Source organism: Triturus cristatus, chromosome 5_1 (genome assembly GCF_964204655.1).
Source record: "Triturus cristatus chromosome 5_1, aTriCri1.1, whole genome shotgun sequence".
Lineage (NCBI taxonomy): Eukaryota > Metazoa > Chordata > Amphibia > Caudata > Salamandridae > Triturus > Triturus cristatus.
In genome coordinates, this window is record NC_140587.1 from 693,582,753 (window position 1) to 693,871,110 (window position 288,358).

The 288,358-nt window shown below is 43.5% G+C and overlaps 1 long non-coding RNA gene across 1 annotated transcript; it reads left to right on the forward strand.

Annotated features, from left to right (window-relative positions):
- Positions 1 to 14,712: 14,712 nt before the first annotated feature.
- Positions 14,713 to 238,086, forward strand: LOC146831374 (uncharacterized). The gene is made up of 6 exons (XR_014961275.1): positions 14,713 to 14,757; positions 112,049 to 112,130; positions 112,227 to 112,315; positions 229,277 to 229,366; positions 237,791 to 237,857; positions 237,950 to 238,086. It is a non-coding gene; the product is annotated as an uncharacterized LOC146831374 (long non-coding RNA).
- The last annotated feature ends 50,272 nt before the right edge of the window (positions 238,087 to 288,358 follow it).

Sequence of the window (288,358 nt, forward strand, 5' to 3'; positions counted from 1 at the left end):
AGCCCATGAATGAACATCTAAAAAGATGTAATCGATACGTGATGGGCAGCCTATCCTATTATAGGTCATTGCCCCGTTACGATCAGAAGTGGTCCGGCCCTTTAATGCCCGTAGATTATGTTCCAAAGCCAGTGCGTTCAACTGTATAGCTATGGCAGACCACTTCTTAATAGGGGCCAGTACTAAAGGGGGTATAGTCTGTCTGCAGTCCTCTGAGTTCAAACCCAATACATCCTCGTCATCCAGGGGTTCAAATGTACAGTTAAAATCACCCCCAACAGGATTTTGGACCTAGGTGGAAGCTCAGACAATTTTACATCAAGCAGCTCAATTGTTTGCGAGGTTAAACCACCCTGTACCCCTCTTGCATAGACACAAAACAAATGAACAATACCCCCGTGTGGGCTTTTCAGGGAAATGTGCAAGATATCATTGGATTGGATCTTGTGTGTAATAATAGTACAATTCAAACTCACCTTTACCCAGATGAGCAGACCACCTGAGGGGCGGCCTTTTCCTATGGAAACTGCTGGGACAAAGTATGTAGAGTACCCATTTTTATATTGCGGGGACAAACTCCAAGTTTCCTGAAACATACAAATATGGAAGGAGTCAATGAAGTCATTCCATTCCGGATTTTCAAGATTTTTCCTGAGCCCTGCTACGTTCCAAGAAAGGATGTTAATCGAAGAGAGTACTACAGTTGGTGCAACGGGTGTGGCTGTTGGACTACAATCCAATTCGCCCCTGCTAGGGCAACCATTATCCACAAACACTTGACCCCCGTTCCAATTGGAGTTACAGCCCGTGGTAACCCTACCTCCTCCCTCATAACCTCTTGGCCAGAGTGCTGGATCGAATGTCAATCAACTGCTTCCAGGCCACTGAAGCGATTGAAACAGGGTAATGGAGGGGGGTTATGCTGATGACCATGCCATTCGCCTTGAAACTGAGTAGAACCAAAAGGGGGCCTACCTACTCTCCTGTGTACTGTGCTCCACCCTCCATCTTCACCCGCATCCCACTAGTTAGGAATTATAATCCATAAAAGGCTCCTCTCTCATCCCCCTTCTTGTGTAATTTTGAGCTCTTAACCAGCTCCACCTATTACTGCGGTGATCTGCAAGCATATAGAAATAGGAGAGGGGTTTAACTAAGATTGAAGAGTTGTTATTACATGGGGGCCCAGCACGGATATATTCCACCGTACGTGGGTCCTCAAATGTTACAACAACGCAGTCGTCCTGGAGATTTTTTTTATTCTCACCCACCCATGGTGCTCTCTCCACCATAAGCAAATTACTGCAAATGTTAGGTGGAAGTGGGTAATTTCTATCTACCCAGTGGCAAACTTTGTTTTTAAGAGCCCAAAAGGATTCTGTTGATGAGGGAGCAAGCTCGGGGACACCTGTTAGAACTATTACCAAGGAGTGGGCGTCAGGAGGAAAATTAATATTCCGGCGTATCTTAGGATTCGCTGGAAGGGATAAAAGGGGTTTGGGAGCAGGAATAATGGGACCATTTACTTTCTGTGATTTACTGGGTGCCTTGGAAGGCAACTTAGTAGTACTATTTGTATTACCCTTAGGTGTAGGTATTTTTAGTGGACACTTTGGAGGGGAAGGGTTCTTCCCTGCTGGTTGTTTAATAGACAGAGGCAGTTTGATGCCAGCCAGTGCTGGTCCACCAATTGCCTTTTGGGCAGAAACTTTGGGTCTGGCTTTTAACTCCAGATTTAGAGCCTGTAGTTGATGTTCAATACCCTGTAGTCTAGTCTCCAGGGGAGACAGTAAGGATTTAATGAGCTCAGATATGGAGCTCATAAATATACCGTTCCTGTCTTCGGCCCCCTCAGAAGATTCATCCAGACTACTCTCTTCAAGGAGACTTGCTAAACTATAAATTGAGGCTGTATCGTCGGGAATACCCAATGGTATCGGGTGTGAAGCACGATGCGCCTCAGCTCTTCCTCCACTATTATCTATGGTATCCACATTAGCCCTCCCCACCTCTGGCCCACAAAAAGTGCTAACAGAGTCATTGGGGCCTCCTGCCCCATCAACTATAACTACTAAATCAGCATTGTCCTTACTAGCTATTTGGGAGCATTTGGGAATGGCACCCTCCCTTAAACCCCTTTGTGCAAGTGTTTTATCATGGTCGTCGATAGCTAACGAGGAAGCCATGGGAGAGGTAAGAGGGGCTACTGGTGGGGCATCAAAAAAGCAGAGTCCAGGGGTACAGATTGACTGCTACTGATGGAATGGGTTGCAGGTATAGACTGAATGGGGTTTGGTTGGTGAGTGCATTGGGCTTTACTTGGTGTGCGCGCAGAGGCTATGAGGCCTAGAGATGATCTTCTCGCTTGTGCGAGATCCTGTGACACTCTTCTTTCCATGAGGGCAATCCCCTCATCAATTAGAGTGTTTGTACGCACAATAAAGTTATCTAATGTGCCTGTCAGCTTCGAAGCACCAGCCGCAGCCTTGCTTCGAGTTTCACGTGTGCACATCACTATGACCGGGGGTTACTGACTAGCTAAAACAATATACAACCACAGTTACAACGTCAGAATACCAGCAAATGATATAAGGGTAGGCAGAGTTACTCACAACAAATATACCCAAGACAGCTAAACAAGAATCAAAATACAGTGGGGTGAGCAAAACCAAGAGTTATGGCCCAGACCAGACCCTACAGGCCTCGGAGGGCCACAGAGGGCCCGCGCTTGTCCCGGGCTTCTCCCGGGACGCTCCCGCGCTGCGGCCGTGCGTCCTTCTAAAATAACAAAAAAGGAGTGATGGGCGGGGGGGCGGGGCCAGCAGGGAGTGCAGCCCAGGTGAAGCAGATTGGGCTCGCAGGGACTCCTGGGTGATGGAGTCCCTGCTAACGTGCTCGCAGCCCTGCCAGCAACAACACGCCCCAAGTCTTTAGACAGGAGACAGCCCCTGATGGTATATGCACTGCGGGACCCGCGAAGCGGGTCCGGCGAGTTGCTGGTGGTTTCCAAGGCCAGAGGGCAGAGGGCGAAGAAGGCAGCAACAGCAGTCCGGTGGCAGGTCCAAACAAACAGCCGGTAAGGCAATTCCAATATGCGTGGTTTTAAAGCGCTCACTCGTGCAGCCACAAGCCTGTTAACTTGTATATATTTGTGCTTGAAGGCATAATTACTTGAAAGCCAGACCTATTGGCAATGTCAGTGGTTATTGTTTACCTGTGCCTTGATGTCTAAGGACTTACAAGCTGCAATTAAACCTAATCATACTAATAAAAAATATTGCCTTCAAAACCATAACAACCTGTCAATCCTGAAAGCAGTGCACTGGCGAAGAATTAAAAACACAAATTGCCGTATAGTACATATGAAAAACACATTAAAAAAGTAACTATTCTTCTCCATCGCTGCTTCAATTGTTCAAAGGCGTAACCATCGGTAACATATTTTGCAACAGCCAATGGCTGAAAAGGAATGCCCCAAATCCCTTTTTTGTTTATTGTAAATTGCATTGTATGTTGTTATGTGTGTGATTTGTGTAGTGATGACCTCAAGGCCTTAGCAGACAACTAAAGATATTCGTAGGTAGCCCTAACAATGGACATGAAATGCCTCCATCCCACCTCAATGTTAAAATAACAATGTTTGTTAAAGGTAGGTACTTGTTTAAGATCATATGAATCGAAAATAATGAATGAAGTATGTATAATAATGTTCATGAACAATATGAGTCAATCGTTGTTTGTATACAAGAATAACAGTCTAGAATACAATGTAATTATTCTAATATTGAATAAAGTTATATTCCTTAATGAAAAAGCAATATGTTAAAAATGGGTCAAATGTTCTCAGGATGCTCTAATCTTGTGATCGGATTCCAAAAGCAGCAATGGACTCATCTGCTTCTTACTGCTTCCACATAAATGGGCCTATAAGAATCATTGGTAGATATAGGGAAAGAAAGATGGGATAAAAGAGAAAAGAGAGACACTCTGGCTCATCATTTCTGCTGGTAAAGCATATCTGCAGAATGTAACGGATATCTAAAGGCAAAAGATATCTTCAGTAAATTACCATTAAGGGGTTTGCAGTTAACTGTGATAGTGAACAGATATACCATAGCTAAGAGCTACTCAACAGTCAATACGTGGTCAGTAATACATTATTGGTCTTGTTAGCCAGATTAGTCAATGACTTTTTTCAACCCATATATTACTATAGGGTCTTCCTCAGGACAAGGAAATGGGAGCATGGGCTTAAAAGCTGGTGAAATAAATAACAAATGGGAGTTATTGGAATCTATAGATGGAATTTGTAGGCAAGACTTTAGAATTAACCATGGGCGGAGAGCTCCGCTCTGCCCGCGGAGTGTGCGGAGTTGTGCCTACTCCGCTTTCCGCAGCGTTACAGCAAAGTAGGTAGATAATCATTCAACAGATCTTAAGTATCTGTAAAATAAGGACACATGCAGCCCTAATGATAACTTAAAAACCAAGCTGAATGGCACAACTAAAGTGTCACAGGAGAAGAGTGGTACTAACAGAGAGTTAAAAGACACTGATCAGGAATTTTATGAACTGTGAAAGGGATAAGGCCGGTCAGCAGATCCAGGGTATCTATGGAATAAGGAACAAACAATAGCATTCTTATCCAAATCAAAATATAGTGAAAAACGTGACTAAGCACATGGTGTGGGACTTCTGGAGCAAAAAAGATCAGCCAATTGAATCTATGACAAATTATAATCGTAAAAATCTATGTTATAGGTACACGGCTAGAACGCATATGTGGAACAGGATTTTATAAAGAAATCAGGTGTACTGACAATGCCTCAGGAGTCAGACGCAAAGGGTACGAAGTTTGTGAGAAGTCAATCCCTACTAAAAAGACAAACTCAAAATGAGGTAAAAGAGCTCCTCAAAGCTTTTATATATATCGGAAAAGAGTATTGAGTACAACTTTAAAGAGATGTAACCTATTAGATCACGATGAGTGGATGCTGAACATCAATCTTGCTGAGCTAGGTTGGGGAAGAAACGTACCAGGATATGTGTGCCTTCTGGCCAGGGCGTGCAATGAATCAAGCACGAGTGCTGACCAGCAGCCATTTAAAAGATGGCGGGCTCCCAGGGAGTCGCTGTGGTTCGCACATATATTACGAAAAGATGAGTGAGTGCACTTATATCATTGTGGACAATTGATTTATTGGATTTGAGAATATGAAGAAAATGCCGAGCACCAATACAGTGTTAATAGGTGCTGGGAAATTATATTTATTTTTGATCAGGTTTTCTGAGGTCAAAATCTCCCACGAATACTAATCACCCATTATTGTCTTATAATTTTGAGAATATATTGCTGCATATGAGCACTGTGAGAAGGTGGCCTGGTATATGCTGTCCACTAGTTCTAGTGGGCACCTTGTATCAGTCCAAACAACCACTTATAGTGATAGGTTAAAGGCAACCTTTATTGAAAGCTATCCTAGTGGTAGCTATGGAGAGAAGCCTTCAGGCTAAGTCTTGAAGTAAAGCAGCTTGTTTTACCAGTCTATAATCTCTTGAATGATCAAATGAAAGGACAACCACATCAGGTATATATTTAAAATATATGTATTTAAGATAAAACACACCCCTCTAGTCTCTTTATGAGACTGGAGTTCGAAGTACTTAGTTTACAAGTGAGCAAGCATCAGTAATAGCACAAAAACACGTTTGGGCCCTAGGGGCGTACCAAACCATATACCAAAAAAGTGGTTTAAGAACCATGACTGGAATAGACACTAGGACTATAGCCTGTAGAATCACTGGGACCCCAAGGAACCACCCAAGGTAGTGACACAGGGGACCCACGGGGACTGTATGCAGTGTGTGAACACAACCGCGGGTTCCCGTTATCTTCTATGGGCAATGTGGCGGTTGGAAATTTAAAGATTAGGGACACTTCTAATCGAGTCAGGACAAAACCCTCTTGGACTTAAGAGGTTCTAGGGCTAGCACCCATGTGAGCACCGCAGTACTCGAGTTACCTCACCCAGGGAAGCCGGGTGCATAGGTGTCTTTTGGTGTCGGGTCGCGTCGTCGATTTCAATGGAAGCCTGCTAAGAACTGCTGCTGCCATGAAGAGGAGAAGTGTCCTAAGAGATCCAAGTCCGGATCTAGGAAGGAAGGAACCTGAAAGCAGAGGGGACAGAGTCTGGGTCACTTGCCAGTGACGGAGGGCAGGATGGACCAATGCCCACAGATGTCGGGTGCTTCAGGTGAGTTGATGGGTGTCTTGACTCTTCAGCCACGAGGTCCAGGAGGCATCGACGAAGTCCATGAGCTGGATTCGAGCTGCCCCATGAAGTCTGTTGAGTGTTGCGGTGTCGGTGCCCAGAATGCCAACAAGCCTTGGCAACAGTAAGTCACTGGAATTCAGAGAAAGGACTGCAGTGCAGACCAGTAAGGTCTGAGGGACTCACCCAGCAAGGGTAAGTCAGGGCACATCTGGAGCAACCAGTAAGGCCCAAGCAGAAGAGGAGTTGTCTTCGTGGGGACCTGCTAGCCAACGGGCTAGTGATCATGAAGGAGCCTCAAGGGGTCACACTTGAAGCTAGCCCACGGGTCACTCGTGGAGTGGGAGCCAGTAATATTCAGTGCAGGAGGTGCTCAAGGATAGGGCTACTCGGAGCCCAAAGCACAGCTTCGAGGAGGTCCAGGAAGATAGTGTTGCTGCAAAAGATCACGGTTTCCAGGGGTCACTGTTCCATATCACCCACGATAGCCACGGGCCTCAGCTTTGCTGTGGACTCAGGGTGGCCTTGGGGAAGTCTGGAAATTTCCCTCTGGTGATGCAAAGACTTCGGCGTCTGGCGGGAGCTTCAGCGATGCAGACCGGTCAGTTGCTTCTTTGGTGCCTGCCAAGCAGGGGAGTCACTCCTTGACCCCAAGGGAAATTTCTTCAGTCTTCTAGTCAGGATAGAACGTCGAAGGTCCAGGATGTACATTGCAGAGTTTCGTCCAGGGTAATCTAAAGTCCTAGGGACTGGATTCCTATACTTATAGTAAGTTTAGGGGATGGACTAACTCTAAGGCCCCACCTGTGGCAGGTAGCCCCTGCAACCGGTTTGAACTGGACTATGTACAGGGACACCAAATGTGCCCCCAGTGCAGGACTTCAAAGCACCAGAGAGTGCTCCCGCCCAGCCCCAATACACATCTGCCTGTCTGGGGAGGTGGTTACACCCCCCCTTCGACAGGAAACCTATTATCCAGGCTTCCCCTGCTGGAGTTTCGATCAGCAGCAGGAGGCCAGACCCGTGTCTGTGGCAGAGGAATCCATTTTGTGATGCCAGAGCTCAGGAAAGTCCTACCGGGTTTAGCCAGTGTGAACATGTCTCTCCCTCTAGAAGGGTGGAATGCTACCCCAGCCACCAGAATTAGCGGGGGGGGGGGGTAGCATTCCAAAGCGTTTGACACCAAACACAACATGTTTTGATGCAGCCATCCCAAAGTTAGCATTTACCGCGAGGTTATAATGCACTTGAGAGTATATGGTATGGCTGTATCACAGAACAGCCATACGGAAGTATTTCCGAAAGCTGCAGAGGGGCTCAGCTCATGCTTGGCCACCCTCTCAGATAAAACCAAGCACTCTGCCTTCAGTATTGTCAAGGCCTGCCATAGAAGTGACTTATAGGTTTATATGTGTCTGTATATATATGTGGATATGGGTAGCCTATACCACTGTAAGGGGTGCAAGCACACCCTTACCCAGGTTGCAGTAGCGAACGTGTGGTGCCATTTTGGAGTGCTTCCCAGGGATGGCATAATACATGCTTCAGCCCCTGGTAGGCCTCTGAGGTAGCTATGCCCTAGGTACATAGTATACCATATACTAGGGGCTTATGAGACACGCCAGAATCCAATTAGATATGTACCTAATGTACATGGAAACCATTTTAGAGAGGAAGCAGCTAGGCTGTGGTCCTGATTAGCAGGGCCACAGCCAGACCAAGGTCGAAAAACAGTGAAACACCAGCAAAAAGTGGGGGTACCCGTTTGAAGCAGATCCTACTCTCCTACAAGCACTAATTTAGATGAACAGTTGCAAGAGAAGGGCAGTGATACAAGATCGAAATTTAGTTTCTCTTAAAAAGACAGTCCCAGCTGGCACATGGCAGATGTGAAGTTCTTAATCGAGTTTGATTATCTGAATGGTAATGTTTTCATTTAATCGATACAGCTGATCAATAGATACTTATTTATTTATATTTTTTTAATGATTTTTATATAGCGCTGACTAGACCCGGAGGTATCAGAGCGCTTTACATGAGGATCGGAGAGTTGCAGGTTACAAGTTGCAATTGTTACAAGAGCATAGACAAACATAGGATATAAAAAACTATGTTAGGGAAATTCTTCAAGGGAGGGGGAGGAAGGAGACAGAACAGAGAGACGGGGAGAAACTGTGTCCAATGTCCGGCTGGGTAGGTGACGGCCGGCAGGATTAACCAGGGCCAATCTCCTCAATAGCTGTCAAGACAGCTCCGCCGGGCAGTTGGCCAGAATGCTCGGACTCCGCTGTCTGGATAGTGGTCAGGAGTAATCAGAGAATGTCGTAGTAGAGCAGGGGAGTTGGAGAGGTGAGAAATCACAGTTTGAGCAAAGTCCAGACGACATCTTGAGGTCAGGCACTGTCCTGAGATACGTTCTTACTATACGTGTATGGATGCATAGTCATATTGTGCCATTTTATAGGAATGGCTCGTTGTAACTTCTATAAATTACTAATACAAGCAGCACAAAACCATGTTGTGTTCTATATTAATTCTTTGTTGCCTGACTGCCACAAGTGCTGCAGCAACAAATGAGGGACAGAATGATGAATGAATCAAACATTCACCCCCAGTCAAGAGATCTGGGTTAAATCCCTTCTTCTTTTACCCACTACGCCACCCCAATTGGACCCAATCATCCTAGACCAGCGGCAGCTTCTCTATTATGGCGGAGGAGCGTTGCCCCGCCTGCTGCGAGTGCAGAAGGCACACACATTAATAAAATGCGAATAAATGCTGTTTTATTAATGTTTCCAAGTCTTGCGCCGTTACAGCGCGATGACAGGGGGCGGGACTGATCAGTGCGATTGCACTAGTAATGCAGCCCCCTGCCAGTGCGCGGGTCAGATTGGCCAGCTTCCTACAGCCGACTAATCTGACCTGCGCACCTCAGAGTCTGTAATCCCACAGCTGAGAAACAGCTGAGGGATTGCTGCCGCAGGTCTCCAGCTTCAAAATGAGCGCTGGGTTAGCCTGCTCCAGTCAATCTGCAGCTTCAGGACAGGCTGGCTTTGTGTTGTACAAGGGCAGAAGTCCTTCTCTTTCTGCCCAAGTCAGCTGAAAAGAGAGCCAAGAGGAAGGAGACCGCATTCAGAGCCTGCAGCATCGAGGACACGGAAAAGAACATCAGGTGTCAGGTAAGTTCTTTGTATTTAAAAAAAAAAGTATATGATTGTCTGTTTTCCTCCCTGACGTCCCCCCATACCCTTCGCCACACCACACCACTTCTCCACCACACTTGCCGCTACTGGTCTTGACCCTGCTCCTCATGGGAACAGTCCAGCCAGAACTGCCAGGCCAGGTCCTCACTGGACCGGAAACAAGCACCATGGGACCGGTCTCGGGATAACACCTCTAATCAGCTAGGCTAGCTTGAATCCAGTGACACAGCGAGGAAGGGACCCACATCTGGGCCACTGGCGTAATGAAACCTGATGGGACCCCCCTGCAAGGTACGTGGAGGGGGCCCCTCCGGAATCAATCAGGAGCTGTCCGGCCAGATTACTGTGCTGAGGGGGCCCCCTGGAGGTTGGGGCCCCTCCCCGCACTACTTCGACAGTTTTTTACGCCACTGGTCTGGGCATAACCATCCTGTTTAGGGTGAAAAGTGCTGCGGCAACAAATGATGGACGGACTGCTGAATGAATCAAACATTCACCCCCAGTCACATTGTGCCATTTTATAGGAACGGCCATTGCAACTTCTATAAATTACTAATACAAGCAGCACAAAATCATCCTGAGTTCCGTATTAATTCCCTGTGTGCCAGACAGCCACACGCTTGTGTTAATTCTGCACTTTGTGGAGGAACTCAAATTTGTGCAAGCCTGGTGGGGAGTCATTTGCTTATCTCCAGCTTCCCGCTGAACCAAGAGCTTTAATGGGGGTGAAATGAAAGTAATCCTCGTTAGAGCAAGTCTTTTCTAGCTTAAGGGCTTCAAGCTGTCCGGGGAAGTAATTGTGCAATACCTTTATGGTCTGCAACTCTTTATTGTTTCCTGGCTCTGCCAAGTACAACCATGGAGTGACTGCTGCATTAACAAAACAAATAAAGTCCGGTCAGAATGTTTCAGGATGAATGATTTATGGGACTGTGTCAGCCAAATAGCTGGATTTTTTTTTTTTAACTGCTAGTCAGCAAATGAATGAAAGATACATGTGTTCTGCATGTGTGCAACAGTATAGATGGGATGTGAGGATGTACTAACAGACTTGGAGACATGGGAAAAATGCATGAACGATGAAAACACCAATTGTACAGTTCTTGTTTTAAACACTGCCAGGTACCGTAAACTAGTAATGCATAAACTTCTTTCTCATGAGCATACAAACCCTGTTTGCATTGATGTCGAGTCACGAAAATGCCAGAGGTAGCGGAAGTGACATCATGTACCTTTTGAATAGCGAGCTGGCTGATTATAGATTGACACGTTAGGACATATTTACAAGCCGGTATCGCCACAGGAACTTCACTTTTAAGGACGTTACTGTGGCGATAGGGGCTTCGCCTTATTTACAAGGCAGTGTTAAGCCACTTGACGTGGCTTAGCGCTGCCTTATAAATAAGGCACCCTTTCACGCTATACTTAGCGTGAAAGGGGTGGGCAATGGGTGTTGCAATGGGCGTTCTGTCGCAACACCCATTGATTTTGAGGCGGCCCCCTATTTACACGGATGCTGTAAATAGAAGGCAGCGCCAAAATTAAGAGCAGGGTAAAACTGGTCTTAACATAGTGAAACGAGGAGAAATGCTTTATTTCTCCTCGCTTTTGCTGTTTCTATGTGTGCTGCATTGTGCAGGACACATAGAAACAGCAAAACGCCATGAATGATTGTTTCTGTGCAGAAAGGTGTCCCTTCCTGCACATAAACACTCATTCCCTCAATGCACGCACCCTGGCAGTATGGTGCCAGGGTGCCTGTATTGGCGCTAGCCAGTGCTAGGGGAAATGCAGGGATGTGCTGTATCATTGTAAATACGGCCCATCGCAGCGTTTTCGGAATGGCAGAGCTCCGCCATTCCATTGTGAATATGCCCCCTTGTTTTCCCCATACCCCATTCCCCATACGCCATCCTTACCCAATAACCTCTAGTTTTCTGCTCAGAAGATGGAGATAGGGGAGGGGTATGGAGATGGAACTGCAGAAAGGGGTAGCAAGCGGAGAGCCAGGGGTACGAATGGCCAATACAGGTGTTGCAGCTACTACTTGTGGCCACCCCTAATTGGCATCCATACCCATCTGTCAATATTTCTTTTCTTTGTGCATGAAAAGGGGTCCTGGCTCAAGAACCTCAGACAAAGTTCACTTCACCAATCAACTTCAATACCCCAACTTACAGTCCAAAACAGACTTGCTTTTCAAAACTCCCAATATTCTTAAAACACAATAGGGACACATAAATAAATAAACATATATTTACTAAACCAATGACGTTATGGGATTAGGCCTCCTTAATGTTATTTTTTATGTAATTCTTTTACAGTTTTTACAGAGTGCAAACTCGGCCCGACGGTATTGGAGTGCTTTACGAACACCAGGTACATTACACAAGGACACATGCATATTAACTAGGCACGGTGAGAATAAGTGGTTTGCCCAGGATCACAGAATGTTGGGATGATGCCGAGCATTGGTTCCCCAGTTCCAAAGTCGGCAGCTCGGGCCGTTACGTCACATCCTCTCCCCTAAATTAGGTCATGCAGATCAGGCCTTGCTCCAAGAAGTTATTGAGCACTTTGCAGGGAATTTTTTGTACTTTATCTAAAGTATGTCCAGCACCGATTTGTACAGTCCAGTTAAGAGCAGTGAGGAGGACATCAAATGAGAAGGGGAAGGGTGACAATATGACATTGTTTTCGTTCCAAAAATGTACCTTCACATATTTTCAGTTTAGGTGCAGGGTGGTAAACTAATTGGTCCTCTTGGATCCGAATTCTCCATGCTACAAGTGTGAATCCCTATTGAGCGTGATGCACTAAAGACTCTGGGTCTTGGTCCCAAAAGATTTAGGGCTGCATCATTGCATGTGGTAGCCATGCCTTCTTCACTTATCCGCCTAGACATGGGCTCTCTCAGCAAAAGCAATAAAAGAATGGAAATTATTAATGCTGAGTTACAGAAGATTGACAAACTCTGGAAACGCACTGAGAATGCTTATGTTATCTGGCTCATACTGCCCCATGGCACCAAAATAATCACCAACTCCGCAAGAAGGCATTACATGAAGAAAACGTCTCGCTATCCTCAACGTGAACTAGATCACTGGTGAAGCATCAATGCCATTGCCTAATATAATCACACACATCATCAGGCCTGAGACTCTCAAGGCTGTTATCAGTGGCAGCTCTTCCGTTAAGGCGGAGGAGTGTTGTCCCACTTCTCAAAGGGAAAATAAAATGATAATAACATATTGTTATTATCATTTTATGTTCTCTCTTGCAGTCAGTGGTGGAGCAAGGCAGGGCTGGCCAGGGCAGGGAAGGAGTAGTGTGCACTCCCAGAGTGCGCATGAACTGTTTAGCTGGCCCTCTTGACCAGACCAAACAGTTCATGCGCACTTTGCATGTTCCTACCAGGCTGCATTACACATCCTGTAGGAACATGCACAGGCTCCCTGCTCCTGTCTGAGCGCTGAACCACGATGCTCAGACCAATCACAACACTGCATTGCAGCGTTGTGATTGGCTTTGGGGAGCCTGTCTGTCTGGGTGCTTCCTGCTGCTGCTGGCCAGAACAGGGAGATTACTAGAACAGAGGACGGAGGAGAGGCAGTGGCCGGCTGTACAAGGTAAGCCCTTTTTATTTGTATTGTATTCATTGCCCCACATCACCACCCCCATCTGGTAGTAGTCGCTACTGGCTGTCATATCCCCCTAGGGCTCAAGAAGGGTAATCTTGTACCCTCAATTTACCCACCTCCCCTTCCTGAGAAAGAACTTCAAGAGGATAGTCAATATCCAACTTCCTGAACAAAACAAGTGCCCCCTACAGGAGTGCACATGAGGATTCAGACAGCAGTACAAATACGAGTGACTAATTATCCTAGCGGTTCACAGCGCCTTCAGAACACAGATACATTCCACAAGTGGCATTCTTTTTTAGGCAAGGGGAGATTAAGTGATGTGCCTAGAGTCGCAGGATGTTGAGCCGACACCTTGACTTGAACCTTGTCCCCCAGTTTCGAAGTCACTAGCTCTGGTAACACCACATCCTCTCTTTTGGACAATTGGGACATTTGACAGTGTCGACCATCACACCCTCATCAATATCCCAATATTATGAATGGTCTTTGACAACGTTGTCTTGGAGCACTTTGTTTTGGCACCTGGTTAACAGATAGTAGCTTGTCCAAATAAGCACCTGTATATAGACCAGAGTGCTGCTTTATGGCATTCTCCACAGGGGGGTAGGCAGTGGTGGCAGCTGTTGAACTTTAAATGCGATGGGATTCAAAGGGTACAGTGCTGCCATATTGCAGCTGGTGACGTTTAATAGTGCTTGGCAGTTAAGGTCCATTCCAGAATGTACCCAGCAAGTAAAGTAAGTAAGCTTCTGTGCCACCAAGAAAAGAGCCTCACATAAATAATGTAAAAACTAGAGCAAATTGTGATTTCTAGTGCATCATTTTACAAAAATTGACGAAATGTTAAATGATTTGAATGGGGGACTTGAGAAATACTTTAATATTTTGAAGATGTGCCAAACAAGAATGTCTCTCCACAGGGATGATGGTGGCTCATCCTTTACAAAACTATCTCGAAAATATAGCAGAAATGGTTAATTGTCCAAAGCAGTTTCATTAAGAAATGTCTAAACACCAAAGCTACTAGAAGGAATTGATAAATCTATAGGCATCTGTATTTCTTGTATTCTCTATTCCTCTGCTTTTTAGGTTTCTGTTCTGCCTCTGGCAAGGGATTTTCCTATTCATAAATTATATGTGAAAATCACTTGAAAGAGACAGGGAAGAAAAATGTAAAGTTACACAGAATTTACAATCAGTGGCGTCTCCTATGTCAAGGTGGCGGAGTGTTACCCCACTGCTCCTTGAGCTGTGCTAAATAAAAATAAAATTATAATAACAAGAAGTTATTATCATTTCATTTTTCTTTGCAGGACTCCAGCCAGGTGGGGCGGGGCTGGGCTCGCTGTCAACAGAGGGAGAAGGCGTGGTTTGCGCTCCCTCCATAATTGCGCATAACGGCTTGCCGGCCAAACAGTCATGCATACTTGGCATGTTCTCCACTGGGCTATGTTTCACAGCTCAGTGGAGAACATGCCCAGCCTCCTAGGTACTGCTTGAGCGGCCAAACAGGCCACTCAGACCAATCACCAATCTACTTCTGCAGCGTTGTGATTGGCTGGGGGAGTCTGGGAGTCTGGGTGCTTCCGGTGGCAGAGAGCGAGGACAGAGGAGAGACGTGCGGCAGCGGCGAAGAAGGTAAGTTTATTTTTCTTATTGTTTTTTCATGCGTCCCCCCTCCTGCCTGCCCTTCCTCACCCCCCCATACAGAGGCAGCCGCCACTGTTTACAATCTCATGCCACTGATAGCAGAATTAGACAGATGTAAAGACTCTCAATACAGAGAACTTACATGTTTAGAGAGCACCGATTTCACACGCTCCAATCTCAGAAAGCCATGGACAAAGTGTCATAAAAAGCTACATAAATGTATATGTGATAAAATGCCTCCACATGACTCAAAACATGGCTGCATGTACCATCTGGCACTACGAATACAACACGAATAAATTTCCCGCACTAAGCAAGAATTGTTATACAAATATAAGCATTAAATATTTTTATAAAGACAGTTGTGTTGCCTCCAAACAGCTGCTGCTTTCTAGCTTCAACAAATATGGACATTTTGTTAATAAAATTAAGCTTTTTGTTTTGGGGAAATAAACTCAAACTTCACTAAGGAATAACATGCCACTCTCATTTATAAATACTATTTTTAATTCACAAATAAAAGCTTTTCTTTTTAAGTAATTACACTTCTCATCTACAGACATCAGTGTATCAATTTCATCGCCGACTGATATGTACTGCTACCAAACTTATACAAACTCTGGTGAAACCATCGCATGCCAGGGATGCCCATAATATGCTAAGGGTTTTCACCATCATGCCACACATACCCAGAATATCCCCTGATTTACCACCTCTATGCAGGCCTGGCTCTAGGAATCTTGATCTGGGAGGACTATGAAAATGCCTGGGAGGGCCATAAAAGTGCATAAGTGAAGTGAGCAGAATTCAACAAAGGGGTTTGGGAAATCTGCTATTGAGATACTGACTAAATCTGTCCTATATAGACATGTCTAAGAAGTAAATGGTACATCTCTTGGATCTCACGCACATGACTGTTGACCATACGCAGTGCCCATTTTACTGTATGCGACTCTTACCCATCATCTTATTGGAGCTTGCATGTTTTGTGTTTTGCTAAGGTGGGAGTGTCATAAGATAATCTGATGTTCAGTTGTGGATGGGTAACAGATAGATGAGATAACACCAGCATCCATCCTTGTGAAGCAGACCTCTGTTTACACATTGTAGTAGTGCCACTGGTCAGAAGTTGAAAGGATTAAATACACTTTTATGCAGCGCTAGTAGTTCTCCATTGGGATTTCTGGGAACATAAATGACACATTTGCACATAGTGTTTTTTTTGTCTTCAAAAACGTTTAAATAAATTGCACAAAAAAGCATAAAATGACAAGAACCACGTTTTTGAGAAAGCTTCTCAACATCCCTCCTCAGTATTTTGTCTGGAGGCATACTGCCATTGATAATTACATCAAAATGAAATGAACTGTGAAATTACTAATTTCCAATAGGGGTGGGCAGTAAACTCCGCCCCTAAGGCGGAGTTTGCGGTTTTGCACAACTATGTTTGAAGCTCGGAGTTGGAAAAACTCTGCCAACCGCCGCATGGTGGAGCTTCTTTCTCGCACGCAGCTCGCCAACAGTAAATTGGCGAGCGAGAGCAAACAAATCAAGCGCTAGACTGCCTCTACTGGCGAAACCTCAGCAGGTTGCGACCACTCATGTTGAGGAAGCTGCTGCTCATGTTGAGAAAGCTGCTACTCAAGTTGAAAATCTACTATAACAGCAGAAAGGAGCAGCGCCATCTGTTGCACCGTGTGGTGCCAGTCGTACTGATTTTACAGCACTGGACAAGCTCCTGGCACTAATAATCAGCGTGAGCGGCGCAACATAGCAAAACTCTGCTGCTCGCAGAACTCCATGGAATCTCACGGAGTTTTGGGGTAACTCCGCGGAACCCCAAAGAGAGGAACTCCGCAAGTTATGCCCACCCCTAATCTCCAACCACACCTCAGTCTAAACCTATCTCCCTTCCCAACCAGACAGAGAGGACAAACATGCGGGAGGGCAGAAGACATGTAACAACAGACAGAAGGTGCTATTGAACAACTGTCTCAATGAATTAGCTTCTGAAAAAACAGTTCGACCCGTCATCCACCTGACTTTCCATTCCAGACAAAAACACATAACTGCAAACTCAGGGCGACGGTGTCACTCCACCACGTCCTTGAGCACAGCGGCAGGGCTAATGGGGGAGTGGTAAGGGGGCTGTGACCCCCCTGACTTGCTTTGTAGTTCCAAGTTGCCCCTTGCCTGGTGCATTGTATCATCAGGATAATGTTTACCTGCTTTTTACGTTTGAGATGCAAGCGATTAAGACGCTAAAGTAGTCACAGAAGTAACAAAAGGTGAACATTAGATGACTAATTTGGCAAATAAATTGTTTCTATTTTAAAAGTAGAAGGCATCACAATTTATGCTGTCAGACTGGCATGAAGGAAGCTGTGGAGCGCCTAAAAGTTAGCCTCAGACTGCATCACACTGGACTGGGTCTCTGGCAAATGGACAGCCTGAGACTGTGTCCCACTTGACGCAGCCTCTGGTAAAAGGATAGCCTGAGAGTGCACCACACTGGACTGGGCTTCTGGCAAAGGGGCAGCCTGAAACTGTGCCATGGTGGACTGCACCGAGCTGGATTCAACCTCAGTTGAAGACAGGCTGAGATTGCACCAGACTGCACTGAGCTTCTTGCTAATTTCACAATATTGTGTGCACTATTGAAAGCCACATGAGACATAATGTGTCCAGTAATGAAGGTCTCTTTTGTGGTGCTGAGTTCACTTCTACAGGCCACCAATCACAAGGTGTGTCCAGTTCTGGAGGCCTCATCCAGGGCATTTACTCAAGTTCTGAAGGCCTCATAAGGTGTATTCTGTCTTGTATTGGAAGTCTGATCTTTAGTATTGCGCCCAGTTCTGGGGGCCCACATAGCTAATATGTTCAGTTCTGGATGCCACCTCTGATATACTTTGTCCATTGTTGGAGCCCTCATTGGCTTAGTGCATGAACTTCTGGGTGCCATCTCAAATGTATTGTGGCCAGTTTTGAAAATCTCTGTGGACATTTTGTGATAAAGTGTGTGGCATTTATTGTTGGGTGAACTTATGAGCATGCGTGACTGTGTAGTTTTATGGTTAAGTAAATGACTGAATGAATGGGCTATTTGAAAGTTTAAATAGAACGGATGGGTAAATGAGTTACATAGATAGCGAGAATGTGAGCTGGTAGGTGAATGCATGGGTGAGTAGGTGAGTGGATGGGTGGGTGAGTGAGTGGACACGTGGCTGAATGAGTGAAGGGGTGGGTCAGTGAGTGGAATAGATGGGTGGGTGAGTGGATTGGGGGAAATGAATACGTGAATAGGTGAGTTTTCCTGCATGTGTATGCATGTATGTATGTGTGCCTGTGTAGATAAGTAAAGTGATGGATTGGTAAATATGTCAATATGTGTAGACTTAATGGCTTATGGTGTAGATGAGTGGGCAAGTGACTGAATACGTGCATTGGTGGAGAGTTAGATGGTGCTAGAGAAACGAATAAGTGTATAGAGTGATGGATATAGATGTGAATGATTAAAGGAATGGATAGTGTGAAGGACAAATCACTAACCTCTTATCTGTGTTCTTGCAGGTGCAATGTGAATCCCTCCACACTTACAATAACCAACATAACTGAGATTTACCGTGAGGGAAAAGGCTGGTATTGATGGATGGATGGATAGTTGATTAAAGTGAATAATTGTTTCAAGGCGCAAACAATAATCCCTACACATCCCACTCACGAGCATCAAGTGACCTATCTGAGATTTAAATAGGAAAATGCAATTAAGTTGCGAGGGGGACTATGGGAGATAGAGCTGTACTGGACTGTTGTCTCAGGGCTGTCAACATGCGTGTCTGAAATCAAACGCTAGTGTATAATACACTTGATAAATAGATACCCATGAAACACCCATATTAGAGCACCATACCTTACCACAGCTATGATTGTTACAGAGTATTATTACTAAATTTTCATATGTAAGGTGCAACTAGCATCTGTGACCTTTACTGTCCATAGACACTGTGGTACTGCATCACCGTGGAAATGCTTTTTAGCCCTGCATTGACAAATCAGAGATTAACTTACCAACAACAATACTTCCCGCACTCATCATAGCCTTCATGCTGTTAGCATGAATCATTCAGTCAGTTTCTTATGAATCCAATGTTCTTTTTAATATTTGGGTGTTCATTTTAGAATAATTGGTCACAGTTGCATGTGTTAGCTAGTAGAATATACTAACACAGGCGCAAGTTGGTGACTGTTGATAGTGGGTCCACGACCATGCGTTGGTGTGAAAGCACTAACAAGATTGAGCCTTAAACTTTAGTTCAGATACCAACAAAAATGCAGTTCAAGAGTTAGGCAACTGCACAATAGTGCCTACCTGTTCCCTTTACCTGATGTTTGTTGAATCTTGTTTTTTTACAAATAAGTGCTGAATGTATAGTGTTCCTGCAGAATTTATTGTTATTTAAAACTGTCAATGCCCTGTCTAGTTGCCCGAGAGACGCTGTGTTTGCTCCGGATAAAATCTTTGTGAATGATCTGGCTGTGTTTTTTTTAAGCAAAGTTCAGAATGTATACAATGATTTTGCAAACACAGTTGTAGCAGGTGGCATTATTCATCAGGAGGATAAATCAGAGAAACCATCGCAAGAAAGCTTCACACAATTCTGTGTTGGAGAAAGAAAAGGTCCATAAGCTTTTGCTTCAAACAAAAACCGGGTCTCCTCTTGACCCTTGCCCCCATATATTTTACATCTGACTGCAGAGGAGATTGCTCTCTCCCTGACCCCACTGTTAAATCACATCACTAGTACCGGAATTTTCCCTTCTGACTGGAAAAGGACTTGTATAAGACTTATACTGAAGAAGTCCTCGCTGGATCCTCTAGAGGCCAAAAATTATCGCCCCATCTCGTGTCTTCTTCTGCCGTCCAAGGTTCTGGAAAAAGCCATGAATGTCGAATTAACATCAAATCTAGATCATAACAATTTACTGGATTCCACTCAAAGTGGCTTTAGAGCCCGGCATTCCATTGAGTCTGCCTTGATTCTGGCGACAGAGGAAGTTCGTAAAGCAATGGATGGGGATGGGTGGGCGGCCCTTATCCTGCTTGATCTCACAGCTGCCTTCGATACGGTAAATCATGAAGTGCTGATACATAGGCTCCAGAAGGTGGAAAGGCCCTAACCCTACTATCATCTTTTCTGTCAGATAGGGAACAGCTAATACATTGGAATGGACTTGAGTCACACCGGTTCACTCTACCGGGTGGAGTCCCTCAGGGCTCTGCTTTATCTCCCACCTTGTTTAACATTTATGTGACTCATTTAGCCAGCTTAATAAAGAACCACGGTTTTTCGCTTGTGTCCTACGCTGAAAACACACAGTTGGTGGTGTCCATAACACACAGCGTAGACGCTACGGCGGAACGTTTTCGAAACTGCATCACAGATCTGATGATCTGGATGAACAGCAACTTTTTAAAACTAAACGCGGGTAAAACCGAAGTTGTGGAATTTGGCACAAAAGCATCTGTTTGGAATCAACCATGGTGGCCCCCTGACGCTGGAACGTGCCAGGTGCCAGCACCCAAAGCAAGAAACTTGGGTGTCCTGATAGACAAAGACCTTACTCTTGCTCCACAGATAAACCAGGTGTCCTCAGCCTGATGTTACTCCTTGAAGGTCCTCCAGAAGATTTTACCCTTCATCCCTTTCTCATTGAGGAAAACGGTGGTTGGAGCTTTGGTGCTGTCAAGGTTGGATTATTCCAATGCTCTATATCTGGGAGTGGGGGCAGCCCAGCTTTCCAAACTCCAATCATTACAAAACGCAGCCGTAAGAGTATTACTTAATCTTCCAAAGCATCACTCCACATCTGCCGGGTTAAAGCAACTACACTGGCTTCCAGTCAAACGAAGGGTGAATTTTAAGGCTCTGTGTATAGTCCACAAAACCCTTTACGGAGGAGGGGCGTCTGATCTACAAGCTCTTTTTCCTCGCTACAATCCATCACGCCGTCTTAGATCCTCCAAAGCGGGACTGGTGTCATGTCCTAAGATAAATAGAGTGAGGTGAGGAGGAAAGCGATTTTCATACTTAGCTGCAAAATTGTGAAACTCACTTCCGACACCACTCCGACTGCAACCAAGCACAATAACTTTTAGGAAGCAAATTAAAACATGGCTTTACTCTCAATGCTAACCAATCTAGTCGCACTCGCAGGTACCTTATATCAGCGCCAAGACGCCTCTGCATTAGTGCGCTTTATAAATGTCTCAGTCAGTCAGAATTTCGAAGTAAGTGTGTCTTTAAGGAACTGACATCTGAGGTCTACAGTGTTGGCAAATCGAACAGTGAGATGATTTGCTGATATAACATGAGCACACTAACCTGTTGTTTTGTTTACATTTTTGGTGGAGCCTTGGCAACAGAGCCATGGTAGACACACAGAATATAGCCACTCTGCTGTGATGTAGAGCTTCCAGGTCTGTTGTCCACTCTCCTTGGCTGCACTGATAAACAAGGGTTTGTTTTGGGTAAAAGCTGTTAGCGTAGTTGTTACACATAATTGCTTCCAAGAAGGACACCGCTCTTGCTAGATTTGTGATTGTCCTGCGAGATCTAGTGTCTTGTCAGCAATGCAGTTGATTTCCCTGGGACCCACAAGACCACAAACTCCCATCCTCCCCCCCCACACACACACACAATATAACTAACATCTCCCAGGAAGGGTGAGTACTGGAAGCTAGGGGCTCCATTCAATGGGAATAGAAGCTGTTTATGTCATGGTTGAGCTCTAGGAGACATGGCTGCTGTTTAGGACTCCAATGCAGTTGTGGTCGAGGTAATGGCATATGGGAAACTGATGGTGAATCATAAATTGTGAGCGAGTGGATGATGGGTAGATGGTAAGTGGGTGGTGAGTGGATATAGCGTAGATGGTAGCTGGATGGTGAAAGGTGAAAGGAGAATGATGAATGGATGGTCAATGGTAAATTGAGGCTAAATTGAGAATTGAGGTTAAATGCTAAATAGAGAGTTAATGGAGAAGAGAGGGTGAATTATGATCATAGAATAGAGGGTAAATGGAAAGGACTGAAAGGTCGAATGGGATGAATGATGACAGGAGGCGGGTGAATGGACAATTGGGAGTACAGTGCATATGGTGAAGTGAAGGTGAATGAGGAAAACTGAACCTGGATTGATAAATGGCAAAAAGAGTGGAATGTGAATGAATAGTGTGGGAGATGGAAGATGTCATTAAAACTGGATACTAGTGGAGCACAGTGGAGGCAGCAAAAGATCATTGGGACCAATTAGATGTTACCTTCTAGGCAAGTGAGCAGCCGCGGTCGGTAGTAGGAGTAACTGCAGGGCGGTGACGTGGGGAGGGGGAGGGGCAGGGTGGGGGGTAGTAAACTATGGATTACGGGGGTTTACAGGTAAGTTAACAAATAAATTAATAAAACGAATTTCGAAACGTGCACAGCATCGCATTTGGGGATGCAGTGCACGCAACGAAATTCGTTTTATTAATTTATATGTTAACTTACCTGTAAACCACCGTAATCCATAGTTTACTACCCCCCACCCTGCCCCTCCCCCTCCCCACGTCACCACCCTGCAGTTACTCCTACTACCGACCGCGGCTGCAAGTGAGCAATATATAGGAGGAGGTGGGCAACTCCGGATTGACCGGCTAGTTTACACTCCGACTGCCGACATTGTAATTCGGCGGTCGGAACGCAAACCTACCATGTCGGTCGGTAATCGTCCGACGAGCAGTTGGATGCTTACCGAATGACATTGTAGTTAGGCCCTTTGTGTCTTATTGTCCATTTCCTGTAATATAACCCAATTAGTTCTCCCCTAACTAATTCAGCATCACTATGGCCAAATGTAACAAGCACTGGCAAAATCAATAGATTTTGAATTTAATATATGCATTTTTTATAGAGTTTTATATAGCTCGAACTAGACATGAATATATCAGGTATCAGAGCGCTTTACATGAGCACCAGTTATGTTACAGATGATGCATGCAGCGTAAGCACTGTAAAGCCAGCAAGAGAGAACAGATATTGACTTTGGTTTAAAGTAGTCTGTTGTGCAGTTCAATTCAAGCACTGGAGTGGAGGTAGAGGGATACCATCAGCCAATAGCATAAAATGAGAGGTGCTTGCTCCACAAATTTGACCCAAGAAGTAATTGACTAAACCAATGGCTAAAAAGGCTTGTTGAAGAAAATCAATGATTGAAAGGGACAGACCGAAAGTTCACTCTGTCGTTATTGTAAACAGTAGTTGTCTTTTGACAGCTGCACTGTCAAAACACAAATATAAAAAGCTGGACTGTTAAACACTGGTCACAGTAAAAAATCAGATTGTTAAAATATCTAACGCTAAAATTCATGAGACAAATATGTATACAAAGATTCTAAATCAGGCTTCTCCAACGAGTAGCTCGTGAGCTACTGGTAGATCTCCAGCTACCTGCACGTGGCTTTCCTGTAGACAGCCCACCCTACTAAATTCTAAGATTTTTTATTTGGTTGATTTTTACCATTATTATATCACAAGTAAGAGTGTGTACTTGAGTCAAAATGAGTGTGTTCAATGTTTGGAGAGAAATGGCTACATTTGTTTTACTAATACAATTTTCTCTTAGGATAATCAAATACTTGTTCCAGTATGTCAGGTTTCTCAACCGCGAAGCACAGCATCATGGCCGCTACAGATTTAACACCGCCACGAATGTGTCAGCGGGACTTTTATTATACTGTATAATTTAAAACATTTGAAACCATCCTTCTCTGGGGAAATATCCAGGCACATTTCCACCTCACAAGAACTTCTCCTTCCCAACTGCAACTGTCCAGAAATGCATCACTTATACTTTATACAAGTCTTTATTACTTATCACCTCTAATGCATCCTACCCAACATTCTTTTATCTCTAATTTGGCGGTTATTTCCATTCAGCAACTTATACACACTGCTCTTACTTTTCGATAACAATCGCCCAAACCTTATTATACAAATCCATTCTACTTTCTTACTGAGTCCTGTTACTTTTGATCTGCTAATGTTTTCTTCTTTCTAGTTTATTTGTATTTCCATCTTTACCCTCTCTAAAGTACAATCGTTTCCGAACCTCCCTGTTTCACCATCTGGACTCAATTGTCAAACGTATTAAACGTATTTGTTCTACACAGCATTGCCATATAGATCCCTGCATTTTAAGAAACCGCAATTTCCTTCCAGATTCTACCACTTCCGCTCAATAAACTATCTCTTTCACCCCCATGCTTGCCGCCTCAAGTCTGCCAGAATGTGCATGTAAATACCACTGTTTAGAATGATACTGTCTTTGATGATCAGACGACACTTACCATGACGTTGGCTGATTTGACTGTAATTTTATACACTAAGACTGACACTCTTGCATGGTGCAGATTTCCGACTTTACAGAATTCATAAACATGTCCTGAAGTTCTCCTGGAAAACATTAGTGAATTGGCATTTGCATCTATGCTGAGGCGTCTTTGCATGCTCAGTTGCAATAGTGTACAGTTGCACGTGAGAGCATGCTATGTTTAGCATTTGTGCAATGAGAAATTAAAAAAAAATTCCGGATGGAAATTATTTTCCCCCATTGGCAAATCACTTGCCTTTCAGCTACACAACGGATGTACTGCTGCCTAACAACATTATTATTTATATGGCCAGTCCGAGGTTTCGATGGTTTAAAGTTATGTTATTGAATTTCCGGGTTCCCCAAATTTCCCAGGCATCCCATTCTTGACTGCCCACTATTGGAGTGGGGGTTACTAACGTGCAATATTACGGAATCATAAGGTAATAGTGCACTCGAGTAAATGGTGTCACAAGTGCACAGTTAACTTTGTAGGTCGAACCTATCAAACAGCTCAGCTGTCAGGTTGTGCAAGACATTTTGTGGGGTTCCTAAGTACTCAGAGCTTGTATTTGTATGTCAAGCTTTATGACTGGCTCAACGATCCTGTGTGATTTCCTAACTTATCAACTATAACATGTAGCACGGACATGCCGCGCTTTATAGATTTTCATTAATGATAGCACAGAAGGCAATGAGTGCCATTTCCAATCTGATAGAGATAATTTACTTTTGGAAAGGGAACTATCCATGTATTCTTCAATAATAAAAGATAACCTATTCATAAACACTATAGGATATGGCACACAAAGGAACTAATGCACATAAAGATTGAGGGGCATATGTACAAGCCCCTATCGCCACGGGAACCTCGCTTTTACCGACGTTGTGGTGGCGATAGGGATTGCGCCCTATGTACAAGGCAGCGGTAAGCCACTTAACGTGGCTTAACGCTGCCTTGAACATAAGGCCCCCTTTCACGTATGCTTAGCGTGAAAGGAGTGGGTAGTGGGTGTTGCAGTGAGCGTTCCACCGCAACACCCATTCATTTTGACACTACCCCCTATGTACAAGGGTGGCATACATAGGAGTCAGCGCCAAAATTAGGACCAGGTAAATCCTGGTCTTAAATTGGCGAAACGAGGAGAAATGCATTATTTCTCCTCGTTTTTGCTTTTTCCATGTGTCCTGCCTTGTGCAGAACACATAGAAAAAGCAAAATGCCATGGTTTGTTTATGTACAGGAAGTTGTTCCTGTGCAAACAGGGGCATGGCCTCTGACCACCTCTCAGCATTCCAGCTGTGTGGGGCTTACTGGAGGTAACAGGTAGGTTAGTTGGCTCCTAAGGACCCTCAGCAATGAAGCGAACTTCATCCTCCAACCAACAGCGCACCAGGAGGCATTTCACAGAGTAGTGAAGAAAGGGGTCCGGGCTTCAGCGAGTTGCCGGTTTCTGTTTTTTTTTAAATTCTAGGAAGGGGTCTGTGTGGCCCCCTTCCCTTGATGCCTTTGGGACCTGGGGCCCGGCCTTTTAAAAACATTTATTTTATTTGTTATTTAAGGAAGAGGGGCCACGTGGCCCCCCTTCCCTGGAATAGTTGTGACCCGGGGAACCTATCCTCCGGGGTCTGCCCTCTATTTTTATTTTTTAAATTTTTTGGAGGGTGGCCGCGCAGCCCCCCTCCAGAGGCTGATATAGCCCAATTCCCGGGGCATGGCCACATCCTTTCTTTACATTTTTTAAAAAAAAAAACTGGTGGGGGGCCTGTGCAGCCCCGCTACCTGGGCCATTTTTGGCCCCAGGGACCCCATTCCTCGGGGCATGGCCACATCCTTGGGGACTGTGGGGGGAGCCTCAAGGCCCCCACAAATCCTGCCTGCTCCCTACCTCCTGCAGGAGCCGGCATTGCTTTTGGGCAGAGGGAGCCGCAAACAAGCCTTTTATGACATGCCTATATCTTTGACGCTGTTTCACGAATCTTCACTATATTTTACAAAAAAGTGTCAAGTTAGTTCGTGTTGCATGGAAAGTTTCATAATGATCTGTCAAGCGGAAGCCGAGAAAAAGGAGGGGTGGTCAAAAAATGTGTAATCCCATTGTAATTCTCATGGAGCCTTTAGACACGCTTGCAGACCAAACCGCTAGACGGAATTACACCGACATTTGGCAGAAAGGTAGGTTTTGATTCACAGATCGCACTTTAAGTTATTTGGTGTGAATCCATTCAGTAGTTTATGAGAAATCAAAGGAAATCCAATTTGTATATATGTGACCCTAACTAATTCGCAATTATTTTGCGATGATTCGTGAATACGCGCACCAACAGAAATACCGTGATTGGCTGGCTGCAACCTGAGCAGCAATTTGCAGCCGCCATTTTAGTTTATTGCTACAGACCCCGGGGTACACAGAAATGGCAGAAACTGGGATAAGGGATCAGGTTGCATGGGATATAGGGGCATTTCTACGATACAGTATAGGCATTAAACATAAAAGAAAGCATTTTTCTGCACGACACACGAATATTTGCAAATTCGCCGTGACGATCAGTACAGTCCCCCATAACTTTGCAAGGAATTCATAATCTGTAGAAAAATGAAACATTATATATATAGTCACCCACCCACCCTGAGTCTCAGTTAGACACTCACACACCCACTCAGACACTCATGCACCCACTCACAAATCTACTCAGACATTTACGCACCCACTCGCAGACCCACTTAGACACTCATGCATCCAGTCAACACTCATTCAGAAACTCATGCAGCCACTTACAGACCCACTCAGACTCTCATGAACCCACTCACAGATCCACTCAGATACTCATGCACCCACTCACAGACTCATTCAGAGGCTCACGCGCCTGCTCACAGAACCACTGAGACACTCCTGCACCAAATCTTAGACCCACTCAAACATTCAAACTCCTACTCACACATCCACTCAGACACTCACACACCCACTCACAGATGACCCACTCAGAGACTCATATATATATATATATATATATCAGCAAACACCCTCCAGGCATAGGAGCCCCAGACCCTTCAAGGCGGCCTCACAGCAATGGTCCCGGAGAGACCCATCTTAATGACTTGAGCACGAAAGAAAGTGAGGCCCAATACCGAAGTTTCAGCATTTATTTTCAGGTACAGCAGCGCAGGAATTTTCATCTCCTTTTCCCTTACGCGTTTCGGCGACCTTTCGCCTTGCTCACAGGTAGGAGTCCATCTCTGCAAAGTGCATTATTGCGCGCTTTTTGAATTAAAAGTCACGTGACAGTTTGCTGTAACTTCATGTCCCATGATGCATTTCATTACGCATTCATTGCAGGGGATCGTGTATATTCCATCTGCCTTCGTCTTAGAAGTTTATTAGTCATGCTGGCATCGTCTATAGTGGGTATGATATTCAAAACTGTCCCGTGCTAATTATATCAGACTCAGTGTTCTGTTTTTTGAGTACCTGTAACAATGCTTTTCCTTCGACACGATCGAGGCGGGAGTCACCCAGCTTCGAATCCCTTCCAAGCATCACCATAGATTCGCTGATTAGCTTTGCCTTGGTTAGGTTCCTGGCGATGAGTGGATCGAGCTCCAGAATAAACATCAGCAAACACCCTCCAGGCATAGGAGCCCCAGACCCTTCAGGGCGGCCTCACAGCAATGGTCCCGGAGAGACCCATCTTAATGACTTGAGCACGAAAGAAAGTGAGGCCCAATACCGAAGTTTCAGCATTTATTTTCAGGTACAGCAGCGCAGGAATTTTCATCTCCTTTTCCCTTACGCGTTTCGGCGACCTTTCGCCTTGCTCACAGGTAGGAGTCCATCTCTGCAAAGTGCATTATTGCGCGCTTTTTGAATTAAAAGTCACGTGACAGTTTGCTGTAACTTCATGTCCCATGATGCATTTCATTATGCATTCATTGCAGGGGATCGAGTATATTCCATCTGCCTTCGTATTAGAAGTTTATTAGTCATGCTGGCATCGTCTATAGTGGGTATGATATTCAGAACTGTCCCGTGCTAATTATATCAGACTCAGTGTTCTGTTTTTTGAGTACCTGTAACAATGCTTTTCCTTCGGCACGATCGAGGCGGGAGTCACCCAGCTTCGAATCCCTTCCAAGCATCACCATAGATTCGCTGATTAGCTTTGCCTTGGTTAGGTTCCTGGCGATGAGTGGATCGAGCTCCAGAATAAACATCAGCAAACACCCTCCAGGCATAGGAGCCCCAGACCCTTCAGGGCGGCCTCACAGCAATGGTCCCGGAGAGACCCATCTTAATGACTTGAGCACGAAAGAAAGTGAGGCCCAATACCGAAGTTTCAGCATTTATTTTCAGGTACAGCAGCACAGGAATTTTCATCTCCATTTCCCTTACGCGTTTCGGCGACCTTTCGCCTTGCTCACAGGTAGGAGTCCATCTCTGCAAAGTGCATTATTGCGCGCTTTTTGAATTAAAAGTCACGTGACAGTTTGCTGTAACTTCATGTCCCATGATGCATTTCATTACGCATTCATTGCAGGGGATCGTGTATATTCCATCTGCCTTCGTATTAGAAGTTTATTAGTCATGCTGGCATCGTCTATAGTGGGTATGATATTCAAAACTGTCCCGTGCTAATTATATCAGACTCAGTGTTCTGTTTTTTGAGGACCTGTAACAATGCTTTTCCTTCGGCACGATCGAGGCGGGAGTCACCCAGCTTCGAATCCCTTCCAAGCATCACCATAGATTCGCTGATTAGCTTTGCCTTGGTTAGGTTCCTGGCGATGAGTGGATCGAGCTCCAGAATAAACATCAGCAAACACCCTCCAGGCATAGGAGCCCCAGACCCTTCAGGGCGGCCTCACAGCAATGGTCCCGGAGAGACCCATCTTAATGACTTGAGCACGAAAGAAAGTGAGGCCCAATACCGAAGTTTCAGCATTTATTTTCAGGTACAGCAGCGCAGGAATTTTCATCTCCTTTTCCCTTACGCGTTTCGGCGACCTTTCGCCTTGCTCACAGGTAGGAGTCCATCTCTGCAAAGTGCATTATTGCGCGCTTTTTGAATTAAAAGTCACGTGACAGTTTGCTGTAACTTCATGTCCCATGATGCATTTCATTACGCATTCATTGCAGGGGATCGTGTATATTCCATCTGCCTTCGTATTAGAAGTTTATTAGTCATGCTGGCATCGTCTATAGTGGGTATGATATTCAAAACTGTCCCGTGCTAATTATATCAGACTCAGTGTTCTGTTTTTTGAGTACCTGTAACAATGCTTTTCCTTCGGCACGATCGAGGCGGGAGTCACCCAGCTTCGAATCCCTTCCAAGCATCACCATAGATTCGCTGATTAGCTTTGCCTTGGTTAGGTTCCTGGCGATGAGTGGATCGAGCTCCAGAATAAACATCAGCAAACACCCTCCAGGCATAGGAGCCCCAGACCCTTCAGGGCGGCCTCACAGCAATGGTCCCGGAGAGACCCATCTTAATGACTTGAGCACGAAAGAAAGTGAGGCCCAATACCGAAGTTTCAGCATTTATTTTCAGGTACAGCAGCGCAGGAATTTTCATCTCCTTTTCCCTTACGCGTTTCGGCGAACTTTCGCCTTGCTCACAGGTAGGAGTCCATCTCTGCAAAGTGCATTATTGCGCGCTTTTTGAATTAAAAGTCACGTGACAGTTTGCTGTAACTTCATGTCCCATGATGCATTTCATTACGCATTCATTGCAGGGGATCGTGTATATTCCATCTGCCTTCGTATTAGAAGTTTATTAGTCATGCTGGCATCGTCTATAGTGGGTATGATATTCAAAACTGTCCCGTGCTAATTATATCAGACTCAGTGTTCTGTTTTTTGAGTACCTGTAACAATGCTTTTCCTTCGGCACGATCGAGGCGGGAGTCACCCAGCTTCGAATCCCTTCCAAGCATCACCATAGATTCGCTGATTAGCTTTGCCTTGGTTAGGTTCCTGGCGATGAGTGGATCGAGCTCCAGAATAAACATCAGCAAACACCCTCCAGGCATAGGAGCCCCAGACCCTTCAGGGCGGCCTCACAGCAATGGTCCCGGAGAGACCCATCTTAATGACTTGAGCACGAAAGAAAGTGAGGCCCAATACCGAAGTTTCAGCATTTATTTTCAGGTACAGCAGCGCAGGAATTTTCATCTCCTTTTCCCTTACGCGTTTCGGCGACCTTTCGCCTTGCTCACAGGTAGGAGTTCATCTCTGCAAAGTGCATTATTGCGCGCTTTTTGAATTAAAAGTCACGTGACAGTTTGCTGTAACTTCATGTCCCATGATGCATTTCATTACGCATTCATTGCAGGGGATCGTGTATATTCCATCTGCCTTCGTATTAGAAGTTTATTAGTCATGCTGGCATCGTCTATAGTGGGTATGATATTCAAAACTGTCCCGTGCTAATTATATCAGACTCAGTGTTCTGTTTTTTGAGTACCTGTAACAATGCTTTTCCTTCGGCACGATCGAGGCGGGAGTCACCCAGCTTCGAATCCCTTCCAAGCATCACCATAGATTCGCTATGTGTATATATATATTAGGACCTATTTTCCATAGGAAATCCGCAACATTCTATTTGGAATAACATTGGCGCCGATTGAGGAATCCTCGCAAAATTTTCCAAACTTTTGATCAGCTCCGGTCCACTCCTATCCTGAAAATTTCACGGTGATTCGTGAAGCGGGGGCCGAGAAAAAAGGGGGGTCCCAAAATGCATTTTCCCATAGGACCTGTTGACGCAGCTACAGCCCGAACTGCTGAACGGAATTACACCAAATTTGGGAAAGAGGTAGTCCTCAGTTCAGACTCATGCCTTTTGCTTAAATGGTGTAAATCCGTTCAGTAGTTCCTGAGAAAATTAGAGTTAAAAAGATAGATATATCTATGGCCTCGGAGGATCCGCGCATCCTCCCCGCACCCAGCGTGCACCCTGCCGTGCACAAGCTGTATTCTAATTGGCTGTCAACACTCCAGATCAGGAAGTGTTGGCAGCCATCTTGTGCCTCGGTAGAACCGAGGCACAAAACAAAAAACGCGACAAGGGGGCAGGGTAGAAACATCCTGACCCCCAAGGCCTGCTCAGGGGGTCCCACAAGGACCCCCAGGGCCCAAAAAATAATTTTAAAAAAAACAAATCGGCCACCCCCCGGGGCTCCAAGATTGTATATGTGGGGGGGCTCATGGCCCCCCCACAGCCCCGGGGACCGCCATCTCCGGGGCTTCGTTACCATAGGTGGGGGGCTCGCAGCTCCCCCAGCCCCGGGGACCGCCACCCCCGAACTTAAAACGATTTGATGTGGGGGGGCTCTCAGGCCCATGCCCCGAGGATGGGGTCCCCGGGCCAAATTATGGCCTCGGGAGGGGGGTCACGCGGCCCCCTTCCCGATTTTTTTTTTCAAATCTAAAAATTGGGGTCAGGCCCTGGGGGATGGGGTCCCCAGTGCCAAAAAAATAGAAAAAGAAGGGGGGCTACGACCCCCCTTCTAAGGAAAAGAAGGGAAAAAGAAACGGAATTGGGCCGGAGGCCACGCCCCCTCCTTACACCAATCTGCAAACGCGCCACCTGGCGCATTTGCAGAGGGGGAACTAATTCCCCTTGAATACTGGGGGTCCCTGGGGGCCAACTAGCCCACCAGGAACCTCCAGTATGCGCCAGGGGCCTGCGTTGCAGAGAGGTGTAATGAGGCCATGCCCCTTTTTACACCTCTCTGCAATGCAGCTCTGTGGCACATACTGGAGTACCTGGTGGCCTAGTTGGCCGCTAGGGGACCTCAGGATTCAAGGGGACTTAATCCCCCAACTTAAAACACGCCATGGGGCGCGTTTGCACAGTGGTGAAGATAGGAGCGGGGCCTGAGGTGATACTGTGCAAACACGCCCTGTGGCACGTTTTAAGTTGGGGAATTCATTCCTCTTCAATCGAGAGGTCCCCTAGGGGCCAACTAGCCCACCAGGTACCTCCAGTAAGCGCCATGGAGCTGCGTTGCAGAGTGTTGTAAAAAGGGGCGTGGCCTCTGAACACCTCTCTGCAACGCAGCTCCCTGACGCATACTGGAGGTACCTGGTGGACTAGTTGGCCCCCAGGGGTCCGCAGGATTGAAGAGGAATTAATTCCCCAACTTAAAACGCGCCACAGGGCGTGTTTGCACATGTCACCCCAGGCCCCGCCCCCTTCCTTTACCATTGTACAAATATTCCTCTAAAATCAGCCGAACTATGAATTCCAACTTACTCACCTGTTATCAGGAGAGAACCCAGGGCTGCATCTTTTAGACCAGCACTGACCCTGAAAAGTAATTCTAAGCGTACTTACCAGTAACTTGTATTTCTTTCCATAGGAATCCATTGTTTGGTTTTCAGCAGAAAAGTTTGTAAGTGTCCGTTTTTGAAACGCACAAATATTCCTCTAAAATCAGCCGAACTACGAATACCTATTTACTCACCTGTTATCAGGAGAGAACCCAGTGCTGCATCTTTTAGCCCAGCACTGACCCTGAAAAGTAATTCTAAGCGTACTTACCAGTAACTTGCATTTCTTTCCATAGGAATCCATTGTGTGGTTTTCAGCAGAAAAGTTTCTAAGTGTCCATTTTAGAAACGTACAAATATTCCTCTAAAATCAGCCGAACTACGAATTCCGATTTACTCACCTGTTCTCAGGAGAGAACCCAGGGCTGCATCTTTTAGCCCAGCACTGACCCTGAAAAGTAATTCTAAGTGTACTTGCCAGTAACTTGTATTTCTTTCCATAGGAATCCATTGTGTGGTTTTCAGCAGAAAAGTTTCTAAGTGTCCATTTTTGAAACTTACAAATATTCCTCTAAAATCAGCTGAACTACGAATTCCGATTTAAGCACCTGTTATCAGGAGAGAACCCAGTGCTGCATCTTTTAGACCAGCACTGACCCTGACAAGTAATTTTAAGCGTACTTAACAGTAACTTGTATTTCCTTCCATAGGAATCCATTGTGTGCTTTTATGTAGAAAAGTTTCTAAGTGTCTATTTTCACAAACTAAAAATATTCCTAAAAAATCGTGTGTATGACTTAACCCCTTGCATGCCCGCCCCTTTCCCCCCCAGTGCCGCGCTTTTTATTAGCGGGCGGAGTTCATGACGAGCTGGACTCGTCATGGGCACAGCGCCACCGCAGCCCATGACGAGTCCAGCTCGTCATGGGCACTGAAGGGGTTAAACACATTCTTTCAACTGTTCACAGGAGATTCCCCTGTGCTGGATCCAGGATCCACCACTGAGTAAGAAAAAGTAACAATAACAGTACTTACCTGCTAAGTGAATTTTCTGCCGTAGGATAACATTGGTGATTCTATGTGAAAAATTTTCTGTGTCAACTTTTAAAATGCAATAATAATCTTTAAAAATCATTACTGTAACCAAAACGCTTTTACTGTTTATAGGAGATGTCCAAGGACTGAATCTAGCACCCAGTCCTGTGGTTAGAAAAGTAAAGTAACTAATTGCATTTGACTAGAAATTCACATTGAGCTCAATGTTGCTTTGTGTTTGAAATTGTGATGCCCATTGTAACAACTGTAACTACTGTACTTAAAAGTCTTTTGCCTATTTGCAAAGTATTTAAACTAAAGTAATTAATTCTGAGAAAGTTTATTTTGTATTGTAATGTATAATGTAATTAAAAAAATAAAATATCTAAGAATAGACAATTTAAACAATGTAGTAAATCAGTATAAAAAAAAATCAGTATAACAATTAATACATTAAAAATTGTCATGTACAAAACCTTTGAAATTCACTAAAAAACCATAGGTTTCAGGCCTGATATAGTTGGGAATTAGCATTTAAAAAACCTTTGAAATTCACTGAAAAAACAATAGGTTTTAGGGGTGTTATAGTTAGCTGGACATTTCACTCGAACAAAACCATTGAAATTCTTCCGATATAGTTAGTTGTACTAACTACATCTCACTCGTCCGCAATCCACTGCTGATGATGTCACATATTACATCATTCATGACATGGTCAGTGACATCACTGATGACATCTCAAATGACATCACTGATGACATCACTGATGATATCATCCACGTGACAATCAGATACACCTCATCATAAACTAGTATAACCTTTCATCACTCACTGTAAAATAGAGAGTGCCGGATTTAAAACCATTGACACACCAATACAAGTTTCTAAACACCCACTCAGTGATTCCTAGATCTATACACACATCTAATCACTTACCTATAGATTCACTCATACATGCTGTCAATGATCAATAGAACTCTATCAAATATAATTATACCCCTATATCGACATTACACACCAGCACACATCCTAATCACTTATGAAGTCGTCTTCTCACTTATGCAAACAATGGATCATACTTACTTTTACTTAGCTATACACTTATAAAAACATCACTTCATCTATTCATATAGATAATAGCTCATACTTAGTGTGTTTTAAAATCACTATTACAACTATACAGTTATCCATACAGTCACTCATACATTCACTGTGTCTTATGTATACTTATTTATATACAACAACTGACACATACACTGGCTTTTATTTTTCTAGGTTGTTGGACATGTACCATTGAGACATATATTTGCTCATCGCCACACCCATAAAGATATTCACTCACCCAAACAACTGTTATAGCATGTAGTTTTAACTTCATATACCTACTGAATCAACTATTCACACATCTTTGGGTAGTCACACACCCCCACCGAACCACACACACATTCACTCTCCCATACAAATAGTCAGTTAACTAATCAATAAATAATATAGACTTTCACGTAGCTAGTAACCAACTAGTGCAGCAGTTTACACAACAACTGACAAAGTGATACAGATATTCACAGTTTAGTCACTATCCAATATATTTAGTGAGACACTATAAATTAGTCAAGTAAACAGTCAATCACACTGCTACTAAATCCTCCATCCAGATATTTATATTTATATATCCACTCATTCTTCAATGCAAATTGCTATAGATAATACATATTTAAATAACGAACCAAACCACATTCTCTGGATGATGTCATAAGTGATGTCATCAGTGATGTCATTTGAGATGTCATCAGTGATGTCACTGACCATGTCATGAATGATGTAATATGTGACATCATCAGCAGTGGATTGCGGGCGCGCGAGATGTAGTTAGTACAACTAACTATATCGGAGGAATTTCAACACCCCTAAAACCTATTGGGCCCGATTCACAGAACAAACTTAAGACTAAATCCTAAACTTAGTACCATTCTGGTATTCACAGAATGCACCTAGTACTTCTGGTATTCACAGAATGAACTTACTACTTTTGCTATTCACAGAATGAACTTAGTACTTTTGCTATTCACAGAATCTCCGCCTCTGGGCCGGAAGCTCCGCCTCCGGGCCGGAATTTCCGGCCCGAGTGCAGACGTAAGTTTAGTAGTCGTAAATCCATTCTGTGAATAGCAAAAGTACTAAGTTCATTCTGTGAATAGCAAAAGTAGTAAGTTCATTCTGTGAATACCAGAAGTACTAGGTGCATTCTGTGAATACCAGAATGGTACTAAGTTTAGGATTTAGTCTTAAGTTTGTTCTGTGAATCGGGCCCATTGTATTTTCAGTGAATTTCTAAGGTTTTTTTATATGCTAATTCCTAACTATATCAGGTCTGAAACCTATGGTTTTTTCAGTGAATTCCAAAGGTTTTTTAAATGCTAATTCCTAACTATATCAGGCCTGAAACCTATGGTTTTTTCACTGAATATATATATATGTATGTATGTGTATATATTATCTACTGGCGCTCGCCAGTAGATAGTTATAGTTAGGACCGTGTTTCCATAGGAAATCCGCAACATTCTATTTGGAATAACTTTGGCGCCGGTCGACGAATCCTCGCAAAATTTTCAAAACTAATGGGGCGCTCCGCTCCGCTCCTACCCTGAAAGTCTTGGGGGGATTCGTCAAGCGGGGGCTGAGAAAAAAGGGGGTCCAAAACGCATTTTCCCCATGCATTTTCCCATAGGACCTTTAGTCCGACCTACAGCCCGAACGGCAGAACAGAATTACTTGAAATTTGGAAGAGAGGTAGTCCTCAGGTCAAGGATGTGCCTTTTGTAGGTCTGGTGTAAATCTGTTCAGTAGGTCCTGAGAAAATAGCATTTAAATCAATATATATATCTGTAAGCGCGCTCCGTGCGCTTACCATAAGCTTACCGTACGCGTACGGTGCCGTGCGCGAGCTCAATTCTGATTGGTGGTTACATGACTGTAAACATTCGAATCGGTCGAAATCAGGAAGTGTCGGCCGCCATTTTCTGTCTCTCGCACTGAGAAACAAAGGTGGGGAACGTGAAAAGGGGGCGACGAAGAGAGTTGCAGACCCCCTAGTGTTTTTCCGGGGGTCCAAGAAGGACCCTAAAGTACAAAAAATACATTTAATAATTTTTAAAAAAAATCGCAGAGTGCGCGTACGGTAAGCTTACCGTACGCGCACGGCAAAAAAAAATTTACAAAAAAATAAAGAAGTAACAATCACATTTATTAAATAAATTAAAGGACCCACAAGGGAGAAAAAAACAAATGTTAATGTCTAAAAAAAGGCGAGGCGCGCACGGCATGGACTGCGCAACGTGGGTGCTCGGTGCGCGAAGCGCACCGAGCGCCCACAGCGCGCGCACGGTGCGTGAAGCGCAACGTGCGCGCAGGGTGTGCGCACAGTGAAAAACCAGAAAAAAAAATAAAAAATAAATACATAACTTAGCATTTAAAAAAACGTACAAATTCACTGAAAAAACCTTAGGTTTCACACACGTTATAGTTAGCTGTACATTTCACTCGTAAAAAACCAATGAAATTCCACGTTATAGTTAGATCAGGTAACTATAACTTGCGCGACCGCAATCCACAATGTGTAATTTCAGATGTCATCATTGATGTCATGAGTGATGTCACTGACCATGTCATGAGTGATGTAATATGTGACGTCATCAGCAGTTTATTGTGGGCGCGCAAGTTATAGTTACCTGATCTAACTATAACGTGGAATTTCATTGGTTTTTTACGAGTGAAATGTACAGCTAACTATAACATGTGTGAAACCTATGGTTTTTTAAGTGAATTTGCAAGGTTTTGTAAATGATAATTCCTAACTATAACGTGTGTGAAACCTATGGTTTTTTCAGTGAATATATATATATTCCCATAGAAATTATGAATAGTTCTGCAGAAAGAAAAATTAGGGCACATTTTGACTTCTCAAATTCTCTTCTATTTCATAAAAATATTCTGACATGCAGACTGAAACATACACTTTTAATACCAGCAGCAGACTTCAGTGGTGAGCAGTAGCTTTACTACAGTGATCTAATGAGCAACTGGAGTGCTAACATTCAGAGTTTATGGCAAATGTGGGACATATCTGAATACCTTCTTGATGGAATCAAAGTAAAAAACTGAAAGCATTTCCTACTGAGGAGACTGCAGTAAATGAGGAAATTAGGAAACTTCATAACAAATAAATCTCCCAAGATGGCCACCAGAGACAAAAGAGCCCAAATGCAGCACAAATATCACCCAGATGTAGCCCACTTGTAGCCCAATGACAGAAGTGTGCAAAACACTTATTTTTTGTCTATTTGCAGTTTTATATAGTGCAGACTTGTCAGGTATTGGAGTGCTTTACATGAGCATTGGTTACATCACACAAGATCAATTTCATTCTGGTTGTAGACATGGGGAGATTAAGTGATTTGACCAGAATCACAGAATGTTGAGCTGAAGCAGAAACTCCAACCTGATTCCCCTGTTGCAAAGTCTGCAGCTCTGGAAGTAACACCACATCCTCTCCCCTAGGTGCAACATTTAATCAAGTGGTCAACTGGATAAAAAAACATAAAGATTACAAATAATTTAAAAGTTCTTTGTCGCTATTTGAAAACTCAGAAAATATGTCCTCATTTTAGTTTTTTAGAGCACTAACCATAATTTTGATGCAAATAAGACCCTCTCTTGTATGTAATTTCTAAAGGAAATATTCTAGGTATTACAGTTTTGATTAAATCAAGATGACGTCAGGCGTTCCACACTTTTGTAATAAATATAGAATGTTAGCAATCTAGTTGTTCATTGGGATACTGTTGAGAGGCAGAGGCCAGGGGCACGGACTCTGAAAATTGAAGGCAGGTAGGAGAGTGCAGAGGCAACAATTTGACCACACTGGGCAGGCAGGAAGGGCAGTGGCAGCACAACAGACTATGGAGGGCAGTGGAAAGGGGGGCAGGGGCAACAAACCAACAATACAGGACTGGCAAGAGAGGCTGTGGCAATATAATAGACCATTGTGGGCAGAAGGAAGAGGCAGTGGTAGTACAAACATACATGCCAACAGACCCGTTTCAGCCAGGAAACGTCCAATGTTTTTAAGCTCAAATGGGCTTTACTTGATCTGTCTCCTGTCTACAATCTCCTCTTTTTAGGTCTCGGCTGCGAAGGCTGCGCTTGCGCAGTCTAGCTCCGAGATTTAATGAGTTGGAGAAGAGGGGCTTGAACCCGCCCCTCTTCTTCCCTGTTCTCCATTGGCTGGCCTCTTCAATGCTGGCCAGCCATTGGAGAAGAGGTCCCATCACTCCGATCAGGCCCCGTCCTTTTCGGATCAGGGGGTGTGTTTTTGGCAAGAAGTCTCATTCTCTCCTCCAGCCAATGGCTGGAAGAGAGAAAAGACAAACACGCCCCCGAATCCGAAATGGATGCTGCGTTTCTCCGAGGCATTTCTGCTCTGCCTCGGAGAAAGGCGGTGGTGTGCTTGTTCCCTCTCAGCGTCCCCTCTTGTCATCCTTCCTCTGTTTCCTTCCTTCCGCTTTTCCTCTCTCTCAGCCTTCCCCTCTCTTTGCGCTCTTTCCTCCGCCGGCCCCACATCCCTTCCTCCCGCTTCCCCTTTCCTCTCCCCCTCTCCTCTCCCTCTCTCTCTCCCTCCCTCCCTCCCCGCTCGAGCGGTGACGCGCCCCCTCAGCCTGGCTGGCTCTGCCTGCTCTGTCCCTCCTCCTGCTCCAGCTCAGTGTGCTCGGCTTGGTGTTTGGGCCTCTCCCTGCTCTGTCGGGATCTCCGCTCCGAGCGTGCCTCCTCCCCAGAGCCTGGAGAGATGCGGCGCTGGAAGCCCCGTGCAGCAGGCGGAGGCAGTCCGAGCCTTGCCCCCCCCTCGCCCTAGAGAGCCGGGCCCTGGCTGCAGGGGGTGCCGGCCGAGAGCCGCCCCCCTGCGTTACTAGTACTACAACAGGTAAGTCTATTTCCAGCAAGTCGTAACAATCTCAAGCGAAAAATAACACTGCAGAGAAAGAGATATGCATATCCATGGGAACGGCCTAAACGGTAAAGGAATACATATCTTGTTTTGTCCTGTATCGTCATGCTGTGAGATATCGGCAAATATCAGCACAGATGGCGGCAACCACACATGCCAGACATGATCTGGGAACTTGTCATTTTAAAAATAGCCCTGGACACGTGCCAGTGTCTCATCCATCCATGTGTCTAATAAACAGATGTAAACATCACAAGGGCCTCGGCTGAGTCACTCCTGAACGATACCCGGGGAACGGGGCGAGAAACAATTAACACGTAGCTCGTTAAAGTGTCAATAAAAGTGAAGGCAATTTCATTTGTGTTTTATTTCACTAGTCGGTGAAACCACACAGGTGAGAGTTTGATAAATGCAGACGAGTGTATATGTCTGCCTGAGGAGAGACCGGAAGAACAGTCAGTCAGGCAATGCCCCGCCGAACTGATAAATCCAGGTTATATTCAGTAATATGACTCGATAAGACTGCCTTCAAAAACAATTCCGTCATCTACCTTTGAATTGCTCTCAGTACTCCATCCAGCTTGTTATGTGCGTATGCAAACCATGCTTATTGAGCACGAGCTCATATAAAAGGCCGAGGCCCCACAATGGGTTTTCGGGCGGGTGGGGCCTCCCACGCTTTGCCCCAGGTCGGATCCCGGTGAGAGAAAAATGAGCGAGCAGACGGCGGCTTCTACCAACGAGTGAGTGCCACATTCAGCAGGGTGTTTTGGGGGAAGGGGGTTCAGGTGGGGGCGGCGGTACATGTGAGGTGTGGGTGTAGCACGCTGCCGCCTCCTGCCCGGGAAGCATTTTATAGCCAGAGCGTTATTTTAAGGAAGCATCAATAGTGGTGGGTTTGTTTTCTGACAGCGCCGCATGTGTGGGGTACATCCTGCCCGGAGGGCGCATGCCCTGGGGCATAGAAGGGGTTAACGTTCATTCCAGAAGTCCGCATGCATGTGCTGATAACATGCTGAACTGTAGGAGACGTGCAGCGGCTGCATTCCGGGCTTTGAAGACGGCATGCATGTGCTGGTAACATCCTGCGCCGAGGCTGCCATGCAGCGCCGCATTCCTAGCTTGGAAGAATGCATACGTCCGCGTCTCTTTCCAGCCATAGGGCCGCTTTGATTGCCCGTATGTTTTGAATACCAGCAGTTTCCAGCTGCTGCTCGCTTGGGCCTCTTAGCACTGACACTTGCATGCATTAGGCAGGGGGTTGGTTGCACGCATAGGCGACTATGCTAAGCTTTCTTCTCCCAGGAAGCTCGGCCGGTTTCAACCAGTAACACGGATACCATGACTTGTGCAATGGAATGCAACAATCTACCCTATAAATCCCATCCGAGGAATGCATTCCTCTTATCGCCCGTGAATATGGTCACTGCTTCGGAGCTGTGCTGTTTGCGGTCACTCGCCCTTCAAACTCTTGTGTTGACACGTTTTCTGAATTTGAGCCGGGTTTTACTGGTTAGTGTGCGACAAGCTTTGAGGGGAGAGGCAACAATTTGACCACACTGGGCAGGCAGGAAGGGCAGAAGCAGCACAACAGACTATGGAGGGCAGTGGAAAGGGGGGCAGGGGCAACAAACCAACAATACAGGACTGGCAAGAGAGGCTGTGGCAATATAATAGACCATTGTGGGCAGAAGGAAGAGGCAGTGGTAGTACAAACATACATGCCAACAGACCCGTTTCAGCCAGGAAACGTCCAATGTTTTTAAGCTCAAATGGGCTTTACTTGATCTGTCTCCTGTCTACAATCTCCTCTTTTTAGGTCTCGGCTGCGAAGGCTGCGCTTGCGCAGTCTAGCTCCGAGATTTAATGAGTTGGAGAAGAGGGGCTTGAACCCGCCCCTCTTCTTCCCTGTTCTCCATTGGCTGGCCTCTTCAATGCTGGCCAGCCATTGGAGAAGAGGTCCCATCACTCCGATCAGGCCCCGTCCTTTTCGGATCAGGGGGCGTGTTTTTGGCAAGAAGTCTCATTCTCTCCTCCAGCCAATGGCTGGAAGAGAGAAAAGACAAACACGCCCCCGAATCCGAAATGGATGCTGCGTTTCTCCGAGGCATTTCTGCTCTGCCTCGGAGAAAGGCGGTGGTGTGCTTGTTCCCTCTCAGCGTCCCCTCTTGTCATCCTTCCTCTGTTTCCTTCCTTCCGCTTTTCCTCTCTCTCAGCCTTCCCCTCTCTTTGCGCTCTTTCCTCCGCCGGCCCCACATCCCTTCCTCCCGCTTCCCCTTTCCTCTCCCCCTCTCCTCTCCCTCTCTCTCTCCCTCCCTCCCTCCCCGCTCGAGCGGTGACGCGCCCCCTCAGCCTGGCTGGCTCTGCCTGCTCTGTCCCTCCTCCTGCTCCAGCTCAGTGTGCTCGGCTTGGTGTTTGGGCCTCTCCCTGCTCTGTCGGGATCTCCGCTCCGAGCGTGCCTCCTCCCCAGAGCCTGGAGAGATGCGGCGCTGGAAGCCCCGTGCAGCAGGCGGAGGCAGTCCGAGCCTTGCCCCCCCCTCGCCCTAGAGAGCCGGGCCCTGGCTGCAGGGGGTGCCGGCCGAGAGCCGCCCCCCTGCGTTACTAGTACTACAACAGGTAAGTCTATTTCCAGCAAGTCGTAACAATCTCAAGCGAAAAATAACACTGCAGAGAAAGAGATATGCATATCCATGGGAACGGCCTAAACGGTAAAGGAATACATATCTTGTTTTGTCCTGTATCGTCATGCTGTGAGATATCGGCAAATATCAGCACAGATGGCGGCAACCACACATGCCAGACATGATCTGGGAACTTGTCATTTTAAAAATAGCCCTGGACACGTGCCAGTGTCTCATCCATCCATGTGTCTAATAAACAGATGTAAACATCACAAGGGCCTCGGCTGAGTCACTCCTGAACGAAACCCGGGGAACGGGGCGAGAAACAATTAACACGTAGCTCGTTAAAGTGTCAATAAAAGTGAAGGCAATTTCATTTGTGTTTTATTTCACTAGTCGGTGAAACCACACAGGTGAGAGTTTGATAAATGCAGACGAGTGTATATGTCTGCCTGAGGAGAGACCGGAAGAACAGTCAGTCAGGCAATGCCCCGCCGAACTGATAAATCCAGGTTATATTCAGTAATATGACTCGATAAGACTGCCTTCAAAAACAATTCCGTCATCTACCTTTGAATTGCTCTCAGTACTCCATCCAGCTTGTTATGTGCGTATGCAAACCATGCTTATTGAGCACGAGCTCATATAAAAGGCCGAGGCCCCACAATGGGTTTTCGGGCGGGTGGGGCCTCCCACGCTTTGCCCCAGGTCGGATCCCGGTGAGAGAAAAATGAGCGAGCAGACGGCGGCTTCTACCAACGAGTGAGTGCCACATTCAGCAGGGTGTTTTGGGGGAAGGGGGTTCAGGTGGGGGCGGCGGTACATGTGAGGTGTGGGTGTAGCACGCTGCCGCCTCCTGCCCGGGAAGCATTTTATAGCCAGAGCGTTATTTTAAGGAAGCATCAATAGTGGTGGGTTTGTTTTCTGACAGCGCCGCATGTGTGGGGTACATCCTGCCCGGAGGGCGCATGCCCTGGGGCATAGAAGGGGTTAACGTTCATTCCAGAAGTCCGCATGCATGTGCTGATAACATGCTGAACTGTAGGAGACGTGCAGCGGCTGCATTCCGGGCTTTGAAGACGGCATGCATGTGCTGGTAACATCCTGCGCCGAGGCTGCCATGCAGCGCCGCATTCCTAGCTTGGAAGAATGCATACGTCCGCGTCTCTTTCCAGCCATAGGGCCGCTTTGATTGCCCGTATGTTTTGAATACCAGCAGTTCCAGCTGCTGCTCGCTTGGGCCTCTTAGCACTGACACTTGCATGCATTAGGCAGGGGGTTGGTTGCACGCATAGGCGACTATGCTAAGCTTTCTTCTCCCAGGAAGCTCGGCCGGTTTCAACCAGTAACACGGATACCATGACTTGTGCAATGGAATGCAACAATCTACCCTATAAATCCCATCCGAGGAATGCATTCCTCTTATCGCCCGTGAATATGGTCACTGCTTCGGAGCTGTGCTGTTTGCGGTCACTCGCCCTTCAAACTCTTGTGTTGACACGTTTTCTGAATTTGAGCCGGGTTTTACTGGTTAGTGTGCGACAAGCTTTGAGGGAAGAGTGCCCAACCGAGCATCACTCGCACCAGCCAGTCTGTAACATGCGCCATGCATTGGGCTAGGGCGTCTGGGAAGTACACTGGACCCCAGAGATGTTCTCACGATCCCTAGTATTTAAACTCATATTTCTAAAAGTAACCACACTGGGCTCCGTACTTTTGATCAGATATGTGTCACACCTGCCCATGCATAGGAACAGGCGTGTCGAGCCAGCTGCCTGTGTTATTGGGCTGCTTAGGTGTAATGCAGATGTTGAGCCATGCACTTGTGATGTTAGATTGTTCAGAAGCACCATCTACGCAAGCGTACCCTTCTGATGGCGTGCTGCATGCAATAGGCCGAGATGTCCAGCCATGCACTCATAGCATCAGCCTTTTGTGCTCCATGCAGGATGGAGGAAGGATGACAAGCCAGGCATCAGTTGATGGTCTGCATACCTTGGAGCAAATGTCTGTGGAGCCACACTTGTAAACAAGCAACCTCGACACAGATTGTTAATGTGCTCCCGGTATGGAGTGTTGGTGTCTTGGAAAGCATGTCTGCTGCCATTCAGTGAACACACTTGAAACACTGCAGTGGCGGTGTCTACCCAAGTGTCCCGGATCCCATGCCAGGGGCCTCATGTTAAGGTAGAAGCAGATATTCAATGGCCTCTGCATCGAGTGTGTTGATGTCTCACTTAGCATTCTTGCAGCCAGTCTGTTTACAAATGTAAATACACTGCTGCTGTGCCACCCAGCTGGGATACTGGTCGGATAAAATGGTGCATGCCAGGGGGTAGTGGTATCCGGTCTATAATCTGTGAACACGGTCTGGTCATTTGGAGACTCAAGCAAAGCTCTGGGAATATTCAGTGAACACATGCATCCTTTGTCTGGGTATTCAGAATCCTAATCTAGAAGCATGCAGCTTTAATGGTGAAAGCAACCCCTACACCACTGGCTAGTTGCGGGGGAAACTTCACCTACACATTCCTGTAAGGCCTTGCATGGACCAAGGCAGAAGCAGATTGAAATATGCATCAGTGATCACGCAGGCCTGTGTAGCCATGCATTGGGCACGTAGCTGCACGAGTTTATTAGTTAAGAGCTGCATTAGTTACATGCGGTAGAGGGGGGATCTGACCAGGGTCTAACGAATGAGGGTGTGCCGCAAACCTGGTGGATTTCCTTCATCGGAGTCAGCCGGCCATTTTTCTGGCACTGGCACGTTCTCTGGGACGGAGGTGGTCAACCAATGCCACCAGGCTTGCAGAGGGATTCTCCTTTACCTCTAATGAGAATCAGAGGGTAGCCAAAGTCTTTTTGGTTGGTGCTGCGACTGTGGGTTGGTTGGGCGTTCATGTCCTTGCCTACCGATGCCTACTGCACACCCAGTAACTCCCCAAACACACATGCCCTTGTCTGTCAGCTAAATGCATGCAGGGAGTTCAGATTGGTTGCCCTTGGTGATTTGCATCCATGCCCAGGTTTGCATTCATGGTGTCGTCAAGAATAGGGCTGCGCAGCCATACTGTTCCTTCTGCCAAGCGAAGCATGCCTGACTATCTTTTTGTGTATGTGTATGTGTATGGCAGTTGGTAGATGGGTGGTGGTCAGTTTGTGTCAGGATCCATGCAATGGCTTGCTGCACGGAATGGCATGTGCAGCTCGCAAAAGAATAGGTCTTCTTCAGACGGTGGTTAACATTTTCAAGTAGGCCTGCATTCCAGTGGCTTGTTGAACCGCTGCTGTGGCTGCACCGGACATGTTTCAATGTGACATTGTAAATAACAATGCCGTTTCTTTAAATGTTTTACAAACAAAAACATAAACAAAAATAATGTCATGAGCAATGCCATTAGCTCTAACTTTACCAATGCCGAGACCATTGCATTGTAAATGCTTGTTTAATGTAACTCAAAGGGGAAAATCAATACCTCAGTTTTTATTCAAAATCTCCCTCTTACCAAGTTCAAAATGTTTGCAAGTATGGTACATTGGATCATGGTAGGCAGGAGGAATTGGGGTAGGGACATGGACTCGGATAACAGAGGACAGGAGGGACATGGAGAGGTGCACCAAACTGACCCTACAGCGCAGGCATCAGGGAGTGCAGCACAACAATCCATGGAAAGCAATAGGGAGGGACAGGACCAGGCACATGGACAACAGAGAACAGAGGGAAAAGAGGCAATGGTAGCTAGCTGACCATAATGGACAGACAGGAGAGAAAGCTGCAGCATAACAGACCATAAAGGGCAGGAGGGACGGATCAGGGGCATTACAATGGAACAGGCAAGCCAGGAGGGAGGGAATAGGGGTCTGTACATGGAAAAAGAGAGCTGGGGCAAGGGGGGCAGGGCAGGAGCAGCAAGATGACCATGGAGGTCAGGCAGTATGGGCACTAGAAACAAGACACCATGGAGAGCAACAATGAGACTATGATGTCATACACACAGACCATTGGGGGAAGGTGGGAGGGGGCAGGGGCAGCTAGCTGACCACACAGGGAAGGTGGGAGGGGCCATGGCAGCACAGAAGACCATGCATGGCAAGCAGGAGGGTTAGTGGCAGCACAATTGCTATGATGGGCAAGAAGGAGGGTGCAGGGGCATGCACAAAGGACCATGGAGGATAGAAGGGAGGGTCAGGACCTGGGCACAGACAAGAGAGTTCAGGGGAAGGGGCCTCACAACAGACCGCACGGGGCAGGCAGGAGGAGCAGTTGCAGCACAACAGACCAGGGAGGGAAGAAGGGTGTGGCAGTAAAATGGACCATGGAGGACAGGAGGAAGGGGATAGGGGCATGGCATGTGGACAGGCAGGGTGGAGGTGGCAGGCACAGGTTACAGTCATGTGACAATGCTAGGCAGGTGGGAGGGAAGTGGCAGCTCAACAGAACACGCAGAGTAGATAGGAGTGGCAGGTCCATGGGATGGAGCAGGGGCATGCACAAAGACATCGGATGGCAGGGGGAAGGAGAATAGGGGCAGCAAGCTAAGCACAGAGGCTAAGCAGGAGGTCAATGATGGGCCATAGAATTGGGCAATGGAGGGCAGGAGGAGTGGACTGGTACATCATGCTAAATGGAGGGCAGTGGCAGCACATCAGACCATGCATGGCAGGAGGGAGGAGGCTAGTCCATGGATTCAGACAGCAGAGGATAGAGAGGAGGTGGATGGGGAAGCAAGCTAACTGTTCAGAGAAGGTGGGTAATAGGAACTTTATTGTTTTTAAAATGTGTGTCTGTGCGAACTACTTAATATGTGAACAAGTATGCAGCATAATCTCACTTTAATTCAGGAAGAAGAGAACGTTTGTGACTGTGACTCCGGGCTCACTTGGCAGAAACACCCCCTGACCCTCCACCCCCCATCGCAAAATGTAATGTCCGTGAAAAGGGTAGGTGACGCAGTGTTATATAGAACATAGTCCTGAGAGCATGATTGAAAATGAAAACTAGATATAGTATATGGTATAAACTATGCACCAAAAAGTGTGATATAAGATGAACCGGGGTGTGAAATATAATATGCAATACATTGTGCGCAATGACAGATTCATTGGAGAGCGCGAGATAGCACAGGCACTAGCTCGTGCTATGCGATATGCGCTGCGCCTTGGAGTGTAATATGCACAGGGCAGTGTTGTGTAACTTAACTAGTCTCTAAAGATGTAATATAAAATATGTGCTGGGGAGTGTAACGTTGCATATGCACTGTGACAAAGATATGGATCCCAGATTGTAATATGTATGGCATAGCGCTGTGCGTTATAACATAGGCATCGAGGAAGGCACGTTAGATGGGGCAATATAACCCGTGCGAAGGCAAGTGTGGCATGACATATTCACAGGGTGGTGTTACAGTGCACATGGGCTAGAGAGTGTCATAGCATACGCACTAGCTGGTGGAATACAACACAGAGGTGTGAGGCACTCGGCGTGCACTGGTGGGTGTAACACAGCATTGGGCTCAGCCAGAGAGTAAAATAAAAAGAATTACACATCTGGCGGTGGATGTGTGTTTTATTAACCGTGAGGGGGGTTTCTTGCATAGTTTGGTCGAATTTTTGTGGAATCCCCTTTGAATGGCTTGGTGTGCGTGTATATTAAATGTGCCCGTCAATAGCTACCCATGTTTGTATAAATAAACGACAAGGGTGTCTACTTAGAGAGTACCCACCGGTGGGGGCGCCGGGATTACGCACGGTAGGGCGTCAGACACGTCAGAGCTTCACTAGCGGTGTAAATACATTCCTTGTGGATTCATTCTATGCATGGTTGCCTTTTAATGATTTTCACGCAAATCGTCATGGTGATAGGTACATACGGTTTGTCCAGTATGTCCTAAGTGTTTCTATAAATATATATTTTTTTTAAATAATAAAAAACAAAGGCCGGCCCTGGGGGATGGGGTCCCCGGGGCCATAAGTGGCCTTAGGAGGGGGGCAACGCAGCCCCCTCCTAAAGAATAAAAAAAAAAAGGTCTTGACCCGGGGGTTGGGGTCCCCGGGGCCGATTAAGGCCTTGGGAGGGACAATTTTTTTTTTTAAACAAAGAAATTAGGGTGCAGGCCCTGGGGGATGGGGTCCCCAGGGCCAGTAAATTAGAAAAAGAAGGGGGGCCACACAGCCCTCCTTCTTAAAAAAATAAATAAAAGACCGGCATCGCGCCGGAGGCCACGCCCCCTCCTAGCAGCACTCTGCAAATGCACCCCCTGGCCAGTTGTAAGTTGGGGAATTAATTCCCCTTCAATACTGAGGGTCCCTGAGGGCCAACTAGCCCAACAGGTATCTCCAGTATGCGCCAGGGAGCTGCGTGGCAGACAGGTGTTCTGAGGCCACGCCCCTTTTTACACCTCTATGCAACGCAGCTCTGTGGCGCTTACTGGAGGTACTTAGTGGGCTAGTTTGACCCTAGGGACCCTTAGGATTCAAGGGGACTTAATCTCTCAACTTAGAACAGCCACAGGGCGCGTTTACACAGTGGTGAAGGGAGGGGCCGGGGCCTGAGGTGACATGTGCAAACACGCCCTGTGGCACGTTTTAAGTTGGGGAAATAATTCCCTTTCAATCCTGAGGGACCCTGGGGGCCAACTAGCCCACCAGGGGCTTCCAGTAAGCGCCACTGCTCTGCGTTGCAGAGAGGTGGTGCAGGCCGTGCCCCTTTTTACACCTCTCTGCAATGCAGCTCTGTGGCGCTTACTGGAGGTACCTAGTGGGCTAGTTGGACCCTAGGGACGCTCAGGATTCAAATGAACTTAATCTCCTAACTAAAAACGGCCACAGGGCGTGTTTACACAGTGGTGAAGGGAGGGTACGGGCCTGAGTTAACGTGTGCAAACACGCCCTGTGGCGCGTTTTAAGTTGGGGAAATAATTCCCCTTCAATCCTGAGTGCCCCTGGGGGCCAACTAGCCCACCAGGTGCTTCCAGTAAGCGCCACTGCGCTGCGTTACAGAGAGGTGGTCTAGGCCGTGTCCCTTTTTACATCTCTCTGCAACGCAGCTCTGTGGCGCTTACTGGAGGTACCTAGTGGTCTAGTTGGACCCTAGGGACCCTCAGGCTTCAAGGGGACTTAATCTCCCAACTTAAAACGGCCACAGGGCGTGTTTACACAGTGGGGAAGTGAGGGGACGGGGCCTGAGATGACGTGTGCAAACACGCCCTGTGGCGCGTTTTAAGAGGTAGTTTTAATCACCTGCCCTATTATATACTAGGGGCTTACAGAGGAGGTCATGCTGATCACAGGGGGACCCCAACGCATAGTGTTACCTAGTGTATGTAGGTGTTTTCACTGTATTCTGAGTGTCTTTTAACATAGCACTGGCTCTAGGACTGGTTAGTCAGACTCAGTTAACACCAGTATCCATCTGAAAAAGTTGAGGGTACAGGATGATTTTGCAACAAGGCTTCTTTCTGTTCTTCTGTTTGTTCTTTCTGCACGTTATCCTTCCTCCTGCCCTTTTCTTCGTCTTTGAGGACTTCTGTTGCTTCTTTCTGCATTACTTTTTTTTCTTTCTGTGCGTATTTTCTTCTTTCTTCACATGTCCTATCTCTGTAGCCATAGTTAGAAATTAGCATTTAAAAAACCTTTGAAATTCACTGAAAAAACCATAGGTTTCAGGCACGTTATAGTTAGGAATTAGCATTTAAAAAACCTTAGAAATTCACTGAAAAAACCATAGGTTTCAGGGGCGTTATAGTTAGCTGGACTTTTCACTCATACAAAACCATTGAAATTACCCCGTTATAGTTAGTTCAGCTAACTATAACTCGCGCGCCCGCAATCCACTGCTGATGACGTCACATATTACATCACTCATGACATGGTCAGTATCATCACTCATGACATCACTGATGACATCACTGATGACATCTCAAATGACATCACTGATGACATCACTGATGACATCATCAAGTGAATGTGTGTTTTTCTGAAAATTACATATGTTTTATATCTGTATATCTCAAGGTCGATGGAAGAAAAAATGGGTATATAAGTGTCTAAATGGATGATTTATTTTTGAAAAATAGATTGTATAACTGAATGATTAAGTGTATCTTAGTGAATACATGGCTTAGTGAGTAATGTTTAAATATGTAAATATCTGTATCAGTCTCTCACTTTGTGTATAAGTGGCTGCATGGGTTGGTGAGTAGCTACATGAGTGTCTATATAGGTTATTAGTTGGTTTTTTGAGTATCAGAATGAGTGTCTAAGTGTCTGTATGGTTCGGTGGGGGTATTACGTAGTGCACAAGTGCATGAATGAGTGACTCACTGTTTGTATGTGTTGAAGACAGCATGTGTGCAGGACTGTATTGGTGGATGAGTGTGTGCATGGGTGTGTTAGTGAGTGAATGACTGTCTCAATAGTGTCTTTATGAGTAACTACTTATGTTTTAAACTAGTATATGTGACTATTGGTGTATATAAGTGAGTATATGTGAGAGTGAGAGATTGAAAGAGTTCCTGTATGAATAAGTATGTGTTTATATAAGTGATTGTTTAAAAGACTAAGTATGTGTAAGTTTCTGTAGAAGTAAGTGTGGTGGTGTGTGTATAACTGTATATGCAAGTAAATGGATGTTTGATTCTTTATTAGCATGAGTGACTATGTGTGTGAGTAACTCTATGGATGAGTGGTGTTGTGTAACAGGATGTATAGGTGTATGAGTACATATGATGAGTGAGTACATGTATGAGTGACTGTATAGGACTGTTGGTGAATGAGTGGATGTGTATGTGGATCTTAGAATTACTGAATAGGTTGTTGTAACTGATATTGGTATGTCCATTGTTTTGAAGATTTTAGTTTCTATTTTTGACTGTGTGTATCAAAGGTTATATTAGGGGGAGAGGAGGTCTGCCACTCTATCACAAAGATGATGTCATCAGTGATGTCATTTGAGATGTCATGAGTGATGTCACTGACCATGTCATGAGTGATGTAATATGTGACGTCATCAGCAGTGCATTGCGGTCGCGCGAGTTATAGTTAGCTGAACTAACTATAACGGGGGAATTTCAATGGCTTTGTATGAGTGAAAAGTCCAGCTAACTATAACGCCCCTGAAACCTATGGTTTTTTCAGTGAATATATATATATATATATATATATATATATATATATATATAAACTACTGGCTGTCACCGGTAGGTAGTTATAGGACCTAGTTACTATAGGAAAATGGCAACATTCTATTCTCAATAACTTTGGCGCCGATTGATGAATCTTCGTGAAATTTTCAAAACAAATTCTTTGTTGAGATCAGCTCCTATGTTGAAAGTTCGTCAAGAGGGGCTGAGAAAAAAGGGGGTCCCAAAACGTGTGTTTTCAATGTTAATTTCCATAGGAAACTTTAGACAAGGCTACAGGTCGAACGGGTGAACGGAAGGAATTACCCCAAATTTGGCAGGGAGAAGGGTCTTGGTCTAGAAAGCATGCTTTTGTTTATTTGTTGTAAATCCATTCAGTAGTTTTTCAGAAATATTGTAATTTACAGATATCGATATTTGGGAATTCTGCCATCTGATTGGCTGAGGCATTACGAGCACAAGCTTGCTGCTGATTGGCTGGGAGCGCTGCGAGCGTTTGCAACTAGGAAGTGTTGGCCGCCATTTTGTGATTCTGTTGAAGCGAGTTAGGGGGAAAAAGGGCGAAAAATGTGGGAAAGCGAAGGGTAGGAGCACTGTAACCTCTGTGGGGTGTTTAAGGTGTGCTATAGAGGGGGTGCGAAGCAAACTACTCATACCTACCGGTCTGAAAGTGCTGGGTATGGAAATTAAGTGAGGTATTGCGTAGTCTGATACTGCTAAGGTGAGCTGCTGCGGGAGTTGGGAATGAAAGTGTGAGCCTGAACTGTGTGTCTTATGGTGTGAAGTCATGTGCCTGGCCGCTGCAGCACACCTGTGGAAGTAGTGTCAGCATGTGTTTATACCTACTAGGACGAACTACTGACTCCTACGGTTTGAAAGTCCTGGGGTACGGAAAATATGTGAGGTATTGTCTAGAGTCTCATGGTGCTAAGCTGAGGTGATGCCGGAGTCGGGGATGAAAGCGTGAGTCCAAACTGTGTGTCATATGCTGTGAAATCATGTGCTCTGGCTGCTGTGCCACATCTGTCAAGTAGTGTCAGCATGTAGTTATACCTACTCGGAGGAACTTTTGTTTTGAACATTGTAACTTATGTATGGTGCTTAGGGGTGTTATACAGGGAGTGCGAAAGTAAATTTGCGCGTATCAAATCAATACGGTATTTGTAAAGTGCAAACTACTCACCCCTATGAGTCTGAAGGCCCTCGAGGCCGGCGTGGAAATTATGTGAGCTATTAAGTGAGCTATTGCCCAGGGTCACATGGTGCTGAGCTGAGGTGTCCAAAGGTGTCCTTCATAAGCATTTCCAAACCTACCCCAGTCAATGTGCCTAGGTCATTTCCACCACAATGCACAATCATGAGGTCAGGGTGTGGAATATGCAAAGAGGTTTTAACCAAAGGAAGCAATTGGTGCAACTTCAATCTTCTCTGTGTAAACCATTTAATGTCCACATTTTGTAAACCTAGGTCTAAGTCAATACGTCTGTGTTCTGCATACCTCTTGCACCTGAAAATATAGCTATGTCCTACGATCCACACTATCATTTTGAAGGTATGGTTGGAAGGCATGGAAAGATGTCTGTAGCTCATGCAGTTCCTTGGTAGAATAAGAGATATGTTTAAAGATGGGGAAGTACTTTTTTTTGCCATACAAAACGATACGTGATTGGGAGTTGAAAAGCATTCTTTTTTAAAAGTAAGGTGCACATTCGTTTTGTGGAAAAGCATCTTTGTGATTGGTTAAGAAAAAGCAGTCTCAACGTGGAGTACATATCATAGGATAAAATTTGCTCAACTGAACCACAGCTGCTACTTACATTTGGAAGGCACTGTTCGAACTTAAAACAATTGTGAACGTTTAACCTGCACGTGCCGTTAAATGTTCGAGAACATGTTGCAAAAAAATATCGTTAAGTTTAAAAAAAAAAATTATGAACTTTTAACCTGAACGTGTTGTAGAATGTTCTAGAAAGTGTGTTGATAGAATACGTTGCACTTCTGACTTCTATGTGTTGTTGAATATTAAAAAAACGGTTTACATGGAAAATTAAAAAGAAACCAATAGAGAGAAGATTTGAAACCTAAAAGAATCAAGGAACTATTCTAATTGGTTCTTTACATGTGTTTAAGTGTGGAGCAACAAAATTATAGACACAACAGCACCAGGAAGAGGAAGAATCAGGGAGTGGGGGGACGGGGGAGATGGGCAGAATGGCACACATGCACAATTAAGTACAGTACAAGTATAACAAACAATGGCCAAAATGAAACACACCAACAAGGAGCACAAGTCACACAACCCGCCAACATCACACCACTGAATTAGCATAGAAGTGAAAACCACGCTGCATTCATATAGGATGTGTACAAAGGTCAGTCGTTGGTGCTGTGGGATGTCTGCGACCGTGGTTATCATGGATGAGATGCCCAGCACGTGGCACATGGGCGAGTTCACTGTGTGTTACATTGCCAAACAGCTGCTTCTTCCTCCCACAAGCCCCCACACTTTTCAACGGTGCGCTGTTGTATCTCGTGCACTCGTACAGCACACCATTGTAATGCTTATTCACGCATGTCCTGCTATATTCAAACTACACCATCACAGTGCCGTTTGGAGGTGGTGCATGGCACTTTACAACTTCGAGTGCTGTGGCCTTTGTGGCAGGCCACACCAGAACACAGAGACACATGTACCGCACTTCCTGTACACGGACATGTCCGAGACACCCTGTTCCCCTTGCCGGATAGGCACACCCCTGTGCTGACCTGTGTACTCCGGACCAGAACATGCCAGTTGTGCATGCAGGAGGATACGTGCGTAGCTACATGTTGAGGCTCACTGCCAACACTGAGGTGACAGCACACTGCGATGTTACAGGGCTCGTGCCTATCATGCTAAGACAATGACCACAGGGACACACTTGCTCAGATGCGGGTTTGGGGGGTGTTGGCGGTCCTGGAGTTGTTGCAATGAGTCTTGTGGCCCTCATGGGTATCCCTGCATCATGCTCATTGATTCTATGGCACCTGTGGGTGTTCTGGTGTGGCTCTTGGCTGTGTCCTATTTCATGGTGCAGGTAGTCGTCCTGCTTAACACCAGCAGAAAGCAGGTGTAAAATACCTGGTGCTAACGTGGCTTATCGCCGGAATTTGTTTCGCATTGCAGTTGGTGTGAAAGTTGTGATTTTTTTCGTGTGCAGAACAATATACGAACTGAGCAGTGTATCTCGTCAAGATCCAGCACTTGACGCACTATTCCCAATCAATATAAATACAAGGAGAGTTCTTAATTCATTTAGTGTGTACACTGTAAGTGGAGCTACTACCTCAGTGCAATTCAATACAGGATTTTAGTATTTAGAATAAATCGCAAAGGTGCACCTCGTGTCTTTTTTACGGGAATGGCTAGTCTGCATTTCATTATCAGCACTTTAATGGAAGTAAAGTTGAGATAAATCTAACACACTATTCAGAAGTTGGCGAACACTGCAGACATCACCAGTATTCCCACGATAAGTGCCCCAAAATTTAACACCATGGTGGACTCCATCAAATAACAGTAATAAGAACAAGAAAGAGTCACACGGCAGTGAAGAGAACAACCAAAAACTTTATTAATTTTTGTTTTAGACTTTATGTTTTTATAAATATATATGTAAACGATAAACGAAAAACTATTTGCAAAATTAATTTTTTTATTAACATATATATAAATGATAAACTAATAACAAAATGTAACAAAAATAATAGAAAACAAGAAGGTGGAACACTACTGTGGGGACCATGGATGTCGACGACAGAGCCTGGAAAATAAAGCACAAAATAAGGACGTGTGTAATGGGCATATCACAGTAGAGAGGCACAGAGAAACAGAGAAGGAAAAAAAAGCCAGAGAGGGAAAGAAAGAAAGGGAGTGAGAAAGGGAGAAGGAAGAGAGAGAGTTAGAGAGACAGAAGGAAAAGAAGGAAGAGAGAGAGAGAGAGAGAGCGAGAGAGAGAGAGACAGACACTGCCGCCTCTGTGCATCCATGAGCAAATAATTACCTGGTGCCACCGGAGTGTGCAGCAGGCGGCACTCTACGTGCCCGTCAAAACTCTGCGCATCCCAGATATGTCGCTGAGTCCTGAGTCATGATTGGCAGAGACAACATCAGCTTCTCCGCGGATCTCACAGATGTCGCTGAGTCCTGAGTCATGAATGGCAGAGACCACATCATCTTCTCCACGTCCCAGCAGATCTCACACATGTCACTGAGTCCTGAGTCATCAATGGCGGAGACCACATCAGCTTCTCCACGGCCCGGCAGATCTCACACATGTCGCTGAGTCCTTAGTCGTCGATGGTGGAGACCACATCAGCTTTTGGGGCCGCTAAGCCTGTGGAACTCAAGTGTGTGCATGTGGTGGTAGGCCCCTGATGGCCATATGAGGTTTGGGTGGTACTAACCCTGTGCATCTGAAGTCCGCGCCAAGGGGGCGGTAGGCCTCTGATGGCTTAACAGATCAGGGTGCGACTAACCTTCTGCGCAACTTTTCAAAGACTCTTTATGGTTGAGACACGTGGAGCGTCCGCCATCTAGTCAGCACCGGCAATAAAGGATGTGACGTTGTCGATCTATTATATTTGCATGGTCACATGGCCTGTGACGCATGTGTCGGATGGGTGTGGTGTGTGTGCAAACCTGCCCTGAGGGAGTGGCGGTGAGATGCTGAGAATTAGACCACTGACCTGCACACTAACAGCGAGTACGCCTGATACAGGTAGCTATGTGGGGCCAACGTCGGAACGTAATCGCAGTGGCTTGGCATACGACGGAACAGGGCAGGGATAGCTACAATAATGCGGACGGCTCATAGTACTGCGTCTGTGAGTCGAGCGGACGGGCCACAGCTGGCCCTCTGCGAGCCTGGGTGCAAACCGTTTATAACTCACACTACATAAGCATTGAAAAAACATTTTGTGATTCAGTCCGTCAGCTGGCATTGGTCCGAGGTATTTGTGAAAACATATCGGAGTTTTTTCTGTGATAGATACCCCTTTGACGCTGCCTCTCCCCACATCAGCAAGTAACACACCCTCTTCCCACATTACCATCATACCCCCAACAACCTTCCTGGGCCTGGAAGTGTCCCTGTGCGGTTGGACAAAGAAGAATCTTAGTCATGTATAGATTTACATATAAAAAAAATGTATTTAAAGAAAAGAACAACAAATAAGACTGAAGGGAGTCTGGTGCTGTGGTCGCTGCGACGAAGTTGGGGTCACTGCCATTCAGTACTCAGGACACAGTTACACATGTGGGATCGGCTTGTGTTAAAGAGGGTTAGTGGGACTACGTGTCACCGGCCTTGCATATCGAAATATGCGTCACTGATCGAACGGAGTGTGGTGCTGTGGTCGGTGTCACGGACTTGGGGTCACTGCCATTCAGGACTCAGGACACAGTTACACATCTGGGATCAGCTTGTATTAAAGAGGGTTAGTGGCACCAGAAGTATTGAGACTGTATGAGCCTGTGATGATGCTTGGTGTGGTCAGGCCACACTGGGAGCAATGTGTCTTGGCTACTGGACTGCATCATGTGGATTCAAGAATCTGAATTGTGAGACGTGCTGACCGTAGTGTAGGCCAGAGGTAGTGGTGAGCAAGGGCCCACAGCCACATGTATACGTTGGTGGCCCAACCGGCCTGCGTAGTGGAGGTTCAGTGGGACCACGTGTCACCGGCCTTCCAATACCCCTCACTAATCGAAGGGAGTGTGGTGCTGTGGTTACTGTAACGAAGTTCAGGTCACTGACATTCAGGACTCAGGACACAGTTACACATGTGGGATCGGTTTGTGTTGAACAGGGTTAATGGCACCATGTGCTGTTGTCCTTGCATATGGAAGTATGCCTCACTGATGAGAGGGAGTCTGGTGCTGTGGTCGCTGCCACATACTTGGGGTGACTGCTATTCAGGACTCAGGACACAGTTACACATGTGGATCAGCTTGTGTTAAAGGGATGTATGATGATACATCGCGCAGCATTACATCGCGCGATTTTACCACGCGTTAAATACATCGCAAAGTCCATAACATCATCAATTTTAACATCGCACGTTGTTGCAACGCCAATGCATTGATTGCTATTGGCAAGTGCATAACATCGCAGAGTACTAACTCGCATGTCATCACAACGCGTTCTTTGTGTCCTACCACAGTTTTGCATTATTTTGGCCCAAAGCGTGATCCTGCCTCTAACCCCTGGCCCCCACGCCCCCCTTCCAGACCCCCCCCTCCCCCCGCCATCCCCACGACGCTAATTCTTTAGGAGTGCGTGACATCGAAGGAGAGGCACTCAGCTGCTACTGAGTGATATTTGTATTTCGAAATTCCTAATCCCGATGAGCAGGGTACAGCGTTTCAGCTGTTTCTAATATTCATATCTTGTGTTCCCAGCACTCGGCTCTAGCCCAAAACATGGAAGACTGCGTTTATAGTATCTGCCACTTGGTGGCGGCGGAGTCAGATTTTGAAAGAACTGCTTGTGACATTTTTATGTGAAAAATTGTAAGGATGACGTATTTGTGTGAATCCGAGCAATTAATGGATTGGACTGCCCACCACAAACCCAGAATGGTTTACAGACCCTTCATGAACTAATGTGTCGCTATGGTCTCCATGTAACAGAATGGTAAAATCGAAGGTGTGCAAATTTGCGCAACTCCATTTCGCCAACATTACTAACCTCAAAAAGCGGACAAATTAAAAAAAGTTAGAGGGAACTTTAGTACTTCAAAAAGTTCCATCTTGCTGTATCTTGCAAAATCTTTCCGCAACCTTGGCAACTTTTGAATGTTATAAATCTGCGTACTTCAATCAATTTTGCCCTCAGATTTAAAGTATCCAGAGCCCTAAAATCAAGGTTAGTTTAGAGTCCTGGTGCCTTCCAGTGATCAGGAGCAGGCAAGGATGCCTAGAGCAGGTTCCAACTTTTGCAGGCGTGCTGTGGGCATACTTTGTATCCACGCTCCTGTAAGTGGCCACTGGTTGTAGACTAGGGACGTCGTCGCTGCAGCACAGTGTCCTCCCCAAAGCGCCTTTAGAAACATGTTCATCGTTAGTAATGCTAATAACAAGGAATACAATAACAAGGAATACAATATCATGCCCAGAGGGATCCTGCGCCAAAAGGGGACTGGCTCAGATATGGCCTAACTGCCAGTGTAGTCGACTTTGGTGCTGGAGAACCATGTTCGAGTCTCGGCAGGGACGCTTAAGTGAATTAATTTGTTTTGACAGTTTTAAAATATTTTCACTGGCTTTATTTGTTTTTGGCTATCCAGTATGACTTTGCCCTCCAATGGACCATAGCCTGTTCACCATCACTCCTTACATTGTTCAGGCAGTGCTTGTTTTCTCTAAACAGGCCTTTAAATGTTGTTCTTATCTTGTCACATGTAATGTGCATTCAAAGACAGAAGTTAAATGTCAAGCTCTGCCTCCATCCACCCATCATTCATCCACCCACCCTTTCATCCATCCACCCACCCATCATTCATCCATCCACCCATCATTCATCCACCCACCTTTTCACACATCCATCCACCCATCCACTTCATCCATCCATCATTCATCCATCCACCCTTTCATCCATCCACCCATCATTCATCCATCCTTTCATCCATCCATCCACCCATCATTCATCCATCCACCCTTTCATCCATCCATCCACCCATTCATCCATCCATCCTTCATCCATCCATCCACCATTTCATCCATCCATCCATCATTCATCCATTCACCCTTTCATCCATCCACCCATCATTCATCCATCCACCCTTTCATCCATCCATCATTCATCCACCCACCCTTTCATCCATCCATCCACCCATCATTCATCCATCTGCTCATCATCCATCCACCCATCATTCAACCACCCATCATTCATCCACCCGCACTTTCATCCATCCATCCACCCATCATTCATCCATCCAACCATTATTCATCCTGCCAGCTTTTCACACATCCATCCATCATTCATCCATCCACCCATCATTCATCCATCCTTCCATCCATCCATCCACCCATCATTCATTCATCCAACCATTATTCATTCTGCCAGCTTTTCACACATCCATCCATCATTCATCCATCCACCCTTTCACCCATCCACCCATCATTCATCCATACTTTCATCCATCCATCCACCCACCCATCATTCATCCATCCACCCTTTCATCCATCCACCCATCATTCATCCATCCATCATTCATCCATTCACCCTTTCATCCATCCACCCATCATTCATCCATCCACCCTTTCATCCATCCATCATTCATCCACCCACCCTTTCATCCATCCATCCACCCATCATTCATCCATCCACCCATCATTCATCCATCTGCTCATCATCCATCCACCCATCATTCATCCACCCATCATTCAACCACCCATCATTCATCCACCCACCCTTTCCTCCATCCATCCATCATTCATCCATCCAACCATTATTCATCCTTCCAGCTTTTCACACATCCATCCTTTTGTGCCGGACATTTTTCCCTAGAGGAACAGTGTTTAGTTGATAGGCTTCACGAAAAATGATGTGTGCCGAATACCAAGCAATGATGACATCGCGACAAGATATAATCACATCATAATAACATCGCGTGACTGCAATAACATCGCGTCTACAAATGATAAGCAATGCTATTATAACATCATACATTTTTAATTTACTTATTAATGTATTTTTGTTTCGCATTAACATCGTCTACTTTCCCGTCTGTGCATGCTATTCTAACATCATAATAATGATGCGTGCCAATGCCAAATAATAAACAATACTATTATAATAAACAATGCTATTATCACCAAACACCAATGACTGTATTAATTTTTTTTTTAGTTTGCTGGGTAGTTGTAGAGGAACATCGCATTAACGTTTACATCGTAAAGGTGCGTTGTTCTGGCTTACGTTGGTATGCCTTACGATGTAAACGTTTCAGCGTTACTGTGCCCTACGATGTAAACGTTATTGCGATGTTCTAATTGCGTTGTAACGTCCTTGCGAAGTTATAACTTCGTTGCGATGGGTGTTCGCCGTGTTAAAGAGGGTTAATGGGACTACGTGTCGCCGGCCTTGCATATCGAAATATGCCTCACCGATCGAAGGGAGTCTGGTGCTGTGGTCCCTGCCATGGACTTGGGGTCACTGCCATTCAGGACTCAGGACACAGTTACACATGTGGGATCGGCTTGTGTTGGAAAGTGTTAGTTGACACCACGTGTCCAAAATTCAAATTGTGAGGTCTGCTGCCCGCAGTGTAGACTGCTGAGTGTTCATTTGTACTCGAAAATGAATTTGGTCATTGTACTAAAGCTATAACTGATATAAAAAATGTTCAAGAAGAAAGGATACTAAAAGGATATTATGTAGATTAGAGGCCTGTAATAGTTACTTGCCTAGTGGACTCTGTAGTTAATGAATGAAGAAATAATTTTCATTGTGAGCCCTACTGAGTGCAGTGTAGGCGTATGATGAAAAGATGAAACAAGTATAGAATACATTGACGAAGTGTTGTATTTTCTAAGTACAATCTTGTTAGAAATTAGCATTTAAAATTGGAATTGCGAGCTGTACTGCCTGTAGTGTAGATTGCTATTCCATGTCAGTTTGCATTTGAAGATTAATTTGGTCATTGTAATAAAGCTATAACTGATATAAAAAAAAATCCTTGAAGCGAGGACACTAAAAGGATAATATGTAGGGTGTAGGACTGTGATAGTTAGTTGGCTACTGGAATCTGTAATTGCATATGGAAATACCCCTCACTGATCAAAGGGAGTGTGGTGCTGTGGTCGCTGCCACAGACTTGTGGTGACTGCTATTCAGGACTCATGACACAGTTACACATGTGGGATCGGCTTGTGTTAAAGAGGGTTAGTGAGACTACGTGTTGCCGGCCTTGCATATCGAAATATGCCTCACTGATCGAAGGGAGTGTGGTGCTGTGGTCGCTGCCATGGACTTGGGTGACTGCCATTCAGGACTCAGGACACAGTTACACATGTGGGCTCGGCTTGTGTTGAAGAGAGTTATTGGCACTACATGTCGCCGCCGTTGCATATGGAAATATGCCTAACTAATCAGAGGAAGTATGCTGCTGTGGTCGCTGCCATGGATTTGGGGTCACTGCCTTCAGGACTCAGGACACAGTTCCACATGTGAGATTGTTCGGTTTGTGTTGAACAGAGTTATTGGCACCACGTGTCGCCGCCGTTGCATACGGAAATATGCCTAACTAATCAGAGGGAGTATGCTGCTGTGGTCGCTGCCATGGACTTGGGGTCACTGCCATTCAGGACTCAGGACCCAGTTCCACATGTGGGATTGTTCGGCTTGTGTTGAACAGAGTTATTGGCACCACGTGTCGCAGCCGTTGCATATGGAAATTTGCCTCACTGATCGAAAGGAGTCTGGTGCTGTGGTTGTCTCACGGATTTAGGGTCACTACCATTCTGGACTTAGGACACAGTTCCACATGTGGGATCGGCTTGTGTTGAAGACGGTTAGTGGCACCATGTGTCGCCGGTCTTCCACAGGGTATGCCAGAGGTAGCGGTGAGCAAGGGCCCACAGCCATAGTGCAGGTTCAGTGGCAACACGTGTCGCCGGCCTTCCGTATGGAAATACCCTTCCCTGATCGAAGGGAGTCTGGTGCTGTGGTCGCTGCAATTCAGGACTCAGGACACACTTACACATGTGGGATCGGCTTGTGTTGAACAGGGTTAGTTGGCACCACGTGTCGTCGGTCTTCCACAGTGTAGGCCGGAGGCAGCGGTCATCAAAAGCCCGCAGGCAGGTGACGTTGACTTGAGCTGCACAGATTGGGAGTATGGGGTCTTCTTAACCCATAATAGCGTCTTACACAATGTGCGTCGCTACTAATCTTGAATTGTGAACCGTGTAACCCCAGTGTAGGGCGCAGGCAGCGGTCAGGATGGGCACACAGCTACGTGGCGATGATTTATGGTGCAGTGAGTTAGTAGCACCTGAAGCACACAGCGTGTGCGCACCGTGCGATGATGCATGGTCTGGGCAGGCTGCACTGGAAGCAAAGTGTCTTGCGAACTGGACTGCGAGAGCTGCAATCCCCACTGCATCTGAATTGTGAGCGCTGCTGTCCGCAGTGTAGATCGAAGGCTGTAGTCGGTACAGACATAAGTCTGTGGACTGTGCCGCTGGGTTCACAGGGGGCCTATGTCGAGGGGGCCCGCGGTTATGGCAGCAGCCACGTGCTAGGGTGAGGGCTGCCGCTGTGACAGACTCGTTGGTCTTCCTTCAAGTGAACCACGCCTAGGGCCTGGCCTATTTATTCATACTGCTACGCTGGAGTGGGTTACGTTGGAGCAGCCCACTCCGCTTCCGCTTCCAGGGGGGGACAACACAGCTACATGACTGAGATCTTCCCCACTGCCTGAGGTAGCATGGTTGCGTCCACTGTGCACTTCACTACAAGTATCAACAGCATATCTCCACATGGAGAGGTTTGTGCTTTGCATAGTGAGGTCTGGGCAGCACATCAGCATTACACTTGGCATTGTGTGCTTTATTGTTGCAGGGTGACTTGCCTCCTTCATATATAGTTGGTTGCCACATCTCCCAACATTCAGCTATTGTGTGGCTGAGGGGCATGGTGTTTTGGGAAGGTCCGTTGTCCTGGTTTGCGCTGCCTTGGGGGTAGTAAGGGGGGTGGTGCAGGGGGGGCAGGTTCTGGTGGTGATGGCGCTGGGTGTTGTGGTCTTGTTTCATGTCGAACCTGCATGATCAGTAGCTCTATCACGTGTTGGTCTTTAGATGTGGCTGTGAGTTCTGTCCAATTCATGGAGTAGATAGTCTACCTCCTTACACCAGTTAAAGGTTGATGTTAATTTGTTACTGCTAACTCAGCTCATTGCCTGCTTTTTGGATCGCATTGCAGATTTGGCTGGTCATTGAAAATATGGGGAAGTGGTGTTTTCGTGGTTTTTTTTGCACGCAAACGCCTACTTTGCATTTCATTAGTGTTAGTTGTGGCTCTCGTTTGTGGCGATTTTGTTGGCGTAAAGTATCGATGGAAGAATGGTGAGATTTGCATTTTTCACGAGAATGGGTTGATAATTAAAAAACACAGAAAAAAAGATAGGTTTAATGAACATTATAATTAGAAATTAGTATTTAAAAAACCTTTGAAATTCACTGAAAAAACCATAGGATTCAGGCACATTATAGTTAGAAATTAGCATTTAAAAAACCTTAGAAATTCACTGAAAAAAACATTGGTTTCAGGCATGTTGCAGTTAGAAATTAGCATTTAAAAAACCTTTGAAGTTCACTGAAAAAACCATAGGTTTCAGGGATGTTATAGTTAGTTGGACATTTCACTCATAGAAAACCATAGAAATTCCCGTTATAGTTAGTTGAGAAAACTATAACCCGCGCCCCCGCAATGCACTGCTGATGACATCACATATTACATCATTCATGACATGGTCAGTGACATCACTGATGACATCACTGATGACATCTCAAATGACATCACTGATGACATACTGATGACATCATCCAAGTCAAAATCTGATGCACCTTATCAGACCCTAATATAACACTTGATACAACCACTCTAAAATACAGACTATATTATTCGAAACCATGAACGCACCAATACCAGTTAGTACATATCCACTCACTAATTCCTAGGTCTACACACACATCCATTCTTTCACCCATACAGTCACTCATACATACAGTCAGCCATCAATACAGCATTATCATATCCAGTCACATATCTATACAGAGACTCACACACCACCTCTCATTCATAGAGTTATTCACACACCTAGTTAGTAATGGAAATAATCAATCAAACTTTCATTTACTCACCTGTACAGTTATACACATACCACATCACTTATTTAAACATATACTAACACATACTTACACTTTAATACAATAACTAATACAAGCTCACACTGATCCATACAGGCACTCTCACAATCACTCACTCTCACATATAGTCATTTTACAGTCCAACACTTATGTATACTGCCTTTCACATATGGAGTTACTCACACATGTACCACTGAGGCATCCATTTACTCACCAAGACACTCATACACACACTCACCAAGCCATACAGCCCTTCACAGATACAGACTTGAACACATATACCCAGTGAATTATCCACTCACACATCTATGCACAGAGTCACACCCCCCACCCACCTACACAGACACTCAGGCACCCATACAGGTACTCTGTCAAGCAATCAATAGCTCATATAGATCCTCATTTGTTTGCTAAACAAACCATGGAACTGATTACACACCAACTGACAACCTAAACTGTGTGGATGTCTGTATCAGTCACTAACACATGAATTAAGCAAGACACAATTAATCACTCACTTACACAGTCAGTCACACACCTACTTAATCGTCCATCCTGACTCTTATACACCCATTCATTCTTCAATACACCTTGGCATATATATATAAAACATATTTACATTTTATAGAAACACATATTCACTGGATGATGTCATCAGTGATTCATCAGTGATGTCACTGACCATGTCATGAATGATGTAATATGTGACGTCATCTGCAGTGCATTGCGGGGGTGCGAGTTATAGTTAGCTCAACTAACTATAACAGGGGAATTTCTATGGTTTTCTATGAGTGAAATGTATATATATATATATACATACAAAGAAACTAAGGTTACAGGTATGCTATAGTTAGGTTCAGATCTTACACATACAAAATTATAGAAATTCAGCAGTTATAGTTATCTCAAACAACTATAACTCGTGCCCTAAGGTAACTATAACACACCCTGCCATGTACAGTTTTCTCATCAATAATTTAATTGCAAATGTTGGAGTGATATTATCAATGATGTCATAGAAGATGTCATGAGTTATATAATATGTGGGATAACTAGTAGTGCATGGCAAGGGCATGAGTTATAGTTACCTTAGAGCACGAGTTATTGTTACTCGAGATAACTATAATTGCTGCAATTTCTATGGTTTTTGTGTGTGTAAGATCCAAACCTAACTATAATGGAGCCGGCCAAACTGTCATGCGCACTTAGCCTTTTTCCAACTCGAGCTGTGTTGTACAGCTGGAACACAGGCTCCTAGTCCATGTCGGAGCACTGAACCAGGGCACTCAAACCAATCCCAGCATTGCTCTCATCCTAGGAATACTATTCCCAGCATGAGAGCAGTGTTGGAATTGGTATCTGGGAGCCTGTGCAGTGTGCAACAGTTCCTGGATGTCCGGGAGGAGAGGATCGTGAACAAGGCAGCAGAAATTGGATCAGGTAAGTGCAATTTTATATATTTATATATGTATTTTTTTGTTTGTATTCCCCCTCCCCCGCATCCACCACTTCACATTAGAAGCGACCGCTACTGATAATGAATTTGAAATTTTGTTGAAAGATTGGATGAGAAAAAGTTAAGCTTAATCATGATGGCTATAGGAGAATAAGAATGAAAGGATTAATGAATATTTGGTGTGTTTGGATAAATAAGCAAGGCAGCTCTCTTCATGGAGAGGAACATGCTGCTCACCTACTTCACTTACTTTGTTTATGTAGGGTTATCAAACCTATGGCTCAAAGTGAAGGGTATTTTTTTTAATATATCCAACCCATCATTTATCACCCCCTTCCCACCTATGGCATTTTGCCACCTATGACCAAAGTGCAGTGTGGTTCAATTGGGGACTGCAGTGTTGGTTGTGCAAGGTGGATCTGCTTCAGTTAATGATGCATTCCAAACCAAACACACAAGGTGTGTTTCCCTTTGCCCGCTAAGTCACCTCTTAGTACTTCACTACATTATTTTTTCCCTAAGTTCTTCCATTAAAGCCTACCAAAAAATTCGAAAACCATTTGTGGCATGTATCACATTTGATTTTATAACCATGTGAAGTGAAGTGATTCCAGAATATATTTCATGGTTTCCCACAACAGATTTATTTTACACCTACACAGATTTTTCCCTTTCAACTTCCGTCAACTAGTACAGTGACTGAATAAGCCAAAGATGAGGAATCAATGGTCTGTTTACTGACACCTCTATTCTATCAAAAGATCTACCCTACCAGCCTAATCCCTCTGCCCTACCCTGTAGTAGAGTACGTCACATTTGCTTTCGTTACTTACTGCCCAGCGAATGAATTTGTTGGAAATAATGTGTGGTGGTGGGCAAGGCCAGTGAGTAAAGTGGGAGTAAGTGCATGATTAGATGTTAAGTTTGGCGTATGGGATTCACTGTGACGAATGTGTCAATATATAGCCTGTTCCTTTCCCTTTGGTGCAGTTCATCATTTTCCCCAATGTCTACTTATGGCAGACAGGATAATATCTGCATTTCATACGTGAGGTGTGTGGCGTAGTATCTTATTTATTATTCATCTGCCTCTTTGGAGTCAGGGTAGAAATAGAAATGCTTTTTGAGAAGAGCTGAGCTATTGTAATAAAAAAAAGATAATTGTCAACTGCAGCTGCCTCAGCTGCAGACAGTAGCAACATGCCTGATGTGCTGGCTAGCAATGAGCATGGCTCCATTATTTTAGCACAACACATAGCTTGCACTCCATACTGCAAAATGTTGTACTCATTAATAAAAGTTAATTTATTTTTGCATCCAAGGTATCTGTTTACAGTTACTCAAAAAGCCTTTAGAAGTCACAAACATTAAATCATTGGTGTTATTCTGCCTCAATACTTTCTTATCACACAGTCAGTGCTTTTTATGCAAGGCATGTGTGGGTAAAACACAATTGGCCTTGCGACTCTCCTAATCATAATCACATCAAATTTCAGTGTCCTTAGGGGACCAGCACTGTACTGCTACTGTGCCACCCAGTCATTTAAAACAATTGTTTGCACAGAGCATTACTTACAATTCTTCTTTTTGTTTTTCTCAATATAGCTACCCCTACTGGCCCATCCGTAGGTCCCAATAGGCAGGAGATAGCGGCCTATCTGCGGCAGCAAAGGGTGGTCCGTATACAACAAGAATACCGGTGGGTGGTGGCCCTGGAAGAGGAGAAGGATGAAATGGATGCCTATCAGCTGGGCCCAAATGCAGCCGGTACCCCTCAGCCACCAACCTCCCGGCCATCCCATCGTCAGCGCCGCCGCCTGCTGACATCAACTGCTGCCACCCCCCGACACTGCCAATTGCAGGCCATTGCTGCTGTGCATCCTACAGTGGCTTGACATCATAGAGGGCCATCTCACGGCGATAGAGCAGAGCCTGGACCAGCTTTGAACCCAAATTCAGAATGCTTTCTTTTAGCCCCTTTTTAATTTTTAATTTTGGGGGGAGGGACCTGTTGTGCCTGGGTGAAGAGGGTGGGAAGGGAGTTGGGACTGGGTTTCTTTGGATTTTGCAGACTTTGGGACATTGGAGCTTAGATCAGTTTGTTTGGGGAGAGTAGTGGGCATGCTCTGTGGGTGGAGAGAGTTCTGTCTTCTATGTTGGGCGTGAACCCACCCATCCAATTCTCAGAATATGATTGTTGAAAGACAAGTGAAACTGTATTGCAAAATAAGGTTGTGCATCTGCATTCTCCTTGGGAATGTCCATATCTCTTATATGCGTGTCTGGACTGGTTTGGTTGGTAAGCTGGAGTTTTGAGCTCAGCTTCAACATTTTGTTTGTGCATGAGACTAGAAGGACTGCGGATTGTAAAACAGAAACTATATTTTAGAGTGAAGGAGAAGGGCAAAAGGAAGGCAAGCTTCATGAGGAGTGTATCAAGAAGACTCAGAGGCATAGCCAATAGGTCTCGCCTTTGGGACCTTATAAGTGTTTAGCCATGCAGCAAATTATCCTAGGTAGTTTAATTATATCTTATTTCCCAAATCAATCAATCAATCAGGGATTTGTGAAGCGTGCTACTCACCCGCAAGCGTCTCAAGGTGCTGGTGCGGGTGTGGGGGGGTTACCTGCAGCTTTGTCTCCTCTGAAGAGCCAGGTCTTGAGGCTTTTCCTGAAAGCTTGCAGAGTGGGGGTTTATCTGATGGTGAGTGGGAGTTCGTTTAAGGTCTTGGCTGCGATGTAGGAGAAGGATCGGCCTCCGTTCTGGTTCTGCGGCTGCATGGGATTTCGGTTAGGGCAAGATCGGAGGCTCCTTTTGGGTACGTAGAAGGAGATTCTTTCATTGAGGTATTGGGGTCAGATGTTGTGGAGGGATTTGTAGGCGTGAGTGAGGAGTTTGAAGTTCACTCTCTTTTTGACGGGGAGCCAGTGGAGTTCTTGTAGGTGTTGGGTGATGTGGTGTTGTCGTGGGATGCCGAGGACAAGTCTTGTCTCTGCTTCTCCTAACAGGTCGTGTTCTCACTTTGCCAGAGTTAGGATCAAATGGATTGAAAAGGTTTGCCCTGTGGTTCCTGTGGGAAACTTACTCCACAACAGCTTCAATTGCATCTGTGAAGAGAGCCCTCCTAAAAGTGCCCTGTCTTCTGGTAAAGCACAGGACTTCTTGTCCGGGTAGTGTGCTTTAAGGGTTCATTGAGTTACAGAGCCCAAGGACTCTGTGCCAGATTGATCACAATTCTAATGCACCACATCTGTAATAATTACTGGAGGTACAGCGTTTCAATATGTAGCATTCCCTGCAAGCTGCAATATGTACTGCAATGTACTGATGTGTCTTTCATGCTACAATATAAAAGCAAAACCTGGTATACTGTAATTTCCTACATACTAAATTTCTTGATGGAGAATTATCTTCTCTTCTGCACATTTACAATGTTTTGATTTGTGTTGTGTATTCATAAGAAATTTCTGTTTTTATAAAGAGTTAAATACGGCACGTCTACTGTTTCTAAATTAATTTATAAACAGTTTAAGCCTGCAAGTCTACCATTTGTAATTGCTATATAAATTCATATACTGCTGACTGAATCTCTCAGGGCAGGCTCTCCCATCAGGATACTGCTAGTAGTGGCCCCAAGTCCCACAAGTACTGTGGCCAACATGTTTTGGAGCGCTGCAAGATGCTGCATGTGGGCCAGAGAAACATAATCATCCCCCCATGTCAAACAGGAGTACTTTAGAAGTCTCATTGGATGATCATTCAACAACCCCAGAAGTCATTTTCATGTCATCTGATGTCATCAACCTCCTGAAGTCCTCAGCACACTTTAGAAATGAGGCCTGATGATCTGAGAATTATTTAAAAATAACTACCTGATTACTTCATAAAGTGGAATTGTTCCTGAGGACTTGAGGATGATTTGAAAACGACTTTCTGATTACTTCAGTAAATGAGATTGTTTCTGATGGTTTGTGGATGAGTATTTTATTATAAAAATGTGCTACTAAATGCAAATAAAAATATCAATAGCTACTTTGTGGTGCAGTACATTGTGAGTCATGGTAAGTATATCAGAGTACCTTTATTTCACAGTTTTTTTTTACATCGGGCGCCTTTACTTTGTATCCCTAAATATAAGTAATTTTAAAATGATTTCTATATGTGTGCATTATATATAACTATACATATATTTGTTTAATATTTCATTAATTTACTTAAAATGATTTCACATATTACTTACACCTGCTACCTAGCATGAGTGTGTGTGTGTATTTATAGGCATATCTGTATTATATATATATATTTATATATATATATATATATATATATATATATATATATATATATATATATATATATATATATATATATATATATGGAGAGAGAGACAAATACACACTAGATATCTGCATATATTTTAGAACTGCATTATTAAGATTAATTTCAATTAGTGCCTTTAATACTAATCTAAAATATGTAACATCTAAATAGCAACAAATGACCATACTTTTATAAACATTCATGTTTAAAAAAAAAATCTTTTTATGCATACTTAACAAACCCTTACACCCCAATTATATACCCACCCTTAAAACCTAAAATAAAACCCTTATTCTATTTTCCTATGCAACACCCAGCAGTGATGAGGCAGATGTGGATTCTCCTTGTAACCTAATCCACATCCACATACACATCCTCGTTTCAACCTGCAGGTCTCAGGACCAGTGTGTCTTGTAGTCATTTTCTTATGACTCCTCAGGCCTGGACAAAAGGTAAGTTAGTCATTTCCCCATGTATGCAGTTTGGTTAGGTTTTCTTATAACAAATAATTGGTGCATATGATTTCAATCGATGTAGTGTTCCATTTTAGGAGAGATCATCACCAGTCCCTAAACGCTTTCAGAATGAGCGATCTCTTCTAAATGTATCTGAACAAGGAGCACATTACGCCAATGTGCTCAGGGAGGCCCTAGTACTAGAAAACATGCCTCTGACATTTTCAGTTTACTCACAGTTTATTTACTCATCTACACATATTAACATTTGGGCTCGGCAAGCAGACCTAGATTTTGAAGAGTTGGTATTCTATATCAGCAGCTCACAAGGAAAGTATCTATTCACTGGTAAAAACATTCAAACAGGGTATAAAATCAACTTATTCAGAGATTAGCTTTATCTGGCTGTGCGATGCTTTACTTCGTGCAGACCTGGGTGTTATTTGTGGGACTGTTGTAGGAACCAGTGCTTGCTTTTTAGGTCTCGGGTGGCGATAGCAGCATGCATGCGCTGCTCTCGGCATTCGAGAGCTTCTTAAAATCAATACGGTTGAGGAAAGGGACTTGAAGCCTGTCCCCTCTTACCATTGGCTCGCATCATAGCTTAGGCTAAATGCTGGCATTCTATTGTTAAGGAGGCTTTTTAGTCCCTCCTTGTTGCCGCCCTGTCTACTTTTGGCCCGGCCACCAGGACTGGATCTTTTACTGGCGGCAGTACACGCACTCCTTTAATTATTAGCTAGGCACTTTTTTCCCCATTCGTGTAATGTGTTGCAATAACAATCGGACGCGCTTGTTGCCCTTAGGGTGAAAAGAAAAATCTTACCTCTGCAGCAGTGCCACTCGTCACTGCTTTTGAGGTAACTTCAAGGAGACTCATTATAGTTCTTTCAGTCTCATCATTTCAGAACGGAAGCATTTTCAATGTTATATACATGGAAGCTGTAGTTGTTGCTGATTTGTCTTACACAAACAACAACCATTGGCAAAGCCAATAGCCCTGGCTTGCTGTAGGTGTAATGTTACTTGCTTTATCAGTATTATATATCTGTATGCAATGACAGAAGCAGCAAAATACAAGTTGTCATACACGACCACCAGCAAGGCTCCGTTTAATGGAGCTGTGTGTCTTAATCTCCACATCTGTCCAGTTGCAGGGTTGACTGTAGCGTTACAACCAGAACTGCAGAATTACGAATTTGAGAACCATGATTGAATCTCGGTGTGCTCAAAATCCTGTGATTCTGGGCATATCACTTCTCCCCGTGCCTCAAAACATGAATGTGATCTTGTGTAATTTAACCGGTGCTCATGCACAGTGATCCAATATCTTTGTGTGGAGTTCGTGCTAATATAAAACTGCAATAAACGCTACTCCATCATGGTTTTACATTTGTTTTCATCTTGTTACTTAGTGGAGTCCAGCGAAATGCTGCGCATGGGCGGCCTGCTCTGCCACTTCTTTTCAATCTCCTAGTACTTGGGCCGGCTCCTCAGGCGTCTCTCCCGGCCCCAGCTGCACGAAAAACCTCTTGTGTGCCTGCGCAAGTAGCCACTCTTCCTCACACTTTTCAGGTTACTGCTGCTGCACTTTGACTCCAGGGAGCACTTCAGCTGCATGCTGCAGATCCTCACTGCCCCCCCCCTGCTAGACACCCCTGTGTCTTTAATGGTGCACTCGTGTGTGCTCCCGACCGAGGCTAGCAGAGGGCACCTTGGCCCCAGCACTGCAGCGGTTCATATTCCTCGAAAACGTTTGCCTCGAGGTTAAGTGCAAACGTGAAGCACTCTTCAAAATGTCACCACGCAGCACGCTGTTTATTTGCAGTCTGCACCCATTATTGTGTGCCACTGTGCATGTGCAAATTAACAAAGCAGTGCTTTCTTTTAACTACATAAATAAAAACATTCCGATTTTGAAACGCAACGTTCACTTTATTTTCAGGCACCATTTACGGCTGCTTTTTGTTTAAATGTTTTGTGTTTAACGCACTATTCCTTTATTTATAGCCTGTAAGATTTATTGCTCAATGTTTCTCATTTTTGTGCTGGAATGAGGGGAAAATGACTTAATTGGCGTTAGTTCCATCCTGATGCGCAGTGGCAGGGCTGTTTCAGAGGTCTCCATTTTGTTGCTCTTCTCCCCACATCTGTGCTTTTATGGCTCTCTCACCAGTGTGCCTCTCTGCTTCGTGCACTTCCCCCACATGACGGACCTGGAATGCTGTCATGGTCCTCTGTATTCTTTCTGCTCTGCCACACGTTTCACACACAACAGCTATTTATTTTCTCACTTGAGCGCCTGTCGAGCTGGGCCTCTTTGCTTCGCTAGGTGGCTCTTTTCCATAAATGAGGTCCCTGCTGAGATTTATGGCTGCGTCTGCTACTCCACCCTCCTACAGTGAGCCATTAGACTTCACATGTAATGTCACCAGGGCAGTGTCATAAACCCAGCACACTAGCAGATCAAGACTTTGTATTTAGATTACTGTGCACTTTGTATGTCTGAGTTCTAATCCTATTTCAAGAAACATGTTTAGAGTTTGCATTTTTAAACATTTGAAATGCTGCTGAATCTTTATTCATTAAATCTGCATTCGCCACCTAAATTATGTTTTAAAAGTTATTTCTTTTCCAAGTCATGGGCAAGGGATGGTTTAAAGTGCTGCATCCAAATTGTAATATCACCTGAAACCCTTCATTTAAGTACTCCTTCTGGCAGCATCTCCAGGATCTGTGTTTATTTATTTTTTGGAAATGTTGTGGCGGTTTCTGTCTGGTAACTTTGCATCCAACAACTTACTAAAGCTAAAACAGGCCCTGCAAACACATATAATTTTGACAGTCCTCCTGCAGCTTTTTTTACCATTATTCATAAAGGATAATAAAGTACACTCAATATAGCCTTTGCACATACGTGCGCATTAATCATTGCTACCTAATTACACTCTACTAAATACCATATAAATGCATCCCACATAAAACCACTCTGCCACATAGCAACCATCCATACAAATACACTCCACACCATGCCACATAATTCCCATCAAGGTATTATACAATGGGGTAACCCAGTAATCCTCAGAGCCTGGGTGAGAATACAAAAAGCTACAATGGCTTTGTCGGAGACCAACAATTGCTTTTCGTATCAAGAACAAATCAACAGAAAGTGCAAACACATATTTATGTTCAATCAATTTAAGGGAGAATAACATAGAAGCGCGCAACAAAGCAAAAACAATTTGAAACACCCCTGTAAGAAAAAGAGAACACAAAGATATTTTGCAAACAAGCTTTTGTTATTGGATATTTACAACCAGAACATGGGTAGACATATTTGCAAGGCTGTCCAGGTGAAAACAAAGTAAGGTGGTGATAAGTGTATTTAAAGTGACATGGGGGCAAGTGCTGGTGACAAGGTGTATATACAATTAGTGAAATTATATACAATTATATATGGATCTAAATGGGGGTCAGCTCAATAAATTAGTGATTCTCTCTGGTGCTGGCTAAGATGCTTTCCGTCGAGTCCAGAGAGTATGCGGAGGCTGAACCACAGTATTAAGCTTCGACGTTTTGACCCAAACGACGCATGAGCAGTGTGTCGCGGCGGGTCTTCTTCAGGACTGGTGGACAGCCCTGGGAAATGGATGGAGTCCCACGATGAGTGGGGTTTCCGGAATGGTCTGCAGAGTCAGGATAAGATGCGAATTGGAGAGGGAGGAGAAGGGTATTCTCTCCGGAATCCTGTGATTTGCGTGATTGCAGTCAAATAATGCCAGTGGCAAGGGTAGTTAGTTTGTGTTCCTCAGGACTGAAAGAGCCTCTATCCATATCCACGGATGTTTTCCTGGTATGGAGATTGACCTGTTCGGAATAGTCCCCTCCACACACTAGTGTTGGAACAATTTTCCTTCTGCTATTAAGCTGCAGGGCATTCCCACATGAGAACTAACTACCCTTGCCACTGGCATTATTTGACTGCAATCCCGCAAATCACAGTAATTCCAATAGAATTCCAATAGAAGCCCAGGTTAGATGTCCTGCACATCTAACCTGGGCTTCTATTGGAATTCTATAACACATATTAGCAAGCCCATTATCGCCGTTTTAGCGGCAGTTTCCTGGCGCTAAAACGGCGATAATTTTATCGCCGGTCTTGCTAATATGCCCCTTAGTTCTCTTTGTAGGTTTCTTCTACTGCCTAGATATAAGCCCTCATTTATTCCCCATGCTTGCAGTGCAATACAGCAGGTTAAACATTCACACTACACATATAGCCAGCACACCTTTGTGCATGACGGCGTTTACATGCATGAGCACATTGAAGCTTGGTACAATCAGACTGCAGCATTAGTTCTGTATTGAAGAGATAAAAGTTGGAGAGATTGCGGCTCTTCTCAAGAGTACATATGGAAAGATAAACTGTTTTCAAAGCCTGCGTTCTATACGTTTTATCTTGAGTAACACAGATGCAGGCCATGGAACTGCTAAGCTCGGCGTTTCATTAATGCAAAATATCCAAGATAAGGATTGACTGAAAACTGGTAAATATAAAACTTTGCATCAATTTGCAATTAACACGAAGGTGTGTTATTACCATGAGTGCTTGGCGCTGTACCTGTGTGCGTTCCATCAGTGCTTGGCGCTGCACTGTAATGGCATTCTTGTAAAAAAACATCTCTGGGGTAAAAATCTTTCACAACAGGACACATAATTTGACAGATTATTTTTCCCTTCTTACTACCATACTCCCGTCAGTGCACTGTACTCACCAGCAAGCCACTTTCGTCCTCATGAGAAGGAATGACGGCAGCCTTTTCACCAACTCTCTGAGGAATACGGCTAGGTTTGGCAGGTACCATGCATGCAGTCGGAACAACTTGCAAAAAAAAAAAAGCATTACAAATGCAATAGGTCTCACTTTTCATTAAGTTAAAGCCATTTGGTTTGCTATACATAAAGGCGAGACCTATTGCATTTTCAATGCTTGTTATTTTTTACATTCACCGGAGGTTGCTAGAGACACTTTCAAAAGAGTCTAGAAGAATAGCTGGGTTAAGACTGGGACCCCCTGAATAATTTCCTATAAGCACCGGGCAGAAGAATGTTAGCAACATTTTATGCAATTTATTACAGAAATGGAGTACGCAAAGGGATTTGGAAAATATGCAGTGTGTGAGTTACAGCGAAGGCACAATGTGAAGAATTAATTACTGGACATACTCAAAATTAATTGTGCAAATTTCAGATATGGTGTCAGTCTCTTCCCGATAATTGTAATGCACCCACCCAAGTGGCAGGAAGGGATATGTAAATATGCATGGTGATGCATCAAATTATAAAAAAAATGGGAAAAGCCATGAAATTCAGAGAGAGCTGAACCAGAGCTGAGCCAGTGTCTGTCTTGGCTCTAAGAGCCAAAGCGTCAGCTCAGCTGTCATGAAATATACACGAGACAAGAGTATGTAGTGTTACGGCCAGAGCTGCAACTTTGGAACCGGGAAGCCAGGTTCGAGTCACAGCGTCGGCTCAATAACCTGTGATTCTGGGCGAATCACTTTCCCCGTGCCTATAAAAAAACAAATTAAAGTGCCCTTGTATAATGTAACTGGTGCTTGTGTGAGGGGTTCTAATACCTTTGGGTCGGGTTCGGGTTATATATAACTGCAAAAAGATAAAATACTGCAAACGTCAAGTAAAAATGCAAGGAAGAATCTTTGGGGTTAAAAATTATTTCTTGAATATTTATGTTTCACTTTAGTACATTAAATATCCTTGCATTGACAACTGTTAAAAGTATCATTTAACATGAGCTATTTTCCCCCACGTACAATACCATGACAATGCTGATATCGGTAGATCAAAAGAAAATAATTTGTCATGTGCACTGTAGACACGACCAGTAGTGGTTTTGTATATGTAGTTACACTATTATTTTTTTACTGTAACTTAATTTCTTCATGGGGTTGATCGGATTTGGCGTTCAATTAAAATGAGGCAGGGTAAAATAAAAATGAGAGGAAATGGCATAATGGCCAGAGCTGCCGGTTTTGGAAATAGGGAATCCCATTCCAGTTTTGGCATCACAACAACATCCAGTGATTCTGGGCAAATCACTTAACATCCCCATGCCTAAAAACAAGATGATTGTAACCTGGTGTAAAGTCATTTGTAAATGCATTTATAAACAGTTTTATCCTGCACGTCCACCGTTTCTATATATGAACATACTGCTGACTGACTCTCTCAAGGCAGGCTACTGCTAGTAGCTGTCCCAAGTTCCAGCAAGTACTGAGGCCGCCATGTTTCAGAGCATCTTGCAGTAGATGCTGCATGCAAGCGTGAAAAACATAATCACCCCACCACATCAAAAAACCCTGCCACCACCACCAGGTAGTTGGTCTGGTAGTAAAGCAGGTTGCTGACCACCCGGTTATTCTATTTTGAGATGTCCTTGAAATCGGGCTGGGCGAATTGGTCAGATCCAGAGAAGAAGTCATCCCAAGTGACAGTGTTGGGACAAAAAGCAGAAGCGGGAGGTCGAATTTCAGGCACTGCACGTACTCTCTTTCACATCTGGATGTTAGAACGTGCCGACCCAAACTAAAAACAAGCATTTGCAATGCAATAGGACTCACATTTACGTGAGACCTGTTGCTTTGCAAACGGGAGTGCGGGTGGGCGGGGAACAGGGGGTCGAGAAGGCACAAACAACAGGAGTGTGGGCGGGGGGCGAGAAGGCACAGACTGCAGGGGGATAAGTCATCGGCAGTAAGAGAACCTTATTAAAGAAAATAGTGCTCACAATCTAAATAACACATACCGTGCACAACTGGAAGTAAAGGGTCCAGTAACCATGTAAGGATACAAATGACGACATGGCCATCATAAGGAGGGACTAACAAACCTATAAACCAATCGGAAGGCAGCATTTAGGAATGACAAAGACACTAGCCAATGAAAAGGTTGGGCTGGTGAGTGGTCGGGGCTTCCCTCACGTAGTGAACTACCACAGATCAACCCCAGTGCAGCGCTTGCGCGCTGGCTCAGGGCTCGACCTAAAAAACAAGAGGGGGACTCAGAGTTTCACTTTTGCCACAAGTGCAACACACACAAAGCAGCAGCATATCACAAATAAACGCACCTCTCTGTATTCCACATAGCTGAATACTAGGCCTAAGACTCTTCGTTTACCTTTGAAGTCGATAACTTCTTGCTTCTAGCTGTTGATGGGGTATTCCCACAGCTCCTGCCCTGAGTTCTTCCATTCTCTGAGTAATTCCATCCCAGACCAGTCATGACCCGAGCAAGATAGATGTGTAGTGCACTACTATTGAAGAACAAGTAGAGAAACAGAATTGCAGTATTTTGCATAGGATTTTGTTTGTTAACTAAAGTGACTGTTCTGGTCGCTAAAGACCCAGAAAAAAGGAGAGTACCCTGCAAGTAAATCAGGCTAAGTGTGGAAGGGCCAATCAATATCAGGGAAAAGATGATCGCCCATCACTCAGGGCCCAAACATGGCAAATCAATCATCTCAAGTAAGTTCGCACATTACAGTTCAACACTCTCCCTCACTGTCTGCCACCACAGGAATAATCAATCATCACTCACAATCACTTGATAATCAGATCACTCATTGGTGCAATGGTTACCTGTTCCAATTCAAGCACAGTGGTAGGTACACTATCTCCCCTTTGATGCAAGCAACAGATTGGAATTTGGCACTCTTGTAAATCAAACAATTATCTGGGGCAGCCATCCAAGATGATGAAAAAAACAGAAGAGTCATAGGATTGAACTGTAAAGGTTAATTCATTTTCAATAAGTAAGTATGTAAAAGCTAATCACCTCCAGGTAAAAATTATCGCCCATCACCCGAATATTGCAAATCAATCATCTCGAGAAAGTTCTGACATTACAATTCAGCAACCTCCCTCACTGTCTGCCACCACATGAATCATCAATCATCATCAATCACACAATCACTCACCTTTGCAGTAGTTGTAGTTTCCTCTTCCAATCCAAAGACGGGTATTTTAGGTATTAGTTTTTCATCTTTGATGCAGGCAACACATTAGAATTTGGCAGTGTCACTCTTGTAAATCAATGATCTTCTGGCACAGATCTGCTAGTTCTACGTGATGCAATAGGCATGTGAGGGGACAGGCATTGACGCAATTGGCATAAGGAATTCTGGAGGCTTCTTCAATGTACACTGGTCCAACTGCAATCCGACAATAAATGTGACTAAAAAATGATGGGGCAGCATAAATATGGCCCAAGAATAATTATGTTCCACTAGCTACTTTTTTTGTTGAACAGATAGACGTTCAACGAGAAATAATAAACAAGCAATTGCAATGCAATAGGTCATGCATTAGTAAAAGTTTGAGCTATTGGTGTTGCAAATTATAACGTTTGTTAGATTTTATTTTTTGTCAGACAATATCCCAGCAGTACCATAAGGAATAAAAGAAAATGGAAACATATGTTCAGTTGCAATATTTCTAAGGATGCAGTACCTTATGTGACTAGTGAGGTCCCTTTACAACTCCACAGGGATACCTAGTAACAGCCTGTGGTACATCACCCTTTATTTGTTTTGTGTATTATTTTTCTTATTCCTTTTGTTACTGATGGGATATTTTTTGACAAACTAAAATACCAAACATTTTTGCAACGCCAATAGGTCAAATTTTCAGTAATTCAAGACATATTGCATTGCAAATGCTTGCTTTTCTCATGGTGGGTGGGGGTGAGCTACACAGGCAACTAAGGAACAAGGTACCACTGATAACAAGCAGGAGGGTGGAAGATAAAGGTCAATGGGGCAAAAAACTGACCATGGCACTTTTTTGTACTTATGGCGAACATGGACAACAGGAGGCTAGAGGGGAAAGAAGCAACACAGACAAGCGGGTAAAGGGGTGGAAGGAGTAAGAACTAACAGAGAACAAGGAAAGAAGCTACATGGTCAACATTGGAGGGAGTGAAAACGCAGCATGAACAAGGATCAACAGGCAAAGAATAAAAAACAAAAATACTTCTATCACAGTGCGATCAGCAGAAGGACAGCAATCACGCTGAAGCACTCAGGAGCAGATTTACTAGCCCCTTGCAACACTTTTCCACCGCCATTATGTCACTGTTTATGACGCAGCAGTGGCGTTAACAATGTGCCACGTTATGGCCAATTTTCAACGTGACGCATCTACGGAGATGCGTCACCTTGTAAAGCCCTGCGCCACATTATACCTGCATCAGGTATAATGTATGCAGGTTGGATGTTCCCACGCAAAAAAACATGTAGAACTGACACAGTGAAATTTACAACATTTCACTGTGTCACTCTATGCCTTCGCTGCATTACAATCCCCATACCTGCTGAGACCAGGCGTAAGAAATGAAGCAAGGCTTTTTAAATGGGACTCACCAATCTGTTTTGGCGCATTGCAGGTGTTGCGTCACTTTCATGAGCAATTCCAGCAATGCGTCACTTTTGCGCCAACAGATGCATCAGGAATTCCTGACGCATCTGTCAATCCATGCGCCATGGCGCACCGTGTTGTATATATACGGTTCATCCATGGTGACGCAAGGGTTTCGTATGGAGGCACAGGGAAACTGACACATCTGCACAGATGCATCAGTTACTTGTAAATCTGCCCCTCAGTATTTTGGACATGATGCAGCCAAAAGAAGTGAAAGTGTAACCGGCAAACAGTGGCCAATTGGAAGTTAGCAAATAAGAATGATGATGAAACCAATGAATGGTAAGTAAATGTTGGGCTGCAAGCCCTTTGCATACAATATTCCTTGCAAGTAAAAACTCATGCACCGTTGTGAGACCTAAAGACTGGTACACATTCTTCAAATAGAGGCAGTTTTAAACTTGTAATGAAACGCTGTATAGATGGTATGGATGACTGAATGCACCAAACCAACAGACCAGAAAACAGCAAAATAATCTGCCCACACACTGGCCCATGAGACTAGCCCTCCTGAGAGTGGCAGACTGACTCTGTAGGTCACAGGTTCAACTCTTCTCAAGGCTAATTCAGCCATTCATCATTCCAGTGATGGTAAAATTACATATTCAATAGTAATATTTGTTATTTATGGCATTAAAAACACACACAATGTGGTAGGAAACACTGTATACAAAACCTGTTAATATTAGAGCATTCAAACCGACTCTTCCCCAGTCTTAAGCACCCTTCCATTAGTGTGTACTTTTCCTGTGTACGTTTCCCTATGAGGCGCTATCAGTGTGTATGTACCTGTGCGTGTGACTGTGTGTGTTTGCCAGTATCTATATGTGCCTGTTTGGCCCTACCAGTGTGTAGTATCTGAGCATCTGTGTGTGTATTAGTCTGTATGCATCTCTTGGTGTTTGTGTGTGCCTGAAGGCGGCAATCAGTATTGATGTATGTATCTGTGCCTGTGTATGTTTAGCATTGTGTATCTGTGTGTCTGGCAGTGTTTACATGCCTTGGCATGTGTGGTTAGCAGTGTGTTTGAATGTGTGCCTTTGTGCATGTGGCAGTGTGTATGTTTGTGTATAGCAGTTTGTATGTGTGTCTCTTTAAATATCTATAGTTGTGTTTAGCAGTGTGTGTTTAGGAGTGTGCATGTATCTGTGCCGAGTGTGATTAGCAGTGTGTAAGTTTCTGTGCCTGTGTATGTTTAGCAGTGTATATGTGTGTGCTTAGCAGTGTGCACATGCCTATGCATGATTGTAACAGTGTGTATATGCATGTATATGTAGTTGTGTGTGTGTGTGTGTGTGTGTGTGTGATGTTAACACATTTGAAAGTTTTTTACTGAGAATTAACATAGTAAATATTAAATCAGCCAGGAAACACAGACATATTATTAGTAACACGTTCAACACGATAAGAGGATTTCTTCACTGACTTTTTAATCATTGTTTCCACTTTGTGTGATATTGGTTACTAAACATAGTTTCACATAGAAATCTATATCATACACTCATTCCCCTCCCTGAGCATTCGGGTAGCATGAACTGTCTTTAGAAATGCGATTTCTGTACCTTGCTTCTGCTTCTAAATACCATAAAAAGCATGAAGGCAGAAGGACTACACCAGGGAAGTAATGCTTAACAACTCATGTTTAAAGGGACCCCGGCCGTGAAATCAACACTTTGTACTGCTGAAAGTGATGTCATCATACTTGGGGGAGGGGGAAGCAAAAACATGAGAGAGACAAGGTGGGGCTACACACAATGGGAGGGGGGGAAAAGAGGGGGAAGAGAAAGAAACCAGCATCAGGACCAGAACCAATAAAGAAGTTCAATACAGCTGCTGGGCAGACCAAAATAAATGCAGGTCTGCCATTTTTAAAGAGAATTAAAGTGAAAGTGGGGCATGGCATTGATTAAGTGAAAGCACAGCATAGCGTGCTGCAAAAGATAAGCACATGGTATTTTAGCAGTGGAATATGACAAGCCACGCAGAACAAAAAAACCCTGTGAAACTGTGCATGACGCGCTGATGTTGCAGGAAAATATGTTGTCCCTGCAGTAGGAGTAGCTCATTAAAGAAAATAGTGCTTACAGAGTAATTAAGACGTAGCCTATAACAACCGAAGTAAAAGGGCCAGTCCTCATGGGAGGTTACAAATAACAACAAGGCGGTACTAGGGAGGGACTAACAAGTATATTAAGAAATCAGAAGCCAGCATTTACGCAGAGCAATGACACAAGCCAATGAAAAATATGGACGGAGAGTGCGCAGGGCTTCAAATCCACACTCTAATACAGCATGCCTTGCAGAGCAGCTCATGCACTGCCCATTCTTGACCTAAAAAGGTCTATGGGGGCACAAATACTTACTTAGTCTGGGAAGTAGAGTTTGTCCTCAAACTCAGGTGGTTCACCCATAAGGTGGTCAGCTAACACACTTGATTCTGACCAATCATCCTCCTCCTTCTCATATGCTGTTTCATGAACAGTATAATTGTGTGGTATGACATGGTGGCTCATTATAATCATAGTCAATCTCCCCATGTTTTGAGGAGAGAGACTGATCCTTCTCACTTTAACAACCACACCAGCTGCCCTGAACACACACTCAGCAGAAATAATGGCTACAGGACAAGCCAGATACTTAATTACCAGGCTGCTGAGCTCTGGCTATTGGCGTATCTTCCCATACCAATACTTCAATGATTATGATCTACATAGACCTTTTTTGGATCATCCAGATACTCCTAGAACATCCTGTGGATGATCATTGGTGCTCCCACTTGCTCAACTTCTTTTGCTATCACCTCTGCACTGAACTTAAGCCTTGCCAATTGAAACCAATACAATGCAGCAGTTGGGTCTGGTCCTTCTGCTGCTATTGTTGCCAGTATTTTGGTTGATGGTGTTGTTGACTGCTGTGAGACAAGACTGCCCTCTTTGGAAGTTGAAGGCGGCACCCCAGAACTGCAGGGTGGGACTCTACGTTCCAGCCATTCTTTTTCCAGATCTCCGGCTTGGTCTACAATCCACCTCTTGTATTATGAAACATCCCCTTCAGAAAAAGGAATGGAAGTGGGCATAATTTGTTTGTACCGTCAATCAAGTAGTGTGGCACAGATGTACTCTTTGGACATTATTCATTTTGCTGCCCTTGTATTACAAGCCAAGTGAAGGATTAGGCTCTCAACCATGGCATGCGCTTCCGTGTTTTCATTCACACCTGCGGGGCAAACCTTTCACACACCTTCTTTAACTAGTCCTGTAGCAAATGCAACAACTGCACAGCTTGACCCATTGTACTGTCCTCCTTGCTAACTTCCCGAGTGAAAACCTCAAAAGGGAGTAGCATCTGTTGCAGGCATTTGACTAGGCCACATTTGTCCGCATCCATGGTCATAACTTTCATAACTGAATCCTCTGTTCTTAGAATGACATAATCATTGATCTGTTTATACGGCTCAAATAGGTTGAGTTCCAACATATTGGTACCTCCTGTATCAGGTCTTTAACTGGTGCTCTATTATTACACTGAATAATCTGCAACTGCTTCTGAGCTTTAAAAGGTGGCTGACATGAGTGCAGATTCTTCTGCAGGTTGTCAGTATCTTTCTGACTATGTCTTCTTTTTTGAGAAAGTCTCGGACCACCAGGTTGATGCAATAGGCCAAACACCGAACCCTGAAATAGCTTCCGCCTGACATGGTATTGACTATGTTATTGCCACTGTCCATGGCAACAAATCCAATTTGGAGACATCTGGGTCACAGCCATTCATACAGCTTGCTGGTAAATTCATCTAAGATATTTACAGCTGTATGTGATTTCTCCATGGCGAGCATGGCCACTGTTGCATGCTTCTGAATGCTCTTAAAACCTTCTCCAGGGCCAAGAACTGCAGGTATTTTTGCTTTACCCCCGCAAAAGAGATCCAGTGTGCAGTAATGTACATGTAATTGGTCGCCTGACAACTGGTCCACATGTCTGCCATCAGGTGGATAGTGTGAACAACACTTTGCTGCAATGCTTGTCCAACCAACTGTGCACATTGTGATACAACACTGGAACAGCAACTCTGGCAAAATAGTTTTGACTTGGTACCTTCCATTTTGGGCAGATGGCTGCCACAAATTCAAAAAATTCCACTCCTTCCACAAAAGAAAAAAGGAAGAGGTCCAGACCTAACATTTTTGCCAGTTTCCCATTGTACAAACATGCAGTTGGGTGGTTCTGCTTATAGGGCCCCTACTGTCTTAACATGCCCTCAATAGTAATTTTGATTTTCTTCTTTTCTGGGGCCACTGACACAGGTGTCTTTCGAGAAGTAGATGGTGGTTGTAGACTCAATATGTGTAATGGTGGGGCTGTCACTGTATGCCGTGGTGTCGCCATCTCACTCCGAGTCCTGTGCCATTGTGAAGTTGCAGAGTTTGGTGATTCTGTTGGTGCAGTGCTGGGGACAGGGCTTCTTTAAGTGAAGATGGCATCTTTTTCTTCCTCATCATCACACCATCATTGGACTTATAGCTGATGTTCCCCGGCTCTCCTCACCACCACATTCAGCAATTATTTCAAGGTGCTCCTCCCAGTTGATTGAGTGGTGTTTTTTCATATGTACCAGGCGAACACCGATGAACATTCTTGTGCAGAAGCTGCTACTGCAATGTGCTCCCCCTACTTGCTAACCATAAAAAGGTCCCAAACTTGGGAGAAGTACGTTTTTTACTGTGCTATTGCCAATGCCTGAAGAAGAACTGGAGGTAGGTGGGCATGTCATCGATTGCCTCTCTGCTTCTCCTGAGTTAGGGGATGGTGCAGGTCTCAGCTGGGGCTTTGCAAATATGGGCGCTGGTGGTGCTACCTGTGCCACGTCAATGGAGCAGGTTTAATAGCACTGTCAGACTCCTCTGTGTCCTTCCAGGATGACTGCCTCATTATCGTCATCCTCATCATCAACCCCTTCCATAAGTCTAAGTCTTTCAGGAACTTTTCTTTCCCCTTGCCTGTTGTCTCCTGGACTCTGCCGGGGTCCACTCTATGTCCCTATCATCATCCTCCTTTTCTTTGCTTGAGATCTGGGAGACAATGATTCTAAAAGAGGAGGTTCTTGCTCGTAAGTGGGCCTGGGCGAAAATTTTGTTCCGTTCGCGGAATTTCCGATAATTTGACATTTTCGCGTTCCGCGGAGAGCGCGAAAATGTCAAAATTTCCGCATTCCGCAGCTTGGCGATAATTTGTTTCTTGCTCACGCTGTAAAATAATACATTCTCGCGCGCGCGCGATCGCCTTACCTCAATCCCTGCGTTCGCCGACAAGTTTTCTTGATCCGGTCGCGTTCTCCATGAGATGTTGTATTGTTTTTAGCCATTTGCGCTGTCTCCCGACAGTTCGCGCCCGCAGTGACGTCATGCGTCGCGCGATCACGTCTTTCTTCTCGCGATCATGCACCGCGAGACAACTGAAAATAAGATGGCCGCGCCCGCGAGCAACCACATGGGTAAGTTGGCGAGCCGCAACCATGCAGAAAATCTCGCAAACGTGCGGGAAAAAAACAAATTTGCGAAAGTGGATTTCGCAAGTTCCGCCCACCCCTACTCGTAAGGAAGCTCAATCTCCTGTTCTGCTCCAACATCAGGAAAATGTATTATTGCTGGCTGCAGCTGCTGTCCACTTTGCTCTGCTTCCTGGAACGATTATATACTACTTTGCGAAAGGGACAAATCCAATTCAATGTCACTTATCCATCGGTGTTGACATAATTGTAGTGGCTGCCTCACCTACAGACATGGTCCTGGGCTTAGGTTAGGGTGGTGTTGTTGATGCAAGAGTGCTGATCTCAGCTTGCTCCCCAGAGGCTGGTGTGGTAGGCACATGATGTGGTGATCCAAGAAAGGTTTGGGGCGACATTCCGCTGGTGGGAAGCTGCTTCTTGTCACTTCATGCCACTTTCCTCCACCCTATTCTATGGCACACTACTCCACTGTACACTACTCCACAGTACTCCACTCCACGCCACTCTATGCCACTCCACTCAATGAGACTCTATACCACTCCACTCTATGCTACTCTACTCCACTCTATGCCATACCACTCTACTACACTATTCTATGCCAGTCCACTCTATGACAATCTACTCCGCTGTATACCAATCTACTCTACAACACTCTACTGTAATCTATGCAGCACCCTCTACTACACTTTACCCTGCTCTTCACTATTTCACAACTAAGCCTGGGTATTGACCTCTGCTATGTTCACAGAGTTTGCTGAGTTTTCCTCATTCACGGAGCGGAGTTTTTTGGTCCCTCGCCAATGTTAAGTTGGTGGGCGCTAGCGAGATTTCTCAATGCGGACAGTCGCAGATGGTCGCGGCCGACCGCATTGAGAAACCTTACGTTCGCATTGAGGAAGCTGCCGCTTGAGAAGAACATCAACTCAAGCTGCAGAAAGAACCAGCACCCTCTTGAGCGGCACATGGTGCCGTTCACAATGATTTTCAAGCATGGGACAAACACCCGGCACTAAACATCAGCGCGAACAGCACAACTTAATGCACTCCACTGCTTGCAGAACTCCACGTACCGTGGCGTAGATTTTTGGTCACTTCACGAACTCCACCCAGGCCTATTCATGACACTCTGTGCCATTCCACTCTACGACACTCTGCTCCACGCTGACACTCTATTCCACTCTGTGACACTCAACTCTGTGACACTCAACTCCATTCTACACCCTTCCACTCTACAACAATCTACACCACTCACTGACAGTCAACTATGACACTCCACTATACACCCTTCTACTCTACAACACTCTACTCCCTCAACATCACTCTATGCCACTTGATGACACACCACTTTATTTTACACCACTCTACTCAACTCTACTCTACACCACTCTGTGTCACTCCACAACTCTCTACGCCACTCCACAACACTCCACTCTACTCCACGAGACTCTACTTTATAACACTCCTTTCCACAACACTTTCCTTTATGCCACTAACTTTTAGCCATGCTGAACAGCAGCAACGCTGGTGCACAAAATGGCTAAAACATATTGACAATGTCAATAGCTCTTCCATAGGCAAGCCCTATTGGCTTTGCCAATACTTGTTATCATTCCCTGTGTCTTCAGGGAGCTCCTCGCCCTCACAAAACAATGTTCCAATGTGCTGCAATATATTGCAGCATGTTGCAGAGAATGACTGCATGATTCTCCTTCGTTGGTGCATGCATAAGGTCACCATGAATCACGGGTAAGTCCATGAAGCTGCTCTTGAGGAGGTCTAAAGTATATTTTGCAGTTCAGATATGCATTGGAGCAGCATTGTGCTTTGACCTGGCAGCTGACCATGGATGTAGTTTTAGTGTCATTAATCTTTGTATTAGGAGTATGCTCCTTCACCGGAAGCAACAGAAACAGGATATTGTATGAAGGCATCTGGTTCATTGTATATGACAGCTTGAATTACATTTTCCAGATAACTACAGACAGCTAATGAACACCAAGAAAGAGCACAATGTACCCAGCAATCAATTCCTCTCCTGTGGTGCATAAGTCATAATTCCGGGAATGCTACCACTATGCTTAATGAATGCATCATGTGGCATACAAGGCCATTTGTATATTCATGAAATAACACATCTTGGAATTTCTGAAAAACTGCTAAAGGTCATAGTAGAGTGGAACATGACGTCAACGTGTCCTGTAAATCACTTTGATTACAAAGGGAACAACCACATTAGCAAAACAAATACTTTGATTTGGCAGTTTTGCTACACTTTTGGAAGAGCTCAGGAAGATCTGTGTCAGCCTTAGTGTGGTGATCATTTTCTGACATAGTAAGACACAGAAGTATGGCTACAGTCTCCAGCAGCTATTGCAATATTCTCCTGGCAAGATTGTGAAGTACAAAAATGCAAAACAGTCAGAAACTTCCCACATGGAGGTACAGTGGTTCAAAACCACGTTTTTGCTCCAAATCTGCCTTTATAATGCTCAGCACATGCATATTCATATGTCAGTTGAGTTTTATTGATTTGGGAGTCTGCTCGTCTGTCACACATGCCAAGGCTTCACAAGGCAACAGACCCTGGCATCTGCCTCCAAGCATCACCATACTGCCAATGGGGGCATCACATGTGGCCAGCTTCCCATGGCCCTGGACACTGTAGCCACCAGGGTCACACGGTGGTGAGAGAATACTGGAACAGGATTGGTGTGTAGTGCTAATGTGTTCACAACAAAGGATGCACTCCTGTATTCACTAGTCTAATTGAATTGTTTAGTATTTAGTTCTGCTCAGTGCATAACTTATAAAACACTAAGGCCCTACTATAATCTTGGGATAAAAGTGGTAAATTACTTCATCCATGGTTGGGGCCTGGAGTACTTGGCTGCACTGCTGCCTATACAGAATCTGACACCTTTGCTGTTTTAATTTGTGCCTACTGTCTGGTCATTTAATTGTCATAGGAGGCAAGGCGGTGTATTTTGGTTGACCCTCTCTAGCCCTTGTAAACTTTGTGGATAAATGGGAGGGAAGAAGAAAGATAAGGAGATTTACAGACATAATGAATGTGGGTGATAACTTACGGAACTGGCAATCAAACACACTTTCCTGTGGAGCTGGTCAACCAGGGTGGAGGGCAGGGGCATAGCTTGCCTTGGTGCAGCAGGTCCAGCGGCATCGGGCCCAGAAGTTAGAGGGCTCACTAAATCCTGATAAGTGATGTATTTTTCAAGCAAATCAGTGCCTAGGGAGCCAATTTCCTTCCTCCCACAAGAGCCAAAGATTGGCTACGCCACTGTCAGAGTGTGCTGCATGATCTTGTGTCACGTTTCCATCACACAAAGTGGTACATGAGTGACGCAAGTCAGATTTATGAACCCATGCAAAGCCACATTGCGGGGCTTTGGGTGGTCTCACAAATCTTGAGAAAGGCAACTCAGCGCAAATTGCTGCGTCGCCTTTCTTTGCCCAAGGGAGATGTTCCATGATCTTTGAGGTGGGTGTTCCTATACAGCTCCCATAGGTATTGACGCATTCCCACATTTGCAAGGACTTGAAAACCTAGGAATGCATTAAAATCTTATGCATTCGCAGGGAGGCGTAACGAGGAGAAATACGTTTGTTTCTCCTCGTTTTTTCCACTTTGTGCATGTGCTGCATTCTGCAGCACACATAAAAGGAGCAAAATGCCTCTGCAGAGTGTTTTCCTGAAGGAAAGTACCCCTTGCTGCACAAAAACAATCCTGCCTACAACCTATACACCCTTGCACCATGGTGCAAGAATGCCTACATTGGTGCTAGGCTGCCAAAACGGTGCCAGCGCAGGGAGAATGGACAGAAATGCACCATACTGGATCAATGCGATGCATTCCTGCCCTTTAACTTTGATGTAGGGCAGCTCAGCAAGGGGACTTTTTTTTTTTTTAGCAGAGATTTATATAGCGCAAACTTGACCCGAATCCAATCAGGTATCAGAGCGCTTTACATAGCACCAGTTACGTTACATGAGGACACACATTCATTTTTATATTTTGTTAGGCACGGGGAGATTAAGTGATTTGCCCAGAATCACAGGAGGTTTAGCGTCGTTACCGAGCCTCGAACCCAGTTCCCCCAGGTCCGAGGTACGCTATGCTGCCCTACGCCAAAGCCCCATAAATGAGGCCCTTGTCAAGGTGACCCATAAGTAACATCCGCCATGCATGTATGATTATATTCATTACAAAAAAAATGTTCCACTGCGGTCAAGATACACAAGCAGTCACATTCAGATAACCTGGAAAAGTAGTATTGGTCAAATCAATCCCTCTAAAGCCTTGTGCTTAAAGATGGGGTTTACTACCATTGTTTTCTTCTTACTTCCCAGTGTGACCATACATAAGTCTTCTAGCCTGCCTGGCTCTGCCTACTGAACCTCCCATGAGTTATGGCGATCATAACATTGCCCTTTCTCTCTTTAGAACTTGCACTAAATCAGATTGCAAGACCACCAGGCACCCTCGGGGTGACTGCTCCCGCTGGCCGCTGCTGTTAGTGCGAGCACGTTAGATGTGTAACCAGATCTCCTTGTTTTGACAGGCCAAAAGCCTGACCTGTTGCATTTCTCGTCTCTCCAAAGCAGTTGAAAGATCAAAACAAGATCGCACGTTTCAACCAATCAGCTCTTTACTGGCCCCCCGAACCACTGAACTAATTAACAGCAACTCATATATTTGCACGTAAATCAGCACATAAGTGTAGATCACGTGGTTAAATAAAAATGTCATTATCATTCTGAGGCAAATTCATCTAAACTACAGCATCATGAAAGCCCCTGGGAGTAAAGACATACAAGTTGGAGTTCAGTCAAAGCAAGACGTGCATACTAAGTGACATATTCATAAGGCACATGGACGGCCTCGTTATGAGTTGCCCAAACCTTGGGTGTTAATACCTTATCTGGTAAATACCAAAGGAGTGTGCGCACTCTGAGTTCCCCACGTCAGAAGCGAGAATAATGCAGTAATACCGTGTCGCCCCTGCCCCCCCCCCCTTCCCTCCTGAGTGCAAAACTCCAAATGATCCGTTTTTTTCTCTGCACAGATTCCACAAGGCTTTATATACTGAACATCATGGGGTGGTGGTGGGGGAGTGATGTAAATCCATGCAATTCTGTCTAAGAGTAACTAAGAAGTTTGCTGAGGTATCTTATAATGTATAAGTCAACAATCAAAAAGGATTAATAAAAACTACCTCTCAAGCATAATCTACAACACATAATGCCTTGATAAAGAATTGTTGAATTACTTTCTGACTTTCTCAATCCAAAACGCACCAAAGGATCCCATCCCATTTCTCAGCAATTTCGTCACAAACTGGCAATTTATTGCACAACCAAAGCAGACATGTTAAATTCATATTTAACAGACCAAAAAATAGCACTTATCCATTTTCAAAAAACTCCTCCATGGGTATGTCAATACTGCCTCTGCACTCCTTTTAAGAACTATCACCAACTGAATATCAAGTTCTTGTCGTAGATAGCTGGCCAGTCGATTGCCCCTCTGATCCTTGCCTCTCTCAAACCTTCAATAACATTCTGTTAACAACTTCAGTAGCCATACTAGAAAGAAAACTGATCAGCAACTACTTAACAACAAGACTTTTGCTAAAAAAAATCAAAAAGACATAAATGTGCCCATTATTAAAGAAAACAAACTTGGACTCTAGAGACCCCAACAAATTCAGAACTCTAATATAGCAATAAGACCAGCCAAAGGCAAGCCTATCCGTGCCCGTCCACGCCTGAACCACACCCAGTGCCACAAACCCTGGTCTGACCAAATGCTGCTACTACACAGCCTCCCTCCACCAGACACCACCATAATAGCTGCTTCCATGCCTCACCTTGTTCCACTGTAGGACCTTTCTCATGCACTCACTGCTGTTTCACCTGTACTAACCTGCCAACCCTATGCACCACACATACATTGCCCCTCTGGTGTGCATGCTCCTCAACATAAAATCTTTCAGCAAACAAGCTGCAGAGATCAGGGACTCCATCAACACACACACCCCAGACATCCTCTTCCTGACAGAGACCTGCCTAAATCCCACATTGGCACCCACCATTGCCACAGCCATTCCACTGGACTACAAGATCTCCTGCCAGGACAGACCAAACAAGCTAGGAGGAGGACTTGCCATCATCCACAATGACTGCATGACCTGCACCACATCCGCTGACGAGACTACAAGCTTCATGGAACATGTGTGCTTCCAACTACAGATGAGCAACCACACCACCATCAAAGGCAACCTAGCCTTCCGCCCCCCTGGACCACGCACCCCCATCAGCAATCTTCTCACAGACTTCATTGTGCCGTTGCCATCAGATCAAACAACTTCATCTTACTTGGATATCTCAACTTCCCTCTCAACAACCGGAAAGATCCTACCTCACCTGCCCTATTCAGGAACCTCGAGATCCTGGGACTCACCCAGACCGTCCAAGGCCACACCTGCAATGTAGAACACACCATCTACCCCATATTGGCAGCCAGCAACAAGGTCAAGTTGAGCCACCTTACTCCGCTCACCTGGACAGACCACATCCTCATATGTAGCTACAACAAGATAAAGGACATAGACTGGACCAACACCCTCAATGCCCACCAACCAAACCTCATTGGCGTGCTGCATGCTGACATCAAAGGATCACAACTGGTGCAAACACCCTAGCTTCCCTGAAGAATTTCAGACACTCAGGAGCCAACACACAAGCCGGCTGGCACACCTAACACCTTAGAACCTCCATATGCCACTGCAAACAGCTGGTGTGAATATGGAGAACCACCTGTGACACCACCACAAGAAACACTTACAAGTCTGCACTCAGGAAATACTACACCCAACTCTATGAGGCAAGAAAATAAGCCCTAATTCTCAGACTGGAAAACAGCTCCTACAACTGCAAAGAGCTCTTCCACATCATCAAAAAATTCAAAACCCCCCAGCTGCCACCAACTCCATTACCCCTTCAGAAGACCTCTGCAACAACCGTTCTGATTTCTTTCACAGCAAAGTTGTCAAGATCTACAACAACTTCGACCCCAAGCACAAGATACAAGAACTCATCAACCAGTTGCCCACCAATAGCAAAGCAGACCACCAGATCACAAACTAAAAACCACTCAACCCAGAAGGCACATCAAAATCATGAGAACAATCCACTCTGGGCCCCTACCACCCTCAAGTGCTGTGGTAACCCCATATGCCAGGAGGCCTGTACTGGGTTTGCCAGGAGACCAGACCATTGCCTGAGAAAGTAGAAGGTGTGCCAGTGCATTGAGATCTGCCCCTGACTGACCCCAAGTACTTCGGAGTACCCTGAGGAGGATGTTGCACCATAGCTGAGATCTGGCCTGGAGCCTAAAGATCAATCCCCCTCTCCTTGTGTGAGGAAAACAGACACAGAAACTGGGAGCATCTTCGATCACTGAGGAAGCCGGCAGCGCCACTCAAGAGAGAGCATGCGCCTGCTGGGTGCGGCTGTGTGTACCGCCAGCAGCCTGACTTCTCTGAACAGCTTGCAAGTGCCCGCGGTTTGGGCACCAGTAGAACTGCAAAATGCTTCCGTGCCACAGAAGCAGGTAAAACTTGAATCGTGCCTGTTGGGCCCCGGGTGACTCACTTCTGAAGGTCCTGCTGCACAAAAACAGGTTTGACTATTTCCCAAGATTCAACGGGGACTCTTGAGTAAGGCATACTAGTGAGAATTCCCTGGATGCGGCCAGCATTGAATGGGAAAAAACCCTGACCACATTGTAGGGAAGAGGGTTGGACAAGGATTTGCCAGACATATATTAGAGCCCCAACCTCAAGGAGATTGTGTTATTTGTTCAAAAGGTTAATGTTGTCACTGACATATTCACCTAACTTTAACGTTACTTTAACCTTTGTTTTTTTCAGTGAATTTCTAAGGTTTATTTTTAAACAAAAACAGATCTTTTTATCACAACTAACTATAACGATACTTTAACCTTTGTTTTTTTTTCAGTGATTATATAAATATATTATATAGGAGACATGGCGGGTGCAGTGACTACTCCTACGTTGATTGGCACAGCTTGCACCAGCAGTACTTGGAGTGAGACCACAGTGCCACTTGGATCATTTAAGCTGTGTGTACGATGGAATGCTTTGATGTGTGGCAGAAACTGAGTGCCTTTTAAAACGTCCACCTACAAGTCATGCAGTTCAGCGAGTAGATTTGCCATTTCTACAATCAACTAGTTGACCTGGTCAGCGACTACTTACTTCAGGATTCCTGAGTGCCACATAGAAAGGTAGAGGACTTGGAGGCAAGATGGCGGCCGCGTGATTCCGAGTGAAGGTCGCTCCCGCTGCCGGGTCTGAACAGCTGTCTCTCGCATACTCGACTATGGTCTAAAGACAAGCCTTTCCCCGGTCTATTACTGCGATAACTTGCTATTGCTGACGGATACATCACTATTGCCGACGGAGTTGTTATCTCGCTCAGATCAAGTCTAACCTGGGAGAAAAAAAAACACTCCATGCTCACCGTTCTCTGTGTTCACGGGCCCTGGCTATGGGCTATCTCCGCCTCTCTGAGCCGCGCGCACCTGAAGGCTTGGCGGGTGTGGCTCGCGGTGGAAAGGAAGAACGAGGATTTCGGGTTTGGTAGGATGCCTACCCGCAAAAACGGAAACTCTGCTGCTGCTGTCAAACTGTCAAGTGAGCTGCTGACGGCTGGTTCTGCTGTCGGGGGTAAGAAAAATCCGGCTGCTGATAAAAAGGGGAAGCCGGCAGGAAAGACGCCAGCGGTGAGTGCGAGTACGATTAAAGTTTCTCTGGCTAAAGGAAAGCTAGGAGACAAGGCGGACAAAGTCGTTGAGAGACTACCTTGTAATAACCCTGCTAAGGCTGCGAATCTAATAGGAACAACATCCTCTATTTTGGAAAGCTCTGTATTGGCAAAACCGCTAACGGTCCCCGGGATGTTTACTGGGAAGAACAGGGTGGCTAAAAATCAGTCAGAGGTCTCTACAGTGTCTGCTGCACAAACTGCAGGCTCGCTAATAGAGGGAAATGAAAGCTCTTTGGATTTGGTAACTGAAATGAAGGAAGGGGATGCTAAACCGGTTGGGGGTCTGGATAATTTTGAATGCCCTTCGGGACTACCAAAGGCTGATGCTCCTCAAATAAGCGGTGGAGTAATCAATAAAGAGAGATATGAGGGGCTAGATGACTCTGCCACAATTCCTCATGCATTTCAAACCCCCATAGGCGGGAGGGTGGAAAAGATCAAGGCCCCCCCGCTGGAATTGGTTGATGGCGACAGCTTCTTCTCTGTTGCAGAAGAGACGGATGCTCAGTCTGAGGGAGAGTCGTTAATTGAAAGCTCAATTTCCAGTAGTGAACCCGAAAGCCCCCCGAGAACCGCGAGTACTTCGAAGAAGGCTTCTACCCGGGGTAAAAACCTTAAAATGGCTTTAAAGAGCGGTATAGAGGATGAGGATACTGATGGCTCAGAAATCAGCAGCAAACTTCAGTGGGACTATTCTCAAGCTGCAATGAGTTTGGCAGCTGTGGGGGGGGACAAAAAAAGCGAAGATCATGTGGAATTTAACTCTCCTCCCTCTAACTCTGCGATTTACGCTTTGCTAAAAACAATACAGGTGGAGGCTCGACAAGAACATAAAAGGGCTCAACTCGCTACAATGAAGATCCAGGGCGCTATTCGAAGAAATACAAAAGCATGCTCTGAGGTTATTGCCCGGACCACTGCATTGGAAGAAAGAATTGTCGATCTTGAGATAGGATTACAAAAGACTGATACCAAAACCACCTCAAATGATGATAGACTGGCTGACATAATGTGGAAACTTGAGGATTCCGAAAATAGACTACGAAGAAATAACCTTAGACTATTGGGGATAGAAGAGAATGTTGAGGGTGTGGATATTAGAGGTTTTGTTTTAAAATTATTTAAAGCCGCCTTTCCTGAACTCTCCCAATGGGCATGGGACTCGGAGATTCAGAGAGTCCATCGGTTTCCCTTAACTTTGAAAAAGAGCCCTGAACCGGGAGCCAAACCGAGAGCAATTTTGATTTTCTTTGGGAATTTTCTACTGAGGCAAGCTATCTTTGAGAAAGCCCGACCTGATGCCAAAAGATCTGCAGAGGGGCACACTTTTTTTGTTCGCCCTGATTTCTGCCACTCAACAGTTGAAAGGAGATGGCGACTCCGATCACTGATTACTCCTTTTCAAAAGAAAGGGTGCGAGGTGTTCTTAATGAACCCCGCCCGTCTGAAGGTTATATTTTCTGGCAGAACACGGGTGTTTACTTCAGAAATTAAGGCTGAAGAATATCTTAAAGGACTTGGGGAAGGCTAGAGATGTCATTAATGTATTATACACAGAGGTTTTTTATATTTTTTGTCTCTATGGTATGCTGAATAGTGGATTTTAGAGGCGGGGAGCGGCCTCGGGTCACTCGGGCAAGGGCAAGGGAAGCCATCATATGGGTCATTCGACCTATTTTGCCTGTTTTTGGGGGGGTGGGGGAAAGCCTTTGAGGGGTGAAGGGCTGCGGACAGAGATTTGTTTTGGGAGAAATCAGGAGTCGATGGTTATGATAATTCAACCAAAGCTGGGTTTGTATGAGGGGTCTAGAAACGACTACTGGATGTATCTTTCTTTTTTTTCTGTATGGCTAATTTAAGAATCTTATCAATAAATATTTGTGGACTTAATAATCCGTCCAAGCGACGCCGGATAAGTGAAGATTTGCGTTTCTTGCGGGCGGATGTTCTCTGCCTACAGGAAACACATGTTGAGGCCAGTCAGCATAAAGTTTTGAAGATTGAGGGATTTCAACTTGTGTCATGGACTAAACTTGAGGCTAAGACCAAGGGTGTGGCAATTCTAGTTAGACCTGGAAAGGTTAATATTATCCGTTCCGCTGCGGATTGCTTAGGTCGTTGGGTAATAGTACATGGTAACTTCCAGGGCAAAAATATTACACTTTGTTCTATTTATGGTTCTGTTTTGGATGACCCTACTTTAGTTAATTGGCTCAGCTTAGAGCTGATAGGTTGGCCATCTCCGTTTATTATTTGCGGAGATTTGAATATCAATATAGAGTCTGGCACCTTAAATCAACTAGGGAGTGTTTATACGGGGAGGAAGCCTAGGGTATATCGTGCTTTAAAAAACTTAATAGATCTGCATGGTTTAACGGATGCATGGGCTTTTTTTTATCCGGCTGACCCCGGCTTTACATATTTTTCTGCACCTCATAGGATATGTTCAAGGCTGGATTATTTTTTTGCTTCACCCGTACTACTTCAGGGCTCTGGTATTTTTAGATTTCCACGAGTAATGTCTGACCATAATCCGCTCTTGCTTGAAATAAACACTATGGTCTGTAGGACTCAAATTAACGCGTGGACGTTCAACCGTGCATTACTTAGGGATACAGGATATATTGATAATATGTCTGTATGGATTACAAGGTTTTTAGAAGAAAACATTGATAGTACAGATATACAGAATGTCTGGGATACATTAACGGCAGGGGTTAGGGGTGAAACAACACGGTTTGGCTGGGAATCTCAAAGGAAAGAAAAGGCCGAACTGCAACGATTATATACAGCACTCACAGAAGCAGAGCAGAATCTGGTTAGTCAGATACGGACGGGTGGTGATAGCGATGTTGCCCAAAATTGGATTATTTTAGTAAAATCAGCTATAATTGAAATTTCTCAGGCTAAGGCAGCCAGTAAATTTTTAATTTGGAAATCCAAAATGTTTGAAAATAGTGAGCGAGCAGGGCACTTGTTAGCCTCAAGAATCAAAGAAAGAGAAATAGCCACGCGTATTCAAAATATTCAAGATCCAGATATTGGTTTGGTGTCCGGGGATAAGGATATTCTGTTTGCTTTTCAAAAATGTTATCAAAATTTGTATAGTGAAGATATAAGTGATAATGATTTGCATCAGAGGGAAATACAAGAGTATTTACGGGAGGTTGTGGTTGACACACTACCTCCGGAAGAACGTGACGCATTAGAAGCTGAAATAAGTATGGAAGAACTTTTGCAAGCTATAGATCTGCTCCCGGGCGGGAAAGCTGTTGGTCCAGATTACATACCAGGAGAGTTCTATAAAGTATTCCGCCTTCAATTGACTCCTGTTATGTTGGCTCTATTTAAGATAGTCCAGATGGGGGAATCTTCCCCTGAGTCCTGGCAAAAGGCCCGAATTATAACATTCTTAAAAAAAGATAAAAATCCTACAGACATGGGCTCATACCGTCCTATTACGCTTATTAACAGTGATGTCAAAATCTATGCCAAGGTGCTCGCCATGAGATTCTCTGGTGTGATCAAGTCGCTGGTTTCTGTTTATCAACACGGCTTTGTCCCAGGTCGGGAAACAATCAATCATATTCGTCGCACTATTACACTTTTTGATTATACTAGGGTTTCAGGGGACCCTATGGCCTTAATTCTGCTAGATGCGGAGAAGGCGTTTGATAGGGTCTCCTGGCCCTTCTTATGGGCGGTTTTAAGATATTATGGGTTAGGAGAAAGATTCATTACTGCAATACAAATTATGTATAGACAACCCACCGCGCAAATCTCAATTATGGGCACACAATCGGGAACTATTAATATTTCAAGAGGTACTCGACAGGGTTGCCCCTGTTCCCCTTTATTATTTGCCATTTATATAGATCCCTTAATTAGAAAATTTCTTTTGAACAACCTGATCAGTCCAGTAAGATCTAAGGGTGGTGAAACTAAAATACTGGGCTATGCAGATGATCTTGCTATTTTAACAGATTCACCCGAAACCGCTTTAGTGGAAATTCAAAAACTGACATTTCAATTTGGCAAATTATCTGGCTATCATCTAAATGAATCCCAAACCCAAATTATCTGTAATGATAAGATCTTACTGGTGGACTCTAGGGTTACTGAGACTGCTAAATACCTTGGGATTTTAATAAATTCAAATCCAGAGGTGATTGTGGAGATTAATTTGAATCCTTTGTTGGGTAGGATTGAACAAGATGCCCGGCGGATGAATAATCTTTACCTAACACTTATGGGGAGATGCAATGTTATAAAGATGCTTTTTCTGCCAAAGATATTGTATCTCCTCAGAGCTATCCCCGTTCTATTCGATTTAATATGGTTTAAAAAAATCGAACGTATTATTTCATGGTTTCTTTGGGCAGGGAAAAGACCCAGACGTGCCTTTAAATTTATGACTTTACCAAGAGAAAGGGGGGGCTGGGCTGTGCCTAATTTTCAGATTTATTATTGGGCTATCACTTTGAGACATATTCCTGTATTGCTAGATTGCCCTGATTTTGAGGAGCGGGAAAATTCAATATATAAACTGGTGTATGGAGAGGAAATCTCAGGGGTCTTATTTAAGCATATAGATTTTGCATATTTTAAACGTGTGAGGTTTAAAGGTCTATTTGCGGCTTTCAAAATCTGGACATCTATCCGCAAATTATTTAATATTGGTAGAATACATTTATACACTCCAGTTAATAGTAATACTCTTCTGCCCCAAATTTTTGCTGATGGATACTTTAGAGAATGGAGGGCCCACGGGGTCAATAGGCTAGGGGACTTGGTTTCGGTGGATGGGGTAAGGACTTTTGAATACTTAAAACAGAAATTTACTCTTGGTAATCAACATTTTTTTAAGTTTTTACAGATCCGGGATTTTTTCTCTCGGAGGATGGTTAGCTGGACTGCTATTTCGTTACTCGAGGCTATTAAAGGTGGGCACTCCACAATATCTTCAATTTATAAAATGATTAACGAAAAAAGAAAAGACGATTTGGATAAACATTTTGGCAGATGGCATACAGGATTGCATGTTGGGCAGGAGGTCTGTGAAAAATCATTACGGCTTAGCTACATCTCTACCCTATCCGCAAATCTCCAAGTTCAATGCTTCAAAACCTGGTATAATTTGTATATAACCCCACAGCGTATTCATCAATGGGGGGGGACTATGGGAGCTAATTGTCCCAGATGTGGTGAGTTTGCGGTTGATATTATTCACATGTTCTCTGCTTGCCCCAATTTGCTTCCTTTGTTCAACAAAGTTGAACGATGGCTGGAAATATTGTTTCACCGTGTAGTTCCACTCTCATCACAGGCAGTTATATTAGGGGTAACTGAAGTGGATATGACGCCCCATGAGCAAAAGTTATTTTTTGTCTCAATGGCTGTACTCCGATTATGTTTAGCAACTGTTTGGCTAGATCCATCCCCTCCATCGGAACATGAATGGTTTAGCAAATTTCTAAATATAGGGAAGTGGGAGCTGTTGGTTTTTAGAAGGAGAGGCCCAAGAGCCCGCAGAAATGGGGAATTGATTTGGGCTCCTTTGATTAATTGGTTGGATTGTGTAAACCATTGATTCTTGAAATGTAGTATGATAGCAATGTATATTAATTATGTTTGTATCATGTATATTATCTAATTAGTTATGAATTTAACGGGATGTTTTCTTTCTTCTTTCTTTCTTTTATCTCTAGCTCTCAGCCCTCAAGGGTAGCTGGGTGGGTTCAGGGTGGGGGGTGGTCAATTCTGCTAAAATCAGAGTCATGATGCAGATAATGTATTTGATGAAAATTATGGTTGAGTGTATGAAGGATATCTGTGTCATGTTACTCGTCAATAAAAAAAATTAAAAAAAAAAAAAAAAAAAGGAGACATGGGCACTCCAAGAATTGCTCATTTTTCCATTTATTGTGCATTTTCCAGCATTAGAGAAACAACTCGTTTCGGTTGATCTCGCAGCCTTTTTCATGCTGGTCGCCATTATCAAACATATAAACATTTAAAACAGTTTCCGTTCATAACAAGTGATCCCTGCATCGTTACCTGGTAAGTCTGGTTCACAACAAATCATTTTAGGGCAGCCATCTTGTAGTGGTGGACAGTAAATATTCTTATTTGAACATTTTTGTAATTTGTAAAACACAAACAATTCATTACCAAAATCCAAAAGGAATATAATCATAACAAATACTCAATCACATCAAAAAGGTTTTGGGGATAAATAAAAAATAATCAATGATCATAAAGCATATATTTCAAAAACAGTCTACAGCAGCCATTTTAAAAGAGTAGGTATATATGTATTCATTCAACAGATCATTCTGTGTCCAGAAAAGGTAATTTATACCTGATGAAAATATATTGTACTTCACTCAAATCATCCTAAAACAAATAATCTCTAGCTCTGAAAACAGTAATAATAAAAGAATAGGGAAAAATATTCACATACGTCAGTGCCTAATACTATTATAATTGGACACTTCTCATATTATAGCACTCTATATTTAGCATGTGAATGTTGTTTTGACATGTACTATTTCCCCAGTAAAAGGATTTGATGTAAATATAAATAATAGAAAATGTATAGGTATTGTGATTATACCTTCAATTATAATGATTGTTCACAACTAAAAACAATGTGTATGTTTAATAATGTAGTTTCTCAAGGAAAATATAAACTGAAGCTATTTTAAATATTTCTGTGTTTGATAATGGCGAACAACGTGAACAGGGCTGCGAGGTCAGCCAAAACATGTTGCTTCTCTAATGCTAAAGTTTGCACAATAACTGGATGAATGAGCAATTCTTGGAATGCCAGTGTCTGCTTTTAAGCTCGGAGTGGATAACATTTTAGTTTGTAACGTGGAATGGCACACCCCCACATCTGGAGTGCCCGATGCTGCATGGTTGCATCTCTGCAAGTTGCCGGTTTTCAACCGGTTATCTATGTATATCATAGTTTGTAGATGACATATATGTACATGAGTGTGGCAATTGATTGTATTGTATTGTAATTGCATTTATATTGCGCTTACTACCCCTGATGAGGCGTCCAAGTGCTTTTTTCAGCAAGTAGCACGCTACTCCGGGTCCCATAAAGGATTAGTGTTGAATTAGTGTAGTGAAATATGAAAGTAATTAAAGTGCTGGATAGGTTAGTCAGTTATTTGGATTCGGAAGGATGGAAAAGGAAAAAAGGTTTGTATTTATGTATCGCTTATTACCCCTGATGGGGTGTTGAAGCGCCTTTTTTTTTTTTCGGCAGTAGCACGCTACTCCGGAAACCCATAAAGGATTAGTGGTGAATTAGTATGGTGAAATATGAAAGTAATTTGAGTGGTGGATATTAGTTAGTTATTTGGAGTGAGAAGGATAGTGGAGGGATAGAAGGGGGAGAATGGTTTGCATTCATCTAGCGCTTGTTACCCCTGAAGGGGTGTTGAAGCACTTTTCTGGTGAGTAGCATGCTACTCTGGAACCCATAAAGGATTAGTGTTGAAAATTAGTATAGTGAAATATGAAGTAATTTGAGTGGTGGATATCTTATTCAGTTATTTGGATAGAGAAGGGTAGCGGCAGGATAGAAGAGGGAAAGAGGTTTCTCTTTTTATAGTGCTTGCTACCATTGATTGGGTTTGAATCGCTTTGTTTGGTGAGTAGCACACTACTCTGGAACCCATAAGGATTAGTGTTGAATTAGTATAGTGAAATATGAAAGTAATTTGAGTGGTGGTTGGGTTATTCAGTCGGATAGAGAAAGGTAGTGAAGGGATAAAAGAGGGAAAAAGTTTTGCATTAATATAATGCTTGCTTACCTCTGATGTGGTGTTGAAGCACTTGTCTGGGCGAATAGCACACTACTCTGGGACCCATAAAGGATTAGTGGTGAATTAGTATAGTGGAATATGAAATTTGAGAAGTGAACATGTAAGTCTATTATTTTTATTGAAAAGGATAGTGGAGGGATAGGAGAGTGAAGGATTTAGAGGTCATAACAGTAGGAGGAGGCTTTTGGTTGAGTAAAAAGGGGTTGTGGAGGGGAAGAGTCAGAGAAAAGAGTTTTGAAAGGTTTTTTGGCGGATCGGTATAGTAAAAGAGGTGTCAGATGATGCAAGGAGGGGTAGAGTAAGGGAGAGTCTAGAAAGGGTTATTTTGGGGATCATAGTAGTCGTATGGGGTTTGGGATAAATGAGACAGTGGGTGTAGAGGATATCTTGATAGATGTTTAGGGTGAGAAATAGGGTAGTACATTGGAAAGAGTAGTAGAAAGAAGTTTGAGATGAGTCAGAAAGTTGGGTTAGAAGATATATTGAGAGAAGTATAGGGTGAGAAATAGGGTAGTGCATTGGATATGCTGAATTAGAAGAAAGTGATAAATATATAGATCCATAAGTACATTGAAAGTATATAGATGCATAAAGGAGGTAGGTATTTGTAGATTAAAGAGGTACAGGATGAGAAATAGGGTAGTGCATTGGATATGCTTTTCAGGACAAAAGTAACAAACACACAGATCCAAGTACATGGAAGGTACATAGATGCACAATTGAAGAAGTACATGTAGACCAAAGATGCACCAGATAAACTCTGGTTTTCAAGTGTTATTATACTTTAACTATTTTTTTAACATAATTATTCTGCATGTTTATACAAACATGGTACATATCTATAGAAAAATAAATTATTATATACAGGGGGATATGCTTTAAATTTCTGTTTGTGTATGGTGCTTATGTGGGGAAGAGCCAATTCTTGAGCAGTTTTCTGAAGATAAGGTGGATGTCCGTGGATCTTATGTTGGGGGGGTAAAGAGTTCCATAGTCTGGCTGCTTGAACAGAGAAGGATGTGCCACCCATGGTTTTTTTCTTGTATCTATGGATTTTGAGGCGAGGTGCCATTTTAGAGCGGAGGTTCCTTTGTTGAATGTGTTTGGTGATTTGATTCCTGATGAAGAGCGTTCCCATTCCATGTATTGCTTTGTGGGTGATACAAAGCAGCTTGAACATGGATCTTCTGGCAACCGGTAACCAATGCAGGGCTTTCAAGGCAGGTGAGATGTGGTCTCACGGTTTGAAATGCAAGAGTAGTCTGGCAGCAGAGTTCTGAATCTGTTGTAGTCTTTTCATGGTCGGTAATGGTGAGCCGTGGTAGAGGCTATTGGCGTAATCGAGTTTGGACAGAACAAGGAAGATGGTAGCTTGGACCTTGTGTGGAAATCCCAAATGAGGGAAAATATGTTGCAGTATTTTTATAGTGACAAAGCTTGATCTTGCTAGTTTGTCGACTTGGGCATTCATTAATAGCTCGGAGTCCATAGTCATTCTGAGGTTTCTTTCTTCCTTCGATACTTTAGGTGGTGATCCCAGTTCATCAGGCCAGGCGGTAAGCGGGTCATAATGTTTCCAATCACCACACGTGAGTATTTTCATTTTGGAAGCACTCAATTTGAGGGGGCTTCAAGTCATCCGCTGATCCACGGCTCTGAGACAACTGAAAATTGGGGAGTTTCCAATGTCTTTGGGGCATTCCAGTTGAAGGAGCATGAGTGTGTCATCTGCATAGTTATAGCACGTGAGGTGAAATTGATTGATCTGTACCTGCAGGGCTTTAAGTGGGAAGAAAAAACTGGAGGGTCTCTCAAAGCGGCGTGGCCAATGTAATTGAGGGCGTGGCTTAAAAAGAAGTTAGCTTAAAATCTGTGTTTAGCATAATGTGCCGCCCGACTGGTATTTTGCTGTTTATGTCATTGCATCTAGATACATGATACAACAAGTAACATCATACCTACAACAAGTCAGGACTATTGGCTTTGTCAATGGTTGTTAGTTGCATAAGATAAATAAGCAGCAACTATAGCTTGTTTATAATATTGAAAAAGCTTCCACCTCAAGCCCTGGTGGCACCACGACAATGTTGCTGCTTCTCAATTTAAAAAAATAGAACGGAAATCCAGAGAGAAAATGACTCTTTAAAGGATTTCCCTTCCCCTACAACGCTCACCTGGTATGACGTCATGCCGTAACTTCTCCACCAATGAGAAGTGAGCAGTGTGAGCAGCGCACATCATGTGCCTGCTATTACTGCAGTCTGGAAAAAAAACGGACTGTCTATCCCGGGGCACAAAACAGAGCCCAATAGAGACCCGTTTCGATGCCTCCTTTAAAAAACTGCCAGTGCTTAGACCCGTTGAGACCCGGCCCACTTAAAGCCCTGAGTACCGGTAATGACTTCATGTAGATGTTGAAAAGCATGAGCGAGATGATAGAGCCTTGAGGGACCCCTGCTTTTGTGGAGTATGGTTTGGATGAGAAAGGTGGTGTATGGATGACATTAGTTCTGTATCGAAGGTAGGACGCGATCGAGTCTAAAGCAACCCCCTCTATGCCGACTTCATAGAGTCTTTGTTTCAGGGTGTCATTGTCAACCGTGTCAAAGGCAGCCGAGAGTTCCAAGTGCAGCAACCCCGTTGCGGTCTACTGTGTTGTTCAGGTCATCCCAGACGGCAAGGAGGGCAGATTCTGTGCCTCTTCCTGGAAGGAAACCTATTTGGAAGTCTTAAGGTATGTCATTCACTTCAATGAATTGTGACATCTGGGAGAACGCTGCTCTTTCTATCAGCTTGCCCAGGAAATGTCCATTTGTGGGTCCAAGTTTGTTTTCTTCAATAAAAGGGTATATGTATGACTTTTTGAGTTCTTCTGGAAATATTCCGGTAGTTAAGGAATCATTGATGATTCTTCTTACTGGAGTGGCAGCAGAGGTTGTTAAAAGAATCGTCTTGAAAGTTTGTGGTGGACACGGGTCAGAATGGCTGCCGGCAGGCCTGGTTGCTTTGACCAGGACCATAAATTCATCATGTGAGATGTGTTGGAAGGAATGGAGAGGCTGGGTTAGAGTACTCTTGGATTGTTGTTTTGTCAAAGGGTTAGTGCTGGTGCTTTGTCTCTGTTTTAAGTATGAGTCTATCGTGTCTGCTTTGTCAGCGAACTGTGCATTTCGGAAACTCTAATACCATCAACTTCAAGTTGATGGTAACCATGTGCACAAAAATGCATTTTTCAAAGTGCCATGTGGACATATGCACTTTTTTTTTTAGGGGGCCTTAGGTCCCCGGGCACCCTTGCCTTTGCACTACCTAATGTGTGATAACCAATTAGGTAATCACAATTTAGGCAATGCAAGACCATTCTCACCTATAGGCCTTGAGGTCCATAGGAAAGAATGGAGTCGCAATTGCAAATAGCAATTCCCTAACTGCGTTTGTGATTCTTAAGGAATCACAATTAGAGAATGGCTATTTGAACTCTTTTTTGTTGCATTGCATTTTGCGATTACCAAATAGCGATTTAAAAAAAATCGCTATTTGGTAATCACAGAATGAGAATTTTATGCAAGTGCCCCATAGAGTCTAATGTTGTGGAGTGAAATACAGTGGCGTGGAGTGGCGGAGCGCATAGTGAAGTAAAGTGTTATACAGTAGAGTGGTCTGGTGTGTCGTATAGTGGAGTATGATAGAGTGGAGTGGCATGTGGTACAGCGGAGGGGCGTGTTGTACAGTACAGTTGAGGATCGTACAGTGGAGTGTCATCAACTGTAGTGTTGCGGAGTCGAGCGCAATGTCTTTGAGTGTTATAGGGTTGAGAAGAAAGTCGGAGAATGGCATAGAGTGGAGTAGAGTGTTGTACAGTGCAGTGTAGGGGCATACAGTGTGGTACAGTGTCATACATTGGCATAGAGTGGAGTAGAGTGCTGTAGAGTTCAGTTTTATAGAGTATAGTAGCATGTTGTTGAGTGGAGCAGGGTACATTGGCGAGTCATACAATGGCATACAGTGGGCTAAACTGTTGTACAGAGTGGTTGAATGGAGTGGCGTAGTATATATTGGACTAAAGTGCATATAGTGGCGTGGGGTCTTGTATAGTACAGTGCTGTGGAGTGTAGTACACTGTAGTGGCATAGCATACAGTGGTGTAAAGTGTTATAGAGTGAGTGACTTCTTGTACAGGGGAGTGGTATGCCATGTTGTAGAGTGTGCGAAACTGTTGTAGAGTGAAGTATAGTGTAGTAGGACAGAGTGGAGTACAGTGTTGTCCAGTGGAGTGAGGTAGAATAGACTAGAGTGTGGGATAATATGCTACAGTGGAGTGGCATATAGTGTTGTTGAGTATAGCGCCATAGAATGCCATTGAGTGGAGCAGCGTACAGTGGCATAGAGCAGATAGTGTAAAATGAAGTGGTGCAGAGTGGCGTCCAATGGACTAGCATACAGTGGAGTGCCGTACAGTGGGGTGGTGTACACTGGAGTTGCTTAAAGTTGAGTAGTGTACAGTCAAGTTGCGTATATTGGTGTGGTGTCATTGACTGTACTGGCGATCAGTGGAGTGGAGTAGAGTAGAATAGTGTACAGAGGAGTGGGGTGCAGTGGAGTAGCGTACACTGGAGTGCCATAAAGTGGAAAAGCGTATAGTGGAGTGGCGTAGACTGGATTGGCATACAGTAGAATAGCATACATTTGAGTAGCGTATAGTGCACTGCCTTAGAGTGGAATAGCATACAGTGAAGTAGTGTACAGTGAATAATGGCTGTTTCCAACAAGAGAAACTAAAGTAAGTTGGATTCAGGTTTGGGGAGGTTGTTTTTACACTAATATACACTAATATATTAAAAACAACTCGTAATTGCTGCCTTTTTGAATTTTTGCAGGGTTTAACACTTTTCGGTATTATGGTTCAATAAAATGATGAGATTATAATAGGGGCAATACCTCTTTGGAATTTGTACATCGGGCTTTGGAAAATGACAAGACTTCACAACAACCTGAGACATTAAATATACTCAGTAAGTCTGTGGGTGTGGACTATCACCATACAGACAATTGTTGAACTGTATTTTAAAATGACCCTAATGACTCCATTTTGTGTTGCCATGCTCTCGGCAACCTGATGAAGAATTGCTTTCTACGTCCCTGTTGAAACTTGCCCAACCCTCCCTGCTCCTTGTGGTCGAGCCGATTCAGAGAAGCTGCCTGTGTGCCTCACCCCCCAGTTGTGCCAGAGACTCAGCCACATCCTGTCCATTGTTGGTAACCCAACCTGTCACGACCAGCTGCCCTGTGACCACACCAACTGATAGAGGAAGCACGAGGCTGTGCCTTGTGACCACACCAACTGATAGAGGAAGCACGAGGCTGTGCCCCATGACCACACCAGTTGGGCAAGGAAGCACGGGGCTGTGGACATTGTGCAATCAGAGAACAGATGTCCCCTGACCATGATTGCACCACAAGACTGACGAAGAACTTGTCAGAATGAGGAACTTATCAAAATGTGGAACTGTGTATTGTACAAATGGGCGTGGCTAGCTCTATAAATATGTGTAAGCTTTGGAGTAAAACAGCAGTCTCCGTAGAATTGTCTTTGTACCATTCTGGGACCTCTGTCCTTAGCTCGAGCTAATAAATAACTTACTTCCCTCCACGGCTGGTTGTCCTGGTCTCTTTGGTAATGTATGATTTGAGCGAGAAGAACCCGTAGATTTTACGGTGTCCCCTGCTCCACTGGCTTTGACTCTCCTAGTGGGGGGGGGGGTCTCCAAAAAGCCGGTTCTACAATCTGGCGCCCAACGTGGGGCGTCTTCGGTGGTCGTCATCAAGCCTGGTGGTCATGAGGGGTCCGTGATCGAATTCCAAGGGAGGCGCGCCACTACATTGCCTGAAAATTGTCTTTGTGGGCCCGAGGTCTCCGATTGCGTGATTCCGCCCTCCAGTGGGCTACCTGACTGCGGCCCCGACTGATGCCCCAGTTCCGGTTCCTAGTCTTTGGAGATAGAGACCTTTGTGACACTTGCCGTGTGACAGAAGATTAACGGTCAGGTAAGAGTGGGAGTGGCCTAGTTCTTTGGTGAATTATATTTTGGTTTTGGTATTTGATTCGACTTTTGCAAAAGCCGAAGCCAAGGGGTAAGCACAGTTATAGGCTGTAAATATTCGATTGTACCCTTTGACATTTGGATCCAGGATACACATCTAGAGATGCCTGGACTTAGTAAATTCCGGAAATGGTGTTGTTGTTATTGTACACAGGACTCCGCATTGGAGGAATCTTGTCCGATTCCTCCTTTGGGGACCCCTAATCATGAAGTCTATGCTAAACATGGTGTTGGCCCGATTATGTTTTCTTCACTTTGGCACAAGTATACAAAGGGTAATACTGAATTGCAATGGCCAATATATGGTAGTTTTGAGCCTCCTGTATTAGATAATTTAGAGGAGAAATTGTTTCAGAGAAAAGTCAGGTCTGCAATGCTTGATTCCTTACGGGTTTGGCGCAAGGAGTCCAAACAGAAAGAAATCAAACTCAAAAAGAACGAAGCTAAAATATTGCGTATGAGTTTGATTCATAAAACCCAGAATCATGATAATCAGAGAATAGAAGAGGGTATAGTAATACATGATAGATTAAATAGAATGCAGATAGATGGATGTTACGTTACAAAAAAGGTTCCGTAAAAGGCCCGGGACAAGGAGGATGACTCTCTCATGGCCCCAATGTTGAACACCCCTCCCCCTAATACTCCCGCCATGTATCCGGCCCTTGATTCCACCTAATTGACCCCCGCTACCGCTCCAGTTGTTGCCCCTGCCCATGCCTCGGTGCATCCGATACCGCAGCCACTCGTTCCCAACACCCCGACTGTTCAGGCCACCGCACCAATGCAAGTCCACCCTTCCTTTCCCCTTGTTGCACCTTCCACTAGTCCCGTACCTGTCTAACCTAATGTGCCTTTAACTCCCGTTGCAACCAACCCATTTCTTGTTGACAGTCATCCGACGCCTTCCCCCAGTGCAGGGCTATTAGCGAATGCATGGTCAGTGGTCCGTGATTATATCCCTTATGTAACTCCGCATAGACCACCCACTCCCAGACGACGCACCTTGCGCAGACTGATAGGTAGTACACAGGAACAACTCGCTATGAGTCAACAAGCTCATGTATGGATGGAAAATAACACTATGTACACCACTCAGGATATATAGATGACAATGGATCAGTGGACACGCATTCAACTGATTGACATTTTTTGTGAAATGTGTGACATACTGATTAACCCTGGGCTGACAACTACGCTTCGCCCACGTAGTGTACGTAGCGCTGCCTGCTTCGCAGTTTTCGAGGCAAGAAATGCGCATGCGCGGGCGTCCACGCATGCGTATTTGTCAGAAAAGTTGGAAACCAGGAAGAGGGAGCCCCGGAGACGCCGCGCTTCAGGTAAGTGGTGTTTAATTTTCTTTATTATAAATTAATATTATCTTTTATAAAGGTGGGCGGGAGGGAGGCAGGTGGCGCGTAGTGGGGCTACGCGAAGCGCGTAGTGTGCGTAGATTTGGGCACACTACGTGCTGCTTCACGTAGCCCCACTACGCCCACTACGCCCACTACGCCCACCCTTAATACTGAACCAAATGTGGGAGGATTTTGTAGAATCAGGTCCACCCCCAGGTCTGTCTGACCTTCGCCATTAGGTTGAAAAAGGGGACATTCAGGGCCCAGCACTATTATGCGATCTAATCACGTTAGTAGCCTACAGAGACTCCTTATCTGGTGTTTCGTTAAATAAAGGTTTCCCAATGAGGGAGGTACAGCCTGTTGGGAGAGACCGCGTTGCTGGCGCAGATGGCAACCCTGAAATACCGGCAGGTTTTACGCAGATGTGGGTCCATGTCCCTTGGAAAAGGTCTGACGTCCTCCAACTTAAAAATCAATTGCCTGACCAGCGTAAAAATCCAGCAGGTTATTATAAGGAATTGACTCAGACACTCCTGAAGAAGGGACTGGGTTTTTGTCCCACTAGGATTGCCATGGACAAGAGAAGGGACCCGTGCCTATTCCTGTTGACCAGAAGGGACCGTATGTTCATGTTACACTGGGCTCTTCGGAAAAAATTCTTGGTCGACACTGGTGCAACCAAAAGTTCTATTGCTAGGTCCAAAGTCCCTGGAGCCGCCTTGTCTGGCGCAAATAACATTTCTGTAGGGTTTTCTGGCACCCCAGTATCTAGCCCCATTTCAAAACCACTGGAACTTACGATAGGACCCTTCACAGTTGATTCCCCTTTGGTTTTGACTTCCACATGTGGCGAAAATGTGTTGGGTTTAGATCTATTAAAAAGATTACATGCAACAATATACTGTTCTCCTGATGGGGTTTACATCACTATGGGTCCCCCCACCACACACCCAGTATATTTAGCCTCCTCAGATCCAATTCCCCAGGAACTTCAGAATGTCCCTCCTGATCTTTGGGCCCAAGGTGATACTGATGTTGGCCTTTTGTCCATACTCCCTTTTCTGTTACCCTGAAGGAAAATGCTCGCCCTCCCTGACTTCCCCAATACAAAATACCCAAAGAAGGGGAAAGGGCATTACTCCAGATAATTTCTGAACTTGTTGACAAAGGTGTAGTTGAAGAGACAAGAGGAAATGTGTGCAATAGCCCAATTTTGCCTGTCCTAAAACGCACCGATCCTTCCAAGCCCCCTGTTTATCGTTTTGTCATTGATTTGCACGAGATAAACAAAATAGTTGTTCCCCAGTTTCCTGTGGTCCCAGATATCACCACCCTACTGACTATGGTTCCCCCGTCTGCATGTTTTTTCTCTGTCATTGACTTAAAAAACGCCTTCTTTAGTATACCCGTTGATGAACAGAGTAAGGACCTTTTTGGATTCTCATTGGCAGGACGGAGTTTCCGGTTCTGCAGAGCTCCACAAGGATATACAGAGAACCAGCTTGTGGTGAACACGACAAACTGTTGGGTATGTGGGTTGCTGCCCCATACTGCAAGCACTGGGATGTCCTTGATTCCTGCTCCTTTTGTCTTTCTTGCAGACACCCAGACATCTTTTGTATATATCTCATCTTTTAACATTATGCAGTTGGTCCTGAAGAAGGTGGTCTCCCACTGAAACGCGCGTTGACCGCGACATTGCTTCCAACACAGTGATATTGAAGACTGACATCTTCCATCTTGTCAATCTGAGAAACTTGACCAATCCAAGGGTCCTATATTTCCCCTTTTTCCAATTTTCTTTTAGGAAAAAAATCCCTTTTTTTCTTTATCCCTTTTTGTATGAATGCAAGTATGAATGGTTAGCAAATGGTTTTTTACGTCTCGGATGTCTAGGATGTTCTTCTTATATTAACCATGTAACATGTCTGCACCAAAATTATAAGTGTAAAAACAAAAAAAATTTTTTGTCTGTTCTAAGTCATGTGTAAATTATGAAACACATATAAAGGAAAAAAAAGAAATAAAAATTATTCTATCTACTAAAACTCTAATGGACTGACAGTGGTTCTATGAAAATGATGTTATAACATGAAATGAAAATTGGCATGTTAATTTGGCAATGCAGAATCTGAATAGATCAGCTAATTAAATATATAGGCCAGTTTAGAGGTTTCTATTTCATTTTTTGATGTGCCTTCTCCCTCCTCTAGGGCCTTAATTTACGTAGGGAGCCCCTTTTCTTACATTAACTTAGCTCGAGCTAATAAATAACTTACTTCCCTCCACGGCTGGTTGTCCTGGTCTCTTTGGTAATGTATGATTTGAGCAAGAAGAACCCATAGATTTTAAGGTGTCCCCTGCACCACTGGCTTTGGCTCTCCTAGTGGGGGGGGGTCTCCAAAAAGCCGGTTCTACACAATAATGGGATGGTAATCTTGAGCTGAATTGTATCTTCTGTTTCTTTCATCCACCAGGGTTTTATGACAAACATTTTCGGAATCACTTGTTAGGTGGATTTCCTGATTTCTAATTCGTGGGATAGGCGGACTTTAAGAAGTGAGTATACTTCAAAAACAATACTAAACTTTGACACTGGGAGACAACTAGGACTGCCTATTAAAACCTCTTGTATCCTATGTATTTGCTTCTCAGAGCATTGGTCGTATCGTGGCTGCATCTGGCATCTAATTTTAAGAAATAGAATCAATCAATCCCAGAAAATATTTTTTCTTTTTTAAAAGGTTAGTGATTCAGAACTTTAATCACTAGGGACTTTGAGCACAATGTTTGTCTTACAAGGTTCACTTGGGATCTGTTGTACATTACTTGGTAGTGGGTCTTTGTTTCTTCTTTTCTCTGATTTCTCTCTCCAGACAACATTAGCACAATTTTGGTTCATCTATTACTCCTTGGAAATCTCACTTTATTTTGATTTTGCAGTACTTTCTTCTTGTTCTTATCTTGCACATCTTAAGTGTAAAGACTTTCTAGTAAGCTTCATGATGAAAATGATCCCCTACAAATGGGGTAATTTCATATTTTAACATGTACAAAACATGAGATCATGTCATTGTCTTTGCCACCTTGAGGAAGTCACTGGATGTGACGAAACACCTGCGCGCTGTTGTGCTTTTGGATCAAGACTATAGATCCTCAAACATCTTTTACAATTAGCCTTTCAATTGTTATGTCTCTTGAAGAATAAGGGGTCTTTATGGTCTTTGTTTGAAAATTACGATGTTCTAATTTTTTGCTTAAACTTAATGTTTTGCTTAAATTAAAAAACACATTTTTTTGTACGAATCCATCTTTGCTTGTTATCAGTGATATATTGAGAAAACAGAATGTGGTTTTGCTTATGAGGGTTGGACATAAGGGAAAAGGGATATCATTTTGAGTGCCGGGGTACTTGTACTGTTTACAGTTGAGTGGCGTACACTGTAGTGGCATACATTGGAGTAACACACAGTAGAGTAATGTAGAATGAAACAGCATAGAGTGGAGTGACGTAGACTGGAGCTGCATACACTGGAGCAGCATAGAGTAGATTGGTGTAAAGTGGAGTCATGTACAATGGAGTGTCATAGACTGGAGTGACATATAGTGCAATAGCATAAAGTGGAGTGGCACAAGGGAGTGGCATAAAGTGGAGTGGCATACAGTGAAGTGACGTACAGTGGAATGTGATTGAGTGGAGTGGCGTACAGTGCAGTAGCATACATTGGAATATCATACAGTGTCATTTTGTAGAGTGTAGTGGCATTGAGTGGAGTAGCGTACAGAAGAACAGCATGCAATAGAGTGTTATACAGTGGAGTGGCGAAGAGTGGAGTTGCGTTGAGTGGATTAGTGTAGAGTGAAGTGGCGAGAGTGGACTTGCGTACAGTGGAATAGTGTTGCATGGAGTAGTGGAGAGTGGACTAGTCTCCAGTGCAGTAGCGTAGACTGTAATGTCATAGACTGAGTAGCATAGAATGGAGTGGCACTGAGTGGAGTGGGATAGACTGGAGAGGGACATAGAGTGGAGTGGCATGCAATGGAGTGGCATACAGTGGAGTGGCTTACAAAGGAATAGCGTATGGTAGAGTGGCATACAGTGGACTACCATAGAGTGGAATAGCATAGAGAGGGATAGCATAGAGTGGAGTGTTGTACAGTGCAGTTGCGTACAGTGGAATAGTGTAGAATAGACTGGCATACAGTGTAGTGGTGTACAGTATAGTGGTGTAAACTGTGTCGTACAGTGCAGAGGTATGCAGTAGAATATGATACAGGGGAGTGGTGTACAGTGCAGTGGCATAGAGTGGAGTGTGTTAGAATGGACCGGCATACAGTGGAATAGCATAGAGTGGAGTTGCGTAAAGTTGAGTGACATAGACATAGTGGCATGCAGTGGAATAACATAGAGTACAGTGGCATACAGTGGAGTGGCGTACAGCAGAATAGAATGCAGTGGAGTAGAGTGAAGTGATGTAGAAGAGAGTGGCGTAGAGTGGAGGCACCAAGCCAAATATGGCTAACATGGATGTGCAATGTCTGCACCATGCAAATTATAAACATCCAAATATGGGCAGAACAGAAAGGCTGGCTCGGCACTGTGTAAGCAACTTGCACAACCAGATAAGGAAACTTATGATGACGTCAGGACAAGGAAAGTGACCTCTAAGACTGATTCAGAATAGCTGCAGGAAGCTTGTCCAGGCAAGGTCAGATAGGAAGCCCTTTGGAGCTCTGGGCCTCATGTTAGTGTAAGTGCATACATATGAAATTAAATGGATATACATATATATTTTTCAATAATCCACTCTTTTGGATAGACCTATCAAACATTAGTGTAAAATCAAAATATATATATGTAAATATGAAGGAAACATTAGTTACATATCTTTTGATGGCATTACACATAAAATGCACATAATGTCACATTGATACATCCTGATGAGATCATTACTATATCAGCAGGCTGTTGTGATACCGGCAGCATACTCCTAATTAAGTGTCCAACAAATATTGTTTGCTCTATGCAATGCATCAGGCTACATTGTCACTGAGTCTATCAGTTCCAGGGCACTTTTTGCAAGTGTCAGTAATTTAAAGGCACGCAGTGAGCGGTCATCTGCTTCTCCTCCTGGTCCGCAGTCGTCTTGTTCAGGGACGGTTTCACGGACCTGCCTGCATTGTCCTCTTCAGTCTTTTTTTTTGCAGGTGCAGACCATCACCTTTCTTCTTCATTCAACAGCTTCAGTTTATGACACATTCCTCTGACACTTTATGTAGGGCCCTCATGGATTGTAGAAATGGTCTGGTCTGTACTCTTCTTGACTGTTGTGTTGCGCAGCTCCTCTGGTGCCAGATGTTCATCAATTTCTGGCACCGTCCTCTCAGGGGTTAATGTGCTGCCCTGCATCTTGTCTCCTCAATCCATTCATGGCGTTGGTTCACCGTCTGTTTTCCAGTCCACCTAGAACTAAAAGAAGCAGCTTTTATTTTTCTCACCATGACCATGTCACCATAATCGCTTTAGAAGTCTTTGCCACATTGCAGGCAGTACTAAAGTCAGAGCATCAGGCCATTTCAGGCCTGTTCCATCAGTTACCTTTACTAATAATCAGTTTTTTTTATTTCTTATTTTGGAACTCATTTACTCCTCCTGGCCTCAAGTTGGAGGGTGGTACGGGGTATGCATTTTATACTTTATTCCCAAAATCAACCTCTTTAGCATAAATGTAGTCACTAAGTGATCTCCTTTTGTCGCTATTTATGCCCTGGTGGGTCCCTAGCCTTGGAGAGATGGCTTTCCTGAAGTACTGCGCCTCAGTTGCTGCATTATTCATCCCTGTTGGATACACCTCCATTGATTTTGAAAACATATCCACCCACACCAGCAAATATTTAAATCCATTTACTGGGAAGCAACATGCATCTGCACATTCATCCTTGGGACACAGGCATCACATCCTGGTAGGCCCATACTCTCTTCATTATCCGGCTCACATCCATCATCAATCCACCCTCTATGTTCATGTGGTGTTGCAGGCCATTGTGCTTCCTTTACATTAGCTTGCAACAATTGTCTCTGAATGAGCTGTATTTTTTGGGAATGCTTTGTTCATTAGTCCCATCTGCACTGGCTGTAACATGCTTTCATTTAATGCCGTGTCAGCGATGGCATCATCTTTGGCTAACTAAGTATTAGCTCCTGTGTAGGCTTCACATTTTATTACCTCTATCCTGGTGTATAATAGTATTGCTTTTAACAAGATCTTTACTAAAGGACCATTTTTAATAAGGCACCCTGCTTCCGTTATGAATCCGTAATACTTCCACAGCGGGTCACAAATAAGAACTGCAAAGCATAATGTGAGTCAGTGTAAATGTTAACAATTTTACCCTTGACTAGTATTCATGCTTTTGTTACAGCATACAGCTCAACTTATTGGGTAGATGTTCCAAGTGGCAGAGCTGCACTTTCAACGTTGTTGTCTGCTATTGCTATAGCATACCCTGCTCTGTAATTAGTGTCTATCAGTCTGCTGAAGAAACCATCAGTGTACCACTCATAGTCTGTCTTTACTAATAGTGTCTAATCTTGGCGTGGTGCCGTTTTGTACAATCTCAACACCAACTTACTTAGGGGTCTCATTTGTCTCTAAGAGAATGGATCTCATCAGAATAACCTATTGCGGGTAATACTTTTGCCAAATTAACAGGTGGGCATCTTATTATGACATTACAATTAGACAACATGGTGCCATTATAACCTGTGTGCCTGCCAGCAGAAAACGTTGTGTCGATCCAGACAACAACAACATCCGTACCAAAGGCATCTGCACCAAATGTGGCACCTAGACAATACAAGTATAGTCCAACACAATGAGAGCCGTCCACTCCACCATCACAGCTGCTGACCCCTAATCACTGCAGAAAGCAAAGTCACATAGTTGTGTCCCACGGGCCTTTCTTTTCCAGTTGTGTCAGCACACCATGTGCAACACCACTTCATTTGCAATGTTATTTTGCTCTGAAACAGAGATGGAAAGGCAGTTTGTAGTCAGGCAGTCCCCATGGTGGTGCAGTACACAATGTCTCTTTCAATTTCTTGAAACAGTTTGCAAGTTCATTAGTCATAGCATCTGCTTTCATGGACCCATTGGTGGCAGCAGTTCATTATCCCCAGGAAGGACATCATTCCTTTCTTGGTGGGCAGGAGCTGAATGCCCTGAACAATTTTATTCTGTCAGGTTGCATGCGGCGTGGACCTTGGAATATCACAAAACCAAGGTAAGTCACCTCTTTTTTTGGCAGCACTGGCATTTTGACAATGAGACTTCTCTTCTGGAGTTTGTTTAGCAGAGCTACAGTGTCTTTTTCACAGGCTTTCACAGGCCTCACGTTATGGAAATGTCACAAGGAGGTCATCAGCCTACTGCAAGACGATGCTACCACCTTCCAGGCATTGGTGGTCCAAGTCTCTCTTTACTGTCTGAGCATTGATATTTGGACTCACAGTGAACAAAGTGTACTTGGTATCCCAGCACGACGGCAAAGAGGCTTTCACTCTGTAGATGGACTTTCATGCTAAAACCCACTGAGGAGAGAAAAATACTCTGCCTCTACTGGTATAAATAATAATATAGTACTGGTGTCAGGCACAACAGACTCTAAGGGAACCACAAGTTCATAAAGTAATCACTTTATGGGGACAGCATGTTTTCACCACCCTCTCTTTTTTCATTTTATTTATTTTAAATATGACTTTATGGTGAGGGCGTTTTTCCAAACCTCTCGGTTCCCTAGTTCTATAACCTTATTGTCAGTTATGTGTAAATCCATCCCTTGCCTTTTCATATGTAACAAACTGCAGTCTAATAGCATCATTCATCATCTCTCAACACATCCACACGTGCTCTACAGGGGGTGCGTACAACAGAGAATCCTTACTGAAGCTGCAAGCAGTAAGTGCCCTGTTCTAACCTATCCTTAGGTATTTGTGAGAAAATTCCATTTATTAATTATATACTGCTGCAAAAAATGATATTTATTTATATAAAAATTGTGAAATGAATCCCTTTATCTCCCACCTTAGTGGAAACATTTCCTACCTTAGTGGAAACATGACATTCTCCTTGGGTGTGTCTGATACCTTCATCCTGAAACACTGTGCACCAATAACACTGATACCCTGCTCTTATGTACTCTCTGGTATCTACAATGTGCCCCTTGATAATGTTATTCTCTAAGATAAACACCACCCTGCATATCTCCTACAAAGGTATTATTTCTCAAGAAAATAGTGATATCCCCATCTGCTTCTAAAAAAAATATTAAATACTTATTTTAGCTAATGTTACCTAAAACAGATCTGTGGTGTCCAATCTAGTTCCAGGAAGGCTTAAACAAGACCATAATTTCGTTGAAACAACTATGTAAATTCTTCCATTTCTTAAATGCAGTTAAATTACTAATGACGATATCCTGAATATTATCAACATGAACTGAGAATTAATTTGTCCCGAATTTTCCTAGGCACATGATAGGCTCAGACATCATCAGAGCTAAGTTTATTTTAACATTCTCATAAATGAGCAATTTTTTAAATGCGATGATCTTATTTGTAAATTACCTGTAGTGTTTTATCCTACAATGTTAGAATCAGGAAATGTAATTAATACAAAGGAATTAAGTTGTTAAACTACTGTTCAACATTACAAGCAGGTATTATATAGCTATGTTTTTCCTATTTAGAACAAGTGGCACTGGAGTGTGCATTTGCTTAACACGTGTTATTTACTGTAGACCAGAATAGAAGCAAATCTGCTGAAAAGGAATATGTTCCCCGCTCAATCAAATACAGCCCTGTTTATCTTTTTAAAATTTGTATTATTAGTACAAGGGCTATAGCTTAAAGTACAACTTGTATTTACACAATTATATATGTACATGCACACATCAAAAAACGCTGTGATGCTTTCATAGTGTAATGTAGAAATCACACACTGTCACAGTGGCTAACCTCAGATAAAAAAAAAATGCTCCAAAAACTCCCTGCATGAACATTCATCTTTCAGTAGTGGTGGTCAGTTCTAAATACAGAATTTGGCCTCTGACCATTAAGACCATTGTCCCTTTTCTGAGCAAGTTACTCAATGTGGCCATCACATTTGAAAGTATCTCTCGAGAAGCATGACTGAAGGGCTGACTCCGGTGGTGATATTTTAAAGCGAGGATGTACTTTTACTCTTTATTATTTGTTTTATTCTTGTGTACTGCGCTTTTCTAGTACCTAAAAAACTGGTTAAAAATTTCAATTTTCAGAATGCCATAATGTGCCCACAACTATTGTGCATTAAGGCGTGCAATGTAATTCACATGTCTCCATAGCTACCCTTTGCGTGACTTTTAATAGCCTTTGTATTTGACACTGCAGCCATTAGGCAATACTACATTTTAAGTTTGTCACTAAGAGACAGTAATGTTGGTGTTGGTAGATAAACTAATATTCACCCTTTTAATTTGGTGCAACAACATATTTGACCGTTTGGAGATAGAAATCTTAATGAGCACTTTGAAATCTGAATGCGCATTTTTATTTACAGTAGCATTATTAGACATTTTAAAGGTCATTAAAATGCAAAATCTTTTTTAGTGCAATGACTTTTAATTATTTTTACATGTAGTCATTATTGAAAAATAATCACTAACCCTTTTGGTTGTGTCTACGTATGAAAAACAAGCCTCATTCCTTTCATTTTGTCTCTAACAGCATTTATTTATAACACTTACAAAAGTTCTTTTGAAGCTAAGCACAGAAGCTTAAATGAAACTTAGAAAGTTTGTTTCTCCCTTTAGAAATAAGTATTTCACCCTTTAGAAAGGAGTACTTATTTACCATCAGATCCACAAATACGCTTCTTAGGAAAGAAATGCCTGACTTTCATCCTTTTTCTTTTATCCAAAATAATCAACTTATTTCAAACTTTCAAGACTATTTGTCTTTAAGGCACATGCTTATATGTGCTATTTGATACTAATTTAAAACCTAGTTGCCACTGTCTTTACTTGTAGCTTGTTTTGTGACCGGCAGGTGTGACCTTCTAAACTTTTCAGGAGAGAAAGCAGCAGCTGGTGCTCTGTTCATTCTATTAAAACCCAGGCATTCCATGCCAGTCAAAATCTATTGTTTTTATTTTAGCATTTTACCCATACTGCAGCCACCAATTACTCACACAATGTGGATGCTTTTAATATTTAATATCATGTATCTAAGGAGGGTCAAAACTACGCCACATCAATGATAAATTTCGCTCAGCTTTCTAATTGTCCTAGTTGTGTAAAACACACAAATTTGCTTTTCTCTGTGAGGCCTACTTTTTCCTCTTGTGTGCCTTTTTCTTTTTAGGTAAAGTTAGTTTTAACATTAAATAGCTCTAGCTATACCCAAAGGTCTCAGAGCGCTTTATTTGTTGTGAGATAACATCTGTAAGAGGGACATAAAACATGAACCTTCCTTAATACATCAATTATGTACATAGACAAACACAAAATATCTTCTATGAAACACAGGACAATGTATCCAAAGTCCATTCTCTTTTAATATGGAATGCTAGGCAATTCTACCTCAAGTTTTAATTCTAATCTTTTATCTTTGTTACTGCTTCACTTTCCATAGTAGCGCGCAGCAACTTAGCATATTTTATATAATTCATGCTTTTAAATTTAAAGTGTTATTCTTACCATTTATCTGCAGGGCTATCTGGTGATGATTTGTTTTGCACCTTTTATCCTCCTGCCAGTTTTTAAACAATTTTCTAGTGGGCTTACCATGATTTTCTTCTGAGATGCCCTCTCATGAAATGTGTTTTGTTTACTCACAATGTGCACTTACCCTGAAAGATAAATACAAGAGGTCTCCTACAACGGAAAGGTTGTTAGATAGTGGATAAAATGTGTTAAAAAGTGGAAAATCAACAGTTATGGACCAGCCAGAGACATCACATAAAACCCATTTGCTTTCTAATGCACTAATGTGCTCCATTTTGTTTTATATAAATCAAAGAAACATTTCAAGGAAACATAGAGGTCCAGTACTGAAGATCAATACCCTAGTCAAATGCAGTCATTCATCCATGACATAACTACGCATATTTCAAAATCATTTCCCTGTGTTCGGGTGCAACCCGCAAATCAGAAGCTCCACTCACTATATTCTGGGAGGGTATCTTTTTGTGGGTAAAATCAATACCCCATTCTAGCATAGGGTCTCCTGCAATGGATTTTTATAAAACCCCCGAAGGGTCTAGCCATTTGTCAATATTTATTGACATAAAGTAACTTAGTTACTTATCAGTCACCTGTTTCACTACTTCTTATATGTGTAGGTACACATAAATTATTCTCTAACCCAGACTCTCCTGCAGTGTATGCCACATATCAATTAGTGTACTGATACAGAGAATATTTAAAAAAACATACTCTACAGTCCCCGGTATATTTTAAATGCCAGTCAATGCCCCTTTTATTAATACTGTGTGTTAAATATAAATTTGAAAGACTGAAAGATCACTTGAAGCAAGGCAAGTTAGTTATTTAGCTTACAGCTCACTTACCGGCTGGTGACATCACAATCCTCCAATATCCCACTTCTGACACCATTCTGATGGGGAAATACTGGCACCCTCCCAGGAGCAAATGAATGAAACTCACCAGACATAACAGGTTTGCTCAGAAACAGAGTGACATTTATTTATTGGTACCAAAAGCATGCATCAATGTGAATTGGCAAGGAAGAAGTCAGATCTACCACCTTAGGGGCTCTCAGACTGCTTCTTCCCAGAGTGGCTGGTTTCTGGGTGCTATATAGATCAGTAAAATGCCATGTCAGCGGAACTAGAATAAGGCACCAAGCCAAATATGGCTAACATAGATGTGCAATGTCTGCACCATGCAAATCATAAACAGCCAGATATGGGCAGACCAGAAAGGCTGGCTCAGCACTGTGTAAGCAACTTGCACAACCAGATAAGGAAACTTATGATGACGTCAGGACAAGGAAAGTGACTTCTAAGGCTGATTCAGAATAGCTGTTGGAAGCTTGTCCAGGCAAGGTCAGTTAGGAAGCCCTTTGGAGCTCTGGGCCTCATGTTAGTGTGAGTACATACATATGAATTTGAATGGATATACATATATATTTTGCAATAGTATTTGTGTAGTGACGTAGAGTGGAGTGGCATACACTGGGGTAGAGTACAATGGAGTGGTGTAGAGTCAAATAATGTAAAGTTTACAAGCGTGCAGTGTAGTGATGTAGAGTTAAGTGACACATAGTGGAGTAGCGAAGAGTAGATTGGCATAGAGGGGAGTATCTTACAGTGGAATAGCATAGAGTCTAGTAGCATAGACTGCAGTGACGCAGAGTGGAGTGGCATAGAATGGATTCGTGTGCCGTGTAATAGCATACAGAGAATTGTTGTAGAGTGGTGTGGCATATTGTGGAGTGGCACACAGTAGAGTGGTATACACTGGACTAGAGTGCAGTGGCGCTGGTAAAGAATACGGGTGGTGGGGCAGGGGAACAAAATATAAAAAAGAAACCACTTACCTCTTCACAGCCCTCGGCCGCAGTCTCTCCTCCGTTGTTGCTTCAACCCAGAAGGAGGAAGCACACAGGCTCCCCTAAGCCAATGACAATGCTGCAATTCAGCGTTATGATTGGTCTGAGTGCTATGGATCGGCGCTCAGAAGGGGACTGGGAGCCTGGGCATGTGCTCCACCCAGGCTGTGTTTTACAGCCTGGTAGAGAACATGCTAAGTGCGCATGACTGTTTGGCCGGCCCAAGCCGACCGGCCAAACAGTCATGCGCACTTATTGTGCACTAGCTGCTCCTTCTCCCTGTGACATCAGCCCCGCCCCACCCTAACACTTCTCTGCTGTAGCAAAGGAGCTGCCATTGCTACCATAGAGTGCAGTGGTGTACAGTGAAGATGCGTACAGTAGTGTGGCAGAAGGTACAATAGCGTAGACTCTAGTGTTGTAGAGTGGAGTTGGGTAGAATGGAATAGCATAGAGTGGACGGGCGTACCGTGGAGTGACATAGACTGGACTGTGATAAGATGGAGCAGTGTAGAATGTAATTGCATACAGTTGAGGGGTGTAGAGTAGAGTGGAGTAGAGTAGACTAGACTAGAGTGTAGTTACATACAGTGGATCAGAATATAGTGGAGAGCCATACAGTGGAGTGGCATAGAGTGTAATAGTGTAGAGTGGAGTGGCGTAGAGTGGAGTGGAATAGAATAAAGTGGCGTAGAGTGGAGTGTGGTAATTAAAACAGACATAGTGTGAACTTGTGTGAGCGGATGTAAATGTAACATGTCTGAAATATACATTATGAGGTGTAAATGGTAATTTTTGGTAGTATGTTTGAATAGAGTAAGTAGTATTAAAGTTAAAACTTTGAAAATATGTAGTTATACATTGTGCTGGGGTATACCGCAGTAAGTTCATAGTACATGCGGATGAGAGGTCAGTATGTGGTTGGCTAATGGATGTGTTTTCCCATGGTAAAAGGCAGCCATGTAGGTCTTAGCATAGTTTGGCTGTGGCCTGCATTTCGCTGCATTCTGGGTTATGTTGTTAGATATTGTATTGTAATTGCTTTTAACGCTTACTACCCCTGACGAGGCGTCAAAACGCTTTTCCGGTGAGTAGCACGCTACTCCGGAACCCCTAAAGGATTAGTGGTGAATTAGTATAGTGAAATATGAAAGTAATTTGAGTGGTGGATTTGTTAGTCAGTCATATGGATTGAGTAGGATAGTGGAGGGATAGAAGAGGGAAAAAGGTTTGCATTTATATAGAGCTGGCTACCCCTGATGGGGTTTTGAAGTGCTTTTTCAGCGAGTAACATGCGACTCTGGAACCCGTAAGGGATTAGTGGTGAATTAGTTTAGTGAAATATGAAAGTAATTTGAGTGGTGGATGTGTTAGTCAGTCATATGGATTGAGTAGGATAGTGAAGGGATGGAAGAGGGAAAAAGGTTTGCATTTATATAGAGCTGGCTACCCCTGATGGGGTTTTGAAGCGCTTTTTCAGCGAGTAACATGCGACTCTGGAACCCATAAAGGATTAGTGGTGAATTAGTATAGTGAAATATGAAAGTAATTTGAGTGGTGGATATGTTAATCAGTTATTTGGATTGAGAAGGATAGTGGGGGGAAAGAAGAGGGAAAAAGGTTTGTATTTATATAGAGCTTGCTACCCCTGATGGGGTGTTGAAGTGCTTTTGTGGGAAGTAACACGCTACTCCGGAACCCATAAAGGATTAGTGGTGAATTAGTATAGTGAAATATGAAAGTAATTTGCGTATATCGGTAAGTAGTATTTTTTATTGTTGTTCTTTCCTTAGTATTACGTATTAAAGTGGTAATAGGTAGAGAAATATATTTATAGATTTAGGGAAAACGACGCATTTAAAAAAATATTTTTTGAATATCATGGTCATTTGTAAGTATTACTGCCGTACTGTGTAGACCTTTTTGTGCATATTCAAATATGTTCAAAATTGAAAATTCAATATAGTACACGTTGGGCCCGATTCACAGAACTAACTTAAGACAAAATTCTAAACTTACTACCATTTTGGTATTCACAGAATGCACTTACTACTTTTGGTATTCACAGAATGCGCTTACTACTTTTGCTATTCACAGAATGGATTTACGACTACTAACTTTACGTCCGCACTCGGGCCGGAAATTCCGGCCTGGAGGCGGAGCTTCCGGCCCGGAGGTGGAGCTTCCGGCCTGGAGGCGGAGCTTCCGGCCCAGAGGTGGAGATTTTGGCCATGGCTAAATCTCCGCCACTTGCCAGAATCCCCACCTCCGGGCCGGAAGCTCTGCCTCCGGCCCAGAAGCCCCGCCTCCGGGCCGGATGCTCCGCCTCCGGTCCGGAATTTCCGGCCCGAGTGCGGACGTAGAGTTAGTAGTCGTAAATCCATTCTGTGAATACTAAAAGTACTAAGTGCATTCTGTGAATACCAAAAGTAGTAAGTGCATTCTGTGAATACCAAAAGTAGTAAGTTTAGGATTCTGTCTTAAGTTAATTCTGTGAATCGGGCCCTATATTTGTAAATTATAGTGCATTACAGTTTATTTTTAATGTTTGTACATTTTTTTAAGTACTTATTTTTAAAGGTTATATTTAGAACCACTGTCCTCCTGAGGTAGTACCGCTGTACTCTGCATGTTTTAAAAAAAATATAGGAACTTATAAATATGTTCCCTACATATTACCACTTCAAGAAAGTGGCAAAACGTAGGGACTAAAATATCAAGCCAAATAATTACGTATATCTGAAGGCATAACACAGAACACAGCCAAAGTGTTCCTAAAAACAGCATGACTGCCTTAAACTTTTGTAAAGGCAGTCACTAGCCAATCACATAATGCTTGTTATCACTGTGTACCATGGTACTTCTGTGAAATACCACAACTCCAGATAGCATTAATTCAAAATAGCTCATAACTTCAAAAAATACCTACCCTCCTTACCCGTAGCACCCAAAAGGATCATCTGCGCACCATAACGAGTAATCCTGACAAGTTTCTTTCAAATCGGTGGGGCCCGGTAATATCCAAATCAACAAACTCCAGGCTCCAGGAGCAAAATCATACACACTCCCAGCAGGTAATTGCTTCAAGGTTTATTGAGCAGCACACTCAAAGCACTTCAACCACAAAGTGTCTTGATCAAAATGAATAGCACTCACTAGATTTTCACTTTTTGCTATTCACTCGTTGGTGTTGAAACGCAGTGAGCGTGCTACCCAATAATTATGGATGACTGGTGGACGTGTGTGTAGGTTTTTAAATCAGTGAGTGGGTGTGTACGTTCTGCTATGGGTGTGTCAATGCTTTTGAGAATCGTAGTGTGGCAGTTGGAGTGGGTGTATAAAAGGTTATATTGGGGTGTGAGTGGGTGCGTTAGTGAGTCTGTGGATGATGTTATCAGTGATGTCATTGGAGATGTCATCAGTGATGTCATTGACAATGTAATGAGTGAAAGTTACAGTTAGCTCAGCTAACTAGAACTGCTGAATTTCTCTGGAGTAAAACCTAAGCCTAACTATAACGTCTCTGCAACCTTTGTTTTTTTCAGTGAATTGCTAAGGTTTTTTAAAATTCCATTTCCTAATTATAATGTCCCTGTAACCTTTGGTTTTTTTTTAGTGAAAAAAAAGAAATATATACATATATATATGTATATTATCTACTGGCAGTAGTAGATAGTTATAGTTAGGACCTATTTTCCATGGGAAACTCATTTTTTGTTTTCCCGATAACTTTGGCACCGGTTGACGAATCTTCGCGAAATTTTCAAAACTTATGGCTTGTTACAGTCAGCCTATAGTGAAAGTTTTGGGGTGATTCGCCAAGCGGGGGCCGAGATAAAAGGGGGGTCCCAAAATGTGTTTTCTCCATGTTATTTCCCATAGGAAACTTTAGACACTGCTACAGCCCGAACTGCTGAACGGAATTACACCAAATTTGGCAAAAAGGTAGCCCTTGGTTCAGGGAACCTGCTCTCTCTTCCAAAAACCAAACCAGCTTGCTTTTCCACACAGGGAGCTGCATCTTAGCAGCTCCCCGTGTGGAAAAGCAATGCCGGCTCCCGCAGGAGGCGGGGAGCTGGCAGGGACCGAGGGGGCATTAGGGCTTCCCCCACGGTCTCCAACAGAGAGGGCCAGCCCCGGGGGATGGGGTCCCTGGGGCTAGAAATGGTCCAGGAAGGGGGCCACACGACCCCCCTCCCCTACAAACATTATTTTAAGATGGCAGGCCGGCCCCGGGGAGATGGGGTCCCCGGGGCCATAATTGGCCAGAGGTGGGGAGCTATGCAGACCCCGCCTCAAAATAAATAAAAAACAAATGGCCAGGCCTCGGGGGATCAGGTCCCCGGGGCCGGAAGTGGCCCGGGAGGGGGGCAATGCAGTCCCCCTCCCCCCAAAAATAAATGAATAAAGGCCGGCCCGTGGGATGGGGTCCCTGGGGCCAATAGAGGCCGCAGAAGGGGGGCACCGCAACCCCCCTCCAAAAAAAAAAATATTTATGTGGCCATGCCCCGGGGGATGGGGTCCCCGGGGCTTGAATTGGCCATGGGAGGGGGGCACACACAGCCCCCTTCCTGTTCAAAATATTTTTTTTATTTTAAATGGGGGTAAGGCCCTGGGGGATGGGGTCCCCAGGGACCAAAATAAGTAATAACACAGTCCCCCTTCTAAAAATACATAACAATACAAAACACCGCGATCGTGCCGGAGGCCCCGCCCCCTCCCAGCAATACTCTGCAAACGCGCCCTGTGGCGCGTTTTACAATGGGGAATGAATTCCCCTTCAATACTGGGGGTCCCTGGGAGCCAACTAGCCCACCAGGTACCTCCAGTAAGTGCCTCAGGGCTGTGTTGCAGAGAGGTGGTCCAGGCCACGCCCCTTTTTACACCTCTCTGCAACGCAGCTCTGTAGCACTTACTGGAGGTACCTGGTGGGCTACTTGGACCCCAGGGACCCTCAGGATTCAATGGGACTTGATCCCCCAACTTAAAACGCGCCACGGGGTGCTTTTGCACAGTGGTGAAGGGTGGGGGTGGGGCCTGAGGTGACATGTGTGCAAACACGCCCTGTGGCACGTTTTAAGTTGGGGAATGAATTCCTTTTCAATCCTGAGGGTCTCTGGGGTCCAACTAGCCCACCACGTACCTCCAGTAAGCACCACAGAGCTGCGTTGCAGAGTGGTGTAAAAAGGGGTTTGGCCTGGGCCACCTCTCTGCAACGCAGCCCACTGCAACCTCCTGTGACACACTACACTTGAGCACAAGTGGGCATCTTGATCGCTAGCCTCCATATTCCATAAATTCACACAATCCTGCCCCAGTGGGCGAATATCTAAACGAAAAAATGAATCTCATGTCAGCCTTGTCCTGTGGCTAATCATGCACTCCAACTTGGATGCTTCACTCAAATCATATAACTGACTGGTGATAACCGGGGCTGACATCTTGGACAGTGAACATAGCTTGTGTGAATTTATGGAATATGGAGGCCAGTGATCAAGATGCCCACTCGGGCTCAATTGTAGTGTGCCACAGGAGGTTGCAGTACATTCAGTAACCCAAAAGTATTTGTATGGACATAATCTGTTCAATTACATTAAATTCATGATTTGCCCACAAGGGCATTGTCTATTCAGTTTTGAATACTTTTGTTGATGCGCTACATTTCGCAAATTAATTGTCAGCCCCATACATTTTGAGTTATCATGTGAAATGGGGCTACATCGAAGGACTAATATGTGGACAATAACGTTTTTGCAGCTTGAATAAGCAGCGTTAGAAACGGCAGAAACGTTCAGAGTTTGACTGCAATATGCAACAATGTGATAGTATCAATGCCAAACACGCAGAGATTGCCATTACAAGTTTATTTTATTTTTGTTAAAAATGAATCAGCGAGTGATGTAACTCGTTGAAGTCTTTTCACTGTGTTTATGTATCACGTGATTGTTTATTTAAACCAACAAACCAAAGACACTTCTGCTTGTGATCAAGGGGTTCTCCCCAAAACGGGTTGAGTGTGTCAGAAGCCTGAAATAAACATTCACTTGGCAAATGATCTGGTCTACAGTGTGCTGTTTGACAAGGAATATTCAGCATTTGTATCGATATTGAGGGGCCCGCCGTCCCGCCAGAGAACGCCGCCGCTAGAGGCAAGGGTGAGGCGATCACGTTGCTTCGCAACACTCAGTTGAGATATATATATATATATATATATATATATATATATATATATATACATATATATATATATATATATATATTATCTACTGGCGGTCGCCAGTAGATAGTTATAGTTAGGACCTATTTTCCATAGGAAATCCGCAACATTCTATTCCCAATAAGTCTGGCGCCGTTTGATGAATCCTCGCGAAATTTTCAAAACTTTTGGCCAGCTCCGCTCCGCTCCTACTCTGAAAGTTTCGCGGTGATCCGTCAAGCGGGGGTTGAGAAAAAAGGGGGTCCCAAAACGCGTTTTCCCCATGCAATTTCCCATAGGATCTATTGTTGCAGCTACAGCCCGAACCGCTGAACGGAATGACACCAAATTTGGCAAAGAGGCAGTCCTCAGTTCAGACTCATGCCTTTTGCATAAATGGTGTGAATCTGTTCAGTAGTTCCTGAGAAAATTAGGGTAAAAAAGTTAGTGATATCTGTGGCCGGGGACGATCTGCGGACCCTACCCGCACTGTAAGCGCACCCTCCCCGAACCGAGCGCGCACCCTCCCGATCGCGCGCTGAATGCTAATTGGCTGTCGAGTGTCTGTCTACATTCGAAACCAAGAACTGTTGGCGGCCATTTTCTGCCTCGGTAGAAGCGAGGCTGAAGAAGCAAGGGGAATAAGTGTGTAAAACATATAAAGGGGGCAGAGTGGAAATACTCTGACCCTCTAGAGGTGCTTAGGGGGTCCCAGAAGGACCCCATGGGGCCACCTTTTTTTTTTTTTTTAAACGGCGAAATGCGCGCACGGTGCGTGCATCCTATCGCGTTGGGTGCACGGATTCTCTCGCGTTGGGTGCGCGGATGCAAGGAAAATTAAATCGAAATTTTTGGGAGATAAAGATCAAGCTTAAGTGTTTTGTTCTTGAGTGGCTCTAAAAAGAGCCGTTGTGTTCATTGAGAGATTTTGGTACTTATAAGTAAGTACCTATACAGAGTCTAAAGTTGTTGAGGAAGACTCTGTTTCCTTCATCAGTAAAGTGTACTCCATCTCTCGTATACATCTCTTGCATATGAAAGCGCAGATTGTTATTGTAAATAGACCCCATTCTATAGTCTCGGAGAAAAGTAGAAACAGATTTATTCACATGTTTCCTAGCTTTCTCAATTTGTGGACAAAAATTATCGGACCAGTTCCATTTCTGCCTTTAGCATATGTTAGAATACACAAAGGCAGTTTTAGGGAAAAGTGAAATCAGTTCTGCAAAGGTGTCCTTCATAAGCATTTCCAGACCTACCGCAGTCAAAGTGCCTAGGTCATTGCCACCACAGTGCACTATTATGAGGTCAGGGTGTTTGATATGCATGAAGGATTTCACCAATGGCATCAATTGGTGCTACTTTAACCCTCTCTGTCCAATCCTAGGTCTTTGTGAATGCCTTTGTTTTCTGCATACCTTTGGCTCCAGAAAATATAGGTGTGTCCCACAATCCACACTCTAAGCATCTTGAAAGGAGGTCTGGACTCAGATGCTCTCTGTAAATGAAATGGCAGTTTGGAAAGTAAGATTTTTCTAAAATGGTGGCTAAGATGCAGTTTTGAAAAAAGACAAGAAATCATTGGTTGTTTGACAACCTTCTACACTGAAAGGTAGGGTGCATATTTCTGTTTTTTAAACGTATGATTCTTATTGGTTAACAAAAACTGATTGTAAGGAACATTATATATGATAAGCTGATATGTTGAAAAGTCAAGCACACTTGCTGTCTTGATTAGCAACATTGTGTGCTGAACTTGTGACCTGTGTGCTCAGTACAGTGTTCCATGACCTTTTTCTATGGTAACAGGCAGAAGGCAGATTGGGGGAAGGGTTCAAATTTATGTCATTTGGAAAGGGTTGAAATGTTTAACCAATAGAAATGTGTGTTTGCTTTTGCATTTATGTGGGAAGGAATGTGATTTGATGTTTACATGTATATGTGGGGAAAATGAGAGGGAAACGTTGCCATTCTTTGGTTCTGCTGACAGGTGCACAGTGCAGAGACTCTGTATAAGAAAATCTGGTGTGTGACTGATATCTGGTGTGTGACTGATATACTTCTTAATCTACAAAACAACTTGAAAGGTGAGTTATTTAATTGTGAGGGGATGTATGTAGACTATTTTGATTATAATCAGACTAATGTATTTCTCCTGCTAAAGTGTAGGGAGTACTTTTTTTCTCTACAATCTTATTGACAGTGTGTGTGCATGTAGAAACCATTCTGTGATAAGCATTTGTGTTTTTCATGTGGTTGCATACAGATAACTGTGCTGTTTTTATATTTTGGTAGAATTAGAAACCAGTCATTGTTTATGAATTCGTGAAATGAGTTATGTTTCTACACTAAAATGTAGTACTCCTTCTAGACGAAGAAATGTGTTTTGGTATAGTGCAAGGAATAGTGTTGTTTGTGTAGAATCACACAGTGAGTCTGTGTGCATTTGGGAACCACTGTGAGAGAAGCATTTGGTAACATTGTGTATTTGCTGACAGATAACTGTTTTAAAACCTGTCTTGTTGTCAAGTTTTAGTAGCATTAGAAGGCAGTTTTTGACTCTAAAGTGCAGTTCTGAAATATGTAGCTTGTGTGCATTCCCCTTACCTCTTCCACTGTAGTGAATGAGTTTTGGTAAACTCCTATGGATAGTGGTGCTTGTCTAGAATTATACTGTGAGTGTGTGTGCTTTTGGGAACCATTGTGAGAGAAGCATTTGGTAACATTGTGTATTTGCTGACAGATAACTGTTTTAAAACCTGTCATGTTGTCAAGTTTTAGTAGCATTAGAAGCCAGTGTTTGCTTATGCATTGATAAAATGAGTCATGCTTTGACACTAATGTGCTGTACTTTAATATGTAGATTGTGTGTAGTCTCCTTACCCCTTGCACAGTAGTGAATGAGTTTTGGTAAGCTGCTAGGGATAGTGTTGCTTGTCCAGAATCCCACTGTGAGTCTGTGTTCATTTGGGAATCCCTGTGAGAGAAGCATTTGGTAACATTGTGTATTTGCTGACAGATAACTGTTTTAAAACCTGTCTTGTTGTCAAGTTTTAGTAGCATTAGAAGGCAGCAGTTTTTGCTTATGCTTTGATTAAATGAGTCAGGCTTTGACACGAAAGTGCAGTCCTGAAATATGTAGATTGTCTGCAGTTCACTTACCACTTCCACTGTAGTGAATGAGTTTTGGTAAACTGCTAGGGATAGTGGTGCTTGTCTAGTATCACACTGTGAGTCTGTGTGCATTTGGGAACCACTGTGAGAGAAGCATTTAGTAACATTGTGTATTTGCTGACAGATAACTGTTTTAAAACCTGCCTTGTTGTCAAGTTTTAGTAGCATTAGAACCTAGTTTTTGCTTATTCTTTGATTAAATGAGTCAGGCTTTGACACAAAAGTGCAGTCCTGAAATATGTAGATTGTGTGCAGTTCCCTTACCACTTCCACTGTAGTGAATGAGTTTTGGTAAACTCCTAGGGATAGTGGTGCTTGTCTAGAATCACACTGTGAGTCTGTGTGCATTTGGGAACCACTGTGAGAGAAGCATTTGGTAACATCATGTATTTTCTGACAGATAACTCTTTTAAAACTTGTCATGTTGTCAAGTTTTAGTAGCATTAGAAGCCAGTCTTTGCTTATGCGTCGATTAAATGAGTCATGCTTTGACACAAAAGTGCAGTCCTGAAATATGTAGATTGTGTGCAGTTCCCTTACCACTTCCACAGTAGTGAATGAGTTTTGGTAAACTCCTAGGGATAGTGGTTGTTGTCTAGAATCACACTGTCTGTGTGCATTTGGGAACCACTGTGAGATAAGCATTTGGTAGATCGTGTATTTGCTGATAGATAACTGTTTTAAAACTGGTCATGTTGTCAAGTTTTAGTAGCATCAGTAGCTAGTCTTTTGTTATGCATTGATAAAATGAGTGAGGGTTTAACACTAAAGTGCACTACCATGTAGTATTCTCTTCACTGCACCAGAACTGAAAATGTAAAAGTTTTACCCAGGCACTGTCCTAGCAGTAGTCTGATGATGTAGTCAGTTTCCAAGTACTCATGTTGTGAACCATACATTACCACATAGAGTGCTTCAAATGTCTATGCAGTATGCATGCAGTCTTCTAACATACTATACACTTGTCTTTCACACCTTCAATTCCCTAGTCAGTATCCATACAGTCCAGCAAACATCCTGTCACTCCCTTTGCACTCCTCTAGTGACCCATTCAGTACCAAGTACTAATCCATTCACTGTGTCAAAAGTCCACCACTTATAAATTCACACAGGCACTCTCCTTGCTGTACTCTAATCATTCAGTCAGTACCCAAGTATTCATGCAGTGAGCTAGGCCTTAGCACATAGACTGCTTCAAATGCTTATTCACTATGGAAGCAGTCCTCTAATCACCTACACGGTTGTTTTTCACACCTTCAATTCTTCAGTAAGTATTCATGCACTTCCAGCAAACACCCTGTCACTCCTTTTGTACTCCTCTAGTGACCCATTCTGCATCATGTATTAATCCATTCACTGTGCCAAAACCCAAACACTTATAAATTCACCAAGGCACTCTCCTTGCAGTACTCTAATCATTCAGTCAGTGCCCAAGTATTCATGCACTGAGCCAGGCCTTAGCACATGGACTGCTTCAAAAGCGTATCCACTATGCATGCAGTCCTCTAACCACCTACATACTTGTCTTTCACACCTTTAATACCCCAGTCAGTATATATACACTCCAGAAAACACCCTGTCACTCCCCTTGCACTTCTCTAGTGAGCCATTCAGCACCATGTACTAATCCATTCACTGCGCCAAAACCCAAACACTTATAAATTCACCCACGCACTCTGCTTGCAGTTCTGTAATCATTCAGTCAGTACCCAAGTACTCATTCAGCGATCCAGGCCTTAGCAGATGGACTGCTTCAAACCCCTATCCACTATGCATGCAGTCCTCTAACTACCTACACACTTGTCTTTCACATCTTCAATTCCCTAGTCAGTATCCATACAGTCCAGCAAACTCCCTGTCACTCCTTTTGCACTCCTCTAGTGACCCATTCAGTACCAAGTACTAATCCATTCACTGTGCCAAAAGCCAACCACTTATAAATTCACCCAGGCACTCTCCTTGCAGTACTCTAATCATTCAGTCAGTACCCAAGTACTCATGCAGTGAGCCAGGCCTTAGCACATGGACTGTTTCAAACGCCTATCCACTATGCATGCAGTCCTCTAACCACCTACACACTTGTCTTTCACACCTTCAATTCCCCAGTCAGTATTCATACACTTGTAGCAAACACCCTGTCACTCACCCAGTGTGTTTCCTTATAGTACTGTCATCATTCAGTCAGTTAGCATGTAGTCTTGTAGTGAGGTAGGCTTTAGGGTATGAACTGCTTCAAAGTAGTATGCACTATGCATGTAGTGTTTTAACCATTGTCACACTTGTGCTTCAGGGCTATAGTTTCTTAGTCAGTTTTTATATAAAATGTGTTTCTACAGTAATAGAATAGTTTAAATTTGAAGGTTTTAATATACATTTATTTGTGATTCTTTTTTACAGATACTGTTTTTCAACGTTAAAATAGAGAAATCATGCCAGAAAAAGAAAAGAACAGAGACAGGAGGATTACTTGAAGAAACATCAACCACAAGTATTGAATATACAAGATAATGAGGCTAAAAGGAAAAAATCTTCTGGTAAGATTACAAAGCAATTTATTAAAAATGTTTGTAGGACCAAACAGAATGTACATAATGCTGGAAGTACTGAGAATTTTTCAAGTAAGAAAAAAATTCAAAATAAGAAGAAAAGCAAAAAAGCAAATGGTCAGTCAAAGGAGACAAAGTATGGTAAAAGAAGACAAAATCAGTATAAGGAATTCCGCAAAGAGAGTAGTGCATAATTTGCTGAAAGATGTAAAGAAATATAAAAAGAGAGCTTTATTTTATAAAAAGAAGAAGCATATTGAAAACATTGTGGAAAAGGTTTTTGAAATAAAAAGGAAACTGTTTATTTTAGTATTAAACAGAATTCGATCACTAGATACACCAATCCATGTAATGAAGGCCAAAAGTAGGAGGAAAAGAGTTATTAATAAAAAAATAATTGTGATTTTTTTGGGGAGAATGGAAACACAGTTCCAGTTCAGAGCCTTTTTTTAACGAAGAGAGTTATTCACAGAGCGAAAAATTATTGTATGCAGTTGACACCAGTGGTAGAGGTTATGAGGTTAGAGACGGTTGTCCAATTGAGAAAGAGAAAATGGTTGAAAGAAATGCAGAAGAAGTGATAGCTGATGAAGTTTTAGGGAGACGTGCTAAAAACCGTGTGTTCACTTGGGATTGCAGTAGTACTTGCAGTGTACGACAGGAATCTATTGAAAAATTATGTAGTTTTCTACGAGCCTATACTAAAAAAAGTGTAAAACAAAGGATTAAGCTGTTGCAAGGACTAGACCCTTGCAGAGTGAGAAAACATACTGGTTTGCAAGGTCATTCTCTGGCTTGTCTTTCTAGGAAAGTTTGTCAAAGTGTTTTTCACCATTTCAGAATGCTGGCAGTACATCATACTCAAATGCGGAAGTTAGTGAGAAGGTTGTATTATGCAAAAAGTCCAGCACTAAAGTTAAGTGAGTTGAACAGTGCTCTTTTGCGTGGGTCAGTATCAGATGTGAAGCAGGTCTGTGATGATATTGAGTTTTGTTACTTTGATCCTCAGTAAGAGAGTGAAGAAACTGACACATTAGTAGAACAAAATGTTGAAGACAATGTACAACCCGTAATTACAGAAAAATTTGAGGATGAAATCACAAAGTTTAAGGTAATTTCAGGTGAAAGACCAAATGTTTCTTGTATTTGTTGTCGGCGAAGTCACTATAAAAATCCGACTAGGGGTGTCAATCTGTATTTAAAAAGTGAAATAGAAGATAATGATAAGTGGATGGAATTTGCAACTTATTTGTTGGTAGAGGATTGTTTTGATTTGAGATCTGAGCAGCGTATTTGCAAATATTGCTATAACAAATTAGATGAGAATAAAATGCCTGCTAGAGTTGTTCATAATAATCTAGAGTTGGTTGCTATTCCTCCAGAGCTGATAGATTTAAATACGTATGAGTCTATTCTCATACAATGTGTTCACCCATTTCAGACTATTGTTCGTATGGAGCCCAAAACAGGTAAATTACCTCCATCAGAGTTGCAAAGAGGATTGAAAGGAAGAGTTGTGTATTTACCGTTAGATTTGAGGAAAAATATTGAAACTATTTGTGTAGACCATGCAGAAAATGAGCCAAGGCGTCATTGTATCTGTTAAAAAATAATGAGTACTATAGAAATGTGTTTGTAGGAGAAGAAGAAATAGATTTAGCAGAAGATACTGAAACAATAAGTGGACAAATAGAAAAAGTGGACATGTCCAGATGTGAAGAGATCTATGAACATTACAGTGTACATCCACTTCATTCCAAAGAGGTGATGGGGAATACAATTGAGTTGTTTCAAATGAAAAAAGCAACAGGAAGTCCCATGAGTGTATGGGAAGAGAGCTTGGAAGCTCGTTGTTTCCCGCAGTTGTTTCCAACAGGAAAAGGTGGACGATATGATGAACGTCCTGTGCAGATTCCGGCATCTGAATATCGGACAACAAGATTATATGCAGAAGATCCAAGATTTCGACAATGTATCCCTTATATGTTTCATCTTCTGTTTGAAAGTGACTTGTCAGGACTTTCATATGCGGTAAACCACATTTTAAAAACTGGAATGCATCTTCAAAATGTAACTGCAAAGGATTTTATGGATAAAGTGCATCAGAGAGATGATCATTTAGAATCTCAGTTGATTAATCTGATGGCATGTCAGCGTGGGACTAATGAATATTGGTACCGTCGACATGGAGAACTGAAATGTATGCTACGGAACTTGGGAACTCCTACATGGTTTGTTACACTAAGCTGTGCTGAGTATGCTTGGGATGATTTACTTGAATTTCTTCGAGAGGCAAATTCCAATATAAAAAATATTGAATACAAGACACCTGGAGAATTGTGCTCTTTGGATCCTGTCAATGTATGCAGATATTTCAATCATAGATTTGTAGCTATGATGTCTTTCATCTGCAATAAAAAGAATCCTCCTCTTGGAGAAGTTGCGGATTTCTTTTGGAGAAAGGACTATCAAGCAAGAGGTGCTCCTCACATACATATGTTGTTATGGATCAAGGACGCCCCCAAATTTGGAACGGATTCAGATGAAACTGTTTTGTCTTTCATTGAAGATTATGCTACATGTGCTCTTCCAAATAGCAGAGAAGATAAAAACTTAAAACAACAAGTCTTACGATTTCGAAGGCACAGGTGTGGAAAATACTGTCGACGAAAGTACAAGTCAAAGGATAAGTTCTATACCAAATGTCGTTTTGGATTTCCACGTCCTGTATTATCCAAAGGAAGAGTGAACAGTTTTATGTCAGCTATTCGACATACCATCACAAGAAAGTCTCCAAAAAACACCTACAACTTAAGAAGAAGCGAAGAATCGAAATACATAAATGACTACAATCCAGTTATTTTATCCATGTGGAACGCTAACATGGATATTCAGTATGTTGCGGACAATTCCATTGCTGTTACTCAATATGTAACATCTTACATTACTAAATCCAAAAAGACTGAATTGAAAGAAATGTGGGAAGAGATTTCTCATGAGAAGACTCTAAGTAAGAAATTATACAGTTTCAGTTTGAAGATTTTATCGCATCGTGAAATTGGAGCATATGAATGTTCAGATCGGTTATCATCTGCAAGTCTATATTCCAAAAGTAGAAGAATCATTTGGGTGAGTCTAGGTCTTGCAGGAATGCGAAATCGGGTACTGAAATCTGTTCAAGAAATTGAATATTTCGCAGAAAATGAACCAGGAAGTACAGATATTTTGAAAACGAATATGTTGGACACATACAACCCAAATAGAAGTCATCATCTTGAGAGCATGCGTCTCTAAGAAGTGCTGCAAAACTACACTTTTAAACGGAATACCACAGAGAACATCAACGATGGAAAATATGCAGTTATTGGTTCCGAAGGATGTCTGGTGAAACAAAGGAAAGGAAATTTTATTAATCACAGGAAACTGAGTTGCGACACTGCTGACAAAAGGGAATTTTACTATTTAGCCCTTTTGCAAATGTTCAAACCATGGCGTTCAGAACTGGAATTACTTGGAGATTTTCCCAGCTATGAAGATCCATTTAATGCTTCTAAAGATAGCATACAATGCAGTGTTTTCGCAAATTATGTCAAAATGTTGAATGATGAAATTGATCAAGAAGCTACAATTGCAGCTGAGATTGCTAGAGACAGTTCTCAAGACAGTCAAAGTTCTGCTGCACTGAGTCAAGATCCACTAGGACAACCAATTGTTGAAAATGAAGCAGCGATTGCAATGAAAGAGGTGGAAACAGCAATGTATCAAGCTCAAGAAGATGCAATACAGTTAGGAAACTTGGAAGAGCAACTAAATGTTGAACAGAAACAAATATATCAGCAAGTGAAAGGGCAGATTACCCATGGATTACTTCATGAAAAGAGAGGGTGCTCATGTACATCATTTCAACCTATCCGAATGTATGTGAGTGGTCAAGCTGGAACAGGAAAAAGTTTCTTAATTAAAGTAATTACAAGTTATCTACAGAAAACAACTGATTCACATTTGTCTTGTGTTGTTGTCACTGCTCCAACTGGGTTGGCAGCACATAATATTAAAGGAATTACTTTACATCATTTACTAATGCTGCCAGTAGAGCATGAGAACAAATTGGAATACCACAAGCTATCAGGAGAAGCTTGTTGTGAAGTTTCAAGAGTCCTGAAGAAAATTAAACTTCTCATTATTGATGAGGTGAGCATGGTCTCAAACTTGATGCTTGCCTTTGTGCATTTAAGAATGCAGCAAATTCTTAAAACAGAGTGTGACGTGTTATTTGGAGGAAAACACGTCATAGTTTTTGGAGATCTACTGCAACTGACTCCGGTAAAAGGACAACCGGTATTTAAAACACTAGCCCATGAAGATACTAGAAAGTCTCTTGGCAGTGTTGGTAATGTGAACATTTGGACTCATTTTGAATACAAAGAACTGACAACAAATATGCGACAGGCAAATGATGCTGAATATGGAAGTATTCTTCAAGATATTAGAATTGGAATTCTTTCAAAACAAGGAAAACAAGCTTTGGATAGTCGATTACTTATGTCTTTCCAAATTAAAATGCAGTTCCTGCAAAAGTGTACGTGGAAATTGCTAAAAATAAATCAGTGATTTGCTTAATGCCAACACTGCGTGAGTGTTCCATATTCAACGAAGAATTATTGAAACTGGAAAATGAAGAAATTGTAAAAATGGAAGCCATCGATAAAATACTGCATGAAGGAATCACTATTATTTTGACGGAAAAGTTGAGATCAAAACTGGATTGTTTAGAAAAAAAAACATCTAAAACTGCTGGTTTAGAAAAGACACTCTATGCGTGTGTAAACTGTCGGGTAATTTTAAGGCGTAATTGTGATGTAGAGAAAGGTTTAGTTAATGGTGCAATGGGTAAAGTGGTGGATTTTGTGAATTATCAGAAAAAAGAAGGAATTGAATTTTTTAAAATTCAATTTGATCAGATTGATGAAGTTAAAGAAATTGGTCGTTGTTCAGTTCTTTTTTTGCTTGTTAAAGATTTATATGTCTGTAGGAAATAATTTCCATTTTCTCTGGCATATGCAGTGACTATTCATAAATCTCAAGGATTAAGTGTAGACAGTGCATTGGTGAACATTGGATCTACTGTATTTAAAGAGGGTATGGCATATGTTGCTTTGTCCCGAGTCAGAACATTATCTGGTTTGTTTTTGATTGATTTTGATGAGACAAAGGTTACTGCAGATGCAAACTGTGTAAAAGAGTATAATAGGTTAAGAAGGGCGTATGCACCAAATTTAGGTCTATATCCTGTATTTGAAAAGCGTGTGGTTGGTCGAAAAAGAAGGTTAGACAATATCTGTTCTGAAGGTGTGAAGAAGGGAAAAGAACAAGATAATGTTGTGATTGCAGGTAAAAAGAAATTGGACACTGTTGAAGAGATTGTTGGTTATCAGTTTGAAAATAGTTCTGGTGTCAACTGCTATGCTAATGTAGTGGTCAATGTTGTTTTTTATCTGGAAGGTTTGCAAGAACAAATTATGCAGAATCAGGAAAAAAGATTTTGTTCTCTGTTGCATTCTGTTTATGAAAAATTGACAACAGATAGAAGTAAAATACAATCTGTTTCAGATGTTCGTAGTCTTTTGGATGTGTGTTCTGGTTCTACACAATTTACACAAAATATCCAACAAGATGCTCAGGAATTTTTAATGTATATGCTTACCATTTTTGAAAATGAAGGTGTAGAAATAGAAAATATTTTTGGCCTTTCTTACAAATGGGAACATCAGTGTGAAAATTGCATGTATACATGAAGCACCAATGTAGACACTGAGAGATTTCTGTATTTAACATTGCCAGACTGTAAATCAGTGTCTTTCAATAAATTAGTTAAAGGTGCAAATCAAAACATGGAGTGTAGCCAATGTAAATCAGAAATGTTATCCACATTATTCTTAACAAAATATGGAAAATACATAATTTTAATGATGCAACGTTGTACAGCTGACGGAAGAAAATTGGATACTTTAATAAAGCAATTTGTAGCAGCACAACTATCAATATCAGGAAGGACTTTTGTAGCAATTGCAATAATTTTCCATGATGGTCTTCCACCACATCTGGACATTACACAGCCTATCTAAAATGTGAGAAAGGGTGGACACTTTGTAATGATTCCCAGTTGGTTTTTAAACAATGTTTGCCTAGGGAATTACAAAATTCCAACCTAATATTTTTAAAGTCAAAGTTTTAGGAAGATAATTCACTCTCTGAGGAATTTATTATTATAATGTAATAGGACTACCATTGGACAATTTACATAAAGAAGAAGTGCAAAAATACCATTTGGCCTCAAGGAAAGGTATATTTTTGAATTATGGACTTTTTGGTGAACATTGATTCAGTGAATATTTTAATGCGGCAATATTTACAGTTTTTATAAGTTAAACTTATAAAATGTTGTTAGCCGTAAGCATTTTATATATCTGTGATTTGTATCTTGTGGTATTTTAATGAGAATAGCATGTTGTTGTTTTTTTAACAATCTTTCTGATTGTTTTTTTTTGCCCGCTGTTAAGGGATGACTACGATTGAAATCACTATTTCTAGTGAAATTCAATATATTCTGAGAACAGCAAAATAGGCAAACAAATTACTTTGTGGAAATTATGCTGTGTTGTTAAAAATGTATTTTTACATGTTATAATTTTTTTTCTTTTCTTTCACAGATCCAAATTTAAAAATAAGCAATTTATATGAATTTAGATTGCAATGAAAATCTGAAAAAAATTTATACCATTTTTTTTGCTATTACTGTGAAGGTAAGTTTAACTAAGTCTCTATATGCAGAATGAGGAGGTCTGCAAGAAGCTTAAAAGTTGAAACACGTTTGTAAAAACATTCTGTTTATACTGTGGTAAATAAAAATTCCTTTACCGGGACTGAATTTGATACAGAAACATTATAAAATAGCTCAGTAAAATGAGAGGCAGAATCCGTGATATTAGAGTTTCGGAATGGGCTTTATTCCAATAATCGATTATAATCGGATGCTTCAAGTTCCATCACCACGGGGGTTCAGGAAGTGAAGTACATACTTTATTGACAAGAAGTAACTTTTATAGTACATACATTATAATGAAGTGAATACAGTAGGCGTAACAATTGATAAGGACATTGACGTTTGGTCTGCGTAACCGAAAATGGGTGTAATAATGAGTAAAAAGGAACATGATTGGTTATGATGTAATACATAGGTGGATCTATAAGATAATACTTGACATAGATGCGCGCGCAGCAGTATGACGTGTAATTGACGTGTAACTAGGGGGTGACGGGGACTTGACATTTAGCTCTATATGTGGAGACGAGAAGTCTGGGGGGTCAAGTCAACCTAATCCCAAATCATATCTAACATCCTATGTTTAAAGAACTATGTTATCCATAAAAGAGGGACTCTCGGACAGAATCTATTCTATACTGACTGTGCGTGCGTGTACAAGCGTCTAAGTGTCTACACTGAATGCGAGGGGGTAGGAATATTCCATGGTAACAGGGCTATGAATTACTTGCATGAGGACAGAGAAGATGGGCCTTTTTGCTTGGTAACTGGAAGAATGTTTACTTAAACTACTAGGCAGGAATGCATCGGCTGAGGGGGAGGCAGATAATTCGAAGGTGAAATACAGTTCTTGGCAGAGAGTAGGCTGATGTCAGGCTTCGTGAGCCGCGCAGAGAATGAGACAAAGTTCATGGTCACAGATGCAGGCTCGGACTGGAGCTTTCAGAGGCAGAAGGCAAGAGGAGTTTTGATGACAGAATCAGGGCCTACTTGCCTGGACTGTAAAGTGGCATAAGTGAACCATATAAAGCCGATGGCCTTTCATATTTAGGAATGGGATATCCGGCCTATACATGGCGGATCTGTCAAAGGACATGTTGACGGTGGACGCACATGTATTTGCGTCTTCATAACTGGAACTGGAGGGAACATACATGTACTTGTGACATGCACATGGAACCGTTGGGGTCCAAGATAGGGGACATAACTGACCAGAAAAATCAATATTTCCACAATACCTATGTAGTTTCACAATCTGACCATAATCAGATATCATGTGACCTGCAAAAAAAGAGATTTGAGGGGTTCATAATATTTACCATTGTAGCTATTGAAGGACCGCAATCATTTCAATCATTCTTCTTTGAACATCTTTGCAGACAAAACTCTGTGCTTACCTTCTATCATTCACAAGGAATTATGGAAATATGTAACTTTTTGTAACATAGTTATTGCGCAAGACACTCTTTCATATTTACAAAGAGAGGAAAAGGCACTCTGTGCACTTTTTATACTCCATGTAAATACAACCTCATTATGCACACCACTTTGCGTTGAAAGGGTTTTCTATAAGTGTTGTTATGCATGATTGCACTGAATACTCATAGAACAAGACACATGTCTAGATTTGTCAGAAATCATAAATCTCGATATGTGTGTGAATGCTGCACCATTCTAAAATTGGTTTCGGAAAGCACAACAAGGAGAATTGTTTTCATTTCTTCACATTTTTATATCTTCAATGCATGCTACAATGCTCAGCATACATTGAAGGAGAAAAATGCCTTTACTGATTGTTTTTGTGCAGGAAGGTGTGTCTTCCTGCACAAAAACAAACACCACATGACACAGATATCCTTGCACTATGGTGCAAGGGTGCCTGTGTCACCACATGGCTGCAGTTTAAGCAGCCGTGCAGAGTGAAGCATAGATCTTTTAACATATTTATGTACATATGTTGCATCCCTGTGCTTCGGAAGTACTACAGCACACTGCAGTTAAAGAGGTTACTGTGTGATGCTGCAGCACTTCCTCATAGTTCTGCACTTATACATTCACCACACGCTACTAATGCATTCATTCAGTCAATTACGTACTACACATACATTCATCTAAACTTTCACACACTAACAAAGAAATTTAGCTCTTTTTTTAAACCAGGAAAGTTAGTTCTTACAAGAACTTTTTTTTTTCTTCTTTCTTCTTTTTGTTTGGGGGGGGGGGGTTCTGAACAATTTTTAATTTGTTTTGATTTTTCTGCAAAAAAAAAAACAGGAGGAACCAAACAATGAACTTCAGGGAACAATAAAAACAAATTAAAAAAAATAGCAAATGTGACTTTCTTGCTAGCGGCAGATCAGATCGATCGATTGCTCACCGTAGCACAAAGTCGCATTGCACTTAGTGCAGAGCACTTTTAAATATTGAAATTGAGGACGGACGTCCAAATTTTGGGCTGATGGATGCACTCTTGAAGTGCGATGAGGTGGAAGGCGCAGGAGAAGGAGTGTTTTTCAACCGTTTGCACTCTTCTCGTGCAAGATTGTTTGGATGAAGGGTCCTTATGTGCTTCATCATAATAGCCGTGCCGCACGAGTATTTCTTGTTAGGATCCCCTCGCGACAGCACTCTTTTGCAAATCTTGCATGTGACCAAGGTGGCATTGGTCTTATTCTGCCCCTCGGGAAAAGTAAAAAATTTCCACACCACTGAAGAAAAACGTTCTTTGCGTGGTGCCTCCTCCAAAAATCCATCCTCAGATGTATGTGGAGATGCAGGTGATGCCTGCTGCCCTGAAGCCATTTTTAGTTGAAAAAAGTGTAAACTTAGTCTAAAAAAATCTTCTTCTCGGCAAAGAGATGCTCCTCCAAAGAAGGTCAAAGAAGAATGATTGAATTGGGTGGGGTCTTTCAATAGTTAGAAGAGGAAGTGTAATGAACCAATCAAATCTCCATTTTTGCAGGTCACATGGGATCTGCGCACCCTGCGCATAGGCAGCACGCACCCAGCGCGCATCCGCAAAATGGAATTTAAAAAAATTATAGGATTAGATGTAAAAATATATTAGTTTTAAGACTAGTTTAGAGTTTGTCTTCAATTAATATTCACACGAAATACATATATATATGTTTTTTTAAATGTTAAATATTTCGCGGGATCCGCGCACCTACTGCGTCATAGACGCAGATGACGCATTGCGGAAGCGCGTAAACGTCGCGTTACGTACATCGAACGTGTCGCGTATAGGCTGGGAGTCGCGTACCGGTCGCATTGAAATCGTGCATCAAACACGTATCCAACGCATACCGTGCGCAGATGCTTTCGCGTAGGGATCGAGAACGGTGCGCATAGGGTGCGCGGATCCAAAGACATTGAAAATAAATATATAAAGTTTTGAACATATAGTTAAAGAAATATTTTTAAAAAATATAAAAGAATATGTTTGAAAAACCCAATAAAAACATCTAATATTTTTTAATTTTTAAAAGAATTAATTAAATAAATAAATTTAAAAAATGGTGATAAAAAAGAATTGTAAAAAAACTTAATGAAATTGACACACTGAAATTGAAAAATATAGGAATCCAATGAAAATCATTAAACATGATATCTTTAGAGATCAGTTATAGATAGGAATTAGCATTTAAAAAACCTTTGAAATTCACTGAAAAAAACAAAGGTTTCAGCGGCGTTATAGCTAGGAATTGGCAGTTAAAAAACCTTAGAAATTCACTGAGAAAACCATAGGTTTCAGGGGCGTTATAGTTAGCTGGACATTTCCCTCGTACAAAACCCTAGAAATTCCCCTGTTATAGTTAGTTCAGCTAACTATAACTCGCGCCCCCGCAATGCACTGCTGATGACGTCACATATTACACCACTCATGACATGGTCAGTGACATCACTGATGACATCACTGATGACATCTCAAATGACATCACTGATGACATCACTGATGACATCATCCAATGAATGTGTGTTTTTCTGAAAAGTTTAAATATGTTTTATTTATTTTTAGTGAAATGCCTATGGAAGAATGAGTGGGTGTATAAGTGTGTGAAAGGATGATTTTCTAGGTGCGTAACTGACTCTATAAGTGAGTCATTAAATGTATCTTACTGCAGACTAGTGACTACACTGTGTGAATGTCTGTATGTGTCTTTGTGTTGGTTTATAAGTTGCTGCATGGTTTTGTGAATAGCTAATGGTATTGTATAACAAAGCAAATGGCTTCATTTTCCTCTTCAGCTGGTGCGTGGATAGGTGTTACTTTTTGCAGGTCGTTGTTTCCCTGCAAGAACGGTTTATTTCACAACTGCTGTGAGTATGCAGATTGGCTGCTTTACCTCAAGTAGGGAGGGTGAAAAAAGCTGCTTTCCTTCTCAGAGCCAGGGCGGGCAATGGCAGTGAGAGCCGAGGGGCATGAGACAGCAAGACCCGCCCACCCCTTCACTGTTTCAACTTGTCTGCTCCACATACTGAAGCAGGGCGGGCCGGGGAGAAGCTGCTCCTTGGTCTTTAGTCAGGTCTGTTCTGGGGAGCAGTGGGGGGCCAGGCCAGTGGCAAGGGTTGGAATGCAGGGAGCTGATCACGTGTGACAGCAGCAGTTCAGTCCATCATAAGAAAACAATGACAGAACGTGTATCAGTCTTGCAAAGTACGGTGACTGATTGGGAGGGGGGAGAGACATCAGAGAGAGAGGGGTGGATGAGCAGGAGAGGGAGACAGGAGACTGAAAGCAAACCAGCGTGAGAGCACCTCGCTGATAGAAACTTAAAGCTGACAGAAGACCTCAGAGCTGCCCTTCTTCGCGGAGACCAGAGCCAGTCCATGGCCGGGGGAGCGGTGAGGAGCAGGACATGCACAGACATCAGTGCCCCTGCTCTGAAGCAGGCTGAGGCACAGCTCTTGCTCCCTCTTGTCCACCTGGCTGTGCTGAAGCCTGCCGACTTATTGGGGAGGGGGGTAGCACAGAAAGTAAGTAGAACAAGCTGGGAAATAGACAATGAGAGAGAAACCAGCGCAGCGCCCGTCAGCGCTCATAATGTATGTCAAGAATTATTAAACAAGCGGGGGGGAGTGCATGGGACAGAACAGGCGCCCTGTGAGAATATTGCGCGCTGTCATCCTGATAGTTATTTGAATTTGAGGCCCCCACACATTAAACAGTTTGTGTACTTGCAAGTGAGAAATACTACAACTACCAGAATGCACTGCTTTATGAAATCAAAGCCTATGACTGGAAAGAACGAGCTCGGCGTGAAAGACCCCGTCCTTTATCCTTAGGAGTGAATGTCACGTACAGCCACAGTTTTTCTATTTCTATTCATAGTCAGACACTTGCGAACAGAGGCACAACTAGAGTCAAATTTCGGGTGGGGAGGCTAATAAAAATGTCAGGGGGAGCTGATTCTTCCAGCAATATGCAGAGTGGAGATGCAGGGGCTCTAAGAAGGGATGAAAACACCACAAAGCCTCATTAGCAAGTAAATGGTCTTTTAAAGACCTATGAATTACTCGGCTGTGGCTGTGTGTGTGCCCGGGAAGCTGTCTCACACACGACGGGGGGAGGCAGAAGCCCTTTGAGCCCAATGGGCATTGTGCGCCTGCTTACGATCCTGCACTTATAATGACGTTATTAAAAGATACGCCAACATCGCAAACTGAAATGCAGCAGCGGACCATCCCATCACAACCGGTGTGGGAGACAGTGAGATCTTAGATAATGTAGCGCCTCGAAGAGTTTTTTCACGGACTGGATTCTGAGAACTAATCAGCCCGGAGCACAGGGGGCAGAACTCTGGGCCTCCCGAGACGTCAGTGTGCACAAATATACCACCAAGGCCTGGTAGTGCCCCATCACGGGGCATCTCTGCAGCGTAACGGGGCACTGTGGACAGGCCCCACAAAGATGGAATTCTGCCCGTCTGCACCGCCAGGGGTTCAGTCTGCGCCGTCTGGGGCTCCGTGTGTGTATTTAAGGCCTCTGCTGGTATCGCTTCTGAAAGGGTGATGACCTAAGGCTCTCTCAAGAAACACAGAGTACAAAACGAGCGCGGTGTGCCTAGCGTGCGCCGCCCTCATTAAAGTAAAAAAAAAAAAACATGAGCGCACAACGAAGGGCTCCTCTGCAGGACGTTGCTATTGTGCTATGACAAGAAACAAGCAGCTGATTGATCCTCACACCGTGTCTCAGAGGCTGAGAGAAGTGCATCCGGAACACGCACAGAAAGCAGACATTTGTTTATATTGCTCTGTCTCCCCCAAAAAAAGTGTCTACACCCAGTAATGAAAGAGAGAGCGTCACGCCGCCAGTAAAACATCCAGTCCAGGTGGGCGGGGCTAAAACTGGACAGGGTGGTAACCAGGAGGGACTGAAAAGCCTCACAAACAATGGGAAGCCAGGGTTTCGCATGCACAATGACGCTAGCAAATGGAAACAGGGGGCGAAGCCTACACTCCACTTCCAAAACTGTATCGATCACAAGAAGCCCTCGCATGGCGAGGGCAGCGCATGTACGCTGCTAATGCCTGGCGAGACCTAAAAACTGAGAAACAGCAGTGAAAAGGACATCCAAGAAAATGTTTCCCATTTGCAAACGATCTAATCAGGGCCAAAGAAAAAAGACGTAATCTGATCACACTTTTTCTGATGTCTCTTTTTCAGCAAAGGTAGAAAATCATAGGTAAACCTTTCTTACAATTGAAATGCGGGCTAACTTCAGAACTGCTTGTCTCACCCACAAAGGTCTGCACACTGGTAAACCCACCTATCTAGCCACCAAACTCAACAAAGTGGGACAGACAATAAATCTCAGAAGTACCAACACTCTGCTTCTCATCCACCCGAAAACCCGCAAACAAAAGACCTTATCTCGGTCCTTCTCCGGAAATGCACCCAGAAATTGGAATGCCATCCCTATACATATCAGGACTAACCCTTCCTTCAAAGAATTCAAAAGCCAGCTCAAAGTGCTCTTCCTCAATCGAGCCCTCACGAAGTGACAACGGACCTACAATAATATTCCGCCACCAATCAGAGGATCCAGTCACTACGAAAAGAACAACTCCTTACAGCATCTTCCTCTTGACCCGCACAGTACTCCCCCCTACTTTTACCACGAACATTACTACTCGGCATCTGAATGTGACATGACTTAAACCGAACAATGACACACCTTTGAACACTGTGTTTACTGTACCACTCTCTGTTTACTTGCCTATCGTTGACAAATGTTATAAAGCGCTTCGATACCTTTGGGTCTGGCTAGTGCTACATAAAACTCCAAAATAAATAAATAAATATTTCTACTTTGTTCCATCACTTCTATCTTATATCAACCTACATCTCATCCTGCGTTTCTCTTGATCTTTATTAGACATTCAGTCCTGTTCTTTGATGTTATGCGTCACAGAAGGTGTCCTTTCGTGTACCACGACTTATCGTGTTACTGGATATTACACTTCCGGCTGACGGCCACACCATGGATGGATAAATAAGACCTCTAACATGCAGTGTTGCAGCACGCCTTTTTAAGCCTGGTGGCAAAAGTTAGGTAGAAAGTGTGTATGTATGTCTAGTATGAATGATGGTAGAATGAAGTGAGAGGTGCGGTATGATTTGATTTCTCTTTACAAACTTTTGTTTCTCTCTCTTGATCAATCAATCAATCAAAGCATTTATATAGCGCACTACTCACCCAGAGGGTCTCAAGGCGCTAAGGGAGGGGGGTCCGCTACTGCTCGAACAGCCAGGTCTTGAGTTGCTTCCTGAAGGCGAGGTGGTCCTGGGTCAGGCGGAGGTGGGTCGGGAGGGAGTTCCACGTCCTGGCGGCGAGGAAGGAGAAGGACCGTCCCCCTGTGGTGGCTCTTCGGATGCGGGGGACGGTGGCGAGGGCGTGGCCGGTCGATCGAAGCTGGCGTTTGGGAGCGTAGAAGTTGAGGCGGCTGTTGATGGGGATAGGACAGAATTATTATATCATTGAAAGTACATTCATACACATCGAAATTCGAACCATGAAATGTGTTGTTCACATGTCTGTCATGTTTTAATTGTATATATGTAAAAATATTGCTTCCTCATCTTATTTACAAAAATGATGCTTTATCATGTGATATATTCATTAAAAAAGTGCACTACCAAGTAAAAATATCAATTTGATTAAAAAAGAAAAATATGTTCTGAACAAAATATTTAAATGAAAAAAACATGTTCTGAATAAAATGTTTAAATGAAACTTGGTAGTAGGTCCTGATCTGTATAGTACAGGAAGCCCACTAGAGCTTGTGATAGCCGTAATGAAACCACTATAGGTCGTGTGGGAGTATTTTGTTATATTTTTGTTGGTTTTCCCCTTCGCCCAGACCTAGAATTACGTTCAGGGGGCACCTTATCATAGACAGACTTGCAGAATAGTGAACATAACCTGTAGTTCAAGAGGTTAATAGGGGATTTCATGGATGATTATAGTTTGCACGATTGTGCTCAGTTTTGGGGGAATTTCTCGAGAATGGGGCTACCCGTCCTGATAACAGAATCTGTCAGCCCCTTCGCTATGTACATATGCCCTCACCTTCTTCCCTCCACATCCTAGTTTAAGAAGGATCCGAATCTACAGTGTTGCACAAATTTGTACCTTTTTCAGACTCCGACATATTGGAGGGCATGAAACGCTTCCCCAAGAAGTAAACTCAGTCTGAAACGCGATCTATGAAAGTGACGTATCATTTTTTCCATTTGTTTTAAATAAATGGACAACATCCCCAACAGTAGTTCGCCGCGCTCATTCCGCCCACATTAGCCTACTCATTCGCTCCCTCCTCCCTATGGTAACAAGAGCCCTTTGACCTTTTGCTCATGTGCCCACAGTGAAAGAATGTCATCTCTGTTGGCAGCTTTAATACTGAGCTCTTTCTGCTCAAACTGGCGTTTTCATAGCATCCCCTGGCCCATAAAAAATCTGCTTTCCTCAGCCTAAATTATGGTATGGCATTTTAAAGGCCTAGGACTGAGTATTTCCCCCCTTGGATTCAAAGCATGCTTTACATGGAGTTGCGAGCGGAATGACAATCGCATGGGGGATGCGCGTGGTGGTGGTAGAGGGGGAGTCAGGAGGGGTTTGAAAAAATTAAATAAAACTCACCTTCCCCCGGGTCCCGCGTTTTCCTGCTGCAGCTCTCCTCAGACAGGAAGATGCCACCCAGGCAGCCTCCCTCCTCTCCACCAATCACAATGCTGCAATAGCAGCGTTGTGATTGGTGCGGTGCAGGCACACAGCGCCCCAGCCAGGAGCCTAATCGGAGGCTCTTTCCTCTATGTAGGCTGCATGCAGCCTACATAAAGAAAAGGGAGAGTCCGCATGACTGCTTTGGTTGGCCCCAGGCCGACCAAAGCAGTCAGGGCCCACAACATTGGGCAAGCCACTTCCCCCTGCCCTCGAGCGGGACTGCCCACCCGCCCACCCACAACCAGGCACTTCTGCTTTCCCGCACTGCGAGAAAGCAGGGGGGCGAGGCCCCCACACCCCTATGGAGGAGCCGCCACTGAGTCAGGCATTACCCATACACTCATCCAATCACTGAGGTACTACCCATGCATTCATGGAATCAGACAGACACTGCTCTTTCACTCTAGCATTCACTTAGGCAGTACCCATGTACTCATCCATTCGCTCAGGCAATACCCATGCACTCATCGAATGACCCAGGCATCACTCTTGCACTCATCAAATGACCCAGACATTACCCTTCCACCAAACCTTCCACTCATGCACTACTCATGCACTCATCCATTCACACCGGCAGTACCCATACACTCATGCTATGCAGTCAACACTGAGGGGAGCACAAATTGTGCACTGCATGTACCATGAAGCAAAGGAAACAAGCATTGCCATAGACAATAGGTCTCGCCTTTGGGACCTTATAAGTATTTAGTTATACAGCAGGTCCCAAAGGCGAGACCTCTTGGCTATGCCAATGCTTATTTTAGTTGCTTTTCAGTACTCCATGGAGCGCGCGTGCGCGTGTGTGCGCATGTGTGTGCGTGTTTGTTTGTTTGTTTGTTCTAACACCTCCTCTCCGCATTCAAAAGAAGCCAGCACTCGCGTTCAATGTGGATTATCCTGTTTAATAACTGGCAGCATTAATTTCAATATAGAGAAACAGGAATGCGTTTAGGCTGTCCTCGCAGCCTTTGTCAACCTTACAAAAACACACAAATTTTACACAATATAAATGCTTCCCACAGGTGTTGCCAATTGCGTCGAAATAGAAGAGTTACTGCCGTTTCCCCAAACTTGCATGTTTTTAAAGGTACATTTCTCATTATGTGCAAACACCTGTGTTTGAACAAAGCATTTCATTTACGTAACTCTACAGTTTTAAATGTCATTTTCTCTTCAATCGGTAAATAGCAGTGTGAGCGCTGCATTCTTCAAAAATAAATGTCACTGTTGTATTCGCTACACTGAAGTGCTGGCAGAAGTTAACATGCACAATTCAAATGAGATAACAAGTGAGTGTACCTCAATTATCCAATGTCTATTGCCAGCCACGCACTCCATGTTATTTTTCTCAGTAATAATAAAACAGCCCTTTACATTTGTACAGGCTCCATTTGTTTGCGTGCAATCTCCGAGCCGGGCGCAGTTCTAAACTTATGTTGAACTGGAACACTGTAAACGTAACGGCATCATTTGTTTCATAGAACTAATCAACCAAGCAGTTTTATCAGTAAGAAGGAGAGCAAAGCAAATGTAAAAGACTGTTTTATTATTAATGAGAAAAATAACATGGAGTGCGTGGCTGGCAATAGACATTGGATAATTGAGGTACACTCATTGGTTATCTTATTTGAAATGTGCATGATAACTTCTGCCAGCACTTTAGTGTAGCGAATACTACAGTGACATTTATTTTCGAAGAATGCAGCGTTCACACTGCTATTTACCGATTGGAGAAAGAATGACATTTAAAGCTGTAGAGTTACGTAACTGCAATTCTTTGTTCAAACACAGGTGTTTGCATAGAAAGAGAAGCGCTAGCCTCCTGCCCACCGGAAGCTTCGTGCAAAGAGACCTGAGCATGGAGGAGCCCCCGAGCATACAAGAGCTGCTTCCCAGGATGAGATGGAAACACCCCCAGGCATCTGGATGGAATAGAGACAGACGAGTCCCACGTCTGTCCCTCCTTAATAGAATGTTTGCACTAATGTGTTATCAGCTCCGACTGCTGATGCATGTTTTTTAAACAATATAAACAGTTCTGCACTCTTATTTAATAGTCTTACTGCCAGCGCATGAGGTCCTATTTAAACAATCAGGGGCATGCGGAAAGCAAGCACAGCTGTGAAAGAGCGATGCGCTTAATGAGCCATGACGGGGGAAAGCCAGATGGCGCCTGTGCGCATTACTGTGCGCGTAAAAGCAAGCTCTAGGCCACACACAAAAAATGTGGTTGGCTTTTTAAAGTCCACTTACTAAATGTCTCTCAAGTGCAGCGCATGCACTGGCTCAGGCAAGACCTAAAAACTTTTCTGGGTTATGATGTAGTGTCTGGCCGTACCCTTTTCCCTGCCCAAACTATTTTTCATGACCTCCTCTACCATTTATCACACATTCCTAATGTTCCTTTTTTTAAAATTGCAAACCGGCCCATTGATTACACTTCATCCAGCCGTAGATTACGACTCAAGCCAGAGAGTACGGCCCTAGCCGTAGAGTACGTCCAGGTGCAGAAATTCCGGCCTGAGTGCAGACGTAAAGTTAGGAGTCGTAAGTGCATTCTGTGAATACCAAAAATCGTAAGTGCCTTCTGTGAATACCAAAAGTAGTAAGTTTAGGATTTTGTCTCAGATTAGTTCTGTGAATCGGCCCCTTGCTCTCATTCCAAACCTTTTTGACCACAAACATGCTTTCCAAACTTGTCTGTCTTTCTATCAAATTCATCCAACTAACAGATGCACATGTCCACCACTCCAAATAACATTTCACATCTTCCCATTAATAAACCACTTCAATTACTCTACCCCTCTTCAAAGTGTAACTGCATGAGATCTTAACAGCGCAAACTCAACACAACAAATATGCACAAACATTCTTCCCACTCATTGTCACCTCCGGAAAACTGCTTACCGAAGTTGATGGTAACAGATGTTTGCCCCTGGCACTGGCTTACTTGCCATCAAAGAGATAAATAAAGCCAGGTCCCAAAAATGTTTTAGATGAAGCCCTAAAAGTCACAAAGTACCATCTTCCCTCGCTTTCACGATGTTAATTCCTAGCTCTATCAACTCAAATCAATCTAATAAAATGTACTGATTTAGCTATAGACAGATAGAGGCTTTGGATTTAATAAAATTTTGCCAGAAACCACCATTCCAAAAGCCACAATGTAACTGGATACATGGAGAAGAAGCACATTGTGTTGTTTATAAGAGTAGCTACATTGCGCTGGAATGTGGCGAGAGACACAGAATCTCTAGATTTGGACCACTAGCATAATAGGCCCAAACAACTAATACTCTTGCCTTGACCTGTCTTTTGCTTCGAACGCCCAAGTGATGGTGCCCTGAGGAACTTAACAGCATGCAATGTCCTGTTAGTCCCTACATTCTTTCAAAATACCCAATATGCCTTTCTTTCCTAAATGCAATTTGCAGTTCCTTCTTACCAGCCATTGCCTATTTGTGTCGTATTTCAAAATGTTGTTTTTGTCCTAAAGAGTTCTCCACTACTGCTCCTGAAACATATAGGGCCAAATGTACAACCCGCCAATTAGCGAGTCGCAAATTGCATTGCATTTGCGACTCGCAATTTGCGACTCGCTAATTTGAATGCACCGCAGTGTCTCGGACACTTTTTGCGATTCCCAATGGGGTCGCAAATTGCATGCCTCATGCATATTAATGAGGCACTCCCAGGCATGGTGGCCTGTTGGGGTCAGCAGACCTCCATGTCTGGAACTGCTTCTAAATAAAGCAGTTATTTGTCTTTTTAAATGCAGCCCATTTTCCTTAAAGGAAAACGGGATGCAATAAAAAAATAACAAGCATTGGCATAGCCAATGGGTCTCGGCTTTGGGATCTTATAAGTGTTTTGCCAGAGCTATTGGCTTTGACAATGTGTTTAAGCTCTGTTGTACAGCAGTGTAAAACAGGCCCACCGTGGACCAGATATCCCAGTTCAGTGACAGTCTGCAGGGCTCCCTCAGAGGTAAAACAGAAGCCCCTTCAGCAATTGTGGCCGGGCTGCTCTCTGTATCTTTGTCCCTCCTGGATGAGTGGGATAATTAAATAGAGACCGAGGCAGGGTGTTGCTGTGTCGTATAGTATGAGTTTGGGCGGGGGTATAGTAGGTCACATCTGGCAAACGCTGTGGTGGTGGGGGGGCAGGCATCTTGTGGATATCGGTTATTTCAAGTCGGAGATGGTTAAAGTAATTTAAAAGTGGGCGGCATCTCCAAGAGCAAAGTGAGAGGTGTGCAGCTAGTGGGTCTAATGAGGGGGGCAGAATTGGTGCACTGGTTCCGCACAGCATGCCTTCCTTTAGTGAAAGAGACGTTAACGCGAAGGGGGAGGGGTCGCCCCCGGCTGCGACATGATGCGCTTTAACTGAAATTGGTACGGAAAAGTAATCTACGATGGTATTCTTTGGAATTACTGACGTGGAGAAACTAGTTACCACATGACAGGTTGCAGAGTTGGTAGTGATGGTACAGGTGGAGTAGCCGTGCGGCGGCGACTCTGAGTTGGAGTGTTGGCAGCGTGTGAAAATGAAAGCGCTCTACAAATGCAAACCCAAAAAAGCCGCTCAGCCGTGAAAGTGATGAGTGGATAACCTAGACAACCGTAGAACTCAAAATTATTTTTGTGTTCTTTGCGTACATACTACATTCAAAGAAGAATTTCTCCAGGATGAATGAATAGCACCGGCAACCCGTGATCAATATTGAGGCAAGGCTGCCTACAGGGACCTTCACCAGTGTTCGTGTTATTAGGGCCCAACACTTGTACATTTCCATTCAAAGAACTGGCTAACAGTGCTGACAGAGCTTGGGGTCCTTCACACAGAAAGCCGATGAGCCTGGCCCAGACGAGAGTCTGTTTTATGACTGTTTCATGGACAGTAAAGTGGGCGTGGTCAAAAATACCCTGCAATGAAGTCGCTAGACTGCCACGTGACACCTATGATAATCCAATGTTGGCGACCCTAGAATAAAGAGTTGTGTCACAACCCTCCCTGAATTATTTATTTAATTCAGTTTTATATAGCGCGGACTTTACCCCAAGGTGTCAAAGCGCTTTACATTAGAACCAAGACCGTTACATGAGAAAATTTACATACTTACAAGTTACAAATTAGTTTCTGATGTACTTTATTCACTTGCATCACCAATAGATTGAAACCGGCCATGAATATGAAATTAACCTGTTTATTTACTGTACAAGCTGAGTGCATCGGTGGCTCACGAGAGCCACGGGAAGGCTCTTCACGCGTTCAACAGGCAGCAGTTTCGAACATGTAGCACAACTGCACACTTCACAGGAAGCAGACACCTTGTTGTTTGATCGCACTAACCCATATGCACATTTTAGAGCTGTAATTTTTATGCACAACTACAAAATGTGTAATCAAATAGGCCCTTTGAGATAATTAATGGCTTCTCAGAACCGTTGTGCCATGCTGTGATGAGGAAGCCATGTGAGCAGCAGAAAGCTTACAAGAGGCTGCTTAATTCCAAGCCATAAATCTGAAAATGAAGTTAGAGGGGGGTAATGTCTCGCTTTATTAATCGGGCAGCGCACAGCATTCTGTGGAAAGCGGGACCATACTTGCAAACAAGCCACAAGAACAGGCACGGACGAGGAGAGCAACAGGAGAGAGGTGTGCTGAAAACCATTAGCCAGCAATTTAAGGCTAATGTTACCACCGCCGCCGCATGGATTTATAGCCTCGCGCATCAAACTGTATTTCCAAACCATGTGACAATGATGCAGAGCAAAGAGGGTTCCATCGGAGCATGCAGTGCAGCCCTCTCCCAGGAGTACCCTGGAGGCTTGGGACAAATGGGCGCATGCGTCAAACGGGAAGGGCTCCTGTGGGAAGTGGGAAGAGAAGACTTCGAAGGGATGGAGTCTGTGGGAGCCCTGAAAAGTGCAGCACCACCTTCCCACTGAGTGACCACCCACAGTCTGCAGAAGTCTTTGCTACCACATGACAGGCTGGAGAGTTGGTAGTGATGGTACAGGTGGAGTAGACATGCAGCGGCCACTCTGAGTTGGAGTGTTGGCAGTGTGTGAAAATGAAAGTGTGCTGCAAATGCAAACCAAAGAAAGCCGCACGGCCGTGAAAGTGAAAGTGATTAGACGTGCGGCGGCGACTCTGAGTTGGAGTGTTGGCAGTGTGTGAAAATGAAAGCGCGCTGCAAATGCAGAGAGCAAGGGGGTGGAGGAGTATGCTGTAAGGCTTAATGAGCCATGAAAAAAGGCAGATGGTGGCTGCGCGAGTGCACGCATGTGTAACCGCAAGCTTGAGGCCAGCAAAAGACTCTGGTAGCACTTTGAAACCCCACTTACTAAATGTCTCGCAGGGCAGCGTATGTGCTGGCTCAGGCGAGACCTAAAAATGAAACTTTTCAGTTTTATTTTTAAGGGCAGGCAGTGGTACCTGGGACTTGTCTGCCCTTAAAAAATATTTGTGCATGCATTCACAAAGGGGAAGGGGTCCCCTGGGGACCTCTTCCCTTTTGCGAGTGCTTTACTACCCTTCTGAGAAGGGTGGTAAACTGCGAGTGTTTTGCGACCGCAACTGCGGTTGCGAAACATTCTTACATAGCTTAAAGAGTCGTTATTAGGAAGGGACGCCCTTGGAACGCCCCTTCCTAATATCGAGTCTCTTATCCTATTTTGCAAGTCGCAAATTGATTTGCGACGCGCAAAATAGGATTAGTAAATAGGCCATGTGTTTTTTTGCAGGCGCAAACGGGTCTAAAACCCATTTGCGCCGGCAGACATCTGGCCCCAAAATGACATGGAAACACTAGGCCTGCCTCACTGTTAACATGGATTGTACATAAAGCATTAAACAACTACGGTATGCTGCTGGAACTAAAAGCATTCTACTAGCCCGTTGAAGACATTATAACCAGGAGAATGGGCCTCAAAGGATAATTTCAGTGACAACTGAAAAATATGCATTCACCTTTAAAATCTTTTTTAAAAATCCTCTCAGAATAAGAAAAGTGCAAGTTTTCTTGGAATTCAACACTGCACAGGTGATCTCAATAAGTGATGCATGAGATGCAACACAAATGCATGAAAACTAATGCTTTGGGGATTTTTTTTATTTTTTTAACATTTTTTATCTATGGAAAATCTTGCGTCTTCAGTTTACGATGTTTTTTTCACTTCAGAATATTGTGACTTTGTAGCAGTTTATGCAGTATGAATCTTTATTTACTAAAAGAAATAACGCATCGGATAAATATATCCTTTGTTGAAAATTGTGCTTTGCAATTGTGGATTGGGGAACTCCTAGATACATTTTCCATTGTGAAATTTTAAAGCAAATACACAGAGTGAATGGCACGTCAAAGTTGGACTTTGGGTTGGCAGGCTTAAATCAGCCAAAATTACCTAATTATGAGAAGAAAAATGAGCAACGGCAGAGGGAAATTTAGCAAACGACTTTATAGTCAAAACACAGGAGATTTGCAAACATTTGATGTCTAAACAAATATTGACACTTCAGCCAAAACCTTTCCAATTGTGACACATATATCCAAAACTTTACACATCATAGTCCAGAATACATGTGTGTATGGCATGCAACAATTCAACAAATCATTTATTTTTTCATTGAGTAAATTGTCAATGTTCTTATCCTGTTTTCACACTTTCTGTTGTTAAATACATTTTGGGCAGGATGCATTAGATTCATATTTTGCATTTCCTAAGTAGAGATTCCATAGAAATCACAATTTAGGAAATGCTAAATGGTATGTACACAATTTGCGATTTCCTAATAGTGATTCCTAAAGAGTACAGAATAGGAATTGCTATTAGGAAATTGCAAATAAGAAATGCTATTGTATTCCCACCTTTGGGCCAAATAGGAAATGATTTGCATTTCCTAAATTGCAATTTCCTAATAGCATTTTAGGAAATCCAAACCCAAGGGTGCCGCTAGGCTTAAGGCCCCTTGGAGGCATCCCAAAATTCGTAGTACACATATAAGTTCACATATGCCCTATGAGCGCTTCCTGTCACATTAAAAAATTTATTTTTAAATGCATTTTTCCATTTTGCACATGGTTACCAATGACTTTGAGTCTTCCTAAATGCCCAATTCGCATTTAGGAAATGTTTTGTGCATGTGCTTTAGGAATCGCAACTAGGACCAAAAGTCTATCTTACCTTTGTAAATACCGAAAGGTAGTAAAGTAAAGAATTTTGGTATAAGTTAGACTTTTGGTCTAACTTTACCTTTGTGAATCAGGTCCTGGGCTTGATTAATCAAGACTCCTTGCTTAGTGATGCCAAAATTAGAATGAAGATAGATATTTCATAGGTATAGCAGCCTGTGTGGCCTATGTTTAACATAGAAAACAAGATGGTGGCAGATGACCAACATGGCATCAGCTATTACGGCAAATTCAAGGTGAATACTTGTGTTTTCTCCTAAGGTGTCTGCATTCTGTGTTTGCAACTCTAAAGCTGAACATGTTCCTGATGAGGCACTGTGTATGAGTAGTCTGTGCTGCACTGTCTTCCTTCCAGTCCCTGTGGGGCAACTCCTTTACTTCTTATATGGAGTTGACAGAGTCAGAGTTGGGTGCTCTGCCAGGTCACTCACAGTGTTCTCCCCAGATGCTCCTATACTTCTCTCTGGCTTTTTATATTTTTAACTGGAGGATACAAACACTTTTCCGCAAGATGGACATATTTTTTGTAGAACATTACTGGGACAATATTTCCTAGCAGAGCTGATATGGTTGAAATGTGTCACCATGGCATGCATTTTGCATTTCAGAAACAAACCTATGGGCAAAGCTTTGCACAAAGGGCAACTGATGATTTTAGGTTGGGTATATAAAGTAGGCGGGTAAACCTTCTTTAGTCCCAGTAGTTCTAGCATAAGAGATGTTTTGAAGGCTTGAAGCACGTATCGGCAGGGAACGTGCTGTACATTGTAATGTGCACTATGAAATACACTGATTTTTTTTGTGCAGCTGGAAAGGACTGTCACCACCTTTGTGTCATCATCGAGCTACCTGGTAATTTGATGCTTTATGAGGCGTGGATTTTGGGTATGCTGTAAAGACTTGTTCTTCAGTGGTGTGTGAACTGATTTTCATTGGTTGTTGGTACCCGCTTTTCTTCGCCAGTACAGCAGGCTTAATTTGCCTGTGTTTAAAGAACTGGGAGATGCTAAGTACCAATGTTGGTGGTCTCTTCCATTGAACATATGTTAACAGAAACACAAGATCGCAATGCATTGAGCACGACTAAGCACATAAATAGCTGAGCATGCAAGATGCTCACCTGCAGTTCTGCATATCTTGAAGTTGAATGTCTGGCACCTGACAGGGCTAACTCAAACTGTTGGGATGGAAAACTCACTCACAAGGTGATGGAAGTGCAACCCTGCCTTGAGTACCCCAGCTTGCATGATGCCTGGATCCCTGGTGCTAGTATTTGTTATCATGTTAGAACATGGATCATGTGTGTGAGCCATGACATAGGCCGGTGTCACCGAATGCAGCTTTCTTGGTCCGGGAGAGAGCACAAAGCACCACCCTCATAGTAGTGAAAGGCCAGGAATTAAGTAGCACAAGCATGATGGTGGCAGAAAACCGTATAGCGATCAGTAGTAGTGAACAGACCTTTTTACCTGTGTCACTGGGGTATGGCATAAAGGTTCATGTAAAAATTGCACTGCTGAGTTCATAACTTACCCTTGGCCTACATAAAGTTAGCGTGTAGTGCTGTGCAGTGAGTGTGTGTTGTATGCATATACTGGGTGTATGGTACAATACATAAATAAATTCTGGGTTCCATTTAGGGAGACCCAGCACTGACTGGAGGAGCACGAAGAGGTAGAGGAATCCCCCCAGACATATTTGTGGATTGCTGAATTCCTGTGAGCTGGGTGGGAGAAGCACTGGAGGAAATAGAGCCAGGCTCTCAAAGGGTGCTGTGTGATTCAGAGAGAGGTCACTGGAAAGGGGCCTGAGTACATCTCAGGAAGAAGATGGGTTTGATAAGAGAATCATAAAAAGTGCGACTGAATCCCTGGGGTAATATACATATCACTGTGACTGAAACCCAGTCACTCCTGCTGTGGCAGACTGCTTTCTGAAGGAAGGGCAGGGCAGAGTACAGGGCACTTCAAAATGAAGCCGACCCTCAATACAAGCTTCAAACACCCATAACCCAAATCACATTTGATGTCCGAAAATGGACTATAAGAAAGGGAGTTCAAGGTCCCCAAAATAGTCAACTGTCAAGCAGCCAGACAGGCTGCGTGAGGAGGTGAAGCTCTGCAAGACCTCTGCCTGTGAGAAGGGCTGGAGGCTAAGGCCTGCCAGTCTCCCAGCCGGGTGAGATTATATCACTCAAGGACATCCAAGACCACCTGCTCCTACAGACTGGAGCACCAGGGACTGCATGCTTGGCAAGACAAATGAGCCCTGTGAAGAAGCGAGACGGCTGCTGTACCAATCAGGTCATTTCCTGTGTGTAGATTAATGTCAGTGATCCCGTACACCATAAAGGGCCACAGTGAAGTTAACCATTAAGTTGCCATGCAGAACGGGCTGTGACCCGTGTTTGGTGTGTAAGTCAAAAAACCCGTATTCCTAGGGTGACCAACCTTCGGTAAATTTTACAGACCGTCCGTGATTTGGATCTCACATCTGTTGTCTGTGATGATCCCTTTTACGGATGCCTTTCATCCAGAATTTGGGGCATTTCAGGGAGCAGCACTGTTCCTCTGCGAAAAGCCTCAATACCCTGATGGGGCCACCTCGCACTCCTCCTCTGAGCTCAAGAGCAGCCGCACCCTGCCCATTGTCATTCTGTATGCCGGCTGATTGTCACATACAGAATGACAATGGGCCAGTCTGGGCTGTTAAAGCATGTGGTGGCCTCCTCCTGCCTCGGTTTATGGCAGGGCATTCTGTTTTAACCATACATAAAGAAAAATATTGCACCTCACCAGATGGTAGAAATATACAGTATCCAGCTCATGAAAAGAAGCCAGCGAAAAAAGTTAAAAAGAAGGGCTTTTAGTTCTTTCAAAATCTCATCAGAACTGAAGCCTTTTCAATATTATATACAACGAAACCATAGTTGCTGCTTTTTTATTTTATGCAACTAACAAACATTGGCAAATGATTGTTCAGGCAGAATACCAGTCGGGCAGCATTCTATGCTAAGCACAGATTTGTAGCTTATGTGTTCTAAGCCACGCCCTTAATTACATAGGACACGCCTTTTGGAGAGACCCCCAAGTTTTTTCAACCCACTTAAAGCCCTGGTACTGTGCATCAAGCATAACTTCCAGGTTTTCAGATTGCCTATGTGCAGGGTCATAGTGAACCCTTGCCCCCCACCCCTTGCTTTAGGAACTACTGCAGGGTGAAATTCTTGATGGGCCTCTTCTATCTGCAACTCTGCAAAAGGATGGATGGATGAGTGAATGGAAGGATGGATGAGAGAAAGGGTAAATAAATAGATGCATGGGTGGAAGGGCAGTTTTTCATTATCCTGATGTCGATAAAAAGGGTTTGTTTGGGTCGAAATAAATTCTTATCATCAAAGTCAACACTAACTACTGTGTTATGTCCTGAACCTGAGTTTGTGCTTCTTCGGACCAAGCACTCTTTCAAACTGTCTTCCAGTATGGGTGACATGCATCCTACACCTTCTAGTCCTTGTTGCCCGATGTAACATTTTCTATACACTGATTTACAGATGTATGATTCATTGTCTCTGTATGTGTGTGTGATGTAAAGAGCTCCGGCACCCTACACTGGTATGAGAGGTGGTATAAAACAAATGAAATACATGTGAGATAAGGGCTATGGAGAGATGAGGGGTACTGTTGAAGGGAATCATTGAAGAGCCCCATCAAAGATTGTTGTATTCGTACAGTAAGGTCATCATTTACCATGCTTTAGAATCTAATACAATTGAATGTAGAATGGCAAATGTGTTGTAGAATGCACCGTGTTTTCAAAAATTTTCTTGGGGGTGTGAAAACAAAAGCTGTAAACTGTCAGTTTGTTTGTAACACAAAACTTATAAATATCTGCAAATGTACTGTGCAAATGTTTCAAAACATATCAGCAGTTAGGGTACCACAAATGGACCACTTATTTGTAATTCAGATGTGTGCTGGTAACAGTTTTAATAGGATCAAAACAATCAAGACACTTTACTTGGTGATGTTCAAATGATACATATTTGCCGAAACTACATTTCCACACATTAGTATTTGTGCACTATATAGTTTTATCAGTAAAACTGCATGTAGGCATTTTGCTTCCATTCAATAGAAAATGTTCTGTATTTAAAAGAGAAGTGCCTCCTTCTGACCTACAATAATGCATCAACAACGTATACAGTTTCTAGTCTGTAGCACACTTCTGTGCGTCAATGAAAATCTGCTGTTTACAGCTGACAGAAATGAAACAGCCCAAGCAGTATAGTATTTCCCATATGCAGGTAAAATAAGGAGGGCTGATATATGGATAGCCAGGGCATTACATAATAATGTCAAGTCCTATCTAACCATTCTAACAAACAATAATACCATAATGCTCAGCAGTCTGCAGCCGATTATAGCTCATGTAGGCTGGTTAATAACTCCCTTTTCCTTCTTAATGCTCTTACCCTCACACAAGACCTGTCCGCTATGGGTCTTATCCATCACTCAGTACTGTACCAGCCCCTAAAACAGTCATCAGCAGCTGAACACCTAAAGCGATCTGACACATAAAGCTGGCCACTCGGAGGACTGGACTCTAGTCCCAATTAGCTACACTCTATGTGAACTGCTTTACATCTCACAATGGCACTGATGTGTCTGTAAAACTCACCTTTTGTCCAGAAGTTCTGTTCTGAATTGTGACCTGTCCTGAATGTTTGTCCTGAATTTTGACCCTTTGTCCTGAATTTTTACACTCAACATCCTGAATTTGCACCCATGCCAGTTGGTCACCCTACGTATGCAAGAGGGGGCCTCTTTCAAGCTTGCTGTATCAATCAGGAAATTTGTCATGTGCAATATTGTAAGTCGGCGACAGATATGCCAGAGGGGGCTGCCGTGAAGAGGAACCTGTTGCTGTGCCGATCGGCCGTCTCCCGAGTGAGGAGTAGGTGTGGTGACCCTATATGCTAGAGCCACCAGAGGAAGCCAAGGATAATGGCCTGAAGGGTGCCATAGCCATTAGGAGAGGCCACTGTAAGGACCAGTGCGGGTTCTAGCCCCAACTGAGGATCGGAACCAGAAGCCAACGAAGACCAAAAGAGCCATATCCATTCATTGGAGGTGCGCCAAAGGCACTGAGCGGAAGCCTCTGCAAAGCTGCGTGTGTGATACTAACCTGAGGCAGCTACTGCACCTGCAAGAGTGAGACAATCCGGACACTCCCATTGGCCATTCCTCGCTGGCGAAGGTAAGACTGAGTGAAGTGCCAGAAGGCCCCGGTGAATTTGTCTGCTAGATAGTGCTTCAATAGTGGAACACTTTTGACTTTTCTAACAGAGTCGGAGTGAGACTACTAAGACTTAGACTGCTAGTAAGATCTAACCCGAATGTAGCCTATAGTGCATGGGGAATAACCACTACCACTTGTGAGAGGTGAAGGGGACTCAGACGACTGCTATTAAACACTAGAGCCCTGATCTCAAGGGGCAGTGTGTATTGTTTGCATGTGCCGTATTCTACTCTTTGGTCATATATGAAAACTCCTTTTGTCATTAAAGAAACTTTTTGACTGAACAATCATCTATTAATGCTACTGAACATATTTTGAGTTGTGAGACTGTGTTCACCCCCTGTGTTTGCCTCTGCCCACCCCCAAGAATCCTTGGACTGCCCAATCCATGTCAACACTGACAGTCAACTGGTGAAGGGGTACTAGGCCCAGTTGCTCATAATCCATAGTAGGCCGGGCCACAGGACATCAAGAGTAAAAGGCCCAGTAGCTCCTGCTTGCACCGTGGCCCTTTGAATGAGGTTCTGACACAGCACTTCATGTTTTTTAAGCTAACAAGGTTGATGTAATGGAGTTAAGTTCTAATTGCAGCACTTTGAAACTTTAGTGATTAAGTCACTTAAAAGATTCAATCTATGACTATTATTAAAATCCTTGTCTCAGCTCAAGACATTTCATTCCAGTCCATGTGCAAGTTTAAACTAAGATGCCCTGGAGCAATGCTTGCAAGATACTTCAGGGTATACTGAGATGTTCTAAATGAAGGAGGCGCCAGTGCATAATGTTAAAGTTCAACAATTGTTTTTCCTGCTAGAGCTTGGAAAAGGAGACAGCAGCTTCTAGATACACCTGCACCCATAAATGAAGGAGGCGCCAGTGCATAATGTGAAAGTTCAACAATTGTTTTTCCCTGCTAGAGCTTGGAAAAGGAGACAGCAGCTTCTAGATACACCTGCACCCACCATCAGTGATCTCTAGGTGTATTCCCACATCCTAAATATCCTGCAAACTTTTCCAACCCATCCATGATAATTATGAAGTCCAATTACTGTTAACAGTGGAAGCTGCAACCCCTTGGAGGAAACCCTGTCTCCTTGTTGACTAGTCTTCGTCTTGCCTTATGATGCCGAAAGATAATGTACAGAGCTGAAAATCATATCCTATGGACAGTGTCCAAATGCTCGTATGGATTGTGTCATGCTTCACAAGCACCCAACATAAAATACAATTTAAAAATCATCACCATCTTGGTCCAGTTTAGTTTCAGGCAATCACATTGCATTCCAAAGTTTCACGGAATCTTACGCCTTATCCCAGGAATCTTGGGGCAGATTTATGAGCCCCTTGCGCCACTTTTGCGTCACTTTTAACATGGGAAAAGTGACGCAAAAGTGGCGCAAGGGGCTCATAAATCTGCCCCCTTGTGCCCAGTGATCTGTAAGTAAAGCCGCATCTCATGAATATAGGACTGACTGGGGCTTGTGCTTGGCGTTCAGGTCCACAAAATGGCGGAGCGTAACGAGCCATAGGGGTCGCCAGAGGATATGCCTCAACCTCTCCGTCATTTTGATGGATTGGTATTTGTTTAGAGGATGTGAAACTGTCAAACTGGAGTTGCAAAGGAAGTGCCATTGGACTCTCACTGTTATCTCTTCTATAGCTAGCAGAGCTTTAAGTACATTTGTAATTATTTACATACTGAAACCCAAGTAGGCATTTCTCAAAGGAAATCTTACGCCCGAGAGTAAACACGTGTTTATGGCGCTATTAAAAAGTGCAATAGGATCCAGCATCCAGTGATCTGGTAAGCTCCAATAATGTGCTGTCAGCGATGCTCGACGTTTGGCACCTGCAGCTGAAATACATGAAATCTGAAGCTATAACTGTAAGTAATGAACTGGAATTTGCTATTCAAAACATCCTGTTCTTTCCTTTTTAATTCTCTTTGTAATCTTACACAATAGTGGTTGCAGGGATGCCAGAACCAAGCAGTTCCCTTTATGGCTCAAAGTTTCTTAACCACAAGCATATGAAGAGCCTCGGAGGCCTTACAACTCAGCTATCCCAGAGTGTTTTGGACACACTGCTTCTCATTATTGCTGAGGTTAAGCTTTCGAAGGCGGCAGAGTATTTTCAGGCAGGCTGAGCAGAATTATGGCTTCAGATCAGATGTGTGCAATGCTCTTACAGCCTATTACACCCCCGCCTTTCAAGCCAGCCATCTTTGAACCCTCAAATTAACCTGTTACTTCACACTCCCATCCCAGTTTCAGTTCCCAGACCCTGCGGAATGCATTACTTTATCTACCACTGGCACACTGCAATGCTGGTATATTTGTATTATGCTGGTTCTATATGAGACACATAACATAAAACAGCACAGCACAAAAGGTGTTCGCTGGAAGATATAACCTCTTGTGCAACCTTGAGACTAACTCAACCCAAAAGTTTTTGACTAAACATGCAATAGGTTGCATTTCCCAAATTGTCTTATATCTGTGTCTATCCAAAACAGCACCGGCCACTGCTTTACTGTGTGGCTATCTGAGCAAAATTGACCACAGATGATAACATGGTGCAGTTCCTGAGGTTCTAGCTCCACAAACATGGGCCAGAGCTCTGGTCTCCTCATGGTGACTTCTCTCAAATGGAAATCCTCTCTTTGTGGCTCTCTGTTATGGCTTGGGCTTCCTTTTAAACGGGTGGTGTGAGAGGACACTGTAATCTAGAGTTCTTGTGTTTTTACGATGTAGTCTTACTTCAAGCTCCTACAAGGGAAAGCTCTTCCCAATGTGTGATGTCAGCCACAGGACAAGCTGTGGCATCAGGGATCCTGCTTCTGGAGCACTTAGCAAATGTCTGGGTCACAGATACCTGCCATCCTTGGGCCTCCTGCGTGTCCACATATTTTTTCTCCTGGGGGCCCACATATTTTTTCTCCTTGGTGCTGTGACATAGGTGCTTTTGTGGTGGTGTTTTGCAGTTGCTAGTCACATTGGCTAATGTTTCAGCAGAATGGAAAGATAATAGGAATAAATGAAAAAGACCTCATGCTCACTTTCAATCAGGAATGGTGAAAGAGGTATAGGATGCAGACAGGATGAAAAAGAAACCTCTCCATTTTTGGAATTGCAGCTTCATACCTTACTAAAATCCTTGTCTGAGGAATCACAGATCAAGAACCAATTCTAGGGCGAGCCCCGTATAGACATGGTTCTCCTGAGTCAGCGTTCGGCTCATTGGGAAAGTGCTCTAGCCTTCATTAGCCTCAGACTCTTATTGACCCTCACCAGAACAGAACGATGAAGATGATCCTGACCCTCGACCAAAGGTTAAATGCGTACAAAACCAATGTGCGGGCTACTCTTGCATAACATGGCTCCCCCTGGGGTTGCATTCAAAAGAAGATCATCTTGGCACTAATGGGAGATGAACAGAGGACCTTACCCGAAAACTGCATCCAGACACCATGCTGTGGAAAAGGCCAAGAGAAGTTAGTGTGCCACAATTCAAGATAATCTGTAACCCCCGACTAAAGAGTGCTAGATTTCCCTCAGAACATCCAGCAGGACCCCATCTCGACTGAGCAGACAACAGTTAGTTCAGACAATGCAACCGAATTCAAACCAATAAATAAAATGAGGGGGTCTCCCTCTGAAGACCCAGTAGCTGTTTTCCTATCTCTGTCTGACAACTCTGTGTTGGCTGGTGAGAAGAAGGTTACACATTTTCCGATGGGCTTGGTAAAACGCATTGTTAAACGTATGATTACTTCACATCTTCAGAAAATTATATTCCATAAAAATTAGAAGATCTTTCATTCACTCTATTCACGCATCATTGCCATATGAAGGCCGCTGACCTCTGGCACAACTGGCAGTCTCAGTTGAGATTCTAAAAGTATGTCATAAAAATGCCGTGGTAAGTGCCAAGAAAAGTGATAGGTCAGTGTGTGCACTTAAAGGTGGTTTTAGTTATGAAAATGCTGGGTGCGTATTAGTTCATCAAAAATTCGAAGGGACTCAGTCGCTTTATTCAAGCACAACATTTTCAAATGGAAACACTACAGAGAACCCTTCTGGCAATCAGTCTGGAAGGACTCTTGCTTTCGTAGAACTTAAAAATACGCAACAGTTTGGCCTTGCAGACAAGTACATCTAGGGTTTTTGGACTATTGAATTCTAGACATGCACCTAGAATTCAAAGTTTGTTTTATCAGCTTGAAGTGATCTCTATGTATCTTCACTAAGTTATTATGATCACAAGTTAGAATTCTGACAACGAAAGGTATACTTTTTCTGTCATATATGAATGATTGGCTCATACATGCTCCGGCCTTCTTCAGGATGGGTACCAACTTGATAGAGATGTGTCAAATTCTGTTCCATTATGGCCGTTACTTAATCTATGCAAATGAAATCTCAGCCCATCCAATCATCTAGAATTATTTGAGGAGCTAGTTGAGGACTTTACTTAAAGCAATCTTCCTATAAGAAGCAAAATTAGCCAGACTGAGAAACAACTTTGCCTGTTTATTAGCGCTACAGGCATGGGAAGAAACAGAGGGATATTGTACTCACCCTGCAGCCTCTCTCAACTTTCTGATATCAGGGGCCAGACTGAACTTGGGCCTCCTGGTTTCTCAAGTACTAGAAAACTGGAACTTGGTTTTTACAAATTATGGGGAATATTTACAAAAAAATGTTGAAGTGCGGTGCTACGGCATTTTGGCAACGCTGCGCTCCAACGTGTTTTAGACGCAGGGCTTTCGCCACATTCACAAGCATACGGCGCACCCCTGTGTGTGTCCCCTAGCGCTGGTGCAAAAAAGGCTGCCTAGCGCCATACGGGCCGAGAGCTATAATTGTTTTCATTTTGCGCATAAAATTGTGCACTATGGGAGATGGAATTTAGGATTTCATCCAATTACTAATCTATGCTGTGACCCCAACTACAATAGGGCCAAGTAGTGCTGTCTAGCACTACAGATATGAGGACAGAAGTGGTAAATGTCCCATCAATAAGATAATGTAGGACACTAGATATGTCATTTTATGTGTTTTGTTGTATGCTATTTGATGAATTCTTTGTATATACCTAACAAGTGATATGAAGTAATGTTTTTGGTTCAGACAAGTTCTGTCCACAGTCATTGTGTTTGTGAATGGAACCACTATATGGACAATGTTGCCTTGTAAAAAGTTCTTTTATACAAACAAACAATGAAAAAAGTAAAGATTTAAGAGAGAAGAATACTCATTCAGTCTATTCAGATTTACCAGAACAATACATCTTGGCGTGATACACCTGAGTGTGCATTTCTCCTGAAAACATTAATAATAACAGGTTAAATCATAGACATGAAAAGGAACAATTTGATGGTTTCTTCGATGAAAGAAAGATCTGATTGATAGTCTTGGAGGCACCCTTCTAAGATTAATTACGCACTGATTCCAGCCTCCTAAGTCCACAACTGAATCACTCCCCTACATACATTTTACAAGAGTGCCTGCGCTGCAGGGGGGATTGTTTATGTGCAGGAAGGGAGACCCTCCTGCATTTGAACAATCAACAATGGCGACTTGCTCTTTCTATGTGTGCTACAGAATGCAGCACGAATAGAAAGAGCAAAATATAAGGATTAATTAATAATTTCTCCTCGTATCACCCTTCTAAGACCAGGTGTTCCCTAGCGTTATTTTTTTGACGCTGCCTCAGCCTTATAAATCTGAGGCAGGATCAAAAAGCAATGGGTGTTGCAGTGGAACACCCACTGCAACACCCATTGCATGCCATTTGGCTACAGCAGACTGCGGCGAAATCGGCATATTTTCAAGGTGGCGTTAAGCCATGTTAAGTGGCTTAACGCCCCATTGTAAATATGGAATATGGCGCATAGGCCACCGGATTGTCAATTTAAGAGACACACTGGCGGCGATAGGAGCTTGTACATATGCCCCTCTGAGTCGATGGTTTCTGGTGTCAGTGGGGATCTGCATATCCATGCTATTGTGACCATTAGCAGCCCCATGCATAGAAGGGGGAATGCCCACATGCCTCTCATGCCACTGGTTGATACCTATAGAAGTATAGGGAGCAATGTTGGCAACAAGGGAGATGGAAAATCACAGGACCCCGACTTGGAGTGAACTGGCAGCAGTAATGAGGCCCCTGCATACTATCTGTTGAAAGATACATTGTAGTGGTCAACAAGGCGAGCACCATGATCAAGATTCACCACAATTGATAGAAAGGTAAAGGCCATGAAGCTCTAGTCGGGCCCGAATTTAAATTCGACACTTGGGCAGAACAGCCCCAGGCCATTCTCTCAGTTGTGCATATGTTACGTGTGGACATCTCATGAGCAAACCATCTGAACAGAATACTTCTTGTAATTCTAAGGCTTGTGAATTGCCTTTTGATAGTTGCCAAATTGTAAGAAAAATGTAGCTATTTTAGACTAAGCACATTCCCTGTTTCACCTGTTCTTGCTTTTTAATAAATAGGGCCTGGAGCGCAGGTGTCTTTATTTTCATCTTGACCAGAACACTTGAAACCGCCCCCAACCCAATTAATCCATAATCCTATAATCAGGCTAATAAAAGAGAACAGACAACTTATTATAGTAGTCTCTTCTGATTACAATGAGATGACCTACTGCCATGTTGCAGCTGGTAATAGCCCCGGAGTGGATCTTCCCAAGGAATCCCTGAAACATATGGACGCTTGCTCCTCAAACGTCCTTGCATGGAGGTGAATGGAACTGAGCTCACATGGTGATCCTTGACTAGTACTAGCAGCATACACCCAAACACTTCATAGGGCTTCAAAAGGTCAGGTTTATTGCCGTTGTTGTCCCCATACTACATCAGGTGTTCAAACAGAAAACCAATGACATTTTCAATTTTCCAGTTAGCAAATTTAATACGATGAAATCGTTATAAATTGTCATACAATTGAGAATATTATTTAGGCAAATGAAAAAGTTAAAAACAGAAATATAAATTGTTTAGAGTAAGCATTATAAATGCAATATTAAGTACTATTTAAAACATGCAATTTAACAATATATATATTACACATAAATGTTTATAATGATAATGAATAAATATAATCACAGAAAAATAATAGGTATGACATTATAATTATTATGAACAGAAAACAACAAAGAAAAGAGAGGAAATTACAGAAAAAAATGACTAAAGCATGTAATAATTGCATTTTTAATAAGCACGTTTGAATATAGAAAATATCATATACATATATTATCTACTGGCGGTCGTCAGTAGATAGTTATAGTTAGGACCGTGTTTCCATAGGAAATCGCAAAATTCTATTTTGAATAACTTTGACGCCGGTTGACGAATCTTCGCGAAATTTTCAAAACTAATGGGGCGCTCCACTCAGCTCCTACCCTGAAAGTCTCGGGGTGATTCGTTAAGCGGGGGCCGAGAAAAAAGGGGGGTCCCAAAACGCGTTTTCCCCATGCATTTTTCCATAGGACCTTTAGTCGAAGGTACAGCCCGAACGGCAGAACAGAATTACTTGACATTTGGCATAAAGGTACTCCTCAGGTCAGGGAAGTGCCTTTTGCATATGTGGAGTCAATCTGTTTAGTATTTCCTGAGAAAATTGCATTTAAAAGCACATACATATCTATAGCCGCGCACCGTGCGTGCACCGTGCACGCACCGTGCGCGCACCCTTACGTGCGCAAGCGTATTTCTGATTGGTTGTTACATGTCAGTCAACGTTCGAATCGGTCGAAATCAGGAAGTGTCGACCGCCATTTTGTTTGTTTTCAGTGCGAGAGTGGAAAAGGAAGGTGGCAAACGTGAAAAGGGGGCAGGGTAGAGAATTCCTGACCCCCTAGCCTTGTTCAGGGGGTCCCTGAAGGACCCCGAAGTCAGAAAAAACATTGAATTTTTTTCTAAAATAAATCGCGGGGGTGCGCGCACGGTGCGCGCATGGTGAAAAACCACATAAAAATTTTTTTTTAAAAATTTAAAACGTAGTTTATTGTAAAATAAATATATTAAAAATATAATAATAAATACATAACTTAGCATTTAAAAAAACGTACAAATTCACTGAAAAAACCATAGGTTTCACACACGTTATAGTTAGGAATTAGCATTTAAAAAACCTTGCAAATTCACTTAAAAAGGCCATAGGTTTCACACATGTTATAGTTATGTGGATATTTCACTTGTAAAAAACCAATGAAATTCCCCCGTTATAGTTAGTTGAGATAACCATAACTCGCGCGACCGCCACTCTATCACAAGGATGATGTCATCAGTGATGTCATGAGTGATGCCACTGACCATGTCATGAGTGATGTAATATGTGACGTCATGAGCAGAGGATTGCGGGCATACGAGTTATAGTTATCTCAACTAACTATAACGGGGGAATTTAATTGGTTTTTTACGAGTGAAATATCCACCTAACTATAACATGTGTGAAACCTATGGTTTTTATATGTATAAGTATATATATACAAATATGTTTGTATGTTTGTATGTATATATATATATATATTATTTATTCAAAATAATAACAAAAATGTAAAGAAATCACACAATGAAAAATAAAAAGATCAAGGAATTAATTATGAAGGATCAACAACCTAATTTAATTGTACCGTAGATTTCATAAATAAATATGTAGTCAACAGTAACTAAAAGGAGCCTCTTCATCTTGGCATTAAAATTAAGAGCAGTACAGTTATCTATTCTTTCATACCAAAGTGTCATTTGTCAGGGGTCATACTGTAACTTCAAAAATCCTTCCAAGATGCAGGTATTTGCTGAAAAGCAATAAAATAAAATAAATTCAAAATAGTTGTGAAATCGATAACTAACCTACTTCGATAATTAATGGGACATGAGAGCAAAGCGGCACCCGAAGAGACACCTCTCCCTCTGATGTGAGCTCAGTCTCCTGCACCAAACGCAGCCCAACAGGGTCATGTAATTTTTGCATCGAGTAGTCAAAGGCTCAAAAAACTTCCGGGCGCTGCTTTTGCCTCATGCAACGCCATTCTCCAGCAAAATTATTGGTAGGCAGTGCAGCCGTGGGGAAACCTGTGGGAGCACTGTCAGGACTAAGAGTGATGTTGGTGTGCAGCTCTCTCCTGAACTTGGGACTTGCTGGCTCTGATCCGACATCGGGATTTCCAAAATGGCGATGCGATGTCCCTGCGAGGTCTCAATTTTGAAAGAAGTTATGCATTTCTCCTCCGAATAAATCAGTGCTATTATAGTCTGGAAGATTGGCCTGCACCCAGCCCGTTTTAAAACTCTCCTTATTATCATTGTCCCCAATGATATGCATTCACCTGCATGCAACACATATGCACGATTTATATATTCCAGACTAAGGCTGTAACTAGGGTGACTAACCATCCGTAATTTTTACACAGTGTCCGTATTTTTGCCCTAAAGTCTAATGTCCGTGACTGTGTCTTAACAGAAGGCATTTTTCTGTAATTGTAGCCTCTCAGCTAAAGTAGAAAAGATGGGGCTGAAGTTAGCTTCTTATTCAACCAGCATCTTAATTGGCCAGCATTTTATATGCAGGCAACATTTTCTTTAAAATACAACCTTAAATAATTCAGCTAACTCCATTTTATCGGACTGTGTATTGCCATACAGTGAATATCGAGTCTCGGCAATGACGCTGAACATCCTGTGATTCTGGGCAAATCACTTAATCTCCCCGTGCCTAACATAAATGAATGTGTCCTCATGTAATGCAACTGGTGCTATGTAAAGCGCTCTGATACCCGATTCGGGTCAAGTTCGCACTATAAAAAACAATGTAAAACAATGTAAAATAAAAAATAAAATAAAAAAATACAACGCATACCACTATTACGTCTATTAGGATTTAGTCTGACACATGCAAACTTTCTACCAAAACATGGGAGACGTTTGCCACCCTCAAAATGTATGGTAATTTGAAGGAATGGAGCTAACCTTTACAGTATCTGTATGTAGGTTGTCTGAGCTGATCATAACTTGTGGCACCAAAATGGTCTCCTTGACCTCAAGGCCTCCCTAAGTCGTTATCTCCTAATAAGTAGTCATACTTTCCCTATAGGAAATTTACATTAAATCACTAATATTTTAAACACACTACATTCCCTTACAAGCTTAATAAGGACTTACACTGAGTCAAGCAATGTTATCACCTGTGCCCACTGTGCCACCCTCGAGACAATGCATTCCTATGGAGATACAGATGAATAATTAACCATCACTTCTCCCATCAAGATCAACTTGGCCATCAATTTTCATATTGATCCTAACAAAGGGAGCATCCCTCTACACTATTTATATGTAAATTGCCTGAGCCTAGCAACATTTGCCACAACAGGTGGCACAAAACTGGTTCACCTCTTCTTTATTCATTTCTATTAATTTACATCTGAATAAGTAATTGTGGTTCTCTTATAGGAAAAACACATTGGCTCACAAATATGTATTTTGCTTTTCAAACACATCACATCCTCTGCTAGGTCCATAAGGATTTAGCCTGAGCCAAACAATCTTTCCACCAAAACATGGGTCCACTGTTCCACCCACCAGCCAAAGCATGCTCTAGGTAAATAAGTAACCATCCTTTCTCCCACGAAGATCAACTTGGCTCACCAATTTTCATACTGATCCTAATAAGGAAAGCACCCTTATACACTACCTATATGTAAATTGCCTGAGCCGAGCAAAATTTCTCACAACATGTGGCACCAAACATGGTGCCCTTGCCTCAAAGAATTCCCATGCAATTATGTCTGAATAGGTAATTGCAGTTACTGTTAAGTAAAATCACATTGGCTCACAAATGTGTGTTTTGTTTTTCAAGCACACCACACACCCCTATAAGATCCATAAGGATTTAGCCTTAGCCAAGCAACATTTACACCAAAACATGGGCCCACTGTGCCGCCCACCAGCCAATACATTCCTGTGGAGCTATAGGTGAATAAGAAACCCTCCTGTCTCCCATAAAGATACTCTTGGCTCACCAATTTTCATATTGATCCTAATAAAGGGAGCTCCCCTCTACTTTACTGATTGTAATTTGCCTAAGCCGAGCAAAATGTGACACAACAAGTGGCACCAAACAGGTTGCCCTTACCTCAATGCATTCCTATAAAGCTACATGCAAATAAGTAATTGTGGTTCTCCTATAGAGAAAACACATTGGCTCATAAATATGTGCTCTGTTTTTCAATCACACCACACCCCCTTACAAGCTCCATAAGGATTTAGCCTGAGCTAAGCAATATTTCCATCTGTGCACACTGCCAATTTCAAGGCAATTAATTACTATGGAGTTATAAACGAATAAAGAACCATTCTTTCTCCTATGAAGATCAATTTGGCTCACCAATTTTCATACTAATCCTAATAAAGTGTGCACCCCTCTATACTACCTGCATGTAAACTGCCTGAGCGGAGCAAAATTTGCCACACCAGGTGACACCAAATGGGGTGTCCCAACCAAATCTATTCTTAAGCAGTTATGTTTGAATAGGTAATTGCAGTTCCCTTATAGGAAAATCACATTGCTCACAGATATGTATGCTGTTTTCAAACACACCTCATCCACCTAGAATCTCCATGAGGACTGACACTGAGCCAAGCAAGGTTACCACCTTTGCCCACTTTGCCCCCCTTAAGCCAATGTATTCCTATGGAGTTGCAGATGAATAGTTAACCATCCTTTCTCCCATCAAGATCATTTTGGCTCACCAATTTTCATATTGATGATAATAAAGGGAGTTCCCCTCTACACTATAGATATGTAAATTTCTTGAGCCAAGCAAAATTTGTCACAACACGTGGAACCAAACTGCTTGCCCTCGCTACAATGCATTCCTATGGAGTTATTTCCTAATAAGTAATTGTGCTTCTCTGATAGGGAAAACACATTGGCTCACAAATACACCACATCTCCCTAGAAGGTCCAATAAGGATTTAGCCTGAGCCAAGCAACATTTCCACCAAAACATGGGCCCACTGCGCCAACCACCAGCCTATATATGCCTATGGAGCTATAGGCAAATAAGAAACCAGCCTTTCTCCCATAAAGGTCAACTTGGCTCACCGATTTTAATATTGATCCTAATAAAGGGAGCTCCCCTGTCAGGCCATCACGAACCTTACCTTACACCCGCGGTGTTGCCTTACAGAGATGATATGAGCCAACTTCCCCATCCCTTTCCTCCCACTTGCATATGTTTAATAACATATGACAAGAAAGAAGGCAGAAGACACGGGGAAGGAGGTCCTGGATGTTTTGTAAGTGTTTTTCCTTCTCGGAATACTTGACTACACCTTGAAATACAGAAGAACAGGGTCAGAAACCATAGAAGTATGTAGTCATCCTGTATGCCCCTACCCGACCCTAGTCTCTGATGTCTACCTGAAATAGGAGAAATAAACTAATGAAGGGATTTTAGGTACAGGCTGAAGAAACTAGGCAAAAGGTCTTCGGACCACCCAGGATGAAGGATCCTATCAAAATATAACAGTGAATATTATCTGATTACATACTGTTCTCTTGCTCACACACTCGCAACAGTAAGAGAGATAGTGTAAGCATATTAACCTTGCCAGGATATGTCCTAGTCCAGGACCCAACAAGTGATACTCAGGAATCACTGAGCACTTTCCTCCTTATGTTGCGTATAAGACTCCACACCAAGTTAGAAAATGGAGTATATTGTTATGAACAAAACAACACCAAAACAACAAAAAAATCCAATAAGTATAACATGGAGTAATTGATTTTTTATGATTAAATGAAAGCTTTAAAAGCTTAAATCGCCAGCCGAGGCTATCTGGTCATGCTAGCCCGGCCAAATCTGAAGGTCCAGGCCGATTGTCATGGAGAGAAGGTCCGATAATGGGACCAGTCTCGGCCCATTAAAAAGTACCTGATTGCATCGTCGTTGGAGACAAGATGTGGAAAGCAACAGGTGAAGCTTCGGCTCTGAAGCACAGGATTTTGGTGATGCGTCATCATCGAGATGTGCAAATCGATGATGTGCCGTTGTCAAACCGTAGGATGTAGGCCATGAGCCGGGAATTGGCATGTGATGCGCAGCACAGTCATCGATGCAATGGCTTCCTTTCTTGTGGCAGCGGTGATGTGGCAACTTCAAGAGAGATGCACCAGTTTCGATCTGTGAAAAAACATTGATGCATGGATTCTAGCAATTACAGTACTTTATACCCACCTCCAAGGGCCTTTTGACTGGATTGGCACCACTTGACAGGGCAAGAATGCAGCAAGCAAAGTCCAGGTGCTGTTGCAGGTGGATGAGAAGTCTTTAATTTCCCTGAAACTTAGAAAAGGGGGTAATCCAGCATGCCATTGGAGTCAATCTGGGTTCAAGTGAAATGGGTCTAGTCCTTCCTCAGCAGGGCAGAGGTTAGCAGGTATCAGGGCTGCACAACAGAAAAGCAGTTCTTCCAGAGCAGCAGTCCAGCAGAGTGGCAGTCCTGTAGCAGCACTAGTCATTCTTCCTGGCAGAAATGTTCACAGGTCCATTAGTCTACTCAAGTGGAGGGGCACAGTTGTGCCCTTGAAGTGGGGGTGACTTCAACTAAGGGTCTTTGAAGTGCACTGAGGTCCTTCCTTCCTACGCTGGCTCCAGACTCAGTAGAGGAGGTTAGGCAGTCCTTTGTGTATGGACAGGACAGCCTATTCAGGTGTAAGTGTCAGCTCCTCCCTCTCATTCTGCCAGGTTGATCCAGGCCCATCCGCCACACCTAAGCTCCCTTTGGGTGTAGCTGTCTAGATGGAATGCACAAAGTCCATCTGTCACCCACCCCAGACGTATATTAGTGGCAGGCGCTGCAGGCACACAGGGCCAAGAGCAGGAAATGCCATCTTTCTAAAAAGTGGCATTTTAAAAGGGTAATGATAAATTCAACTTTACGAGTAAAGAGAATTTATCATTACCTTTCTAATGATATCAAACAAGATAGAGCTACTCTTTCTCAATCAGTAATTACAACATAAAAGTGTAAGAAGGTATTTGCAATGTTAATCTATAAGAAGGCTACGCCTCACAGCCGTGAAAAATGAATTTGGTTTTTTTCCACTACCATGGTGTGTAAAACTTAAAAGTACATGCCCTACTTTTTAATTGCACAGCACCCAACATTTGAGCTACATAGGGCCTGCCTTAGAGGTGCCTTATATGTCCTAAAAGTGGAATTTAAGGCTTGGCAAAGGGTTCTAAACATCAAGCCAACATGACAGTGTAAACAGTACAAACAAGCTCTGCAGTGGTAGGCCTGAAACATGTGTAAAGTGCTACTTCTGTGGATGGTACCACCAGTGCTGCAGGCCCACTAGTAGCATTTGATTTACAGGCCCTGGGCACATGTAATACACTTTACTAGGGACTTATAATGAAATTAAATATGCCAATTATGGCTAGGTCAATAAAACAATGTTTTAGGGGAAATGCAATTTAGCCCTGGTTGGTACTGGTGAAGTACTCAAAGTCTTAAGGCCAAAAAAAAAAGAAATCAGCAAAAATATATAGAAAACAGGCAAAAAGTTTGGGAAGACTACCCAAAGACAGTCAAGTCTAACACACATTTTCCACATAAATGTTTTTAATCCTTGAGCTTCTGAACTCTCTGGGAAATTCTAAGGATGTATCATCGCTGCCTCACTCAGCGCGCTCCATCTTTCTCCAGCTTTTCATCCTGCACCATTTTGGCAGGACTCCTTTCTCTCTGAGTCTAACATGTAAACTATACAGTCCCAGACATAAAGGTTCCTTAAATGTTCCTATGGCTGACAGAAACTCCTAGCAGATCGTCCCTCCTCAGGATAGGAGAAATACTGGTGTGTATCTATTCCTCTCCACTGCAGATGGCAGGCTCCTCAGTTCTTGTCTGACAGACTTAGATGGGGGAAAGTAAATCCAGAGTTCATGATGCCGCAACAAGCACAGGCTAGGTGGCCTGCCCAAAGTCAGTGGTATGATCAGAGTCCAGTGCTCTGTGTGGGATGAAGTCCACAGATCCCACAGTTAAGACACGTTACTTTATAGACTCCTTAATAAGATGCCACCTTTCACCAGGACACTGACTTCTTAATATCAACACCAAAGTAGCCATTGTTTGTTCATCTCAAACTTTACTAAGGCAAATATTTCAACTCCGCCCTCAGTGATTTGGTTTTCAAAGCAAGTATTTCTGTAATAGAGCCCCCTTTCAAATAACACCAAAGTGAATAATGGGTAACATCTATCTAAATGTAGCACTTTGTATTGCCTTCAAGGCAGTATTCTGCACTAAAAGAACTCCCCCTAAAAACTAAGTTTATATATGACACCTTCAAGCATCAATGACCTTGCATTATGTTTATAGAAGTACCACGCCATGCAAGTTGTGTAATAATGTTAATTTTTAATTTGGATTGTTGTCCTACTTTACCCCTAGATACTTGTTTTTCTTATTCTACTGTTCTGCGTCTTGAAGGTTTGCATTCTGATACAAAATGACCTTATGAGGCTACTATACTAATGTGTTACTCTGCAAGCCTGCAGAGGGCACCAAAGTAATTGAGTGCTGATTTGGTTGCAACACAGTTCTTTGTCTGCAATTTCTGAGTCTGTTGCTTACTAAATGCTGAGTCTGTTGCCTACTAAAAAACCTCAGGATTTCACCTAAAAACCAGGAGATGTGCTATAAAGGTAAGTCTTGCAGTTTATAGAACAATAACAAAAGCATTACCTTATCACATAGCAAACCTCACTGTATAAAACATTTGTTGTTCATTTTGTAACATTACTATTGGTCTCCTAAGGTTTCAGGGATTCATGTTGTCATCTACTTTCCTACTATAAGCCTAAGAAGAGCAAAATAACATTTCCACAGCAAACTTTACATGCTTGGAATCATTGTTATTTATTTGGCAAAGTTTCTTCCTAGTTGCCAGTTTCCTTACTCTTCTTGCTTTGTTGCCAAGAAAGCACCTCACCTCTTAATCTTAACTTCAAACAGTACTGTGATATGGTACTGCAATGCAATTAAAACACTTGGTAGGAACTTTCACATCAATTACTATTTTCAAACTGAAGTTCAGCTTCTCTAATAGATTTCTAATTATTCAAACTAGACTAACAAAAAACATTTATGCAAGAATTGTAAATACTTGAAAATGTCCTGAAAACGTGTTTCAGATAAATGCTTGGAAAGTAAACTTATAACGCTGTTCAATGAAAACAACTTGACTCTAAACAATGAGGTTTACAATAAGTCTAACTCTGTGTTGGAAAAAATTGGATTGGCTCTTGGAAAGAGCGAACTAGGCACAAGGTTATGGCCTTATCAGGTTTGGAGGGAATGCAGAAGGGCAATTAAGAAAACAACACTGGTGTATCAAAAGAGTAAAAAAACAGACTTGCCTGTCAATGATCAACCTTCATTTTCTCAAGAAGAAGACAACAATCTATATTGTGTGTGAAGGCAAAAAAAGGACCCCAGGAACTATATGCTAAGTGTGGTTCATGTAAAGAATGGTTTCATCCAATTTGTATCGACTATGAAAGCATTATGGATATAGTATCTATTTAGCCATGGTTTTGCCCTAAAAGTAAAGCAAAAAAGAACAGGGCCCAAAAAATAAAAGTCACAGATTTTGATATTTCATTTGCATATCCAAAATATTATTCACATCACAAACTTAAGTCTTGTAAGAATTCAAAAGAATTAAGTCAAATTTTCCTATTGAGAGTGGGAATGATAAAGATGTCTCTCAGCCAACTGTTTTAAAGATTGTTATTGCTTGTAAATACCAAAACTTATATGTAACAGTAATAAAATAAAATAGAGGGCTCTTCTGAAAAAGTGATAGATGCTTTAAAAGCAAACATTTTACACATACAACATTACAACAAATGATGCTTACAGATACATCTATGGCTAGCACAAAACAGGAATACAATCTATCATCAAGATTTAAAATAAAATTGACCAAAGACGAATGGAAACAGATGAAACCAGAGAACAGGCAGGGGTATCATCTGTTAACAAATGGTTGGTCGGGCTTAATTTGCAGAAAGGTTAATAAAATTAATACATCTTGGGTTGTTCCTTTCAAATACAACGCAGTCAGATGCAAAGGGTCACTAAAACAAGTATTTGTTTACTGACGTGGGAAAGGACATCATAAATTTAGTGACTGCACCAAATATGATTTCACAATTGCACAAAAAAACAGAAAGAGTAACCGTGTCATTAGTCAAGTGGAGATGAGTGGTGCAATCAACTGTACCATTCAATATTTTTATAAGAGGCATACTCGTGGTCTAGAAAGAGGGACCCTGATATCCTGTTTAAGAGAGACACAATCCTTTCATCTGTATATACGATCCATTGCTAATGCAGATCCAAAACAACTTATAGCTGGTAACCTGAATACTGGCAAAACAACTACGGTCCTACAGAAAATGTACAGTGAAATGAATCTTAGCAACTGAATAAATACAAATGTCTTTTTTCTTTTTTGACTAGCTTGAACTACAATAAAGACAAGATCAGAAAGAACATAATCCAATTGTGACTGCTCATGCTTTCATTCAATATGTTTGCATGAGCCCTTTTATTATTCATGTGTACATTGATGTTCAGCTACACATGCAGAAGGATCTTTAGGCATTTAGTAATTGTTATTTGTATCTTGATGCAACAGGATCAGTCATTGCAAAGCCTAAAGAGACCTACCACAGAGTCTTGTATTATGTTTTGTGTCTTCAGAAAAAGATACCTAGTAATCATAAAGTCTCAGTTGCAGAAATGTTATCTTATGACCAAAGCACACTAACCAGTTTGCATTGGTTACACTGTGTATGCCATGATTTCCTCAGGCTGTCCAACCGTAGACTCATTCCACAAAAAGTCGAGGTAGACTTCCGTTGGACAATGATCCATGCAACTATGAAGGCTTTCAATCAGATTACCCTTGTTCAGTGCCTAAAGCACTGTTTTAACAAGTGCATTGGAAGAGAGAAAAATATGTTGACTGTGGTCCATATCTGTGCAGCTCTTTTGATCAACATTGTGGCCAATACAGTGAGCAAAGCAGAAGCTAGAAAAGAAGCCAAAGAGTTGTTTTTGTATTCCTTTTCCCTTTTGCAAAATGCAGGTAAATTGAAAAAGATTAAAGTGCACCTCAGGAGAGTACTCTATGTTTTAACAGTGAAAACGGAGACAGATACAGATTTTAAATGCATGACAGAAATGAGAGCATCAATCAACAAACAAAACATTAAGCTCTGTAGTGATCAGTTAGAAGGCACACAGTCTGCGGACACCGTAGATCTTTTGAAAAAATCCACCTTAAAAGAGTCTTCTCCATTTTCTAAAATATTTCAAGACATTTTATCTGAAAATGTGAAAAAATGCACTGAATGCTAAAAATGAAAACACAAGTCTGAGGCAAAACAGGAATTACTGCCCATACTTTGTTAATTTGCTAGACAAATACGTCACAACCTTACCACTTTGGAGTGGAATTATGTTAGGTGAAAGACAATATAGAGACACTAATGGAACAGTGGAAAATTAGTTCAGGACTGTAAAAAACGATGTTTTAAATGATAGGTTACATTTTTTTTTATTAAACATATTTTATTTTCATTTGTATTTCACAATGCTCATGCAATATCTACAGTTCACTTACCTATTCCATATCATTATCAATTTCTTCGTCTAAATGATAGGTTACATGGAATATTAGGTGACTTTATTGCAACTAATGAAAGAGTTCATTGATGGGAAAATGCACGAGCATACACTTTTAAACATAAAATGTACCACAGGTGTGAAGTCTAAAAGAGAACAACAACACAACATAACATACACACATGCAAGCATATGTACTAAAGTGGAAGTTTTCCAGGGAGATGAGATAGGTGTAAGGCTAACCCATGGTTCAGAAGATGAAGGCCACATAAGGAAAATAAAGCAGGCTGAGTACCATAGCTCACCAACACCTAAATCAGTGTTAAAGAAAGTAACAAGCAACTGTCCACCGTGGTCAGGCAGGTGAATGCTGGGAAGAAGAAGCATTCAATTACGTAACACTTGTACAATTGATAACTTGCTTTCTGTTGTACACTGGGCAATACAGAAATATCCTCAGGTTTCTCATGAGTTGATGGCTATAGCACAAAAGAGTCATGAATACAAGCACTTATGACAGGGCATACTCATTTTAGCAAAGGTCAATGGGTGAAAGGAAAAAATCAGTTGTTAAAACATTTTGCATGCTTTCAGGGCCAAATTGTTTGGGTTACAAATGGCACTGAATATGACCTAGTTGTCTGCTGTCTTAACTATCTTCTGATCACTACTGTTAAAGCAAGATTCAATGCCCCCTTTTACCTGGAACCGTTGATCATGAGACAAAATATATGGGACATATATGCCTCCTTTGCTGGTTCCCACCACAGACCATGGTGGCGTATTAGCTAGAGTTAGGGCATCTCCAATGTTTTTTCATATAGTCGTGAATATATAAGAACAATTAAGGCAGTAAGTATCATTTTTCTGAATAATATTGTCTGGCCAAAGATGTGTGCTTAGTTGTTCTTCCCAAAGTCTCCCTGACCGGGAGACAGCATTTTCAACGCTGTCAGTACCACACGCGTTGGTAAAAAGGCAGACGTTATATCGTCCGCGTTGTTACCAGACATGGCATTACATCGTAAGTCGTTTCAATGACTTGCGCTAGATGACGTGCAACACCAGGGAATGTGTTGGATTTTAAGTCCAACACATTCCCTACTGTTGCGCTAACTGGAGTAGGAATAGTAATTTATACTATTCCTAAGTCCAGCGCGCCATCTAGTGCAAGTCGTAGAAACGACTTGCGTTGTAATACCATGAGTGGTAACAAGGCGGACGATGTAACGTCCGCGTTGTTACCTACCTCATGGTGTTACCACGTGATGTAACGTCACATATTCTCCCTGACCACATGTATCTTTGTCTTTTTCAGTAACACTCTCAAGGAAAGAACTTTTCATGTGTATTGGGTATAGATTTAAGCAATGCTTAAATGGCCTGAATAACCTACAGATCGGACAATAAATCAACGTGATAAAGAAATATGTGCATCATCTAATTTCATACTGTCAACTGCTGTGAGTGATCACTAACCAGATCTACCAAATACAACTGTAAAAAGTGTATCACCAACTATCCAATGTTTGCCCTATGAAAACATCCTGGTCAATTAATAAAGTAGATTGTTATGTATGGTGTCGTCTGTGCACCTTTTCCTGAATACCAGATTCTGAATCTGGTTATGTACTGCTATAATGCAGAGACAGTGGGAAATAAAACTTGTTTCTCACTGTTGCCGTGTCATAAAAGTATTCTAGGCTGTTGTGACACCACTCTGAGAACCTGTCAGTGCAAACTAGCTCTCTGTCCCAATGGATAGCAGAGGGCACATCTTTTAGAGGGAAGGCATGGGAAGGAGGTAGGCGACTCTCAGGGCAGTGGAGGTGGGTCGCAGGAGGCAAGGTATTTTGTTTTGCATTTGGCATAGTATGTATGGCTCCCCTACAACTGTGCAGCATTTGAAAGCAGTAGTAGGTGATATTGGGGGCATACATAGCATAAAATTATAGATACATAAAATGTGAATAATGAGGATGTTTTTCACTTCGGGGTTCTGACTGACATCATAGAACAGTTGAGCTACAATCTTGTCTATTTGACGTAACTCAGAACCTCTTTATGAAAGATATCCTGTTATTATATATGTTCCCAGCTCATATGTGAAAAGTCACACTTTCAAGGTATAGAAGAGAATCTGGAAAATGCTATGGAATCCTGCTGTCCAAGAACCAATATTCAAGGGGTCAAAATCCACAGAACATTGACATGACTTTAAGATGCTCACATACATAATGTAATTGTCAATATGACTCATTGAAACACTGGCATTGGTTATTCTCAGTCAGTAGGCATCACCACCCACACCAACCCCTCAGTTCTCACTTCATGGGAATTACGCACAAATTGAAGACTCACTAATCACAATCACATGGATTAGGAGTGAGGAAAAGTGTCCTTCTTGTCGTCATCCATTTTGTGTCAGACTCCATTATTTTAGCGTTGCCATTTCGTGTCAAACACCTCTGCATGACCCTCCTGGTTGTTTCTACTGATGCTTGCCAAAGTTCTAACTGTCACGACCGCCCTGCCCTTCCTGCTCCTTGTGGTTAAGCCAATTCCAAAAAGGGGAAGAGAGAATTGGCCTCTCACCACCCTCTGACTGGACTCCTGCACGCACCCATCCTGTTTCGCAAGACTTGGTCACGACACTGTCCCATAACTTGTTTCTTTCACATATCCTGTTTGTCAAGATCTGTTTGATTCTTTCACGTACATATCCCCATTGGCAATATCTGTCCTAATCGATTGCACCATCTGTTGCAGCACCAGTCCTGTCTGAACGAAGAATGGCGCAACTACAGCCCCATCCGAACTGGTTACTTAGGGTGGGGAAATATGTATATAAGGCCTGTAAGCTGTCTTGTCACCGACGAGCTTGGGACTCTGTTCCATAGCCCGGGCTATTCGAATAAAACTTTGTTCCTCCTGCAGACGAAGGCTCCTGTGTCTCCTTTTACAATATAAGGAGGGTATGGTAGACTTGGGTGGTTCCCCTGCCACCGAGACCCAGTAAGTGGGTATACCCGGCTCTACAAAATGGCGCCCAAACAGGGACCCCACGAGCACGAAGGTCAGGCCGGTGGATGTGAGGAGGTGCACGGAGAGACTCCGGCGGAGGTACCCTACCCGAGGGATTCTTGCAGTCCCGTAGCCAAATGACTCGCCCGCTGTTCCTCCCCGCCCGGTCTGGGCCACATGACCGCGTCCTTGCTGGGGTCCCCTAAGTGATTTCTGGAACAGGACATGGCCCTACATCTGCAGAAGAGAACTACCCCTGTCAGGTAAGGGTGGGCTGATTACCCACCAAGTCTGTATGATGGGGCTCTTATTGACTTTTGCAAAAGCCAAGCCAGCGGGGGGAGTTTTTTAAGGCCGGCTGTTGTTTGCATTATCTGTTTTCGGTCCTTTTTAGTATGCCGGTGAATAGTAAGTGTAAGAAATTATGTTGTTGTATGTGTACGCAGGACTCCCAGCTAGAGCCGGCTTGCCCGCTTACTCCAGAAGGGACGCCTGTTCACACTATGTACGCAAAACATGGCCCATCTGCCATAACGTTTTCCTCCCTTTGGACTAAGTATACCAAATGAGCCGTTCCCGATTTACAATGGCCCCCTTATGGGTCCTTTGATCCACAGGTTCTTGCAAATCTAGAGGAACAGCTATTTAAATGGAAGGTTCATCCCTTGATGTTTGAGTCTGTCAGGCTGTGGAGGAAGGAAATTGAGCAGAGAGCAAAGAAGGAAAAGGCACTAGAAAGGAAACGAGAGCGGATGTCAATGGCTGACCATGCTAGGGAGCACTTACAGGGCCAAATGGAAAAATCTGTAGAGATAGCTGATAGGGAACATAGGGCGCGGGTGCATAAGTGCTACCCGGCTCGTGAAGAGAAAGGAAAAGGCTTTATGGAAGGGGGAGAAGAGGGCGATTCCCTGCTCGATACCATGTTGGAAAGTCCTCCTGCTTATGCCCCCATGTACCTTGCGCTGACCCCCCCTGCCCCGCATGCAGCTGCACCAGCCGTGCTACACACTCCTGCCTCCACTGCCCCTCCTACTGTTCCCCGTCACACCAACCCCCCCTATTTTCATGCCTATAACACCAACTGCGCACACTACCCCTGTCCTCGCCGCGGGAATGACAACAAGTCCCCATCCGCCCAATAGCTGCAGCTTTACCCCTGTCCACCCCCTCCCTTCTTGCCCGTGGTCTACGGTTAAGCAGGATTTATATAGATTATTGAATTCCCCCCGACTGGCTTCCTTGCGCTCTGCAGTCAGCTTTTCATCCCTTCGAGAAGATGACCTGCAAAGGCAACAGTGTGAATGCTGGATAAATAGCGGGAATATTTATCCATTTAAAGAAATATGGTCCACCTTTTCCCAGGGGACGATTATGGAACAGACCGCCTGGGCTGAATACATGTGCACTTTGGTTGTGCAGAGATTCGAGAATTAATTTATGCAGATACCCGCCGGATTGGTGGACCTCAGGGCACAAATAAAAAGAGGCGATGTACAGGGAGAGGGGATGTTTGGCGCTATGTCTGCTTTGATAGCTTAACGTGATATGACCGCTTTCCCAAGCCCCACTCTAGAGACAGCTATGCCAATGAGAGAGGCGTCCCCTGTCTTTGTTGACGCACTCACCAATGCCCAAAATAATGGCCATGGGGCGGTCGAAGCACACTGGAGCAGGCTTTGGGTTAATGTTCCTTGGAAAAGGTCAGAAGTGATACAGTTAAAGGGACAATTGCCGGATCCTCGGAAGAATCCGGCTGCCTTCTATAAAGAATTAAGCCAGATAATATCTGCCGGTACCCTTATTCTCGAAGACATAGATTTACTTTTTGGTACGGTTGTCCCTACTGAGGTCTGGGATAAAATATGACATACCGACCATGAAGTAGAATTGGGAGGTAAATGGGCTGATCTAGAGGCCATGGAAGGTAATAGAGTGGGAGGGACGAAACCGAACGCCGCCATCACAGCCTTGCCTGGCAAAATCACAACATTCATGAAGACGCTGTTGCCAGAAACGGTCATCAATTGGGATAAAATTAACGCCTGCAGACAGCGTAGAGATGAGAGTGTGGTGGATTTCTTCACCCGTTCCGAAACTGAATACAAGGGACACAGCGGCCTGGACGCTCGGGTCCCAGGAGCCGGCCCGGTATTCGTTGACAAATTTGTCAGCAATTTGCTCCCTGACATTTCTGCCAGACTCAAGAAGGTTGAGAGTACATGGTCCGCTCAGACTATGACAGGTATCTTGGCCATGGCCCAATACCATGAGAATAGGAAAGACGAGGATAAGGAGAAAGAGGTCAAGAGAAATAAAGACCTTAAAACGAAAGTACTTCTGCAGCAGGCCTATCCTCCCAAAGGCCCTGACGCCCGTGGCAATTTACGGCCGCCCCCTCAGCGGCCGCCAAGAGCACGCCAATCGACTCTCTCCGGCCCCTCCAGGCCTCTCCAGACAGATCAATGTGCCTATTGTAAGGGTTACGACCACTGGGTGGATGAGTGTCCTGTTTTGACAGAAAACATACGGACAGGTAAAACACGGCCTCGTGTTCACAAGGATGGGGTGATTGCTAAAGACCAAAGGCAACACCGCCCTAGTTACCAAGAGGGGAGACATAGGGATGACAACACCATACTACAACGCCCTGCTAACAAATTTGATGGGTATGAAGCCACACGTACTTATTACAATGACGATTATGAAGAGGTAGATGAGACACAGTTTTATCAAGCATAGGATAGCCAGGGAAGGGGTATTTAGAAAGTGCAAATTCCGGTCGACCAGAAGGGCCCGTATGTTCAAGTGTCAGTTGCAGGGGATGCTCGGTCTTTCCTTCTGGACACAGGGGTGACTAGGTCTTCTATTGCACGTATATCGGTCCCGGAGGCACCCCTTTCTGGCAATTTGAATGTCTCCGTGGGTTTTGCAGGAACACCCGTGACCAGCCCTGTTTCTGAATTACTCCCTCTCGATATCGGCCCCGCCCATGTTGACGCTCCCTTGGTCCTTACTACAGGTTGCAGTGAAAACTTATTAGGCATGGATTTATTGAAAGCTCGGTATGCCACTATATCATGTAGTCCCCAAGGCGTGTCTCTAACAATTTCCCCCACCCCCGACTCCTATACGTATCTGTCCGGGCCTCTCCCACCAGAGTTGCAGTCATTACCTTCCTCCCTCTGGGCATCATCAGACACTGATGTGGGGTGTCTCAACATACCCCCTCATGTGGTACGCATTCAGCCTTACATAATAATTAGGGGATATCGGGGTTTATGTGGTTAAACAGATACACCAGTTGTGGCAAACAATGACAAAGGGTATTGTCTAGGCAGTATACTCTCATGTATAATATGCTGTGGATAGTAACTTGATGAGTTGGTTTTAAACATTGATTATATTGTAATTGTTTTATTGTTTTTACTTTGATAAAATTGTATTTAATTGTGATAATCCTGAGGAATAAATTGTTTTGATGTATTTTTAAATATTAGTGTATTATTTTCAAATATTTGTGCCAATACGTAACAAACTCAGAGAGGGGGATTTGTATGAATGAGATACAGAGCGCGAGTAAGGACGAAGGTGCGGTTGAGTAATTCCCCCAGAGGACACTTCTATTTCAAAAATTTCGCTTGAACCCCAGTCCTTTGGGTTACCAAGGGTTCCTCTCTTTCTTTTTATACGAGCCTTCATAGGCCTAACCTCATACTGCAGACAGTGGATTTCCAATTTTTCGGCCATGGTCAAACCTCTTCTTGCCCTCACCACTAAAGACATATCAGACAGCGCCTTTCCATGGACTAGAGAGCACATGCAGGCCTTCCAGGATTTAAAAAGATCTCTGTGTACTGCTCCAGTCCTCGGTATCCCTGATTATAACAAACAATTTTTTCTTTTTGTACATGGGACAGACGGTTGTGCATGCGCTGTCTTGACCCAGATGTTCGGAGATCACCATCGGCCATGTGCCTATTTTTCAGCTACCTTAGACCCTGTTGCAAGGGCTCTCCCAGAATGCCTACGGGCGACAGCTGCAGCCACACTCATGGTCCATCAGAGTGCGGAGATCGTCATGAACTCCCCCTTAAATCTGATGGTTCCCCATTCTGTGGAAACCATCCTTAATAACACCAAGACACAGTACCTCACTAGGGCACGACTCACAGGATATGAATTGACACTCTTTTCCAGCCACATTAACATCAAGAGATGCACTGTACTGAATCCCGCCACATTACTCCCACTGGATACTCAGGATGCCCGTTTAGATCCACATAAATGTATATTGAGGACAGAGGAGGAGACGAAGGGGCGGGTTGACTTACAGGATACCCCGATAACAGATCCAGAAGGTGCACTGTATGTGGACGGATCATGTCTCAGAGGGCCAGATGGTAACACATCAGCCGCCTACGCCCTCACAACATTGGAGCAAGTAGTAGAAACAGCTCAGATTCCACAGTGCTCTGCTCAGACTGAAGAGTTAGCGGCCCTCACTAGAGCCTGTGAGTTAAGCAAAGTAATAACGGTTAATATCTACACTGACAGTCAGTATGCTTTTGGGGTGGCTCAAAACTTTTGAAGACTGTGGAGAGAAAGGAATTTCCTTACTTCACATGGGCCGAAAATTAAACATGGCCCCCTAATTCACCGATTATTAGACTCCCTGACATTTCCCAGAAAGGTAGCCATTATAAAATGTAAAGCGAATAAGAAAGTGACGGATGATGTTGGAAAAGGCAATGCCTTGGCTGACCAGACAGCCAGACAGACAGCTCTTAAGAAAAAGGAAGGAATGTACGTGGGAGGTCCCGCCATGTGGGTGGTAGAAGGGGGCATGGTTGAAGACACAGTACAGAGTGTGATTGATATTCAGTCCCATGCCACCCCTGAGGAGCTGAGGATGTGGACAGAGCATTTGGCGGTAAAGGAAATAGTCGGTTTTTGGGCCCGTATCACTATGGAGAGACAATGGATGTTGCCTGACAGTCATGTGCTACCGGTAGTTACAATGGCCCATGGCCCTGCTTACATTAGTACTAAAGGGATATGTAAGCTGTTGGAACCTACCTGGTATAACTCAAAGATACAAGCGTATGCTGAGAAGTTGGTCAAAACATGCATGATTTGCCTTATGTACAACCCGGGTAAAGGTACAGTAACTCCTGAAGGAGGATTCTCTCCTCCTACCTTTCCTTTTGCAGCCCTCCAGATGGATTACATCCAGATGGACAGATGTAACAATTTAAAATATATCCTGGTGGTGGTCTGTTCCTTCAGCCGATGCGTGGAGGCTTACCCTGTCAAAGACTGCACCGCTATCACTACCGCCAAAATACTATTGAAAGAGTACTTCCCACGATTTGGTTTGCCCCGTTTGATCTGGAGTGACAACGGGACACACTTTACGGCTCAAATAATGGAGTATGTCTGTTCAGCACTGGGTATTAAACAAAAATTTCATGCAGCTAACCACCCCCAGTCAGCAGGTCTAGTGGAGGTGTACAATGGCATCCTAAAGACTAAAATGGCCAAAATTGTAGCCGAGACGGGTGTCACTTGGGTTGATGCTCTGCCCCTGGCTCTACTGTCTGTCAGGACAACGGCCCATACCAGGATCGGATTATCTCCCCATGACATTGTGTTCAGGAGGCCTGCCAATGTGTGGGGTGTCCCACTCCCTAAGAAACTGTCTGATGTTGAATACCCTGTGTTGACTGATTATCTGTACAGTTTGACTAACACCTTTCATACCCTTTACCACCAGGTGCATGAGTCCATACCTGATAAAAGCGAGGGCCCAGGACACATTATCCAACCTGGCGACTGGGTTCTGATTCGCAACTTCCAAGGTACTAAGAGCCTCGAACCCCGCTGGACACAGCCCCGCCAGGTGTTACTGGCCACCCGCACTGCCGTGAAAGTTGAAGGTCGGAAGAACTGGATACATGCAACACACTGTTATTTATTTATTTATTTATTTTATTTACGCAACTTTTATAGCGCGACAAATACCCGAAGGTGTCTCGGCGCTGTGGAGCAACTAAAGTTCATCATCCTACCGTCTTCTCACTGGTTAAACAACCATGTTTTCAAAAGCCTACGGAAACTAATCAGATTCGGAGCGGCTTTAATGGCAATTGGCAAGAGGTTCCAAAGTTTTGGAGTGGCCACGAGAAAGCGCCTGTCGCCCCAGGAGACTGATCTTGTACGTGGCACCGGCAAAAGGCTGGTATTGGCCGATCTTAATTGCCTTCTGGGGGTATAGAACTGAAAAGCTTCGATCAGGAATCTGGGTCCAGTGCCATGTATGGCCTTATAAGCAATACAGAGGGCCTTGAATTTAACGCGGCTCTCAACTCTCAGCCAATGAAGCTGACGAATACCAAGGGTGGTAGATTTGCGGCGAGGGATGTTGAGGAGAATCCTAGCAGCCGCGTTCTGAATAGATTGCAGCTTCGTTATGACAGGCTTCTGAGTATGGAGAAAGAGAGCGTTCCCATAATCTATTTTTGAGAAGACTAAGGTAGAGGCCAGAGTCTTCCCAGCTGACGGAGGGAGATATGGTAGCAGCTTCTTAATCTTTTTCAAGATGTAAAATGAAGATGACACAACCTTATTGATATGGAGGTCAAAGGCCAGGTTGTTGTCAAAAATCACTCCCAGATTTCTGGCTTTTTCCACTGGGACAGGTGGATGGCCGAGCTTTTCTGGCCACCAACCGAGGGACCATTCAGGGGAAAGTTTTCCAAAGGTCATGATCTCGGTCTTGTCCGAGTTAAGTCTGAGGCAATTCAAGGCCATCCAAGTACTGACCTCGAGCATAGCTTTCTGGAAGTTGGCTGCTACAGTAAGGCCATCCTTATGGATACCCAGCACCAGCTGGGTATCGTCTGCGTACGATGTTAACTGTATCCCATAGGCCTTTATTATCCTCGCTAAGTCCGCTACATAGATGTTGAAAAGCATAGGACTTAGCGAGGAGCCTTGTGGGACTCCACAAGGGAGTGCAGAGATGGGAGAATAAAAGTCTCCGAGCCTTACTGTCTGGGTACGGTTTGCCAGGAAGGATGAAATAAGATCCTTGGCCCGACCATTTATCCCCAGAGCTGTGACACGGTCGACAAGAGTGACATGGTCGACCGTGTCAAAGGCTGCTGACAGATCCAAAAGGATAAGAACAGCCGCCCCTCCCTGATCCATGATCGTCCTGATCTCATCAGAGGCCTTTATCAAGGCAGTCTCTGTTCCATGCCCTTTCCTGAACCCAAACTGCGTTTCGTCGAGAAGTTGGTGGGTCTCGACGAACTCTGAGAGCTGCTGATTCATCAGATATTCGCATACTTTGGCAGGAAAGGGCAGGCACACAATCGGTCTGTAACTTGCGACAGCAGTAGGATCTAAGGAAGGTTTTTTTAAGAGGGGTTTAATAACAGCCTTCTTCCATATACTAGGAAATTGGCCTGTTAGGAATATATTATTGCAGATTTCCATCAAAGGGAGGGAGATCACTTCTGTGAGTTTCTGCATCACGGACGGAGGACAGGGGTCCAAGGGGGAGCCTGATTTAATAGTGGAGATGATTTTAATCACGTCCTGATGTGAAACAGGTGAGAAACAAGGGAAGGAGTCAGGATTAGGGTGCGACAGTACTTCTTTCCTGCTGTCACCTCTATGTTCAGTTCTGATGTCATTTTCAAATGAAGCGTAAATATCTGCAACCTTAGTGGTAAAAAAGATGGCCAATTCATTGCAGAAAGTCTGTGAGGGCTCCACTCCAGGCCCAATGGAGGGGGTGGACAAGGTGGTGACGACGGAGAAAAGTTCTCTGGCAGAGTTGGCAGCAGTCTCGATTTGTGCTGAGTAAAAAACTGTTTTTCGGGCCAAGATCGCCTTTTTATAAATCATAAGAGCGTCTTTATAAGTTTGTCTAGCTGTGGGACAGTAAGCTTTCCTCCAGCGCCTTTCTAAATTCCTACAATGTTGGCGATGTAGACGGAGATCTTCATTATACCAGGGGGCCGAAGGAGATACTCTATTGGGTTGCGTGAATTTCTCTGGGGCCATTAGATCAGCGGCACTTCGGATCCAGTCCTGAAACTCTGAAGCTGACGGTGACAAGCTATTTCCTCCCTGAGGACAGGAGGAGGCCAAGGAATGCAACATCTGAGGGAGATCTGCAGTTTTCCAGGCCCGGGTACCTATCTTAGTGCGAGGTCTGGGGTTCAGCAAGGCAGAAAATCGTGTATCTAGTTGAAAAATAATAGCCCTATGATCTGACCATGTAATTGGAATAATGTCTGATACAGTAATGTCAGGATCATTAGTAAATAGCCCGTCAAGGGAGTGTCCAGCTTGGTGTGTGATACCCTTGACTAATTGGTGCAGTCCAAAATTGGAAAAATCAGTCGTGAGTTGGGCGGTGTCTGGGTTGTCCTGATCTTCCAAAAAGAAGTTGAAGTCTCCCAATATAGTAAATTTATCTGAACAGATGACATTGTCACTCAGGTCAGAGAGGGTAGAGAGAAAAGAGTTACGGGGGCCAGGGGGTCGATAGAGTATTATACCCTTTAGTGCCCGCTTGGGATTAATACTGATAGCAAAAACCGCTGATTCACAGTTAACCGAGTTTATAGGATCGAGTGTGGTGCGATATTTATCCTTGTAAATAATTGCATGGCCCCCACCTCGTCCTATAGGCCTGTCATGTCTGGCGACACTATATCCAGCCGGGGTAGCGTTGCAGAAATCCGGGCCTGACCCGGCATCTGCCCAGGTCTCAGTGACAAATAATAAATCCACGTCATGGGTGACAATAAACTCACTAATGTAAAAACTGTGACATGGGAGCGAGCGCGCATTGATAAGCGCAGCTCGACAACCATGTGGAGTTGTATTCTCTCTGACATATGGTATGCCATGGTTTGGATCTGAGTAGGCTGGTAGACAAGTTAGGGAAAATTGATAGCTACAGCCTGGGCACATAAAAGGGCGAGTGGGTATCGCAGCGGTCAGGACGGCACTCGTACAGGCCTGTCATGGCTTACCGGGATTTAGCTCTAGTAGATGCCGGGGAGTGTACAGCAGTCGGGAACCAGGGGTGGTGGCCCTGGGCCGGGTCCGGCCGCGGACGGACGAAGACGGGCTTGGCTTTGGCGCGGCTTCGGCGCGCGCCCGCTGCGCCAGCCCGCTGCGCCGTCTGGCCATGGTTCCAATATATGGGGCGTGAGGAGGGTGGGAGGCCGGCGCGACTGGAGCGCAGCCCCAGCCCACACCCAAGATGGCGCCCGCCGCCGCCTTTCACGCAAACAAGCGGCTAGGCGAGGCAGAAAGAAAGTAGGTCAAGCGTGAAAGGTGTCAGTGTGCCTAACCTCAATTCCCGCTACAGAACAATCTAATTAGAAGCCCCCAAGGATATTTCACAACATAAAAATTCACACATTTAAAATCGATATTTCAGTTTCTAAGAACAAGCAGAAATGATGGCTGAACACAGTTTGCTCGCAGCCCTAGTACTCCCGACTAGGGAGAGCTCTAAAGGCAGCGAGCGACGAGTGCTTCCCAACTAAATAGTCAGGGAGGGCGGGAGGCCGGCGCGACTGGAGCGCAGCCCCAGCCCACACCCAAGATGGCGCCCGCCGCCGCCTTTCACGCAAACAAGCGGCTAGGCGAGGCAGAAAGAAAGTAGGTCAAGCGTGAAAGGTGTCAGTGTGCCTAACCTCAATTCCCGCTACAGAACAATCTAATTAGAAGCCCCCAAGGAACTGTAAACGAGTGCCTCTGACTCTCCCCTATGATCAGTGGGTGAGAGAAGGACAAGGAGACTCAGAGACAGAAATAGTCCCAACGTTTGTTCCATTCAGTGATGCAAGATTGCATTCTACATCTACAGAAGCAGAGAGTGACAGTATTCTGAAGGGAAAGGTGGAACTCTCCCCTAACTCTGCTCAGCATCAGGAACAATTATTCCCCGACCATACTGTCCCTGCTTCTACCCGATATAACTTGCGCTCCAGAAAGAAGGCTTGTCCTTGACTTCGCCCAGGTACCTATAGGCTGTAGAGCTGTGATCTCCCGGCTGAGACCGGTGCTGGTGTGTCAGACTAAGGTGCGTCCCTAGGGCTCTTGGCACCTGCATCCAGTGACGCAACCACCAATCACAGACAGCCACTAGTGGTCCCTGGCTTAGTACAATGGCAGCCGTTCAATACACCCAAGTCCAGAAACGATATGTCAGTCTCCTACATAGCAATTGCTTCCTGGCCACCGTGGTGACACTGTTTGTCTCCCTCATCTTGTCTATGATCGGTTGGATGTTACTGATCTACTATCCTGTTACCCCACCAACTCCTACCCCGACTCCTGCGGAGCATTAGTATTTCACGTTACCCGCCCAAGAATTACCCCACCGTACAGAATTTTTCAATAACACCTTCGTCCAAATGTTACATCAGCTGATCATAGATACTTCCAACTGTTGGGTATGTGGACTGATGCTGCATGCTATGACACAACCTGTTCCATTCTTTCCTTATACTTTTTTCATCTCTGGGTCCTGTCTTGCATGGTGGATGTTGATACAGGAGGCCTATACTGTCAATGGTACTGCCAATTCTGCACTTGGAACATTTCGAGATGACTTCTGGCAGAACAGGTCTGGCAATACCAATACCCCTTTTTGCCCGACCAACTCATCAACATTGCTTTTATCCAGAACTGCGCACTTTGCTATGACACAACATGCTATTGCTCAATTTGACCCTCTCGCACACAGTTTTAGATGTCCTATACATTGGGAGTGAGGATCGGGGGAATGCTACAGCCTCCCCCCCATGTTCTTCTTTTAGCTGGCTTTTTCCTTTTTTTTGATGGGCGACAGGCACTCTGCATTTTTGGTTCAGATGGGCAGTTTGAGGCCCAGAGTGCAGGGAAGCAGGGAGGGGGGGAGTTGGGAGGGACTGTTGTTTTTGTTGATTTTTTCTTATGATTGTATATTCGACGGCATAGTCTCTAACTGTAAACTGCAATTTCACTCCTTACTGACACGCAAATGGGTACGCAGCGTAACAGGGAAGTTAAAATCTTAAGTTGGAAAGTTAACAGGTTAGGAGACAAAATCAAACGAAGTGTGGTGACCCAGCACATAAAAAGACTTTCCCCAGACATAGTCCTGCTCCAGGAAACGCATCTAATAGGCAACAAGTGTGGGGCAATGTGCAGATGGGGATACTCGATGGTGGCACATGCGGGTTTCACATCTAACTCGATAGGAGTGGGTATCATTGTTAAAAAATCATTCCCGCTGTCGGTTGTATCCACCTACATAGACGACCGTGGGCGATATGTGGGTATCGCTGGCACATGGGAGGGCCATAATATAACCTTTCTTTCAGTTTACGCACCCCCTGGATTGCAATCAACTACATTTACTGACCTTAGTGCTTTGTTACTTACACTGCCAGCGGGGCACCTAGTCATTGGCGGGGACTTTAATTCCGTCGTATCGGGTGAGTTGGACAGGCACCCGCCGCATCTCTTACCCCCAACGACACACTCCTTCTCTAACTTTTTGGATGCAATGGGTTTCGTAGATACATGGAGAACTTATAACCCAGACAAAATACAACACACTTTCTACTCAAACGCGCACCACAGCCTCTCCCGCTTAGACTACATACTTGCCCCCGCTTCCCAGGTCGCCAACATTCACGAGATCAGACACCTACCTAGGGGTATATCTGATCACTCCCCCCTATGGGCCCACATAGTATTAGACTACAGGCAAGTAGGGCGCGTCGCCCCCATAAATCCCTGGCACTTCAAAAACCCCAAGATACGTAAGGATCTGATCAAGTTCATTGACGATTACTTTATTGAAAATGAGCACACGGTTGAATCCCCGCAAACACTCTGGGAAGCCTTTAAAATGGTGGTCCGAGGCCAGGCCCTGTCCCTCATAGCGGGAGCCACAAAAGAAAGACTGAAAGACATCTCAGACGCTGAGCATAGGATTCACCAACTCGAGCATACCGTTCACTCAAATCCCACACACGAAGCGATGCACGAACTCCGACTCTGCCAGGACGAATATAGGGCTCTTGTTACTGATCACGTCAAAATAATGGGACAAGAAAAACTGGGCCGTATCTACGACTGGGGAGATAAAGCGGGGAAGCTGATTGCCTGGCTAGATAAGAGGGAGTACGCTAGCCGCCTAGTCCCTGAACTCAAGGGAGCGGACGGTAACCCCGTCACGGACCCCCAAGATATAGCTACTCAATATGCTGCCCACTATTACACAGTATACAAATCGGTGGCCCCCTTTACATTTGAGGACTCCCTTGACCTTCAAAAGGATATTTCCCTTCCTACCCTTTCAGAGGCCGATCGCCTATTCTTGGATAGTTCCCTCTCCACTGAAGAAATCGCATTAGCAATACGAACGCTACATCCTGGTAAAGCTCTTGGCCCCAAAGGTATCCCTATCGAGCTGTACTCTGCCTCTAGACCAGCAGCTGGCCACCATCGTTACCATATATAAAGAAGGTAAGCCCAAAACTGATTGCTCCTCCCATCGGCCCATCTCCCTACTCAACGCTGAGCCTAAAATCCTAGCTAAAGTACTTGCTAACAGGCTGGTTAAGGTTATAGGGGACATAGTCCATCCCGATCAATCAGGTTTCATGCCTCGGCGGAATACTGCCCTGAACCTGCGCAGAGTGCACGGGGTGTTGGGTAGGGCCTCAACCATACGTGAGGACGCAATCATAGCATCCCTAGATGCCACCATGGCATTCGACACCCTTGAATGGCCCTATCTCTTCGCAGTGCTAACAAAACTTGGATTTGGCCCGGTCTTTATCAGTTGGGTGAAACTTCTATACGCTGCACCCCTGGCGCAGGTGGTCGTGAATAATAAACAATCCGACCCCTTTGCACTTAGTCGTGGCACCCGCCAGGGCTGCCCCCTCTCTCCCCTGCTGTTCGCTCTGGCCCTAGAACCCCTTGCAGCGTGGATCCGCAATGATGTGGCCATTCGTGGGCTGCATTGGGCGCCGGGCTGGGAGGACCGTATCTCCCTCTACGCGGACGATGTTCTCCTCTACCTCGCCTCCCCCAAGGGATCCCTTATTGTCCTATTTGACATCCTAGACATCTTTGGGAGACACTCTGGATTCCGAGTCAATTGGCAAAAGTCACTCATATATGTCCTTAGCGGTAACTCCCCGCAATTGCCCCGAAATTGCCCAATATCTATTGTCACTGACGGCTTTAAATATCTAGGCATATTTATTTCTCTGGATCCGGCACTTCGATACGCACGTAACTTGGCCCCACCCCTGCAACGCCTTAAAAGCGACATTATACACTGGAAATCGCTCTCTATCTCTTTGTTGGGCAAGGCAGCATTATTTAAAATGATGTCCTTGCCACGTTTCCTCTATGCACTGCAATATGCCGCGGACCCTGTCCCTAATTCGTATTTTGGGGAAATAGAGGGCCTTCAAAGGGACCTCCTTTGGGGTGGAAGGCCACGCATAGCCTTATCAAAACTCACGCTTGGTTGGTATGATGGTGGAATTGGACTGCCAGACATTAAAAAATACTATTGGGCCGCTCATCTTATAGCTATAAACCATGGCACCTACGGCCCCCCCGACGCCCCGGGATTCCGTATGGACCACTGGCTCCTTCCTAACGGGACGTAAGGTCAGGCACTGTACTCAGCACCTGGCAAATTCCAACTCACAGGGCCCACCAAGCACACAACTAAGATATGGCACGCTGCGACACAGTCACTGGGCTGGGCCAACAGACTAACACTTGCCACCCCGCTTTGGGACTCACAAAAGCTAGGTTACCTGGGCAACTCAAAGGGGTTTGATAAGTGGGACCTGATTGGTATTTCCACTATTGGTGATCTTTGGGAGGCAGAGGGAGTAAAACCGTTTAGCGCACTGAAGACTCAGTACTCACTTGCTGACTCTGAGTTATTCAGATATCTTCAAGTCCGACACGCATTACAAACCGCACTGCCAAGGGACGCCTCCTTACCGGATAGCTCCCCCCTGGAGGATAGGCTTCTTGACGGGCACTTCCCTGAGCGGGCTATATCCCTGACGTACAGAAAACTAATTAACAACATGCATGATCCCCTGACCCTACTGCGGGAGAAATGGACGGAGGACGGTATTGAATTAGATGACGAAGGGTGGCAGACGGCGATCTCATCCCCTAAAACAGTCGCAATATCAGCACGGCTCCGCCTGGTGCAATTCAAAATCTTGCACAAAATATATATAACAGGACCTCAACTGGTGCACATGGGGGGTCGTACGGATGGGTCTTGCAGACGGGGGTGTTCCCAGCCAGGTATTTTCATACACATCATATGGCATTGTAGACTAATTCAGGAGTACTGGCATAAAATACATTCAATTATGAGTGAAACCTTAGAGGCTGAAATCCGTCCAGAAGCTCCTAGATGCCTCCTTAATATCTGGGAACCCACAGACCTCAACACCTACGCCATACAATGGGTCACACTCGGGTGCATGATAGCCAAAAGGAATATTGCACAGAACTGGGGGGCCTCACACGCACCCACAATCGCGGACTGGAAAAAGGACCTTGATTGGTGCATGCAACGAGAAAAATCTGTGTACACTGCAATGGGTTGCCCCCGGAAATGGTCCAAAATATGGACCCCCTGGAATCTATACCGAGGTGGAATATGTACCCCCCCCCGATTGACTGATATAGATATCTTCCCTTCCCCGTAACTCCAACTGCAAAAGCATATTGTGTACTGATGAATCCTTGTTTTCGCCGCTACCTATGTCATTATATTGTGATACTATGCCTTGTTGTCGAAGTATTTCTAATAAATAGAGTTTAAAAAAAACATTGCTATTATCAACGGATGAACTCGGTGAGATGGTGGCATTTAACTCAACTTCTCGACAAACATTTACCAAATTTCGCGCCAGAAGGCTACTACCTGATGTACGAAACACTCTGAATGTTATAAATGTGCGGTACCGTGTCTGCATCCATGGCTTGGGAACTAAGAAAGTTGGTACTAGTATCTGTGACATCATTAAAAATGTAAAGTCTACTGCAAAGTTGGTTGTGTCCCCCAACACTTATTTTATCTGTGGCACAGCAGCCTACACTTGGCTCCCCCACAACTGGTCTGGCACATGCTATCTGGCCTTCCTCCTTCCACCAACGTATTCTACCCATGGAGATTACCACCTGTTGATGAAGGGTGCTTTACGCCGCTCATGTAGGTGTGTCATATCGGCTGAGGATACAGTAGGCCAGGAAGCCGGGGACTTCTTTAAGGGTTTCCTCCCATTCTGCGGCCCCATAGCAAACAGTCGGGCTATACGAGGACTGACCAGGGTCCTTGAGGCCACCATCACAGAAACAGCTGGTGCCCTCTCCAACGTCACTGCAGAGCTACAGGCGAACCGCCTTGTAACACTTCAAAATCGTATGGTCCTTGACATCATCCTCGCTGATCGTGGTGGTGTGTGTAAATTGATTGGCTCCAGCTGCTGTGTGTAAATTCCAGATAACGCACCTACAGTATATGATGCCATCCAACGTCTGCATCACCTTTCCTCTGAAATTCATCAGGATGAAGGCAACTGGTCCCTCACAGGCTGGATCTGAGGCTTCCTTTCCCAATGGGGATGGAGGGTCCTCACCTTCCTTGCCTTGGGAGTGGCTGTCCTAGTTTCCTGTTGTTTGTGTGTTCAGTGCCTGCCAATGCTCTGTGCAAAGTGTGTTCAGGCTCTTAAGCTTCCACCCTCAAACATTCATGACACCAATATGAAGATGATGCTCCAACAAGAAACAGATGATCTCATGAATATAGACATTTCGTAATGATTTTGCCACTCAATGGCAAAAGGAGGGTCTGAGGAAAAGTGCCCTTCTTGTCTGCATCCATTTTGTATCAGACTCCATTATTTTAGCATTGCCATTTCGTGTCAAACACCTCTGCATGACCCTCCTGGTCGTTTCTACTGATGCTTGCCAAAGTTCTAACTCTCACGACCGCCCTGCCCTTCCTGCTCCTTGTGGTTAAACCAATTCCAAAAAGGGGAACAGAGAATTGGCCTCTCACCGCCCTCGGACTGGACTCCTGCACGCACCCATCCTGTTTTGCAAGACTTGGTCACGACACTGTCCCAGAACTTGTTTCTTTCACATATCCTGTTTGTCAAGATCTGTTTGATTCCTTCACGTACATATCCCGTTTGGCAAGATCTGCCCTAATCGATTGCGCCATCTGTTGCAGCACCAGTCCTGCCTGAATGAAGAATGGCGTAACTACAGCCCCATCCGAACTGGTTCCTTAGGGTGGGGAAATACGTATATAAGGCCTGTAAGCTGCGGAGTAAAGCAGCAGCCTCCTCTGACTTGTCACCAACGAGCTTGGGACTCTGTTCCATAGCCCGGGCTATTCGAATAAAACTTTGTTCTTCCTGCAGACGAAGGCTCCTGTGTCTCCTTTTACAATATAAGGAGGGTATGGTAGACTTGGGCGGTTCCCCGCCACCGAAACCCAGTAAGTGGGTATACCCGGCTCTACAGGAGTAAGATCGAATGCACCCCATGTTATCCCTTTACTGTGTTATCAAGGGCTATCTGCTATTAGTAGATGAATATTCGAGTAATAAAATTTAGTTTAGCATCCAGTTGCACCCTTTAACTTTGATCACTACAGAAGGTTCCAAAACCTCTGGAATCAGGATAACCAGCCTCAGCCAACTACACAATGCTCTGAGACATCAAGTGGGATACAACATTAATTTGGTCCTTCTCCTTTTGATAAAGGTGTGATTTGGGATTCTACAAAGTTAAGGCTAGAAGATTTGATGCCACATACTGCAGTACATATATATACCTTTAAATAGAGTCATGGCAGCCGCTTATCAAACTGTTCCCTCAATCCAGGTGGGAGAAAGTTCTAAAATCAGCTTCTGGGAAAAACATTTTGTTTTATCCAGAGAGGATTTTTAATACTGTCCTATCTTGGCTTGCCAAGCAATGTGTTCTTTGAATGTTCTTTGAGCATGAATGTTTGCTGAGACTGAATCCAAATGATTTCCCATTGTTTATTAGCTACAGAGTAAAGTCATCTCGGTTCATGTCCGTGAGACAAGATTGAATGTGTGGTTCTATGGAGCTTACTCGAGTTGAGCTTTGGACTTGTATTCAACGTCCTGTGGTGGAATAAGTTAAGACAGGTTTGAGTCAAATAGTATCATTTGGTATGGAGATTTTTAAATACAGTTGAGTGTTGTTGCCATATTGGTGTATCTTAATGTTGTTGGGTGTATCGTTCAGAGGTGCTCCATACAGGCGTTTAAGATAATGACGGAGAACATGAAACCCTGGAGTACTCTGCAGAAGAGAGGAAGGTTTGGGGATTTTACATTTCTTTTCAGAATTAATCAGCTGCAGTGTATGAGGTTGAGGTAAGAGATTAAACATTTCTGATTCCATGCTTGCTTCCAGGGAACGGCTCAGTGCTTGATGGTCAACTGCGTGTGAGTGTATCAACAGAAAAAATCTCTTGGAGGAATCAACATATTCAGGGATATCACACTCCACTTTCTTCACAATCAAACACTCCTCAATGCCAGCCTTAAAGGGACACAAAGGCAATTATAAAAAATAGTTTAATGAAACCTTCAATAAAAACCAATTCAATTATGTAAAATGCATATATTTAAAAACAGCCTGAGCTTCTGCTAAAAAAAAGATTGCACTTATATCACAGAACCGCTGTATCGAGGGAGACAACAACCAAAATATACACATTTGTCATTAAAAATGTGTTAATTTGAAGCAAATAAAAAAACAAGAACATCTACGCATTATTCCATTTGTAATTCATTGTTCCCCAAATTTAACAAAAAAACAGGGGAGGTATTGATGCATTTAGGTGGATTAATAGTGTAGAACCACCTTCTTCAGGACAACAACAATTGTTATATCCCTCTAAACGAATATGCAGTGTTCGCCTATATCTTATTATCGATTTAGCGGTTCTGTGATATAGGTGCAATATTTTTTTTTTAATCAGAAGCTCAAACTGTTTTTAAACATATAAATTTTATATAATTGTATAATTGGTTTTTATTAAATCGTTTATTAAACGATTTTTTATAATTGCCTTTTGGATTCCTATAAGACTGGCACTGAGGAGTGTTTGATCATGAAGAAAGTGGAGTGTGATATACCTGTATGTGTTGATTCCTCCAAGAGATTTTTTCTGTTGATACACTGACTGTATAAGGAACCCTGGGCTAGAAGTACAACCATTTAATTTTGCGCCTCGCAATTTGCGACTAATTGTGAGTCGCAAAGTGCGAGGCACAAAATCAAATGTACAACAGTGTGCTTAACACTGTTTGCGATTCCCAATGGGGTCGCAAATTGCGAGGCTCATTAATATTGATGAGCCTCTCGCAATTTGCGAGCCCATTAGGAATGACAGGCCCTCCCAGGGATGGTGGCCTGCTGGGCTCAGCAGACCACCATGTCTGGGACTGCTTTTAAATATAGCATTTTTTTCTAACTGTAGCCCTTTTTCCTTAAAGGAAAACGGGATGCATTTTTTTTTTTAAAATAAAACATTTTCGTTTCATTTTTTGAGCACAGGCAGTGGTCCCTGGGACCGCTGCCTGCCCTTACAAATAATTTTCAATGCATTTGTAAAGAAGAAGGGGTTCCCTGGGGACCCCTTCCCATTTGCAAATGCATTACCACCTACTTGAAGTAGGTGGTAATTGCGAGTGTTTTGAGACCATAATTGCGGATGCAAAACACTAGTACATGGGTTTGAGACACACTATTTGGAAGGGAACGTCCCTTCCAAATAGCGAGTCTTTAAACACTTTTTTGCGAGCTGCAATTCATTTGCGACTCGCAAAATTGTGTTGGTACATGGCCATGACAATTTTAGAATGCGCAAACGTGTTAGTGACCCATTTGCACATGCTAAAATTGTACATACATCTGGCCCCTGGTTTCTTGGAGTAGTGGGGCCTCTCTCCTCCTATTGAGGCAACTGTGTGTGAGGCTGCAGAGTGGTCAAGCAGTATCAGAGGGCAGGCGTAATTTCTGTCATTGATGAGTAGGGTGTTGCCAAGTACATCAAGAGCAGCAGTCTCCATGCTGCAGTTTGGTATGAAGCCTGATTAATATATTAGCAGATCTCTTCTTGTAGCTGTGTGGTTACTGCTCTTAAAACTATTTCAACGGTAGATGATTTCTAGTGTAGTTGATAGTGTAATTAATGGCTAGATCAAACGGGTACAAGATAGGTTTCTTCAGCAAGGTGAGGATATGTCCTGTAATGATGGTATCCGGAAAAAGATTTTTTGTGAAGGGATGAATTGGCGATGTTGAGGATAGTTGAAAAGGCATTTTCTTAAAGAAATGTGACAATAAATAAGACTTGGAGTGTCATTTTCAAATGAAGTGGCCTTAACTGAGTTCAGGATGCTGATGACTTTAGAATGCGAGATGGTGTTACACTTAAAGGTCGAGCAATGTGCATATATATCGAGGATGCTTGTATTATGCTGTCAAAATTTGATCTTATTTTGTTGATCTTCTTCCTGATACAGTGCTGCACAGCTTTAAAGAGTGTTTTACTTCTGTTTGTTGTTTTGTTCATTGTTGTCTCATTGAAAGTGACTTTGGTTGTGGCAATAATGGATCTGCATAAGGCGTGGATTGCTAGTAACGTAATTAGTCAGATTTGTCCTCCATTTCTATTCTGGTCTGAATGTACCACACTGCTGAGGGTTTAGGTCTACAGGATCATGACTACATGAACTACAGTTTAGCATAGCTTTTTATGTGGTTTTTCACTGATGTATGGTAAGCACTGATGAACAAATTGACATCTCATGTGTGATGGGGTACTTATACAGAATACTGAGCTCCTCTTGAGGGCATCCATCAGAGGTCATTGAAGGAGCACAAAGTTAGTTTGCTGTCTTCTTTGAATGAGCTCAATGCAAGTCAGGGTTGAAGAATGGAGAAAAAGAGTGCAAAGTGATATATCTTGTTCAAGGAGCATTTCAGAATTGCATTGAGTTATGAGTGAGGCTGACAGGATGAGGCCCAGCTTGTTGCTTTTAGAGGGGGTCGGTTTAGATATGTCCTCAATGTTGTGGAGTGTGCAGTGGGATTCCTCTATAGTCTTCGAGTTGCAATTGTTAGGTAGACTGAAATCACCAAGGAATGGCAGTATATGCTGGATGAAGGCAAATTAAATTGGAGATTTCTTCTATAAAGATATTGTTAGATACTGTTAGGTCTAGGGAGGTTGTAGATCAGATTGAATGAGGATGCCCAAGAAAATGACGGGGTGATCTGGCAGGTAACGACTGACTTAAGTTGTGCTTGGGCACTAAGGGAGCTGGGTAAGGATGACTTGTGAATGACCTGAGACCCCTTGCTGGATTCTGTATTTGGTCAATGTGTTGCATGCTGTAGTCAGGGATCAGGACATCATTTAAGTGAGTGGTAATGGATGTGATGAAGAATTCATTTTGGCTGTGTTGTATGATGATGTCAACTAGTTCAGGAGGTGGAGTTTTATGTGTTTTGTAGCAGTTATCAGTACATATTAATGCATTTCACATACACAGTTCAATGCAGGCATAGTTTTTAAAGTGTAGGTTTTCTCTTTAATCTGGAGTCTTTTTACAGCAAAGTGGTTCAACCCACGAAACTCTGCCATCATCTTTTCAGTTAAACAGGCAACATTTACATTGCAAGGTTTTATAATGTTTCCTGTTTTGTAAGATAACATCACACCTACTGATAATTGTAGGCATAACTACTGAGACTATGAAAGATTAGTTCAATATTGATAGCAATTGATAACTAACAATGTGAAAACTGCAGTACTATTTCTCTTTATATATTCTAGTTGTGATGATCGCACAAAAATTCAGAAGATGACAGACAATTGGCTATCAGGACATATTGCTGAATGTAAAGGAAGATTTCAGGGTAACCTTTCCTAACTATATAATGTATGAACTTGACAGGTGGATGCACACAAGAGTCCACATGAGAAGAGCCAAAATTCTGACCAGTACTCTTTACAACAGTTATGTAAAGAGGACTGCCTCACATTCTCACCACAAAATACTTGTTAAACGTGTGCTGCTGTAAAGATGGTCACTCAAATTAGACACTCGTCCTAAACTTCTTTCATTGAGTAGTTCAAATATTGATATATTCATTTTGCATGAAACGGTACTACATAAAAATGTTGACTCTAGTCTCCAACATTCATTCTAGTCACAGTTCTCTAAAAAAAATGTAAAACATTTCTTCTGTAGCAATCCTAAAACATACATTTCATTCAATACATTACTATGGAAAATATTGTCTAGATCACATTTTAAAGAAATTTTAATCTGTGTGTAAAAGAAACTGGACTACATACTAGTTCCAGCAAGTAGATAAACAAACAACAGCAGATATGCCACATTCTATTTTATTCAAAAGTCTTTTGTGAGAGACTTGGTTGCTGGTTGGAGGGGCTTCTCAAGAAACAGCCGTAGTCCTTATCAGGGTGAATCACAAAAGTCACTAAATTAACCGGTGCTTAACCCTCTAGGAGCCTGGCACAAAAACGGTCAGGCTTCCCTTAGATAGCAATATGTAAACTATTTATGCAGCACTCAAACAGCAATAAGGTGAAAACACCTCCGAAAAATCCCACACCAATTTACAAACATAGAGTACAATTTAATAATTTATTCATCATCAAAACAACAAAACATCAATTAGTGGAACCGGAAATATGCAATTTAAAAATGTAAGGTATGTATAGCTACTAAAAGCACAAGGTGCCACTCGTGGTCATCTGGCCATGCTAGTCATTGGGAAAGCCCCATGTTCAGGCTGTATGCAATGGAGTGTGGGCAGGATACAGGGACCAGGTTAGTCCTGCTTATGACGATACCTTTTCAAAGTCCAGTGTGAAGAGTCCAGTTTGTGGTGGAGGAGGCTGCGAGGAACTGAGAGAGCATTGCAGGTGGTCATCGCTGTAGCACGAAGAACAGGCAAGGTGTCATGGACGGTCGTCCTATAGCTCAAAAAAGGAGGTCAGTCACTGAGCCTTGGAGTCACTTCAGGGAGCATGGGACGAAGGGACCAGGTCCCATCTTCCTTCTCAGCAAGCAGGGCAGGACTCAAGCAGCAGAGCAAAAGGGTTTTCTTGTTCTATAGTATACATAGGTCCAGGAGTGTTCTGCAGAGTCAGTTCTGAGGGTCCAGTCTTGATTCCTGGAGCCCTCTTTGAATTAGAAAAACCTTCTGGAGTTTTTCCACACAGATGTGTTGCGAATATCCTGCCTCCGTGCCCAGAAAATCAAATTATCCGGAGTCACAATATACTAGTGTGAAACCCTTTGTGAGAACCCTTTGTGAGAACCCTTTGTTAGTGTGCTGAGTCAGTCCCTTTAAAGAGAAAATGTGGCAGGTGTCAGCTCTTCCCCCATTCTTCTAGAGATGGCCCATACTGCCAAAACCTACTCCCCCTTTATGATACTGTCTGGGAGGAATACACAAAGGTCAAATGCCAACTACACATAGTGATGTGCCCCAGGAAGCAGGCTGCAGATGTCAGAGCACAAACCTGTATCTCATTTACTTGTCTGATGTGTGCCAGCAGCTTGGACAAGGAGCGGTGTAGTCCCTTAGCAAACTTTAATGCTTCCAGATTGACCTGTCTCTACTTAATTAAATCCGTACATTTGAATGAGTCTGTAAACATTCTCAAAAAGAATGACAGACAAGGTCTAAAGTTTTAAAGTTTACTTAAAGAATATAAGTACAGAAACACATACGCTAGATCAACATTCAGTTAAGCATATAAGTGTAGTATCAGCAATCCATGGAGAACTCAATAAAGTTCCTTAGAAAATCTAGCATAGATTTGTATTATACGAAAGGGATGGGGTGAGTCATACAACAGAGAAAAATCAGATCCTATCATATGACTTTTGACAAAGGATTTCATACATTTAATATAACAAGCAAGAAGAAATATTTTACTATAGAATACATTTGAAGATTCTCTGATACTTCTACTTCATTTGACCCCGGGCATTCCCAAACGCTATTCGTGTGACATGACTTGTTACATAAATGGGACGACTCCTGGTGGCCCGCGTCGCTGGGGACACCCCCGCTCCCACCAACCACGCACGCAACCTGGGAGTCATCCTCGACTCGAAACTCACCATGACCAAACAAGTAAACGCTGTCTCCTCCACCTGCTTGAACACCCTCCATATGCTCCGCAAGATCTACAGATGGATCCCGACAGACACAAGGAAAACAATCACCCAGGCCCTAGTCAGCAGCAGACTCGACTACGGAAACGCCCTCTACGCCGGAGCCCCAACCAAGCTCATCAACAGACTGCAAAGAATACAGAATGCCTCTACACGCCTGATTCTCGATGTCCCGTGTCACGACCACATCACCCCCCACCTGAGGAACATGCACTTTCTCCCTGTCGTCAAAAGAATCTCCTTCAAGCTCCTGATCCACGCACGCAAGGCACTCCACAAGACCGGCCCAGCCTACCTCAACAGCCGACTCTCCTTCTACGTACCCAACAGGAAACTCCACTCCGCAGACCTCTCCCTGGCTACCGTCCCACGCATCCGTAGAACCACAGCCGTAGGCAGATCCTTCTCCCACCACGCCGCCAAGACCTGGAACACCCTCCCCCTCATTCTACAACAAACCAAAGACCTTCTAACCTTCAGGAGACAACTCAAGACATGGCTGTTCGACCAGTAGAAACAGCTTCCCCTCTCTCCCCACCCTCAGTGCCTTGGAACCCTTGCGGGTATGTAGTGCGCTCTACAAATTGCATGATTGATTGATTGATTGATAATGTGTTATTTGCTCTGAGACAGTTAGGTTGTCCTTGATTAAGCCTGAGCCTGGGGAAGTCTTGGTGTCTCAGTATAAAGCCCACAATTCTTTATTGCAGCGGGAAACAACAACAGTGATCACGTAGTACGTTACGATATCATATTCAAAATGGAAGGAAAGTGCAAGATTGGCTTAAGATAGCATACCAAATGGTTAGTACAAGAAAATGACAACTTTCTAAAAGTGGCATTTTCAAATTTGTGACTTAAAATCTGACTTTTCCATTAAAGAGGATTTTACAAATTCATAAATACAAAACATGAACTTCCTACCTGCGCCATAGTAAAAGTTATCACATATTAAGCTTAATAAGATAACACTTGCAGTTGTGAAAAATTAGTTTAAGAGTTTTTCACTAGCAGGGCATGTGAATCTTAAAAGTGCATGTCCACCTTTTTAAATACAATGAACCCTGTCCTATGATCTGCTTAAGGTCTACTCTAGGTGTGGCTTTTATGTTTTAAAAAGGAACAATTAGGCCTGGCAAAAGGTTTATTTTTTCAGGTCAAAATGAAAGGTTAAAACTGCACACACAGGCTGCAATGGCAGGCCTGGGACACCTTTTAAAAGGCTACTTAAGTGGGTGGCACAACGAGTGCCTCAGGCCTACCAGTAGCATTAAATTTACAGGCCTGAGTACCTGTAGTACTACTTTCTTAAGGATTTACAAGTAAATTAGATGTGCTGATTGGGTTAATGCAATCTAATTTTAACATGTTTAGAGACAGCATAAGCACTTTAGAACTGGTTAGCAGTTGTAAAGAGTGCAGAGTCCTAAGGCCAACAAAAATGAATTCAACAAAACAGGAGGAGTGAAGGCAAAAAGGATTGTGGGAAAACCACCCTAAGTCTGACAGGTCTAACTGTAGGAATCTGGTTCTTTATTTAGTAGACCATAAAGAGGTACACTGTGTAAAGAGTCCAAAGGAATTACAAAGGCACAAATGGCACCACAAATGTTCCTATTTGTGGTAGTGTGGGCGAGCAGTTAGGCATAACAGATGGTAGTGCTATACATTTAACAAACACACCAAGGCAGTAAGTGAGACCACACTCAAGAAAAAAACCCGACATCAATTTTTAAAAAAAATTAACACATACTTTTGAATATAGTACATTACACCGCGATCTATTACATCGCGTGCTTTTACAACACTGTTGTTACAAGAACAGCGTTGGTAGTACGCGATGCATTTACATCGCAAGTCATTACAACGACTTGCAGTAGGGGGCACGCTGGGCTTAGGAATAGTAATATTTACTATTCCTACTCCAGTTTGCGCAACAGTAGGGAAGGTATTAAGAATTCATTTCCAATACCTCAGCGCCCCCTCCAGCAAGTCGTTGTAATGACTTGCGATGTAAATGCATTGCGTACTAACAACGCGGTCGTTGTAACGACCGCATTGTATTAGTACTGCGATGTAATGACAGCGTTGTAAACACTGTTTCCCCATACTTTTATATATATCTAGATACCAAAATCATCGAAATCAGGAAAGTACTTTTGAGTTATGACTTTTAAAAATTTTCAGAAATGGGCACAGTACAATTTTTCAAGCTGTAATGTTATCCTATGGAGGAAAAACATGTATTGCGTTCATGCACTTTACAACGACTTACGGGACCTTTCTTTAGAACTAAAGGTGAGTATGGTGGAAGGGCCAAGGCCACACCAACAGATCACCTTAGGAAGCCCTGGGGTGTCCAGGTGCAGAAGTGTGTTACAGTGTCAGGTTTCCCATTCACTTTAATAGGGAATGGTCTGGTTACAAAGAGGCTGCAAGCTGGGGTTAGGAGACCAGTCTGGGGAAACCCATAGGGGGGCTCGACCCTTGAGATGCTTGGGCATGTATGTACAATGTTGATCTACTCCTCCACGGGCTGAGGGGCTTGTGAGCAGTGGTGTCTTTTAGCATCGGGTACCGGTGCAGGAGACTCTCACGGTTGGAGGGGGCCTGCAGACAGAACCTAGGCAAACCCGAGCATGGACTTAGCTCTTGTGGGTCTGGGGACCCTGTTGGCACCATTACCTCCCTTGGACTCGTACTTTGAGGCGCTGGTGCATAGGTGCTTACAGGCATCGGGTGGCAGCTTTTGTAGAGTCACGTCTTGGTCTTTGTTTTGCAGAAAAGGGACCAACAGGACAACTGGAACACTCAAGATGTGGGTCTCACTGTCCCTAAAGTCCCTTGATGTGCAGGTCAGTCTTCCTTGGCATTGGTGTCTGGACTGGACACAACAAGCCTTGGTTGCTGCAAGGGGTCCAGTACCCCAGACATTGGTCCTGTGATGCTCAGGTTGGTCTTGGTGTCCTCCCACTCGGTGGGGGGACGTATACGACCTTCAGGAGCATAGTGTCCTCTTCCTGTGGAGCTGTTGCACCTGGCTGGACAGTGAGCTGCAACTCAGTGGACTGAATCTTGCGCCTTTGGGTCCTGCTGCTGCAGGGGAATAAGTCCTCTACTCCAAGGGAGTTTCCTCAGGCAATTTTTGAAGCACTGGCAGACCTCCAGGTTTCTTGGAGTCTGCACAGAGGCAGGAGAAGCCTACTTCTTCCATGATTGTTGGGGGAAGCAGAAAGGTTGGCAGGGTTAGTGCCACGTCAGTCGTTGCTCCTCGGTTCACGTGACAGGACTCTTCTTTGTCACTCCTTCTATTGATCCATTGAAAGTCGAAAGTCTTGGTATCAGGAGGACCCCATAATACTCAATTTAGGGACATTGAGGGGAGTGAGCGGTAGTTGCCAATTGGCTACTTATCCCTAGGGTAACTGCACCCCTAGATGACCACTTCCTTTGGGGACTGGGCATCACCCTGTCCCAGAATTCCAAATTCCACCACGCTCAAGATGGTGGAATTCTAAATTTGGTATTCAATTCAGGCATGGTCACCCTAGAGGTGTGTCCAGCCTGCCAGTGCAACATGCCTCCTGTATAGCTATGTTTCCCGCCTATCCTGGTGCAGAATGGGCCCTGGATTGGGATGTGGAGGTATTGGCAGCCCCTCAACTCTAAGGGAAGCAAGATTTGCAGACCAAAGGCAATGGGTTCTTTGAAACTCCCTACCTTGGAATGCTAATTTACCAGCCTTTTGTGGGGAGGAAGGGATAACACCTCTCCCCAGAGCAGGCGTTGTTTGTGTTCTCTGAGAGCAGCACTTAGGTCAGAAACGTATCTGTGGTGGCAGGCTGGACTGGACCAGTCAGCCAGCACTCTAGAGGGCTGGTAGGTTGCAGGAGATACCTCTAAGGTACCCTCTAAGCACATCTAATAATAAATCCAGCGCATGAATCAGTGTGGGTCTTTTAATATGAGATGTTTGATACCAAACACCCTATGTTTCAGTGAAGCCATTATGTAGCTTGAGAACTCATTTTGACCAGTGCCCTGTACATACCTTAAGATGGCATCCCTGCTCACTAGTATCTAGTAATAGAACTAGACATCACAGGGGCATGATTGCTCATGAAGATATGTCCTCACATAAAATATAATTCACCCTGCGTTAGGGCTCAAAGGCCTGCTGTAGGGGTGACTTACATATATTTGATGTAGTGACTTTGGCACGGCACACAGAAGTGTGTCATTTCGTGTTTTCACTCATGGTTTGCACCATGGAATGCAGCCTGCACTGGGAGTCTGTGTGGAATTTGTAGGTTGTACTTAAGGTGGTAAACAATAAGACAAAAAGATGTATATGATGTGTGATGGCTGAGGCATTAGTGTGGTACGAAAGGTACATCACAGTAAGGTAAGCAGGTTTAAGATAAGTATGATGAATATGATTAAGTTGCAAAATTTTGAATCTCGCACTTCTAAAAAACCTGAATGTATGCTGAAGTGGCAGTTCAATTTCTAGGTCACTTTCCCATTTTCGTCACAAACCCTCAAGCATGCTGCTTTGTGTCATCCTCACCACCTCATATAAGACCGTTACTGCATGTCTCTGCCCTCTCTGGTTTAATATGGAATGCAAGACCTGATTTGTTCCGGGTTTAACTGTTTGCTGTTCCCATGTTGTCTTGGTCACCCGATGCAACACAGCAAAAGTCTAAAATTAGTCAACGGGTAGCCCATATTTATCCCTGAGAACCTCAAATGTACTGAATATGCCGTAGTCGTACAACTGACCTCTGTATATAAGCTCAACTAAAAAGCAGGAGCTTTTGTTATAATTGTGTCAATGTTTGAGTGATCCCAATAAACACCAAACTGGGGGCAGTGGGAAGTGTGGCACCTTACCACCCAATCTTTGCCTAGGTCTATACCACCAGTACTAGGGCATCCTCAAATATCTTCTTCGCTATTCCATCATGTCTCATCATCTGTAAATAAAGTCAACTATAAAAGTCCCTTATATATGGCTGATGGCACGTTTGGATTCTAAAGACAGCAGTTTAGAAATTGTTGTACCAAGGAGTTCCAAAAGACCAGAATGATGGATTTGTTGTCTACGGGCTATGTAAATTATATTTTAATACTTAATATAGAGTTGTTAGCCACTCTTCTTTTGTAATCTTTTAGTATTAGGGCAAGATGTTGGCCAAACTACAAAGATGAAATGGATTTGCAGGTTTCACTATTCAATACAATGGGGAAGATTTACAACCCCATTGCGTGACTTTTGCGCCGCCGTTGCATCACTTTTGTGACGCAGCCATGGCGTTAATGATGCAGCCCATTTACAACGTGACGCATCTAGTGAGATGCATCATGTTGTAAAGCCCTGCGTCACATTATACCTGTGTCAGGTAAATGTATGCAGGGTGGGCGTTCCCACCCAAAAAGCCATGTAGAACTGACGCAGTGAAATCTACAAGGTTTCACTGCATCGCTCTACACCTTCACTGCGTCAAAATCCCAACGCCTGCTCAGACCAGGCTTAAGGAATGACTCAGGGCTTTTGAAATGGGACTCCCCTATCTATTGTGGCGCATTGCTGGATTTGCATCACTTTCATGAGCAACTCCAGCAATGAGTCCCTTTCGCGCCAACAGATGCGTCAGAATTGCTGGAGCACTGTATTGTAAATACAGAGCATCCATAGTGGCGCAAAGACATTCGGCGCTAACGAAAGGAAGCTTACACATCTATGCAGATACGTCAGTTCCTTGTAAATCTACCCCTATCACTTTAGCAAAAAAAAAGAGTAAAATATTCCACCATATTGTCACCATGTCCATGCTTTTCAGTGTCTTACTAAGGTGCAGATCCAGTATTTTGGCTTTATTGAATATGTTTCTCTTAGTTATTTATTAAAATGTTAGAAAATTGCCATAAATCTCCGATGATATGAATTTATTGGTGGTGTTGTAGTATAGGAATAAAATTAGATATAGCATTGTAACTTTGCAATTAATTATGGAAACATGTGAGCTGAAATCCTATAATGGATCAGTGCTTTTGTAAAAGGCACAAAACTATGCTTAAGGCACATATAGAAAGCTGAGCAGTATAATTTACTGTCATGTCAATAACACTGGGCCCGAATCACAGAACTAACTTAAGACAAAATCCTAAACTTACTACCATTTTGGTATTCACAGAAAGCACTTACTCATTTTGGTATTCACAGAAGGCACTTACTCATTTCGGTATTCACAGAAGTTAGGACTCCTAACTTTAGGACTCCTAAATGCCTTCTGTGAATACCGAAAGTCTTAAAGTTAAGATTTTTCTCAGTTTAGGAGTAGTAAAGTTAGGACTTCTAACTTTAGGACTCCTAAATGCCTTCTGTGAATACCGAAAGTCTTAAAGTTAGGGTTTTTCTCAGTTTAGGAGTAGTAAAGTTAGGATTTTCTAACTTTAGGACTCCTAAATGCCTTCTGTGAATACCGAAAGTCTTAAAGTTAGGATTTTTCTCAGTTTAGGAGTAGTAAAGTTAGGACTCCTAACTTTACTACTCCTAAACTGAGAAAAATCCTAACTTTAAGACTTTCAGTATTCACAAAAGGCATTTATGAGTCAAAAAGTTAGGAGTCCTAACTTTGCTACTCCTAAACTGAGAAAAATCTTAATTTTAAGACTTTCGGTATTCACAGAAGGCATTTAGGAGTCCTAAAATTAGGAGTCCAAACTTTACTACTCCTAAACTGAGAAAATCCTAACTTTAAGACTTTCGGTATTCACAGAAGGCATTTAGGAGTCCTAAAGTTAGCACTCCTAACTTCTGTGAATACCAAAATGGTAGTAAGTTTAGGATTTTGTCTTAAGTTAGTTCTGTGAATCAGGCCCACTCTTTCTAACGGTCATATTTTCTTTAAATACACAACAGGTGCCTTAGATTGATGGCAAATTTGAATGCATTGTTTTCTTCTGAGGAAAGAGATACTTTATCCTGGTATGAGGACATATTCCGACAGAAAGTTTGAGCATGGTCTGCCATGCATATTGATTATTGCAGGTTCAGCAACAACAAAAAATAACGCCACATATTGCACCCCTATTCCTGTTGATCCTCAAATTATTATTATACAGGCTGTATGTAAGTCAGTCTTATTTCTAAAAGAGGCATGACCTAGTGCCCAGGAACCCACAACCAAAATCCTAAAAGATATACTCACTAAAGTCCCCGAACACATCATAGGCCAAATACCATATATACCCACTTTAAAATGTTTAATTGCACAAACTTAAGAAAGCCACCAGCAATACTCCTCCGGCCCCTAGAAGATATAAAGACATAGAAATACCTGAAGATTTTATAATGACACATAACAAGGAACAAGTGAGAGGATGTGGCCCAACAGCTAGAGTGGTTGACCTCGAAGATAGGGTACCAGGTTCGAGTCTCAGCAGGGACGCTCAACATCCTGTGATTCTGGGCAAATCCTTTAATCTCCCTGTGCCTAACAAAATTAATGTGTCCGTCTGTAACGCGCTACCTAGAACTCCCCCCCCAAAAAAACTTTCCTGTTATATGACAGCCTAAACAATGATCAGTGAATCCTAATATCATCTACAGCAAATAACATACTAAAACTAAGCCATTGTCAAACCTGGATGATGGCTGAGACCTTCAAAATGAGTCCCAATCAATTCACTCAGATATACACCATACATGGTGAATATCACAACACAAATATCCCTTTTATATGTGCCCTACTATCAAATAAACAGAGACACACTTACTACGAGCTTTTAGACCACATTAAACATAAAACAAATAACTGGTACTCACAAAAGATAATCATAGAATTTGAACAGGCCATGATTCAAACATTTTTAAAAATGTACACCCCACACAGCCATACTAGGCTGTTGCTACTATTTCAATCAAGCAAAGCATATGGAGAGACCTCCAACAATCTGAACTAAGTGTAGAATATGCTACAAACAGCACATTTGCCATTAAAATAAAAATTATGACAGCACTAGCCTATGTCTCTGTCACAAAGGTAGCTAACCACTACAATTTACTAATAAAAAGCCCTTTCTACCAACAAAATGAAGACAAACTAAGCAAGCCCCCTAATTGATCATTTAAAAAAAACACTTGGGATGGCAGACTGCATTGCTCTAGACACAGACGCCAGCCCAAATTCCAGATACCCTTAAGGAATGTCCATGACAGCACTTAAGCACAGGAAGCCAAACAAGCAACACAGTGGAAGTATGGCATAATGCCTTTCATTCCACACTAGGCAGAACCCAACCTACATTCTATAAATTTATAGAAGCGCTTTCACAAAGAGTAAAGCAACAAACACCTACGAATAGAGAAATCTGTAACCCAAATTGCACCTAAGCTTAGTAAACAAACCAAAATAATGTACGGCATGCTACAATTTAAATTAAAACACTTCATAAACAACAAAGGAGTAGATTAATTAGAAATAATAGGTAGAAGTATTATGTGAAATAAATACTAAACATATATTATCAAACATCCTACAGTAAATGACATACAAAACAACATTTCCAAATGCTATTACATACAATATTTTCCTTATCGATATTAAACAGTCACTGAAAACGATATTCTTACCAATGATATTCCTGTCGATAATAGTTTTGACATCCCGATATTCTTTTACATGAAATTTTTGTATCTCAATATTTTTTTGTCAGATATTTTGTCGAAACACAGCCACAGGAATAGATAATATTGTGATTTTTACCTTTCCCTTCTTTTTGAAAACCCATGAATATAGCTCTCTACTTTAATTGGAGTCAAGAATTAAGGGCCTCATTTAGATCTCAGTGGATGGATTGCTCCATCACAACAGTGACGGATATCCCGTCTGCCAAAATATACATTTCATGGACATAACAGGATTTATATTTCAGCAGATGGGATATCCATCACTGTTATGACGGAGTAACCCATCCGCCGAGATCTAAATCAGGCCTTAAAATTACAGTGGAAGATTTTTTAATCTGCCACCCTAACTTAAATAGCATTTTTTTTTTACTTAATAGAAAAAATTCTTTTATTTTTGGACACTGCAATAGTGGCTTCAGAGATCATGATATGTTTGTTTTTTGTCATGTTAAAAACTTAAACGTACCAGCTTTGAGTTCCAGGTACATCATGAAACAAATTAGGTTTGGGATATATATACAGCTCAATTGCCTTATTCTATTCCTCTGGTTGTCCATTGCTTAGAAATATGTAAATTTGGTAGAGCTTTTGTGGCATACATTCTCTTGAAATATATGCATATTTTTTAAAAAAATGCTAAAAACTTATATCATGTGTGTTTTTATCTAAACTAGATATAAACCAGTGGCCATTACATACCATGCTGCTACACATTTTGTTTGTTTTCACTGCCTGGATAATGATAACTACTCTGTGTTTTAAGATGGAAGGAAAGAAATGTACAATCAAGGCAATAGGCAAACAGTTTGCACAACTGAATCTATGGAATGAGAAATAACATCATCACATCATACAGTGGGGCATTTTGTTTTGGTTTGTCTGAATGAAGCACCATTTGACACTACCGAGGGAATAAAGAAATGTGGTATTATAAGAGTAAAGAAATGCTAGCTCCACTAGTTTTGACCACTTATCTAGCAAAGCTATAAACTCAAGAGTATAGATTGATTTTAAAGTTGTCATAAAATACACCTATTGTCATTACTTTGTTCAATATCTGGACCTGAAAATTGTAATTCTTTGATGAACACTGACTTCTACCACTACTGAATTTAGTTTATCATCTCAATCAGTGATCGTACAGTTTTCTTTCAAATTAAAATACACATTAGTATCATGCAAGTTTTAATTATTTTAATAAAATGTCATGTTCTTACACAGCACCAAAAGCATGTGGTCTCATGGGCATTTAAACTGCGACTACTACTACAGAGCAGGGTTGGTTTAGGTACCCCAAGTTTAATTTTATACCACTGACAAAAAGGCCCTCAAGGAATGCATGGTGTTTACCAAATCAGACATGTTCAATGGACTTAGAGAAGGTATAATGTAATGGTGAGAAAAGTAGGATAATAAATATTTGTGGGTATCAAAACCAACTGTGTAGTGGGACCTGGTCCATTTTGGAGCAGAAGAGTTGTGATCATTCACTGGCATAGTAAAGTTCATATCTTGTCTAACAAAAAGAGCCTTCTAGTTCTGAACAACATGTAGAATAGTTGAAATCTTGGCTCTGGGTAAAAGAAGTCCCATAATGTAGTGCATTGTAACCCAAGTGATGAGCCTTTGTGTTTTGTCTATTTAATCGGGACACTTGAGGCCACCGTGAATGTTTGGTGGGGATGTAACATAAGCAGATTCTCTATACGGCTAAGCCACTTGCCTTCAATGCTTTGTACATTGGTAAACAGCGTTTTCTGTATTATCCTTTGTCTCACTAGGTGTTAGTGTAGTGATTAAACCATTGCTATTATGTGTTATTATCTTTTCAAAAGCATATTATATAGCCTTGTTTTTTATTCCACACACTTCTTTTATTACTTTCTCAAGTGCCACAATGAACTTTTTTATTTATAGTCCTCTAAGACGTCTGGTCTTTGTTTTAGGACCAATGACAAAATATCAGAAACAAAAAAATCATGTGGACAGAATATCGTGTCAAAAATATCATGTGCCAAAATATCTAGAAGGTAAAGTGAGAATAGGTAAGTATAGATTTGCTATTCTTAACTCCAGATCTATGTACCTTAAATATATATAAATCATCAAGGTACATATATGTGGAGTTATACGTAGCAAAACTTTGCTTACTTTTAGAAACTTACCTTCACAATATTCTTGTTCTCTATATTTTTTACACAATATTTTGTCCCACAATATTTTTGTTTTTGATACTCTATCTAAACTCCTTGTTTTGTTTAGCTTACTCTAAGGTGTTGGAAGCAATTTATGTATGTTTGAACTTAGGAAAACAGTGTGTATCTATAAACTGCATGGAACCAAGTGTTCCTGTCATTGATTTCAAATTACTCTACACTGCAATAATGAGCTTGGGTTCATATCCTGTATGAAAGGGCTTGGGTGTTGGAAGAACTGTGCCCAAGGTACACGTGGTTGTCCCCTGCCTTCATTGCAGAGCTCTAGCAACTTGCTGGTTTGTGTACTAGCTGAATTCAAAGAGCTAAAATGGGGCCGTATGGTTCTCGAATGGTTCTTTCAACTTACACACCAACTACTCTGGTACAACCATCTTGTCTCCTTAATACTGTGCAGGTGTTGATCTGGAGTCTAGAAAGAGACATTTTTCAAACAACTGGAAAATAATAATCCCAAAATGGAAGATAAGCATATCTTCACAATTCCATAACTATGAACAAAGATTCAGAATTTTACTGTTGTGAGATGAGTTTCCTTGCTTTGCTGGTTTCCCTATGTGTATTGTGCCTATTTCTATTTTTTTTAGTATTTGCAATTGGGTAGCAACCGCAAACAATGTTTGGAAACTTGGCATGATTGGGAAGGGAGATCACAATCTTGTGTGCTATCTTTGATCTATGAACAAGGTAGTATACAGATTCATAAATTGCAAGCAGATCAAAATGGGCCTGATTCTTAAAGGTAAACTTACAACTTTGTGTACATTTTCTCTTTTTCAATACTCCCAAAATTAAAATTTAATAGTATGTTTACGACTGCAGAGACTCTGCAGACTAGGCGGGGATCTTTGCACATAAATAATAAGCCTGTCCTATCTCTTAATGTACGGAGTTCTTTTCCCTGATTGTGGAATGCCCACAGTCATAAAGTTTCTATTAACTTCTTGTTTCTGAATACCAAAAAAGAGTAAACTTACCCAAGCATGTGAGCTTACCTTTGTGAATCAGGCCCTCAGTGTCTAACTTAATTGTACAGTGTTGCAACTGAATTTTATTGTGTTATGTTGTTTAATTATATTTGGATCCTTTTCATCCACGAAACACCATACTATTGCACTTTGGCTTGACAGTCCGTCATTATTTCATCTACAATCACTGTGTAGTCCTCTACCTCATGTCAACCTTCATACCACCTCCTTTGAGCTATGCTTTGACTGCTCAACCAAGCTATCTGGAGAGTCAAGGATGCTTGGCAGTCTCTATCTTACATCTCAAACACAGTATCCAGTCTCATAGTTAGTGAGAATCACCAGCAATGTCAAGTTTGATGTTGCAAGGTTGTTCATATAACTGCAAAGATCTGTAAATACATTTGACAGGGGAAATTCAGACAGATTCTGAAGTTGTTAGAAAATACTATTTTTTTAAATGACAAAAACCATTTTTTTGATAGTACAGGTCCCAATTATCTACATTCATCCAACAAATCTTGTAATTTCCCTCACTAATATTGGAGATAAGGTCCTGCTCACATTTGGGGGCATCTTCCTACACATAAATAATCCTCCCCTGCATGCAGACACCCTTACACTCTGGTTCAAGTGTGCCTGCGTTGGTGCTAAGTTGCTAAACTTAGTGCCATCACAGGTGAAAATGAAGGCTGCACCACATTCTTGTAAATATGGTGCAGCCTTGCATTTCCAAAGTGGAGGAGAGAGGTGTCAAGCCAGGAAGGCTAACGTCTCTCTCCTCCACTTCCCTGTACATATCCCCCTTGGTCTTAAATCTACTGATAGGATTTACTATGCAGAGACTGGCATTAGATAGTTCCTAAAAACGCATCCGCTATGAAAAGACACTGATCAAAACATTAAATCTTGTTACTTGATATTTAATCTTTTACATATAATTCTTCATTTTACAGGGAATGAGAATGTTTAATGACATAAAGGCCACAAACAAGTGGCTTGAAGTGAACAAGCACAAAATGAATGGAGACAAATGTAAACCAAAGATACTCAGCATGAAAAAATAGAAGTGGAGCAAATTATGAAGACAATATAACCTCTGCTGACAATTATGTTGGTGGCAACAATCATCTACAGCTATTTGTTTTTACTTTTTATAATATTCTGGCTATACATTTTTATATCAGAAACTAGAGACTAACAGCAGCTACGTGTGCATGCAACATATGAGGAAGATGTTTAAAATATCACATTTGTTTGTATCTATAAACAACACTTCTGGAGTAGCAAATTGATTGTACAGTAACTATTTTCATATATTCATTCGCTACTCTAAGTACTGGGGTGAATGTATGACATTTTTCTGCATTCTGTCCATCAACTGTACTTTTTGCATGTATATTTGCATGTATATATTAACTAGCCACACCAACTCAATAGACAGCAGATGCATCAAATGACAAATTACAAGTATTATTGTATCCATGTGTCAGTTGGACAGCATCTACAAATTGTTCTAAATTCCTACCAATGCAGCATCAATAAGCATAAGTCATATCAATAAGTACATACATATAATCAATATCTGTACAACCTGGGCAAGTGAATCCTTGCATCAGAAATATATTCTAATGAAGTTGCAGTGGTCCATCTTTTACTTTTATGCAGTGTAGAAGGCGAGTGTGCTAATGGGGCTTAGACTATTTGTATACAAATTGCAGGCAGTAGCTGTTTGACTACCTATTTGACTGCATTTTGTTGGTTGTTGTCTCTAGGACAGTAAAGGTGTTAGTCCAGACGCAATTGCTGATCTTAATTGTGTGGGAGTATGCAACAGAAGTATACTTTGCATATACACTCTTGACAAACTTTCATGGAGAGCATTAATTTCATGGATATAGCAAAGCAGTGACGAACAGCTTCTTGCCTAGAACGCCTCCAAGCCTTTTTGATAAGAACTTGAGCCTCCCGGTATACAAACCTTTTCAACATGGAACCTGAGTATTAGCAGTGCCTGTCAAATTTCTTTTCAGGTTTCAAGCAAACAAGCTATCATTCAACAACTTTTTATGTTTTGAGCCTATGTCCTGCTATTTCTGGATAAAGACTTCCCAATATTTCAGCCTTGCAGATACCTTATTGACAGATGACAGGGCATCTTAAATGCCACGACGCAACCCAACCTTATTATTTTGCACATAACTGTATAAAAATGTGTTAACCAGCGCATGAATGGTTTGCAATGCTCTATTTATTAAGATCAATAAAAATATTTATGAGCAAAGTTGATCTTCATGGGAGAAAGGATAGTTACTTATTTGTCTGTAACTCCTTAGGAATGCATTGGCTTGAGGGTGGCACAGGGGGTACAGGTGGAAACAGTGCTTGGCTAAGGCTAAATCCTTACAGAGTTTGTAGGGGGGTGTGGTGTGCTTGAAAAACAAAATACATATTTGTGAGCAAAGATATTTTTGTATAAGAGAACCACAAATACTTCTTCTGATGTAAATCAATATAAATGCATTGTGGTGAGGGCATCCAGTTTTGTGCCACCTGTTGGGTCAAATGTTGCTCTGCTCAGGCAATTTACATATAGGTAGTGTACAGGGGAGCACTCTCTTTATTAGGATCAGTATGAAAATTGGTGAGCCAAGTTGATCTTAATGGGATAAAGGATCTTTACTTATGCATCTGTAACTCCATAGCAATGCATAGGCTTGAGGGTGGCACAGTGGCCCAGACGGAAACATTGCTTGGCTCAGGCTAAATCCTTATGGACCTTATAGGGGGATATGGTGTGCTTGAAAAACAAAATACATAGTTGTAAGCAATGTGATTTTACTTTAAGGGAACTGCAATTACCTATTTAGACAAACTGCATAGGAATGCATTGAAGACATCCAGTTTGGTGCCACTTCTTGTGACAAATTTTGCTTGGCTCAGGCAATTTCTATATCAGCAGTGTTGAGAGGTGCTCTCTTTATTAGGGTCAGTATGAAAATTGGTGAGCCAAGTTAATCTTCATGGGAGAAAGGATGGTTACTTATTCGTCTATAACTCCATCAGAATGCTTTGGCTTGAAGGTGGCACAGTGGACACAGGTGGAAATTTTGTTTGGCACCGGCTAAATCCTTATGGATCTTGTAGGGGGTTGAAGTGTGTTTGAAAATTAAGACACATATTTGTGAGCCAATGTGTTTTCCTGTAAAAGAACCACAATTACTGATTTGCATGTAACTATATAGGAATGGATTGAGATGAGGACATCCAGTTTAGTGCCACCTGTTGTGACAAATTTTGCCTGGCTCAGGCAATTTCCATATCAGCAGTGTAAAGGGGGCTCTCTTTATTAGAATCAATATGAAAATTAGTGAGCCAAGTTGATCTTCATTGGAGAAAGGATGGTTTCTTATTCGCCTATAGCTCCATAGGAATGTATTGGCTGATGGGTGGCTCATTGGGTCCATGTTTTGGTGGAAATGTTGTTTTCTAGTTAAACTTTGTACAAATCAGCCAGGAGATGGGTATTTGTCTTTCCTTATGTTAAGGGCTTTGTTTTATTTCTTTTTACATTTTCTGAAGTTTTCATAAAGCGTGAAAAGGTATTAAAGCTCTTTACATAAGCACCACTTACATTGCCCAAGGTCAAAATCGTTGTTTATAGTCATTGGGAGGTTACATGGTTTACCCAGAATCAAAGGATGTTGAGCCGTTGCAGAGACTCGAACCTGGTTCCCTGGGTTCAAAGTCAGCAGCCCTGTCCCTAATGCTACATCATGAGTAGAGGGATGGAGGCATGCAGAAGCCGCATGAAAGCTCGGCTCTTTATGGGACTGAGGTTCCAACAGGACCTGGAGCTGAGGCAAAGCCAGGCTTTGGGTTCAAGCTTGACTCAAGCTTTCAGTAGCTCGCTCACCTTAAGAATAGAGATGTAGGGCCTCATGTAGGTAAATAAATTTTACCGGTTCTTAAATACCGAGCCGTACCGAATCGGTAAATTAGAACCGGTAAGTTATATGTAGGTAAAAATTCGGTAACAGTTACCGATTCGGTAACAGTCGGTAAATACGAATCGGAATTCACCGAATCGGTAAATACCGAGGTGGTATCCACCGAATCGGTAAATACCGAGGTGGTATCCACCGAATCGGAAAATACCGAGGTGCTATCAACCGAATCGGAAAATACCGAATCGGTACGTACGGATTCGGTAAATAACATCACATGACTTGACGAAACAGCTAATCCTGTGCAACGACAGCCCACCCAACCAGGAACTGCCCACACCCAGGCAGGTGTACACAATTAGCCGAAGTGGCCACACCCAGGCAGGTGTACATAATTAGCCGACCCTGGAGAGGCTTGGAGTGCAGAGGAGAGGCAGGGAGCAGTTGCATGTGCGAGCGGGAAACGAACAGCATGTCCAGCCAGAGAACACAGAAAGACGGAGGGGAAAGGAGGAGGAAGCTCAAATTCAGCCCCAAGGAACTCCAGGTGCTGGTGGAGGAGGTGGTGAAGCAGCACCAGAAGCTGTTTGGGAGGCAATCCCTGCAAGTGCCTGAGGCCGAAAAGCGCAACATATGGCTGGCCATCCAGGCGCAGGTCAATGCTGTGGGAGTGACCCACAGGGACATTGAGGTCCTCAAAAAGCGCTGGTATGACCTGAGGATTGTGACCAAGAGGAAGATGGGCGACATCCAGAAGGAGGCCAGCCAGACCGGAGGTGGAACCAACAGGGCACCTGCCCTCACCGAACTGGAGGAGCTGGTGGCGGCCACACTCGAGCAAGAGAGCGTCGTGGGTCTTGGGGACGCCGACAGCTCTGCCAGAGCCGCAACACACCAAGGTAAGACGAAAGCACAGCAATGTAGCCTCCCCTACCCCTATCCCACATCCCCCATAGTGAAACGAGAATCACACTGCAGTACACACGTGTCAGTGCAGACAGGCAATGCATTCCGGGAGATGTAGTCAGGGCAACACTAACCATGACGTAAATGTTACAGGGCAACAAGGCATGTCACGCACTCGAGGCACAAGGAGACAGAGGACAGATTGGAATGTGAAATGATTTATTGTGACGCTTGCAATGCAGCCCTTCGGGGACACTGAGCCAATGTTGTTTTTCTGTCCACAGATGTGACATCATGCAGTACAGGGCATGCTGCAGGGGAGACGGCACACCGGCCACAAAAATCACCTCTAGCCAGCACGAGTTCTGACCAGGGAGCAGGCCCACTTGCAGCCGCACCACCTACGCAGCCAGCCTCGCCGCACACAGAGCCAGCATCACCTCACCGAGAGCCAGCATCACCACCACCAGAGCCAGCATCGCCACTCATGTTCGATTCACCGGCCACATCTCCGCTTGCAGGTGTGAGAATGAGGAGGCGTCCAGCAGCCAGGCTACGAGCCTTAGACACCTCGTCAGACGACAGCATGGGCCCAGAAGACCGCACCGGGCCCCAGGAAGGGAGCCATCCCACTGTGCCCCACACCTCACAGGCAGCACAGACGGGAGCAAGAGGGCGCCGCAGGTCGCGTGTCCAGAGTCCACCAGCACCCACTGACGGCCATGGTGTCTTCTTGGGGCTCGAGGGCCAAATGTTGAAGCAACAGCGCCTGCAATCAAAGGCAGTTATGTCAGTCCAGAGGCACATGCGGGTGATGAAGACAAGCTTAGTCAACATGGACACAAACATTGGCGGCATGGCTGCGGGCATTCGGGACATGTCCCAGTCAATCCAGCAGTTGTGCAGCAAATTAGATGCTGACATCGAAGCACGGCGCCGGGAACGCCAGAGAAGGGACACTACCAGCAGGGCACTCAACCGTCTGGCAACTGCGACTTCCCTACTTTGCCGGCGCTCTGTGACGATGCAGGAGGGCCTAACACAGTGCTGCAGCGACCTGTCTCGGGGGATGGTGCAGGTGACAAGTGCACTAGGGGTGCTATTGACTAGTCAGGCGTCGACAACTGCTGCAGGGGATGCTGCGGAGAGCATCGACACCAGCAGCAGCATCACACCCCCCGTCCCCGAAGCACGCAGGAGCAGCAGGCGGCTTGGGGTTGGCTCTAGTGAGGATGCACAGGCCGTGCAATCCACCACTGCAGCGCGTATGCGCAAACATTGATGTGGCCCTGCTTATCCACTTGCCATTGGGTGACGTAACCCTGGACATACTCATTGTATAGATGGCATATTGCCAGATTGGCCTGTTCATGTGTTCATGGTGTGGTGCCACATTAAACTACGTCATGACTTCTCACAACTCGCTGTGTCCCCTCACTTACTCAGAAATAGTTGCATGTGATCTCTGCCCGTCTCTCTCTCCCATCGATTGCAGTTGGCACTCTAGCTGCGCTGCCCTCTGGCTGGCCTGACTCATCCTCGTTGTCCTCAAAATATGTTAGTTCCACATCTGTACCTTTTTTCGTGGCAAGGTTGTGCAGCATTGCACAAGTGGCAATTATCTTGCAGCAGGTGATGGGTTTGTACTGGCGTGCGCCTCCGCTCTTGTGGAGGCAGCGGAACCTGCTCTTCAGTAGTCCAAACGTGCGCTCCACCACATTGCGTGTTGTTTTGTGGGCCACGTTGTATCGTCTCTCACTCTGGGTTGCTGGGTGTAGGTAGGGAGTGAGGATGAATGAACGGCATGCATATGCACTGTCGCCTGGATGAGTAAAAGGGAGCCATCAGGTACATGCCTCTATACACTCTGATTTGCATGTTTCAAGGGGCGTCACTGTTACTTACCCAGCAGGTATCCCTCTCGGAATTCTCCGGCACTCAGTCGTGTGTAGATCCCACTATTCTGGAAGATGTAAGAGTCGTGGGTGCTCCCAGGAAACTTTGCAACAATATCTGTGATGATGTTCCCTGCATCACAGATCACCTGCACATTGATGGAGTGGGTGGACTTCCTGTTCCTGTAGATGTGCTCTGTATCAGCTGGTGGACAGATTGGGATGTGTGTACCATCAATACAGCCGATGACATGGGGGAACTGTGCCATGTGATAAAAGTCTGTTTTTGTTTTCTGCAGTGCAGCCTGTGTGTTTGGGAAGCTTATGTAGTGGTGCATTCTCTGCATCATGGCATCCAGGAACTTCCTGAAGAAACGGGACAGGCAACTCTGGGATACACCACCCACCGCAGCTGTCACCACCTGATAACTGCCGGTTGCCAGTAGATGTAGGCTGCAGAGCACCTGCACATGTGGTGGTATGGCGTGCGCCCTTCTTGTTGGCTGGTCCAGGAGTGGGTGCAGGTCCCTTATCAGGTCCATGATGGTTTCGGGGTGTAGCCTGTACCTCTCATGTATCTCTGCATCAGTCAGCTGGAATAGTGTGATGCGCTGTCTGTAGATTTGTTCCTCCCGTCGCCACACCCTCAGTCCTGCTGCCTGTAGACGTAGGCGCCTTGCAATGACGTACATGGCGGCCATGTTGTCCACGCTGTTGCATTTTGGGATTGCTTATGTGCATTGTTGATGGTTACCACCTGCTTTCCATCCGTGTTAATTACCGACTCTTATTTACCGATTTTCCTGGATTTCTTAATTACCGACTGCTCCTACATGTCATTTTAAATTTTTACCACTTCATATTTACCACTTCATATTTACCGATTCGTTAAATGTGTATTCGGTAAATATGAATCGGTATTTTAGAATTCGGTAACTATGAATCGGTATTTACCGCCTCATATTTACCGAAAAGTGGTTTTTGGACTCCTACATCTCACTTGTCTGAATACCGGTCGGTAACGGCATATTTACCGAAAATCGGCCGTTACCGACCGGTATTTCGCTACCTACATGAGGCCCATAATGTCTAAAAAGACTGTGATATTAGCATATGGTGTCTGCATTCCCTTTCCTTCATTAGGGACCTTTTTTTAGATATTGTGTCAGATTAGCCTGTGATCTGTTTTTATTTAATACAGAAGACTATTCATCTTACTGAGTTGTACAAAAACACTGTCATCTGGTTCTAAAGTAGTGTGAGAAAACTAAATTAATCTAATCAATGGTTTAAATGCACTATGTGTAACCAGGAACCTGTGTTAAAATCCCACTTTTCCTTCATGTCTAAATTGTGTGATCTTAGTCAAATCAATTTACTTCATGTGTCTAATTTACTTGATAATGACATTTGAGAGCACTTTCAAGTAACTGAGTTTAAGATGGACTTTGTACAAAGAACTCACTTGTTGGTTTTATTAGCCTGGAATGTTCCACCATCCATAAAAATAATATTGGACATGATGTAAAGGACACCAGACAATTGGTACACTTTGTTCACTCCTTTTGTAGTTAAGAGGAGCAGGGTTAATTAATGTTTTAAAGTTCATGTTTAGAAGCTTTCACTTAAAAAAAATGACAATGCAGTGTTGTGATGTAATGCACTAAACTGAAACACTGCCATATGTTTTTAAAAATATTTTTTTGTTGCATGCCAAAAGAGGTTACATAGCATGTTAGTAGCCAGATATGTGGCAATAGATTTCATCATACAAGTACAGAAGACCAGTGTTGGGCTAGTTATGAAGAATTAGTATACATTTGTTAAACTTTTCTGTGTAACAAACTGACCCATAATAACTGTGCCTCTCCACTCCTGATGCCCAGGTGCAGCTGCTTTACCTATCAGCGTATGGAAGCAGAACAATGAAGGCTGGAGTGCTTAAAAGAAAGAGTTCCATAGGGGATATCATCACAGTATGTTGAAGATAAGTGCCCTTAAACCATTGCCTTGAGTATTTGCTTGGATGTGGCAAGAACAACTACTATATAAAAACCAAGAGTGCATGTGTTGTGGAGGGGTAGATTATGTGAGAAAAGCCCGCCACCAATATATCCCATGCCTGTGCAATATAAAATTTTATCAGACCGGATCATTCCTCCCTGCGTAACAGGGTGCTCACAGATCGCAACCAAGAAAGCGAGACCCTGGTCCAACTTGCAATAAACAAATGAAGTGAAACCTCCTAGAGCAGTGTAATATTGGGATTTGCTAGAAGAAGAGCCAGGTGGAGGAACTTGATGGACGGTTTCTCGCACTTAGGGTGGGGGAATATGCCCAATAGGATCACTTATGGGGAATTTGTTAGTACATGGCTCATCGTGGTTTACAGCACCTCAAGAACTCTTTGCCAATATGAAAGGAGCGTGGGCAAGATGAAAGCATATGAAACAGATCAGCTTCTAATTGCATACAACTAGGACATGCAGCTGCTGCTCTCAGGTATAGTTTGTTAATGCGGGCCGGTGTAAAGTAGGCTCAGTTCAGAATATTAAATTGAATTTACTTGAAACAGCTGTCATGGGATATTTCAATATTTTAGCCCAGTCCACATCATGGAGAGGTTCGGCCCTATCATTCTCCCAGCTAGTCAGAGAGAAACCCTATAGTAGTCCCCATGTTGCAGAAAATCTCTGTTCTCCCATCTTATCAGTTTACCGCCAGTCCTATGGTGTAGAGCATCTGGTAAACTTCATGTGGGGTTGTGCCATGTGGTGGACAGAAAATAGGGCATTAACTGATTGTTTAAGGTGTTTGTAATAAAGGAATCGACCTGGGTAAAGATTCTAGTCTGCCATAAGGGTTTGGAAATCTAGTAGCCCGCCGTCAACAAATACCCCAATTTTTAGTAGCCTTCAACATGCCCCTGATAAGCTTTCCCTTAGCACAACCATCCTGTGTGAGTGGGGAGACCTAGCAAGGGGATGGCAGGAGTGTAGTGTTTCTTCATGTTAGTGAGTTTACAGGTTCTAGAAGGGTAAGAGAAAGACAGGTGAAATAACCTTGGGTGGTATTGGTAGAAACAATGAGTAGTGAGGTAATCCCTCCTCAAAGTCTTTATGGGTAAGCCCCGTCTTATGCAGGGGGCATACAGACAGCGAGAGAAACACCCATTGGGGCTGTGCAGGTAAATAAAGTCATTTTAAGTCCAGCCGGGCTAATCCACCCATTGTAATAGGTGGCTTTAGAGTGAAAAGAGCTACCCGGCTTCGCCCCTCACCCAAATCAGACGTGGGATGTGTTGAAGGATCTGAAGAAGGTTTGAGGCATGAGGAGGTGAAGGTTTGCAAAAGAATATAATAACCGGGGAAGCAACAACATCTACACTAGTGCTACGTGGCCCATTACTGAAAGTAGAAGAGAAGATCAAAAAGCAAACTGGGCTCAGAACGACAGTGCCGCTCTGTCCAGATTTCCATCCTGCAGATTGATTTACAGTTCAATCTAGTGTCTAATTGCATATAAATAGGAAAACACTACAACATGGTTTAAAAAATGCTCCTTACATTATACAATCTTCATCATATTCTTACATTTTGCTTTTGTAATTTACATTGCAAATATTTTGAAGATTCTGCATGTACTTTGGCACTTAGAGATGAACCAGGTCACTGGTGCGGCCTTGGTTTGACTGCAGAATCATTTTAATACATGGACTGAGTGGGCAATTGTCCAGCACAACGATCGAAGAGGCCAGGCCTCAGTTTACCATTCACAAGCATGAACAGCGGATCATGGTATCAGCAGAGTTTACAGGGATGGGTGGGTGCTGCATGTTCACCCATTTGACAGTGACTCTTTTGTTTCTCTCCTCCCTTCTGAGACAAATCTCCAGGTGCACAATACTTTTCAATACTCAAGGTGAACCCATCTTGTCAAATATATAATTGCCCCACCTTGGTCTTCTCTTCCTAATTTGTCTGGTTCTTTGCAACAAACCTTTGAATCAATTGTTGTGGATCTCCCATCTGATCTCAATTTCCACCTGCTCTTTAATTCTATTTTTCTGCCATTCTGTGCTCTCAGTTCTGAGCAAAATGTAGAGTGCCAGAAGCACAGTCTTGTGCTACAGACACATTTTGGGTACCTCACATCCTGACATTAAATGTGAGCCTGTCGCCCACACCATCTGTTATAATTATTATTTTTTTTACGTTTTACATTGACTGGATGTTGGGGTAAGCCAGATGTTTTTGTTCAACTTGTTTAAGCTAGCATACAGTTACTTACCTTAATATTTCCCAAATGGTTGGCCATAAGTTTTAAAATGTTTAGAAACATAATTAAAATTTGCTGTTGTTTTCTCTCCAAGAAAGTTTGGGTAAATCTGGTTCTCAGGGCATTAATTTCAGATTGAACAAGGACATAATGTGCTACCTGAATGTAGCATACCTAGAGGCAATAACATGAAGCCTGTAGTGAATAAATAGTGCTATGCAGAAAATAGTAAACAAATGCACTGATAAAGTAGGAGGGTTGGCCTCTCCTTGGATGTGTCCTTAAATCAAACTCTTGTCCTACATTTTTGTCCTAAATTTTGACCCTTTGTCCTGAATTTCTTTCCTGAATTTTGACCCTGTGTCCTGACTTTTTTACAGTTCTGTCCAAAATTTGCCTCTATGTCGGGTGGTCAATCTTGCTGTAATGATTTATACTACAACACTACGCAGACCACACAGTGCAATAATAGTATTAAGGAAAGCTGAAACTGCGCACATAATCAACAATGGAAACCCACCTGGTAGAGCTATGCTACTTCTAGTATTTGTCTAGCCATGTGTACAGTGAACAAAACATTAGTTCAACAGGGTGCAGAGCTATTTTTCTACCTCTATTGCCTCCACTGTCCATGTAGGTTAAGTCTCAGATAAGGTTGCACTCTACTTATGTAGCACATTATAAAGGAGGCGCTGCTCTGCTGCATTGCTTCTGCTGCTCTGTGGGACTGCAAGCCCCAGAAGCCGTCGGGCTCAGGGGGAGTAGGGGCTATGTATTACAAAGTCGCTCTTAAGCAATGAGACTCCCTCGGGGGCGCTTGACACTCTGCTGCACTGCGGCTGCTGCTGTATAGGACTGCAAGCAGTCAAGCTCAGGAGGCTGTGATTTATTTTGGTGAGTGGTACCACCAATTTGCTTTTTCCACCAAGACTGATTTTGTTTTGGCTGACCTTGTGAGGGTAACCCCTTTTCTAACAGACAGTTCTAACAGACCTGGCACATTAACTCAAGTAGGCCATTGCCTTTTTAAGAATGAGAATGAGAAAGACACCGGGGGTCAAGGATCTCACTGCTTCTCACAATAGGACCACAGCACCACTTTGGACTCCTTTTTGGCCGGAGCAGTGGAGGTAGTTTCCAAGGAGATAAACAATGCGGAACGGCAGCTATCCCTTGAGCTCTGTGAATGTCAGGCATCCCCTTTTTTACCTACTCAAACCAGTAAGTTGCGTGAGGAGAACCTGAATCTTGGGGGTGGTCCCGGGTTTCATTTGGAGAGCCAGGGCTGTCTGCCAGTGAGGCCTGGTCTAAACTGCAGTGGCAACGGGTTTCTATGGAAAGGGGGGGGGGGGGTGCATATGGGTGGCAGCACGTGCGCCAAAAAAATAAAAATACAATTAAAATTAGAACACAGACTCCAGATCACACAACGTACCCCTCACTCCAGACCTCTTCTGCTGAGACTGCAGTGTGGGCCTCAGCAAACTCACTTGACCAATCCTGGCACTGCTCACATGCTGGTAACCAGCATGAAAGCAGCACCCTAATTGGAGCGAGCAGACTCTCTTTGCGCTCCCAAGGGCACTGGAGGCTTGCACTTTCTCTCAGCCCAGCTGTCTTAAGACAGCTGGGTTGAGTGGTTTAAAGTGCGCATGTCTGGCTGGCCGTTGCAAGACGGCCGGCCAAAGAAAAATGCGCTCTCTAAACAGTGAATAGTCAGCCCTCTTTCCCCAACTCCTTCCTGCTGCCACAAAGCAGGCCCCGCCCCGTCCTGACACTCAGTTCAGGATGGAATGATGAAACTTTTTATTTTCATCTCTGAGGCTTTGGTGGGCATTTAAGTGGGGCAAAGCTCCTCTACCTCAATGGATGAGCCACCCATGCTAAACGGCCCGGTTGTTTCTCCTGTGAGTGATGGAAGACCCCAAACAAAGAGGAAACAACATTCTAAACGGGTTTATAATGTGAACAAGAATGGAGAAAAATGCCCAAATAATGACCCCCGGCCCAAGTTTCCCATGAGGCCCCTGGGTTAATTTCTAATGGCACATCAAATCTACTTCAGTTCACCTCCTGGAGCAGTTTAAAGCAAGTATTGAAGTCAGTACGGCTCCCCTGATGGGGAAGCTTAAATCTTTTGGAATCAATTGTCGTAGACCTTTTTAGAATGCATAAAACAGAGGCTGAGTTATCAAGTTCTGTGGTGCCTGCACGTGTAAATGACATACATAGTTATGCTACTGTCCAGGTGACCACTCAGATAAGGGCAACGAAGATCTCACCCACTGGCCCTGCTAATGCTGCACCCCCTGAGAACCGAAAGTGTACCTATAATGACACAATGACATCTCAAGCTAGAAGAGCTAATCAAGGGAGAATATAGATGACCCAGGGGATGGTGTAGTGAAAGAAGGGTTAGGTATGGGGTCACTTGAGGGAATCAGTTGCATTTAAATCTTTCTCCAGTCTATTGCCCTTATGTTGTTGAATTGAAAAATGTGCTTCCCCTGTCACCATCAACCAAGGAATCTACCACCCAACTTAAGAACAAATGGCCTGATTACAAGTCTGATGGTTGCAAAACTGCCAGACTTGCAGTGGTGGTCCACCGTCCCCCATATTATGACTTTCAAAGTCGTATCGGTGGCCACAATGCAATATGCTGAGTGGGGAATGGGGCAGTCCTGCTCAGCATATTACGAGTTTGTCCACTGCCAGCATTTCATAGCAGGAGCCCAGCCATGAAAAGGCTGGTTGGTGGTGGAGGAAAGAATGGGGTCCTACAGGGCCCCCATGGCCCACTCCACCATGGGGATACATTCAGGGGGGCACAAAATGTGCCCCCTGTCTGTTTTCCCACAAAGTTCCAGCACGGCATGGATATCCACGTTCATGCTGTCCTTGAACTTTTTTGCCATTCCCAATGTGGTGCCTGTTTTCCCGGCACCGCATGGGAAAGGCAAAGGACCGCCGGCCGTAATATGAGTTGAACTTGTGTAAAATTAGTTCACCTCGTAATACAGCTGGAGGTCCTTGCACTGGGTTTAGCGCAGCTGTGCCGGCAGGGAGCCGACGCAACTGATCCAAACTCATAATCAGGCCCTAAGTTTGTTTCTGGTTAAGCCAGTGTTCTGGCTTTCATTCACTGGAATACAAGAATATCGTATTTATCAGAAGGACTGGATGGATCTGCCCCTCTGTAAAGCAGCTGAAGGGGATTGCATTGTCATTAATTGTCATTACCCAGGGTTAGCAGGTCATCTGATTTTTTCCAAAAATCAACAAATATGCATGTCTAATGACATTAACTGGGAATCGTTGTTTTCTTTTTAAAATGAACGTCTACAGCCCAAGGTGGAGCCTCACCTGCAGAGTTTAAGGTTTAATACAAGTGCGGTTGATGGTTGTTTTCCTCTTATGACCAGCAATAGTTTAATTGTCCTCTCAGGATTTGAAGATACTGATTGACCACTGCCTGTGGATTGGGGGTCTCCTACCACCTTAGGTACTGGTGTTGTAAATTCCCTGCCTTCAGACAATATTATCAGGGAAGAGTCCTCACTCCATGTTGTGTGTTGGAATGTGGCTAGTTATCAGTCTAGGCATGGGGATGAGGATTGGGTTGGTTATATCTCAAACTCTGATATAGTGTTGTCCCAAAAAGCCTGGTGGTTTGTAAATATAACATGGGATGGTTGTGAGAGTTTTTCTATTCTTGCTATTGCTGTTCTGGGATATAGGGCAAGGGGAGGCCTGGTGGTTTTGGTTCATATCGTAAAGGTGTCCAAGGCTGTTCAAGTTGCTTGTAAGCACAAAGGGATTTTATTTTTTTATTGTACGCTTTATTCTCCCCAGTAAGTTGAACTTTTTTGTTATACATTTTGTTAATCCTGTCTGTGAGGCTACCAGATTGATGACCTATTTTCTGTGTTGATAATTTTAAAACGCAGATTAGTCAACATGTCTATTGTCTTCCATACAATGGTAGGTGGGACTTTCAATGCTAAAGTAGGCACCAATTCCACCTTACAAGACCCTTTTGCAGTGGGGAGTTAGAATTGGTGGGTTCCGGCAGCTGACTGTAGAGGGGTGAAACTTTTAGAGGCTCTTTTAAATTTTGTTCTGTTGAACAAAGCTGAAGAGGTTGGGGATTTACGGATGCAGATACCCACTTCTGTGTGCTGAGGACACGTCACCATAGTTGACTATATTATTGTTACAAAGGAGTTGAGCCAGCTTGTTTCCACGGGGGGTTGAGGATCATGCGCATAGTGATCATAACCCATTAGAACTGGCACTTGATGTACCGGACTGCAGACCTAAGGCCAACAGACTTGGGAGTTAAAGATAAAGGACTCAGGGTTAGTTGAAGAAAAGCCCATATCCCGTCTGTGTTCATTGCACTGGTGAAAGCTAATTGCGGTATAATTGTGGTCTGTCTTTTGGAAGATAACTACCCCCCACAGAAAATGTTGTTCGCTTTTGGGAAACTGAATAACTCTGTTAGGAATCTGATTAACGGCAGCTGAAGACCTGTAAAGAGTCCCTATCCAGGTTGTTTTGACAGCTCATGCAGAGCTGCTAACAAAAGGTTACACCTTGCACTTAGTGGTAACCCCAGGAATAAGGAAATGGTTGCAGCTGCCGGGCTGGAATTTAAGCAAACCATTAGGAATCAGAAAGCGAGGAATCGAGGATCAGGGTGGAAATGTGGGAGAATCTTGTGCAGTCATGCAAAGCAAAGGACACTGGGAAATTTGGGTATATTGTCAATAAATCAAATTTAAGTAATGTAACCACAGAGGACTAGGACCTAATATCACCCCAGAATGTTGGCTGGATCACTTTTAGGTCGATCTATTCCTATGGGGATAACTTGGGAGAGATGATTGCTACCACTCAGAAAATCCCTGCTGTAGGCCGATGTTTTTGCTGGACTGGTCAAGATAGTGGAGTGCATCATTTTAGACAGAATCGAGAGTTGAACCCAAGATAATAACATCCTCAGTTTTGTGCAATATGGGTTCTGTGAAGGCTTTGGAAAGAAAGAGCAGTGTTTAAATCTACACCTTTTGATAGAGAAATATACAAATGTTAAAAGGGCTTATTGTATCTTGGTGTTATGGATCTTAGCTGTGCGTTTAACTGGATAAACTGTTTTAAACTTTGAGATGTTTTATCTAAATTAGGTTTGCCCCACCCGATAGTTGAATTTTCACAAGCACTGCATGAGGGTGTCATGAATGCTCCGTTCCTGCTACAGTCGGCAGCAGGGGCGGAGCTCCGCCCACATAAAACTCCCCTTGTGGAAGGAAAGAATGTTTCACGTTCTAGTCCTGAGAGTTTTCCTTCCCGTCTGGGGCCTTTGCGTCACTTCCGGGTCACTGCTCACTCACGCCCAGTTCCCCGTCTCTTCGCTTCGGGTTCTCCTCACCTCCCGGATGCTGCAGCTCTACCTTCTCAGTGAGGGCCACTCCTCTGCCCCGACTCCTTGGCTCAGCAGGACTCGGTGGGGCTGCCACTTTACATCTTTCCTTAGTTCAGCTGTCTCTCGATGGGCCGCACCCATCTCCCCGCATCCCCACATATCAAAGGCGGTAACGCGCTTGCCCTGGGCTGAATGATAGTTGCTTGATATAGTGACTGTATACACTTGTATAAAGGGTTCTTGTGGCACACCTTGGGCATCTGCATTTATCTGTGATTGGCTATAGTCAATGTGTTAAAACTACAGTGAGTCTGGTTCACGGGCTCCTGGCACTAAGGGTATACGTGACATCAGAGCTTTCCTGGCCCAACAAACGGTCTTCAGTCCTATTATACTCCTGATGTAAGGAGTTTCTTTGCACACTTCCCTCCTTGGTGGCAATTCTCTACAGCAGGCAGCATTATTCTCTCCTGAGTATAAAGGAGACACGTTTATTTGTGGCCCGCATTTTTTGCATGTTTTGTTCACCCCTTTGGGGCTGCATGGAGAGTCAGCCCTTGTTATATTTCTTTTTGGGCTACACTCTTGCTTTTCTTGGTTAACTCACTGGTAAGCACCAATCAATACAAGCAATTTCACACAAGAATAGTAAGCTACCCTGGTGATTCTTTCTCTCTGTTTTATGTTTGTCCAGGCAGAATGGATTATTGATTCCTGTGACACGCTTTAGTGGACACAAGTGGAAGACGGGAACAAATCAGGTAGATGCTTTGTATTGATGTTGGTGACGGTTTTGTTATTTTGTCTTACGATCTTAGCAGAAGTAGTGTATTGACAAAGCTTTTGTTTACAGGATCACAGAAGTCTCCAGTTATGTTACCTTGATGCCAAGCCACGCAGAGGGACCTTTCTTCGGCTTTTTCCTCCCCTTGTCACCCCTCTTCCCCCTGCACACTGCTTCTGCTTTGACACTGTTGGACGGATTGGTGGTAGAGGGAAGTTGGGAACTACTCTTCAGTCTCCTGTCTCTTGTTCCCGTGGAAACAACAAGGGGAGCCTTGATAGAGGGCGCATCAGTTAGGCATGGTATGGAGGGGAGTGTACTGAATTGTTTAATCTTCTTAGGGGTGTCCATCGGGGATGTGTTTTAGCCCCTATTTTATTTATTTTATAAATCAATGGGCTGTACCCTATTTTGTTTTCTCAAACAAATGATCTCCCAAAAGTAAATGCCAATCATGTGCTGGCTCTGTTATATGCAGACAACACGGTTTTGCTTTTGCAAATGCCCAATGGCCTACGATGTCTTATTGATGCCTTTGTTATATACATGAATAACTTAGATTTGGAAGTCAACATATACAAAACACACTATGGCCCTAATTATGACTCTGGTGGTCCAAGGACTGCTAGACTCGCCGGGCGGGATGGGGCGGTGGCGGTCTAGCCCTACCGCCCTATTAGGACTTTGACTGTCGGACTCCCATTGCATCACCACAGCCACCAGGGAAATGCTGTTTTAAACTCGAGTTTTAATACCTCCGTGGCTGGCGACTAGGGTCTGTAACAATATCAATCTTGCCCTTATTAGAGGTATATATACTTAAGTGCCTACCGATTATAATATTTGGGGCATCAATTTACTCTTTTCTGTAAGTATTATTAATGCTTTAGGGGTAGATTTTTATTACCTGTTTTAAAAGCTCTAGGATTTCCGCAATGTAGGCCCCCATTTTATAAACTTTGTCTCTTTTCTGATCATGTTGTGTGCTCTTCTTTAGTGGCCTTTTAAAAAAATGCATTAAATAGGTGTAATTTTGTGAATATTTCCCGATATATACAATTTATTTGATGTTTTATTCTGTGTTTTTATGATATTTGCTCTATAATGATTATTTTTAATAATTGAATAAAGATTAATGTCTGACTGACTGATCAGTAATGGACATTCTGTGAATTGAGGGGAGCTATTTTACCCTTGATCATGTTGCTAATTAACTTGTACAAGGTTTTCACGTCTGTAATCCACAATTTGAACTGTGACTCTACACTGAGTCACCCCCTTTATTATGTCCAGTACAGGATCCTTCTTATGAGCTTTCCGGTTGGTATAGTGTCATAAAGTAATTGAGAAAGAGGATGAGATGGTAATGCTCGGACCTATGTAGACCCACATCATAAATGGGCCTGTAATCCCAATTCAGACACAAACACGAGTTTGCACGCCAAGCTGCACTTCCACTAATGCAGCATTGCCACACTGTTCCCAGTTTCTATTTTGTCAGGTATTGTCACAAATTTAGGTGGGGGAAATATTACACATTCTGAGTTTTACAGTTCAGAAAAGATAAAATAGTGGCATTATACTAAAAATATTTATATGGTTTACAGAATAGGGAGGCAATATCACACCAGTTAAAAACTGCCCTTGGCGCTAGAGATATTTCAAAGGTGTGGTATTACTTCCCAGTTTACCAGCGCACACTCAACAAAGGCCTCACTGCTAATCTTCATTACTCAGATTTTTTCTAGCTCTCCCCATTCCTATCAAGTATCAACCTTCCCTCCTGCCTAAAGACACTTGTTTTATGGGGTTTAGACGGGGAGGGACTATGCTGACAAAGGGCCGGATTATGATGTGGTTAGGAAAGCATTCCCACCTAGGGCCCGATTACGATGCGGTTAGGAAGGCCTCCCAACGGCTTTTGCCCTTTCTAAATCGCATCCGGAATGTGTCTTCCCGACCAAGGGCCAGATTACGATGCGGTTAGGAACATAGGCTCCCGTAGAAGCCAATGGGAGTCCAACCAAATCCGGATCATCATAATCAGTCGGTCGGACTCTCCCGATCCAAGTCGGTCGGAAACCATTTCTAAACCGATTCGATCTGGAAGATTTCCTAACCACATCGTAATTGGGCAAAAAATGTTAAGCTTTGGCACGGGTGTGCTAGTACATGAGATGTCCTGCTCCTGCTCTGCCACAATTTAGGAAGGAAAAATTGAGCTTACTGTGAAACATGTAAATAAAATATTATTTTTTTAAACGTCCACTTTACTGTCATTTAAACCACCACAGTTAGACCTCTAACCAAATCACCGTAGTGTTGATAATCACACTTGAACATGTTCTTTTCAAATAAACAAGTGGCGATTCCTTCAAAATAATCCTGTGAACTTTTTTTTTTTTCCGAAAAACCCTCTACCTTTTTTGTACACCTAAATGGTTGCAAATTGCTAAAAAAAAAAGCATGTGTATTGTCTGTCAGCTAATCCTGTGTACATTCGCTAAACTATCCCAGTGCATATTTCTGAAAAATCGTCTGTCTTTCAATAAATGTATTGTCTGAAATGACTTATTTCACAATTCATGCCGCACTCATCCCGACCTTGACTAAAGTTTGGCAGAAACCTGATTTATCTCAATTATTGAGCTTTGTTGGACCCACCGGTATTCTATTGTGAGAGCTGATATTCCGTATTGAACTATGTGGTTTGGTGGTGTTTTTCCACTATACCTTTCTAGGTTAAGAGTTAAAATGCCTTTGAACATGAGACTGATTAATTTACTATTAATCCAACAGACACATTTTGGTAGTGTATTTCGCATGCCAAACCCACACATAGTGAATTCTATTTTAGATCAGCCATTAGCCAAAATCTTTTGGTATGACTAGCATTATATATATATATATATATATATATATATATATATATATATATATATATATATATATATATATACTTATCGGGGCTTTCAGCCAGCCCTCTTCATCCATCGCAGTTGTTGGAGCAAAGGGCAATACTTCACCCATTGACCAACTTCACTATGAGTGTTGGCATTCTGCAATTTCACAACAGCACAGCTGCATAAAAAGTAGTTTCCTTCAGTGTTAGTGACTATCAGGGCCGGACTGGCCGTAGCGGGCACCGGGCAATCCCCCGGTGAGCCGCACGGGTGGGGGGCGGTTTTAGGCCCCTGGGGGACGTTTTTGTTACAGGGCCGTTTTCGCAAAATCGGTCTTGGAACAAAATCAGCCGAAAACTGGCCCTGGCAAAGAGCTCTGAGGCACCCCCAACCCCCGGGGGAGGGGGGGGGGGGCGGCTGAGCACTTTGCCAGGGCCGGTTTTGGTTCCCAGTCTGGCCCTGGTGACTATTATGGCAATGTGTGATTTTTGAGACCATAAAAAATGTCTGCTTTTAGCCAATCCTCGTTACATATTTGCAACGACCAGGCAAGTCTTTAACAAAAAAGTGTTACCAAAAAAAACAAAATATGACAAAACATGCATTGACAAAGCCAAATGACTACCAAAGCCAGATTTACTGGATTTGCCAATGCTTGTTTTTAACTTGTTTCTCGGTCCCTTCACATACATTACATTTTTCTGAGTGATTTCACATGGCACTGAAGTTATCAGTCTGATCACCTTGTCTCTGTCATAAATCAATTTGAAACAATTTTGTTTTAAGCAATAGACACAATTTCCCACCCCTACATTGGATAAATACCCTTAATTGTTTTGTAGCCATGAACGGAGCATGGGAAACATCCGGAACAACTAGGCTAGAGTTCTGGAACCCAGCAAATTTAACCACGCTTGCCCGAACAATGACTTTGCCTTAACCACGCCCATGCGAGGTTACGGCAAATACGTTCTAGTGCTCGGAATGGGCGGAAAAAGAGGAACTTCGGGAAGCGGACACGGATAGGTAAGTGGGGGTTTGAGCTAGTTTTGTGGGGTGTTGCGGGTTTGGGGTAGTTTTAAGGGATGGTGGGGGTATGGGGTAGCTTTATGGGGTGGTGGGGGTTCGGGGAAGTTTTAGAGGATGGTGGGGTTAGGGGTAGTTTTAAGGGGTGGTGGGGTGAGGGAAAGTTTTAAGGGATGGTGGAGGTTTGGGGTAGTTTTAAGGGGTGGTTGGTGTTTGGGGTAGTTTTTAGGAGTGGTTGGGGTTCTGGGTAGTTTTCAGGGGTGGTGGGTGCTCGGGTAGTTTTCAAGTGTGGGGGTCTGGGTAGTTTTTAGGGGTGGGGGTTCGGGGTAATTTTTAGGGGTGGGGGTTCGGGCAGTTTTTAGGTGTGAGGGTTTGGGGTAGTTTTCAGGGGTGGTGGAGGGTCAGGGTTGTTTTCAGGGGCATAGGGGGTTCGGGATAGTTTTCAGGGGGGTTTGGGGTATTTTATTTTAGGGGTTGTTTTTAGCGCTCAGGGAGGCGTTTGGGAGCAGTTTTTAGAGATTTGCAGAGGGCGGGGTTGTTTTTAGGGCTCAGGTTGAGGGGGCGGGGGTGGTAACCACAGCCACGCATACCACTTTACCATGCAATGCCTTTACCACGAAAAATCGTGGTGAAGGCATGCGTGGTAAAGCAATGCGTGGTTAAGACGCGGTTGTTGTACAGACTGCGTTGTTCACGAATGCGGGGTTGAGGAACTCGTTGTTCCGACATACAACCACTGAGCATGAGTCCCAGTGTTACTGATTGGTCTGATCATCGTTTTGTTACCTTTACATATAATGCTTTCTATTTCCTCTAATGCATGAAAAACACTTTTTTACTACTCTAATATGAGCTTTTTCCATATACTTGGAAACAGCTTTATGCTATGTTGTTGCATTCTTTTTCAACCCGAAAACTTACAAGCAATAACAAAGTCAATAGGTCTCAGCTCTAAAAGCCTGAGCTATTGGCTTTGCTAATACTTTTTTCATTCGCATGTGAACATGTGTCAAGAAGCATGTGCAAAGAAGTCTGGCAATATTGTAATGGGTTTTCAGTTTCAAGATGGCCGACAATGCTCATGCATGTGTCGCACTCGCAATACAAGTGTTGTGACACATGAATGCACATATATCACGATGCATAACAGTCATTTTTAGTTTACCATTTTAACATGGCAGATGGCTATGTTAAAACAGTATATTAAAAGGTCATAAAAGTGTAAAACAAGAGGAAGCAAAGTGCAAAGAAGGAAGTGAGCAGCGCAACAGCAAAAGGCAGTAGCCGAGGCCTTGTTGAAAAAAAAATGACACAGGGATAAAAATGAGGAAGGGACAGTGGACATGGCATGGAGCATCCCAATCAGTGAAGAAGGGGAAAGAAAATAGTAAGCTGGGCAGAGGAAAAAAAGCAGAGGGTGAGAGTAAGGAGCACACATCTGTGCCTATGGAGTGTAGTAAAAGAGCCCCTTAAAGTCTGTAATGTAAGGATACACCTCATTCAGTCAGAACACGGTAAGACCAAAATGCTACTGGTGGGACAAACTCAAGAGCAGGATGCAAAGCCATTGAACCAAGAGTAAAAAACTAAAATAGAAAACAGTGCCATCCAGTCATGAGCAGGGGGCCGACCCTAAGCCCATCTAAGCATATGTTATGTATTGGGAAAGATAGCTCTGCCAGCAGACAGCTGAAGCTGTCCGTGGCCAAGACCTGAATATCGACCTTGGCAAGCCTATGGTTTAGATTAGTGGAAAAGCGTCACTATTAGTAGCGGATTTCGTAATATATTGCTGTTAATATTAGGCCTGGGCGAAAATTTCGTTCCGTTCGCGGAAATTGCGATAATTTGACATTTTCGCGTTCCGCGGAGAGCGCGAAAATGTCAAAAATTCCGGTTTCCGCAGCTTGGCGATAATTTGTTTCTTGCTCGCGCTGTAAAATAATACATTCTCGCGCGCGCGCGATCGCCTTACCTGAATCCCTGCGTTCGCCGACAAGTTTTCTTGATCCGGTCGCGTTCTCCATGAGATGTTGTATTGTTTTTAGCCATTTGCGCTGTCTCGCGACAGTTCGCGCCCGCAGTGACGTCATGCGTCGCGCGATCACGTCTTTCTTCTCGCGATCATGCACCGCGATACAACTCAAAACAAGATGGCCGCGCCCGCAAGCAACCACATGGGTAAGTTGGCGACTCGCAACCATGCAGAAAATCTCGCGAACATGCCGGAAAAAAACTTCCGCATCTTCGCGATATTTCCGCTTGTTTGCGATAATTTTCAACATTTTCGCGATAATTTGCGAAAGTTAATTTCGCAAATTCCGCCCACCCCTAGTTAATATACACAACACCTAATAATATCTAAAACTAGAAATACCCACTAGAAAATCTGCAATGAGTTTCGTTGTCCCAAAGAGGGTTTTTAAATGTTCATGGTGCTTGATTCATCTGCCACTTTCTGAAGTTTTGCAATCCTTGAATACAAACTGTACTATCAATTGCTGCTAAAATTCAAAACTTAATGTCAGAACATTTTGTCAGTCTTAAAGTCTTAACTGCGTAACTAAACCAGCTGTTAGGCATATGCACAAATGACTGTGTTCTTCCTGTTTCCACGTGTAATGACATCCTTTCTTTTGTGAAGCCGGCAGTCTATCTTGGAATAATGTGCAACTTGTAACTCATGTAACTTTACAACAATGTTACCTCTTGTAAAGCGCTCTAATACCTCCGGGCCTAGCCAGCACTATATAAAACTAATCAAATAAATAAAGATGACCCTCTTTCTGTGGGTTTATTGAAGACCATATCTGATGCAATTCTGTCCTTGGTGAATGCTTCTCTTTCCAAGGATGGAAAATGGTCTTCCGAGGATTTCTTGAAATTGACAACTTTTACCTTGATGAAAGTATGTTTGGATGCTTGCCATTTATTTAACAATCAGCCCACAGCTACTTTTCTTTCTTTTTGAGCTCCTTGAAAAGGTTCACCGCCTCACTGTCAGTTCTATCATTCTTCTCTAACCTTCTGGGCATATATGAATCAGGTTTCCAGCCTGGTTTTATCATCAAGACCGCCACTATCAGGATATGGATGGCCTCCTCCATATGCTGAACGTTCCTGGTGTCTGTCTGTTGAGCCTCCTTGATATTTTGATTGCCTTCAATATGGCTTTTGATGAGTCCTCCTTTCCATCTTTACTTCTCACAATATCATTTCTGGAACGGTCCTGGATTACTTGCCTTCCTTCATCTCTGGACATACTCAGTACATCCACACAGCATATTCCAGGTGGGACCCTGCCTCATAGACATAAATTGTGCCAGTGGTTTATCCTTAAACCTACATACTCAAACTTTACAAGGAACCACTAAGGACTTACTGCAGTTTATAGGTATCTACATCTACCAGTAGGCTCCTGGCACACAACTCTGCCTTTAAACTGTCATCACTGCAAGATATCCGCTGCCTGGTTTGTCTATGCACCGTCCGGGCAGGGATGTCTCATCACTCTCTGAAGATTAACCCACTAAGATGTAACATGTTTTGATTTCTTCCTTACATGACTCCACTTTGATTGATTCTTGGCTTACTTCTCTCTTTCACTAGATATCGCCGGTAGTTTATGCCGTAGTTAAATAAGGAGTAGGGATTACACTGCAATGTATTAGTCATTTTTGCTCTATTATTAATACATTTTTCCATGCATATTGTTTTCAACCACATATTTAAAAGACTATTAGACCTATTACACCCCTACCAACTTTAACACTAACCTCTGAACTCACAAAACTGAAAATTAACTTGCTCAGTTTTGCTGCACTGGATCTATTTAACTTTTTCCTCCAGTGCAATGGTGAACAGCTGATTTTGAATTTTTTATCTGACTGTTACATACATATACTTATTTTCTGTATTTCTATTTTTGTAGGTGTATATAACATATGTGGTTATTAGTTGAGGGTGGTAAGTACCTGCCTCAAGTAATATTCACAATCCTCATCAGGGGGAATCACTAAAATCACTACGGAAACCTGAGCTCAAGCCTCTGGCAGATATGGTGCAGAGAGGACAAGCTTCACTTCAAGTCAACGTAAAAAGAACTGTAATAAAGTTGAAATACAAAACAGTAAAAATCCCTAAAGGAATTAGCAAAATGAAGTGAAACTGAATAAACAAAATGACCTCAAACTGCTAAATCCAATAAGGAAAACTTGAGATATGAATTTTAAAAGTTTTAAGTAGAAATAGCGCCGAGAAGCACAAAGTGCCTTTGATAGTCAGTTGTTGCAGTAGAACAGGACTTAGGTGCAATTTGACACTGGCGGCGAAGGAAAGTAGGTTGGATACACTAACAAAGCTCTTCCAGGTCAAAGAGTTTTACCTTCTGACTTTAGTCCTCTAAATCCCAATTGACCATGGAAGTACACTTCTAAAGCCACCCATGACCTCAGGGGAGATACTTAGAGAAGCAGTTTCCGAGGTGGATGTTGGAAATGGGATCTTTGGTTGGCTAAGGCTTGCTCCAAAGCCAGGCAGAGACCACCACTCTAGTCAGGGCAAGGGAGTTACACGCCAAAGATAACCCCTGCTCACCCCCTTGGTAGCTTGGCACGAGCAGTCAGGCTTATCCCGGAGGCAATGTGTAAAGCGTTTGCGCAACACACACACAGCAACAACATACTAGGCACACCACAAAAGGAACTCCACACAAGGTTATATCAAAAATAGCCTTTGTATTATCATAAAGCACATTAGAATAGTAATCACACAATATACACTGTGCCAACTGGCACTGGGCAATATTTACAGGGGATTATATACACATGACAGGGCCCCTTGGACCACTGTCAGAATCATCACTTAGTAAAAATAGTAAATGTAGAACATAGAATAAACATAGAACACAACCAATAATTACTGGCAAACACTGTACTCAGCATCAGCCTGTAACATAACCCACATTATGCACAGTATCACATTAGGCGCCAAATCCATAGTATGCCAACCTCATCAGTCTAACATCTTAGACCCTAACCTCCTAAGCATCACTCACATTAGGGGAAAACTCACAGTAGGAAATAATTCAAACGTAACACAGTATGCACAACCTCATAATCATAAAACCACATTTAGAGGCATAAATCAGGGTGCGTAAATCATACTACCTAAATCACATTTCCTAGCACCACATAAATCACATTAGGAACTGGCGCCCTACAAACCTAACAGTCCCCCTGGCCAACTGGCCTTCTCAAAGGGGCTCAAATGCCCTTTGTCCAAAATGTCAGGGCGCGCTGCCAATGCAGCAATATCCAAAAGCGCGTCATGCGCTGGGGCAGGAGTGTATCTCTCACAAAGGTGCCCCCAAAGAAATACCTAAACGTTGCAGTGGCACTAAGTGCTGCGCAGCTGTGAATGAAAGGGAGGCCTGGGCACTCAATGTGCCCCCTGAACAAATGTGCGCAAAACATTGCAGCTGCCCTCTGTCAAGCGGGGCAGCTGGGGCAGGAGCACAAGCACCGACAATGTGCTCCGATTAGGAAATGGCCAAACTGGTAGGGGCACAGGCCCATCTGGGACCTCTCAAAACAAATGTGCCCCCTCGTAGGAGCGGCCCGCAACAGCGGGCCCGCTAGGCAAAACAGGCATGGTGCCCTCTGTTGTCCCACTGGGACTTCTAACAGTTATGCACAGCCGTTGCAGCTGCCCACCATCGGAAGGGGCAGCTGGAAAAGAAGCAGGCACCAACAAGGTGCACGTTGGAGTCCCGCTTGGGGACTCTGGAGTTAAACAATTGACCCCAAACCGTTGCAGCGGCCGGCCAGCAACTGCGGCGCCGCTGTGGAAATCAGCACAGCACTCAGTACACAGCATTTAAGGCAGCCCCACTCACCGGGCTCTCGAAGTGGACCCCTCCGGTCCCCGGCGTCTCTCCCTTGGATGCAGCGGGGGCAGGCACCGACAATGTGCCTCGGGCCCCCTACGCTGGAAACACCAACATGCTGCTGCGCTTGCGAGGCTCTCTCCACTCACGGGAGCCCCGCTTCACCATGCGCCACGCTTCACCCGGTCCCCCTTCTCGGGACCAGGACTTCGATATGGAGCCCACGAGGCTCCAGACTGCTTCCTTCTCGCGGCAATGCCCAAGTCCCAGGCAAGGTTGCCTGACTTCCGGGTCGCACTGAGAGTGGCCCGGAGAGAAATTCTTTAGCGGCTTGGGTCGTGGCCGTGAAACGCGTGGTGGGCTCCCTCCTCCATTAAGACAATGGCGGGGTGGACACCCGCCTAAAATACACGCATAAGCGGGGTGGGCACCCGCATTTTAAGAATTCAATAAGCGGGGTGGGCTCGCGTTCGGTAACACAAAATTGCGGGGTGGGCACCCGCTCGGAATGGCATTACTGGGGGAATCTCGCACGCCGGGATTTCCTCCATCTCCATATACAGAAAAGCACTGCAATAGCCCATGTGCTCCTAAGGGGAAAAAAAGGTCTTCAAGGTCCTTAAGGTGTCAGGGGCATGGTGAGGCCCAGGGAGGCCAGCACACAGGGCCCTCCAGCAGGGAGGAAATCCCCCATGGCGGTTCCTCCTGAGCCCCAGCAGCAGCAAGCCCCCATGAGTACAGGAACAAGAAGTGAACATCTTCATGGGGTCACAGCCCCTATATTTATATGAGCAAATCCTTTGTCTCAAGTGCAGGGCATGGGGGAACCAGACGCAACTGGTTCAGGGGGAATTAGAGCACTTTGTTGCTGAAGCTCTTCTTACCCTTTGTCAGGTGGGGGCTAGGTGATCAGACACACCACAGGGGGCAGAACCAGCATTCACTAAGGCAGGCACCATCCTATTCAGAGTCAGGGGATTACCCCTCCCACTACTCTTAGCCCAGATGTCCTATTCAGCCCAGCGCTGACTCACCCTGCCCCTCCTGGAGCTACCCACATCTCTTAGCTCCTGTCATTCACAAGCCAGACATGCAATTCACATCAGGCAGGCAGACACATAGCACACAGAAATGCCAACTTCTAAAAGAAGCCTTTCTAAAATAACCACAATAAATCTGCGCACACCATTGCGCAGTATTTATTCACACAATTTCATACATAGCAGACTTGACCACGCTGCTCCTCTCAGAACAGGAAATACCACTGACACACACTGATCAGGGAATCCCCAATGCATTCCTATGGAAGGGCAGGCCAACCTTACAAATGTAACGCAGAGAGCGCACGCACTTTACGCTGGACCACAGTGCCAAAGTGCCCAGAGGCCTAAAACCACCAATACCATGTCATGGAAAAGGCAAAAAGTTTAGGGGTGAACCTGCCAAAAAGGGCCAAGTCCAACACTAGAGATGACATTTAACTTAATGATATATCCCAAAGCTTTGCTATGGAGCAGCCACCCCTGCTACATTGAAAATAGCTTTTAGGGCTTTTTCAGCGCAAGGACATGTTTGACATTAACATTTTATATATCCTTCTTTTAGATACCATGAACCCTGCTATATAGGCAATAATTTGGAGGTAAAGCTGCACAGCCAGGCTACTGGTGGCAGGCTTGCAGTCAAGTTTATATTGTTACTGTAGTGGATGGCACAATGGGTGCTGTAGCCCACTTGTGACATTTAACGTACAGGGTCTGGGTACACCTTGGTACCATTTACTCACCAAAAAAGCACTTCAGCACCCCATCAGGGTTCTGAAGTAGCATGCTACTCGCCGAAAAAGCACTTTGACGCCTCGTCATGGGTAGTAAGAGCTATATAAATGCAATTACAATACAATACAGTACAATATGCTTATATTTCAATTTAACATGACAATCATGTGAATACCATATTCATCATTTTAAAAGGAGGAGCACAAGTAATCCACCTCTGGTTAGCAGGGGGTAAAGTGCACAGACTTCTATAGCCAGCAAAAATAGGATTGAGCAAAAGGCAAATAAAATCTGGGGTACCCCTGCAGAAAGGGCAAGATTTCCAACAGTGTATTTTTCTATTTAAAAACATTTGGGATTTGGTTTTGTATTCTGTTTAAATGCTTTAATAGCACTGAACAGTGCTCTCTTATCAGCTGGGCTTAGGTCCCACTCTCAAAAAAGTTATAAAATAATTTAAAATGTGCATTATTCTATGTTGGGATTTTAACCTGTGAAATTGCAGTGCACAACAACATTTCTACAGCAGGAATTCAATCCTCTGTGCTTTCTCACAAGCCTGCTCAGCTGAGCAAATTATTCTTTAGTTCAGTTGTGATTTGCCTGACTACATTCGGAGTGAGGCAGAAAATTATCTATAACTAAGGCCAGCTTTTTGGAGTCGGAACTTGAATATGGATTGGTGCAATATCAAGTATGTGTCTGTACAAAAAAGAGTGCAAATCTATACTCTCACTAATGAACTATAATATTTATTTTGCGAAACAACCCATTTTATGCCATCATCCCCATAAGCATTAAAAAATAAAATGCCACAGCGTCCACAGCTAATTGCTGGGGCCCTGGGGCCAGAGTATGGAACCTATCTATGTCCATGTGTGCCATTTGCCTTTCCAAGGTGCAGATTGATAATAAAGAAGGAGCACAATGTCTTGTTTGTAATATTTAATGCATGCTCAGTCCTACAGTAGACAAGCATTCAAAATAGGATATTCCCTATGCATTGATGTTACTACCAATCCATCAGATGGTACAAATTTAGCAAGGTCACACTGTGCAGCCTTAGAATAATTGAAAATTGACTACAGGAACAACAACCTGGCGGGTGTTGCTGGAATATAAATTTACCTTGAAAAAACAAAAGACAAGAGGCATTTGGCAAAACAGGAGCAGTTGTTTTAATTAAATGCTTCGGCTGGGAAACAACCACAGAAACGGGTCTGAGGACTGTCTCAACATACATTTGTTCTGAGCGCATTTCTATAAAGTCTTTGGAACTTTGTAAAACAATTTATGTCTTATTTTAGAGAAAGGAATGCAGGCCTAGTCATGGGGTTGTAAATCAGGCCACTTGATGGTGAATTCAGGTGGGTCTCGACCTTGAGTGGACACAATGAGGTAAAGTGTCCAAATGTCTGGTATGGGAAGCATGTGAACGCTGCATGTACTGTGTGTGCTGTGCTCTGATGGCTGAGTATTCCTAACTTCATGTGGCATCTAACATTATAGTGTTTTGGAAATGTGTGCACCCCTCTAGCCAAAAACGCTTTATTGGAGCCAAACACCTGGCACCATTGTGGTGTTGCTGCCTATCTGTGGGACTAATATGGGTTTTTCTTGTTTGTGTGTTTGTCCGGCTGGTTATGTGCTACCCCACCTGTGATCTGTCAATCAGTAGCCTCAAGCCTAGGTTGCAGGGCCTGCCTGACCACGTATTTCTTACTCAGGGTTGATGGAGAGGTCATCTCGGGAGATTTTGATGACAGTGACTCGATGTCGTTTTTGCCTATGCATGTATCATTACGTAGATTGACATTAATATTAACATGGGTACGCCTAATTCTTTACTAACCTGAGTCAAAGTTGTTCTCCACTCATTGGCACCACTTACCTCTGGCATAAGAAAATATGGCCACAATTACCGTTGGTTTTGGAAGCCAGAATACAGTTCAAACTGGTCTGCAGTTCCTTTAAAGCACTGCGACTACAGCAGTCTGATCATCTTTGATCTTCATTAAAGCTATCGGGAGACAACAAACTTCTAAGGAATACATAGAGAAAGAGTCTAGAAACTAAAAAATTGAGATGTCATAAATTTGCAAAAGAAGGCTTCTCTGGCACAGGACGTTCTTCGTGGAATTCACTTGTAATTGACCTGAGAATGTGCTGAGACCATAATGATTTTCCAAAGAAAACTAGAAACATATATGTTCAATATGTATTTTGCCTTTTGTTCTCCCATTTCCCTCCTCTCCCTCCAATGTTTTTCCACACAACCTCCTCTTTCATTCACATTCTCTTTCTTATCCCTACTTCCTTCACTTCCCATACAGTTTTTGTTCCCCATCCTCTTTTACACCTTCTTTTTTGTCTATAATTCTATGCCGCCCTCCTGTCTCAAATCTTGACTCTCCACCACTTCCTTCTTCTGTCGACTGCCTACTGGTACTTCATCCCTCCCCCTTTGAATCTCTTTGCCTCACTCATAGTTTTGCTAATTGCCTGTTATCACTTGATGAAACAATTCAAGTTGAAGTGATTTAGTGGGCTAAAATGTGTTTCCTGTTCCATCTGAGAGCATACATCTCAGTTGCTGTCACTGTGTACAGTGCACTCACAGATTCCAGTTGAATATGGCCCTATTAACACACAACAATAAACAATCCCCAGTTTCCTGTAAGCACATCATTGTCAGAAATGAGTAAGCATAACAACCATAGTGTTCAGTAAGTAGATTTTCCCTTTTCCAGAGGCACATCTTCCTGGGTTTCCAACAGCCCATCACAGACAGTGATCTTTAAGAATCTCAGATCAAGTTCAATAAGCAGTCAAACCCTGAAAATTAATCAAGTTAAATTTTGAGCAAGCTCATCTTGCTCAATTAATAAAAAGTTCACAACATCCAATAATCATTTCATTACTAGTTTCTGATACATTCTTCACCCAGTTTCCAATAAACACCTCATGCAATTTCTAAATAGCAAAGCAACCTCCTTTCCAGTAACCCGACACGCTTTCCTCTGAAATAGTAAGTATGAAGCCCATGTCCATTTTCTCATTAGCTACTCATTTCTAGTATCCAGTAAGCACCACATGTCCAGTTACTAGGAAGCACCCCATGCCAAGATTTCAGTGAGTACGTCAACTCCTGTTTCAATAAGCACCTCATGCACAGTTCCTAGTAAGTATTGCTTGACCAAGTACTAGCGAATGCCTCTCTTCATCTCCAGTAAGCAACTCAACCCTAGTTACAATGAACCCCACCACATGCCTAGGTGCTCGCAGGAGCCCCATCAGTGTCCAGTAAACATGTCATGGCAAGTTTGCGCAATATATGTTATCTTCAGTGTGCATAAAGCACTTCACTGCACACTTATGTGCCTTCCTCCCACAGTTTATACCTTCGACTAATCCCCAGAAGAGAAGAATCAAGTAAGATCAAGTCCCCTATTACACATCAATGTATAAGACATAAAATCAGAAATTAATTGATAGTATAATATTTGAAACAGTTCACATCAGGATGTAAATGTAAATAAATATAAAAAATAAAAAGGCATTGTGATTGGCCACCATGGCCTTCCTCTTGTAGAAGATGCCAACCATGGAGCAGAGGATCAGCCCCTAACTATCAGCCACATAATACATGCTTTGCCTCGTCTAAACACGCAAGCAAGGCGTGCATCTCACACCACTGCTCCAATTAACCTTCAGGCCAATCCAATGGTAAGCAGGGCTGGAACAGGCTGAAGCGGGATAGTGTGCCTTATTCAGCAGTAGCATCAGAACAACAGTGTTCAAATATATTGCTGTAAATGCAGTTCAGAATGTTTGCTGATAGGCCAAGCTCCACCTAATAAATGAGTACATTTGTTTTAATAAATCAATCTGTATGTCCAGTATTCAAAACATTGATATCTTGATCTCACTTCATTATAGATACAACTCGGTTTACATTTTGCATTCCACAATTAAATTTTCTCAACGGATTTCTTGAAACACTTTTTCACTTCATCTTGAGAATCATGACATTTATTCTCAATCAGCTATCCAAATGTGTTATTATTATTATCAAACAAATACAGGTTTTCTTCATAAACATGTTAGGCTGTGTTCAGAATGGTTCATAAACCGCTCTTTCAGCAAAAATGGTCTCTTAGTACTAGAAACGATACACAACAGAGAGAACTGGGAGAATGAAGAAGAGCACTCAGGGATTTTCTAATCAGATTTTGAGTAAACCCCCATTTGTAAATTTCTGCTTAAAAAGTTGGGGGCATATCAGCAACAACCGGCGATAATTATCGCTCAGCGCTCTTAGCGTGAGGATAATTATCGCCGGCTAGCGTGGACTTTTATCGCTGAGATAGCGTGCTATTAGCAACGCTTATCTCCTCAGCGATAAAAATCCTCACGCTAACTGCCTAACGTGAGATTATCGCTGGAAACCCAGCGATAATCTCACGTAGTGTGGCGTTAGCTTGTTGATAGGGACTCACAAACGTAGTCCTGATATCCACCTTCCATAGGATATCATGGCTAAGTCAGTCCTGAAGCAGGCGTAAGGAAAGTAGCGATAACAGGGGTTATCGCTACTTTTCGTGACGCTATGCTTCATAGCGTGGGGCTTGATGATAGGAGAAATGTCGCTTAGCGACATTTCTCCTGTCATGTTAGGTCAGGAACGCCCACTTTGCATCTCATTAGAGATGCAAAGCTGGACGTTAGGAATCCCCACGCTAAAGCAAGGTTTCACGCGTTAGCGTGACCTTGCTAATTAGGCGATAAAATTATCGCCGCTTTTCGGCCGAAAACGGCTGCAAAACCGGCGATAATTTTTTATCGCCAGCTTGTAAATATGCCCTTTGGTGAGCTGTGATTTTCCTAAGATACTCTCGATACCTGGAGCGAGATATGAGAATGATTTGCCACCTAATATTAATTTATGTATGCTAGGAATCTGCGCAAAAGAGAGATTTGAAGATTGGGGAGTTATGTATTGAAGATTTTGCTGTGTTTTTGCTTTGTACCACTTGTACCATGAGGTAGGAGGCCCTTCAGCCTCTTAAAACAGAGATGACTGTATGGCGATATTGAGTGTCCCAAAATGCTGGGACACTCTAATCAACAAGAGACAGCCATGATAAACGCAGACTTCTGTTCAGCTGCCTGTGATGCTTTTGTGCGTTGAGTATGCTCCCAAACATTATATTCATCAAAGCATGTACATGCTCCAGTCTATTGTTTTTGAATTCTGACGTCAACCTTCGCCGAAAGTCATGGCTTATTGTTTCTGGTTTTGTTTTTCATAAGATGCCCCTGGACTTCTGTCAATGATCATTTGATATCTTTTTTGGAAAAAAGGTGCTTCTGATGGCTTTTTATCTGAAGAAACTGTACTTTATGTACTGGCATCACTCGGATTCCTGAGCAAACTAACGCATTAAGTTTGAAAGACTGCATTTATTTTTTGTTTAATGAAGACATTGCTTGGCTGTCCCATCGCTAGATTTGCACTTTAGCTTTTTGTTTGGCATGGACAGGGAGTTCCTACGTTTTTTGCAAATGTATTGTTTTATATATATATTTGGTTATGCCACATAGTGTTGCTTGCTGCCAGGTGGCTGCTTCGATGTTTGTACAAAAAACATATGTTTGTACACAAGATAGCACAAAACAATATGTGATATACAAGGATCATGCCACACCAGTATTAAAACTTTCAGCACACTTTTAATTTGCCTCACAATGTTGTTACGTGCGTACTTTCAGGGTCATGTGGCACACTCTGCGTAGGCACTGCCACTGCTATTTCATTGCTGGACTTTGCACACTCTGTGGTTTCCATCTCATTAACTGTGAGGGCACCATGTGGGAAAGATCCCTCTGTTGAAGATGCAGTTATTTGTACCCTCTGCCCAGAAAGAGCAAGTGCTGTTCTAAGCTGTTTGTGGGTACAGAAAATGCCACAGGGGCAAATGTGTGTCTTTTAAACCTACAAGAAGCCCACAGATCACTGTTCTGCTCGGTAGCCGCATGCATACCTCTTGCATGCTCAGGAGTAGGGTTTGCTAGCCTCATCTCTAATAACTAATGTGTTTTCTACTCTACAACTAAATCACAGCTTCAAGGCGCGTTATTCATCTGCATTGAGGGCCACACAAAACCAGTGATTCCACAGATGTCCATTCATAAGTGACGAACATAACAGAGGCGATCAGCAGGCAATGGAGATCCAGCTCAGCATTGATCAGCCAGCCAAAAAAGAAACTTCACAGATAAGTGCATGCTTTGGAAGTCAGAAGGCTCTCCATGCATGTTCTCTAATCGTTCAAAAGATTTTTGAGAGACAACACAAATATTACTAATACAACGCATTCGTCAATCGATTTATCGCATGAAATTAATAATCGTAGTTCTTCACTAGTCCATTCAATCTTGAGCTTTATTTTGTACTTTTCGAAAGGAGCAGCCAACGCGTTTCACCTAGCAAGGCTTCATCAGGGCTAAGGAGATAGGCAGCCAGGAAGACAGAACAGCAGGAACACCCAAAGTCTGCATGCCGGACCTGTGTTTTTCAAGGGTCGAGGTCACTTCTGGTCAAGGGAAGGGAACTATAGGCCTAGCCACAACCAACACAGATCCTTTTCACACGGTTCGCCAAGTCTTCCGGCTGCCTTTAGCACATTTCTCTAATCGTGTAGTGACGGATCAAATTGGGATTTGATGGAAGAGATACATACACGACAGGAGAAATGAAGAAAAAAATATATACGAAGAAAGAACATTTATAATAAATTGATCATGTGTACTTATTATTATTACGGATGAGGACAGAATCAAGGAAGGGCTGTGGAATAGCAGATCATTTCATCTTCACTCAGAGAGTACATGCGAGTTATAAACAATAAAGTGTTCAAAGGTACTGACTAGATGGCCAGAGAGGAACAAGCAGCCTACTTCGCACTTGAAGTTCTTAGTGTGAGTGTGAAACGAACTTGTTGGTGTAAACAGGGGAGAGAGAGCACAGTAACACTGGTAGTTTGACAACCTTTTCTCCCCAGGTATTGGCTGAAGTTGCTCTTTACGAACACGGTATAACGGTAACAAAAAACAAGCATTGGCATAGCCAATAGATCTCGCCTTTGGGACCTTATAAGTGTTTAGCCATGCAACAGTTGCATTACTAAATACTTATAAAGTCCCAAAAGCGAGACCTATTGGCTATGCCAAGCGGCCATGCGGTCGCGAAAGTGATCGTAATCGCGGTAAAAGCGGCGCGCGCGCGCGCCCGCGCACATGCACAGTAGCTCTAGGCTGGCCTGGTAGCACTTTTTGGAGCCCTCTCAATAAGTCTCGGCAGACCAGCGCATGCGCTGGGTCAGGCGAGACCTACAAATCGAATTGCAAAAAAGGGCAGAAGCCATGTCTGTATTTGGTGAATCATTAAACGTTACACACTGGGCCTTGTATTTCAGCATCAGCAGCGCCACCCCTCCCCCCCCCCCATCCAGACACGGGTGAAGTGTTGCTACGGGTTAACCAGACGTGCCGATACGTATGGGTGACTGTGTTGCTTGTCATCGGCTGTGCAGAATGATGTTCCTTGTGAGTGTCCCATTATAAACACATTCCTCCGCAGGGCGTTAAAGACAGGGCCCCATTATCAAAGGCCTGGTTCAGCAGAGCATTAATCACGAGGCGTGACTTGTTGCCCACTGTGCTGCCCCCCCCCTGGAGGCGCGGGGGGGCTTGTTTTACACGGGGGATGACACGCGGCCTCCCCTCAGGAGCCCCCGCTATCATGCTGATGGCACGAGGCCTGATATATTGCAGGGCTGCGGCCCGTGTCACCCCCGCTGGAATGCCTCAGCTCTGGAGCGGGCTGACCAGCCTCTGACCCCCAGTGTGGAGGACAGAGGGATGCCCCCTCAGTCTGCGGACTTTCTTCTAGGACAAGGTCTCTGTGTCACGTGTAGGCCTTCGCAGTGAATGCATATAACACAAGGCGTGCTAGGCCTTTAACTTGCTGTGCAATATAAACCCAGACACCTTTTTATTCTGCTTCGCCCCCTTCGTCAATCAGATATATTTATTTATATTAAAAATCTCCCACACTGTTGTATGGTGTGTGCATTTATTGAGCACAAAGTAAAGTTGGAGTACATTAAAGAGGTTTACGTTTTATTTATTTTATCTACATGATCGAACCAGGCCGCGAGGCGACCGTTCATAAAAAAAACAATTGTGTGTATTAAATAAAGGAACGTTATATGCAGTTATATCACAGAACGATTAAGTCTGGGTTGAATTTTAAGCACAAGGGAAATCTAATTCAAGCCCAAATCCAATGTAATGAACAACTATGCACTGAGGAATCCTATAAATGGATGGAGGAGCTAAACATTTAAATATGGAGCGCCCCATGAGATTCTTTAACAATGGTCCTTATCCAATGATTAATAAATCTGAGATATGTTTTACTCAGTCAGTTAGTTAACTAGTCATGAGCCTAAACACGATTTTTCTTAAACAGAGGCTCGTAATATTCAATAGGTAATTTCAAATCAACGAAGGACAACAACCAAAACACTGAAGGCCGTTATATATACATTTATTTTATAGTTTTGGCAATTTTCTACAATATTCATAGAACAGAACAAGGTTGCTCCAAGAGGAAACGTGCATCAGAGGAAAGTGATTGAAAAGTGCGTGGATAGGACAAGGAATGAAAGATGCATAGTAGTAGGAGTGATCAATAAATTACAATTACAGGCAATGTGAATCGGTTGTAATTCACCGTCCACAAGCCAAAAACCTGGTCACATTTATTGAGTACACAATTAATATAGTTCAGAAAAAGACCCCATTGGTGGTCTTGCACGAAGGACTGGAATTGTGTCCCAGGTAGCAAAGGGTGGGCGTCGACGTTTCGACCCGTCTTGATGGCCTATGGGGATTTTAAACCTTGGCCTTGCGGGTCTTCATCAGGACCAATAAGGGGCAACCTGACTGGAGGGTACTTTAATTGAACCACCTAGTGGTATGGTTCCACTGAGAGATTTGCCGGGTTAGAGGGCTTGGTTTGGAAGGGTCTTTTAATTCGTGTCGCTTCAAAGGATCAGTCGAAGCTAATAACGATGTATCCAATGTCTGTTCCTGGATACCCAATGCAGAGATTCAATCAGGGCATGCGATTCACATCAAATGTGTTCGAAAAACCGGAGCGTCTGTCTCCGTTGAGGGCCCGGCGCAGTGTGAGCTCGGTGCACGGAGCCTCGGACGAGCTCACACTGCGCCGGGCCCTCAACGGAGACAGACGCTCCGGTTTTTCGAACACATTTGATGTGAATCGCATGCCCTGATTGAATCTCTGCATTGGGTATCCAGGAACAGACATTGGATACATCGTTATTAGCTTCGACTGATCCTTTGAAGCGACACGAATTAAAAGACCCTTCCAAACCAAGCCCTCTAACCCGGCAAATCTCTCAGTGGAACCATACCACTAGGTGGTTCAATTAAAGTACCCTCCAGTCAGGTTGCCCCTTATTGGTCCTGATGAAGACCCGCAAGGCCAAGGTTTAAAATCCCCATAGGCCATCAAGACGGGTCGAAACGTCGACGCCCACCCTTTGCTACCTGGGACACAATTCCAGTCCTTCGTGCAAGACCACCAATGGAGTCTTTTTCTGAACTATATTAATTGTGTACTCAATAAATGTGACCAGGTTTTTGGCTTGTGGACGGTGAATTACAACCGATTCACATTGCCTGTAATTGTAATTTATTGATCACTCCTACTACTATGCATCTTTCATTCCTTGTCCTATCCACGCACTTTTCAATCACTTTCCTCTGATGCACGTTTCCTCTTGGAGCAACCTTGTTCTGTTCTATGAATATTGTAGAAAATTGCCAAAACTATAAAATAAATGTATATATAACGGCCTTCAGTGTTTTGGTTGTTGTCCTTCGTTGATTTGAAATTACCTATTGAATATTACGAGCCTCTGTTTAAGAAAAATCGTGTTTAGGCTCATGACTAGTTAACTAACTGACTAAGTAAAACATATCTCAGATTTATTAACCCCTTCCATGCTGCGCAGATTCCGCCGCTGTGCTGACGGAATCTTGCGCGGGCGTGGTCATGACGGAACGGTTCCGTCATGAGCACAGCTCAACCGTGGCTCATGACGGAACCGTTCCGTCATGAGCACCGAAGGGGTTAATCATTGGATAAGGACCATTGTTTTTGATATTACTAATTCACCCAGGTCCTTTTTCCTTGGGTTACCCCATTTTTGTAATGGCCATGAGATTCTTTAGGCAGTGCTCTCTGCATCTGAAACTGTAACAAGGCCCAATGTTTAGTGAGGTACATAGAGTGGGAGTGTGTGTCCAGAGCAAATGGACAGACATTAAGATAAATGAAATTAATCATGTGTGGCCTTTGCACAGCACATGAAAAAAGGTACAGAGGTAAGAATATATATATAATCGGGATGATGTAGTCCAGAAGCTACCTTTGGTTGTGGGTAGGTGCTGACATACATAAATAATTAATGGCGTATTGTAGGAAATCAACTTTTTCTGCGTGGTCACCCCAGATTTTTCACCTTTTGCTGGACCCTATTTGTTTTGCTGGGTTTGGAACTCTGTAGCGTTTATCCCAGCTAACCAGTTGTAAACTGCCTGTGCTCCTCTTTCAAACATGGTTGACTTGGAATACTCCTAATTGGTATATTTAGCTTGCCTATCAGTTCCAACTATATGGTAGTAAGTGTACCAATCCTGGAAGTTAAATGCCACTAGTGGACTGCAGCACCTATTATACCACCCTCTACAGTGGCAGTGCACACATGGCTTTAGGCCTGCCATTTTAGCCTGACTCTCACAGTGTAAAAACTGCAATTCAACCTGTCAAAATTAATCCCTTTAGATGAGTAAAAACCTCCCTTTTAACCCCTATGTAGGCCTTGTAGTCCACAAGGTAGAGTACCTGGTATTTAAAAATAAGACAAGCGGAAATTTAATGTTAACATGTCCTTACAGTGATTTAGCATCCAAAAGCTATTTTTACTGTGGCAGGCCTAACTGTTCTATGCAGAAAAGCAGAGTGCAGATTAAAATACTAATGCCCCATCCCAGAAAAGGGACAAGCTAGAAATATAACTATTTTTAATAGTTATTAAAAATCCAATTAAATGAAGAAGTCAGATTTGTAATAAATATCAAGGAAAAGTAACTTTTAGAAATGTATCCTATGCCTGCCTGAACTGTCAGAAGGCTACTTAACATAAGCTTCTGCCAGCTCCTAGTCAGTACAAAGCCTTGGTTAGATTTGAATGGGTGCAAAATGCCTCCCAGGAGCAAAAAGTAGGCTGACTTGAAAGGCAGAAATGTGTCACACATCCCCGCTCATTACAAAAATCTATCAACATGAACTACTACTTAATCAACAAAACCAAGCCAATAAGACACGCTATCAATGCCACAAATGTACCCACTAATAAACTTTGCATCCCTCCACACTCCATCCCTCCATAAGACTCATTTCATCCCCTCATCATTTAATACTTAGGCAGTATACTAGAATTTCTAACATGAACCTGGTATGAAAATAATATTATATTATCCACTGTCATCAAAACCCCTCATAATCATCCCTTACATTGTAAAGCTTTCAACAGGAGCTGAAAATTAACTCCCTTGCTGCTGATTTCCTATACTTACAACAAGATCTTCTCAACAGGACCAAGCCGCCGTGCTCCCTCTCCCCGGGTAGATCTCCTCCCACCCCACTCAATACCGCTCCCTTGGCCCCACAGTGCACCCCTCGTCCCTCCAGTCCGTCCGCGAGTCAGGCACTTCGACCCAACCGGGATTGCCAACCCTTTTCGATACCAAAACCTGATGAGATCAACGACTCTTACCTCGCTTTGAGCCAGAAGTCAGCCCCTTTCCCCATCCCAGTTATTATCGGCACTAACAGAATCCCTAAAAATGTCCACTCGCCTAGACCTCCTGCTCAATACTCCTCTATCCACCTTACTCCCCCCATCATTGAGGCTCCCCGTCCTCTCTCTTGCATGCTCCTCAACTGCAGATCAGCAGTACAACACGCCACAGACATTGCTGAAGCTCTACTCGCTGAAGAAATTGACATCGCTTTCCTCACTGAATCCTGGCTCAATGTCCACTCCACCCCCATTCTTGACATTCTCACCCCTCCAGGGTACAACATCATCAGACAAGACAGACCGATCAAAACTGGGGGAGGACTAGCCATCATTCACAAGACAGGAATACAGATTACCAAACTTAAACCTGCAGAGTACCTATCATTTGAATACCTGGGTGTCGAACTCACTGCCAAGGGCACCTCACCCATCAAATTCCACACCATCTACGATCCTCCTGGAGATCGCACCCTTTTCCCCGAAGAACTAACAGACCTAATTTCACAGTTCTCCATGACAGACACTAAAGACGTGTTCCTGGGTGACCTCAATATCCACTAGAACGACCCAGAAGACTCCACTGCCCAGAACCTATCCAACCTACTTGAAATATATAACCTCAAACAACTCTGCAATAAACCAACTCACATCAAAGGTGCAACACTGGATGCGATCATTACCAACAATGATCTGGTCTCTCTGAGAGCGATTTCCCCATTGACCGGTCCGACCACCACCTCATTCTGTTCAAGATTGATGCACTTGTCATCCACCAACCTATTTGTGATGACAAACCTAAACACTGTACCAGAAATATCAAAGAAGTCCCTTTATCCGAACTTGAATCCAGGATTCATGCCCATCTTCAACTCCAACCCTCATCATTGACGGCCGATGACCTCACTACACACTTTAACTCAAAAATGACAGAGGTTCTAGACCAAGTAGCTCCTTTCAAACTCAAACAATTGAGGCGAACCAAATCTAAACCCTGGTTTAACGTGGATCTGAATGAGGAAAGGCGTCAACTCAGACAAACGGAAAGGTCTTGGAGACTAAACCCCTTGACCTTACACCTAGCGCAACTTAGATCTGCTCGGCAAGCATACAAAAAACACATTTTCAGTGAAAAGGCGTCTTTCTTCCGCAGCCAACTAGATCTGGCGAAAAACAGACCAAGAGAACTCTTCAACATTGTCAAAAGCCAAACAAACTGCACTCCCTCTCAAGAAATCAAAGCCACCAATGAGCGTCGTGAAGAAATTGCCACCTTCTTCACTAATAAAGTCTCAAAAATTTAACAATCCTTCATCCAAACCTCAAACCCTCCTTCCCTCTTAACCTGCCCCACTCTAACTACCCCTGATCGTTCAGAAAGAGTTCTTAACAAAGACAATCAGGCCTGCCTCCTGCTAAAAAACAATGTGCATTGGTCCGACTTTGAGCTAATGTCGGAAAATGAGGTCTTCAGTATAATTTCTAACCTAAAACCTTCCTCCCACACTATGGACCCCATCCCATCCACAATCATAAAAGAACTCAACCACACCATTTCCCCTTTCTGGACAAAAATCATCAACGCCTCTCTCACCTCAGGCTGTGTCCCAGACTCCCTTCAACTTGGACAAATCATACCCATTCTCAAAAAATCAGGGGCCGACCCCAATGATCTCAACAAACTCAGACCTATCTCCAACCTCCAATTCCTTGCAAAAACATTGGAGAAATGCGTTCTTTACCAACTCAACAAACACATTGATGAGTTCAACCTCTTCGACACCTTTCAATCAGGATTCAGGAAAGGCTGTAGCACGGAAACAGCTATGCTCAACGTCTCTGACGATATTCACAAGGCTTTAGATGAAGGTGATGCCTGCCTACTCATCCTTATTGACCTATCTGCAGCATTCGACACAGTAAATCATCCAGCGCTTCTGGAGACCTTGTCGAAGCGCTGCGGCATCAATGACGCAGTAATAAAATGGAACACCTCCTTTCTTCAACACCGCTCGCAACAAATTAAAATCAACTCCTGTCTCTCGAAGCCAACAAAAGTCACACTTGGGGTCCCTCAAGGCTCGATCCTCTCTCCGGCCCTCTTCAATCTTTTCATGGAGCCCCTCACAATCATCTTGAAAAAAGCTGGAGTGAATTACCACCTTTACGCTGATGACACCCAAATCTATTTCAAAATCAAGTCTCCCAGCGACATCCAACACCTCAATGCCACTCTAACCGAGATCCAAACTTGGTTAAACGCTAACCACTTAAAGCTCAACCCAGATAAAACAGAACTAATCCTATTCTCTCCAAAAAGCAACCATCGTCCAATCCGAGAGTGGCTCAAGAATCTGGTCGCCCTAAACTGCCCCATCGTCCTATCCAACTCAGTTAAGTCTCTAGGCATCACCCTTGACAAGAACTTATCTATGGAGGCCCACATCAAAAACTCTGCAAAAAGTGCTCTTTTCTCTCTAAAACACCTCAAGAAATTGAAACCTTTTCTTCCCCATGATGACCTCAAGACAGTAGTCCAATCCCTAGATCTCTCTAAAATTGACTATGGGAATGCCATCCTAACAGGGACTCCAAAAGCTCACCTAGCCCCTCTAAGGGCAGTGTTGAACATGGACGCTCGACTCGTATCTGGAGTAAAAAGATTTGAACATATCACTCCAGCTCTCAACTCCCTCAACTGGCTTCCCATGGAAGGGAGGTGTATTTACAAACTGGCCTGTATCACACACAAAACCCTTCACACTCCGGCCCCTAACTACCTGAACAACAAACTGGTAAGAGCAGGTCAATCCAGAACGCTGAGAAGCTCCAACTCACTCCTTCTTATTCCTCCGAAATTGAAAAAGAAAACCACACAATACCGATCGTTCTCTGGCAACGCTCCAAGGATGTGGAACGCTCTCCCTAGAGTCCTCAGATGCAACCCCTCCTTCTCATGTTTCAAAAGGGACCTGAAAATCCATATCCTTAGCAAATACTTTCCTGACCAACGTCAACTAACCTAGACTTCAATATCCGAGTTTACTCATCTCTCCAGACATTCAAGGATAGTTGGTGACCGGACTGTGTTAATCACCTTATCTTCCATGCTGTATTTGTTTTATCCCTGGTTTGCTTCCTTACTGCCTGCCTACTATGTAATGCAATTTCCGTCTTTTTTTCTTTCTTTACAGTATGTATGTAAAGCGCTCTGATACCTACGGGTCAAACTAGCGCTATATAAAACTTAAAAAAATATATATATATCTCACATCTACTCCAATAAAATTCATACCCCCCAATGAAGCCCTACTCCTTCCTCGGAAAGGTATGTGTGAGGGCTGTTGCAATTCAGCACCAGGAGCACATCAACTGCTACAAGCTGCTTCAGATCTACCATTACAGTGTTTGATCTCACTATAATACTTACACAGCTACCATACTATCATTTAAAGATGAATAACAATGAGATCCCTAACTAAGGTTTTCACAGATACAATGAAGGTGATCAAAATCATTGGACAACTTGCTCTAGCTGCAACCTTCTCTTCTTGCATTGGCATAACCAACTCCATATTTGCTTAGCTCACCTTGGTTCTCGAGGATAGACAGCAATGTGTTCAAATGGATTCCTTCAGGGCTCCATCCTTGCCCCCGGTAGAAAGCCAGGCTGCTCACTGGGGCAAACTCACCACTGTTAAAATCTAGCTTTTAGTCATGCAAACACTTTTGCACTAAAACAACCTTGCCTACCACTCTGTAGTGGAAGCAACTTCAGAGACTGTATCTTAAATGTTAGCAGTCCCAGCACAATTGGATCAAAAAACGACTTGGTGATACTACATGACCAATGCAGTTAAGTAAAAAAGTATTTTGTGATTAAACAAAGCCAAAACAGCAATAATTTAATCAGTCACTGCAAAATATACTGTTTAAAAGTGACCGTTTCATTCCACCTGGTCCGAAGGGCTGAATGAGAGTCAGTCACCTTGAACTGGCATGCACAGTTCATGGCTCCCAAACTTCACAGAGTTCCTGTGGGGATGTCTCTGGCTTGAGTGTACATGACAGAAAGAGGCTCTCTGGTCTTTCAAAGTCTTTCTAAACCAGTAGATGTTACCTCCCACTCTGCTCAACTACTACTGATTGTTGCTGTCTCTAAGGCCCTCACCTCCTCTAGAGGGTCTCCTTTCCGAATACCCGTTCACAGTGAGTATAAGTTAGCTCTGTCACTCCCTTTCCAGTACCAGTAAGATTTTTCCCAGACCAGTTTCAACTGCTGAACATGTCTGTTTCTCAGAAAGATTCCTTTGATACTCTTTTATGGCCCGAATTATCTAACTGGAGATGAGCCAACACTTATCCTTTTGTAGAACTAAGCACACAAGGCTTGCTCAGGGTGGGTCACACTCCCTCCTCAACCATCCACAGTTTAGCAGCCTCTGTTCACTTCCATCGCCTACACCACTCAAACCTGCATGGGTCTGTCTGACTTTTCTTCTCAAACTGTCTGTAGTCTGCATGGATCTGTCTGTCTTCTCTTCTCATACTTCCAGCTGTGTTCTTTCTCTTTTGGAGCCTCACAAGTCTGAGCTCGGTGGCTAACAGGTTACATACAACCTCCGTCACCTAAGGGGTCTGGTCCCCAGTCTTGAGGGGCAATAGGCTAACAAACTATGCCTGTGTGATAATCCAGCTCTTCGAATTGTAATACCATTAAATATACCATCTAGCAGAGGTGAGGGGAACACTTTTATTCTAATTTCTTTCCATCTACAATGTCCTACAGTCTCTGACTTATGGCAAGACTCAGCTAATTGAGTGGCCGGTTGAAAGCTTCTAAAAGCTTATACTAGTAATGTTAAAAAGTATATCTGCCCTTATTTATCCTATTTACCTTGTTTCCCTCCCAATGATTAACAAGGCTGGTCTCACTTAAATTGGTTTGTTGACCTCTAATCTTAGGCTTCAATGGAGCTGAAACATATATCTCCCCAATATCACATCTCAGCCTTGCTAGTGTTGTGATGGTTCACTGATAAAGTGAGCAAGCCTCATCCATTCACATTCCTCTTTTATCTCCTCTTGGGTTTGCTAGGAAGATATTAATATATTTACTGTTCTATATTGCATACATAGGCCCTACAGCATCAGAGTGCTTTATATAATACAACAACAATATAGCAAGTGTGCACAGGACAGTCAAAGTTAAGGCACGTATCAGGGGCAATATAGAACATTATAAAAGCACATAGTCTCAGGTGGGGAGAGTCACAATAACTGTGTACAAATCACAAAATCATATTTAATGGGAAGCATGAAATTAAGCCAACACTTTCCATGATTCCTGGGGTTGGCCAATAGCAGGCAGTTTTACTAGCAGTCAATCCAACTGTGTGTCTCCAGTGTGATGTAAGAGGAGGTACATTGTTAGTATACATCCGCACACCTAACAGTCTGCTTGTGGTGGGGTGTTGTTAGGTAGGAACGTATTGATGAGAAACACTTTAAGCTGTCTTTTAAACACTGGCAGGAAAGACTGAGTCTGAATTTCTAGGGGAACTGAGCTACGCATGTTAGGAGAACATCCAGAAAGGGACCGGTTCATGGTACATTTTTGTCTGGAGATTGGGAATTCAAGTAGTATTGAGTTTGTGCTTCTCAACTGACGCGCTTCTCCATAGTGCTTCAGTTTCTTGGCAAAGTAATGCAGTTGATCAGAGTGAATGAGTTTGGATTCGAACAGGCAACTTTGAACATGGATTTCCCTTCAGCAGGCTGGGAAGTGTGTTATTTGGTGTTGCCAGCTAGAATGCCATTCCCATAGCACAGTCTTCAGTGGCGGCTCCTCTGCTATGGCGGAGGAGCGTCACCCCACTGCTTTTAAACATTGCCAAGTAGAAACATAAAATGATAATAACTTAGAGGTGTTATCATTTTATGCTTCGTGTCCGGCTTCTTTGCGGGCGGGCGAGGATGCTCTGCTCTCGGAGAAGGGGAGGAGTGGTTTTCCCACTTCTAAGTGCGCAATGACTGTTTGGTCGACCCTCTCGGGCCCTTCAAACCACTAATGCATATTTTTCCCATTCTCTATACAGGCTGCATTACAGCCCGCATGGAGAACATGCCCACCCCTACAGCCCCTGGCTGAGTGCCGTGTCATGGTGCGCAGACCAATCACAACGCTGCATTGCATCATTGTGATTGGCTTAGGGGAGGGAGCCTGGCTACCTGCTTCCTGTTCCTGGAGTCGAAAGCAGGAGAGCAGGAGCAGGACCAGAGATGCGGGACCCGGCCTTAAGGTACATTTAAAAAATAAAAAATGTATTCCCCACCCGTGCGACCTCCCCCCATGCCCGCTACACCACCCGCGAGCCATGCCGGCCTCGACTGACAGTCTTGATGGCACTGTAGCTTGTATCAAAGTTTTGATGTCTTGAACGGGTACTAAGGGTTTCATAGCCCGGATGTACTTGCCCATGGATGAGTACCCTGGGCAGCTATCAGCCCCTTCCTCCTTAGGACTGCAGACTCCTGAGAGATCTTGCAAAGGGAATCAGCACTATTGCAGAACTCTCCTGCAAAGAACAGGAAGGTGTGTTCTACCTAGTATGATGAGACTTCGACAGTCGCAAATTTATGAAAAGGGCTGGTCATGTCGGCATTCAGTGCAGGACTGTCTGCAAAATTGGATGCACGCTTACAAACATATGTGTGGCTATTAACTTTCCTGTTGCAAGTAGAGTGTCATATCGCACTTTGGAAGCCAAAGAGCAGACAGGAGCTATTAGGCCCAAACCATAGTGGTTGAGATTGTCTGTTACTGGTGTTCTGTGTTCCATCCTATTAAGGCTCTGGAATGAGGGTCAAGTACACACTTTCTGCACTTCACTTACAGGGTGATGAGGGAGTGTAGTCACGTGCTTCTCAGGGAGCTAGTGCAGAAGAGGCACAAACTTAGAATTCAACAAATAACAGATACAATAATGCATTGTTCAGCCAGTGCTTATTTTTTTTTTTTTAAAGTATTTAATTACACAACATGATTTAATGTTGCACAGCACAACTTGGGAATTTAGATAGAGTATGATATCCTATTTGTGATCTTCCTTGAGGCATCACAACATTTTATCCCATCCCCTTACTAACTGAGCTTTTCAGTGTCTATAAAACTTGGCATATAACCAGGGCCACTGGAATTATGTGGCTGGGGAGCACCACATTTTGCGGCAGGGTTAAGTAAATTATGCAGCAAGAAAGAACAAATTATGTGGCATAACGAGGCATATTTTTCAAATGGTATTACTCCATTATTGTGTAATCTGTCCACATGGTAATGCTGTCTGGGCAAAGATTTCACCCCATTAGTACCAGTTCAACAACTAAATACATAAATAAGCAGCAGAAAGAGGACCAGTTAAGCTTTGCAAAAGATCTTTCAACGCACCTAAACACATATCACCACGTTTTGAATACATTTTGATCCATTTGAATTTGACACTATTTTTTTGTTAAAATCTGCAGATTATGCAGCATTTATTATATTATGTACCAAATCCTTAATTATGTGAAAAAAGCCACAACCACGCAACTGCCTAGTTCCAGTGACCGTGCATATAACTCAGGATACTTTTTAGCAAAAAACAAAGCCTCAACAGGTAATAGTTTAAGACAGTTTCTGGAAGCATGCACCTAAATTTCAAAAGAAGGAGACAGTGAGGCATTAATGGTTGAAGCAACAAATGCAAGGAGTGGTCTGTATTTAGACAAGGTAGCAAGAAAGCAATGATAACACTCTATTACATTGAATGTACGTGTAACCTGTACAATCTTGTGCAAATTTGTGCTCTTGAAAAACAAGCTGAACGGCGCAAATGACAAGTGAAAAAAATGTCACAAAGGGAGCAAAATTGTCAATATGTACAAAATATTTGTTTGTGGCTCCAATTCATTAGGAAAGAATTTACAGAGGGTAGGTAATTTTGAAGAACCACGCAAGTTGCGCACAAAATTGCACTGAAAGGTAGACGGTGTTTCGACCTGTATTCAATACAGGTCATGTTCAGGACCAGGTTACGATTTAATGAGTGCTGCATGGAAGGAAGGAAAGGATAGTGTGAAGGTAGTGTCCAAGGCCGGCGAGGCCAAAATAGGGGGACAAAGAAGAGAAGTGGAGGGGTAGGAAAGGGGGAATACTGGAAGCCAGGTCCAGTGGAAGGATTGAGAAGCACCTTGGTCTAAGTGTGCTGAGGTGGGGAGCAGAATCCAAGTGGAAGAGAAGGTTAACCTGCGGAAGGAGAGAATGCTATTAGGATATAGTAACACTACCAACCGATGGTTGCCATAAAAAATGATTAGGCAAGAGAAAGAGCGGCTTAACAAGTATTAAAAAAAATCTATCGATGGCAAGTTACGTGAAGGAGCCGGTTGCTCCCTGTGGATATCAAGAATACAAGGTGGACCCCATGCGATGAAAGGTGGGAGGACTCACTGAAAGGTCACAGTCAGGCAATATCGAGGACAAGAATCAAGCAAGAGGTCACGACTTGTGAAAAAACGCGTTGCCCGGATCCTGGAGGTGAAGTCCAATGTGATTGGAAAAGGCCAGCATCATGGATGAGGCATCAGGTAACAATGACTGCATGAGGGGACAAAGGCGTGGTTACTGGTAAGGAAAAGTGGCTGTAATGAGCTGGAATAGGCAGAACAATGGGGGCGAGCGGAACAAGGTTCTTACCTGTTTGAGCGATCAGCAGGGTCAGTTTGTGTGGGAAAGAAGTCTGCCAGGGTTGGCACAGTCCTCTGTAGGTCACGGCTGCTACATCGTGAGCATGAGCCGGTAGACTGAAGCTCTGCAAATAAAAAACAAGGAAACCAGGGCAGCATCGTGACGACGTGCATGCGTGACGGACATGGGTGGGGCAATATCAGATGAGAGAATTAAAGGGTCGGGCCTGGGACATGGGAAAGCAAGTGGCAAAAGAAAAGGATAGGGACAGAAGGTACGTTATGTCAGTATACAATATACAGAATGAAGAAACAAGATGAAGGATAGGGGTAGGGACAGAGAGTACATAGCACATATTCCATTCTAGATACATTTGCATAGGCATTACAGGGACAAATCAAGTGACTTGGTAAAAAGGGGAAAAACAATAATAATATATAACTCAAATTGAAGGCAATTGTTAGTCGAAAATGCAGATAATCATTTGCAATCAATCAAAATGAATGCAGTATGACGAGACAGAGCCAAGGGAATTAACAACATACATATAAAATTTAGACAGGTGAGAAAAATATGTACACATAAAGTTGTTGCTGTTCCTGGAAGCAAGACTCACAATTAAAGTCAGAGTGGAGTTGGTCAGAGCACACCCACAGTATGGACAGATATTTAAACAGATGTATAAACGTGTGGAACTCTGTAACATCAATCATTAGCATGAGGAAGATGTTCAGGGAAGTAGACAAGGGGGATTAAAAACAGAATTGAATCAACAGATTCGACAGGAAAAAAGGCATATTTACAAAAATTGATCACTGCACCAGGGTGCAAGAGACATAGTTTGGACAAAAGTGTACAAATCAAAAGACCCCAATAATGTGGGCAAATATATGTATGTGTGTGTTAATATGTTCTTGTATGACCAAGGATTGGGAGAGAGAACTAATTGAATAACTATGGCATTGTTCAATTTGTCTAGGGTGTTGAGTTCTTGGTCTACTGAGTTACATCTGACAATCCATCTGCACTCACATCTGTTCAGAAGTTGATGCAGGTTATCCCCACATTGAAGTAGTGTGGGTTGGTCAATGACCTGGCATGTCAAATCAGTCTTGCAGTGTTCTTTCTCAACACAGTGTGTAACGAGGGGCGCCTTCTCCACTTTTTATCCGATGTGGCTCTTGTGTTGAATAATACGTTGTTTGACCATCTGTGTAGTCTGACCTATATATAATAGATTACAGGGACAGCCTTTCGCATAAATCACGTTAGTGGAACGGCAGTTGGTGAAACTCTTCAATGGGTATGCCTGATCGTTCACTTTGAATACTTTGGTATTGGTTGTCAAAGGGCAGACTACGCAGATCTGGCATTTGTAGTGTCCCAGGATGGGCGGTAGGCCCCAGGAAGATGTGATTGATTCAGCGTTGTCTAGTTTCTTGGGTCATGTAATGGCGTGTACTAAATGATCTGCCAGATTGTCACCTCCTTTGCAGGAGAATAGTGATGGTTGTTGGAATGACTCATTTATACGTAGAATATTCCAGTTTCTTTGAATGATTTTGCTCACTTTGTTGCTGGATGGGTTGAAGGTGGAAACAAAGGGAATGAGTTTGTTCACACGCTTCTCCTTAGGTGTGAGTAAAATGTCTCTGTGATTGTACCATGCGCATTTGTGGGCCCTTGAGAGCAAACAGCGGAATTTGCAATTCCTCCGGATGCGAAGGAACTATCTATATGGAAGGCCATCTTGAAGGCTGTGGGGGTGAAAGCTGGAGTAGAGTAAGAGGGTATTCCGCTCGGTGGGTTTGATAGAGAGGTACCTAACTTCCCTTCTTCCACATGGAGGGTAAGGTCCAAGAATGGTAGATCTTTTTTTTGGGATCAGAAGTAAACTTAAGGTGTGATTGGCAATTGTTAAGCCATTCCAAGAAGGAATGTAATGTGTCGCTGTTACCATGCCATAGTAGGAGGATGTTATCAATATATCGCTGCCAAAATTCTATTTGGTAAAAAAAAGGATTGGTGGGTATCAAGATTTGAGTTGACCTCACCGTCCTCGGATACTACCTTCACACTTTCCTTTCTTTCCTTCCATGCAGCACTCATTAAATCGTAACCTGGTCCTGAAGATGACCTGAATTGAATACAGGTTGAACCGCCGTTGACCTTTCAGCGCAATGTTGGGCACAACTTTCGTGGTTCTTCAAAATTACCTACCCTCTTTAAATTCTTTGCTAATGAATTGGAACCACCAAAACGTTTTTTGTATATATTGTCAACTGTGTTCCCTTTGCGCCTTTTTTTTAGCTGTTTTCACTTGTCACTTGCGCCGTTCACCGTGTTTTTCATGAGCACAAATGTGCACAAGATCGTACAGGTTGCACGTTCATTCAATGTAATAGAGTGTTATCATTGCTTTCTCTCTACCTTGTCTAAATACAGACCACTTCTTGCGTTTGTTGCTACAACCATTAATGCCTCCCTGTCTCCTTCTTTTGCAATTTACGTGCATGCCTCCCAAAACTGGCTTTAATTATTACCTGTTGAGACATTGTTGTTTGCTATACATACTAATGTCCCAGGTCTCAAATGGGTTTATGGGTACCCTCCTGTAGTCTATTTTCGTCACTTCATCTATAACTCAGGATAAGGCACTGATTAGGCATGTATGGTTCACTCAAAAGTTACAACCCCAAGACATAGATGAGCGAGCCCTGGTCACTCTCATTTGCCTGCTTCCTATTCTTGTCCCAGCTTTGAAATCTTCTGTTTGTCCGTCCCATGCCTCTTTACATTTTCTTTGATTGGCTGGCATCCCTGCTTTCACTGCTTGCTTGTCAACATTACTTTTTTCTTTTCTGTGAAGCATTTCATTAGAGTGCATGCGTTTTTGAGCCATATCCCTCTTGTATTTCTCTTCCCCTGCACTCTGAGTTGCTCTCTGTCTGTCTGCTTCTCCCTGCCCTTCTACCTCTTGCGCTCACCTGATTGCTTCTCCCCTACCTGTGTTCTCTGTGTTGCTCCCTCAAACCCTGTGTTTCCTTTTCTGTTGTTGCTCCCCCACTGTTGCTTTTACATCCCCTCCAGTTATTCCCCTTTGCTTTTGCATCTCCTCCTGTGTTGCTCCAGTGTTGCCCCTGTGTGGCTTTAACGTTCACCCCTCCTCCTCTGTGTTGCTTTGCTGTTCCCTCATCCCTCCCCGTGTTGCTTCTGCTCCCCCCGTCCACTTTACAAAAAACACTTTTGCGCATTTTCTTTCCTTTCTAATTGCCAATTCAGCTCAGATCAGTATTTATTAGCACGTACATGCGTGGTTGTTTGCATCTATAAAATTGCATGGGCAGCTGAGTCAAAGGCTTTTATTTTCAACTTTAGCCTCGCCGTACAGCATTATGGATACTCTGCAGCGTGACTAAAAACATTGGTAAAGCCAATTGGTCTCAAACGCAAGAATTGGCTTTGCCAATGCACGTCTTCACATGATAATATTGTATTTTTCTTTTAAAATAAACAAAGGCTACAGGAGGAGGACAGTATTTTACCAGCCCTAGGAAAGAGGAGGCTCAAATAATGTTTCATGGCAGACTGAGGCAATGAAAACACACATGCATCATCGTGGTGGGAGTAAAGGTTCCAGTGGACTCCCTTTGTCATCCAGAAATTAGGCCATGAAAGTGATGGCAGCATGCTCTGAGAAGAAAGTGTGAGGGGAGTTATGCATGAATGCTCACTGCCACAGACCAAAGTGTGCAGGGTGCAAGGAACAAAGCGGCTTATTTACAAGCCTCTTGAGCCGCTGGTGCGCCACTTTTTATATGGGAAACAGTGACGCACCGGTAGCGCAAGGGGCTTGTAAATAAGCCCCAAAGAGAGGAAGCACGAAGACAGACAGTGTTGGTCTCTTTCAAGGGTGCTATTTATTGTTTTCACGGTGAACTGCTCAGGAAGGTTTAAAACCTGTGCAAGAAATTGATTTACTATTATTTGGGGTGGGTGACTTCATGTGAGGGTGAGGAGGGGGCATCTTCCACAACCTCTCATAGCTGTTCCCCATATCCACCATTTCTGATGGTTTGGAAACAGTAATAAAAATGTTTTATTCAACATAGCATGACTGCACATCTCTTGGCAGGCACTCATTAATAGCAGGCAGCTAATGTCCTTTATTTATAGCCCTGGGTTGTTTTCTCATATTACACTAAAAGATAAACAGCTTGTATTTTTGTTTAGCGCTTGTTATCACAACATGGTTGCTTCACAGTGCTGAAAATGACTGGCGCTGTTGCTGAACTCAATGGAATATTGTACGACCCTTAGGAACATAATACGCTGGGCAGACCCTTACCAAGTGGTTATAGCTTAGCATTTATATGTACTGACCAGTGGCATAACAAAACTTGATCCCCCCCCTGAAACGTACATGGAGCCCCCCCCCCTCCCGGACCCAGTCAGGAGCTCTTAGGCCAGAGGCCCACTGCCTGTGCACAGTGCCAAAGGGGGTACCCTGGAGCTCGCCCCCCGCACCTCGAGGGCAGGGCTTGACTGGGAACAGAAACTGGCCCTGGCAAACTGCTCAGTTGGCCCCCCATGGGGCGAGAGGGAGTGCAGCTGAGCAGTTTGCAACGGCAGGTTTTGGCCGATTTTGTTACAGGGGACCGATATTGCCGACCCCTGGTAACAAACCGGCCCCCCAGGGGCCCAAAACCGGCCCCCACCCGAGCAGCCTTCCGGGAAAACGCCCAGTGCCCGCTATGGCCAGTCCGGCCCTGCTTGAGGGCTGCATGGCCTAATGGTACACCCTTGGTACTGAGGTATGTCGGTCACTTGCATCGGTATTCTACTGTAGCGATCCATACTCACCATCTTTTCACAGGGGTGCTGGAACATAATTACTTCATGGGTGCTGTTGATGGCAAACATTTTACTATGACTGGTTAAAATGTTGCTGGTTCAAAACATGAATGCTGCAGCTCCACTTCAAACAACAAACCCCTCCTCAAATTCCATTTTGTTGATTTTTGTGTGTGCACATGCCAGTCTTTTCTGTCGTCACTTATACAGCCTATTTAATGTGTGTGGACCTCAGTGACTGCAAGACAAAGAAGCAGCTGTTATCAGACTCTGTATTAAAGCTAGAACATCAATGGTTCAGCAACGAGGTGCACACCTGAGCGGTACATACTGGTGTTTGAAGAGACTGCCAGGCTAGCAATCATTCCTTCCCCGCCCACCACTGTAGAGCCTTGATCCCACATTTGAGCTCTCCCATCTCCTCGCCATGTTAGGAATCACACCGTTTCCTAGTGCTCCTTCATAAGGACCTGCTGGTTCTTCCTGAGCGCCGGACTGTAAGTGTAGTACTGAGAGTGCATCATCCTCTGTGTGGCATGGACAGGTGATGGCAGCTCTATGCATCAGGAGGCTCGTCACTGGAGGGCGGCTCCAGTATATCTCTCTGTAGACCTGTGCCTGGGGCCGCCCACCTCGGCTGCCCCTCTGTTCACAGATAAACCAGGAATCAGAGGGGTGTCACAGGAAGTGCACACACAGAAAAATTCTCAAACTCAAACAGATGGAGACCAGTCTAATCTAATGCCACTGAGCTATAACATTTCAAAGAAACGTCCATCTGCGGAGTAGAAATGATACTGGACAGTCATGCCATGTTGTCCCAGTACTAGCCCTGCTATTGCTGTCACATGCAGCATGACACACTATTGATTTTTGTCCATGTCTACTCGCTGGTTATTAAATATGTGCCAGGGCAGAGGAGTGGTGTGTGTGCGGAACAATGGACGATAATAATCCACCACTAAATAATTTCATGGACACTGCATATACATAAACTGCAATTAAACTATTTTTGTAGATGGACTATGACAACTATTGTCCAATCAAATTCTGTACTCCTGGCAACTAACATGTAGGCGACACCAAAGCCCCTCTCTTTAATACTCAAGAAAGCTCATTTATAGGTTGAGCGCATAAGGTTAGGTGACAGATGCACTGTCACACCAGACCAAAAAAATTGTAGATGGTTACAAACACTATACATAGAGTCAATCTGCAAACAGTACAATTTAGTTTGGATCAAAGATCATACATAATCTTCTATCAGGTTCCAAAAAGGTTACCATGTCTAGGCAACCTCAAAATGTAGACACATGTAGGTCAATGCATGTTTTCCCTGCAAAACTCACATAACCCATTACGAGCTATCCAAAATCTTAACATCTTAGTATTAACTACAGTCATCATAAGCCCACTCCACAAGCAACCATCTTAGATGAAGGAGTGAGTATCCTGACGTTACTGTAGGCATTTATTTTGTAATTTACTATAAACAAATTTCATATCTCCTGAACACTTGGAAATGGTGTCTACATGAAAATGTAGGCATTATATCATTTAGAGCATTATAAAACCCAAGTAAATACAGCCAACAGCTACATAACGAGTAAATGTTAAGTAGAATTAATAGCTTCGAAATCAGTGCATTGCTTAGTTCGTCTATCTGAAAGCCATTGTCTTAAATTGAACTCTTTATATAGAGAAAGCATTGCCTGATTATATGTCCTATCATAATGGAAAACACCACACAGTTTATGCTGTAATAAAACATGATGTCTGGAACATTGACTAATAGGAAAGGATCAAGCAAAAAGAAGTCCTAGCAGTCATTAAGACCCAAACTGACCAAAAAGTCAATAGTCACACAAATCTGAAAGTAGGCAATAGGCATTTTACAGGCAAACCTTTCATTTACACACACCGAGTACAGTGGCAGGATAATGTTTTAACTACTGCATCTATCCGAGGGCCCCTATGCTCTGTGTCTATTGAAGTCAACCAATTTGTTACTATCTGCTTCAACACACTATGATGGTTCGGGCCTTCAAGTGCCCTGGCATGAATCTAGATGGCCCATGGATACCTGCCTGATTACGCGCCTATATACCCCCACCGGATGATTAGTGCGCTATTCAAATCAACATAACATATTAGAACATTGGAATGTTGGGAGCTCCATTGAAGACAATGGAGTGCTCCCTTCTTCTACGGGCCGGTAAAGGCCCACAGAGCAACATTCCAATGTTTTACAAAGGCCTCTCGGAGCTCGAGGGGATTTAAATCCCCTCGAGCTTTGAGAGGTCTTTGTTTTATTTGTTAGAACATTCTGCCCTCTAGTGGCAGAATGTTCTAATAGCCTTATAGCCCTTCGTAGCTGGGCTATACCGGCTATTAAAAGTACCTGTCCCTTGTTGAAGTCCCTCACCTTTGGCTCGGGCTTTTAACGAGGGAGCGGGCCTTTAAAAGCCGGTATAGCCCGCTATGGCGGGCTATAATGCTATAATATAACATGGACAGGAAAAGGTTAACTGCCCTGTTACAATACCCAAGTATAGGCAGCCTCGGGGTACCAATATCACTGGCACGGGGATAGGCCTACCTGATGCAACCAACAGGTTAAGCCAGGTAGGACTCCATGATGAAGTCTTTTGCAAGCGCAACCTGAAGCCTGATTTCTGAACCACGTTTTAATGTCTATAATTCAATGCATACCAAAACTACAATTTACTATGTAAAATAATAGTAAGATGCATTCTTCTTCAAGTGTTAGGTGGCACTTCCAGTACTTTGCAGATATGAGTTCCCCAAATGAAAACTATCCTAGACCTGGCGTGCTTTCCCAACACCCAGCATTACTCAAGGCTATCTAAGGTCTAATCTGTATTGTCTCTGCAGGGCTCCAAGGAAAATAAGATGGGAAGGGAAAGGGACCTTTACCCTAAAAATACCACTCATGGACTGAACATTATGCCAAGGTTTATAGCACCTTGTCCTAAACAAAGAGCATTGGAATGAAAAGGAATTACTTTCCAGTGCGATCTTAACAAATAGGGCACAATGTGGCGGGAAAGTGTACAAGGGCACTGTGATTACTCGATTCCCTATTGAGAACAATACCTCTTAACACACACCCTTAGCTGTAAGCAAAAAGGATGAATAATGCATTTAATACAGCGCTATTGAGGACATTTCTTTAAATAATATCACTAAACATGGCAGCTACCACCACCTCAATAGGCTTCCAACTACCCTCAGAGAGTCATTACAAAAAGAGTGAATGTTTTTATTTAAAAAAAAAAAAAGTTCTTTCTTCGAAATGATACATATGCATCTGATAAAAAAATACAAAGCCCTTTCCAAGATGTAACTTTCTACCTACAGAACAAAACATTTCCCTGCATTTAAGAAGTTGTCTCCTTCTGATCCCGAGATTCTCAGGAACTTTACCCCTCAATCGCTTTTGTTGTCATCGCCGCCCAGGCAAATCAGGCACTCATTAGAATTGTCCCCTTAATTCCAATTTGGGTAAAAACTGAAATTTCCCATGACTTTGGAATTATAAGTCATGTTGAAATCAGTGGCGGCTCCTCCACTAAGGCGGAGGAGCGTTGTCCCACTGCCCTGCTCTGCGAGCAGTAGAAAGGAAAACGAAAATGATAATAACCAGCGTTATTATCATTTTAGATTTCCATTTCCTGGTGCGGCCATGTGGGGCATGGTTGGACTGCCAGAGCAGGGGCCAGGAGGAGGAGTGGTTACGCCACTCTAAAGTGTGCATAACTGTTTGGCTGGCCCTCTTGGGCCGCCCACACATTCATGTGCACTTTGCATATTCTGCACCCAGGCTGCAATACAGCCTTGGTGCAGAACATGCCCAGGCCCCCATTCCTCCCCGATTGCCGAACCACAGCGTTCAGACCAATCACAATGCTGCATTGTAGTGTTGTGATTGGCTAGGGGAGTCTGGAGGGTGGTTGCTTCCTGGTTCCTGCTTCCGAGGAGCGAGAGGTAGTGGTGAGCGGACTGAGAGGCGGCAGCCGGCCTAAAGGTAAGTGTTATTTTGTTTTAATGTATTTTCATTTACAATCCCCTGACTCACCACCCCAGGTAAATAGCGGCCGCCACTGGTTGAAATATGCAAAAAGAACAATTGATGGACAGAATGCAGAACAATGTCATACAATCACCCCAGTACAGAGATCTGGGCCTAAATCCATCGTTTTTTCGCTCACCATGCCATTCCAGTTTGGACCCAGCCATATGCAAATCAGTCTTTACCCTGCGCCCAATGGGAACAGTCCAGCCCGAACTACCAGGCCAGGTCCTTCCTGGACTGGAAACAAGCATCCTAGGACCGGTTTTGGGCTTTTAACCCCCATCAGCCAGGATAGCTTGACTCCAGTGGCATGGAGAGCACGGGACCCACGTCTGGGCATACCCATCCCACTCGAGGTGACAAATGCAAAAAGAACAATTGATGGACAGAATGCAGAACAATATCATACATTTGTTTGCATAGCATTGGTTGAAATATGGCATGTGATAATGGGAACAAATCCACCAAATCATTTATGTTGGGACATGTCCAAGGAAAAAAGGTTGGAATTTCCGAACTCCAAGCAGAAATTGGTGCAGAAACACTTAACTTATTTCTTCATGCTAATCCACATTCCAGATGCTGAACCCATAATGGCCCTTTAAAAGGTGCAGCTATACCTCAAAATATCGGAAATATGCAGCGCAGTATTAGCACACCTTTTTACCAGGTCAGTCAGTCAAGTGCTTTTATTCAGCGATATGCCATAAATCGAGGCATATCAATAAAACATTATTAGAAGCAAACCAAACCGGTGCAGAGGTTAACATACAGAATAAAATACAATTTAAGGTAAAAATCCTAGAGCACTAATGTGGCCATAATCTCACATCAATAAAGCTCAGTTTAAACATTAAAAAGCAAGCAATGAGCAGTTCGTAGGTATAAGCTCTAGACTAACTTTAAAAATTTAATTTCATGTTTTCTTAAGGGTTACTGCAGTTCACATATCTTGTAATAACAAGCATTGGCATAGCCAATAGGTCTTGCTTTTGGGACTTTATAAGTGTTTAGCCATGCAACAGTTGCATAACTAAATACTTATAAGGTCCCAAAAGCGAGACCTATTGGCTATGCAAAGCGGAAAGGGAAAGTGATCGCGATCACACATCAAAGCGGCCCTGCGGCCGCGAAAGTGAAAGTAATCACGGTAAAGCGCGGCGCGCGCGCCCGCGCACATGCACTGTAGCTTTAGGCTGGCCTGGTAGCACTTTTTTTGGAGCCCTCTCAATAAGTCTCGCCAGACCAGCGCATGCGCTGGGTCAGGCGAGACCTAAAAAGGGCTTGTTGAACATATCGTATAACAGCTGAGCGACATAATTCCGGATCTAAGAGCTCAAGGAGATGCAGGCATACTTTTAAAGATCTTGAGCCAAAGGTAGGTAACTAAGAGCATGAAAATTGTGACCTGAGGGGAACATAACAACCACAAAAAAAGTGCGCCAGTGTCTGTTTAGAAGTGCAGTCACAAGGACCAGGTCAACCATAGTATGGACCCCAGTGCGCTCTCATTCTAGTGACACACATAGCCCTCTTTTCCACACATGTCCAATCAGCCGATAATGAGGACTCAAAAAAGAAGTATGAGCAGGAAAGTGCCCTTCTCCATCGGGAGATACAGGAGAACACTTAAAAGAGAGGCATCCAAAACCATCCTAGTGCAGGTGACAGAAGTTTAAGATCATGCACCTTAGATTTAAAAGCTATTGTAAATTAATGGTGACCCTGTTAACCCAGGTTGTATTTGACTACATTGAAGTGTAGTGATGTACAGATTTTTTTATTTCAGGTGTTGATTCTACTTATTTAAACCATCCACGTTGCATCTGTGTTTAGCCTTAACCTGCAAAAAGTCATAGAAACCCACTTAACATTCCCTTTCACACTGTGCTGTGACTGGGATTGACTGGTAGCAGGCGCCGTATTACACTGAGTGCCACAGACCTCCTCTACTGCTATGATCTATAAATAATTTCTAGACCCTTCCCTTTTCTATCCCTCCACTATCCTTTTCAATCCAACTAACAGATTCACAGGCAGTGGCAGCCAGTAATTTTTTGAGGGGGGGGGGCGACGGGACACACACACATGCACACTCACTGCCATGCATTCACACATGCACACACACATATCCATTCACATCACTCATTACCAAATATTCATACATACACGCACGTACCAAACATTAATTTACAAAAAAGAATCCCACTTACCTGCAGCGCTGCCTTGGAGGTCGCAGGAGACTTGGGACTGCTGCCTTCCCTCATTGGCTGACCTAAGGTCACAACATCATCACAGAGTGGGATGGGGTCGGTGAGACTGCTGACACCACCCCACTCTGTGATGAAGTGTCACTGATTGACACTTGACCCTGGCCGTTTCAGGGCCTAAAACTGAAGTGCCCAGGTGTGAGGCAATGAGTGACGCTTCACCTTATCATGAGGGGGCGGGCTTCGAGGTCCTTTGCTGAGGAGATCACCTCCACAGGAGCTGTTACATCCTCAGCCCAGCAAAGCTCAGCTCAGGCAGCCAGAAGCCTGCGCATTTAGTGCATGTCTAGCTCCTGGCTGCCTGACCTGAAAATGAAGAGTGACCGTCAGGCCGACCTTTGCTCAGCCTGACAGACACTGTTCTTGAGGGGCAAAAGGTGAGGGACGTGGCCCCTCAGCCTCAATGTACCGGCCTCAGGCTGCTCACAGGTCCACCACTCAAATTAATTTCATATTTCCATATACTAATTCACCACTAATCCTTTTTGGGTTCCAGAGTAGCGTGCTGCTCGCTGAAAAGCACCTCAACGCCTCATCAGGGGTAGTAAGCGATATATAAATACAATTACAATTGCAGAGGAGTAATGGGGCTGAGCATCTCTTTTTCTGTGCCCTTAGGGAACTCTGGCATTACAGAAGGAAGTGCAGACGCTAGTGCAGCCCTGTCTGTAATACAGATTGTGCTGTGCTACATGTGCGCCAGTGTGATTTCAAAAGGGTGCTTCCTCACTTGGATGGGGATGTGGCCCTATGTAAACGAGTAAACACTTTGCCTTTTCACTTGCAATCTATGCCAGACCAAGGCACAGAGGCAAAGGAACTATCAAGGGGTGCACTGACTGCATCACATTAAGGTTGCGCACAGCCTGCTAGCTCACTCCCAACACCCACTGACCATATTTACACACCTTTCTCAAGTCTCCATTCAACCTTCTCCTTTACGCCCATCAAGAATACAACAAATCACACTAATTTCAATTAATCTGCAGTCTTCGTCTTGCACTCTTACTTTTTAAACACATTGAAGGTAAAGTCTCTATTGTATATCTTTGAATATGCTTTCTTGAGGAGTGTTCACTCAATATGTGAGTAACTAGGTAACTGAGATGTATAAAGCACTTTACCCTCAGGCATTTAAGTGCCAGAACAGACAAATCAATTAGACTAGATATAATGTATATTAAAAAAACGGGATTTCCTAAAGCACAGGATATTGCTCTCCAACCATATTGAAAGTGTGTTCCCTAAAATCTCTGTCTGAATTCCAATGGTCTTCCCTCCAGATCTTATCCTAGCAACAGCCAGTGTCAGTGCCTGAATGCAATTCTGCAAAGCAGATCTTAGTGTTTTTGTTAGCTGATTTGATCCATTCATTATCCTATCACAAACTCTTTACAATGAGGAATATATACGACCAAGCTGGAGTTTGAAGTAACTCTAGCTCAATGCATATCATTACAAGTCTGGGATATGTGACACTCGACATGAAGGCTTGTTACCGCTTGAGTCGGTTCATTGTGCTACATTCTGCAGAAGCTCACAATAGAATCTCAATATTGTCAAGCACTTTGATGGCAACCTCCCCCTTACAGCTTCCAGTAATGACAGAAATATAGATGGATTCAAAAGGAACAGCAGCAGCTCCTTAGACTTAATTTGCAAATTATTAAAAAACGCCAGGCAGCAACTGAAAAGGTGCAGAAGTAGACTTTCTCTATTAAACCAATCCTAGCCAAAATGTCCGTAATGTTACGATTGTGGCTGTTTGTTGTCCATGTGGACCTATTTGGTCAGTCATTGATGACCTTGATTCTATCTTTGAGTCACTATTGCCCAATAGCCCTTTTACTGTACTTGAATCTTGAGTTCAGTAATAAACAAACTTGACCCTTGTTACCCAAATTCTCTTTGGACACAGGTAACTGAGTGTCCATTACTATCCACTCTTACAAATGATACTCCACTTGATTTAATTTTCATCCCTAAATCTCTCCCCTGCTCTCCACCCATCATTAACATGTCTCCCTGAGGTCATTCTATACTACGTCAGTTACCCCACTCACCTAAGACAACAAGAAAATCCCATTAACAAAATGAAATATCCTCCTAGATTCTTATATCATGCTTCTCCTTCACTCACCCTCCTTCTACCAATTCAATGTCATTCTGAGAACTGCCTTTGACACAAACCATCTTTTTTGTACTTTTATCTCAACCAACCCATACCCACATCCATGGACCTTTCCCAGCATTCACTCCAAGAAAATGAAAGTGGGAATTCACCTTGGTAAATAGCAATAAATAAAAAAAAATAACATTCAGTTTATTTGTTTGATTTGATTTATTCCTGTAGAGTATATGTTCACCCCAGGATTATCTTGGTGCTACAGACCACCAGACCCTGACAAGAAAGTAATAAACAGATGTTATTCAGGAGAACAGAAATGTGAGCATTGGTTTGAGGTGTAAGACTGATCCATAAATGGTGACCCAGAAAGTGAAATACATTACTTCCTATTGTGCTATACCTGTGAGGCCTGAGCAACTGGAAGGAATTAAATTATATGAGACTGATGGTACTGTGTTGACTGACCAATATGAATTATCCCTGCATCAATTTATCCTAGATCTGGACACACCACATCCAACCTCTTTCAATATAAGATCACTTGTTTAAGCTTCCATCCTAAACATTTTGCTTATGCAATTAATAATTACCTATTTCCATCTTGCTTAACATCTATCCAGTTCAGCCTTTCACCCCCAACCTTTATCCCTCATTTCTAAGACACTAACATTAGGAGCACTCTTAATATGGTTATGTCTGCCTCAGCTCCCTCCTCAGAAGTTTCACCTTCTAACCCCTCAAGTGCCATCAGACTATGCACTCTCTCTTACCTATCCCCAGATGAGTTAATCCTTATACATAAGAATGCAAATCCCTCTGGTGCAACTTTGAATCCACCCAGTCCTAAAATTATTAAACCACTCGAACTTTCATCACCAATTCAATTCTGCCTGACTTCATTTTTTAATCACCTAGAGTTTAGGAATCTGTCCTCAACATTCCAAATCAGCAACACTAGTATCTTTACTATTAACATTCTGCTCGCCCTTCTAACCAAGTCTATTTCATTCCCATCTCACAACTTTCTTCTCTAAGAACCTGGACTGAATTGTTTTTGACATCCAATCCGCTGTATTCAGTAACATTGATCACTCTACTCTAATTTTCACTCACACCACCTTAGGTATCATGTGCAAGACCCATCAACTAGTTCTCCCATCTCTCAGATTGAGATGTTTCAGTCTCATGGTGTTCATCCTTCTCCCCACCCACACCACTGCCATTTAGAATGCCACAAGGCACATTGCTGGACCATATCTTTTTTTACTCTACATCATAACCATAGGAACATCTTCTCATCCTTTGTTTTTTTATATAATGTCTGAGGTGATGATACACAATTCCTCTTCTCTGTTCCTAACTTAACCTACGATTTTTAGTCTAAGGTCTCTCCATCACAGCTATACTCCGAATCACTCAGAGTGATATACTTAATATTTTCTTCTAACTCAGCACCAGTGCATGTTCATTTCATATCTCCATACTATGTCCCCATCGTGCTCATCCAAAAATCATTGGTCAGAAATTCCGTTGTGTCAGGAACCCTTCATATCTGCCACAGCCACTGCTGCGAAATACCAAGTATCAACTTCAACACTTTTAAAACACTACATGTGGCACATGTCCTTAACAAATTGGCTACCCAAATAGATTTTAGGTTGGTCTACATCATAATTTCTTTCTTTCCATTGGATAAGGTTCTAATCTTTGCTATTTGAACCCAGTATCATTTTTCAAGGCACACCCTAACCTCTCCAAATTGGATGAAGGTAAGTAATAGTGTTCACAAACCTGTATTCTTCTTTTCAATGATATTAAGGGCCTGTCTCCTAACTACCTTTCTCTAATGTGTACCAGACATGTAACCTCGAGCAAACATGGATTAGCTAACAAATTTACTGCCACTCCCAAATCTACACACACATCCTCATGGTTCCTTTTACTCCTCTTATTCTGGCCATGAAACTGAAACCAACACTCAGCTGGGTTACACTCTATCTCCTTTCTTACTCACCTTGGAAACTCTCCAAAAGCCTCAAATCTTTAAATTAGAGTAACTTTATCTTAATTTTAATCAGACTTTCTAAACCCTTTCTTACCCTCTGCACACCATTACATAAGAATGTAAATATTCTGACTGCTCTGTAAGTTTATGTAGTGTCCCTCAACCATCATATGACCGTATTGGAGTCACCATTTCCTTCAAATACCACTCAAACTGTAAATTGCCTTATGTACTGTGTTCCTGGTACTGTCTACAATGCTTGTTGTGGAAACGCTTTGTTGTTCATTGTAAATTAATATACAAATAAATACAGCTCCTACTGCTCTTGCCACTAGAAGCGAGCTACTTTCAAGAAGACGAATATCTCCTGTCAATCAGCAGTACACCAATACCATTAATCATGAGACAGGGGAGTCGAGAAGAAAGCAATGATAGAAAGGGACACATCGATACATAAAGATAACATGCTGTTGTATAAATGAAGAGTACCAGTTGAGTCTACCACTGCTCGACTGCTGAGCAGAATGTACTCTTAAGAGTGGTTTGAGATTCTTTTCAACTGGCATAAAATTGGATTCACTTGTGCACAACTACACTTGATGTACTTTGGCCACTGTTTGGAGGAAAGGTACCCAATGCAGATTTATTCCAGATGATCTTGCATTCATATGTACCTTTTATTACTGATATGATCAAAAATTTTAAGTGCATAAAGCAACGTGGCGGATATAAAGTACCTGGATCCGAGCCTTGTAAGATTAGTTTTGGTGAAGTGAGGTACTGGAATGACACCATGCAACTCCTTTAAACAGGTGTAGACAGATATAAACAAGCATTGGCATAGCCAATAGGTCTTGCCTTTGGGACCTTATAAGTGTTTAGTTATCCAGCACAATATCCTTGGTGCAACAACATCAACTGTTGCATGGCTAAACACGTATAAGGTCCCAAAGGCAAGACCTATTAGCTATGCCAATGCTTGTTGGATTTGGAGGAAGGTTAGAATAGCCTAGAGGCTGAAGTACCGAATATGAAACCCATACTATGCCTTGAATATGTCAGGAGCTCACGCTCCCAGTTTGCACTAAGATGAACCTCTTTCCTAATAGCTACACTGCAGGGTCATACCATATAATTTCTATAGCATGCCCTGGGATTGGCTGCCTTGCACACAGCTAAGCGTGTGGTACAGCCTACATCACTTCCATATGAACACTTTAGAATCAGTCTCTATGTACGAACACGCAACCGGGTCACCATGCACAGCCCCAAGAAGATTGCGTTATACAGACCGATGAGGCAACGTGCTTCACTGCCACACAATAACTCCGGTTTCATTCACTATGTACAAATACATATACTGCTGTGGCAGCCTATCTCACTTCCACGACAAAGTAACAGGGGATTGGCCATCACATACACAAGACTAGTGAGGGAACCTGTCTTGTTCTTACAACACCCCCAAGAACTCTATCTACTACTGAACATTAGTAAATGCCAATGAAGCATAAATACTGCTTAACAGCTTTCAAACCAGGCCCCAGTCCCTTGGCTCATTCCCCGCGGTCAGAACCGAGACCTGTCTGTCTAGTGTACAGATATACCAGCCTTCTTTGGGATAATTTCCATTGTGTGATTGTAAGGGAAAGATGTGTGGGAAGAGAGGGCGTGTAGGCATCTGGAGTAGAATCACAACTACTCCATAACCATCCAGACAAGCCTACAAGCCACCGACCTATCACCACCTGCCCACAAACATGACTCGCACCCACCTAGTACCAATAACCAGCAACCTAAGCCAATACACCTGCCCTCTTCCTTCAGGCATGCCTCCCCCTTCAGCTTCCAACCCTTCTCTCTGAGCCTGCAGAGATACTAATTCAAACCTTCAGCTCTACCCGTTCCTAACTCCCCCAGTTTGTTTTTACCTCTAACTCCCTCCTCGCAGTGAGATCGCCATCATTTTCTGCCCCGAGCACTCACTCCTATCGTCCAATTCAGCAGTGCGGCCATCGTAGAAGACGGAAGCATGTACTCAGGAGACTGCGACCATATTGAAACAGGAAGAACCCACTGTAGTAAAACGGCAGCAACGGCCAGATAGGCAGCGGTCATCTTAGAACGGAAAGCATCAGATTTAGGAGCTAAACTGAGACGGCCTTCTTGGAAAGGGAAACGTCAGTTTGAAGAAGTTCGGACTGGACTGTTCCCATGAGGCACAGGGTCAAGACTGATTTGCATATGGCCAGGTCTAAACTGGGGTGGCATGGTGAGCAAAAGAATGATGGATTTAACCCAGATCTCTTGACTGGGGGTGAATGTTTGGATTTGTTCTGCATTCCGTCCATCAATTGTGTGTCTTTTTCTTTCTCGCACTAAGTGCGCCAGTTATGCCCAGACGTGGGTCCTAGGCTCACTGTGCCACTGGAATCAAGCTATCCTGGCTGAAGAGGGGTGAAACCACGAAATCGGTCCTAGGATGCTTGTTTCCAGTCCAGGGAGGACCTGGCTTGGCAGTTCGGGCTGGACTGTTCTCATGATGCACAGGGTCAAGACTGATTTGCATATGGTCAGGTCTAAACTGGGGTGTCACGATGAGCAAAAGAATGATGGATTTACCCCAGATTTCCTGACTGGGGTGAATGTTTTGATTTGTTCTGCATTCCGTCCATCAATTGTGTATCTTTTGTTTGAAGAAACACAGGTAGGGAACATTCACCATGAAGAAGTGTGTCTGAGACTATAAATCCCCAATACAACCTCTATGGTTTAGTGGCATGACAACCATAGAAGCATGATATCACCTTTCTTTGCAAAAATATTGGGCCATTTAAGTTTTGTTA